General features: G+C 45.2%; 4 protein-coding genes across 6 annotated transcripts in view; 1 reads left to right on the top strand and 3 right to left on the bottom strand.

Moving 5' to 3' along the window:
• Positions 1-23,366, top strand: part of LOC137536971 (uncharacterized) — a 26,730-nt gene extending 3,364 nt beyond the window's left edge. Inside the window, exons 2-10 of the mRNA XM_068259135.1 lie at positions 4,990-5,106; positions 5,234-5,404; positions 5,538-5,616; positions 6,216-6,313; positions 6,429-7,569; positions 13,519-13,616; positions 13,692-13,919; positions 14,046-14,178; positions 20,059-23,366. Of these exons, the coding sequence (XP_068115236.1) occupies positions 4,990-5,106; positions 5,234-5,404; positions 5,538-5,616; positions 6,216-6,313; positions 6,429-7,569; positions 13,519-13,616; positions 13,692-13,919; positions 14,046-14,178; positions 20,059-21,977 (3,984 nt within the window). The 3' untranslated portion in view covers positions 21,978-23,366. The remainder of the gene's footprint in view (positions 1-4,989; positions 5,107-5,233; positions 5,405-5,537; positions 5,617-6,215; positions 6,314-6,428; positions 7,570-13,518; positions 13,617-13,691; positions 13,920-14,045; positions 14,179-20,058) is intronic.
• Positions 23,367-71,722: 48,356 nt separating this feature from the next.
• LOC137536969 (uncharacterized) lies at positions 71,723-101,718 on the bottom strand. The gene is made up of 10 exons (XM_068259134.1): positions 101,659-101,718; positions 98,349-98,465; positions 98,051-98,221; positions 97,837-97,915; positions 97,182-97,279; positions 96,421-97,066; positions 94,318-94,415; positions 94,013-94,240; positions 93,757-93,886; positions 71,723-75,820 (listed from the first exon to the last, which is right to left on the bottom strand). Exons 1-10 carry the CDS (start codon positions 101,716-101,718, stop codon positions 74,406-74,408), a joined length of 3,042 nt encoding a protein of 1,013 aa, XP_068115235.1. The 3' UTR covers positions 71,723-74,405.
• Positions 101,719-115,879: 14,161 nt separating this feature from the next.
• On the bottom strand, positions 115,880-188,020 carry LOC137534974 (zinc finger protein 420-like). The gene is made up of 12 exons (XM_068256726.1): positions 187,974-188,020; positions 183,694-183,810; positions 183,324-183,494; positions 183,118-183,193; positions 182,413-182,507; positions 181,939-182,296; positions 130,775-130,869; positions 130,367-130,634; positions 125,625-125,722; positions 125,314-125,544; positions 125,058-125,187; positions 115,880-118,254 (listed from the first exon to the last, which is right to left on the bottom strand). Exons 2-12 carry the CDS (start codon positions 183,784-183,786, stop codon positions 116,549-116,551), a joined length of 3,321 nt encoding a protein of 1,106 aa, XP_068112827.1. The 5' UTR covers positions 183,787-183,810; positions 187,974-188,020; the 3' UTR covers positions 115,880-116,548.
• Positions 188,021-197,640: 9,620 nt separating this feature from the next.
• LOC137534977 (uncharacterized) lies at positions 197,641-288,125 on the bottom strand. 3 transcript variants are annotated; one of them, XM_068256730.1, is made up of 9 exons: positions 287,982-288,125; positions 248,158-248,274; positions 247,874-248,044; positions 247,702-247,744; positions 247,483-247,580; positions 246,374-247,364; positions 240,258-240,355; positions 240,004-240,133; positions 197,641-200,932 (listed from the first exon to the last, which is right to left on the bottom strand). In XM_068256730.1, exons 1-9 carry the CDS (start codon positions 288,027-288,029, stop codon positions 199,830-199,832), a joined length of 2,799 nt encoding a protein of 932 aa, XP_068112831.1. In that variant the 5' UTR covers positions 288,030-288,125; the 3' UTR covers positions 197,641-199,829. The 3 variants fall into 3 exon arrangements, with proteins under 3 accessions (XP_068112831.1, XP_068112833.1, XP_068112832.1); XM_068256732.1 differs by lacking the exons at positions 240,004-240,133; positions 240,258-240,355; positions 246,374-247,364; ... (1 more) ...; positions 247,702-247,744; positions 247,874-248,044 and adding exons at positions 206,645-206,774; positions 206,898-206,995; positions 210,912-211,476; ... (1 more) ...; positions 211,812-211,890; positions 212,020-212,190; XM_068256731.1 differs by lacking the exon at positions 197,641-200,932 and adding an exon at positions 228,907-231,489.
• Positions 288,126-288,358: the final 233 nt, after the last annotated feature.

Here is a 288,358-nt window from a genome sequence, read left to right as displayed (position 1 = left end):
GGCGAGTTCATAGAAGATTTTATTTTTTGTCACAAGTTAGTGAAAAATGACACTTTGTAAAAAAAAAAAAAAAATCAATTTCCGCTAACTTTTGACAAAAAATAAAATCTTCTATGAACTCGTCATACACCTAACAGAATACATTGGGGTGTCTTTTTTCTAAAATGGGGTCAGTTTGTGGGGTTCCTATACCGCCCTGGCATTTTACGGGCCCAAAACCGTGAGTAGTCTGGAAACCAAATGTCTCAAAATGACTGTTCAGGGGTATAAGCATCTGCAAATGTTGATGACAGGTGGTCTATGAGGGGGTGAATTTTGTGGAACCGGTCATATGCAGGGTGGCCTTTTAGATGACAGGTTGTATTGGGCCTGATCTGATGGATAGGAGTGCTAGGGGGGTGACAGGAGGTGATTGATGGGTGTCTCAGGGGGTGGTTAGAGGGGAAAATAGATGCAATCAATGCACTGGGGAGGTAATCGGAAGGGGGTCTGGGGGGGATCTGAGGGTTTGGCCGAGTGATCAGGAGCCCACACGGGGCAAATTAGGGCCTGATCTGATGGGTAGGTGTGCTAGGGGGTGACAGGAGGTGATTGATGGGTGTCTCAAGGTGTGATTAGAGGGGGGAATAGATGCAAGCAATGCACTGGCGAGGTGATCAGGGCTGGGTCCTGAAGGCATTCTGAGGGTGTGGGCGGGTGATTGAGTGCCCTAGGGGCAGATAGGGGTCTAATCTGATAGGTAGCAGTGACAGGGGGTGATTGATGGGTAATTAGTGGGTGTTTAGGCTAGAGAACAGATATAAACACTGCACTTGGGAGGTGATCTGACGTCGGATCTGCAGGCGAACTATTGGTGTGGGTGGGTGATCAGATTGCCCGCAAGGGGCAGGTTAGGGGCTGATTGATGGGTGGCAGTGCCAGGGGGTGATTGATGGGTGGCAGTGCCAGGGGGTGATTGATGGGTGATTGACAGGTGATTGACAGATGATCAGTGGGTTATTACAGGGAAGAACAGATATAAATATTGCACTGGCAAATTGATAAGGGGGGGTCTGAGGGCAATCTGAGCGTGTAGGCGGGTGATTGGGTGCCCGCAAGGGGCAGATTAGGGTCTGATCTGATGGGTAACAGTGACAGGTGGTGATAGGGGGTGATTGATGGGTAATTAGTGGGTGTTTAGGGTAGATAACAGATGTAAACACTGCACTTGGGAGGTGATCTGACGTCGGATCTGCGGGCGATCTATTGGTGTGGGTGGGTGATCAGATTGCCCGCAAGGGGCAGGTTAGGGGCAGATTGATGGGTGGCAGTGCCAGGGGGTGATTGATGGGTGGCAGTGACAGGGGGTGATGGGTGATTGACAGGTGATCAGGGGGATAGATGCATACAGTACACAGGGAGGGGGGGTCTGGGGAGAATCTGAGGGGTGGGGGGGGGGTGATCAGGAGGGGGCAGGGGGGGGGATAAAAAAAAATAGCGTTTACAGATAGTGACAGGGAGTGATTGATGGGTGATTAGGGGGGTGATTGGGTGCAAACAGGGGTCTGGGGGGTGGGCAGGGGGGGTCTGAGGGGTGCTGTGGGCGATCTGGGGCAGGGGGGGAGAAATCAGTGTGCTTGGGTGCGACATATGGTGGCTGCAGCCTGCCCTGGTGGTCCCTCGGACATTGGGACCACCGGGAAAGGAGGCAGCCTGTATAATACACTTTGTAAACATTACAAAGTGTATTATACACTTTGTATGCGGCGATCGCGGGGTTAACATCCCGCCGGCGCTTCCGTATGGCCGGCGGGATGTTGCGGCGGGTGAGCGGTGACAGGCACCGGCAGAGGATCGCGTCACGGATGACGCGATCGCTCCGCCCATGCCCTTACATGGACCGCCGCCTTTGGGCATGAGCTGGTCCTTGCGGGCTCCACTTCCCGGCCGCCCCTGTGCGTTAGGCGGTCGGGAAGTGGTTAAGCTCTATGACTCTGGAGAGGGCTGTCTTCTGAAGTTTATTATCTCAACTGTTAGTGAAGAATTTTCTTTTTCTCTGCCAGACTACAAGTCAATAGTTCACAAGACTGCGCTGAAAAAAATCATTTAGAATGCTGAGTAGATGTTAAACTGCAAATATTAACCACTTTGTCCTCCTTGACGTATAAAAACGTCAAGGAGGACAGGCGCGCACCCGCGCGCTCCCGCGGCCGATCGCGCTCGTGCACGCGCATTCCCGGCCGCGGATTCGGTAGCCACGGAATCAATGTATCGGGCTATGGAGCCCGATCACTGATTCCTCTCCCCCGCTGAAAAAGCGACAGCTTCTCTCGGAAGCTTCGCTCTTTCTGAAGCTGTGTCCCTCTAAGCGTACATTGTACGCTTAGAGTGACGTCATGTAAACAAACTCGAGATTGCCATCTTGTGGCCAAAAAGTAAAACTACAAGTAAATGCAAAAAAACATTACAATACACCAATATTTCCCCAAATAAAACACTTTTATATCCCACCCTCCCAAAAATGCCCACATAAAATGTTTAATAAAAAAAAAAAAAAAAATTACTATAAAAAAAAAAAAAACACATAAATATTTACCTAAGGGTCTAAACTTTTTAAATATCTATGTAAAGATGAAATATTTCTCTCTATTTTTTTTTTTATAAGCTTGTAAATAGTGATGTATGCAAAACGGAAAAAATGCTCTTTTATTTCCAAATAAAATATTGTCGCGATACATTGTGATAGGGACATAATTTAAATGGTGAAATAACCGTGACAAATGGGCAATAACAATACGTGGGTTTTAATTATGGAGGCATGTATTATTTTAAAACTATAATGGCCGAAAACTGACAAATAATGAATTTTTTCATTTTTTTTTCTTATTCTTCCTGTTAAAATGCATTTACAGTAAAGTGGCTCTTAGCAAAATGTACCCCCAAAGAAAGCCTAATTGGTGGCGGAAAAAACAAGATATAGATCAGTTCATTGTGATAAGTAGTGATAAAGTTATAGGCTAATGGATGGGAGGTGAACATTCCTCGGATGCATAAGCTGAAAACGACTGAGATGTTAAGTGGTTAAAGAATGATGCAATGTTATAAAACACACTATATAACTGAAAATAAAAATATGGGAATATTTTCTTTGCTACTAATCTAGTAATTATCCGTACTACACAACCAATTCATTATATCATTTTTTTTTTTTTGCTTCATTTCTTTAAAGTAAACCTTTTGGGATAAAAGTGCCCCTGGGGGGTTCTTACCTTGGGAGGGAAAAACCTCTGGATCCTAATCAGGCTTCCGCTGTATCCCATCCACCAGACTGATCCTTTGGTGACATCTCCGAACTCAGTACATACATGCAAGCATTCAGTACATACTTGCAGATTCTAATCTTTAGATAGGTTTGATACACTGAATGCTTGCATGTATGCACTGTGTGTAACATGGCCAGAGTGAGGAAACATACTAACAAGGGGATCCTTTATGTGACTACATAAGAGACCTTATTCTTACAATGAAGGCTCTGGCTTTTAACTTGGCTGTAGGGATAGTGTAGATTCCTGCAAGTGTGCAGTGGTCTTACTAATTCTGCTGTTTATTTTGCCACGCCCCCTTTGGCATCTCTCTAATACATATTCGCTTAGCTCACGGTGAGGAGCATGGTTTCTGTGTTCTTATTGGGGATAGACTGCTTCTGCTATGTGCGGCCAGTACAGGGTGATAGGTGATGAGAGCCATGTCTCTACAGTGACCGGGCACAGAGATAATGCCTTGTTACCAAATACAGTAGTGAGTCCCTACCTCTGGCACCATTATGTCACCTCCTGTTACCCCATGTCACTTGGAACATCATCCCCATCCTAATAAGCACAACTAACTATAAGTATGGACCAGTAAACACCAATATCCCAACAGAAGAGGTGGGTTATATAAAGTGTAGAAAGATAAAGCTCTAAATGTATATAGTATAATGAAAGCAATATTTTTATTGTTTATCTTGTTGGGGACATAGGCTATTGTAATCTGCAGCTTTTGCAGTTTCTTATCTCTGCTAGGATGCAAATCTCATTAGCCCGGTTCCATGCACACATGCCACAATCGCCCAATGACAGCGGAGTTCTGTGTGCCAGTGGGGAGCCAGTTTTATAGGCTTCCTGTGATCACAGAGGGGAACAAAAGACTCTGGCCCTTAGAGTGTACCTGAGATGAAAAAAATTAAAAAAATAATTCATATCTGCGGCTTCCTCCAGCCCCATTCAGGCTAATCAGCCCCTTGCCGGCCTACTCCACCTCCTAGATCTTCCACTAAGCGGTCCACTAATTCTGGCAGTCTGGGCCAGTAAATGCAAGCGCAGTCCAGCCATGCGCACTCCCCCGTCACATTTCCACGGCCGGGAGCATTCTGCACCTTTGCAGTAGTACTGCACAGGCGTAGAACGGTGGCAGTGAAGGGAGTGTGATGGGGCACGCATGCAGATGGGCCACACATGCTCAGTGTGCCCCCAGTTTATGGTGTTAATGGGGCATCTAGGAGAAGATCCAGGTGGTGGAGGAGAACCATGAGGGACCTATCAGCCTGAAGGGTGCTGGAGGAAGCCCTAGGTATGAATATTTTTTTTTTTTATTGTCTCATAGTGGTTAAATATACAATAACTATACATAAATATACATAAAGGACTAAATAGATATAAATCCATGACATGATTCTCCATGCATAAGAGGCAATTGTTTCCAAGCCAAATCACAAATCCTGATGGGTGTTTTATGGAACAGCATCCGCTTCTTCAGAGATAAGTAATAACTTCAGCTGTGTTGCACATTGGCTGAGACAAAGTCACTGAAGCACAGAAAATAGATATAAACCTTTCATCAGTGGTTCCTACATAGGTGTCACCAGAATAGTGACCTGGTCCTCCTCCTCTGTATCTCCAAGTCAGGGCAGAAAGTGTGTGGCTTCCTGATGTATGATTTGTTCACCTATTCTTTATTATCCCTCTACAGGGAAAGTCCTTTCCAAGAAATCACATGACCACAGGACTGAGGATGGAGAACTGGAGTCACATGACTGAGAGGATATTAAACCTCACCCTGGAGATCATCCAACTGGTGACCAGAGAGGTGAGGAGCATTCTGGGAAGGTTATATGACATCACTCCTATCTCTATTAATAATACACAGATCACTGGAGAGGTGAGGAGGATTCTGGGAATGTATACGGTGACTGTTATTGTATATGTTTGTACAGAATTATAAAATAGTGAAGGAGACATCTGGTGAACTACTGACACCCAGCAGCCATCGCCATGGACCATCCCACATCACAGAGCGGCCACCTCACTCCCTAACATCTGAGAGAAACAATGTGAAGAAGATTGTAGAAGTCATCAACAAGATGATGGAGCTGCTGACAGGAAAGGTGAGCAATGCTGGGTATTATGGGACATTATCCAGTAACGGCAAGGCATGCGCTTGTACGGTAACTGTACCGCTGTGTGTGTCTGCTTCCTACTGTATAAGGTATCGGGATCTCTGTCTTTTTCTCCATGCAGGAGTGGCAATTCTTGGAAGGACACAAGGAACTCTATAAGGAGACCATGATAGAGAATCAGCTGCCACTCCCATCACTGGGTAAGAGGAGACATTAATTTCTTGTAAAGGAGAGATTACTAAGGAGAGTCCACCTATATTCCCAATAGAGACAAGGAGCTGATTCATGAAGCTGCACTTCTATAGAGAGCTACCTGGCAGCACTGCATTCTAAATTCAAGGTAGCACACTATGCTCCCTCTTGCAGCGTAGCGCGCCTTCCTTAGTTACGCGCGTTGCTTACATAGCAACACGCGTTCCTTTAAATGCCAACCGCTGCTCTGAAGTATCACTATTGCCATACTTCACTAGAGCAGCAGCTACTATGTTAATTAACATAGTTACTATGTATTTAACATAATTATTATGTTAATTAACGTAGTAGCTGTGTTAACATAGTAGCGGCCACGCTAGTGAAGTATCGCGGTCCTGATAACTTCAAAGCAGAGGCCAGCTTTTAAAGGAACGCTCGTTGCTAAGCAACGCTCGTAACTAAGGAAGTCGTGTTACGCTGCAAGAGCGAGCATAGCGTGCAACCTTGAATTTAGAGTGCAGCGCTGTCATGGAGCTCACACTGCTATAGCAGCGCATCTTCATGAATAAGCCCCAATTTGTTAAGACAGTGTGTGTGTTTCCTACAGATGGATCCAGTAACAGAAACCCACCAGAGAGATGCACAGGTCCTCTTTATTCCCAGGATTATACACAGGAAGATCTCACCACCCCCCACCATTATCAGGTAGATTTAGCTGAGAGACTGAAACTCTTTAAATTTTGTAAAAAATGTGTTTCATGTGATCATAGATAAATATTGCTTACAACTCGAAATATTATTTCCTTTGACTTGTTTTTAGGGTAAAGAACCAACCGATTTAAAAGTTTATATTAAAGAGAAAGGAGAGACTTCTATGAAGGCTGAACATCAAACTATGGAAGAAGGTGAAATGATGACAATTAAAGATGAAAAAGAGACATATGTGAGGAGTGATCAGCAGTCTGTGGAGGAGGGTGACATGAGGACAAGTAAAGAGAAAGAAGAAGAGACATATGTGAGGAGTGATCAGCAGTCAGTGGAGGAGGGTTACATGAGGACAAGTAAAGAGAAAGAAGAGGAGACCTATGTGAGGAGTGATCAGCAGTCAGTGGAGGAAGGTGACATGATGAGGACAAGTAAAGAGAAAGAAGAGGAGACATATGTGAGGCGTGATCAGCAGTCTGTGGAGGACGCCGACATGAGGACAAGTAAAGAGAAAGAAGAAGAGACATGTGTGAGGAATGATCAGCAGTCAGTGGAGGAGGGTGACATGATGAGGACAAGTAAAGAGAAAGAAGAAGAGACATGTGTGAGGAATGATCAGCAGTCAGTGGAGGAGGGTAACGTGATGAGGACAAGTAAAGAGAAAGAAGAGGAGACATATGTGAGGCGTGATCAGCAGTCTGTGGAGGAGGGTGACATGAGGACAAGTAAAGAGAAAGAAGAGGAGACCTATGTGAGGAGTGATCAGCAGTCAGTGGAGGAGGGGGACATGAGGACAAGTAAAGAGAAAGAAGAGGAGACATATGTGAGGAGTGATCAGCAGACTATGGAGGAGGGTGACATGAGGAGGACAATTAAAGAAGAAGAAGAGACATATGTGTGGAGTGATCAGCAGACTATGGAGGAGGGTGACATGAGGAGGACAATTAAAGAAGAAGAGACATATGTGAGGTGTGATCAGCAGACTACGCAGGAGGGTAACATAAGGACAAGTAATGAGGAAGAAGAAGAGACCTATGTGAGGAGTGATCAGCAGTCTGTGGAGGAGGGTGACATGATGGGGGCAATTAAAGTGGAAGAAGAAGAGATGTATCTGAGGAGTGACCAGCTGACTATGGAAGAAGGTGAAATGATGACAATTGAAGAAGAGACATATGTGAGGAGTGATCAGCAGTGTATGGAGGAGGGTGACATGAGGACAATTAAAGAAGAGGAATGTTCTCTGGACATCAGCACAGGTGAAGAAATAAACTGAAAACTCTGAAATGATTTGCATTACCATCTTATGAGACTGAATAATCAATGTTAAATGAGAAAGGATTAAGGGTAGGACTACTTAGTGAAGGAGCATCGATAAGGCCTCGTTCACATCATTTAGCACAGATAGCCGTGTGTTTGGGGAACGCAATGTGTCTAATCACACACCATCTGCACCGCTATGCGCTGTGCTGCTGATCACATTCATTACAGTGAATGAGTCAATGCTGCGATTCCCGAAAAATGCCTTTAGCAGTGCGATAGCGCATCGCTCTGCTGCGCAGTGCATATGATGGGAATGGCAGAAGTACTGTCTATGCACTTCTACAGTTCTTGCATGTCACACATCATACACACTGCCGAAATGACAGCTGCGCATATGTGATCGAGGCCTAAATGATGGGTTCAGGAAATTGTTAGGTATAAGGGGGATTGGGATGGGTCAGATAAGAATACAGAGTATAGACAGATTAGGCAGTTGCTGGTGAAGAGAGAAGCAGACATTTTCAAGCATTTGAAATTAAATGTAACTGAACATCTGGGGGCTCCTAATTTAAAGGGAATCTGAAGTGAAAATAAACTTATTATATAACAAATTCTGTGTGTAGTACAGCTAAGAAATAGAACATTAGTAGCATTGATATAAGTCTCATATTGTTTCCAGTACAGGAAGAGTTAAGAAACTTCATTCGTTATCTATGCAAAAGCTTCTCCAAGCTCTCCAACTAATTTAGGCAGAGAGCAATGCTATTTTCTGAAGCACTTCTACATCAAAGAAACAACTAAAGACAACTTCAAATAAGATTTTACTGCCAAAAAGTTCAAAGGGTCATTATTTCTGCTGTGTTTCATATTTTAAAATACAGAGTGTAGTTTGTAAACTGCAAATATTAGAGAATGATTCAATGTTAAAAAAAAAAAAAAAAAATAGCAATATAACTGGAAATTCTTTGCTACTAATGTTCTATTAATTATCTGTACTACTCATACAATTCATTATATCATATGTTTTGTTTTTCAGTGTCACTTTAAACAAATATATGAAACGAACCTCACACTAAAGGAGATACCAAGAAATTAGGAGATACTGTACACATATGAAAGGCCCATCTCCATTCCTCAGTATAACATTATAGTACCAACACATGAGGAGGAGATACTGTACACCATATGAAAGGTCCATCTCCGTTCCTCAGTATAACATCATAGTACCAACAAATGAGGAGGAGATACTGTACACCATATGAAAGGCCCATCTCCATTCCCCAGTATTACATCATAGTACCAACAAATGAGGAGGAAATACTGTACACCATATGAAAGGCCTATCTCCATTCCTCAGTATAACATCATAGTACCAACACATGAGGAGGAGATACTGTACACCATATGAAAGGCCCATCTCCATTCCTCAGTATAACATCATAGTACCAACAAATGAGGGGGAGATACAGTACACCATATGAAAGGCCCATCTCCATTCCTCAGTATAACATCATAGTGCCAACAAATGAGGAGGGGATACTGTACACCATATGAAAGGCTCATCTCCATTCCTCAGTATAACATCATAGTACCAACAAATGAGGAGGACGTACTGTACACCATATGAAAGGCCCATCTCCATTCCTCAGTATAACATCATAGTGCCAACAAATGAGGAGGGGATACCGTACACCATATGATAGGTCCATCTCCATTCCTCAGTATAACATCATAGTACCAACAAATGAGGAGGAGATACTGTACACCATATGAAAGGCCCATCTCCATTCCTCAGTATAACATCATAGTACCAACACATGAGGAGGGGATACTGTACACCATATGAAAGGCCCATTGTTATTCCTCAGTATAACATCATAGCACCAACAAATGAGGAGGAGATACTGTACACCATATGAAAGGCCCATCTCCATTCCTCAGTATAACATCATAGTGCCAACAAATGAGGAGGGGATACTGTACACCATATGAGAGGCCCATCTCCATTCCTCAGTATAACATCATAGCACCAACAAATGAGGAGGATATACTGTACACCATATGAAAGGCCCATCTCCATTCCTCAGTATAACATCATAGTGCCAACAAATGAGGAGGGGATACTGTACACCATATGAAAGGTCCATCTCCATCCCTCAGTATAACATCATAGTGCCAACAAATGAGGAGGAGATACTGTACACCATATGAGAGGCCCATCTCCATTCCTCAGTATAACATCATAGTACCAACAAATGAGGAGGAGATACTGTACACCATATGAAAGGTCCATCTCCATCCCTCAGTATAACATCATAGTACCAACAAATGAGGAGATACTGTACACCATATGAAAGTCCCATCTCCATTCCTCAGTATAACATCATAGTACCAACAAATGAGGAGGAGATACTGTACACCATATGAAAGGTCCATCTCCATCCCTCAGTATAACATCATAGTACCAACAAATGAGGAGATACTGTACACCATATGAAATGCCCATCTCCGTTCCTCAGTATAACATCATAGTACCAACACATGAGGAGGGGATACTGTACACCATATGAAATGCCCATCTCCATTCCTCAGTATAACATCATAGTACCAACAAATGAGGAGGAGATACTGTACACCATATGAAAGGCCCATCTCCATTCCTCAGTATAACATCATAGTACCAACAAATGAGGAGGAGATACTGTACACCATATGAAAGGCCCATCTCCATTCCTCAGTATAACATCATAGTACCAACAAATGAGGAGGAGATACTGTACACCATATGAAAGGTCCATCTCCATCCCTCAGTATAACATCATAGTACCAACAAATGAGGAGGAGATACTGTACACCATATGAAAGGCCCATCTCCATTCCTCAGTATAACATCATAGTACCAACAAATGAGGGGGAGATACTGTACACCATATGAAAGGCCCATCTCCATTCCTCAGTATAACATCATAGTACCAACAAATGAGGAGGGGATACTGTACACCATATGAGAGGCCCATCTCCATTCCCCAGTATAACATCATAGTGCCAACAAATGAGGGGATACTGTACACCATATGAAAGGCCCATCTCCATTCCTCAGTATAACATCATAGCACCAACATATGAGAAGGAGATACTGTACACCATATGAAAGACCCATCTCCATTCCTCAGTATAACATCATAGTACCAACAAATGAGGTGGAGATACTGTACACCATATGAAAGACCCATCTCCATTCCTCAGTATAACATCATAGTACCAACAAATGAGGAGGAGATACTGTACACCATATGGAAGGCCCATCTCCATTCCTCAGTATAACATCATAGTACCAACAAATGAGGAGGACATACTGTACACCATATGAAAGGCCCATCTCTATTCCTCAGTATAACATCATAGCACCAACAAATGAGGAGGAGATACTGTACACCATATGAGAGGCCCATCTCCATTCATCAGTATAACATCATAGCACCAACAAATGAGGAGGAGATACTGTACACCATATGAGAGGCCCATCTCCATTCCTCAGTATAACATCATAGCACCAACAAATGAGGAGGAGATACTGTACACCATATGAGAGGCCCATCTCCATTCCTCAGTATAACATCATAGCGCCAACAAATGAGGAGGAGATACTGTACACCATATGAGAGGCCCATCTCCATTCCTCAGTATAACATCATAGCACCAACAAATGAGGAGGAGATACTGTACACCATATGAGAGGCCCATCTCCATTCCTCAGTATAACATCATAGCACCAACAAATGAGGAGGAGATACTGTACACCATATGAAAGGCCCATCTCCATTCCTCAGTATAACATCATAGTACCAACAAATGAGGAGGATATACTGTACACCATATGAAAGGTCCATCTCCATCCCTCAGTATAACATCATAGTACCAACACATGAGGAGGGGATACTGTACAACATATGAAAGGCCCATCTCCATTCCTCAGTATAACATCATAGCACCAACAAATGAGGAGGAGATACTGTACACCATATGAAAGGCCCATCTCCATTCCTCAGTATAACATCATAGTGCCAACAAATGAGGAGGAGATACTGTACACCATATGAAAGGCCCATCTCCATTCCTCAGTATAACATCATAGTACCAACAAATGAGGGGGAGATACTGTACACCATATGAAAGGCCCATCTCCATTCCTCAGTATAACATCATAGCACCAACAAATGAGGAGGAGATACTGTACACCATATGAAAGGCCCATCTCCATTCCTCAGTATATCATCATAGCACCAACAAATGGGGGAGGGGGGGGTTGAATACTGTACGCCATATGAAAGGCCCATCTCCATTCCTCAGTATAACCTCATAGTACCAACAAATGAGGAGATCCTGTACACCATATGAAAGGCCCATCTCCATTCCTCAGTATAACCTCATAGTACCAACAAATGAGTAGGAGATACTGTACACCATATGAAAGTCCCATCTCCATTCCTCAGTATAACATTATATCACCAATAAATGAGGGGGAGATACTGTACACCATATGAAAGGCCCATCTCCATTCCTCGGTATAACATCATAGTACCAACAAATGAGGAGGAGATACTGTACACCATATGAAAGGTCCATCTCCATTCCTCAGTATAACCTCATAGTACCAACAAATGAGTAGGAGATACTGTACACCATATGAAAGTCCCATCTCCATTCCTCAGTATAACATTATATCACCAATAAATGAGGGGGAGATACTGTACACCATATGAAAGGCCCATCTCCATTCCTCGGTATAACATCATAGTACCAACAAATGAGGAGGAGATACTGTACACCATATGAAAGGCCCATCTCCATTCCTCAGTATAACATCATAGTACCAACAAATGAGGAGGATATACTGTACACCATATGAAAGGTCCATCTCCATCCCTCAGTATAACATCATAGTACCAACACATGAGGAGGGGATACTGTACAACATATGAAAGGCCCATCTCCATTCCTCAGTATAACATCATAGCACCAACAAATGAGGAGGAGATACTGTACACCATATGAAAGGCCCATCTCCATTCCTCAGTATAACATCATAGTGCCAACAAATGAGGAGGAGATACTGTACACCATATGAAAGGCCCATCTCCATTCCTCAGTATAACATCATAGTACCAACAAATGAGGGGGAGATACTGTACACCATATGAAAGGCCCATCTCCATTCCTCAGTATAACATCATAGCACCAACAAATGAGGAGGAGATACTGTACACCATATGAAAGGCCCATCTCCATTCCTCAGTATATCATCATAGCACCAACAAATGGGGGGGGGGGGGGTTGAATACTGTACGCCATATGAAAGGCCCATCTCCATTCCTCAGTATAACCTCATAGTACCAACAAATGAGGAGATCCTGTACACCATATGAAAGGCCCATCTCCATTCCTCAGTATAACATCATAGTACCAACACATGAGGAGGGGACACTGTGCACCATATGAAAGGTCCATCTCCATCCCTCAGTATAACATCATAGTACCAACAAATGAGGAGGAGATACTGTACACCATATGAAAGGCCCATCTCCATTCCTCAGTGTAACATCATAGTACAACAAATGAGGAGGAGATACTGTACACCATATGAAAGGCCCATCTCCATTCCTCAGTATAACATCATAGTACCAACAAATGAGGAGGAGATACTGTATACCATATGAAAGGTCCATCTCCATTCCTCAGTATAACCTCATAGCACCAACATATGAGAAGAAGATACTGTACACCATATGAAAGGCCCATCTCCATTTCTTAGAATAACATTATAGCACCAACAAATGAGGAAGAGATAAGCCAATGTTTTCTAATTCCGTTCTGCTATCCTCGCTGCAGTTGCATGGAGATGTTTGTAAATTATGCTAATTGTATTCAGTGTATGTTTCCTACAGATGGATGCTATAACAGATACCCACCAGAGAGATGTACAGGTCCTCCTTATTCCCCGGATTATACACAGGAAGATCACACCATCCCTCACCATTATCAGGTAAAAAATTGATCAAAAACTACAAACAAAATTACATTTTTTATTTTGGTATTTATACCTTTATTATATAATCAGAATGGAAAGCCGAACAATGTAAGCATTGCTGGTAAAGACGAGGTGAAAGAGGAGGATGGAGCAGACAGTGTGATGGAGGAGGCGGAGCTCTCAGGAGGACTCACAGATCTCTGTAGTGACTTTAAGATTGAATCATCCATCTGCACAAACCCACCAGAGAGCAGTACAGGTCCTCTTTATTCCCAGGTTTGTCCGCAGGAAGATCACAGCTATGCGCTGCAATATCAGGTATTTGGCACTGAAGGTTTACAACTTGTGTGTTTCAAATCTCTGAAATGATAATCTACTATAGAGTCTCAATTCATTAATTCTAATGTGGGAAATGTATTTTCTTCTATGATTTTGTGTGTTTAGGCTGAAGAACTGACTGATATGAAACATGAGATTAAAGAAGAAGAAGAAGAGGAGACAGAAGTGACGGGTGGCCGGCAGTGTATGGAGGAGGAGGACATGATGGTGACCAGTGAATTGAGAATGCCAGTTTCAGGTGAAGAAATAACCTTACCTGACCTATTCTATGCGGACACTGAGATCCTCTCCATCCCCTCATTAGTTATAAGCTGCTCGCCATTAGTATGAATTATCCTTTAGTCTGGTTTGGTAGATGATGAGCCTCATTTGCAGCAGAGGTAATGTGGCCAGATAATGAGGCAGTTATTCAGCTGTAATATTGTCTCCTATAACATGAAGATCTGTACATGTGGATGTGTTTTTCCTTTGTACCATACATGTGGGATCACAAATAGGTACGCTGTGCAAAGCATGCTGGGATCAGGCAAGTCAGAATACCGGGGAGAACACAACATCTGTCACCCCACTTCTCATCCCCTCCCTTCCTTCATCCCACAGACAGTCACACTTCCCTCTGCTGCACTCACCACTGCCATGTGAGATACAACAGGGTCATCAGAGTTTAGTAAGGACCACCCACATGTGTATTACACCCTCCCATGCTATCTGCAGTGTCACATGACCAGCAGCGCTCCTGTGTGCTCTGTAGCATAGTGATTCCCATACAGTCCAGTGTCTCCAGACCAGCCTGGAAGGTGTTTTGTATTGTTAGGCAGCCATGATTACTTTGCATGAAGGTGCAGAAACCTGTGTAGCATGTGTGCAGCATGTGGCTACAGAGGACACGGGTCCACCAGAAGCTCAACACCAATATCTCTCCATCTGCCAGCTGGATGCAAAAGTAGATCCAACATTATTGTGGAAGGGGATCCATTTACTGGTATCTGTACATTTCTGTACATAACTCTCTGCCACGTTTCTTTCTTATTTCTTTTCATTTTTCCCACCATTTACTGTCTGTTTATCTAAACCCCCTTCCCCTTCTCCCTCAGCTTTATACATACTGCAACATTCCCACCTTCATCTCTATTACTTTTATCTATGCCATTTATATATTACATCTCTTGTACCTCCATCACCACTTATCAACTACTAAAAGGGCAAACCTAAAGGCCCATATACACGTCAGATTTTTTTCAGAGACGGGTCGTTTGGACGTCCCGTCGTTCAGTTGTCCGGACGTCAAATCGGGCATGTGTACAGTCCGTCGTTCAGCTGATAAGACCAAGATCAAGACCAGTCTTATCAGCTGAAGACGGACTATACACACGCCTGATTTCACATCCGAACGATGGGACATCCAAACGACCCGGCGTTTAAAAAAATCTGACGTGTGTATGGGCCTTAAAAGTCGTCATAATCAAGATTTGCCAGCAGTGGGTGCGTAGCTTACTATAAACAGAATATTTATAAGTGAATAGGTTTACCTCTGGACAAAATATGCAACACTCATCAGTTGAAGTTTATAAAATTATATTGATATGAAAAAAATAGATAAAGCATATATACTGTACAGACATATACATCTCTCCAGTTGTTGTCCATCATCCAATATACATTTTTTCAAAGTTCCTTTTAGTGAAACAAGTCCATATCAATATAGCAACTCTTCTGCTGTAGATTTTATCCTCCACCGATACTTATCTCGAAATTGTACAGTGTAGGGTACACACAAATATAGCATTATCCTTAAAAATGATATATAGAGTTCTATTCTTGTATAAAGAACTTTAAGTAGATACATCTTCATAAAAACAAAGCTAGGTAGTTGTCCGTAAGCTTGTAATTGCATTTAAATAGTAATGCTTACTGATTGGTAGATAACTTTTTAATGTAATTTTTTATCTTAAAAAGCGTAAAACTGCTGAAGTTTGAAATGACAAGTCTTTCATGTTTACATAAGCTATTGTCAATAAATTCACCAAGAATAATGCATATCACCTGTCTTGTGTTCTAGAATCACAGTGGAAGGTTGAGTCTCTTGCTAGGCCTCAATCGATCTCAGTAGAGTTTCAGGCTCAATGATCAAATATACCAGCCTGCCAGGGCTTTTTATTGTAAAGTTTCTAAGATGGCTTCTGTTTGGGGATTTTATGGTGACGCACAAAATTCAAACTTATTTTTAACTGGTACATGCTAACATTTTGAGACATTTTTAAACTATTGGGCTATATGAGCAGGTGCGTACATATATGACGCTACTTGGCTTATTAACGTAAGCAATCTACTTCTTTTCTAATCAAAATTACATCACTAACATTTTAATTAGATCTTATGACCCAAGTGGTGTACGTATGACAACTTTCTAGATCTAATGTATGCCAAGATATATGCGTATGTTCAAGCTTATCTTATGTTCTAAAAATATGGTATGTTCTTTGATACATCATTAATGGGGATTTCTGAACCCCTCCTGTGGTCACAGGTTGTAATGTCTTGATCACATGCTTCATTGTTTAATCACATGGCTTATTGTTTTGGTTTTGTATTCATAACAAACAGCCATCTGTTTTAATACATGCTAAATTATATAGAAAGCAAACTTATTTATAGGTCTATTATTGATCAACTCATTAATTAATAACTCTATAATCACTATACATGATTAATATATAAGCATATAGAAGGCTTAGCTTCTGTAGTGCATGTGGTTGGCCTTACATAAGTGCATTGCATTACAGCCAGAACTGAGTAAAGTCAAAACATTTCTCCAGTGCTATCTGAATATAAACATAACCTTGTACAGGGAACAAACAGTTAACTGAAGAAAATGACACTAAAGGTCCGTACACACGCCGGACTGCTGGCAACGACGGGTCCGTCGTCGCCTCCCGCTGGGTGGGCATTCCAGTGACAGTCCGGCGTTTGTACAGTCTGTCTGCAGACTGATAAGGCTGTTTCTGAGCGATCCGCCTGGCGGATCACTCAGAAACAGCCGTATCAGTCCGCCGACTGTCGCTGGAACGCCCACCCAGCGGGAGGTGACGACAGACCCGTCGTTGCCTGCAGTCCGGTGTGTGTACGGACCTTAAGGATTACTTTAACCAACAATCTAACTCTGATTAAACAAGAACTCTGCTTATAATCATAAAGTCTTGAAATTCACTCAAATAATTTGGAAAACATTTTAAAACATGTATAATCAACTTAAAGCAAGATGGAGATAATTTATCTGCATTAATATGAGATTTTCTGACCTCTGTGTTTCCACCAGCTCTCCTTATCCAATCTGTGTCTCCACCAACTCCTACCATCTCTGTCTCTACAACCTCTGCCTCCACCAACTCTACTACTACCACCTCTGTCTTTAACCACCTCTCCTAACAAATGTGTCTCCGCCACCTCTCCTTCCACCACCTGTGTCCATGGGCTCTCCTTCTAACACATTTGTCTCCATCAGTTCTTTTTCTACCACCTCTGTCCACCATCTGTCCTTCTACCATCTCTCCTTCTTTTATATATTACATCTTTTGTACCTCCGCCACCACTTTTCTGTTTACCACCTGTCTTCCCCTCATCTCCTTCCACTACTTCTGTATCCACCGACTTTCCTTCTACCACCTTTGTCTCCACCAGTTCTCCTCCTACCACCTCTTATCTCCATCAACTCTCCCTCTACCACCACTCTCTCCACCAGCTCTCCTTCAACCACGTGTCACCACCAACTGTCCTTTTACCACCTATGTCTCCACCAACTCTCCCTCTACCACCTCTGCTTCCATCAACTCTCCTTCTCTGCCTCCACCATCTCTTCTATCATCCCTCTCTCTCCTGCAACTATCCTTCTACCACCTCTGCCTCCACCAGCTCTTCTATCATCCCTCTCTCTCCAGCAACTCTCCTTTTACCACCTCTATCTCCAGCATTTCTCTCTCCACCACCTTTGTCTCCACTAGCTCTTTCTACCATCTCCGTTCCCACTAATTCTCCTTCTACCACCTTCATCTCTACCAACTGTCCTTTTACCACTTCTCTCTCCAGCAGCTCTCCTTCTACCACCTCTGCACTGAGCTACTTCTACATACTTTGCCTCCATCAGGTGTCCTCTTTCTTTACAAACTTTCCTTCTACTAACTCTGTCTCCACCAGTTCTCCTTCTACAGCCTCTGTCCCCAACTCGCCTTCTTCTACCTCTGTCTCTCTATCTCTCCTTCTACCAGTTCTGTCTTTACTAACTCTCTATCACCTCTGCCTCCACCAGCTCTCCTTCTATCATCTCTCTCTCCTGCAACTCTCCTTCTACCATCTCTGTATTGACCCCCTCTGTCTACACCAATTCTCCCTCTATCACCTCTGTATCCACCAACTCTCCTTCTACCACCTCTATCACAATCAACACTCCTTCTACCTTCTTTGTCTCCACCAGTTCTTTCTCCACCATTTCTGTCTCCACCAACTCCTTCTACCACCTCTGTTTGCACCAGCTTTCCTTCTATCACCTCTATCTCCTTTTATTCTTCTATCAGCTCTCCCTCTACCAACTCATTCTCTACCAAATCTCCTACCACGACCTCTGTCTCCACTAACTCTGCTTTTGCTTCCTTTGTATCCACCAACTCTACTCCTACCACCAACCCTTCTCTTGCCACCTCTGTCTCCACCAACTCTTCTTTACCACCTCCTATTTCTACCAACTCTCCTTCCACTACTGTCTTCACCAACTCTCCTTCTACCACCTCTATTCAACCAACTCTTCTTCTACCACCTCTGTCTTTACCAACTCCTTCTACCATCTCTGTCTCCACCATATTCTACCACTTCTGTCTCTACCAGCTCTCCTTCTACTACCTATATTTCCACTTATTATTTTTCTACCACCTCTATCTCCACCTAGTCTCCTTCCACCTCTGTCTCCACCTACTTTCTACCACCTCGGTCTCCACCAGCTCTTCTTTTACCACCTTTGTCTCCATCAACTTTCCTACCATCTCTGTCTCCGTCACCTCTTCTTCTACCATCTCTGTCGCCACCACCTCTTCTTCTACCACTTTTTTTTATCCACCAAACTTTCCTTCTACCACCTATGTCTCCACCAGCTCTCTTTCCACCACCTCTGTCTCCAACAACTCTTCTTCAACTAGATCTCTTCCTACCACCTCTGCCTCAACCAACTCACTTCTTACCGCTGCTGTCTCAACCACATCGCTTCTTACCACCAATATCTCCAATAGCTCTTTTTCTACCACTTCTGTCATCACTAACTCTCCTTCAACCACACCTCTCTCCACTAGTTCTCCTACCACAACTGTCTCTGCCAACTCTCCTTCTACCACCTCTGCCTCAAGCAATTCTTCCTGTACCACCTCTATCTCCACCAACTCTCCCTCTACTACCTCTGGGTCTACTAGCTCTCCTTCTACCACCTCACTTACAGCCTTAAGGTGGCCATTAACAGTAAAATTCCCTGGATGATCGATCACCTAATTATATTATATTATTGGCGTTGGTATCATTAATGATTGTATATTGACAGTCTAATCAAAAAGTGTAAGACCTGCTTAAAGGACAGCTAAAGTAAGGAGCATATGAAGACTACCTTATTTATTTCCTTTTAAACAATACCATTTTACTGGCAGCCCTGCTGATCTATTTGGCTGCAGTAGTGTCTGAATAACAATAGAAACACGCATGCAGCTAATCTTGTCAGATCTGACAATAATGTCAGAAACATCTGATCTGCTTGTTCAGGGTCTATGGCTAAATGTATTACAGGCAGAGGATCAGTTGGATAGCCAGGAAACTGGTATCACTTAAAAGGAAATATTTATGGCAGCCTCCACATCTCTCTCACTTCAGTTGTCCTGTACGTCTAGTTGTAATTAGGATTGGGTCTTTACATACACATGTATCTCATCATGTTACATCACTTCTTATGGTTTTATTTCATGTATTCATTTTCTTCTGCAGCCAATCTGTTCTCGAGCGCTGTGACACTTCTGCCTACTAGAGCAGCATACAGGATTCCCAACTACATAACAGGAGCTATAAACATTGTTTTATATTTGTTCCCCAACAGACAGAAATGATGTGAGGATCCCCTCGGAGGTCCATCCTATTCCACCTCCAGATGGTGCTACAGAAGATGATGGCGTCACACAATGTTCTCCAATCACTGGAAACACAAATCATAGAGATCACAGTGCAGATGGATCATCCTCGGATCCTGAAGAACCTTCTGACCAATCACATTCTATAAAAGCTCCATCTAATGCTGAGGACTCTGCCAGTAACATAAGTGCTGATAGAGGTGGAGCTCGTAAACGATTATCATGTTCTGAATGCGGTGAAAATTTTAGTAGGAAATCCACTCTCACCCTACATCTTAAAACACACATAGAGTGGCATCCTTACTCATGTTCAGAGTGTGGGAAAGGTTTCACTGAGAATAAAGACCTTCTTCAACACAAGAAAACTCACACAGATAAGCATCCTTTTTCATGCTTACACTGTGACAAACACTTTGCTACTAAAGGAAGCTTTGTTAAACACCAGAAATCTCACACTGGTGGGCGTCCTTTTTCATGTTCAGAGTGTGGGAAGACATTTGTAACCAATTACGACCTTCTTAGACACCTAAAAACACACACAGGCGAGAAGCCTTATCCATGCTCAGAGTGTGGGAAGAGATTTCTAACTAATTATGACCTTCTTAGACACCTAAAATCACACACAGGTGAGAAGCCTTATCCATGCTCAGAGTGTGGAAAATGTTTCCTTGACAACGGATCTCTTCTTAAACACATAAGAAGACACGTCGGTGTGCGTTCTTTTTCATGTTCAGAATGTGGGAAAGACTTCTCACAGAGGAGTCACCTTATTAGACATCAGGCAAGTCACACAGGTCTGAAACGTTTTTCATGTTCAGAATGTGGGAAAGACTACTTACGTAGGAGTCGGCTTATTAGGCATCAGGCAAGTCACACAGGCCTTATACCTTTTTCATGTTCAGAGTGTGGGATGGGATTTACAGAAAATACTGACCTTCATAGACACCTAAGAACTCACACAGGTGAGAAGCCTTATCCATGCTCAGAGTGTGGGAAATGTTTTATTGACAACTCATCTCTTCAGAAACACATAAGAAGACACGTCGGTGTGCGTTCTTTTTCATGTTCAGAATGTGGGAAAGACTTCTCACAGAGGAGTCACCTTATTAGGCATCAGGTAAGTCACACAGGTCTGAAACCTTTTTCATGTTCAGAATGTGGGAAGGGATTTACAGAAAATAGTAACCTTCTTAGACATCTAAGAACTCACACAGGTGAGAAGCCGTATCCATGCTCAGAGTGTGGGAAATGTTTTATTGACCACTCATCTCTTCATAAACACATAAGAAGTCACATTGGTGTGCGTTCTTTTTCATGTTCAGAATGTGGGAAAGACTTCTCACAGAGGAGTCACCTTATTAGGCATCAGGTAAGTCACACAGGTCTGAAACCTTTTTCATGTTCAGAATGTGGGAAGGGATTTACAGAAAATAGTAACCTTCTTAGACATCTAAGAACTCACACAGGTGAGAAGCCGTATCCATGCTCAGAGTGTGGGAAATGTTTTATTGACCACTCATCTCTTCATAAACACATAAGAAGTCACATTGGTGTGCGTTCTTTTTCATGTTCAGAATGTGGGAAAGACTTCTCACAGAGGAGTCAGCTTATTAGGCATCAGGCAAGTCACACAGGTCTGAAACCTTTTTCATGTTCAGAATGTGGGAATCTCTTTACTGACAAACGAGGTCTTCTTAAACACATGAAGAGACACACTGGCAAGTATTATTTCTCTTGCTCAGAGTGTGGCAGAACTTTCAATCAGAAAGCAAGCCTTCTTCAGCACCTAAAAAGGCACAGAGATAATAGTCCTGTTTCATGCTTACCATGTGAGAAACAATTTGTTAGCAAAGAAACACTTGCTAAACACGAGAAACTTCATGAGTGAGCCAAGTTGTGTATGTTCAGAATGTGGGAAATATTTATATTTTAAAAAAGATCTTGGCTCACACCAGGGATGTCACAGAGGATAGTGTCTTTATGCATGCTTAGCCTGTGGAAAGGATTATATTGGTAAGCAACATCTACGTGGTCACCAGAAACGTCACACAGGAGAGCATATTTTACATGTTCAGAGTGTGGGAAAAACTTTATTCACAAGCGGCACCTTATCAGATGTAAGGTGTGCCACACAGGCGTATGCTGCTTTTTTCATACTCGGAGTGTGGGAAGTGATTTTTGGAGAAGAAAGATCTTAATAAGCACATGAGGAGACACACCAGGAGACACACGCCTTTGTCATGTTCAGAGTGTGGGAAATATTTCACTAAGAGTGAAGCTCTTCTTGAGCACATAAGAAGTTACAGCGGCAAGTCTTTTTCGTGTTCAGAATGTGGGAAAAGCTTCTTTGAAAAAAAAAAAAAAGGAACCCCTTGTGAGACACCAGAAAATTGATACTGGTGAGAAAACTTGTGTGTTCAGAGTGTGGGAAATGCTTCTTTGAGAGTGGAACCTTCATCAGCACATGAGGAGGCACAGAGGAGAGCGCCCTTTATTTATATTCAGAAAGTGGGAGAAGCTTCTATGAGAATGGTGTCCTTCTGAAACACCAGACAACTCACGCAGACAAGAACTCTGATCTTGCTGGCTGCTGATTGGTGAAGGGATAAATGATTCAGGATGGCGACACGTCTGGTTCTGTTGTGATTTTGGCTCTGCGGACTTTCTAAAACGAAAGATTAATTTGTGTAATCCCAGCTGCCTTTCCTTCGCAGGAATTGATGTCTGTGAGTGCAGAATTTATATCTGTATTTCTGTAGTGATATTTAGCTATAGGCGGAGTCTAGTGTGTGGAGGGCTTTTATCTCTTGGGGACTCCAGTGGTGACATCTCTGTGCCATCATTCCTGGCTCTGCTCCTGCAGACATTTAGCTGTTGCTGAAAACTCTCTGGTATCCCCGCCCACCTTGTCATGTGACTGCCCTTGGTTTTCTATTTTCAGTTTCTTGTGTTCCCGCCCCCCAAAGTGACCAGCCAATCAAAGTCAGGAGAGCTGGCTCTTGTAATGCTAGAGGCCTGTATGCCACAGCAGTAAAGTGAGGAGACTTCTGCTTACACAACTCACCAGTCTCCCCAGCAGGAGCCACTCTATCAATTAAAATATGTATTTGTAATAATTTACATGTTCCTGGTCTTTTTTTTTTACTGTCAAGTAACATAAATACAATAAATAGAAATATAATAACTGTAGATGTTGCCTGTAAGACAGCAAGCAATCCCAATCTCTTTGTTGATTAAATGTTATTTGGATGATTCTAGGTACACATGTGATATTTTTTTTTTTACAATAAAAGGCTTTTACTTTTGTTGCGGAAAAAGTAATAAAAACATCTATGTATAAAACTCACAAGACCTGTCTCCTGTCACCTCAGGCTGGGGGGGGTTTGAATCATAACTCCTGCGGGAGGAGCGGCATAGATAGGGGAAGGGAGTGTCTGCAGACTCTCAACAGGAGCAAACATCCAACACCTGATGTGTGTACTGATTTACTTGGTGCCTTTTTATTCCCCCTTTTAAAGAGTCTCCAATTAGAGTACTTCTATGTATAAAGACCTTCCCATTTAGTGCACTCTTATAGTTCATTCACATATAATGGCTCGTATGCTCTGCCAACACTTGTACTGTGACTTCTTGTTTTCCCTGGGGGGCTAGTGGTTCCCCTCCCATGCAGAGATGGGCAGAAGAGAGCTGGGTAAGCATGATCTCACCTCTCTCCATTCCAGCAATGATCACTGTGCTCTCGTTCCAGCCAGACTCTTTTGCCAGGTGTTCAGTATCGCTACTTGATGGTGTCATCAGACTGAGCACATATGGATGGAGGAGACCGGTTATAGTACGGGATGCAGGAGAGTCATAATCATCACTGGAGGTACTACTTACCTCAGCATCATTCCCATCTGCCAATCTCTGCAAGGAGAGGTGCTAGCATGTGCTTTCTGCTCATATGGCTGCCTAATACTGCTATCTGGGGACACACCCAGCTAGCTAATACTGCTATCTGGGGCACACACAGTTACCTAATACTGCTATCTGGGGGCACACACAGCTACCTAATACTGCTATCTGGGGGCACACACAGCTGCCTAATACTGCTATCTGGGGACACACCCAGCTAGCTAATACTGCTATCTGGGGCACACACAGCTACCCAATACTGCTATATGGGGGCACACAGCTACCTAATACTGCTATCTGGGGACACAAACAGCTACCTAAAACTGCAATCTGGAGGCACACACAGCTACCTAATACTGCTATCTGGGGGACACACAGTTACCGCTATCTCATACTGCTATCTGGGGCACAAACAGTTACCTAATACTGCTATCTGGGGGCACACACAGCTGCCTAATACTGCTATCTGGGGACACACCCAGCTAGCTAATACTGCTATCTGGGGCACACACAGTTACCTAATACTGCTATCTGGGGGCACACACAGCTACCTTATACTGCTATCTGGGGGCACACACAGCTACCTAATACTGCTATCTGGGGGCACACACAGCTGCCTAATACTGCTATCTGGGGACACACCCAGCTAGCTAATACTGCTATCTGGGGCACACACAGTTACCTAACACTGCTATCTGGGGGCACACACAGCTGCCTAATACTGCTATCTGGGGGCTCACACAGCTGCCTAATACTGCTATCTGGGGGCACACACAGCTGCCTAATACTGCTATCTGGGGACACACCCAGCTACCTAATACTGCTATCTGGGGCACACACAGCTACCCAATACTGCTATCTGGGGGCACACAGCTACCTAATACTGCTATCTGGGGACACACACAGCTACCTAATACTGCTATCTGGGGGACACACAGTTACCGCTATCTCATACTGCTATCTGGGGCACAAACAGTTACCTAATACTGCTATCTGGGGGACACACACACAGTTACCTAATACTGCTATCTGGGGGCACACACAGCTACCTAATACTGCTATCTGGGGACACACACAGCTACCTAATACTGTTATTTTGGGGGCACACACACAACTATCCAATACTGCTATCTAATAACAGGTCTTTAAATCCCCATCAATTAGAACTCCCAGACTACGCACTAGCTTAGAGCTGTGTAGATCCGTGTCTCCTATTCCCAGTGGTCAAGACTGCAAGTTAAGTTGTTTTGTTGTCATGTGCTGCCCTCTGATCAGAAGGACTTCAGTTTTATCTGCATTTAGTCTGTCAGTTGTCACTTATCCATTCCTTTAGTTCACCTAAGCAGACATTTACAGTTGGAGTTGGGTCTGTCACACCAGGCTTGAAGGATGATATAATTGGGTGTCGTCAGCATAGCAGTGGTATGTCAAGCCGTTTTCCAAGCGGTACCATGTAAATTGTGAAAAGCAGGGGAGAATGGATTGAGCCCTGGGGCACCCCATACTTAAGTGATACAGAGGTGGACAGGAAGGGCCCCATACACACTTTTTGGGTTCTGCCGCTCAAGAAGGATTGGAGCCACTGAAGAACTATGCCATCAATGCCACAGTATTCCTGTAGCCTGCTTATCAAGATGTCATGATCAATTGTATCAAAGGCTGCAGAAAGGTCTAGCAGTATCAGGAGAACTCTTCTCTGTCTCTTGCCATGAGCAGGTGGTTGCAGATTTGTATGAGGGCAGTTTCAGTGCTGTGATGTTTCCTAATGCTTGACTGTAATGGTTCTTAACTGTTGTTTTGTAAGATTTTGGCTTCTAGCTGGAGGTATACAGCTTCTTCAGTTACCTTACCCAGCTGATCATTGTAATCTTGGTCCAGGGAAGGTTTTTTTGAGGAGAGGCCTGATGATTGCTTCCTTCAGTCAAGCAGGAAATATACCCGATTGTAAGGAGCAGTTTACAATTTTGAGGTCTACCGTTACAAACAGGTCGGGGCAGGGCTATGATCCAGGTCACAGGTAGTTTGGTGGAGGTGAAGGGAGATGCTTGATGTGACTTCTTCATCAATTTCCTTGAAGTTTTACCAAGGTGTTACATTGTCTCTGCTTATGGTCTTTGGCGCTATATTAGGCTTAGATGCTGTAAGTTGGATGGCGAACCTTATAGCGGAGACTTTGTCTGTGAAGAAATGGGCAACATTAGTCACAGAAGTCCTTTAAAGACTGAATATTAAATTTCTGGCATGCCCGGTTGCAGATTTTTCCACTGTGCGGAACAGTTGGACTGCATTTGCAATCTCGTGTGATAGAAATGATGACTATTTCTCGGTGATTACCTTTTGGTAGTTCTTCAAGTGGAGGATTAAGGCATGTTTGTCTTCTGGGGACTGAGATTTGCACCACAGTCTTTCAAGTTTTCAGCCTTGTCTTTTCAGCTTTTTTATAGAGTTATCAAACCACTGTGCATGATGGAGTGGGGTAAGATGTTTGGTGTGCAGAGGAGCAATGGTCTCAAGGGTGGAGGACACACATTTGTTGTATTTAAATACCAGAGTATTAGGGTCCAAGCGGAAGTCTGTCAGTTCATCAAAGCTGAGGTTATCTCAGATATGTTGCGCTGTTAGGAGAAGTGGATAGTGTGGTGGTCTGACCAGACAACAGGATGAAATTCCACACTGGCTAATGACAGACCAATATGGAATAGAAGGTCCAGAGTGTGACGTTTCTTGTGAGTGGCAGAGCTGATTGCTTGGGAGAAGCCCAGTTCATTTATGGCACGAGGTAGCCCTATTCCTAGTTGCAAAAAGGGGTCATCCACCCATGTATTGAAATCTCCAAGAACAATTCATCTGGGGTGTTCCAGTGTTAGGTTGCATAGGAGATCTACAAGTTCCTTAAGGAAGGCCGAGTCCTTTCCTGGTGGGCGGTAGATCAGCAACATGTTTATGTTTTTCTCAGCTGAAAGTTGCGCCCCCAAGAATTCAAACGAATTGGTAGGTCCTACAGTAAGTGGTCTGATTTTCAAAGCTAATCTAATGCAAAGTGCAACCCCTCCACCCCTGCGTTCTTTCCTGTTGCAGTGTATCACGGAATAGTTTATTGGCACGGCGGCCTCCAGGGTGGGGCCAACTGGTTCAGATAGCCAGGTTTCAGTCAGGCAAGCCAGAACAGAAGACTCTATTAACTTGTGTATGATTGCTGTTTTGTTGTTTATCGATCTGACATTACAGAGAACAGCTGATGGGGCTACCCTGGGAGCAGAGGTCTGTGATTGAGGACTCCAGGAGGGAATAGTCTCCAGATGTGTGGCTGTCTTCTCTGCTGGATTGTGCTGGAACTTTTTAGGTTGTTGCCTGTGTGTACTGTGTAGATTTTTTCACATTGTTATTTTGGTTCTGCAGGGAAGAACTTCTTTTTCCATGTCCTCTGGAGGGAAGAACTTCTTTTTCCATGTCCTCTGGACCCTCTTTTGGTCTTTCTGAGGATTCCAACAGACTTAAGTAGAATTATTGTTGATTTGTCACTTGGATAAATATTTTTTTGGTTGGTATACAGAGTGAAGTGTCTCTGCTGAATATTGATGTTTATACAGTAAAATAGACAAAAGAGATAGCTCAGGGCTCCTGCTGAGATAGGCCTTGTTTAAAGTCAAGGTGTGAACTTTTTCAGCTCCAGCTTTGGTATCCTGCAGAGATCAAAGGGCCTGTGAAGACTACATTGTCCTTACAAAGAGATGTATGGATGGTCAGCATGGATTTGAAAACACAGTCCCTTGTTTAGGAATTTGAAAATATTATATATAAATTACGTAGAAAAATACAGTCTTATATTGAGCATGCAGTAGATGCTGTAGATAATTGATAAAAGTTACTCACAGGATAGAGAGAGGGCGGGTGCAAAGAGACAGAAAGTCTCAGGTCAATTTCAAGGAAGGTGTGCAGTGTACAGCAGTGGGTGATTCCAAGGATGATCCAATCCAGTTGAAATCTCTGCAATCTCAAGTAATCCAGGTATTCTGAAAGGTTGTAGGTGTTGCTGGAGAAGTGATGAGTTAGAATCCACTGAAATGTGGGTCCAGTCTTTCCATTTAGAGGTTTAAATGAGCAGAAATGAGATGTAATGTCTGGAGCAGCCTTAGAGAACAGCAGCACCAGTCTGGGTGCGCTCAGATGACCAGCTCTGATCTTGTGTGCAGCTTTGGTGTGCTAATCGATGGGGAATTGAGCTCCAGAAACCAAATCTCAGCTGTAGTCAGATATTCCTACTTTTCATCTGAGGAACATTGCAAAAATTAAACTTCTCATTCCCCATAAGATCTTCCAACCCTAGTTCACGCCTTTATCACATCATGGCTGGACTACTGCAATGCCCTCTATGCAGGCCTCGCAAACAGGGGGATTGATTCACTAGTTTGCACTGCTATAGCAACGCAAGTTAACCACTTAAAGGTGCCCATACACTAGAACGAATATGGGCATATTCGACCAAGAGACAAATTTATCTCTAATCGAATCTGATTAAAGATAAATATGTCTCTAATCGAATCTGCCCATACACTACAGACCTATTCCCTTCCGATTTCAGCATGAAATCATCCGGGAACCGGCCGAGCCGCCGCTGTCCGCCCCCCGCTGCCCCCAAAATGTATAAATGTATGTAAATTATGTAGTGCATTTATACATTACCTGTCCTGAAGCAGCTCGCCGGGTCCATCCGTCCATCTTGCCGGGTAAGCCGCATACACGGTAGCGACGCCGCTATGCGCCTTTGTGACGTCAGAGCGCTGCAGGTGTGTATACGGAACCTGGTGAGATGGACGGAAACCGTGTGGAGGCTGACACCGGACAGGTAATGTATGAATGCACTACACGCATTTATACAATGCAGCGGCAACGGTCGGGGTTTCGTCGTCTCGTCACTCGTTCACAAATCGGCCGCTGTACCGCCGCACACCCGACCAACCAACCTTGCCCCGAAATTTACCAACATGCGTGATTGACTGTGCGGCCAATTTCTGTCCCGAAATTGGTCACTTTGTCGGTCGGGCATGCACTTGGCAGCACCAATTTTCATCTAATTCGATTATAATAATCGAATTGGATGGTCGATTGATTGGTTGGTCACCTAGTGTATGGCCCCCTTAAGCCTGAAGGGTTGTTTATTTTTTGCATCTGAGCAACTTTCACCTCCCATTCATTTTCCAATAACTTTATCACCACTCATCACAATGAATTAGTCTATAACTTGTTTTTTCCACCACCAATTAAGCTTTCTTTGGGTGATACATTTTGCTAAGAATTATTTTATTCCAAATCCATTTTAACAGGAATATTAAAAAAACAAATGGAAAAAAAATCATTATTTCTTAGTTCTTGGCCTTTATAGTTTGAAATTAATACATGCTACCATAATTAAAACCAATGTATTTTATTTGCCAATTTGTCCCGCTTATTACACCATTTAAATTATGTCCCTATCACAATAGAATCCAAGAATTGTGGTTGGGACAGCACCCATGTATAAGAGATAGTGTGCCCAGGCAGTCGGCTTTCCACACCACTGGAGCCGTAAGATACAGGAACACAGGTTTCGCAGGCACCACTGTAGTGAATTAAAGCTTCTTTATCGGTCACATCAGACAAGGCAGAGGGTACAACAGGGTTGTTGTACCTTCTGCCTTGACTGGTGTGACCAATAAAGAAGCTTTAATTCGCTACAGTGGTGCCTGCGAAACCTGTGTTCCTGTCCCTATCACAATGTATGGCGCCGATATTTTATTTGGAAATAAAGGTGCATTTTTTCAATTTGCGTCCATCACTATTTACAAGTCAATCATTTAAAAAATTATATTAATATACTCCTTTGACAGAAATAGAGTAGATTGGCACCATCAGATGTATTTGCTCTTTTCTTTTCTTAAGTCATCATAGCAGCATACAGAGCAACGTTTCAGGGCAGCCGCCCCTTTGTCAAGCTGAGCTGTCTATGTACACTCAAACACTGATCAGATACAACCTTATATACCCAGCATGATAGTCTAAGCAACCAATCACAGTAACATATATTCAAGAACCAATCATATGGTCTCGCTCTAAGCGGACCTGATAGAGAACTTACTCCAATATATCTTATTGGTGGGTTTGAATGAGGGACACACCCACAACCCCTACACTCACCAATGGCCGTATCGCCTCACCGCAACTCCCTCATGCCAGGAAACGCTGACACTCACACCAGGCTGCTGCTCCTGGCGGACCTGATGGGAAACCAGGCAGCGTGACGTTGGCGCCGCCATCCCTGTCTCCCTAGCAACTGCAGACACAATGAGTGGCGAATCGCCGCTCTGCGCTTCAGTGATGTAACAAAGGAGGCAGGAGCTGGAGGCGGCGACCAATGGGAGAAGATCCCATATCAATAGCGCGGTGTCCAAATATCTAATATTCCCTGCAAATCTATACATCAATCTATATATCTGGACGGGGAGGGAAAGGAGGGAAAAAGGGGGAGAGGAAAAGGTAGGCATCATGAATCAATAATAGTGGTTAAGCGATAATGACCGAGGGGCACAGCAAATCATACAGTACAACATAAAATCGCTCACATGCAATTCACATTAAATAAAGCTAGATATCATGGAGCCAGTAAAAATATCTAAATAAATAGTAACAAATCAAGTTCTCTATTTAAGCCTCGTGGCTCCATGGTATCTAGCTTCTTAATCCAATAAGCCTCTCTATACAGTGGCTTTTTTTATTCTGTCCCCTCCTCTCCTAAGGAGCCCCACCTGCTCAATAATCATAAACCTCAACTGTCTAACATGATGGTCAGCTTTCTGAAAGTTATATGGCACCGCTTGGTCAGTCAACCTTTCTCTAATCGCATGTTTATGAACGATAATCGGTTTTTCATTTTTTGTGTCGTCTGTCCGACGTACAGAAGCCCACAAGGGCATTTTAATGCATAAACAACATAGGATGCATCACATGTGAAACATCCATGTATTTTGAATTTTGTACCTCTGTAGGGGTGTGTAATTTGATCACCCCTAATCACTGCATTGCAGTGTACGCAGTTCATACATGGGAACGTGCCTTTGCGATTTGACTGACCATCGCTACCATGGGGGTTAAAATAAGCTCAAAACCAATTGATCTCGCAAGGTGGGTGCTCTCTTATATGAGATAAGGGGGGGATTTTTAAAATATGGTACATCTGGGAAGCTATCAGCAAGTAAATACCAACGGCGTTTCACAATTTTCGCTATGTTTTCACTTTGAGTGTTAAATCTAGTTACAAACGGTATTCTCTCACTAACTGATCTTCGTCTACCCCTTCTTGTTGACTCAGCACTCAAAGCCCTATTTCTCACTGTTTGTACAATTTCTTCAGGATATCCTCTATCAATAAATGTATCATGCATCTCATTAATTCTCTGTGATCTGACTGTTTCATCTTCAATTATCCTATGTACTGTTTGAAATTGTCCAACTGGCACGGGTCTCCTAGTGGCCCACGGATGGAAACTCCCAAAAGGCAATAGGGAGTTTACATCCGTGGGCTTGACATAGAGATCCGTGACCAGTTTCTGTTCTTTACGTATAACCAAAGTGTCAAGGAAACTGACCTGTTCTGTTGAGCTGTAAACTGTAAGCTTAATATCTGGGCACTTTTGCATAGGTTGGTCAACAAATTCCAAAAGGGTTGAATGTGGCCCCACCCACATGCATAATATATCATCAATATAGCGAAACCATTGGGTCGCATATCTTTGAAACAATGTGTTAGGATAAACAAACATTTCTGCATAAACTCCCATAAATATATATTTGCATAGGCAGGGGCCACATTCGACCCCATGGCTGTGCCCCTCATTTGCATTTAGAATTGATCCTCAAATTTAAAATAGTTACATTTCAATACCACCTCAAGTAATTTACTAACAAATTGTATCTGTTTAGTAGAGAGATCTGATGCAGTCTCTAACAAGTAGAGTACCGCCTCCATGCCACCCTCATGTGGTATGGATGTATATACAGTAAACTTTCAACGTCCATTGTTACTAGTAGGCAATCTCCTGTAATAGGGGGCATGTTTCGCAAGATGTTAAGAAAGATTTGAGTGTCTCTCAAATAGGACTTAAGTGATATCACATAAGGTCTGAGGATCTGATCTAAATAATTTGCAATGGGGGCCAGAACAGAGTCCATTCCTGTAACAATTGGTCGATCGGGTGGGTTGAGCAAACTTTTTTTTTTTTTTATTGGGTTTTATTGGTTTTTTTATATATAACAGGAGGTAAATATAAAAAGATACATCTGATATGACAAAGCCTGGTACAAAATGAATATACAAAGCGAGATTCATGAAGACATTTAGGATAAACGCAAAGCTTGAGCCATAGCTAAATGTATGCCCTGAGTTTAACTGTGCAGTGGAAGCAGAACCTTTCTAGAAGGAAAAAGAGATGGAGCTCCTTGGAGCTTCACAGATCTAGGATCTACTAAATCCTGAGTAATTGAGGGCCTATAAGCCTTCTCTGGCAGTTGAGAACACATATTTCAAGGATTACACTATAGATTGTCCTTGCTTTATACATTCACCACCCTTCCTCCCTTAGATAACTACCCATAGGGGGTCTAAACTCCCCCCCCCTCCTTCCCTCCCCCCTCTCTTTGCTCTCCCCCAGGTCCCAGGGCATAAATATTGAAGTGCTACATTGACCTTAGATATCTCAGGCTTTCTTTCTTGCAAGGATGAGACCTAGTTTTGATGAGGTTTTGGATTCAGGTCTGAGTAAGATTAGAGGTGATTTCCAGAGCCCCAAGTGTTCCCAATAGTTGATTGTAGGCGTACCATTCTGAGTACTTGAAAGGTTCCATAAAGTTATTGATGTCTTTCGAAGGGACGGTATGCAGTATGTATGGCTTCCACATCTTGAAAAAGCGCTTTGTGCCTTTAGATATATTTAAGATGGCGTCCAGCCTCTCCAGTTTCATTAGGTAAGAAAGTTCGTCGTGAACGTCCTGTAAGGAGGGGGGAGTTGGATAAATCCATCGGTTGAATATGGACTTTCTTGCTGCCAGTATGATTAAATGCGCAATGTCCGGTACTGAGGTTCTAGGAAGTCCTTGTTGGGACACATTAACATAGTTGAATAATAAAAGTGTTGGTTGCTGTGGTATTGATTTTTTGCAAATAGTTTTCAAGAGAGAGTCGACCTCCATCCAGAAAAGCTGGATTGTGGGGCAAGTCCATACGCAGTGGAATAGTCCAGCATTTTTTTCAGAACACTTGGGGCACTGATTTTTATAATGAGCCGGGGGTTTGGCATACTTATTATCAAAAGCATATTTGGCCCTAAACATGAATAATAAGTGTGATTTTCTCCATTTTTCACTGGTCATAATGCTTCTGATCGTGTTATTACCCTCTACTATCTTGGACGCAATTTGCTCATCTTCCATATTGGACACCCAGCTTTTAAAATTCTGCTCTATTCTGGTCTCTATCTTGAGTTGTGCTAATGATTTTTGAAGCTCTGAGAGGGATAATTTAGTGCCTCCTGGTTTAAGAAATGAATCAAAAGGCGTAAGTTTAGCTATATGGGATACATTATGTAGGTGTGATTTAGTGTATGACCTAACTTGTGCATACATAAAATGATGATGATTTGGGAGCTGATGTTCGCGTTGTAGTTCTCTGAAAGTGTACCACCTATGCTCTTCGAGATTTAGAAAAGTTCCCAGCTTCACTAGGCCCTTGTCTTCCCAGATACTATAGGTTTCATGCATCATACCTGGTGTAAAACTCGGATGTCCCCACAGAGGCATATATTTCGAGACTGACCAGGGGAGATCAAAAAGCTTACGGATTTCTTTCCACGCAGTGATTGTGTCACGTAGTAGTTGGCTATGTTTGATTCTGGTTGGTAAAGTTGACCAAGGGGAATGAAGAAGGCCTCTAAGGTGCCAAGGTTCTGCCATGGCGCTCTCTAGCTTGTAGTTTGAAAAGGAGCTAGTCTCCGACACCCAATCTCGGACGTGTCTTGTTAAGCAAGCCAAGTTGTACCTTCTAATGTCTGGGAGGTTTAAGCCACCTGAATCTTTGGGAAGCTGTAATCTATTAATTTTTATTCTTACTTTTTTGCCTGCCCATAAAAAGGATAAAAATGCTTTATTTAATTTGTTTAAATCCTTGTGTTTGAAGAGTAGCGGAAGGACCTGCATTGGGTAAAGCAGTTTGCCAAAGCTTATCATTTTGATCAATGCAGCTCTTCTCGCTAGTCCCAAAGGAATGTTGGCCCAGCCTTCTAATTGAGTTGTCACCTTGTTGATCACTGGGGTTATATTGTCTGAATATAATTGGAAGGGATTTTTATTTATTTTGAGGCCTAAGTATGTGATGTAACTATGAGCTATCTTCACTCCCAGAGTGTGCGCCTGAGCAGTATCTGCTTTGTGAGAAAGGAAGAGAAGCTCGCTCTTGTGAGCGTTGATCTTGAATCCTGATTCCCTACCCACTTTTTCTATTATACTTAGTACAGTAGAAACTTGCTGGTGGGGATCGTCTAAAAATAAAAGTATATCATCTGCAAATAGTGCAGAGGAAACTGTTTGATTGCCTATTGCTATGCCCCTGACATTTGTATCTAGTAATCTAGCTAGTGGTTCTAAGGCAATGTTGAAGAGCAGCGGTGACAAGGGGCATCCCTGCCTTGTGCCTCGGCACAAGGAGAATGGTTTGGAAAGAAAGCCCGGAGTGGCGATTCTAGCTCTTGGGTTTGCATAGAGAAGATGGTAAAATTTCATAAAAGAATCACTGAAGCCCATTTTGACTAGGACTTGTTCAAACCAGTTCCACTGTACAGCGTCAAAGGCCTTTTCAGCGTCTAATGTAAGTATGGCCGCATTTTTGTTTGTGATAGGATACGCTTTGACGTGCTCTAGAACTGCCAAAAAGCGTCTGACATTTGTCACCGCTGCTCTTCCCCTTACAAACCCCACCTGGTTGGAATGAATTAGGGATGGAATGACCTGCGATAATCTGTCCGCCATTAGTTTAGTAATAAGCGAGATTGGGCGATAGGAGTCTGGCAAAAGAGGATCTTTTCCTTTTTTCCCAATTAGCTTAATGTATGCTTCGTTTGCAGAATCGGGGAAATTTTTACCTGTTAGAATTTGATTATAAATCTTAGCTAGTGTCGGGGCTATATCTTGCTGTAGGATTTTGAAGAACTCTGCGGTTAAGCCGTCGGGTCCTGGAGCTTTGCCATTATGGAGGCTTGTTATTGTTGCCCGCACTTCCTCTACTGTTACTGGGGCATTTAGAAGATCTGACTGCTCTTCTGTGAGTTTCGGAAGATTTATGGTGGAGAGAATGGAAGTTGTAGAGGTGGAGTCAGGTGTTAATGGGTTTTTGTAAAATTCACTGTAATAGTCGGCAAATAGCTTGTTAATATCTTTGGGGTGATGTACGATCACTCCATTTTCGCCTTTGAGTCTGTATATGCATGAAGGGTTTAGATCCCCACCAGCAAATCTCGCTAAAAGTCTACCTGATTTACTCCCATGCTTGTACATAAATAAATCCCTATATGATTTTGCATGTAATTCCCTCGTTTTTGCCCGCATGTCCAGAGATTTTTTTGCTTCCAACCAAGCTTTCCTATTTATGTCTGTAGGGAGTGAATTGTACAATGTGTATGCTGTTCTAACATTGTTCAGTGCCTGTTTATATTGTGCTTCACTATTGCTTTTTTTCCTTTAACATAGGATATTATTTTTCCCCTGAGGACCGCCTTTGCAGTTTCCCATAGCAATGTGGGGGTTAGATGCATGAGCTCTATTATCGTAAGTGTATTCTCCCCACCAATTAGATAGAAGTTGGTGGAATCCTTCATCTCCATAGAGGAATTGAGGAAAGCGCCAGATAATGTCTGTGCCATGCGGTATTACTTCAGTTAAAGTTATAGAAACGGGCATGATCCGAGATGACTAAGTCGTGTATCTCAGCTTCCTGGAGTCTAGTAGTCATGGAAGCCGGAAGGAACAGATAGTCTATGCGTGATTTTGAGTGGTGGGTATGAGAATAAAAGGAGAATTCCCTGTCATAGGGGTGGAGATATCGCCATGCATCATTGAGGGATAAGGTCTCGATCATTTCTGATAAGGGAGTATTAATATGTGGGATCTGCAAAGGCCGTGCCCCATGTATGGATCTGTTTTCAGCAGGTGATATGACATCATTCCAGTCACCGCCTACTATCATATTTTCTCCTGTCAAGTTAGCAATTTTCCATTGTATTGTTTTAAGGAAAGAACGAGTTTCTGTGTTAGGACCGTAGACCTTGAAAATACATAGACTTTCCCCAGGTAATTGTATGGTTATGCACACCCATCGACCTTCATCATCATGCGCAATATCAAGCATCTCAGCCCCTATAGATTTATTGATTAATATCACTACTCCTGCTTTTTTCCTCTTTGCTGGGGACCCCACACAATGAGCCACCCATTTTTTTTCATAAATTTAATTTCATTTTGGCCTAAGTGTGTTTCTTAGAGCAGAGCTACGTCAGTATGCAATTTTTTGAGATGTCTTAGCACCTGGCCCCTTTTTAACAGGTGACCTGAGTCCTTTGACATTCCAGGATACTACCTTTATTGCCATGATGATTTAGATCGAGATGCGATATAAGGTATTCTCCTAAGTACAGTCAATATAATGATAGCCCGGTGAACAAGCGTCAGAACCCTGAGAGAGAGCAAAGAGAGACCCCGAGAACTATTCCCGCTTAAACTATAGAAACAAACCCAAATATAAAACAATTCAAAACTTAAACATAAGCTTTGTGGGAAATATATGCAGAATCTGTCCCAAACATGTCTAGGGACATACTGTCCTGGGAATAAGAACGTTCCCTCGTGGTGACTCCACTTCTTCCCGGGAGGAAATTTTCTTCTCTCCCCCCTCCGTAACTTCTTCTTTGATTTATCTTGAGCAACAAAGAATCGCATGTTTAGGTATATCATGCCTAATTGGTGGAATGGACAAATTATGTATATAGGTGAAAATAAAATGCCAGAGTAGTTCTGGGTAGTTATTGGGCTTTAGCTTTAAGGTGGGTCGGTTGATCTTGATCCCGATATACTGAAGTGTTTCTTCGCTTCCGAGGGCTCCTTGAAAAGAAGCACTTCGTTGTCCTCTGTTGTCACACGAAGGATGGCAGGGTACAACAGGGCGAACCTAATGTTTCTATGATGCAACTCTGTGCATACCATGCTGAACAGCTTACGCTTCTTCGTGACTTCGACTGAATAGTCATTGAAGATCCTGATTTCCACGTCTTGAAGTCGTAACAGTTCTTTACGTGCCTTAAAGGCATTAATGACTTGAAGCTTATCGTTATAGTCCAGGTATCTTGCCATAACAACCCACGGTAAAGACGTGTTGGTTTTGGGCGGGCCTACCCTGTGCGCGCGTTCCACTCTGAACGGGCCCTGAAGGCCTAGTAGGTCTGGAATGATGGACTCCCAGATCTCCTGTAGGTGCTCCGGCTTGTGCGATTCCGGAAGGCCCACCACCCGAAGGTTGTTACGCCTAGTGCGGTTCTCAATATTGTCTATTTTTTCCTTTAGTTCCTTATTTTCCTGGAGGGCCGTGACTAGTTTGTCACTATTTTGCTTGGTATCCTTTTCGCAGGCTTTAATGCGTGCTTCTGTCTCGTCCAAGCGAACAGCGTGCGATTGCAGCGTTTGTGTAATGGCGGATAGTGAACTCGTGACTGCCGTTTCCACGATCCCTTTAAGGTCAGGAGCAATCTGAGTGGCTACCTCTTTAGCTATCTTGCGGTAGTCTGCCGCTGTTAGGTGCACCCGAGGTCTCTCTTCGTATTCATCAGGATCTGTCTCCCAGCCTCTAGCTTCAGGATCTTGATGCGAGGCCCTTGTCAGTCTTTTCTCTGGCGGTGCCATTTTGTTTTTAGCTCCTTCAGGACGAAGGCTTTTCCGCGCCGAGCCGGTAACGTATTTGTCCATTAATTGCTGGTAATGCGTTCTGTGTGCTATGGGCCACCCTCCTGGATAACCGTTGGGTGTGATTGCGGTGGTTTGACGCGGTTTAGGAGAAGCTGCACGGAGCTCTTCTACTTCTCAGCCTTCCATGCCGGCGCCGGAACCGGAAGTCTCGCTGAGCAAACTTTTGTGAATTTTAGGACACATATATATCACAGGGATCACAGGATGAGTCTGGATCAGATATTCTACACATTTCTCATCAATCACTGATTCCATTTTGGCTTCTGTCACAATCTGTCCAATCTTATTCTGAATCTCCATTGGTAAGGTAGATAGTATTGGTAGGTAAGTAGTAGTGTCCGACAATTGTCGTAGAACCTCCTTGCGATACATATGCGTGTCCATAACTACAACCGCCCCGCCTTTGTCGACGGGCTTTATGATGATTAATGGATTATTTGTTAGTTCCTTAATTGCCAATCTTTCAGCCTTGTTAATGTTAGAACGTATCTGAAATCCAGTAAGGTTCGATTTTCTCATTAGGGCATCTAATTCCTCCTGAACCTTTTTAATATACACATCAATAATTTGACAAGATGTGGGTTGGAATTTACTTTTAACACGTAATGTAGTATCACATAGACTTAAACTCTCAGATTCTGTTATTACGCACTGGGTAGTATCAAACGGTCGGGGGGCCGAGTAAAAATATTTCAATTTTACTGTACAAAAAAATCTCTGAAGCTCCACATCAATCTCCAGTGAGTCAGGAAGATTGGTCGGAGAGAACGAAAGTCCATGATTAAGTGCGGATAGTTGAGATGAAGTCAGGACTACAGAGGGGATGTTCACAACAATCATTTCTTGGGTTGTCTTTGTTGACGTGACCGCAGTCGGTCTCTGATGCCACCTCCTCCTTCGCCTCTTTCGACCACCCCTCTGCGTCCGTCCAGACTTGCCACATTGTCTGAAAAACCTTCCTGTGAGGAGCTAGTGAAAGTATCGGAAGATTCTGGGGCATGATCCTCCTTGTGGTCTTTTGTCCTCAGGGCCACCTTGTTTGGGTCTCCTAGGAGGTCTAGGTCTCCTAATAGGTCTTTGCCATGAATAGACGTAGCCCAGAATATAATCATGCTCATCACATTGAAACTTATCACGTTTGATGGCCTCAATTTGTTTTTGATGTGTCTCCAACATAGTAAACAGTTCTGAAGAAAACTGCTCATATGACTCTGAAGATATTAATGCTTTCAATTTATCCTTGAGCTCAATACGTTGGGTTGTCAATGAAGGAAGTTCTTCCTGTATCTTTTCAATGGTTAGCGTCATGGCATCGAATGAGGCTTTGTTCCATATCAGACTCCATCGGTGGCAAAAAGGTTTATCCGCTGGAAACATTATTGGCGCTACATTTGATCGCATGCCGCGAGGAATGCGTTTGACACAATGATACTCTGCCAAAGTTTTGGCATGCAGTTCCAAGGTAGTATGCATTTTTGCTGGGGATACACGGTACGTTTCTGTACCATGTATCGAGCAGCTGATTCGGCCAGCTGATAATATTCAGCTGGCCCGATCACGCAGTTCGACCCCTGCCTGCTCGATCCCCCCCAGCGGACAATGGCAGGGAATCGAGCAGCTGATAAGGAGCGCCGACGGGGACAAGCGGTAATCGATCCGCGCGCAAGCGCGGATGAGCGGGGACAAGGCGGGAGTCGATCCGGTGGCTAATCGGCTTCCGAATCGACCCGTGTATTCCCAGCATAAGACTTTTGTAAATGTTCTTGGGGCCGTATTTATGCCAAAAGGTAGGCGGGTAGACTGGAGGTGTAGATGACCTATTGCAAACCTTCGAATACATTGGAAGTGTCTGTGAATAGGAATATGCAAATATGCGTCCTCTAAATCGATGGACAACATCCAGTCTGCTATCTTTGTTGACAAGATTACTGTCTGTAGGGACTCCATTTTGAAGCGTTTGAGTCTTATTTGTTTGTTTAGCCATCTGAGATCTAATACTGGTCTTAACTCTCCGGTCTTTTTCTTTACAAAAAATAGAGGCGAGTAAACTCCTTTTCTCTCCTCTAGCGGGGGTACTATAGTTACCGCTTTCTTCAAGATTAGATCTTCTATGTATCTTAGGATGATCTGTTGCCTTTCCAGAGACTTTGGTATTACCGTGGGTATGAAGTAGTCCTCCGGTGGTGTTGTTAGAAAACTCCAACGATGTTCCTTGGCTATTGTTTTCAGCACCCAGGGATTCCGAACGTGCTCCACCCAAATGTGCACGAATGCTTGTAGTCTTCCTCCAACTGGGCACACCTGGGCGGGCGCACCATCAAAATCTCTTCGGCGCCTGGGTGGTGGACGTTGCTGCCCTTTGTTTGTTTAGTTTTTGCAGAGTTGCCTTGCTACCCTGCCAGCCTCTTCTGAAGTCCTTGCCGAGCCTGTAAGACTTCGCGTTTCGGAATCTTGACTGCTGAAATCTTGATTGTTGATTACTAAAAGTCTTTTTGTTTTTCCTATACTGCGGAATGAGTCCCGATTTTCCGCCGGTTACCCGTGTTATGGCAGAGTCCATCTTTTCACCGAATAGGTTCCTTCCATCAAATGGTATTTTGCACCAATTTGTATTAGATGTAGGGTCAGCCGACCATGACTTTAGCCACAAAGCACAATGAGTCGTCACTGAATGTAGCATTGCCCTTGCTGTGGTTCTGATTATGTCCACTGATGCCTCACTGAGAAAGTCTGCCGTTAGCTTAATTTCCTGTAGGGCATTAATTAAAGGGGAACTGAAGTAAGAGGTATATGGAGGCTGCCATATTTATTTCCATTTAATCAATACCGGTTGCCTGGCTATCCTGCTGATCATCTGCCTCTAATACTATTAGCCATAGCCCCTGAACAAGCATGCAGCAGATCAGGTGTTTCAGACTTTAAAGTCAGATCTGACAAGACTAGCTGCATGCTTGTTTCTGGTGTTATTCAGATACTACTGCAGAGAAATAGACCAGCAGGGCTGCCAGGCAACTGGTATTGATTAAAAGGAAATAAATATGGCAGTCTCCGTATACCACTTACTTCAGTTCCCCTTTAAAGTCTGTTTGTCCGCTTCTGATGCTATTGCTCTCTCCAAATTTTCTGTCCAGGTCTGAATTGCTCTACTAACAAAAGTGAGTGCTATGGCAGGTTTCATTGCTCCTCCAGAAAGCGCATACATTTTCTCTAGATCTTAATCCATTTTTCTCTCAATTGGATCCCTGAACGAAACTGCATCCTCTAATGGTAGATTTACATGCTTCGCAAGTCTCATAATTGAAGCATCCACAGTTGGGGCTGTATCAAAAAGATTTGGATTCCTCTTCCAACAGTGGATAAAGCTTCGATAACTTATTATTTAAAGCAATCTTCTTCTCCGGCTTTGTCCACTAGTAGCGGATGACCTCATTGATCTCCTCCATAAACGGTAAAGTAGTGCCTGTTTTTTTCAAGTGTTTGAAGTATGTTTTTCTCTGTTTACTCTCCTTTGTAGTGTTGATCTCCTCATCTTCCCAGTCGATGGCCTGTCTTACTGCCTTTATATATGGCTGTACTAGGGCAAAGTCGAAGCCAAATTGGCCCTCTCTGTCAGTTAATTCCTCCTCCATTGGGTCGATCTCCATCTCCTGTGCAGTCAAAGGTATAGACTGCGATGACGGCCCAGGCATTTGCTGAGGCAATGTTGCTATAAACTGTGACATTGATTCCTGTACAGACTGCTGTATGAGATGTGACACTTCCACCGGTTGCTGTTCATTGGCCATCTGGCTAAAACAGTTGCCACACACTAATTTATCTTCCACATGCCCAACAGTTCTTGTGGTGCTTGTGTCTTTTTTCTTCGGGAGATTTACTTCTGGATTGTTTGTTCTTGTGAGACCGTGATTTTGTAGCCGTTTCCTCTTGCGATCTTCTGGGGCTATCAGGAGACAGAAATGACTGTCCTTAGATCTTCAGCCTCTTTTAGTTGAACCAAACTCACACAACTTACCTAGGGCACCTTACCTATCAAACTGTTGCTGGTCTGTGTGGGGTGCTGCTTTGTGGGCGCTTGTAGAGGGTGCTTCGTTATCCATACCTGCAGTTTCTTGAAGCTGCCGGTGTAAGGATACACGCATGAGCCGGATATAAACAGAAAAAAACATGCTGTTTTTTTGTCTAATTTGTAAATTCGCCCGCTATGAGGCACCTACCTGCAGTAAACGCTCTGAGGGTATAAGTGCTGTATCCTCCCAATGAGGATTCTATCTCCTCTACGTCCTATCCTGCAATGGCGTCCTGGACGCTGAACGCTATCTCTGGCGTTCTAAAAAACCGCCAGAGACCTGCCCGCCCCTCCTCCGGGTCAAAAACACGCACTTCCGGTTGCTGGAACGCAAACCGGAATTGACATCACCGGCTAGCGTCCTGCGGGAAGAGGCTGATTTCGGCTGCTGGTTTCCCCTCAGATAGACGAGCGGCAAGCCCGAGGAGGGGGAGAAGCGCAACAGGACTATTTAGCCAAAGGTTGAACTCGATGGACGTATGTCTTTTTTCAACCAAAATAAGTATGTAACTATGAGGTAGGGAGACCTCCTGCACATCTGGCAATTCTGCCTGGATTACCCTGCACCAAACAATATACCAGTGTTTAACTGGCAAATTAATGTACCTATACATTATTTATATGGTGTCACAAAGGAGAGGTATTTAACCCTCAGCCTGACAGCCCCTAACAGACACCAATAAATATGTATGGACCCCCCCCCAAGACCAGCAGAATGGCATGGAGACCCTGTTAGGATCTATAGCCTACCAGGAGAGGCCAAAATCTGGTAATAAGCCTATGATAGGAGTGCCCAGCAAATCTGCTACCTGTCCGAAGGTGAGGACGAAAAACATAGACAAGGTGTGGGGGGGGGGGTGTTGCTCAAGATTTATCTAGTTACCTGTCCTATAGGACGTAGGGGCGGACTACCCATAGGTGCTGCCATGGAGACATTAGGAAAGAAGTATACGGTAGCTGCATGCCCCACCTGATAGCAGTATTAGGTAGAAGTGTGCCTCACAGATATCAGTATTAGGTATCTGTGTGTGCCTCCATCCAGATAACAGTATTAGGTAGCTGTGTGTGCCCTCAGATAGCAGAATTAGGTAGTGTTGTGTGCCTCCGAGATAGCAATATTAGGTAGCTGTGTGTGCCCCCAGATAGCAGTGTTAGGTAGCTGTTTGAGCCCCCAGACACCAGTATTATGCTGGGCATACACCGGTCAATCCGGCGGCCGATCAGCCACCGGATCGATTCCCGTCGCGTCCCCACTTGGACCCGGATCATTTCCCGCCTGTCCCCACCGGCGCTTCTCATCTTCTGCTCGATTCGCCGCTATTGTCCGCTCGTGGGTATCGAGCGCGGAATCGATCCCACGGTGATCGGACACGTCGGATATTATCAATCGAGCCATCAGCGGCTTGATTGATAAGCTGGCGTCGAACCGTGTATGCCCAGCATTATGCTGGGCATACACGGTTTGACGCTAGCTTATCATTCGAGCAGCTGATGGCTCGATTGATAATATCCGACGTGTCCGATCACCGCGGGGATCGATTCCGTGCTTGATACCCACGAGCGGACAATAGCGGCGAATCGAGCGGAAGATAAGAAGCGCCGGTGGGGACGAGCGGGAATCGATCCGGGTGCACGCGAGGACGAGCGGGGACACGGTGGGGACGCAGCGGGAGTCGATGCGGCGGCTAATCGGCCACCGGATCGACCTGTGTATGCCCAGCATTAGGTAGCTGTGTGTGCCTCTAGATAACAGTATTATGTAGCTTTGTGCGCCTCCCAGATATTAGTATTGGGTATCTGTGTGTGCTCCCACATAGCAGTACTTGATAGTTTTGTGTACCCCCAGGTAGCAGTATTAGGTAGCTTTGTGTGCTTCCCCTTACTGAGCTGCTGTGGCTACCTTGCCTTCCTCCCATCTTACCAGCTGCTGCTCCTGTGCTGTAGAATGATATAGACCCCACTCCCTAAAAGCAGAAATTATTGGTCCTTTGTGGCCCGAGATAGCATTATAAGGTAGCTGCATGCCACACACAAAAGCAGTATTAGGTAACAAAATGTGTCTCCCAGATAGCAGTATTAGGTAGCTGTGTGTGCCTCTAGATATCAGTATTAGTCAGCTGTGTGTGCCTCCCAGATGGCAGTATTGGGTATCTGGGTGTGCCTCCACATAGCAGTACCCGGTAGCTGTTTGTGCCCCCAGATACCAGTATTAGGTATGTGTGTGCCGCCAGATACCAGTATTAGGTAGCTGTGTGTGCCCCCAGATAGCAATATTAGGTAGCTGTGTGTGTCTCCAGATAGCAGTACTAGGTATCTGTGTGTGCCCCCAGATAGCAGTATTAGGTAGCTGTGTGTGCGCACAGATATCAGTATTAGGAAGCTGTGCTTCTTCCCAGATAGCAGGATTAGGTTGCTGTGTGGGCTTCCCAGATAGCAGTATTAGGTAGCTGTGTGTGCCCCCAGATAGCAGTACTAGGTATCTGTGTGTGCCCCCAGATATCAGCATTAGGTAGCTGTGTGTGCTTCCCCTTACTGAGCTGCTGCGGCTACCTTGCCTTCTTTCCATCTCATCAGCTGCTGCTTCTGTACTGTAGAATGATATAGATCCCACTCAGTAGCTGCATGCCCCACCCTATGGCAGTACAGGGTAGCAGTGTGTGCCTCCCAGATATCAGTATTAGGTATCTGTGTGTTCCCCCACATAACAGTATTAGGTAGTATTGAGTGCCTCCCAGATCACAGTATTAGGTAACTGTGTGCCACCCAGATAGCAGTACTAGGTAGCTGTGTGTGCCCCCAGATAGCAGTATTAGGTAGCTGTGTGTGCCCCCAGAGAGCAGCATTAGGTAGCTGTGTGTGCCCCCAGATAGCAGTATTAGGTAGCTGTGTGTGCCCCCAGAGAGCAGTATTAGGTAGCTGTGTGTGCCTCCAGAGAGCAGTATTCGGTAGCTTTGTGTTCCTCCAGATAGCAGTATTAGGTAGCTGTGTGTGCCTTCCAGATAGCAGTATTAGGTAGCTGTGTGTGCCTTCCAGATAGCAGTATTAGGTAGCTGTGTGTGCCTCCAGATAGCAGTAGTAGGTAGCTGTGTGTGCCTTCCAGATAGCAGTAGTAGTAGTATAGCAGTAGTAGGTAGTTCTGTGTGCCTCCCAGACAGCAGTGACCAAGTTTATGGATCCTGCTGATATATGAGATTGTGAGAGGTGTGGTGCAGTTTCAGCAAGTCCTACATATATCCAGGGTCCATACGGTGAAGGGATTTGAATGTCAACAGTCCAGTCTTGAAAAGAATTCTCCATTTTACAGGTAGGCAGTGTGGTGAGCGAAGAATCGGTGTAATGTGACAGTGGCAAGGCTGGTTTGTTAGCAATCTAGCAAAAGCATTCTGTACTAGAGATGGCCCGAACTGTTTGCCGGCAGACAGTTCCCGGTGAACAACGGGTGTCCGCGTCAGCAGGTGAACATGTCGTGTTCGACCCGCCCCCTATACATCATCATGGAGCCAAAATTTTACCCCTCACCCCAGAGTCAGCAGACCCATGGCAGGTAATCAGCTATCCCTCAATCCTGGACCACATCCCCCCCCCCCCCCCCCATCACGGAACAGCCGTGAGAAACGCAGGCGAATCGGGAAGATTCGCGCAGTTCATTTTCTGATTGCTTCCTGGTTAGATTTGTGCAGTCATTGCAGCAAACAGAATGACATTCCTTCTTTTAAAAGACAGTTTTTTTTTCCTTTCACCAAATGGCAGGAAGCCTTCAGCAGAGTGTCCCAAGCACCCAGCTGTGCTAAGGGCCCATCCATGAGATGAAGTCAGATAAGTAGCCTGACAGAACCAATTTAGAGGAGGGAGAGTGAGACTCCCCGGCCCCGATCACAGCAGGGAAGCCAACACGTAGCCTGCTGTCCTAGCTTCAAAGAGCCTTCATCTAGAACTGACCTGCTGTATGTGAGGACGCGGAAGAGCCGCCGCCATGATCCGGCGGCAGGCGGCTCTTTCCGCGTCCAGACGCGTGCCACACACGGAGAGGCAGCCGCCTCCCCTCTGCATGAGGCGGCTGTCTCCGGGCAAGAGTCGGCAGGGCACGCTGCCCATAACCCCGCTGCGGAGACACCGCAGAGCGGGGCAGCTGTAGCTGGGACATGTAGTCCCTCAGGAGTTAGAGTGACGCGCGCGCGCGCGCGCACTCAAGACATAATTTATGACTCCCTGAGGGGAGTCAGCTGACCAGGCTGGTCAGCTGACTCCAGCACCTATCCCTATTGGTCCAGCACTTAGGGAGGTGCCGAAAGGCACATAGGTATATATATTGCTGGCTGTTCATTTGTTCCTTGTCTGGCGTTGCGTTCACATACGTGGGAGCACCCAGATCCGTTAGTCAGATCCGTTAGTGTGCCGTGACCAGCTGGAGCTGTAATCCTACACTAAGCTAGATTTGTTGATAGCTTAAAGTACTAGTTTGATTGTGTTTATCTGTTATGACCTTTGCCTGCCTCGACTATCCTTCTGAACTCTGACCTTGTACCTCGTTATATCTGACACTCCGTTGCTGAACCTTGCCTATACCTTGACTCCGCCTCTGCCTCCTGATTTTGTACCCCGATATATCTGATACCCCGTTGCCGAACCCTGCCTGTACTTTGACTCTGCCTTTCGTCTACTGATCTTGTACCTTATCTGTCTGTGTGTTTACGACTTGGCTTGCCCGACCTCGAGAACCGACCTCACGATTGGAGGCGGTTCCTTGTCCTGTTAGTGACACTTGCGCCTGAGTGTCACTTTCGGACTTTCCTTCCCACTGTCAGTCTGACTCCTCCCGTCTTGGAGAGCTCAGACCTGTGGAAGGAATCTGTGCGGTTCTCTTTGCTGCACTGAGGCTTGTCCTCTGTATTACTGTTGCACCAATCACAACACTCTACTCAGGTGACCAGAGGTTAGCTAGTATATTGGATTATCGGTGATACTGCAGATCACATATAATCTGATATACGTCTGTATTTCCCGTGATACTGCAGTTCACCGGTAATCAGACCTCTCTGTGCTTCACCGAGCGTTACAGAACGCCAGACCACTATGGATTCACGCGCTGATCCTCTGACTGTGCTTGCCACTTCGGTGGATAACATTCATCAAGCACTGGGCCAGCACAAAGCCTTAATCGATGCTTTATCAGGCTCTGTGAAAACCCTTCAGACGTCAGTTGATTCAGTACGATCCCCTCCTAGTGATGACATACGTATGCCTGTGCCTGATAAGTTTTCCGGCCACAAGTCTGACTTCCGGAATTTCAGGAGTAGAGTGTTGTCTTATTTTGAATTGAGACCCCGATCCTCGGGGACTGAGACCCAACGGGTCATCTTTATTAAAACTTTGTTGACTGGGGACTCCCAGTCCTGGGCATATAACTTGTCTCCTACCGATACCGCTCTGACCTCGGTAGAGGAGTTCTTCAAGGCCATGGCCATAATCTACGACGACCCTGACCTTGCTGCGACCTCGGAGCGGAAGCTCAAACTTTTGCGGCAAGGCAGAGGTTCGGTCGAGGATTATGCGGCGGAGTTCCGTAGGTGGTCAGTCACCTCTAGATTTGATAACTTCGCCCTAATGGATTACTTTTTGTCTGGGTTAACGGAGGAGGTCTCTGATTTAATGTTAACTATACCAGAGCCCAAGACAGTTGATGAGGCCATATCATCGGCCATTCGTGTAGATCGCAGGCTACGCCATCAGAGGCAGGCTAGGGGAAGTCACCGTGTCAGGGTGACTTCGTACGCGGCACCGGTTGCTGCGTCCTCGGTAACAGCACCTCCGCCTGTCTCACCCTTTCCGGCCTTGCCTCCACCAGAGCCGATGCAAATTGGTCGATCAAAACTGACCCAGGTGGAGCGAAGGCGGAGGATGATGGAACAGCTGTGCCTATACTGTGCAGAGGCAGGGCATAGGGTGTGAAACTGCCCCAACAGGGCGGGAAACGGGTCTGCCTAGGAGTAGTGGGGGGTGACACCCTAGGCACACAAACCTCACCCCTTAAAGAGAAAAAATTACTTCTCCCATGTACGGTCACATGGGATGATAAATCTGTTGCCACTGAAGCCTTCATTGACTCCGGCTCAGCGGCTAACTTTATGAACTTTGAATTTGCTCAAGAGTTGGGTCTACCCCTCACTCCCGTGAGACCCCCCATTCAGGTCACGGCAGTTGACGATTCCCCTTTGCAGCGGAATTGTCCCCTGTCACAGACTCCGGTTGTGAGACTCACTATAGGGGTTTTGCATGGGGAGCAGTTACAGTTTTATGTTTTACACATGTCCACCTCCACTATCATCCTAGGCATGCCTTGGTTGCAGGTTCATTCCCCACAAATAGACTGGGCCACAGGACAGTTGACGGCATGGTCACCTCACTGTTTCCAGCAGTGTTTGGAAAGGTTAACGCTGGGTCTAACTAAGATACAGGTGGAAGGTGTACCAGAACAATACGCAGACTATGCCGATGTATTTTGTCCCAAGGCCGCGGATAAGTTGCCCCCGCATCATCCATTCGATTGTCCCATTGACCTTCGTTCCGGTTGTGTGCCTCCTCGAGGCCATTTATATAACTTGTCTGGTCCCGAGAAACTTGCCATGCAGGAATACATTCGTGAGAACTTGGCAAAGGGCTTCATTAGGCCGTCCCGGTCGCCCGCTGGGGCAGGCTTCTTTTTTGTCAAGAAAAAAGATGGGGGATTACGGCCTTGCATCGATTATCGAGGCCTTAATAAAATCACTGTGAAGAATCGCTACCCGTTACCACTTATAGACGATTTGTTCACACAGGTCACTGAGGCTAGCATTTTTTCAAAACTGGACTTACGGGGGGCATACAACCTGGTGCGTATAAGAAAGGGCGATGAATGGAAGATGGCTTTCAATACCCCTGACGGGCATTACGAGTATAGGATGATGCCCTTCGGGTTGTGTAATGCCCCGGCCGTCTTCCAGGAGCTCATCAATGAGGTTTTTCGGGAGGTGTTGGGAAAATTCGTCTTAGTCTATTTAGACGATATTCTCATTTTTTCTAACAACCTCTCGGAACACAGAACCCATGTCAGGATGGTGTTAGACAAACTGAGGCAGAATTTCTTATACGCCAAACTCGAAAAATGTATTTTTGAGGTCACGTCGGTGGCCTTTCTGGGGTATATAATCTCCACCTCAGGTTTGTCTATGGACCCTGCCAAGGTCTCCGCGGTCCTGGAGTGGCCGCAGCCGGTGGGGTTAAAATCATTGCAACGGTTCTTGGGGTTTGCGAATTATTATAGAAGGTTTATAAAGGGGTACTCCACAGTAGTCGCCCCTCTCACTAGCCTTACTAAAAAAGGGGCAGACACCACTCATTGGCCTCCCGGGGCAGTACAGGCTTTTTCTAAATTAAAGGGGTTGTTCTGTTCAGCACCCATACTTATACACGTTGACACCTCTGTTCCGTTTATTGTTGAGGTAGACGCCTCCGAGATCGGGGTGGGGGCTGTGCTGTCCCAGCATTCTGGTCTCCAGGGTAGACTGCACCCGTGTGCCTATTTTTCCCGAAGGTTCTCTCCGGCAGAGAGAAACTATGACATAGGCAACAGGGAACTCCTAGCCATCAAGTTGGCCTTCGAGGAGTGGCGTCATTGGCTAGAGGGAGCTGAGCACACTATCACAGTTTATACCGACCACAAAAACCTAGAATACATCGAGGGGGCTAAAAGGTTGAGCCCAAGGCAGGCTCGATGGTCACTATTTTTCTCGAGATTTACATTTTTGATCACGTATACGCCAGGGAGTAAGAATACCAAGGCAGACGCACTTTCTAGGTGTTTTGAGCCAGAGACAGCACAGCCCCCTGTTCCTGAGACCATTGTCCCACGAAATGTGGTGTTAGCCGCCACCGAGACTTGGGAGGACTGGAAAGAGACTTTGAGTCCTTTCCAGCAGGATATCCCAGAGGGGAAACCAGACGGGGTATTATTTGTTCCGCTACCATTCCGTCTCCAGATCTTGGAGATGGTTCACTCCCATAAGAACGCGGGACATCCGGGAGCATCTAGGACGCAGGATCTCGTGGCCAGATGTGCATGGTGGCCTTCGCTAGCCGCTGACTGTAAAGAGTTTGTCAGGGAATGTGCGGTGTGCGCAAAAAGCAAGCCCTCCCGGCTGGCATCTGTAGGCACTTTGCAGCCTTTACCCACCCCGAGTGAACCATGGACCCATTTGTCCATGGATTTCGTGGGAGAGCTTCCCAGATCTGAAGGCATGTCAGTTATTTGGGTGGTGGTCGACCGTTTTAGCAAGATGGCCCACTTCGTGCCTCTGAGGGGACTCCCCTCGGCCCAGGAACTGGCCGATTTATTTATCATCCATATCTTTAGGCTGCATGGCATTCCAGAGGACATAGTTTCTGATCGGGGAGTTCAGTTTATTTCGAAATTTTGGAGGGCATTTTGTCATCAAATGGGCATGAAATTGTCGTTTTCCTCGGGGTACCACCCACAGACAAATGGCCAGACGGAGAGGGTCAACCAGTCGTTAGAACAATTTTTGAGATGCTACGTTGCTGAGGCACAGAGTGATTGGGTTAAATATTTACCTTATGCAGAATTTGCCCACAATAACTTGAAGAGTTCGTCCTCAGGTTTCTGCCCATTTCAGATTGTGACTGGTAAACTACCTAAATTCTCCCCACTACCAGTTGCGGCCACTCCGTTCCCAGCCTTGGAGACGTGGCTAAGATCATTTAAGGACATGTGGTGGATCATCAAGAATAATCTTGTAAAAGCATTCCAGAGTCAGAAAAGTCAGGCTGACAAGAGACGCTCGTTGGAGTGGAAATTCCAACCTGGAGATCTGGTTTGGGTGTCAACCCGTCACCTGACCCTGAAACAACCCTCTGACAAGCTTGGTCCCAGGTTCGTGGGCCCATTCCCAGTTAATAGGAAGATCAACAATGTCACATATACCATTGATCTTCCTACCAGCATGCGCGAAGTGAGGTCCTTCCATGTATCACTTCTCAAACCCGCAGTCCAGGTGGGCCCCACTCCTCCTCCTCCTGTCTTAGTCGATGCCCAACCCGAGTATGAGGTGGAGAAGATCATAGACTCACGTACTGTACAAAACTCGGTGCAGTATCTCGTACATTGGAAGGGGTACGGCATTGAGGAAAGGCAATGGGTACCTGGGAACCGTATGCATGCGGATGACTTGGTTAGGGAGTTTCATGCTTTACATCCAGGGAAACCTGGAAGGAGCTGTCCGGAGTCCACTCCTCGGGGGGGGGGGGGGTACTGTGAGGACGCGGAAGAGCCGCCGCCATGATCCGGCGGCAGGCGGCTCTTTCCGCGTCCAGACGCGTGCCACACACGGAGAGGCAGCCGCCTCCCCTCTGCATGAGGCGGCTGTCTCCGGGCAAGAGTCGGCAGGGCACGCAGAAACCGCCGCATGGGACGCGGCGGTCGCTGCCCATAACCCCGCTGCGGAGACACCGCAGAGCGGGGCAGCTGTAGCTGGGACATGTAGTCCCTCAGGAGTTAGAGTGACGCGCGCGCGCGCGCACTCAAGACATAATTTATGACTCCCTGAGGGGAGTCAGCTGACCAGGCTGGTCAGCTGACTCCAGCACCTATCCCTATTGGTCCAGCACTTAGGGAGGTGCCGAAAGGCACATAGGTATATATATTGCTGGCTGTTCATTTGTTCCTTGTCTGGCGTTGCGTTCACATACGTGGGAGCACCCAGATCCGTTAGTCAGATCCGTTAGTGTGCCGGGACCAGCTGGAGCTGTAATCCTACACTAAGCTAGATTTGTTGATAGCTTAAAGTACTAGTTTGATTGTGTTTATCTGTTATGACCTTTGCCTGCCTCGACTATCCTTCTGAACTCTGACCTTGTACCTCGTTATATCTGACACTCCGTTGCTGAACCTTGCCTATACCTTGACTCTGCCTCTGCCTCCTGATTTTGTACCCCGATATATCTGATACCCCGTTGCCGAACCCTGCCTGTACTTTGACTCTGCCTTTCGTCTACTGATCTTGTACCTTATCTGTCTGTGTGTTTACGACTTGGCTTGCCCGACCTCGAGAACCGACCTCACGATTGGAGGTGGTTCCTTGTCCCGTTAGTGACACTTGCGCCTGAGTGTCACTTTCGGACTTTCCTTCCCACTGTCAGTCTGACTCCTCCCGTCTTGGAGAGCTCAGACCTGTGGAAGGAATCTGTGCGGTTCTCTTTGCTGCACTGAGGCTTGTCCTCTGTATTACTGTTGCACCAATCACAACACTCTACTCAGGTGACCAGAGGTTAGCTAGTATATTGGATTATCGGTGATACTGCAGATCACATATAATCTGATATACGTCTGTATTTCCCGTGATACTGCAGTTCACCGGTAATCAGACCTCTCTGTGCTTCACCGAGCGTTACACTGTAACTCCTAGATGTATATAATATTCCATAAACTGCTATATGTGTCATATTTCCTGTGTTGCCAGTCTGGCAGGCCCTCCAAACTCACAGAGCATGCCGGGCTTTGCCTGGCGCTGGTACTGAAAAAGTTTCAGAACATTCTGAGGAAAGGGCTGCCAGTTAGGCAGTTCGAAAGTGCCCTGATGATACCACAGGGGTCCTACCCCTAATGTTTGGTATCAGGGTGCTGGGTAAATCGGGACAGACCTGAAAATGTTAGTAAATCTGCCCTGACCTGTACGGTTCTGTGAGATAGAGCCCATATATTGTTAGATATGATTTTTGGTCCCCATGGGAAGGGGGAGGACTCATCTCATGTTCTAAGGGTGTGTGTGCTTCCCGCCCTCACTCCCTCCTACTGGATCAGGGGTATAAGAATGGCAGAGGACCCAAAATCAATGTCCTCCATTTTGAAACATCATCCGGATTATATCCTTGCCAGCTTGAGGACATGCTGGCATCTGGCTTGTTTGGACTTTGCTACTGAACTGAACTGAAACCAAGAAGAGTTTTCCCAGAAGGACATATTTCCACGAACTCTAAGTATTTTCTCCCTTTTATTTTCATACTGGCTATTAATGCCTCTATAATTGTTGATTTTAATTATTTTCTGTATATATTAATTATTTATATTGCGTTTTAACCACTTGCCGACCGCCCACAGCCGACGGTGGGCAGGCGTGGTTATGCGGCAATCGCGTCATTTGTGACACGATTAGCCTCCGGCAACAGGCTCCGCCCCCTCGCGCTGTAACCCGCCGGCCGTTCGGAAGCGCCGGCGGGTTACTAGCTACCGGATCGCCGCGATACCAATGTATAATACGCTTTGTAATGTATACAAAGCGTATTATACACGCTGTCTCCTGACCTGGTGGTCCCAGTGATCAAGGGCCCACCAGGGCAGGCTGCAGCCACGCAGGTAAGCACCCAAGCACACTGATCTGCCCCCCCCCCCTTCCCTCTGATCGCCCACAGCACCCCTCAAACCCCCCCCCCCCCCCCGCCCATCCAATCACCCCCCTAATCACCCATCAGTCACTCTCTGTCAGCACTGTTTTTTTAGTTAGTCCCTAAACTGCCCCCTGGGGGCTTCTGATCACCCCCCCACACACACACTCAGATCCTCCCCCCCCCCCCCTGTGTGTTCTGTACACATCTATCCTCCCCTGTAATCACCTGTCATTCACCCGTCAATCACCACCTGTCACTGCCACGACCCGAACCTGCCTCTTACGGGCATCTGATCACCCTCCCACACCATCAGATCGCCCGCAGACCTACCCTCAGATCACCTCCAAACTGCCATCTAATCACCCACTGATCACCCATCACCCATCAATCACCCCCTGTCACCACCTGTCACTGCTACCAATCAGATCAGACCCCTTTCTGCCCCTAGGGCACCCAATCACCTGCCCACACCCTCAGAACGACCTCAGACCCCCCCTAGACCGCCCCCCCTGTGTACTGTATACATCTATTCTCCCCTGTAATCACCTGTCAATCACCCGGCAATCACCCCGTCACCACCTGTCACTGCCTCCCATCAGACCCTAACCTGCCTCTTACGGGCATCTGATCACCCTCCCACACCATCAGATCGCCCGCAGACCTACCCTCAGATCACCTCCAAAGTGCATTGTTTACATCTGTTCTGCCATCTAATCACCTACTGATCACCCATGAGTCACCACCTGTCACTGCTACCAATCAGATCAGACCCCTATCTGCCCCTAGGGCACCCAATCACCCGCCCACACCCTCAGAACGACCTCAGACCCCCCCCAGACCTCCCCCCTGTGTACTGTATACATCTATTCTCCCCTGTAATCACCTGTCAATCACCTGTCAATCACCCGGCAATCACCCCGTCACCACCTGCCACTGCCTCCCATCAGATCAGACCCTAACCTGCCTCTTACGGGCATCTGATCAACCTCCCACACCATCAGATCGCCCACAGACCTACCCTCAGATCATCTCCAAAGTGCATTGTTTACATCTGTTCTGCCATCTAATCACCCACTGATCACCCATCAATCACCCATCAATCACCCCCTGTCACCACCTGTCACTGCTATCGATCAGATTAGACCTCTATCTGCCCCTAGGGCACCCAATTACCCGCCCACACCCTCAGAACAACCTCAGACCCCCCCCCCCCCCCGTGTACTGTATACATCTATTCTCCCCTGTAATCACCTGTCAATCACCCATCAATCACCCGTCAATCACCCCGTCACCACCTGTCACTGCCTCCCATCAGATCAGACCCTAACCTGCCTCTTACGGGCATCTGATCACCCTCCCACACCATCAGATTGCCCGCAGACCTACCCTTAGATCACCTCCAAAGTGCATTGTTTACATCTGTTCTGCCATCTAATCACCCACTGATCACCCATCAATCACCCATCAATCACCCCCTGTCACCACCTGTCACTGCTATCGATCAGATTAGACCTCTATCTGCCCCTAGGGCACCCAATCACCCACCCACACCCTCAGAACGCCCTCAGACCCCAGCCCTCATCACCTCGCCAGTGCATTGCTTGCATCTATTCCCCCCTCTAATCACACCATCAATCACCTCCTGTCACCACCTGTCACCCCCTAGCACACCTACCCATCAGATCAGGCCCTAATTTGCCCCGTGTGGGCTCCTGATCACTCTGCAAAACCCTCAGATCCCCCTCAGACCCCCTTCCGATCACCTCCCCAGTGCATTGATTGCATCTATTTTCTCCTCTAACCACCTCCTGAGACACCCATCAATCACCTCCTGTCACCCCCCTAGCACTCCTATCTATCAGATCAGGCCCAATACAACCTGTCATCTAAGAGGCCACCCTGCTTATGACCAATTCCACAAAATTCGCCCCCTCATAGACCACCTGTCATCAACATTTGCAGATGCTTATACCCCTGAACAGTCATTTTGAGACATTTGGCTTCCAGACTACTCACAGTTTTGGTCCCCTAAAATGCAGTATAGGAACCCCACAAGTGACCCCATTTTAGAAAGAAGACACCCCAAGGTATTCCGTTAGGTGTATGACGAGTTCATAGAAGATTTTATTTTTTGTCACAAGTTAGTGGAAGTTGATTTTTATTGTTTTTTTTTCACAAAATGTCAATTTCCGCTAACTTGTGACAAAAAAAATATTCTATGAACTCACCATACTCCCAACAGAATACCTTGGGGTGTCTTCTTTCTAAAATGGGGTTACTTGTGGGGTTCCTATACTGCCCTGGCATTTTAGGGGCCCTAAACCGTGAGGAGTAGTCTAGAAACCAAATGCCTCAAAATGACCTGTGAATAGGACATTAGGCCCCTTAGCGCACCTAGGCTGCAAAAAAGTGTCACACATGTGGTATCGCCATACTCAGGAGAAGTAGTATAATGTGTTTTGGGGTGTATTTTTACACATACCCATGCTGGGTGGGAGAAATCTCTCTGTAAATGGACAATTGTGTGTAAAAAAAATAAAAAAATTGTCATTTACAGAGATATTTCTCCCACCCAGCATGGGTATATGTAAAAATACACCCCAAAACACATTATACTACTTCTCCTGAGTATGGTGGTACCACATGTGTGGCACTTTTTTGCACCCTAAGTGCGCTAAGGTGCCCAAAGTCCAATGAGTACCTTTAGGATTTCACAGGTCATTTTGCGACATTTGGTTTCAAGACTACTCCTCACAGTTTAGAGCCCCTAAAATGCCAGAGCAGTATAGGAACCCCACAAATGACCCCATTTTAGAAAGAAGACACCCAAAGGTATTCCTTTAGGAGTATGGTAAGTTCATAGAAGATTTTATTTTTGTCACAAGTTTGCAGAAAATGACACTTTGTGAAAAAAAAAAAACAATAAAAATCAATTTCTGCTAACTTGTGACAAAAAATAAAATCTTCTATGAACTCACCATACTCCTAACGGAATACCTTGGGGTGTCTTCTTTCTAACATGAGGTCATTTGGGGGTTGTGGGGTTCCTATACTGCCCTGGGATTTTAGGGGCCCTAAACCGTAAGGAGTAGTCTTGAAACCAAAGGTCTCAAAATGACCTGTGAAATCCTAAAGGTACTCATTGGACTTTGGGCCCCTTAGCGCAGTTAGGCTGCAAAAAAGTGCCACACATGTGGTATCGCCGTACTCAGGAGAAGTAGTATAATGTGTTTTGTGGTGTATTTTTACACATACCCATGCTAAGTGGGAGAAATATCTCTGTAAATGGACAATTATGTGTATAAAAAAATCAAAAAATTGTCATTTACAGAGATATTTCTCCCACCCAGCATGGGTATGTGTAAAAATACACCCCAAAACACATTATACTACTTCTCCTGAGTATGGCAATACCACATGTGTGGCACTTTTTTGCAGCCTAACTGCGCTAAGGGGTCCAAAGTCCAATGAGCAGCTTTAGGCTTTACAGGGGTGCTTACAATTAGGCACCCCCCAAAATGCCAGGACAGTAAACACACCCCACAAATGACCCCATTTTAGAAAGTAGACACTTGAAGGTATTCAGAGAGGAGCATAGTGAGTCCGTGGCAGATTTCATTTTTTTTTTACGCAAGTTAGCAGAAATGGAAACTTTTTTTTGGGTCACAAAGTGTCATTTTCCGCTAACTTGTGACAAAAAATAAAATCTTCTATGAACTCACCATGCCTCTCAGTGAATACTTTGGGATGTCTTCTTTCCAAAATGGGGTCATTTGGGGGGTATTTATACTATCCTGGAATTTTAGCACCTCATGAAACGTGACAGGTGCTCAGAAAAGTCAGAGATGCTTCAAAATGGGAAAATTCACTTTTGGCACCATAGTTTGTAAACGCTATAACTTTTACCCAAACCAATAAATATTCACTGAATGTTTTTTGTTTTTTTTTATCAAAGATATGTAGCACAATAAATTTGGAAAAAAATGTATACAGAAATTTTACTTTATTTGAAAAATGTCAGCACAGAAAGTAAAAAAAATCATTTTTTTGACAAAATTCATGTCTTTTTTGATGAATATAATAAAAACTAAAACTTGCAGCAGCAATCAAATAGCACCAAAAGAAAGCTGTATTAGTGACAAGAAAAGGAGGTAAAATTCATTTAGATAGTAGGTTGTATGATTGAGCAATAAACCGTGAAAGCTGCAGTGGTCTGAATGGAGAAAAAGGCTCTGGTCCTTAAAGGGGAACTGAAGAGAGAGGTATATGGAGGCTGTCATGTTTATTTCCTTTTAGACAATACCAGTTGCCTGGCAGCCCTGCTGATCCTCTGCCTCTAATACTATTAGCCATAGCCCCTGAACAAGCATGCAGCAGATCAGGTGTTTCAGTGGTTCAGACTTATAAGTCTGATCTGACAAGACTAGCTGCATGCTTGTTTCTGGTTTTAATCAGATACTACTGCACAGAAATAGACCAGCAGGGCTGCCAGGCAACTGGTATTGATTAAAAGGAAATAAACATGACAGCCTCCATATACCTCTCTCTTCAGTTCCCCTTTAAGGGGCGAAAAGACTGTGGTCCTTAAGTGGTTAATAAACGACGCTAACGTCATTTGTTTATTCAGCTACCCTGCTATTCAGCCGCACAAACTGAACCCTGACTTCTGAAGAGTCTCTACTATTGTTGCTAGCTAGACAGAATAGAGTGTGTTTAACCGTTTTTATTTGCAGGTCTAGACTCGGCCAGTCAGTGGGTGCCTCTGTCCCATGATAACCAGTGTTGCTATCACGGGTGACCGTGATCACGGGTCCGCGTGATCCATTTTTACGCATCACGGGCCGTGATCCGCATGGATAAAATTCGGATCATGGGTTGCGTAAAAATATCCGGATCACGACCCGTAATCACGGCCGTGATCAGGAAAATGTAGTGATGACCTCACTGGGCCAATCAGAGGCCCCTAGCGCAGGCTACAGCAACCAATCACAGGAGGGGAGGCTATGCCCTCCCCTCCTGTATAAAACCCGGCGGCCATCATGAGAAACTCTGTCCTTGCTGAGACTGAGTGACTGAGAGCATTTCCAACCATTGTGTGTCACAAAGCAAGGGCAATTAGTGTTAAAAACACAGCGTTTCAGCTCATTCCTGTGCTGTTATACTGCTGTTATTGCTTGAATTTAGCTAGCCAGTAATAATAGTAATTTAGTTAGTCAGTATAGTTCAGAGTGTACTGTGCTGCCTGCTAGTGTTTGCTGCTGTTGGGTGCTTAGTAGTGCAGGCCAGGCAGGCACTGTGCACAAAACTGCACACTGGGAGCCATTTGTAGTGTCCAGCAGTGAATCTGGAAGTCCTGGGGCACTTGCTGGTTCTCAGATAAAAGTTCTAGACACTCCTACGCAGGCCCAGCACGCATACGTACACGTACGTTTTTATGTGTACGAGTGGCATTTATGCATGCTCTTGCGCATTCAGGGACTGAATATTAACTGGCCATTACACATTACATACTACGAGATGCATGGACACACGTACATTTATATATGTATCGACTACGGGTACGCTTGCGCTGCCGCAAATCACCTCATACACCCGTACATTTTTACGCATGTGGCCATAGGCTTACGCATGAACAATACGGGTCACGACCATGATTACCGTTATTTTTATGCGAATGTGGCTCCAATAAAAATGGCCGCATTCGGATCCGTGATTAAGGGGTATCCGAGCATCACTGATGATAACAGAGGTGGTGGCAGTTATACCCTGAAATAGTGTGTAATTTGTAATTACCGTAACTCACAGGCTCCCTTCTAGTCGGTCTGCTGCCAAAATTCCAGCGGTTTCTGCGCACCGATTGCAACCACAGCTTGCATGGTCTGTGTGCTGAAACCGTTTGGAAGGCATTGTGCGATCCAGCCACTAGGGGTCCTGTGACAGTGTTTGGCAGCGTTTGGGATCTGTGTTGTGCTGAAAGCATCTAAGATAGCGCTATCAAATTAGCCCTATCGAGAAATGAACTAATTCGTTGGTAGTAGCTGAATGCAATATATTTTTTATATATACAGAGAGACTGTGTAGCCAGTACCCCTCCCCAAAAGTTTTATTATTTTTTTGGCATGGAAATGTCTGGGAACTACAAGCTCATGTGCTTAGCAGACCTGCAAAATCTTTGTGAAGCGAGATGCATTGACATCTGCCTTAAGAAACAACAGGACCTGATAACGGACTTGCACAGATGGGATAGCCAGAAACTGCGGGTGCTGGATGTGTCCACTGAGGAGGACACCGGCCCATCTAACTCCAGACGGGGGGAACCAGAGACTGAAGATCCTGAGCATATAGAGGTTGAGCATCCTGTGGGCAATGCGGCAACAGTTACGCAGGAGGCTGTCAGCGTGGACCCTGATCTCAGAGTTTCTCTGAGTACTCGCCTGGAACCGACCAGTACTGGAATGTCCATTTGTGCTGATCCTCTAATGCAGCAGGCATTACAGAAGCTGATGGACACTGACCTAGAAAAGTACCTGCAGTACATGGCGGAACGCCAAGCTGCTGCTGCTGCTGCAGAGGCACGAGAGGAACGGGAGCGGCAAGCTGCTGCTGCTGCAGAGGCACGAGAAGAATGGGAGCGCCAATGACAGCATGAACTGAACATGGCCAAGGTTCAACAGGCCAGCCGGAGTTCACCGCCCACCCTCCTTGCTGAAGGAGCCGCATCACCTGTAAGTGCAAAATTTAAATTTGCTACTATTGAAAAATACACTGACATTGACATGTTTTTGCGATCTTTTGAGAAAGCATGCCGACGTTATCGTTTGTCCCCAGATCAGTGGGCCAGACATCTGACACCTTTGCTGTGCTACAAAGCGCTTGATGCTTTCGCAGAGTTACCTGCGGAAAAAGGTAATGATTATGCAGCTATGAAAGATGCTACCATTACTAAATACCAGCTGATGCCAGAAGCCTATCGCAAAAAGTTCAGGTGCTGGCAGAAAAAATCTTCTGACTCCTATCGAGATGTGGTCAGCAGTCTACTCACCACAATCCAATCCGCCAGTGGACTCTAGGCCTCACCAAAGGGTCTTATGATGTCCTGGAGGACTTGATAGTCCTAGAACAGTTTCTGAACATTTGTCCTGCTGATGTACGACAGTTTGTGCTGGAGCGCAAGCCTGCGTCAGCAACTGTCGCTGCAGACCTCGCTGAAACCTTTGCGACTACCCGGGTGCCTGACACACACAGGACTGCACCATCCAGCTGGAGAGGAGGTCAGCCCAATACCCTGGCAGACTCTCCTGCCCCTGTGAGTCGTCCACCACAGAGGCCACCCAGCGCAGCTGCTGTGCCCAGGCCTGTAGCACCTGATGGGGTCACCTGTCACTACTGCCGCCATCCCGGACACATGAAATTCGACTGTCCGGAGCGGAGGCAGACACCACCAGCACCTGGATCACCTGTATCACCTGTACCTCACCCACAGCCGAGGCAACCAGCCAGCGAACCACAGCCTGGATCATCAGATTTTGTTCTATTTGCCCACGGAAAGGAAATCCACGACCAAACCGACCAGCAGCAGCCTGTTACAGTGAACGACAAGGTTGTCACCGGATTCCAAGACACCGGAGCCAACATCAACAAGTTCACTCACACCTTGTTCCAAAGGAGAGCATCAGCTCCAGCCGATCCCTTACCCTTACTGGAGTAGAGGGCACCCTTTTACACATAGCCCAAGCGAGAGAGAAGCTCGACTGGGGGGTGGGGGTTCAAGAAAGGGTTGTTGGGGTTGTGAATGATCTCCCAGTCTCTGTGTTGCTGGGGACTGATTTGGGCAAGCTTGTGTCCTATTACGAACCTGCCACAACCGCCTTGTCGCTCACAGAAGGAGACGGACTCTCCGCCCACCACCAGGTACTTTACACACTTGGGGGAGCACCAGGGGGAGGTGGGTTGAATGTGCCCAGTTTAAGGGTCCCAGGTTCAATAGTGCCTGCTTCAAAGGTACCTGAGTTTGATGTACAAACTGTCAATGTAAATGATGTGAAAAATGTCAATTATTGTAATGCTAATGCTGTGCCTGTACTGGCAGTCAACCAGGGGGCTGCCAGGATTGTGGACTCAGCGCTGGACTCTTCATTCAGTGCTGACCCCAGAAGTGAGAACCTTCAGCCGCTGACTTCATGTGACATGAGCCAGCTGGCTGGAACTGACAGCTCTGTATTCACAGCAGCGCTACAAAATGACCCAAGCCTGGAGGCGCTCAGGCAGCAAGCCTCTGAGCCCCTCGCAGACGGGGCCGCTTTCAAGGTGTACTGGGAAGGTGGGAGACTGTACAGCAAGGCTGTGCATCCCACTACCGGTAGATCACATGCGAATACCAAATGGCTTGTGGTCCCGAGTGCGTTCAGGGGACATATGCTGAAATCTGCACATGGTAATCCTCTGACAGGGCACTCAGGTGTCCGCAAGACACTTGCCTGTATTTGGGAAACAGATTTATTGACCCAGGATGAACAGGGATGTAGCAAAATACTGCAAAGCATGTGCCGTCTGTCAGGAGCTGGGAAGGTCCAGGGATTCCCGCGGGGTTCCCTTAGGTCCACAGCCACTTACCAGGAAACCCCTGCGTGGGCTGGCTGTTGACCTACCCAACCTACTGCCCGTTGTCAGCAGTCCTGGCAGACGCCACATCCGAACGCAGTGGCGCAAATGCCCTGTCCAGAAAGGTCCATGTCGAGTCAAACCTGAGGGTAGCAGACAGCGACCTGTCCAGGTGAACCGAGCCGCAGGCTCCAATAGGTTATCCCACCGTACCAGCAGCTCGAGACCCGGCAGCCAGATCAGCAGCAACGCCACACATCTTGTTGATGCCTGGCTGAGGCCTTTTCTCTTGGAGTAAGGTGTCACGGAACCGCTGTGAGAAACGCAGGCGAATCGGGAAGATTCACGCAGTCCATTTTCTGATCGCTTCCTGGTTAGATTTGTGCAGTCATTGCAGTGAACAGAATGACATTCCTTCTTTTAAAAGACAGGTTTTTTTTTTCCTTTCACCAAATGGCAGGAAGCCTTCAGCAGAGTGTCCCAGGCACCCAGCTGTGCTAAGGGTCCATCCATCAGATGAAGTCAGATAAGTAGCCTGACAGAACCAATTTAGAGGATGGAGAGTGAGACTACCCGGCCCGGATCACAGCAGGGAAGCGACACCTAGCCTGCTGTCCTAGCTTCAAAGAGCCTTCATCTAGAACTGACCTGCTGTAACTCCTAGATGTATATAACATTCCATAAACTGCTATATGTGTCATATTTCCTGTGTTGCCAGGCTGGCAGGCCCTCCAAACTCACAGAGAATGCCGGGCTTTGCCTGGCGCTGGTACTGAAAAAGTTTCAGAACATTCTGAGGAAAGGGCTGCCAGTTAGGCAGTTCGAAAGTGCCCTGATGATACCACAGGGGTCCTACCCCTAATGTTTGGTATCAGGGTGCTGGGTAAATCGGGACAGACCTGAAAATGTTAGTAAATCTGCCCTGACCTGTACGGTTCTGTGAGATAGAGCCCATATATGGTTAGATATGATTTTTGGTCCCCACGGGAAGGGGGAGGACTCATCTCATGTTCTAAGGGGGTGTGCGCTTCCCTCCCTCACTCCCTCCTACTGGATCAGGGCTATAAGAATGGCATAAGTCCAGTTTCCAGTTTGCCACAAGCCATGTGGAGACACAGCAAACTGTGGAAGAAGGTGCTCTGGTCAGATGAGACCAAAACTGAACTTTTTGGCCAAAATGCAAAACGCTATGTGTGGCGGAAAACTAACACTGCACATCATTCTGAACACACCATCCCCACTGTCAAATATGGTGGTGGCAGTATCATGCTCTGGGGGTGCTTCTCTTCAGCAGGGACAGGGAAGCTGGTCAGAGTTGATGGGAAGATGGATGGAGCCAAATACAGGGCAATCTTGGAAGAAAACCTCTTGGAGTCTGCAAAAGACTTGAGACTGGGGTGGAGGTTCACCTTCCAGCAGGACAATGACCCTAAACATAAAGCCACAGCAACAATGGAATGGTTTAAAACAAAACATATCTATGTGTTAGAATGGCCCAGTCAATGTCCAGATCTAAATCCAATCAAAAATCTGTGGCAAGATCTGAAAACTGCTGTTCACAAATGCTGTCCATCTAATCTGACTGAGCTGGAGCTGTTTTGCAAAGAAGAATGGGCAAGGATTTCAGTCTCTAGATGTGCAAAGCTGGTAGAGACATACCCTAAAAGACTGGCAGCTGTAATTGCAGCAAAAGGTGGTTCTACAAAGTATTGACTCAGGGGGCCGAATAATTACGCACACCCCACTTTGCAGTTATTTATTTGTAAAAAATGTTTGGAATCATGTATGATTTTCGTTCCACGTGTACACCACTTTGTATTGGTCTTTCACGTGGAATTCCAAGAAAATTGATTAATGTTTGTGGCAGTAATGTGACAAAATGTGGAAAACTTCAAGGGGGCCAAATACTTTTGCAAGCCACTGTACACGCGCTCCATCTTCTGCAAGATGTGAAGTATCGAAACCGTGATACTTCACTAGCACAGCTGCTACTATGTTAATAAACGTAATAGTGGCCACACTGGTGAAGCTTTACGGTTGCGATACTTCACATCTCACAGTAGATGAAGGAGCACAAGTAGCTTGTAAGGAGCGTGCATTATTTTAAAAGGAGCGCACGTAACTTAGGCCTGCACGCTACACAGCACTACCGATGCTGGATTTTAACCACTTAAGCCCAACTGGACGAATATTCTCGTAGGAGAGGAATTGGCTGACCCCCAGAGGCCTCAGAGTCGGAGAGGTGGTGTCCGACAATGGGGCAAACCTGGTTGCTGCAATAAGCAGGAGAGACCTGACCCACATCCCCTGCCTGGCGCACGTCCTGAACCTGGTAGTCCAAAAGTTCCTGTGGACCTACCAGGGGATGGACCGACTCCTTGAGGCGGTAAGGAAGGTTGTGCATCATTTCCGGCACTCGGCTGCAGCCGTAGCCAGCCTGGAAGAGGTGCAGAAGGAGCTGCACCTGCCACAGCACCGGCTCATGATCGATGTTCCAACTCGCTGGAACTCCACCCTGGCGATGTTGGAGCGTCTGGTTGAACAGAGGCAGGCTGTCAGCCAGTACGTTGCACGAGCAACAGTTGCCGCCATCACTGCAACTGGGCGTGCCGCCACCAACCTCCCGTCCATCATCTCCACGGAGGACTGGGGGCACATGCAGCAGGTGTGCTCAGTGCTGAAACCCTTCCTGCAGGCCACCAACATGGTAAGCAGGGACCATGCAATGGTGTGCGAGTGGGTCCCCTTGGTGTGTGTGCTGGACAGAGCCCTGTATGCACTGCTGGAAGAGGGAGCGGCAGCCTTGGACCAGCAGGAGCTGCAGGCAGCTTCACAGGCCACCTCTGAGGAGTAGGGCTTGGAATTGGTGGAGGTCCCTGACCTTGCTGCTGATGAGGGGGAGCAGCAGAGCGCAGCTGGACTGGTGCGGGGGTGGAGAGAGGATGAGGTGGAGGTGGCAGAGGATGAGGAGGACAGTACTGTCGGCTCTGGGGCTGCCGATGATGTGCCAGCAGACGTGGCCAGACTCTTCCCAATGGCAGCGCACATGCTAAGGTGCCTGCGCAAGGACCCAAGGGTCATCCAGATGAAGCAGAGAGAGGACATCTGGATCTGCATGATGCTGGACCCACGTCTGAAGGGGAAGCTCAGCCAGTTCCTGCCTGCAGGAGGAGACCGTGTGCAACAAATGAGGGATTTGCAGCTGTCCCTTGTTGAGCGCTTGGAGGAAGCCTTCCCTCAGCCATCCACCCCCACTGTCCAGCCAGCACAGAGGCAGCAGCAGGTGCCTGCATCCACCAGCAGCAAGCGCACGCGCACCACAGACTTGCTGTCTCTGACCAACGAGCTCTACATGAGTGTAGAGCTGCCAGGGACTAGAGAGGAGGTGCCTGCAGCAGCATCCTTCTCCAGTCACAGACAGCGCTTGACCCGCATGGTGGCTGACTACATGGGGTCCTTCAGCGGGCTTGACAGCATTGCCCCTGTTGATCCCATGGAGTATTGGGTCAAGCACCTGCCGATCTGGAGCGAGCTTGCGCAGTACGCCCTGGAAGTGCTCTCCTGCCCCCCTTCCAGCGTACTGTCAGAGCGTTGCTTCAGTGCAGCCAGTGGAGTCGTCACTGAGAAGCGATCTCGTCTGTCTCACAAGTCTGTGGACAGACTGACGTTTCTCAAAATGAACCAGGCTTGGGTGGAAGGCGAATTCCTGGCCCCTGTTGTCGGCGAGAGGGGGACATGAAGTGGCACACACACATTACACCTGCTGCTGCCGCTGTATTTCTTCCTGCTGCCTGTGTCTCCACTGCCAGGGAACACATTAAAAGGTGCTGCTGCCCATGCGCCACCAGCTATTTACATTCAAAAATAGCCGGGTTGAAAACTGTGCTGTCCCAATTGTGTATTGGACACAATGTGGGCTTCACAGCCGCTGTCTGGAACCTCATGGTGTTTATTTACGGCCCTGGTACCACCGCTAGGAACCAGGGCCTATTATGTCTCACTGCCTGCCCTCCTGCTGCCAGTCTGCCACACACTCATCCTCCTCACGCTGCCTGCTGCTGTATTTCCTCCTGCTGTCTGTGTCTCCACTGCCAGGGAACACATTAAAAGGTGCTGCTGCCCATGCGCCACCAGCTATTTACGCTCAAAAATAGCTGCATTTCTGAAAAAAAAAATGTAATAATTTTGTGTTATTATCTTAGAGGTGTCCGGGTTGAAAACTGTGCTGTCTCAATTGTGTATTGGACACAATGTGGGCTTCACGACCGCTGTCTGGAACCTCATGATGTTCATTTACGGCCCTGGTACCACCGCTAGGAACCAGGGCCTATTATGTCAGCAGTCACATCACACTGCCTGACACACACTACTCCTCCTCCTCCTGTAGCTGCATTGAGCTTCTGCTGTCTGTGTGCTGCTACCACTGCCAGGGAGAACAGAAGAAGAACTATTTTCTACTGCCACCCACTCTCCTACCAGCTATTACCACACTACAATAGCTGCAACTACTTCCTCCTCCTGCTGATGTCTGTGTTTTACCACCGCCAGGGTACACAGAAAAAGGCGCTGTGGCTTGCAATGTGCCACTACCTATTATGCCATCAACACAAATATAACTATGGTGTTATTAAAATAAAATATTTCCACAAATGAAGTAAAAAAAAATATTACAAAAGAAAGGAAAACCAAGACATAGAATATAATGATAGAGAAGAAGAGGAAGAAGAAGAAGAAAGAAGAAGATATAGAATATTTTACTCGAATACAGACTCGGATAGTGACGTCGGATATCCGAGGTCGAATCGGATATTCGATTAACTCGAATATCGAACTTCGAGTGAATTCGGATAGTTTACTATCCGAATTCGACCAAACTCGAATAGGATAATGAGGTATCCGATCAACACTAGAGCTACCGCCCACCAGGAAAGGACTCGGCCTTCCTTAAGGAACTTGTAGATCTACTATGCAACCTAACACTGGAACACCCCAGATGGATTGTTCTGGGAGATTTCAATACATGGGTGGATGCCCCCTTTTCGCAACTAGGAATAGGGCTACCTGGTGCCATAAATGAACTGGGCTTCTCCCAAGCAATCAGCTCTGCCACTCACAAGAAAGGTCACACTCTGGACCTTTTTTTCCATATTGGTCTGTCAATAGCCAGTGAGGAATTTCATCCTGTTGTCTGGTCAGACCACCAGACTATCCACTTCTCCTAAAATATTGCCGCTTAAAAGGGCTAACACCGCAACATATCTGAGATAACCTCAGCTTTGATGAATTGAAAGACTTCAGCTTGGACCCTGATACTCTGGTATTGAAATACAACAAATGTGTGTCCTCCACCCTTGAGACAATTGCTCCTCGGCACACCAAACATCTTACCCCACACCATCATGCACATTGGTTTGATAACTATATAAAAGAGCTGAAAAGACAAGGCCGAAAACTTGAAAGACTCTGGCGCAAATCTCAGTCCCTAGAAGACAAACATGCCTTAATCCACCACTTGAAGAACTACCAAAAGGTAATCACTGAGAAAAAGTAATCATTTCTATCACATGAGATTGCAAATGCAGTTAACAAACCAGCCCAACTGTTCCACACAGTGGAAAAAATCTACAACAGGGCATGCCAAAAATGTAATATCCAGTCTTCGAAAGGACTTCTGTGACTAATTTGCCCATTTCTTCTCAGACAAACTCTCGGCTATATGGTTCGCCATCCAATTCACAGCATCTAAGCCCAATATAGCACCAAAGACCATTAGAAGAAACAGCGTAACACCTTGGTCAAACTTCACATCAAGCATCCTCCTTTACCTCCACCAAACTACCTGTTACCTGGATCCTGGCCCAATGCAGTTCATGTTGAACTGCCCCGACCTGTTTGTACCAGTAGTCCTCAAAATTGTAAACTGCTCATTACAAATCGGGGATATTTCCTGCTTTACTTAAGGAAGCAATTATCAGGCCTCTCCTCCGAAAACCTTCCCTGGACCCAGATGCAATGACCAGCTACAGACCTGTCTCTAACCTTCCCTTTCTGGGTAAAGTAATTGAAAAAGCCGTATACCTCCAGCTAGAAGCCAAAATCTTACAACACAACAGTTATGAACCATTCCAGTCAGGCTTCAGGAAATATCAAAGCACTGAAACTGCCCTCATACAAATCTGCAACCACCTGCTTATGACAAGAGACAGAGGAGAGTGCTCCATCCTGATACCGCTAGACCTTTCTGTGGCCTTTGATACAATTGATCATGACATCTTGATAAGCAGGCTACAGGAATACTGTGGCATTGATGGCATAGTTCTTCAGTGGTTCCAATCCTTCTTGAGATGCAGAACCCAAAAAAGTGTCTATGGGTCCCTTCCTGTCCACCTCTGTACCCCTTAAGTTTGGGGTGCCCCAAGGCACGATTTACATGTTACCGCTTGGTAAACAGCCTGCCATACCACTGCTATGCTGACGACACCCAATTATATCTTTCCTTCAAGCTTGGTGAGACAGACCCAACTCCAACTATAAACGTCTGCTTAGGCAAACTACAGCAATGGATGAGTGGCAACTGGCTGAGACTAAATGCTGATAAAACTGAAGTCTTTCTGATCAGAGGGCAGCGCATGACAACAAAACAACTTAACTTGCAGTCTTCACCACTGGAAATAGGAAACACGGATCTAAACAGCTCTGAGCATGTGAATAACCTGGGAGTTCTAATTGATGTGGATTTAAACTCCAGAACTCAAATCTCTGCTGTGATGAAATCATCCTACTTTCACCTGAAGAACATCGCTCTCCATTCACTGGCTACCTATAAAATGGAGGGTCCTATTCAAGATCGGCCTACTGACATTTTAATCACTTCATAATCTGGGCCCTGGATACATAAAAGAAATGTTAGGAACCAAAACGTTGTGAGATATATATAGGTAGGTATGATCCAACTGAACAAAAAAATACTATAATCTGTTTGTAAAAATATATACAAAACTTTATTAATCAATTGTAACAAACATCCCATTTAAAAATGACTGCGTCCCATAACCCCAAGAGAACAACCAACTCCACCCATGAAATCCCCCCCTACCAGCCCCAGATCACCCGGATCCCGCCCCTTATGCTCCAGAATGATAAATACAAACAGTGAGGCATGTGCACCTGCCCCACTGGAAAACTCTGTAAAAGGCTATCTGGCCACAAGTGTTGATGTCAACTAGGTAATATGGACCATAGGTTCACACTGAAATATAGGAGTAACAAGGAAAAGGTCCTGGACCAAGTCCAATGTAGCCCAGATTCCGGAATTTTGCAATATCAAGAGTTCAAAACCACACGATGTCTTCTAATCAAGAAAAAAAGCTGTTCCACATCCACAACATATATTGCATAGATTAGTAGAGTTAGTGGTAGCATAAGCAACATATAACAAGCAAGCCTCTGGTGCAACGGCCTATAACCTGTATATCACAGAGAGTCAGCAGCCTTGACACAATTCAATAAGGTAATTATGTTTCATTTGTATGGCACATCGGATTTCCGTGCAGCAGCTTCTGTTTCACATATCACAAGGAGACAAGCCTTAACATACATCAGCCATGTTAGCATAAGCGTAAGCGGTGTATAGCAATAGAGCCTTCCATACTGTTAGTAAGCATCCATACAGTCAAATGATCTCACAGACTTGGCATGGTCCAGCGGAATTGAACAAGCAGTATTGTACAGGCATGTCCTTCATGCATCAGCAGTGTGGATCATAACATGCAGTTCACCTCCATATGAGGTATTCATATATCCGCCATGTTGCTTACGTTTTCCTGTGAAAGTGGATGCAGGAGTACCGCTGCAGGCTGTGCTCCACTGGTGCCGGTAAGCTGGATATTGGACGAGGCTGCAAGTGTGCCCAGAACCTGGATGTATGGCCACAAGTAGGTAGGTAGATCCTGGGTGCGCTGGTGTGGGGAAACAGGGACGCAGCACATGTAAAAGAAATGTTACAGCCACATAGCAATCCCTGCAATCTCAGATCCACAGGTTCTAATAATCTTGTCATACCCAGTTTCCAACAGGAAACTTTTGGTCCCAGAGCCTTCTGTCATGCTGCTTCTATGTTATGGAACTCCTTACCTCAGCAGATCAGGACAGCTACATCTCTGGATATGTTTAAATCCAGACTGAAAACCCACCTGTTCAGTTTGGCATTTGCAGAAATATAATTTTTGTTGTTGTGTGAATACTTCATCCTACAACCAACTACTGAATCTGAGAGAGCCTATGCACTTTGAGTCCTAAGGGAGAAAAGCGCTATAGAAATGTTATATCTGAGCTCCCAATCCTGATTAGTGTTGAGTTAGAATAGAGCTGTTTTGTTGCCAAGCGCTGGCCTTGGACAAGGACCTCAGTTATTGGATAGCAATATTGGATAGCAGTTTGTGCCCCCTAAATATCAGTATTAGATAGGTGTGTGCCCCCAAGATAGCAGAATTAAGTAGGTCTGTGCCCCCAGATAGCACTATTAGGTAACTGTGTGCTCTCCAAATAGCAGTATTGGACAGCTGTGTGTGCACCCCAGAAAACAGTATTAAGTAGGTGTGTGTGTGCCCTAGGATAGCAGTATTAGGAAGGTGTGTGCCCCCAGATAGCAGTATTAGGTAACTGTGTGCTCTCCAAATAGCAGTATTGGACAGCTGTGTGTGCACCCTAGAAAACAGTATTAAGTAGGTGTGTGTGCCCTCAGATAGCAGTATTAGGCAGCTGTGTGTGCCCCCAGATAGCAGTATTAGGTAGCTGTGTGTGCCCCCAGATAGCAGTATTAGGCAGCTGTGTGTGCCCCCAGATAGCAGTATTAGGTAGCTGTGTGTGCCTCCAGATAGCAGTATTAGGTAGCTGTGTGTGCCTCCAGATAGCAGTATTAAGTAGCTGTGTGTCCCCAGATAGCAGTATTAGGAAGTTGTGTGTGTTCTTAGATAGTAGTATTAGATAGCTGTGTGTGCCCCTAGATAGCAGTATTAGGAAGCGATAGGAGCACAGAGCACATGCTAGCACCTCTCCTCGCAGAGATTGGCAAATGGAAAGGATTCTGAAGTAAGTAGCACCTCCAGTGAGGATTGTGACTCTCCTGAATCCCATACTGCAGTCAGTCTCCTCCATCCATATGTGCTCAGTCTGATGACACTATCAAGTAGAGACACCAAACACTTGGCAGAGGAGTCTGGCTGGAAAGAGAGCACAGTGATCATCACTGACATGGGGAAAGGTGAGATGCTTACCCAGAACTCTTCTGCCCATCTCTGCATGGGAGGGGGACCACTAGCCTACCAGGGAAAACAAGTGTTGGCAGAGCATACGAGCCATAGAGGGAATAAAAGAGCACTGATCAATCAGTACACACATCAGATATTTGATGCTTGTTCCTGTTTAGAATCTCAAGATACTCTCTTCCTCCATCTATGCCTCTCCCTCTAACACCCCCCCCCCCCCCCCCCCAGCCCGAGGTAACAGGACACTTGTCTTGTGGGTTTTATAAATAGATGTTTTAATGACTTTTTCTGCAACAAAAGTAAAAGCTTTTTATTGTAAACACATGTGTACCTATAAGCATCCAAATAACATTTAATCTACAAAGAGATTGGAATTGCTTGCGGTCTTAAAGGCTACATCTATGGTTATTATATTTCTATTTATTTATTTTATTAACGTTACTTGACAGAATTTTTTTTTTTATATCAGGAACATGTAAAATATTACACATAATCGTTTTAATTCATGGAGCGCCTCCTGCTGGTGTGACGTCTAAGCAGAAGTCTTCTCACTTTACAGCTGTAGCATACAGGCCTCAAACATTACAAGAGCCAAGTCTCCCGACTCTGTGTCTGATTGGCTGATCAGTGTGGGGGGCGGAACACCAGAAACTGAGAAAAGCAAACCAAGGGCAGTCACATGACAAGGTGGGCAGGGACACCAGAGAGTTTTCAGCAACAGCTAAATGCAGGAGCAGAGTAAGGAATGATGGTACAGCGTTGTCAGCACTGAAGTCCTCAAGAGCTAAAAGCCCTCCACACAGTAGACTCCGCCTATAGATTCCAGCCAGAGCAATCTGTTAAAGATTCCTCCCCATCATCCAGTTTTCTAGTAACAGAAGAGGTCAGCCTGTGAATTATCACTCCACAAATACAGATATAAATTCTGCGCTCAGACATCACTTCCTGTGCAGGAAAGACAGCTTGGATTACACAATAAATTCAGCTTTCTATTTAGAAAGTCCGCAGAGCCAAAATCACAGCAGGACCAAACGTGTCGCCATCCTGAATCATTCTTGTCTGCGTGAGTTGTCTGGTGTTTCAGAAGGGCTCCATTCTCAAAGAAGCTTTTCCCACTTTCTGAATATGAATAAGGGCGCTCTCCTCTGTGCCTCCTCATGTGCTGATGAAGGTTCCACTCTCAAGGAAGCATTTCTCAAAGACTTGTAAACCAAAAAAGGGAGAAACCGATAGTCCAATATAGTGTAGTAGCTTGAGGATTTACAGTATTGAAATTTAAGTAGTAGCAATTATACTCATAAACGTGGGTTACCAGTCGGGTAACCACTTGAATAGCAGGTGGGGAGAATTGTGACCTGACCCCACTCAGGTATAAGAAGTTGCTCTCTGTAGATCAGGAAGTATAGGGATAACACCCTCCACCAAGGGTGGACTAGACTAGATATAAAGGTTTGAACAGAGGCGCCAAAATAGGATAAAAACGCCTACAAACTGTTTAACCACTTCACATCCAGACGTTGTTTCCCACTTATGGACCAGAGCAGTTTTGACAGTTTAGCTATGCCCTTATTTAATCAGAAATAACTTTATCCCTACTTATGACACAAAAATGAAATATATATAGTTTTTTCCAAGACAAACTAGGCTTTCATCGTATGCCATTTTTTCCCTCGAATAATTTTGATTCCTATGCATTTGAATGGTAAAACAAGGAAAAAAATAGAAAAAAAAACACATTATTTCTCAGTTTTACCAACTCCAATTTAAAAATAAAAAGTGCTACTGTAGATAAAAAACACAAATTTTGTTTGTCTATTCTTACTGCTTATCACAAAATTTAGATTATGTTACTGTCACAATTTATGGTGAAGATATTTAATTGTGAAATAATGCTACAGAGTGTATTTTTCACTATGTACTGAGAAAATAAAAGTATTTTTAATGGTAAAAAGCAATCTCATTAGCTCAGGAAACATATATTCCCATTCACCAATTAGTCCTGCATCAGATAGTGCCAGAAATGTGCACAGGAGCAAGCCCAATCCTGCACAGTACTGCTTCTGCTACAAGACGTATATCTACTGACTCGTGGCTTAGAGGAAGTCACAGAAGACGTAGATATACTATAGTGGTGGATAAAGTGGTTAAAAGGGGAAAGTAGGTGGATTTACCTTCCTTCGAGGAAAAAAACAGACAGAGATTCATTATTTTTAACACAGAAAAATAAAATGTATTTGTAGCTCCAAATATATGTTATTTTTCTGTGTTAAAAAATAACAGATCTGTGTCTGTTTTTCCTCAAGGGAGGTAAATCCACCAACCACCCTTTTTAACGGTTTTTAGACGTTTTATCCCATTTTGGTGCCTCTGTTCAAACCTGTATATCTAACCATTCTCAAAGAAGCTTTTCCCACTTTCTGAATATGAAAAACGGTGCTCTCCTCTGTGCCTCCTCATGTGCTGATGTAGGTTCCACTCTCAAGAAAGCATTTCCTACACTCTGAACACGAGGTTTCTCACCAGTGTCAATTTTCTGGTGTCTCACAGGGGCTTTTTTTTTCCAAAGAAGCTTTTCCCACATTCAGAACATGAAAAAGACTTGCCGCTGTGACTTCTTATGTGCTCAAGAAGAGCTTCACTCTTAATGAAATATTTCCCACACTCTGAACATGACAAAGGCTGCTTACTGGTGTCTCTCCTCACGTGCTTATTAAGGTCACTCTTCTCCAAAAATCACTTCCCACACTCAGAGCATGAAAAAGGCAGCATATGCCTGTGTGACACACCTTACATCTGATAAGGTGCCGCTTGTGAATAAAGTTTTTCCCACACTCTGAACATGTAAAATGTTTGCCTGTGTGACATTTCTGGTGACTACAGAGATGTTGCTTACCAGTATAAGCTTTTCCACAGGCTAAGCATGCATAAAAGACACTATCCTCTATGACATCCCTGGTGTGAGCCAAGATCTTTTTTAAAATATAAATATTTCCCACATTCTGAACATACATAATTTGGCTCACTCATGAAGTTTCTGGTGTTTAGCAAGTGTTTCTTTGCTAACAAATTGTTTCTCACATGTTAAGCATGAAAAAGGACCCTTATCTCTGTGCCTTTTTATGTGCTTAAGAAGGCTTGCTTTCTGATTGAAAGTTCTGCCACACTCTGAGCAAGAGAAATAATACTTGCCAGTGTGTCTCTTCCTGTGTTTAAGAAGACCTCGTTTGTCAGTAAAGTGATTCCCACATTCTGAACATGAAAAAGGTTTCAGACCTGTGTGACGCGCCTGATGGCTAATAAGGTGACTCCTCTGTGAGAAGTCTTTCCCACATTCTGAACATGAAAAAGGTTTCAGACCGGTGTGACTTGCCTGATGTCTAATAAGCTGACTCCTCTGCAAGTAGTCTTTCCCACATTCTGAACATGAAAAAGAACGCACACCGACGTGTCTTCTTATGTGTTTATGAAGAGATGAGTTGTCAATAAAACATTTCCCACACTCTGAGCATGGATAAGGCTTCTCACCTGTGTGAGTTCTTAGGTGTCTAAGAAGGTTACTATTTTCTGTAAATCCCTTCCCACACTCTGAACAGGAAAAAGGTTTAAGACCTATGTGGTATGCCTGATGCCTAATAAGCCGACTCCTATGTGAGTAGTCTTTCCCACATTCTGAACATGAAAAAGAACGCACACCGATGTGTCTTCTTATGTGTTTAAGAAGAGATCCGTTGTCAATGAAACATTTCCCACACTCTGAGCATGGATAAGGCTTCTCGCCTGTGTGTGTCTTTAGGTGTCTAAGAAGGTCATATTTGGTTACAAATCTCTTCCCACACTCTGAGCATGGATAAGGCTTCTCGCCTGTGTGTGTTTTTAGGTGTCTAAGAAGGTCATAATTGATTACAAATGTCTTCCCACACTCTGAACATGAAAAAGGACGCTCACCAGTGTGACATTTCTGGTGTTTAGCAAAGCTTCCTCTATTAGCAAAGTGTTTGTCACAGTGTAAGCATGAAAAAGGATGCTTATCTGTGTGAGTTTTCTTGTGTTGAAGAAGGTCTTTATTCTCAGTGAAACCTTTCCCACACTCTGAACATGAGTAAGGATGCCACTCTATGTGTGTTTTAAGATGTAGGGTGAGAATAGATTTCCGACTAAAATGTTCACCGCATTCAGAACATGATAATCGTTTACGAGCTCTACATCTATCAGCACTTATGTTACTGGTAGAGTCCTCAGCATTAGATGGAGCTTTTATAGAATGTGATTGGTCAGAAGATTCCTCAGGATCCGAGGGTGATCCATCTGCACTGTGATCTCTATGATTTGTGTTTCCAGTGATTAGAGAACATTGTGTGACGCCATCATCTTCTGTAGCGCCATCTGGAGGTGGAATAGGATGGACCTCCGAGGGGATCCTCACATCATTTCTATCTGTTGGGGGAACAAACATAAAACAATGTTTATAGTTCCTGTTTTGTAGTTGGGAATCCTGTATGCTGCTCTAGTAGGCAAAAGTGTCACAGAGCTCCAGTATTTGGCTGCAGAAGAAAATGAAGACATGAAATGAAAACATAAGAAGTGATGTAACATGATGAGATACACGTGTATGTAAAGACCCAATCCTAATTACAACTAGACGTACAGGACAACTGAAGTGAGAGTGATATGGAGGCTGCCATAAATATTTCCTTTTAAGTGATACAAGTTTCCTGGCTATCCAACTGATCCTCTGCCTTTAATACATTTAGCCATAGACCCTGAACAAGCAGATCAGATGTTTCTGACATTATTGTCAGATCCGACAAGATTAGCTGCATGCGTGTTTCTATTGTTACTCAGACACTGCTGCAGCCAAATAGATCAGCAGTATATTAGTAGGTGAACAGAGGCGCCAGAAGGATAAAAGTACATAAAATTTTTAAAAATTTGCTGGTCTCCACCAGCTCTCATTCTACCACCTCTGTCTCCACCTACTTTCTACCACCTCGGTCTCCGCCAGCTCTCATTCTACCACCTCTGTCTCCACCTACTTTCTACCACCTCGGTCCCCACCAGCTCTTCTTTTACCACCTTTGTCTCCATCAACTTTCCTACCATCTCTGTCTCCGCCACCTCTTCTTCTACCATCTCTGTCTCCAATAGCTCTCCTTCTACCATCTCTGTCGCCACCACCTCTTCTTCTACCACTTTTTTTATCCACCAAACTTTCCTTCTACCACCCATGTCTCCACTAGCTCTCTTTCCACCACCTCTGTCTCCAACAACTCTTCTTCAACCAGATCTCTTCCTACCACCTCTGCCTCAACCACCTCACTTCTTACCGCTGCTGTCTCAACCACATCGCTTCTTACCACCAATATCTCCAATAGCTCTTTTTCTACCACTTCTGTCATCACTAACTCTCCTTCAACCACACCTCTCTCCACTAGTTCTCCTACCACAACTGTCTCTGCCAACTCTCCTTCTACCACCTCTGCCACAAGCAATTCTTCCTGTACCACCTCTATCTCCACCAACTCTCCCTCTACTACCTCTGCGTCTACTAGCTCTCCTTCTACCACCTCACTTACAGCCTTAAGGTGGCCATTAACAGTACAATTCCTTGGATGATCGATCACCTAATTATATTATATTATTGGAGTTGGTATCATTAATGATTGTATATTTACAGTCTAATCAAAAAGTGTAAGACCTGCTTAAAGGACAGCTAAAGTAAGGAGCATATGGAGACTTCCTTATTTATTTCCTTTTAAACAATACCATTTTACTGGCAGCCCTGCTGATCTATTTAAGTTGAAGAGAAATCGAGAGCCCAATATGGTGTAGTATGTCGAAATTGATTGAATAAACGAAACAGTGAGATGGTAATACTCACAAACACGGGTTACCACCTAGGTAACCACTCATTAGGCAGGTGAGGAGATTAGACCTGTCCTCACTCAGGATTAAGAAGTCGCTCTCTGTAGATAGGAAGAAAGGGGGTAGATCACCCCTCCACCTGGGTTGGACTCAAATATATTGGTAGGTGAACAGAGGCGCTAGAAGGATAAAAGTACATAACATTTTTAAAAAATTGCTGGGAGGAAGTGGTGGACTCGCCTCCGTTAAAGCAGACACCAAGGACTGTAAATATATAGATATACACATTTATTGAAAATACCCCAAAGATGCAACGCGTTTCGCGGGCACAGCCCACTTCTTCAGGCAATAAGCAGGGGATAAACAACTGTAAACAAAAGACAGAGGCATAGCTATAAATGTTGCCATAAAAAGATACAAATGGATTATTAGTGTAATAAGAATAGTACTTCAAAAATAGTGTTTAGTGATATGCTATAGTAGGGGGGTGATTGCAAGGAATGGGTCGGTGTAAACTACATAATGTGTATAGGGGAATGGACTAGATAACAGTGGTAAAAGGTAGTTAGTAAATCAGATTAAGTTGGTATCAAATTGACCGCTTTAGGTATATTTCAGTAGAAGGTAGGGAATGAAATAAGTTGTAGCTGGCAAGAGGGAAAAAGGCATGTGTAATGGTTAAAAAATAAAGATAAAGACTTACCAGCAATTCAGTTATAGCAAGCAGAGCACCTCTGTACTGTTGTGAGGTCGCTTGCTGCTTTAAATGTGTTAATTCTGGCAGCCCTGGCCTATCCAGAAGCTGCTCCAGTGTGAGTGGGTGGAGTCAGTGACCATGGTGACAGAGAGTCCTCCAATCAGCTGCTGCCAGCTGTAAGGAGTAGATTGGTGTGCATGTTGTCTTACATAACATCAGTGGCGTAGTTTTGGAGCTGTGGGCCCCGATGCAAGTTTTACATTGGGACCCCCCAAGCACTCTATACATAACAATTGATACGGCGCACCAAAACCTGCCAATGGCAACTACAGGTGCAAGAAGGGGATGGGGAGCAGTCTGTTAATGATTACCACTATTCAAAGTGTCTATAGAAGTGATTATTACCAGCACAGGACCAATAGAGAGCTAATACTGCATTTGAGGGAGGGCCCTTTGGGGCCCCTCTGGCCCAAGGGCCCCGATGCGGTCGCTACCACTGCAACCCCTATTGCTACGCCCCCTGCATAACATGCATGCTTTCTCTGCATGCACAGGGCAGTGTTTAGAAAGGGAACATGGAGCACAGTGGTGTGTTTGCTGCCATCTAGTGGTTCAAAAGAACAAGTACAGTGAAAAGACTTCAAATGTCATTATACATGCTGAAAGATAATGAAGATAAAAGCATGAACAATGCCCGACTTTTTACAATTGGTAAATAAATTAGAGTATACTTCTGGAATTAATAAAAAATTAATAAAATCATAATAAATACATTATATATATATATATATATATATATATATATATATATATATATATATATATATATATATATATATATATATATATATATATATATATATATATATATATATATATATATATATATATTATTAATAAAAAAATAATGTGAATATGACATGAAGATATAAGCATAAAATCGAAGAACATATAAAAAACATAAAAACAATTGTAATATATCCAAAATATGAGGAGGCCATTTGCAAAAATTGTCCAGGCCTGGTAATATATAGTGTATAATCCCGTCTACGGTTTTGATATTGTAGATGAATGTTTGCAGCTGTAATAATTATCATTGTATTAGAACAGAGGTTCCCAACCGGTGTGCCGAGAAACATTTAGGTGTCGCGGCAGCACCAGCTATGTGTCGCCGCTCTCTGCTCCCCCCGCTCGTCTCCCCCGCAGATCGCCTTATTATCTTAGCAGCGGCCGCTCTCCCCTCTCCAGCGCATGTATTTATTCAAGCAGCGTATCTCCCGGCTGCTCTGTGTGTGATGCGCAGGAAGCAGGGCTCGGTTACCATAGTAACGGCGATACATATCGCCGCTACAGGAAGCCGCTGCCCTCCTTCCTGCGCATCACACACAGAGCAGCCGGGAGATACGCTGCTTGAATAAATACACGCGCCGGAGAGGGGAGAGCGGCCGCTGTTAAGGTAATAACAGCGGCGGGGACGGGCGGGGGGCACCACCTACCCATACTGGCTATACTGGGGCACTATACTGGCTATACCGGGGCACTATACTGGCTATCCTGGGGCACTATACTAGCTATCCTGGGGCACTATACTGGGGCACTATACTGGCTATACTGGGGCACTATACTGGCTATACTGGGGCACTATACTGGGGCACTATTCTGGCTATACTGGGGCACTATACTGACGCACTATACTAGCTATACTGGGGCACTATACTAGCTATACTGGGGCACTATACTAGCTATACTGGGGCACTATACTGGCTATACTGGGGCACTATACTGGCTATACTGGGGCACTATACTGGCTATACTGGGGCACTATACTAGCTATACTGAGGCAACTAAACTCCCTATACTGGGGCAACTATGCTAGCTATGCCACTGCACCCTCACCAACCCCCCCCCCCCCCCCCCACCCCCGTGATTGTTACTGAGCCCCTCAGTGTGCCTGCAGGCCGCTCTCCCCTCTCCAGCACATGTATTTATTCAAGCAGCGTATCTCCCGGCTGCTCTGTGTGTGATGCGCAGGAAGCAGAGCTCCGTTACCATAGTAACGGCGATACATATCGCCGCTACAGGAAGCCGCTGCCCTCCTTCCTGCGCATCACACACAGAGCAGCCGGGAGATACGCTGCTTGAATAAATACACGCGCCGGAGAGGGGAGAGCGGCCGCTGTTAAGTTAATAACAGCGGCGGGGACGGGCGGGGGGCACCACCTACCCATACTGGCTATACCGGGGCACTATACTGGCTATCCTGGGGCACTATACTGGGGCACTATTCTGGCTATACTGGGGCACTATACCGGCTATCCTGGGGCAATATACTGGCTATCCTGGGGCACTATACTGGGGCACTATACTGGCTATACTGGGGCACTATACTGGCTATACTGGGGCACTATTCTGGCTATACTGGGGCACTATTCTGGCTATCCTGGGGCACTATACCGGCTATCCTGGGGCACTATACTGGCTATACTGGGGCACTATACTGGCTATCCTGGGGCACTATACTGGCTATCCTGGGGCACTATACTGGCTATCCTGGGGCACTATACTGGCTATCCTGGGGCACTATACTGGCTATACTGGGGCACTATTCTGGCTATACTGGGGCACTATTCTGGCTATACTTGGGCACTATACTGGCTATACTTGGGCACTATACTAGCTATACTGGGGCACTATACTGGGGCACTATACTGGCTATACTGGGGCACTATACTGGCTATACTGGGGCACTATACTAGCTATACTGGGGCACTATACTGGCTATACTGGGGCACTATACTAGCTATACTGGGGCACTATACTGGCTATACTGGGGCACTATACTAGCTATACTGGGGCACTATACTAGCTATACTAGGGCACTATACTGGGGCACTATACTAGCCATACTGGGGCACTATACTGGTCATACTGGGGCACTATACTGGCTATACTGGGGCACTATACTGGCTATACTGGGGCACTATACTGACTATACGGGAGCACTATACTAGCTATACCGGGGCACTATACTGGCTATACTGAGGCACTATACTCGCTATACTGAGGCAACTAAACTCCCCCCCCCCCCCCCCCCGTGATTGTTACTGAGCCCCTCAGTGTGCCTGCAGCATCAGCAGATTGTTACTGAGCCCCTCAGTGTGCCTGCAGCATCAGCATATTGTCACTGAGCCCCTCAGTGTGCCTGCAGCATCAGCAGATTGTCACTGAGCCCCTCAGTGTGCCTGCAGCATCAGCAGATTGTTACTGAGCCTCTCATTGTGCCTGCAGTAACAGCAGATTGTTTCTGAGCCCCTCACTGTGCCTGCAGCATCAGCAGATTGTTACTGAGCTCCCCACCATTGTGCCTGCAGCATCAGCAGATTGTTACTGAGCCCCTCATTGTGCCTGCAGCATCATCAGATTGTTACTGAGCCCCTCTTTTCTATCATACGGGACGTGTCATGTATATCTGAATGTTTGGCATGATGTGACGTGTCACGGATATCTGAATGTTTGTCGTGATGTGTCACGACCTGAAAAAGGTTGAGAACCACTGTATTAGAAGGATGATAATAATAGTCATAATGAAGATAATAATAAACATCAGTAATAGAAGATAATATATATAAAAAGGAATTTTTTATTTATTTATTTATTTATTTATTTTTAGGGGATAAAAGAGAGCGACCAAGATAAAAGCAAAACTTTTGACAGGGATGGTTAATGGATTTTTTCTATAACTTCGTTAAGGCCCTCCGGGGATAGGGTTCTTAATGTCTGTATCCAGAACATTTCGTGTTTTTTGAGGAGATAAAATGCATTCGGTTTTCTTGTATTTTCTTGTATTGTAACTCTCCCCTGGCAACCAGTTTTTCAATAATATAGTATTTTACAGACGTTACATTGATGACCTTATTTTTATTTGGAAAGGCGACATTTCTACCATTCCACATTTTATTCATTATCTTAATTCCAACCCAGCAGGGTTACAATTTACATACCACCATCACACATCTTCCATAGAATACCTTGACCTTACCCTATACATCGAATCGAATCACATCAAAACAAAAACTTATTTCAAACCGGTCGATGCCAATAATTACATTCACTTCAAAAGTTTCCATCATCACCCCTGGATTACCAATACACCATACAGTCAGTTCAGGAGAATCTACAGGAATTGCACAGATCCATCGCAATATGACATCCAATCCAATATCCTCACCAAAAAATTCACGGATCGCCAATATCCTAAGGCCTTGATAAAAAACGCTAAATTTAAAGCCAAACACCCCAACCCACCGAGTACTGATGCAAAACTAACTAACAACACAGGCCCTCCAAGGTTTATCACTCAATACAATGCCCAGCATTCGCACATTCGTGACATTCTAACCAACAGATGGGAGATCCTGATGCAGGACCCCTTCTTAAGACCGCTATTACCCAAAGCACCATCCATCACCTACAGGAGAGCTCCAAATCTCCGCAACATTCTTGCACCCAGTAAACTGCGTCCGCCCACACAGCCCCAGCCCACTCATTCAGAACCACTCAAACCAGGCTGCTTTCCATGTAACAAGACCCGCTGCACAGCCTGCCAATTCATCAACACTAGTGTATCATTCTCTTCTACCAGTACCAACTGCAACTTCCCTTTGAAAAAACGGTTTACTTGCGACTCCAAATATGTCATCTATCTCATCTCCTGTCCGTGCCGGCTTCAGTATGTGGGGAGAACCACCCAATTAGTACGCAGCAGAATCGGACAACATAAAAGAAATATCATTAAACAATTTCCCCTTCACAGTGTGTCACGTCACTTCAGCACCCATCACAACAGCAATCCACTGCTATTTAATATTACACTGATTGACTCAGTGGATACAAGAAAACCGAATGCATTTAAATCTCCTCAAAAAACACGAAATGTTCTGGATACAGATATTAAAGGACTTACGAGGCCAAAATGTCTAAAAAAGCAAAGTACCTGTAAGCTGTTTAAATGCACGGAGGACGCCGTCCGCGCCCTCCGTGCAGTTCCGCCGGGTCCCCTTCCTGAGATCGCCCCCCGCGCCGACCCCGACCCCCCAGGCCGGGTCGGGCTCTCGTGCCGCTCTCAATATGGCCGCTTCCATTGGCCGCGGCTGCGCAGTCCGCCTGGCCGCGAGTGCGGCTGCGCAGCTCTACGGCCAACCCCTCCGATCCACGCTACAGTGCGTGGTTCGGGGGGTTGGCCGTAGAGCTGCGCAGCCGCACTCGCGGCCAGGCGGACTGCGCAGCCGCGGCCAATGGAAGCGGCCATATTGAGAGCGGCACGAGAGCCCGACCCGGCCTGGGGGGTCGGGGTCGGCGCGGGGGGCGATCTCAGGAAGGGGACCCGGCGGAACTGCACGGAGGGCGCGGACGGCGTCCTCCGTGCATTTAAACAGCTTACAGGTACTTTGCTTTTTTTAGACATTTTGGCCTCGTAAGTCCTTTAAGAACCTTAACGAAGTTATAGAAAAAATCCATTAACCATCCCTGTCAAAAGTTTTGCTTTTTGCTCTTGGTCGCTCTCTTTTATCCCCTAAAAAAAAAAAAATCCTTTTTATATATCTTATCTTCTATTACTGATGTGTATTATTATCTTCATTATGACTATTATTATCATCCTTTTAATACAATGATAATTATTACAGCTGCAAACATTCATCTACGATATCAAAACCGTAGACGGGATTATACACTATATCTTACCAGGCCTGGACAATTTTTGCCAGTATTTTGGATATATTACAATTGTTTATATGTTTTTTATGTATTCGATTTTATGCTTATATCTTCATGTCATATTCACATTATTTTTTTATTAATAATTTTTATTATATATATATATATATATATATATATATATATATATATATATATATATATATATATATATATATATATATATATATATATATATATATATATAGCCACTTTGTCCTTTGCTACAGTATATCTATGTCAGCTGTGGCTCTCTCCAAGCCACAGCGACGTAGATATACTGACCTGCTTGCAGCCCTGTTGTGCAGGAACAGGTGCGCTTCAGAGCACACCTCCTGGCACTAACAGCTGCAATACTAATTGGTGAAAGGGAAAATGTTCCCTTGTAGCCAATTAGTGACCCCCCCGCGGATGAACGATCACCGCTGTAGCAAACAGCGTGATCATTCATCTCTCCCCCTCCGTGGTCGGATCTGCTAAAAAAAAAGGATTAGAAAGCAGCCTGACTCACCTTTTCCTGTTCCAGCGACCAGCCTGCAGCCCGAGCCTCCGATCTCCGCTCTGCACGCAGCCCTGTGATGCTGAATAGCCGAGTCCCGGCTTGATGACGTCATCAAGCCGGGACCCGGTAACCGGCATCACAGGGCTGCGTGGAGAGCGGCGATCGGAGGCTTGGGCTGCAGGCTGATCGCTGGAACGAGATAAGGTGAGTCAGGCTGCTTTCTAATCCTTTTTTTTTAACAGATCTGGCCACCGAGGGGCTGCCTGGGTGGGGGGTGGGGCATCTGGCTGGCTCCTATGGGGATGCGTGGACCCCTGGTGGGGGGTGGGTGGTAAAATGTGCAGCTGGGGGGGGGGGACAATAAAATAAGAGGGGGTACAATTTTATTTTATGTGTATAATTTTATACTGGGGACAGATCTGGCTATAATGGTGGGGGGCCCTAATCCAGGGTGCACCCGCTAATCCTGAGGGCGCATCTGGCTATAATGGGGGACCACTATTCCTGGGGACACATATGGACACATGAGGGGCAGCAATCCTGGGGATACATCTATCTATCTATGCTGGGAGGTGCCAAACACAGAGGACACATCGGGCTATACTGGGGGTGACTGATATTGGGGACACATCTGGCTATAAGGGGGGGGGGGGTCTGATACTTGGGACACATTTTGCTATCTATACTGGGGGACATAATACTGGTGACATGTTTTTATCTCCTGTGGTACTTTTTATTTTTAAACTGGAATTGATAAAAACTGAGAAAAAAATGCATTTTCCCATTAAAATGCATAGAAAACTTTTTTGGTCTAGGGATAAAATACCCGCCAATGAAAGTCTAGTTTGTCCTGAAAAAAACGATGCCAAGATCATTTAGATGTCATGGGTAAGGATAAAGTTATGGCTGATTAAAAAGGGACACCGCTAAAGTGTCAAAACTGCTCTGGTCAATAAGGGGAAAACAAGGTCTGGATGCGAAGTGGATAGATAGATATATATAGATATACGGTGGCGTAGTGGTTAGCTCTCTCGCCTTGCAGCACTGGGTCCCTGGTTCGAATCTCAGCCAGGGCACTATCTGCAAAGAGTTTGTATGTTCTCTCCGTGTCTGCGTGGGTTTCCCCTGGGCACTCCGGTTTCCTCCCACATTCCAAAAACATACGGATAAGTTACTTGGCTCCCCCTAAAAAAAAAAAAATTGGCCCTAGACTACAGTACTTACACTACATAATATAGACATATGGCAATGGTAGGGATAAGATTGTGAGCTCCTTTGAGGGACAGTTAGTGACAAGATATATATATATATATATATATACACTGTACAGCGCTGCGTAATATGTCGGCGCTATATAAATACTAAATAATAATAATAATAATAATAGATTATATATATATATATATATATATATATATATATATATATATAATATTTATATATAAAATATTTATTTATTATCATTATTTTATTATTTTTTTATTAATTCCAGAAGTATACACTATTTTATTTACCAATTGTAAAAAGTCGGGCATTGTTCATGCTTTTATCTTCATTATCTTTCAGCATGTATAATGACATTTGAAGTCTTTTCACTGTACTTGTTCTTTTGAACCACTAGATTGCAGCAAACACACCACTGTGCTCCATGTTCCCTTTCTAAACACTGCCCTGTGCATGCAGAGAAAGCATGCATGTTATGTAAGACAACATGCACACCAATCTACTCCTTACAGCTGGCAGCAGCTGATTGGAGGACTCTCTGTCACCATGGCCACTGACTCCACCCACCCACACTGGAGCAGCTTCTGGATAGGCCAGGGCTGCCAGCATTAACACATTTAAAGCAGCAAGCAACCTCACAACAGTACAGAGGCGCTCTGCTTGCTATAACTGAATTGCTGGTAAGTCTTTATCTTTATTTTTTAACCACTACACATGCCTTTTTCCCTCTTGCCAGCCACAACTTATTCCATTCCCTACCTTCTACTGAAATATACCTAAAGCGGTCAATTTGATACCAACTTAATCTGATTTACTAACTACCTTTTACCACTGTTATCTAGTCCATTCCCCTATACACATTATGTAGTTTACACCGACCCATTCCCTGCAATCCTCCCCCTACTATAGCATATCACTAAACACTATTTTTGAAGTACTATTCTTATTACACTAACTAATAATCCATTTGTATCTTTTTATGGCAACATTTATAGCTATGCCTCTGTCTTTTGTTTACAGTTGTTTATCCCCTGCTTATTGCCTGAAGAAGTGGGCTGTGCCCGCGAATAGCGTTGCATCTTTGGGGTATTTTCAATAAATGTGTATATCTAAATATTTACAGTCCTTGGTGTCTGCTTTAACGGAGGCGAGTCCACCACTTCCTCCCAGCAATTTTTTAAAAATGTTATGTCCTTTTATCCTTCTGGCGCCTCTGTTCACCTACCAATATATTTGAGTCCACCCCAGGTGGAGGGGTGATCTACCCCCTTTCTTCCTATCTACAGAGAGCGACTTCTTAATCCTGAGTGAGGACAGGTCTAATCTCCTCACCTGCCTAATGAGTGGTTACCTAGGTGGTAACCCGTGTTTGTGAGTATTACCATCTCACTGTTTCGTTTATTCAATCAATTTCGACATACTACACCATATTGGGCTCTCGATTTCTCTTCAACTTAAATAGATCAGCAGGGCTGCCAGTAAAATGGTATTGTTTAAAAGGAAATAAATAAGGAAGTCTCCATATGCTCCTTACTTTAGCTGTCCTTTAAGCAGGTCTTACACTTTTTGATTAGACTGTAAATATACAATCATTAATGATACCAACTCCAATAATATAATATAATTAGGTGATCGATCATCCAGGGAATTGTACTGTTAATGGCCACCTTAAAGCTGTAAGTGAGGTGGTAGAAGGAGAGCTAGTAGACGCAGAGGTAGTAGAGGGAGAGTTGGTGGAGATAGAGGTGGTACAGGAAGAATTGCTTGTGGCAGAGGTGGTAGAAGGAGAGTTGGCAGAGACAGTTGTGGTAGGAGAACTAGTGGAGAGAGGTGTGGTTGAAGGAGAGTTAGTGATGACAGAAGTGGTAGAAAAAGAGCTATTGGAGATATTGGTGGTAAGAAACGATGTGGTTGAGACAGCAGCGGTAAGAAGTGAGGTGGTTGAGGCAGAGGTGGTAGGAAGAGATCTGGTTGAAGAAGAGTTGTTGGAGGCAGAGGCGGTGGAAAGAGAGCTGGTGGAGACATAGGTGGTAGAAGGAAAGTTTGGTGGATAAAAAAAGTGGTAGAAGAAGAGGTGGTGGCGACACAGGTGGTAGAAGGAGAGCTATTGGAGACAGAGATGGTAGAAGAAGAGGTGGCGGAGACAGAGATGGTAGGAAAGTTGATGGAGACAAAGGTGGTAAAAGAAGAGCTGGTGGAGACCGAGGTGGTAGAAAGTAGGTGTAGACAGAGGTGGTAGAATGAGAGCTGGTGGAGACCGAGGTGGTAGAAAGTAGGTGGAGACAGAGGTGGAAGAAGGAGAGTAGGTGGAGATAGAGGCAGTAGAAAAAGAATTAGTGGAAATATAGGTAGTGGAAGGAGAGCTGGTAGAGACAGAAGTGGTAGAAGAAGATGGTGGAGGCAGAGGTGGTAGAAGAAGAGTTGGTTGATACAGAGGTGGTAGAAGGAGAGTTGGTGAAAACAGTAGTGGAAGAAGGAGAGTTGTTAGAGATAGAGGTGGTAAAGAAGAGTTGGTGGAGACAGAGGTGGCAAGAGAAGGGTTGGTGGTAGGAGTAGAGTTGGTGGATACAAAGGAAGCAGAAGCAGAGTTAGCGGAGACAGAGGTTGTAGTAGGAGATTTGGTAGAGAATGAGTTGGTAGAGGGAGAGCTGATAGAAGAATAAAAGGAGATAGAGGTGATAGAAGGAAAGCTGGTGCAAACAGAGGTGGTAGAAGGAGTTGGTGGAGACAGAAATGGTGGAGAAAGAACTGGTGGAGACAAAGAAGGTAGAAGGAGTGTTGATTGTGATAGAGGTGGTAGAAGGAGAGTTGGTGGATACAGAGGTGATAGAGGGAGAATTGATGTAGACAGAGGGGGTCAATACTGAGATGGTAGAAGGAGAGTTGCAGGAGAGAGAGAGATAATAGGAGAGCTGGTGGAGGCAGAGGTGATAGAGAGTTAGTAAAGACAGAACTGGTAGAAGGAGAGATAGAGAGACAGAGGTAGAAGAAGGTGAGTTGGGGACAGAGGTTGTAGAAGGAGAACTGGTGGAGACAGTTAGTAGAAGGAAAGTTTGTAAAGAAAGAGGACAGCTGATGGAGGCAGAGTACGTAGAAGTAGCTCAGTGCAGAGGTGGTAGAAGGAGAGCTGCTGGAGAGAGGCGTGATAAAAGGACAGTTGGTAGAGATGAAGGTGGTAGAAGGAGAATTAGTGGAAACAGAGTTGGTAGAAAGAGAGTTGGTGGAGACAGGTGGTGGATAAAGAAATGCTGGAGATAGAGGTGGTAGAAGGAGAGTTGCAGGAGAGAGAGGGATGATAGAAGAGCTGGTGGAGGCAGAGGTGGTAGAAGGAGAGTTGCAGGAGAGAGAGGGATGATAGAAGAGCTGGTGGAGGCAGAGGTGGTAGAAGGAGAGTTGATGGAAGCAGAGGTGGTAGAGGGAGAGTTGGTGAAAACAGATGTGGTAGAGGGAGAGTTGGTGGAGACAGAGGTGGTAAACGGACAGTTGGTGGTGACACGTGGTTGAAGGAGAGCTGGTGGAGAGAGTGGTGGTAGAGGGAGAGCTGATGGAGACAAGAGGTGGTAGGAGGAGAACTGGTGGAGACAAGAGGTGGTAGAAGGAAAGTCGGTGGATACAGAAGTAGTGGAAGGAGATGTGGGGGAGACAGTTGGTAAACAGAAAAGTGGTGGTGGAGGTACAAAAGATGTAATATATAAGGAGAGATGGTAGAAGGACAGATGGTGGACAGAGGTGGTAGAAAAAGAACTGATGGAGACAAAGGTGTTAGAAGGAGAGTCCATGGACACAGGTGGTGGAAGGAGAGGTGGCGGAGACACAGGTGTTAGGAGAGGTGGTTAAAGACAGAGGTGGTAGTAGTAGAGTTGGTGGAGGCAGAGGTTGTAGAGGCAGAGATGGTAGGAGTTGGTGGAGACACAGATTGGATAAGGAGAGCTGGTGGAAACACAGGTGTCAGAAAATCTCATATTAATGCAGATAAATTATCTCCATCTTGCTTTAAGTTGATTATATAGGTTTTAAAATGTTTTCCAAATTATTTGAGTGAATTTCAAGATTTTATGATTATAAGCAGAGTTCTTGTTTAATCAGAGTTAGATTGTTGGTTAGAGTAATCCTTAGTGTCATTTTCTTCAGTAAGCGGTTTGTTCCCTGTACAAGGTTATGTTTATATTAAAGAGAATCTGTAACATCAAATTGACCCCTGGGGGGTACTCACCTCGGGTGGGGGAAGCCTCAGGATCCTAATGAGGCTTCCCACGCCGTCCTCCGTCCCTCGGGGGTCTCGCTGCAGCCCTCCGTACAGCGGCGACGTAAATATTTACCTTCCCGGCTCCTGCGCAGGCGCTCTGGTGGCTGTCGGCTCCGAAGTAGGCGGAAATACCCGATCGCCGTCGGGTCTGCTCTACTGCACAGGCGCAAGTCTCCGGCGCCTGCGCAGTAGAGCGGACCCTAAGGAGATCAGGTATTTCGTCTAGTTCGGAGCCGAAAGCAGCCACAGCGCCCCCGCTGGAGCCTGCAAAGGTAAATATTGAATTGACAGTCGGGTCTGTCGCCGGCTGTTCGGAGGGCTGCAGCGAGACCCCCGTGGGACAGAGGACAGCGTGGGAAGCCTCATTAGGATCCCGAGGCTTCCCCCACCCGAGGTGAGTATCCCCCCAGGGGATCTTTTTGATGTTACAGAGTCTCTTTAAGATAGCGCTGGAGAAATGTTTTGACTTTACTCAGTTCTGGCTGCAATGCGCTTATGTAAGGCCAACCACATGCACTACAGAAGCTAAGCCTTCTATATGCTGATATATTAATCATGTATAGTGATTATAGAGTTATTAATTAATGAGTTGATCAATAATAGACCTATAAATAAGTTTGCTTTCTATATAATTTAGCATGTATTAAAACAGATGGCTGTTTGTTATGAATACAAAACCAAAATGTAACGATTGGTGTCAGCAAGGACAGATTTTCTGATTATTGGTGATCTACAGTGTCACCAATAATACAGATGCTATACCTGATTATGTGGTGATCTGCAGAACCACCAATAATGCTAGTATAGCCAGGCACAGGAAAACCAGGTGTAAAATAAGTGTTTGGTGCAACAGTAAATATAGATAGATACCCACTTTTCCAGAGGAGCTGGTAGAGGGAGGTATCTCTATAGAACACTGGAATCAGTACATCAGCAGGCTGGAGACGTAGATGAAGTAGTGATCGGTTCACCCGAGGAGCGGGTGATGCACCGTAAGACAGAAGGTACTTATCACCCGAGGAGCGGGTGATTCAGACTGTACTGTAGTTATCAACCTGAAGAGCAGGTGATTAAGACTGCACTGCAACTATCAACCTGAGGAGCAGGTGATTACTATACTGAGAATCCCTCACCAGAACTGAGCTCACTGGTGAGGGCAGGAGAGTCAGACAAGCAGATTTGGCAACACACGGACAGATACGGTACAAAGACAGAAGACTGAATCAGAGTAAGGTTCCAGCTGAGTCGGCAACAAGATCAGATAGGCATAGGCACAGAATCAGTAGGCAGAAGAGTAGTCAAGGCTAGCAGAGGGTCATAACAGATAATACAATTCAATTAGTACTTTAAGCTATCAACAGAATCTGGCTAAGTGTGGATCCCCAGCTCCAGCTGGTTCTAGCACACTTTGGGATCTGACTAAGGTCTGAGTGCCAACACGTAGCATTTGCAACAGCAGACGAAGAGCAACTGACAGACAGGTCCTATATATACACCCAGAGCGCTCCACAGCGCCGCCCCAATCACTCAGCCAATCCGGAGCACTGCTGGAGTCAGCTGACCGGCTGATCAGCTGACTCCCCTTCTACTCGCATAAAGGTCCTGCCCTCAGTCTATGCAACTGAGGGACCAGGCAAAACTCCAACATGTAACTGCGCGACGGAGGCCGCCGGCTGAGACGCGGAGACAGCCGACATGCCGTTCACCGCTGCGGCGGCATCTCCACTATCTATTGCAGAAAACAATAAGCCATGTGATTAAACAATGAAGCATGTGATCAAGACATTACAACCTGTGACCACAGGGAGGGGTTCAGAAATCCCCATTAATGATGTATCAAAGAACATACCATATTTTTAGAACATAAGAGAAGCTTGAACATACGCATATATCTTGGCATACATTAGATCTAGAAAGATGTCATAAGTACACCACTTGGGTCATAAGATCTAATTAAAATGTTAGTGATGTAATTTTGATTAGAAAAGAAGTAGATTGCTTACATAAATAAGCCAAGTAGCGTCATATATGTACGCACCTGCTCAGATAGCCCAATAGTTTAAAATGTCTCAAAATGTCAGAATGTACCAGTTAAAAATAAGTTTGAATTTTGTGCGTCACCATAAAATCCCCAAACAGAAGCCATCTTAGAAACTTTACAATAAAAAGCCCTGGCAGGCTGGTATATTTGATCATTGAGCCTGAAACTCTACTGAGATCGATTGAGGCCTAGAGACTACCTTCCACTGTGATTCTAGAACACAAGAGAGGTAATATGCATTATTCTTGGTGAATTTATTGACAATAGCTTATGTAAACATGAAAGACTTGTCATTTCAAACTTCAGCAGTTTTACGCTTTTTAAGATAACTTTTTTAAATGTCATTTTTTATCTACCAATCAGTAAGCATTACTATTTAAATGCAATTACAAGCTTATGGACAACTAACTAGCTTTGTTTTTTATAAAGATGTATCTACTTAAAGTTCTTTATACAAGAATAGAACTCTATATATCATTTTTAAGGATAATGCTATATTTGTGTGTACCATACACTGTACAATCTCGAGATAACAATTATCGATGGAGTATAAAATCTACAGCAGAAGAGTTGCTATATTGATATGGACTTGTTTCACTAAAAGGAACTTTGAAAAAATGTATATTGGATGATGGACAACAACTGGAGAGATGTATATGTCTGTACAGTATATATGCTTTATCTATTTTATTTATATCAATATAATTTTATAAACTTCAACTGATGAGTGTTGCATATTTTGTCCAGAGGTAAACCTATTAACCTATAAATATTCTGTTTATAGTAAGCTACGCACCCACTGCTGGCAAATCTTGATTATGACGACTTTTAAGGCCCATACACACGTCAGATTTTTGTAAACGCCGGGTCGTTTGGATGTCCCATCGTTCGGACGTCAAATCAGGCGTGTGTATAGTCCGTCTTCAGCTGATAAGACTGGTCTTGATCTTGGTCTTATCAGCTGAACGACGGACTGTACACACGCCCGATTTGACGTCCGGACAACTGAACGACGGGACGTCCAAACGACCCGTCTCTGAAAAAAATCTGACGTGTATATGGGCCTTTAGGTTTGCCCTTTTAGTAGTTGATAAGTGGTGATGGAGGTACAAGAGATGTAATATATAAATGGCATAGATAAAAGTAATAGAGATGAAGGTGGGAATGTTGCAGTATGTATAAAGCTGAGGGAGCAGGGGAAGGGGAAGGGGGTTTAGATAAACAGACGGTAAATGGTGGGAAAAATGAAAAGAAATAAGAAAGAAACGTGGCAGAGAGTTACGTACAGAAATGTACAGATACCAGTAAATGGATCCCCTTCCACAATAATGTTGGATCTACTTTTGCATCCAGCTGGCAGATGGAGAGATATTGGTGTTGAGCTTCTGATGGACCCGTGTCCTCTGTAGCCACATGCTGCACACATGCTACACAGGTTTCTGCACCTTCATGCAAAGTAATCATGGCTGCCTAACAATACAAAACACCTTCCAGGCCGGTCTGGAGACACTGTACTGTGTGGGAATCACTATGCTACAGAGCACACAGGAGTGCTGCTGGTCATGTGACACTGCAGATAGCATGGGAGGGTGTAATACACATGTGGGTGGTCCTTACTAAACTCTAATGAACATGTTGTATCTCACATGGCAGTGGTGAGCGCAGCAGAGGGAAGTGTGACTGTCTGTGGGATGAAGGAAGGGAGGGGGTGAGAAGTGGGGAGACAGATGTTGTGTTCTCCCCGGTATTCTGACTTGCCTGATCCCAGCATGCTTTGCACGGCGTACCTATTTGTGATCCCACATGTATGGTACAAAGGAAAAGCACATCCACATGTACAGATCTTCATGTTATAGGAGACAATATTACAGCTGAAACTGCCTCATTATCTGGCCACATTACCTCTGCTACAAATGAGGCTCATCATCTACCAAACCAGACTAAAGGATAATTCATACTAATGGCGAGCAGCTTATAACTAATGAGGGGATGGAGAGGATCTCAGTGTCAGCATAGAATAGATCAGGTAAGGTTATTTCCTCACCTGAAACTGGCATTCCTAATTCACTGGTCACCATCATGTCCCCCTCCTCCACACACTGCCGGCCACCCATCACTTCTGTCTCCTCTTCCTCTTCTTTAATCTCATGTTTCATATCAGTCAGTTCTTCAGCCTAAACCCACCAAATCATAGAAGAAAATACATTTCACACATTAGAATCAATGCATTGAGACTCTATAGTAGATTATCATTTCAGAGATTTGAAACACACAAGTTGTAAACCATCAGATCCATCTACCTGATATTGCAGAGCATAGCTGTGATCTTCCTGCGGACAATCCTGGGGATAAAGAGGACCTGTGCTTCTCTCTGGTGGGATTGTGTGGATGGATGATTCAATCTTAAAGTCACTACAGAGATCTGTGAGTCCTCCTGAGAGCTCCGCCTCCTCCATCACACTGTCTGCTCCCTCCTCCTCTTTCACCTCGTCTTTACCAGCAATGCTTACATTGTTCTGCTTTCCACTCTGATTATATAATAAAGGTATAAATACCAAAATAAAAAATGTAATTTTGTTTGTAGTTTTTCATCAATTTTTTTTACCTGATAATGGTGAGGGATGGTGTGATCTTCCTGTGTATAATCCGGGGAATAAGGAGGACCTGTACATCTCTCTGGTGGGTATCTGTTATAGCATCCATCTGTAGGAAACATATACTGAATACAATTAGCATAATTTACAAACATCTCCATGCAACTGCAGCGAGGATAGCAGAAGGGAATCAGAAAACCTGGGTTTAGCTCTTCCTCATTTGTTGGTGCTATGATGGTATACTGAGGAATGGAGATGGGCCTTTCATATGTTGTACAGTATCTCCTCCTCATATGTTGGTACTATGATGTTATACTGAGGAATGGAGATGGGCCTTTCATATGGTGTACATTATCTCCTCCTCATTTGTTGGTACTATGATGTTACACTGAGGAATGGAGATGGGCCTTTCATATGGTGTACAGTATCCCCCCCTCATTTGTTGGTACTATGATGTTATACTGAGGAATGGAGATGGGCTTTTCATATGATGTACAGTATCCCCCCCTCATTTGTTGGTGCTATGATGTTACACTGAGGAATGGAGATGGTCCTTTCATATGGTGTACAGTATCTCCTCATTTGTTGGTGCTATGATGTTATACTGAGGAATGGAGATGGGCCTTTCATATGGTGTACAGTATCTCCTCCTCATTTGTTGGTGCTATGATGTTATACTGAGGAATGGAGATGGGCCTTTCAAATGGTGTACAGTGTCTCCTCCTCATGTGTTGGTGCTATGATGTTATACTGAGGAATGGAGATGGACCTATCATATGGTGTACAGTATCTCCTCCTCATGTGTTGGTGCTATGATGCTATACTGAGGAATGGAGATGGGCCTTTCATATGGTGTACAGTATCTCCTCCTCATTTGTTGGTGCTGTGATGCTATACTGAGGAATGGAGATGGACCTTTCATATGGTGTACAGTATCTCCTCCTCATTTGTTGGTACTATGATGTTATACTGAGGATTGGAGATGGGCCTTTCATATGATGTACAGTATCCCCTCATTTCTTGGTATCTCCTTTAGTGTGAGGTTCGTTTCATATATTTGTTTAAAGTGACACTGAAGCAAAAAAAATAAAACATATGATATAACGAATTGTATGAGTAATACAGATAATTAATAGAACATTAGTAGCAAAGAATTTCCAGTTATATAGGCTTTTTTTTATAACATTGCCATTCTCTAAGATTTTCAGTTTACAAACTACACTCTGTATTTTAAACTATGAAACAGAGCAGAAATAATGACCCTTTGAACTTCTTTGCAGTAAAATCTTATCTGAAGTTGTCTTTCATTGTTTCTTTGATGTAGAAGTACTTCAGAAAATAGCACTGCTCTCTGACTAAATTAGTTGGAGAGCTTGGAGAAGCTATTTTGCATAGATAACAAATGAAGTTTCTTAACTCTTCCTGTACTGGAAACAATATGAGACTTCTATCAATGCTACTAATGTTCTATTTCTTAGCTGTACTACACACAGAATTTGTTATATCATAAGTTTATTTTCACTTCAGATTCCCTTTAAATTAGGAGCCCCCAGATGTTCAGTTACATTTAATTTCAAATGTTTGAAAATTGCTGCTTCTCTCTTCACCAGCAACTGCCTAATCTGTCTATACTCTGTATTCTTATCTGACCCATCCCAATCCCCCTTATACCTAACAATTTTCTGAACCCATCATTTAGACCTCGATCACATTTGCGCTGCTGTGCGCATTTCGGCAGTGTGTATGATGTGTGACATGCAAGAACTGTAGTAAGTGCATAGACAGTACTTCTGCCATTCCCATCATATGCACTGCGCAGCAGAGCGATGCGCTATCGCACTGCTACAAGCATTTTTCGGGAATCGCAGCATTGACTCATTCACTGTAGTGAATTTGATCAGCAGCACAGCGCATAGCGGTGCAGATGGTGTGTGATTAGACACATTGCGTTCCCCAAACACACGGCTATCTGTGCTAAATGATGTGAATGAGGCCTTATCGATGCTCCTTCACTAAGTAGTCCTACCCTTAATCCTTTCTCATTTAACATTGATTATTCAGTCTCATAAGATGGTAATGTAAATCATTTCAGAGTTTTCAGTTTATTTCTTCACCTGTGCTGATGTCCAGAGAACATTCCTCTTCTTTAATTGTCCCCATCATGTCACGCTCCTCCATAGTCTGCTGATCAGTCCTCACATATGTCTCTTCTTCTTCAATTGTCATCATTTCACCTTCTTCCATAGTCAGCTGGTCACTCCTCAGATACATCTCTTCTTCTTCCACTTTAATTGCCCCCATCATGTCACCCTCCTCCACAGACTGCTGATCACTCCTCACATATGTCTCTTCTTCTTCCTCATTACTTGTCCTTATCATGTTACCCTTCTTCATAGTCTGCTGATCACTCCTCACATATGTCTCCTCTTCTTTCTCTTTACTTGTCCTCATCATGTCATCCTCCTCCACTGACTGCTGATCATTCCTCACACATGTCTCTTCTTCTTTCTCTTTACTTGTCCTCATGTCGGCGTCCTCCACAGACTGCTGATCACGCCTCACATATGTCTCCTCTTCTTTCTCTTTACTTGTCCTCATCATGTCACCTTCCTCCACTGACTGCTGATCACTCCTCACATATGTCTCCTCTTCATCTTTAATTGTCATCATTTCACCTTCTTCCATAGTTTGATGTTCAGCCTTCATAGAAGTCTCTCCTTTCTCTTCACAATAAACTTTCAGATCGGTTGGTTCTTTACCCTAAAAACAAGTCAAAGGAAATAATATTTCGAGTTGTAAGCAATATTTATCTATGATCACATGAAACACATTTTTTACAAAATTTAAAGAGTTTCAGCCTCTCAGCTAAATCTACCTGATAATGGTGGGGGGTGGTGAGATCTTCCTGTGTATAATCCTGGGAATAAAGAGGACCTGTGCATCTCTCTGGTGGGTTTCTGTTACTGGATCCATCTGTAGGAAACACACACACTGACTTAACAAATTGGGGCTTATTCATGAAGATGTGCTGCTATAGCAGTGTGAGCTCCATGACAGCGCTGCACTCTAAATTCAAGGTTGTACGCTATGCTCGCTCTTGCAGCGTAACGCGACTTCCTTAGTAACGAGCGTTGCTTAGCAACGAGCGTTCCTTTAAATGCTGGCCTCTGCTTTGAAGGATCGGGACCGCGATACTTCACTAGCGTGGCTGCTACTATGTTAACACAGCTACTATGTTAATTAACATAGTAGCTGCCGCTCAAGTGAAGTATGGCAATCGTGATACTTAAGAGCAGCGGATGGCATTTAAAGGAACGCGTGTTGCTATGTAAGCAATGCGCGTAACTAAGGAAGGCGCGCTACGCTGCAAGAGGAAGCGCAGTGTGCTACCTTGAATTTAGAATGCAGTGCTGCCAGGGAGCTCTCTATAGAAGTGCAGCTTTAGTAATCAACTCCTTGTCTCTACTGGGAATATAGGTGGACTCTCCTTAGTAATCTCTCCTTTACAAGAAATTAATGTCTCTTCTTACTCAGTGATGCGAGTGGCAGCTGATTCTCTATCATGGTGTCCTTATAGAGCTCCTTGTGTCCTTCCAAGACTTGCCATTCCTGCAGGGAGAAACAGACAGAGACATCCCGATACCTTATACAGTAGGAAGCTGACACACACAGTTATAGAGTTACCATACAAGCACATGCCTTGCTGTTACTGGATAATGCCCCATAATTCCCAGCACTGCTCACCTTTCCTGTCAGCAGCTCTATCATCTTGTTGATGACTTCTACAATCTTCTTCACACTGTTTCTCTCAGACATCAGGGAGTGAGGTGGCCGCTCTGTGATGGGGGATGGTCCATGGCGATGGTTGCTGGGTGTCAGTAGTTCACCAGATGTCTCCTTCACTATTTTATAATTCTGTACAAACATATACAATAACAGTCACCATGTACATTCCCAGAATCCTCCTCACCTCTCCAATCAGCTGTGTATTATTAATAGAGATAGGAGTGATGTCATATAACCTTCCCAGAATGCTCCTCACCTCTCTAGTCACCAGGTGAATGATCTCCAGGGTGAGGTCTAATATCCTCTCAGTCATGCGACTCCAGTTCTCCATCCTCAGTGCTGTGGTCATGTGATTTATTGGAAAGGACTTTCCCTGTAGAGAGATAATAAGGAATAGGTGGACAAATCATAGATCAGGAAGCCACACACTTTTCTGCCCTGACTTGGGAGATACAGAGGAGGAGTCCCAGGTCACTATTCTGGTGACACCTATGTAGGAACCACTGATGAAAGTGTTATACCTATTTTCTGTGTACAGTGACTTTGACTCAGCCAATGAGCAGCACAGCTGAAGTTATTACTTATCTCTGAAGAAGCTGATGCTGTTCCATAAAACACTCGTCAGGATTTGTGATTTGGCTTGGAAACAATTGCCTCTTATGCATGGAGAATCATGTCATGGATTTATATCTATTTACTCCTTTATGTATATTTATGTATAGTTATTGTATATTTAACCACTCTGGGACCTGTGAGCTCCGAGCCCTTAATGTAAACCTGAGACAATAAAAAAAAAAAAATATATTCATACCTAGGGCTTCCTCCAGCACCCTTCAGGCTGATCGGTCCCTCATGGTTCTCCTCCACCTGGATCTTCTCCTAGATGCCCCATTAACACCATAAACTGGGGGCACACTGAGCATGTGTGGCCCGTCTGCATGCGTGCCCCATCACACTCCCTTCACTGCCACCGCTCTACGCCTGTGCAGTACTACTGCAAAGGTGCAGAATGCTCCCGGCCGTGGAAACGTGACGGGGGAGTGCGCATGGCTGGACTGCGCTTGCATTTACTGGCCCAGACTGCCAGAATTAGTGGGCCGCTTAGTGGAAGATCTAGGAGGTGGAGTAGGCCGGCAAGGGGCTGATTAGCCTGAATGGGGCTGGAGGAAGCCGCAGATATGAATTATTTTTTTTATTTTTTTCATCTCAGGTACACTCTAAGGGCCAGAGTCTTTTGTTCCCCTCTGTGATCACAGGAAGCATATAAAACTGGCTCCCCACTGGCACACAGAACTCCGCTGTCATTGGGCGATTGTGGCATGTGTGCATGGAGCCCGGATATTGAGAGATAAGAAACTGCAAAAGCTGCAGATTACAATAGCCTATGTCCCCAACAAGATAAACAATACGAATATTGCTTTCATTATACTATATACATTTAGAGCTTTATCTTTCTACACTTTATATAACCCACCTCTTCTGTTGGGATATTGGTGTTTACTGGTCCTTACTTATAGTTAGTTGTGTTTATTAGGATGGGGATGATGTTCCAAGTGACATGGGGTAACAGGAGGTGACATAATGGTGCCAGAGGCAGGGACTCACTACTGTATTTGGTAACAAGACATTATCTCTGTGCCCGGTCACTGTAGAGACATGGCTCTCATCACCTATCACCCTGTACTGGCCGCACATAGCAGAAGCAGTCTGTCACCAATAAGAACACAGAAACCATGCTCCTCACCGTGAGCTAAGCAAATATGTATTAGAGAGATGCCAAAGGGGGCGTGGCAAATAAAACAGCAGAATTAGTAAGCCCACTGCACACTGGCAGGAATCTACACTATCCCTACAGCCAAGTTAAAAGCCAGAGCCTTCATTGTAAGAATAAGGTCTCTTATGTAGTCACATAAAGGATCCCCTTGTTAGTATGTTTCCTCACTCTGGCCCTGTTACACACAGTGCATACATGCAAGCATTCAGTGTATCAAACCTACCTAAAGATTAGAATCTGCCTGTATTTACTGAATGTGAGTTTGGAGATGCCACCAAAGGATCAGTCTGGTGGATGGGAGACAGCAGAAGCCTCATTAGGATCCAGAGGTTTTTCCCTCCCAAGGTAAGAACCCCCCAGGGGCACTTTTATCCCAAAAGGTTTACTTTAAAGAGACAATGAAGCAAAAAAAAAAATTTGATATAATGAATTGGTTGTGTAGTACGGATAATTACTAGAAGATTAGTAGCAAAGAAAATATTCTCATATTTTTATTTTCAGTTATATAGTGTGTTTTATAACATTGCATCATTCTTTAATATTTGCAGTTTAACATCTACTCAGCATTCGAAATTATTTTTTCAGAGCAGTCTTGTGAACTATTGACTTGTAGTCTGGCAGAGAAAAAAGAAAATTCTTCACTGACAGTTGAGATAATTAACTTCAGAAGACAGCCCTCTCCAGAGTGGTAGAGCTTAATGGCTTTTTTTGCATAGAGATAACAACTGGAGTTTCTTAACTCTGCCTGTACTGGAAACAATTAGACATTTGTCTCTGATCCTAATGTTTTATTTCTTAGCTGTACTACACATACAAATCAGTATATCATAATTTTTTTTCGCGTCAGTGTCACCACTTAAGGACCAGGCTTGTTTGCGCTGATCTGTGCAGCGTGGGCTCTCCAGCCCACAGCACAGATCAGCAGACAGCCAGGGCGACCAGACTCCCCCCCCCTTTTTTCCCCCACTAGGGGGATGTCCTGCTGGGGGGGGGGTCTGATCGCCGCCGGCTATTTTCGATCAGCGGGGGGGTGGCTCCTCAAAGCCCCCCTCCGCAGCGATTTTCCGCCTCCTTCCCCTTCCTTCCCTCTCCTATTTCCCCTGGGCGGCGCAAGACGGAGATCTGTCCTGCACCGCCTCTAATAGGCTTCAGCCTATCAGCTGCCAGCGATCCCCGGCCAATCAGAGGCCGGGGATCGCCGATCTCCTTTACAGCGCTGCTGCGCAGCAGCGTCGCATGATGTAAACAGCTGGGATTTCTTCCCCGTGTGTTTACATTTCGCCTGCGAGCCGCCTGACATGGAAAGGCCGCTCGAACGACCGGCCGTTTCCATGTAAAACCACTTAACACCTAGGTCCGCCTATCGGCTGACCGTGGTCGTTAAGTGGTTAAGCAAGGGCATAACAATAAAGAGGCGTAGAGTATGTAACTTTGCATACTGTGTAAGTTCCACATTGCATCTGATAAGAGAGGTTTTAGACCCTCAGAACAAAGCTTGTAGCCAATCACACTTGTTGCTGAGCATGAAGTGTTCAGAGATGGAAGTGTGACGTTTTGAACCTCTGATAACCATCATGTGCCTGTTTACCTGCGGGCTGAGGGGGGGAATTTTCCTACAGAAATAACATGCTTGCATGAGTTGTTTCTCTAAACTGTTTCTAGCTGAAGCAAACATAATAGAGAACAGTGAAGCACAAGATAAAGATTTAAATGTATAATTTCTTTCACATGTGTAAAATATGATATCTACATGTTATAAACACACTTTATAATTACAGGTCTCTGTCATTACCTCCTCTGCTGCCAGCACCAGCAATGTCTCCTCGCTAGTACTTCCTGCAGCCTCCTCCATAACTTCCTGTCTGTGGCTCCTCCCCTTCCTGGCCCTGCATTGCATTGCATGTATGTGATGTGTGTGTTGAATGAGGCTGCAGAGATCACAGCTCTCCTGTCTTCTCACACCCCACTAAGTAATAAACTGAAAACCTCACGCTAAATTACAGTCAGTGGGATGTGCAGCACAAAATATTAGTTCAGAAAAATCATTTTTGCCATAGAAACAGCCTCAGGGAGGAAACAGAATCAGGGTAAATGGGAGCAGGATGTTACTGTGGCAGCCCCCTTTATTGTTCAGTCTGGCTGGATAGGACTCCTTACTGAGCTGCTGGGCTGCTTTGCCTTCTTCCCATCTCTCCAGCTGCTGCTTCTGCACTGTAGAGTGATATAACTCCCAACCCCTGAAAGCAGGAATTGGTGATCCTTTATGCCCCCAGATGGAAATCAAACAAGAAAGAGAAAACAGAAATCCTGGTATAGAAATGCTGCACCACTAAGAAATACATGCAAATAATTGTATTGTTGAACACTTGACACAATTAAAATCAAAACCAACAAACAACACTCCACAACACGACACGTGTGGGTAATGCAAGAAATTACTAGTGCCTCACCTCCAAAAATATCCAAGTAACCCTAAATGCTGCAAATAATAACCGCCTGGGTTCACACAAGAACACAGTATGATTAAATCCGGACCCGGGTCCATATATTGAATAAAGTGGTAATGGTGTGTATCAAGGACACCCAATGGGTGACACGCAACGCAAGGATAGTATAGCAGGTGAGAAGAGAGTAACAAACATGCTCATAGGCAGTAATGATATCTATTAATTAAAATATAAAGTGCAGAGAGATGGACAATCAATAGTGGGAGTCAGGTAATAACACATGGTGGGTGGTATACATACTATTCGCAGGACAGGGTCCTCCATAAGCAATGTACAGCAGCCAAATGGTAGAGGGCGGAGTCAGGCACAACAAGCGCTCCACGCGTGGTGTGGTCCACGACGTTACCATTCATCAGGAGCTATTGTGCCCCCAGATAGAAGTATACGGTAGCTGCATGCCCCACCTGATAGCAGTATTAGGTAGAAGTGTGCCTCACAGATATCAGTATTAGGTATCTGTGTGTCCCCAGATATCAGTATTAGGTATCTGTGTGTCCCCAGATAGCAGTATTAGGTATCTGTGTGTCCCCAGATAGCAGTATTAGGTAGCCTGTGTGTGCCATAAGCAGTATTAGGTAGCTGTATGTGCCCCCAGATAGCAGTATTAGGCAGCTGTGTGTGCCTCCAGATAGCAATATTAGATAGCTGTGTGTGCCCCCAGATAGCAGTATAAGGTAGTTGTGTGTGCCCCACCTGATAGCAGTATTAGGTAGAAGTGTGCCTCCCAGATAGCAGTATTAGGTAGCTGTGTGTCCCCAGATAGCAGTATTAGGTAGCCTGTGTGTGCCTCCAGATAGCAGTATTAGATAGTTGTGTGTGTGCCTCCCAGATAGCAGTATTAGGTAGCTGTATGTGCCCCCAGATAGCAGTATTAGGCAGCTGTGTGTGCCTCCAGATAGCAATATTAGATAGCTGTGTGTGCCTCCAGATAGCAGTATTAGGTAGCTGTGTTTGCCTCCCGGATAGCAGTATTAGGCAGCTGTGTGTGCCTCCAGATAGCAATATTAGATAGCTGTGTGTGCCTGCAAATAGCAGTATTAGGTAGCTGTGTGTGCCCCCAGATAGCAGTATTAGGCGGCTGTGTGTGCCCTCAGATAGCAGTTGTAGGCAGCTGTGTGTGTCCCCAGATAGCAGTATTAAGCAAAGAGAGTCCAGGTTAGCACACCATTGGAAGATTCAGGTTTCTTCAATTTATTGCTTCATCAGCACATAGATATGACAATTGTTTCGGGGCCAACAACGGGTCCCCTTCTTCAGATAGTGCAAACAAACAATACACCCATTGTGCACATCAAATATATACTCTATAAGGTGGAGATAGACCTACGACAATCAGAGCAATAACCCCTCCCATCATTTCAGCTTCAGATGTAAATAAACAATGCTGCACACCCTAATATAAACAATCAAAAGTGTCATGGCATTGTCATACAGATGTCATAAGAGGTTATCTATACCTGCAAAGGCCTCACATGCTTAATGTCCCAATTCCATACAATATTACTGCCAGTTAGTGGTTACAACCAGAGTCGCGCTTACTCACCCACATGTGTCAATCAATGTCTATCAGGGTGGGAATCCGTTCCCATTCAAACCTGATAGGTTCCTAATTCGCGCCACGGCCGCTACAGCCGTTACCGAACGCTTTGCATATTCTCCATAGGGAAGATGCATCACTTCCGCATGTACGATGTCCCCATGACGCAGCTTCCGCTGTACATCAGAGGCATAGAGTGGAGCGTTGCCATGGCCGCCGCTGTGCGTCACAGACGCGGTGCGCCGTAACCACGACAACCACGAAGCAGGCCTAACCCGTGCGCCATGGACGTCACTATGGGAAATCCCAGCCCTTTCCGCTATGCGAACTCCGTCACGCAGTGGGTATGGGCTTGGGAGTCACCGGCCAATCATGGCTCTCCATTGCTCTCCAATGCTGCGGGTGCATCGCTGGGTCGCCATAGCAACCCACAACGCGCACCCCGCTCGCATAGGTTGCTAACGTCGCGCACAGGGAGGGACATCAACAATGCCTTATAACATAGCAGTATTAGGTAGCCTGTGTGTGCCTCCAGATAGCAGTATTAGATAGTTGTGTGTGTGCCTCCCAGATAGCAGTATTAGGTAGCTGTATGTGCCCCCAGATAGCAGTATTAGGCAGCTGTGTGTGCCTCCAGATAGCAATATTAGATAGCTGTGTGTGCCTCCAGATAGCAGTATTAGGTAGCTGTGTGTGCCCCCAGATAGCAGTATTAAGCAGCTGTGTGTGCCCTCAGATAGCAGTTGTAGGCAGCTGTGTGTGTCCCCAGATAGCAGTATTAGGTAGCTGTGTGTGCCTCCAGATAACAGTAATAGGTAGCTGTATGTGCCTGCAGATAGTCCTGGTGGTCCTTTGTGCCCTCAGATAGCAGTGTAAGGTAGCTGCATGCCAGCCCCGATAGCAGTATTAGGTAACAAAATGTGCCTCCCAGATAGCTGTATAATGCTGGGCATACACGGCGGTGTATTTTCTTATTATAATTTCCGACGTGTCCGATCACCGCGTCACGTGGATCAATTCCTGGCTCGATCCCCGCGGGCGGACAATGGGCAAAAGCGAAGCGCTGATAAGGAAGTGCCCGCGGGGACAAGCGGGAATCGATCCACGCGCCCGCGCGAACGAGCAGGGACGCACCGGCATCGAGCCGCTGGCTCGATACTGGCGCATTATCGCGCCGTGTATGCCCAGCATTAGGTTGCTGTGTGTGCCTCTAGATTGCAGTATTAGTCAGCTGTGTGTGCCTCCCAGATCGCAGTATTGGGTATCTGTGTGTGCCCCCGCATAGCAGTACCAGGTAGCTGTTTGTGCCCCCAGATAGCAGTATTAGGTATCGGTGTGTGCCCTCCAAATAGCAGTATTAGGGAGCGGTTTGTGACCCCAGATACCAGTATTAGGTAGTTTTGTGTGCATTCCAGATAGCAGTATTAGGTACTGTAGCTGTGTGTGCCCCCAGATAGCAGTATTCGGCATCTCTGTGTGCTCCCACATAGCAGTACTAGATAGCTTTGTGTGTCCCCAGATAGCAGTACTGGGTAGATGTGTGTGCTCCCAGATAGCAGTATTAGGTAGCTGTGTGTACCACCCAGATAGCAGTACTAGGTAGCTGTATGTGCCTCCAGATAGCAGTATTAGGTAGCTGTGTTTTCTTCACAGATAGCAGGATTAGGTAGCTGTGTGGGCCTCCCAGATAATAGTATTAGGTAGCTTTGTGTGCCCCGCAGATAGCAGGATTAGGTAGCTGTGTGGACCTCCCAGATAATAGTATTAGGTAGCTTTGTGTGCCTCGCAGATAGCAGTATTAGGTAACTGTGTGTGCCTTTCAGATAGCAGAAGTAGGTAGCTCTGTGTGCCTCCCAGACAGCAGTGTTAGGTAGCTGTGTGTGCCCCCAGATAGCAGTATTAGGTAGCTGTGTGTGCTTCCCCTTACTGAGTAGAGATGGTTCGAACCTCCGATTTTAGGTTCGCGAACCTCGAACGCGAACGTCCGCAAAAGTTCGGGTTCGCGATAACTTCGCGAACCGCAATAGACTTCAATGGAGAGGCGAACTTTGAAAACTACAAACATTTATGCTGGCTACAAAAGTGATGGAAAAGATGTTTCAAGGGGTCTGACTAACACCCGGAGTTTTGCATGGCAGAGTGGGATACATGCCACCGCAAACAGCTATTTGTGCAGTGGCACCTTTATCCCGTTGTGCTGTGACATCACCCTTAAACGTACTTGCCAGCTTGCGGTGCAAGTGCTGCATCCTTTCTGCCTTCTGGTGATTTGGTAACATCTCTGCCACTTTGTGCTTATACCGAGGGTCTAGTAGCGTTGCCACCCAGTACAGGTCATTCCCCTTGAGTTTTTTATATATGGGGTCCCTGAAACAGGCTGGACAGTATGAAAGACCCCATCTGCACAAAGTCAGATGCCGACATACTAGCCATCTCCTCTTGCTCTTCCTCAGTGATGTCAGGTAAGTTCTTCTCCTCCCCCCAGCCACAAACAATACCACAGGAAAGGTGAGCAGCACAAGCCCCCTGCGACGCCTGCTGCGGTTGTTCTTCCGCCTCCTCCTCAAAAAACAAAAAAACACCTTCATCTGACTCCTCTTCCCCAGGTGACTTCCTCCTCATCCCCCATCTTCTGTGCTGCTGCAGGTGTTGAGGAAACATCTGGTTCTGCTAATGATTGTTCCCACTCTTCCGCCTCTTCCTGGTCACGCACGTCCACAGCTTGATCCACCACTCTATGCACGGCACACTCCAGGAAGAAAGCATATGGGATCAAGTCGCTGATGGCACCTTCACTGCGACTCACCAGGTTTGTCACCTTCTCAAACGGACGCATGAGCCTGCAGGCATTATGCATGAGTGTCCAGTACTTTGGCAAGAAAATGCCCAGCTCCCCAGAGCCTGACCTTTGACCATAGCTGTTCAGATAGTCGTTGATGGCTTTCTCCTGTTGTAGCAAGCAGTCAGGAGTGTCGAATTCCAGCGAGTCGGGCAATCGCAAATCAAGCGCCTCACCGGCAAGTTGTTTCTACACTGAAAATCGGTCAAGCCTGCCATGGCCGTGTACGACCGCCTGAAATGCCCACACACCTTCCTGGACTGCTTCAGGACGTCCTCTACGCCTGGGTACTTAGACACAAATCTTTGAATTACTAGATTCAGCACATGTGCCATGCAGGGTACATGTGTCAACTTTCCCAAACTCAAAGCCGAAATGAGATTGCTGCCATTGTCACACACCGCATTGCCGATCTCCAGTTGGTGCGGGGTCAGCCACTGTTCCACTTGTTTGTTCAGAGCAGCCAGGAGAGTTGCTCCAGTGTGACTCTCAGCTTTGAGGCAAGACATGTCCAAGATGGCGTGACACCGTCGTGCCCGACATGCAGCGTAGGCCCTGGGGAGCTGGGGGGGTGTAGCTGGAGAGGAGATCGCAGCACCAGTAGAGTAGCACTACCACTCAGCCAAGGAGGAGGAGGATGACAGCGAAGAGGATGTAGCAAGAGAAGTAGGAGGAGAATGAGAAGAGGTGGCAGCAGGCCTGCCTGCAAGCCGTGGAGGTGTCACAACTAGGTCCGCTGCACAGTGTAAGTAATGTACCTGCCCTAACCGTGCTTTGCAGACCAGGCATCTGTGGTCAGATGGACTCTTGACCCAATGCTGTGTGCCAGAGATGACACCACTTGCCTTTCAACTTCATGGTACAGTTTGGGTATCGCCTTTTTTCAGAAATAATTGCGGTTTGGTATCTTCCACTGCGGTGTCCCAATCGCCACAAATTTCCAGAAGGCCTCAGAGTCCACCAGCTAGTATGGTAAAATCTGGTGAGCTAACAGTTCCGCGAAGCCAGCTGTCAGATGCTGGGCAAGGGTGTGACTGGCAGAAATTGTTTTCTTCCGCTCAAAGATTTCCTTCACGGACACCTGGCTGCTGCTGTGGGCAGAGGAGCAGGAACCGCTCAAGGTGAGAGGCGGAGTGAAGGAGGGTGGCTGTGAAGGTGCAAGGGAGAAAGCTGCTGAAGATAATGCACCTGAAGGAGGAAGAGGAGAAGGAGGATGGCTTTGCTTTTGTGTGCTGCTTTTGCTCAGGTGGTCTTCCCATTGCCGTTTGTACTTTTTCGACATGTGCCTGCGTATGGAAGTTGTCCCTACGCAGGTTTTGGCCTTTCCACGGCTCAATTTTTGGTGGCAGAGAGTACAGATGGCATGGCTCTCATCTGAGGCAGACACACAAAAAAATTTCCACACCGCTGTGCCCCCCTGGGGTGCTGGCACTATAGTGGCGTCAGCAGCTGATGTTGAAGGGCATGTTGGCTGGCTGTCCATAGGTGGCGATACATGCCACCGGACACTGCCACCAGCTTTTTCTGATGACGCGCTCCCCCTGCTTCTTTCAGCAACTCGTTTCCTCCTACTCCTCTCTGACTCCCCCTCTAAACTGTCCCCCTGGTCATGATGTCTAGTAGGATCCCATGTGACATCCATGAAAGTATCATCATCATAATCATCATCATATTCATCCTCCACAGCTTCACTTGTATCAGACACCTCCAAAACTGCACAAACAGCAGATACTTCATCATCCTCACACCTTAAGTCCATAGTGATGCCTAACTCAGACATATGAGGTGGTGTAACTTGCTTAGCACCTTCATCTTGTTGTAACAATAGTGGCCATGAATCAGTTAATTCCCCACCAAATAACTCCTGCGACGTGTCAGATGGAACGGATGTGGTGCTAGTAGTAGCGCTGGTGGCTGTGGAAGATGAGGTGTTCTGTGTAAAATAGTGAACTACGTCCTGAAAATCTTGGGAGTTGATGGCTTGTGCCTTCTTCTGAGCACTGTACTTTGGTCCAGGGCCGTACGAAATCACATCAGCACGACCTCGAACAGACCTGCTGGCCTGCTGGGTGGCCTGCCTCTGCCTGTTGTTTTGTCCATATTGGGGGGGATGAAGTGAAAGGTATGCACTGACTTGACTAAAGCTGGCCACTAACGGTCCAATTTCTAGGGAGAAATCGTTCGAGCGATCAGAAATTCTGATCGGACGAAAAATCGTTCACTACACCATCAACTAACCAATTATTGCTTCCTATCTATCACGACCACCAAGAAAATCCAAATTTTCGTTCGACGAAAATTCATTCGGGCGACATTTATTTCACTCGTTCATAATCGATTGTGTCCATCAATGGAGATTATTTACAACCAATCCGATCAGAATTTCTGATCGCTCGAACGATTTTTCGCTAGAAATTGGACCGTTAGTGGCCAGCTTATACAATGTGCAGCGGTCACACAGTTGCAGTGAAATGTATGCACGGACTGGTATTACAAATGTGCAGCTGTCACACACACAGGTAAAGTGAACAGTTATGCAGTGACTGGTATATAAAACTGCTTGCTGTCACGCAGGTGCAGTGAACAGGTATGCAGTGACTAATATCAATACAATGTGCAGCTCTCACACACAGGTACCGTGAACAGGTATGCAGTGACTGGTATTACAAATGTGCAGCTTTCACACACACAGGTAAAGTGAACGGTTATGCAGTGACTAGTATATAAAACTGCTTGCTGTCATGCAAGCGCAGTGAACATGAACAGGTGTCTGGTATTACAAATGTGCAGCTGTCACACACACAGGTACCGTGAACAGGTATGCAGTGACTGGTATTACAAATGTGCAGCTGTCCCACACACAGGTACCGTGAACAGGTATGCAGTGACTGGTATTACAAATATGCAGCTGTCCCACACGGGTGAAGTGAAAAGGTAGTCACTGAATGTGCTGGGCCTTGCACAGTATAGCAATTAGCAAGGGCCAGCTGCGACTGACAGGGCTGTATATGCAAGTGTCAGTGGGCCACACAAAAAAAAAAAAAAAACACATTAAAAGAACATTAGCTCTCAAAAAAGCTGTTTTCGGAGGCTTAGCAATAAGTATCAGCAAGGAGCAAGTTAACAAGCCTAACAACAGCCTGACTAAGCTTTTCCTAATCTGTGCAACAACCTCTCTCCTTTCTCTCACTACCTACGCACCAAGGAAATGGCCGATGCTGCTGCTTTTTATTGGGGGGGGGGGGGGGGGGGGCTCCAGGAGGTAGTGTAGCCTGATTGCTGACTGTGAAGTAGAGGGTCAGAGTTAAGCCTAATGTTGTAGTAAAGGGGGCGGTTGAACTCGCATAAAGTTCGTAGTGCACCGCGAATGCAAACCACCGATGTTCGCGCAAACAAGTTCACAGCCGTACAGTTCGGGCCATCTCTATTCGCCAGGTGTCCTCTACTGCAGCTGCGCGATCACTGCATGGCAATTAAGTCAATGGGGGGTGATGGGGGGGAATATTGCTATAATTAACTCACCTTCCAGTGGCAGGTCCTGCGGCGCCTCCGGCTTGGTCCGGGCGAGTGGCGGGACTTCTGTGCTGGAGTCTTCTGGCGGCATCCCAGGCTTCCCTTCGGCGGTGTCTTCTGGCTCGCACGCGCGAGTTCCAGTGAGCCTTATAGGGTCAGGGGGAGGGTTAGGGATGACTGCAGGTGATGTCACTAGGTGACATCACCAAATGGGAGCGGTTTCTGGGGAATTAGGATCTGTATATAAGGACAGTGCCTTCAGTCATTCACTGGCCTTGATACTAATCAGTTCGCTGGTTTCAGGTCTAGCTAGAAAGCCTCTCTGAGATACATTAATATATTGTGTAGACGTACAATATATAAGTACTCCAGTTAGTCAGTCTTTGTTGTTATATACAGTATATTTGTAATTCTTTCGTAATATCCTCCTGATATTATTGAAGTAACATCTTACTGTATATTATTCTGTGTACCGTCCTTTCGCTTGTTTCCTGACCTCGCTCTCGTCTAGTCCTTCTGTACTGCTGCCATCTGATTTACGTTACCGACTCGGCCTGTCCCTGACTCTGATACTGCATGATCCGTGCAATACGACTGACATCTGATACACGTGTATGACCCTGCTCGAATTTGACTACGATTTAGCTTAACGTCTTGGTACCTCGATGTTATTAACTTGTGCACAAGTTCTGACCGTTAGACTACGTTTAGTACCTTGTTGTGTAATTATCTGTATGTTAACTCGTCACGCACCAGCGTGATAATTGCTTGATGAATCATTTAAGTTAATTCATGGTTCTGTGTAAAAGATTGCAAAGTGAATAATGTAGTGGATGCAAAGTGGATGGCTGTGTTCACTTTCTAACTGCACCTCAGCCTGTTCTCTGAACTGCACTGTTACTACTTGTACTGAAAATCTGTTCAAACAGTTCCTCTCACACCCCACTAAGTAATAAACTGTAAACCTTGCACTAAATTACAGTCAGTGGGATGTGCAGCACAAAATATTATGTCAGAGAAATAGCAAAAAGTAAATCCTTGCTGAAGGAAAGGGAAGCCTCCAGACCGCAGTGTTACCCAACCATGTCCTCAAGGCCCACCAACAGTGCATGTTTTGTGGAAATCCACACAGGTAGTTATTCAGCTCTGCTGAGACACTAATTACCTCAGCTGTGCGTGTTTGTGGTTTTCTGCAAAACATGTACTGTGGGCCTTGAGGACAGAGTTGGGGAAATCTGGGCTAGAGCTTTCATACTCTTCCCACGTTGCCCACCGACGCTGCCCAGGCCAGGACCCTAACATTGGGGTCTTGCTCCTCTTCTGCCGTGCCTGTGCAGAAGCACGGAGCTGCTCGTCCACAAGTGGCTCCGCCTTACTGCTCAGGTGTGGCCGTACTTACACAACCAGAGGCGGGGACCCAATCAGATAACAGACAAGCCCTTGATGGTAATCTTCAGGGGGGTCTGTGAGTGGCAGCCAGTGACCAGAGGACAACGCGAGAAACATCTATAGGATAAAGGCCCATACACACGTCGGATTTTAGCGAACGACCCGTCGTTTGAACGTTCCGTCGTTCGGACGTTTTCGCGTCAAATCCGACGTGTGTACAGACTATCGTTCGGGTGATAAGACTGGTTACCAGCGATCCGCCCGGCGGATCGTTGGTAACCAGTCTTATCACCCGAACGATAGTCTGTACACACGTCGGATTTGACGCGAAACCGTCCGAACGACGGAACGTTCAAACGACGGGTCGTTCGCTAAAATCCGACGTGTGTATGGGCCTTAAGCTTCTCTCTTCTTAGGTAACTATTTACATTTTGACCAGAGCTTCGGCTCAGCTCAGTGAAGCTGGCCCCCCTACAATCAGCACAAATAAAAATTCCATCGTGCTTGGTTAGTGCTATGTTTGTGCCCATTTGTGCTGCAAAAATTAAGATTTGTGCTGCTTCGGCTCGGGTATACTCTAAGCCTCAGAAACAGCCTCAGGCTACATGGCAGCAGGATGTTACTGAGGTAGCCCCATTTACTTTATCAGTCAGGCAGGACAGGACCCCTTACTGAGTTGCTGTGGCTGCCTTGCCTTCTCCCCACCTCTCCAGCTGCTGCTCCTGTACTGTTGTGTGCCTCTGTAATATTACATATCTCCCCGCCCCCCTCAACCCATAGCAGAAATAGGTGGTTGTATGTGGCCCATCATTAGGCAGCTGTGTGTACCAGCAGATAGCAGTATTAGGTAGCTGTGTGTGCCTCCAGATAGCAGTATTAGGTAGCTGTGTGTGCCTCCCAGATAGCAGTATTAGGTAGCTGTGTGTGTCCCAGTATTAGGTAGCTGTGTGTGCCTCCAGATAGCAGTATTCGGTAGCTGTGTGTGACTCCAGATAGCAGTATTAGGTAGCTGTGTGTGCCCCCAGATAGCAGTATAAGGTAGCCGTGTACCTTCAGATAGCAGTATTCGGTAGCTGTGTATGCCTCCAAAATATCAGTATTAGGTAGCTGTGTGTACCCCCAGATAGCAGTATTCGGTAGCTGTATGTACCTCCAGATAGCAGTATTAGGTGGCTGTGTGTGCCTCCAGATAGCAGTATTAGGAAGCTGTGTGTGCCTCCAGATAGCAGTATTAGGTAGCTGTGTGTGCCCCCAGATAGCAGTATTAGGCAGCTGTGTGTGCCTCCAGATAGCAGTATTAGGTGGCTGTGTGTACCCCCAGATAGCAGTATTCGGTAGCTGTATGTGCCTCCAGATAGAAGTATAAGGTAGCTGTGTGTGCCTCTAGATAGCAGTATTAGGTTGCTGTGTGTGCCTCCAGATAGCAGTATTCGGTAGCTGTGTCTATCCCCAGATAGCAGTATTACATAGCTGTGTGTACCTCCAGATAGCAGTATTAAGTAGCTGTGTGTGCCCCCAGATAGCAGTATTAGGTAGATGTGTATGCCTCCCAAATAGCAGTGTTCGGTAGCTGTGTGTGCCCCCAGATAGCAGTATTCGGTAGCTGTGTGTTTTTCCCCAGATATCAGTATTAGGTGGCTGTGAGTATCCCCAGATAGCAGTATTAGGTAGCTGTGTGTGCCCCAAGATAGCAGTATAACAAAAAGCCATATGCGCACAGAGCACATGCTAGCACCTCTCCTTGCAGAGATTGGCAGATGTAAATGATGCTGAGGTAAGTAGTACCTCCAGTGATGATTGTGGCTCTCCTGCACCCCATACTGCAGCCGGTCTCCTCCGTCCATGTGTGCTGGGTCGCAGTCTAATGACACCATCAAGTAGAGACACTGAACACTTTGCAAAGTAGTCTGGCTGGAATGAGAGGACTGCATTCATCACTGGCATGGGGAGAGGTGTGATAATGCTTACCCAGCACTCTTCTGCCCATCTCTGCATGGAAGGGGGACCACTAGCCCACCAAGGAAAACATGAAGGAGTCATGGTACAAGTGCTTCTGTAAGGTTGGCACAGCATAGGAGCAATTATAAATGAAGGATCTATAAGAGTGCACTAAATGGGATGGTTACTCTCCATAGAAGTACTATAATCGCACTCACCTTAATGGGGGGATTAAAAGGGCACCAATTAAATCAGTATACACATGAGGTTTTTATTAGTTTTTCTGAAACAAAAGTAAAAGCTTACAACATGTATCACATGTGTACCTAATCATCCAAACAACATTTCATCTTCTACAAAGAGATCGGGATTGCTTGCTGTCTTTCAGGCAACATCTACTGTTCTTATTTTCCTATTTACAGTATTTATGTTCCTTAACAGTATAAAAAAAATGAACAGGAAAATGAAAAATATTGCAAATAGGTGTTTGATTTCATAGGGCATCTCCTACTGGTGACAACTGAGTTGTGTAAGCAGAAGTCTCCTCACTTTGCTGCTGTTGCGTACAGGCCTCTAACATTACTAGAGCCAAGTATCCTTACTCTGATTGGCTGGTCGCTTTGGGGGGGGGGGGGGGGGGGACACCAGAAACAGAAAATAGAAAACCAAGGCCAGTCACATGACATGGTGGGTCGGGGACACCGTAGAGTTTTCAGCAACAGCTAAATGTCAGCAGGAGCAGAGCCAGCAATGATGGCACAGAGATCAGTGATGAGCGAAAATGCAAATATTCTTTTCGCCGAATTTTCGCGAAAATAATTACTATTTTCGTTTCGAAAATTCGCCGAATAATTTCGCATTAATTTTCGCCTAAAGTCCATTTTTTTCGTGTTTAATATCTAGGCCCCTTACAAACTAGAATCACCAAATTTGCAGGGTATATTAAAGAGATTTGTGGGTACAAGAGGAAAAATTTTTTTGCAAAAAGACCTTATAGTTTTTGAGAAAATCGATTTTAAAGTTTCAAAGGAAAAAAGTATACATTTAAATGCAGTAAATGACAATTACTGTAGCAAACCTAGCAGTAGTGTACATTTAGTAATATCAAATGCAAAGTGCCAAATGCAAAGTGTCAAATGCAAAGTGCAAAGTGTCAAATGCAAAGTGCCAAGTGCAAAGTGTCAAATGCAAAGTGCCAAGTGCAAAGTGTCAAATGCAAAGTGCACTTTGCATGGCACTTTGCCCTTTGCACAGCACTTTGCATGGCACTTTGCCCTTGGCACTGTGCCCTTTGCACTTTGCATGGCCCTTTGCACTTGGCCCTTTGCACTTGCACTTGGCCCTTTGCGCTGGCATTTGGCCTTTTGCGCTGGCACTTGGTCCTTTGCGCTGGCACTTGGCCCTTTGCGCTGGCACTTGGCCCTTTGCGCTGGCACTTGGCCCTTTGCGCTGGCACTTGGCTCTTTGCGCTGGCACTTGGCCCTTTGCGCTGGCACTTGGCCCTTTGCGCTGGCAGCTGGCACTTGGCCCTTTGCGCTGGCACTTGGCCCTTTGCACTTGGCAGTTTGCACTTGGCCCTTTCTTTTGATATTACTAAATTTACACTACCGCTAGGTTTGCTACAGTAACTGTCATTTACTACATTTAAATGTAACCTTTTTTCCTTTGAAACTTTAAAATCGATTTTCTCAAAAACTATAAAGTCTTTTTGCAAAAAATTGTTTTCCTCTTGTACCCACATATCTCCTTAACCTCCCTGGCGGTAAGCCCGAACTGAGTTGGGGCTATGCCGCCGGGAGGCACCGCTCAGGCCCCGGCTGGCCCGATTTGCGTAATTTTTTTTTGTTACACGCAGCTAGCACTTTGCTAGCTGCGTGTAACCTCCGATCGCCGCCGCTACCCGCCGATCCACCGCTATACGCGTCGCCGCAGCCGCCCCCCCCCCCCCCCGCAGACCCCGTGCGCTGCCTGGCCAATCAGTGCCAGGCAGCGCCGTGGGGTGGATCGGATTCCCCTTTGACGTCACGACGTCGGTGACGTCATCCCGCCCCGTCGCCATGGCGACGAGGCAAGCCCTCCAAGAGATCCCGTTCTGGGGGGATGCCACTCGGCAGCGGCTATCATGTAGCGAGACATTGTCTCGCTACATGAAAAAGAAATTTAAAAAAAAAAAAAAAACGTATTTGCTTCCCCCTGGCGGATTTTAATAAACCGCCAGGGAGGTTAATATACCCTGAAAATTTGGTGATTCTAGCTTGTAAGGGGGCTTAGATATTAAACGCGAAAAAAACGGACTTTAGGCGAAAATTAATGCGAAAATTTGAAACGAAAATAGTAATTATTTTCGCAAAAATTCGGCGAAATCGAAAATGGGATTTTCGATGCGAAAATGACTTTGGCGAAAATTCGTAAGCAACACTGACAGAGATGTCACCACTGGAGTCCTCAAGAGATAAAAGCCAGCAAATCCTTCCACTCATCAAAATCCACCTATAGCTTCTGGGTGGGGCACACTCTTGGAGGCTCCTCCCCATCATCTGGTTTTAAAGTGACAGAAGAAGTCACAGCCTGTGAAATATCACTCCAGAAATACAGATATAAATTCTGCGCTCATAGACCCTCATTTCCTGTGCAGGAAACCCAGCTCGGATTACAAAATAATTCTTTCTTTCTAAAATGTTCACAGAGCCAAAATCTCAACAGACCCAGATGTGTCACCTTCACCCATCAGCAGCAGGCAAGATAAGCTGCTTCTAATATCATTGTAGATGAGATGAGTTCTTGTTTGTGTGAATTTTCTGGTGTTTCAGAAGGACTGAAAAAAAAAAAAAAGAGAGAGAAGCTTTTCCCACATCCTGAACATAAAAAAAGGGCGCTCTCCTCTGTGTCTCCTCGTGTGCTGATGAAGGTTCCACTCCCAAGGAAGCATTTTCCACACTCTGAACACAAATAGAGTTTCTTACCTGTGTGACTTTTCTGCTGTCTCACAAAGGCTGTTTTTTGACTTGCCAATGAGACTTCTCACATGCTCAAGAAGAGCTTCACTCTCAGCGAAACATTTCAAACATTCTGAACATGAATGACGTGGATCACCAGTGTGAGTTGACTGTTGGTGACTCAGAAGGCTTTCTCTGTCAAAGAAGCTTTTCCCACATTCTGAACATAGAAAAGAGGACTTGCCAGTGTGTCTCCTCTCATGCATATTAAGGTCACTCTTCTCTGAAAATCCCTTCCCACACTCAGAACATGAAAAAGGCTGTATGCCTGTGTGACACGCCTCATGCCTGATAAGGTGACGCTTGTAAATAAAGTTTTTCCCACACTCTGAACATGAAAAAAGACGCCTGTCTGTGTGACATTCCTGGTGACTATAAAGATCTTGCTTACGAGTATACGTTTTTCCACAGGCTAAGCATGCATAAGGACGCTCAACTCTATGACATTTCTGGTGACAGCCAAGATCTTTTTTAAAATAGAAACCTTTCCCACAATCTGAACATAGAAAACTTGGCTCACTCTCATGAAGTTTCTGGTGTTTAAGAAGTCTTTCTTTACTAACAAATTGTTTCTCACATGGTAAGCATGAAAAGGGTCCTTTATCTGTGTGACTTTTCCGTTGTTGAAGAAGGCCTTCTTGCTCACTGAAAGCTTTCCCAGACTCTGGACCCTTGTGCCCGAGTCTTTTCATGTGTTTAAGAAGATTTCTATTGTCGGTGAAGCTATCCCCACATTCTGAACATGAAAAAGGGCGTATTCCAATGTGTCTTCTCATATGTTTAAGAAGAGATCCGTTGTCAATGAAACATTTCCCACACTCTGAGCATGGATAAGGCTTCTCGCCTGTGTGAGTTTTTAGGTGCCTAAGAAGGTCGCTATTTGCTGCAAATTGCTTCCCACATTCTGAACATGAATAAGGAAGCACACCAATGTGTCTTCTTATGTGTTTAAGAAGATATCCATTGTCAAAGAAACATTTCCCACACTCTGAACATGAATAAGGCCTCTCACCAGTATGCGTTCTGAGATGTTTAAGAAGCTCACACTTTCTTAAAAATCCCTTCCCACATTCTGAACATGAATACGGCCTCTCACCAGTATGAGTTCTGAGGTGTTTAAGAAGGTCATCATTTCTTAAAAATCCCTTCCCACACTCTGAACATGAAAAAGAACGCTCCCCAGTGTGACATTTCTGGTGTCTAATAAGGCTTCCTTTAGTAACAAAATATTTGTCACAGTGTAAGCATGAAAAAGGATGCTTATCTGTGTGAGTTTTCTTGTGCTGAAGAAGGTCTTTATTCTCAGTGAAACCTTTCCCACACTCTGAACATGAATAAGGATGCCCCTCTATGTGTGTTTTAAGATGTAGGGTGAGAGTGGATTTCCGACTAAAATGTTCACCGCATTCAGAACACGATAATCGTTTACGAGCTCCAAATCTATCAACACTTGTGTTATTGGCAGAGTCCTCAGCATTAGATGGAGCTTTTATAGAATGTGATTGGTCAGAAGGTTCTTCAGGATCAGAGGGTGATCCATCTGCACTGTGATCTCTATGATGTGTATTCCCAGTGATTGGAGAACATTGTGTGACGCCATCATCTTCTGTAGCACCATCTGGAAGTGGAATAGGATGGACCTCCGAGGGGTTCCTCACATCATTTCTATCTGTTGGGGGAACAAATATAAAACAATGTTTATAGTTCCTGTTTTGTAGTTGGGAATCCTGTATGCTGCTCTAGTAGGCAGAAGTGTCACAGAGCTCCAGCATAGATTTGGCTGCAGAAGTAAATGAAGACATGAAATGAAAACATATGAAGAGACGTAACATGATGAGATATACGTGTATGTAAAGTCTCAAGCCTACTCACAACTAGACTTACAGGCAGGCTTGCTCAAATCACGAATTCCGATTAAATCCAAATAGATGTTATTCTGATTTCATCCACTTAATTACAGCACCTGTGTGGGTGGGCACAGGGGGGTGTTAATCTTACCCATCAGCCGTCTCCTTGCTCCGTCCCTCGGCGCCTCCCACGCTGCGTTCCCATCCGCCGTCACGTGACTATACACTTTCTCCTTTAACCCAGAAGGAAGAAGTGTTTGTAATCACGTGACAGCGGATTGGAACGCAGCGTGGGAGGCGCCGAGGGACGGAGCAGGAAGACGGCTGATGGGTAAGATTAACCCTCCCCCTTGCCCACCCGCACAGGTGCTGTAATTAAGTGGATGAAATCCCCATAACATCTATTCGGATTTCATCAGAATTTGTGATTTGAGCAAGCCTGCTTACAGGACAACTGAAGCAAGAGGGATACGGAGGCTGCCATATTTAGTTCCTCTTAAGCAACACCAGTTGCCAGGCTGTCCTGCTGATCATCTGCCTCTAATACTTTTAGCCATAGCCCCTGAACAAGCATGCAGCAGATCAGGTTTTTCTGACATTATTGTCAGATCTGACAAGATTAGCTGCATGCTTGTTTCTTGTGTTATTCAGACGCTACTGCAGCCAAATAGATCAGTAGGGTTCCCCAGGAAACTGGTGTTGTTTAAAAAGAAATAAATATGGCAGCCTCCATATTGTTCTCACTTCGTGTAACAAGCATGGATATGGCGGCTGCTGACTCGCAGGGGGTGTCTGCTGCCGCCTCTCTCCCTGGCTCTCAAGTGTTATCCGTTCCCTTGGCATCTAGCACGCCGGGAGCGGTGTTGTCTCCAGCTCATAGGGTGTCTGTCTCGCGCGGAGACAGGACCTTTATGCGGGCAGAAGGCGCGTCAGCTGAACTGCCGGTCGGCTGACGTCAATGGTGACTCTCGACGCTTGGATTGGCAGATTCCGTGGTGGGAGTGGCTGGAAGCGTACCTCCACTTCATACGCCTCCAGTCTTCATTCATTCCCTGTCTGCTGTCGTGAATCCTTTGTGTAAGCGCTCAGACCTTAGACTAGTGCCAGGTGTTGAAACCAAGGACTTCACACCAAGACTAGGATTATTGTTATATTGTATTTGCAGACCCTAGACTAGTGCCAGGTGTTGAAACCAAGGACTTCACACCAAGACTAGGATTATTGTATTTGATTACCTGTGTATGATTCTGGCTATATCTCTGACCTTGCATTCTGCTTAGCGTTTATGTACTTCTGCCTATCTGACTAGTTGCTGAATCTTTGCCTGTCTACTCGTTAATCTTCTGCCTTACGATTCTGTACTGATACTACCACTCTGTTGCCGAACTTGGCCTGTCTGACCTTCTACTCACCAGTGGGCCCTCGCCACTGGTGAGGCACTATTGGCTCGCCAGCTTCTCTGGTGAGATAGTCTCTTATTGCTCTATTAGTGACTGATAGCACCTTTCCAGCTCCACTGGAAAGGTCTGATCAAGTCTATACAGTCACTCACTCCACTAGTACCTTGCCAGCGCCTCTAGTGAAGGACTAGTCGGTATATTTCTATTCTCTTTCTGTTTGTACCTATTCCAGTCCTCTGGAAAGGTCTGTGCTATTTTATACATTCAGTATACTGTTAGTACCTTACCAGCTCCTCTGGTAAGGCCATTCAATACTATTAAAGTTACGGTTGCACCAATACACAACTCTCTCAGTATCTTGACCAGCTATACTCGCATTATAGGTGATTCTGCAGATCACCATATAATCAGGTATAGTGTCTGTATTATTGGTGATACTGCAGATCACCTGATAATCAGACGTCTGAGTTGCAGCACCCAACCGTTACACTTCGGTTTTCCTTTAAGCAGGCCTTACTCTATTCGATTTGTCTGTCAATATGCAGTCAGTGATACAATTGAATGACTGATTTTATTGTAATATCAGAAGCAATCATTTAAGGACACTTAAGGTGAAAATAAACTAATGGAATAAACAATTGCATCTATCTTCCTTCTCCTAAAAAAAAAGACTTTTTAAGATATTCCAGTTCTATTTTATGTTTAAAGTGAACCTCCGGACTAAAAATCGACTCAGCAGCACTGAAAAGGCCTGCTGTTTCTTTAACAGTATCACAGCATCAGAACTTTGTTTCTCTTATCCAAGCCTCATTTTTAGCTGCACAGAAGAAAACTGCCCGGGCTTTTTTCCCCTGATGCTGTGCAAAGCATGATGGGATTTCTGATGTTGTTGCTCTCGTTCTGCTGTTTTGGTGCAAATTTGTTTTTTTTTACATTTTGAATTTGACATTTGAAGCCTAGCTTGTGCTGCTGGGAGGGGTTATCAGGAACCAGGACAGTTGGAACTGTGTCTCCTGCTCCTTGTCACCTCCTTTCAACCAAAAAGATGTCTGCCCCCATGACAAAGATGGCAGCCCCCATGGATCACAAACATTTGCCTATTCTTTTAAAACAGGGTGGGTAAAAAATTATATTACCTATTTATTCTAATGAACATAACCTATGTAACTTAATGACAGTATGTTTGTTTAGGCTGAAGATCCCCTTTAAATCTACTTTTGAAATGTTTACGGTTTTATAGTTTTTGTTTAATGACACATTCATTGAAGTATGCCAGAGCTAAAATCTATGAACTATTGACCCTTTTTATTTCTGTCCTGCCCTCAGAAGCCATTTTCTTCTAGGAAAGTGTTTTATAGTTGGAATTTCTTATCAGTGGGGGTCACACTGTAGTCACTTCCTGTCTGAGTCAGGACTGAGTCAACCACTTACAGTGCTGTCCATAAGTATTCATACCCCTGGAAAATTTTGACTTAAAGTTACTTTTATTCAACCAGCAAGTCATTTTTTGATGGGAAATGGCATAGGTGTCTCCCAAAAGATAATACGACGATGTACAAGAAGCATTATTTTGGGAAAAAAACATTTCTCAGCTTTCATTTACATTTGAGCAAAAAGCGTTGAGTCCAAAATTATTCATACCCTTTTCGATAATCAATAGAAAAGCCTTTATTGGCTATGACAGCAATCAAACGCTTCTTATAATTGCAGACCAGCTTTTTGCACGTCTCCACGGGTATTTTTGCCCATTCATCTTTAGCAATGAGCTCCAAATCTTTCAGGTTGGAGGGTCTTCTTGCCATTACCTTGATCTTTAGCTCCCTTCACAGATTCTCAATTTGATTTAAGTCAGGACTCCGACTGGGCCACTCAAAAACATTAATGTTGTTGTCTGCTAACCATTTCTTCACCACTTTTGCTGTGCGTTTTGGGTCATTGTGATGCTGAAATGTGCACTGGTGCCCAAAGCCAAGTTACCCTGCAGACTACTTGATGTTGTCGTTGAGAATCCTCATGTATTACTCTTTTTTCATGGTGCTGTTACTGTGATTAGGTTCCCTGGTCCATTGGCTGAAAAACACCCCCAAAGCATTAGGTTCCCACCACCATGTCTGACAGTGGGGATGGTGTTATTTGGGTTGAAGGCTTTTCCTTTTTTACGCCAAATGAAGGAAACATCATTGTGACCAAACAATTACATTTTTGTTTTATCTGACCATAACACAGAAGACCAGAAGTCTTCTTCATTGCCCAGATGAGCATTTGGAAAAGGCAAAGCGAGCTTTTGTGTGCCTTATCTGGAGATGTGGCGTCCTCCTTGTTCTGCATAAGTGGAACCCAGCAGTGTGCAGTGTTCGTTGAATTGTCTGCCTTGAGACATTGCCACCAGCAGAGTCCAGATTCACCAGGATGGCCTTGGTGGTGATCCTCTAATTCTTTTTCACCTCTCACTATCCTCCTGGCCAGCACAGATGTCACTTTTGGCTTCTGACCACGTCCTCTGAGATTTTCCACAGTGCAGAACATCTTGTATTTCTTAATAATACTTTGCACTGTAGCCACTGGAACGTGAAAACATTTAGAAATGGCCTTGTAGCCCTTTCCTGACTTGTGAGCAGCCGCAATGCACAGTCACAGGTCTTTACTTAGCTCCTTTGTCTTAGCCATGACTGCCCACAAACTGCAGAAAGCTGCTGTTTTTCACCGGCTGAGTTAATTAAAACAGCTGTTCTCGATTAATCAGGGTAATTAGGTTGCTTTAGAACAGCTTGGACTATTTGGAACAGTATAGAACTTTGGATTTTCCCACAGACTGTGACAGTTTGTGAAGGGTATGAATCATTTTGGACTGGACACTTTTTGCTCAAATGTAAATAAAAGTTCAGAAACGTTTTTTCCCACAAGAATGCCTCTTTTACACCGTCTCATTATCTTTTGGGAGACACCTATTTCATCTCCTGTCAAAAAATGACTTGCTGGTTGAATAAAAGTAACTTTAAACCATAATTTGCCAGGGGTATGAATAATTAGGGGCAGAATTGTACATCCCTGATGTTTAACGCTTTCAGGCAGAGAAAGAAAAAATAAAACACAGCATAGTTATTTGTGTGCTAGGCACTGTACATACCCATGTCCATCTTATCATGTCACCTCGGGTATGCTTTAAGGCTCACTAAGAAACTGTGATGCAATTAAAACAAATTAATGGAATCAAACCGATTTCGGAGGAAGCTGGTGGAGACATAGGTGGTAGGACAGTTGGTGGTAATACAGGTGGTAGAAAGAGAACTGGGGGAGAAATAGGTGATAGAGGGAGAGCTGGTGGAGACAGAGGTGGTGCAAAGAAAGTTGGTAGAGACAGAGGTGGTAGAAGACGTACTGGTGGAGACAGAGGTGGTGGATAAAAAGCTGGTGGAGACAGAGGTGCTGGAGGGAGAGCTGGTGGAGACAGAGGAAGTAGAGGGAGAAATGGTGGAAATGATAGGAGAAGCGTTGGTGGAGAAAGAGATGGTAGAAGGAGAGCTGGTGGAGACGAGGAGACCGAGGTGGCAGAAGGAGAGTTAATGGAGATACAAGTGGAAGAGTTGGTGGAGACAAAGGTGGTAGAAGAAGAGTTGGTGGACACAGAGGTGTTAGGAGGAGAGCTGCTGAAGACAAATTGTAGAAGGACAGATAGTGAACACAGAGGAAGTAGAGGGAAAGATGGTAGACACTGGGGCGGTAGTCGAAGAGTTGGCAGAGACAGAGGTGGTAAAAGGGGAACTGTTGGAGACAGAGGTGGTAGAAGAAGAGATGGTGGCGACAGAGGTGGTAGAAGAAGAGATGGTGGAGACAGAGGTGGTAGAAAAAGAGATGGTGGAGACAGAGGTGGTAGAAGAAGAGATGGTGGAGACAGAGGTGGTAGAAGAAGAGATGGTGGCGACAGAGGTAGCAGAAGCCCAGCTGGTGGTGACAGAGGAGGTAGAAGCAGAGCTGGTGGAGACAGAGGAAGTGGAAGGAGAGTTGGTGGACACAGAGGTGGTTGAGGAAGATTTGATGGAGACAAAGGTGGTAGAAAGAGAGTTGAACAACACAGAGTTGGTAGAAGGAAATTTGGTAGAGACCGAGGTGGTAGAGGGAAGAATTGGTGGAGGTAGAGATGGTGGACACAAAGGTGATAAAAAGAGAGTTGCTTGAGACAGTGGTGGGATAATGAGAGTAGGTGGAGATACAGGTGCTAGAAAGAGAGCTGGTGGAGACAGAGGTTGTAAGAGATCTGATGGAGAGAGGGTTGGCAGAAGCAGAGTTAGTGGAGACAGAGGTGGTAGAAGGCACACTGATGGAGACAGAGATGTAAGTAGTGGATATTGAGGTGGGAATGTTATAGTATGTAGAAAGCTGAGGGAGAAGGGGGAGGAGTCTAGATAAACAGACAGTAAATGGTGGGAATAATGAAAATAAATAAGAGAGAAAATTTCAGAGAGAGTTATGTACAGAAATGTACAGATAAATGGATCCCCTTCCACAGTAATGTTGGATCTACTTTTGAATCCAGCTGGTAGACGGAGAGATATTGCTGTTGAGCTTCTGATGTACCCGTGTCCTCTGTAGCCACATGCTGCACACATGCTACACAGGTTTCTGAACCTTCATGCAAAGTAATCATGGCTGCCTAAGAATACAAAACACCTTCCAGGCTGGTCTGGAGACACTGGACTGTATGGGAATCACTATGCTACAGAGCACACAGGAGCGCTGCTGGTCATGTGACACTGCAGATAGCATGCGAGGGTGTAATACACATGTGGGTGGTCCTTAGTAAACTCTTATGACCATGTTGTATCTCACATATCAGTGGTGAGTGCAGCAGAGGGAAGTGTGACTGTCTGTGGGATGAAGGAAGGGAGGGGATGAGAAGTGGGAAGACAGATGTTGTGTTCTCCCCGGTATTCTGACTTGCCTGATCCCAGCATGCTTTGCACGGCGTACCTATTTGTGATCCCACATGTATGGTACAAAGGAAAAACACATCCGCATCTACAGACCTTCATGTTATAGAAGACAATATTACAGCTGAAACTGCCTCATTATCTGGCCACATTACCTCTGCTACAAATGAGGCTCATCATCTACCAAACCAGACTAAAGGATAATTCATACTAATGGGGAGCAGCTTATAACTAATGAGGGGATGGAGAGGATCTCAGCGTCAGCATAGAATAGGTCAGGTAAGGATATTTCTTCACCTGAAACTGGCATTCCTAATTCACTGGTCTCCATCATGTCCCCCTCCTCCATACACTGCCGGCCACCCGTCACTTCTGTCTCCTCCTCTTCTTCTTTAATCTCATGTTTCATATCAGTCAGTTCTTCAGCCTAAACCCACCAAATCATAGAAGAAAATACATTTCACACATTAGCATTAAAGAACCAAGACTTTATAGTAGAATTTCATTTCAGAGATTTGAAACACACAAGTTGTAAACCTTCAGATCCACCTACCTGATATTGCAGCGCATATCTGTGATCTTCCTGTGCACAATCCTGGGAATAAAGAGGACCTGTGCTTCTCTCCGGTGTGATTGTGTGGGTGGATGATTCAATCTTGAAGTCACTGCAGAGATCTGTGAGTCCTCCTGAGAGCTCCGCCTCCTCCATCACACTGTCTGCTCCCTCCTCCTCCTGTTTCACCTCTTCTTTACCAGTAATGTGTAGATTGTTCTGCTTTCCATTCTGAATATATAATAAAAGGTATTAATACCAAAATAAAAACGGAATTTTAATTTTTGTAGTTTTTAATCACTTTTTTTTACCTGATAATGGTGAGGGATGGTGTGATCTTCTTGTGTACAATTCCAGGAATAAAAAGGACCTGTACATCCTTCTGGCGGGATGCTGTTACTGGATCCATCTAAAGGAAACACAAACTGACTGAATACATTTAGCCTGATTTACAAACATGTAAAAAGGAGGGGAAAAAAAAAAAAAAAGAGTCCTCAATATAGGAAATTTAAATAATATTGCCTGAGTGGGTGTGAGAAACACCTCAGACCATAAATGCATTGAATTGTTGTGGGTCTACAACTTAGTTGATATAACTATGACAGTTGGATAGAAAGAAGGTAAAAAGACCTCAAATTTCCAAAAATGCAAAAAAACTTTTATTAGCAGCCAACAATGAGACAGATGGTCACCAAAAAATAAAATCGTTCAAAAACAACCCATACGGCTACATGAACTCTCACACCATACATCAAAGCAGGTTGAATCACCTCCTCACTCACATACATCCAGGAGAGCAAGCATCCAAAAAGTGAATAAGAAAAGCAGCTACAATTGCACTATATGCTAGACTTGATTGTACTTCTGCTGATAACTACAGTAAACTAAGCCTACAGACCTTCAGCGGGCCAGTTCAATAATACATGTGATATCACAAAATCTTAGGTGGTATAACTGTATGATCCAGAGCGGTCAGTTCAAGCACAGTGTTTAGAAGCGCAAAGCAGGTTAATAGAGCTTGTCCAAATATACCAGACAGCAGATGTCAGACAGTTGCTTTTAGCCAAAGTTCAGCGTTTAGCTTGCAGACAGTTCAGCAGTGCAAAGATACTGCTGCAACAACTTTCAATCAGATGGAACATAAAGGTTGGCCGCGAGTGCTTGGTCGGGCCAAGTGCCCCTAATCTTCCGCCCATTGCAACTCAAATAGCCACCGCATAAGTCCAGCTTGCGTACTCACAACTTGTATGTCTCCTGGGTAGTTGCGTTAGGTGAGGGGATCCTCGTTTTCAAATGTACATGTCCTCCTTCAGGTGATCTACCCACACATGTGATTGAACAGCGGGGATCAACGAGGGACCGTTTGCTGGGAGAGTTTGGCGTCCGTAACTCCGTCTATTGACATGTTTCGGCCAATCACGGCCTTTCTCAAGGTATTGGGCGTCACGTTGTTGGCTGCTAATAAAGTTTTTGCATTTTCGGAAATTTGAAGTCTTTTTACCTTCTTTCTATCAAATTGTCATTTATAAACATATTCATACATATGCAGAGAGGATAGCAGAAGGGAATCAGCAAACCTAGACTTATCTCCTGCTCATTTGTTGGTACTATGATGTTATACTGAGGAACGGAGATGGACCTTTCATATGGTGTACAATATCCCCTCCTCATTTGTTGGTACTATGATGTTATACTGAGGAATGGAGATGGACTTTTCATATGGTGTAAGGTATCCCCTCCTCATTTGTTGGTACTATGATGTTATATGGGACCTCAGTGTAGTTAGCCAGGTATATGGGCCCTCAGTGTAGTTAGCCAGGTATATGGGCCCTCAGTGTAGTTAGCCAGGTATATGGGCCCTCAGTGTAGTTAGCCAGGTATATGGGCCCTCAGTGTAGTTAGCCATGTATATGGGCCCCCAGTGTAGGTTAGCCAGGTATATGGGCCCCCAGTGTTGGTTAGCCAGGTATATGGGCCCCCAGTGTAGGTTGGCCAGGTATATGGGCCCTCAGTGTAGGTTAGCCAGGTATATGGGCCCTCAGTGTAGATAGCCAGGTATATGGGGCCTCAGTGTTGGTTAGCCAGGTATATGGGCCCCCAGTGTAGGTTGGCCAGGTATATGGGCCCTCAGTGTAGTTAGCCAGGTATATGGGCCCTCAGTGTAGATAGCCAGGTATATGGGGCCTCAGTGTAGATAGCCAGGTATATGGGGCCTCAGTGTAGATAGCCAGGTATATGGGGCCTCAGTGTAGATAGCCAGCTATATGGGCCCTCAGTGTAGTTAGCCAGGTATATGGGCCCTCAGTGTAGTTAGCCAGGTATAAGGGCCCTCCAGGTATATGTACCTGCAGCGTAGGTCAGTAGGCAGGCAGAGGAGAAGAGGCGTTGAGGAGAGACTCTGGCAGGCCAATGGACTGCAGGAGAGAAGCGGCGGCGAAGAGAGAGGTGGCGCGGCCGCTACATCATGGCTGGGGGCGGCGCCGGGCACGTTACAAGCACGCACGTTGCAGGCTGCCTGTCGCCGCCCCCAGCCATGAAGTAGCGGCCGCGCCACCTCTCTCCTCCTTCTCTCCTCGCCTGCATCCTTATTGGCCAGCAGCTAAACACGATGAGCTGCTGACCGCAACAAACTTTTACGAGACGCGGCTGCGATCTACCGGTAGATCGCGATCGACCTATTGGGCAGCCCTGGTGTACAGTATCTCCTCCTCATGTGTTGGTACTATGATGTTATACTGAGGAATGGAGATGGGCCTTTCATATGGTGTACAGTATCTCCTCCTCATATGTTGGTACTATGATGTTATACTGAGGAATGGAGATGGGCCTTTCATATGCTGTGCAGTATCTCCTCCTCATTTGTTTGTACTATGATGTTATACTGATGAATGGAGACGGGCCTTTCATATGGTTTACAGCATCTCCTCATTTGTTGGTAATATGATGTTATACTGATGAATGGAGATGGACCTTTCATATGGTGTACAGTATCGCCTCGTCATTTGTTGGTACTATGATGTTATACTGAGGAATGGGGATGGGCCTTTCATATGGTGTACAGTATCTCCTCCTCATTTGTTGGTAATATGATGTTATACTGATGAATGGAGATGGGCCTTTCATATGGTTTACAGCATCTCCTCCTCATTTGTTGGTAATATGATGTTATGCAGAGGAATGGAGATGGACCTTTCATATGGTGTACAGTATCGCCTCGTCATTTGTTGGTACTATGATGTTATACTGAGGAATGGAGATGGACCTTTTATATGGTGTACAGTATCTCCTCCTCATTTGTTGGTACTATGATGTTATACTGAGGAATGGAGATGGGCCTTTCATATGGTGTACAATATCTCCTCTTCATTTGTTGATACTATAATGTTATACTGAGGAATGGAGATGGGTCTTTCATATGGTGTACAGTATCTCCTCCTCATTTGTTGGTACTATGGATGTTATACTGATGAATGGAGATGGACCTTTCATATGGTGTACAGTATCTCCTCCTCATTTGTTGGTGCTATGATGTTATACTGAGGAATGGAGATGGACCTTTCATATGATGTACTGTATTTCCTCCTCATTTGTTGGTGCTATGATGTTATACTGAGGAATGGAGATGGGCCTTTCATATGGTGTACAATATCTCCTCCTCATGTGTTGGTGCTATGATGTTATACTGAGGAATAACAATGGGCCTTTCATATGGTGTACAGTATCTCCCCCTCATTTGTTGGTGCTATGATGCTATACTGAGGAATGGAGATGGGCCTTTCATATGGTGTACAGTATCTCCTCCTCATGTGTTGGTGCTATGATGCTATACTGAGGAATGGAGATGGGCCTTTCATATGGTGTACAGTATCTCCTCCTCATTTGTTGGTACTATGATGTTATACTGAGGAATGGAGATGTGCCTTCCATATGGTGTACAGTATCTCCTCCCCATTTGTTGGTGCTATGATGTTATACTGAGGAATGGAGATGGGCCTTTCATATGGTGTACAGTATCTCCTCCCCATTTGTTGGTGCTATGATGTTATACTGAGGAATGGAGATGGGCCTTTCATATGGTGTACAGTATCTCCTCCTCATTTGTTGGTACTATGATGTTATACTGAGGAATGGAGATGGGCCTTTCATATGGTGTACAGTATCTCCTCCTCATTTGTTGGTACTATGATGTTATACTGAGGAATGGAGATGGGCCTTTCATATGGTGTACAGTGTCTCCTTATTTCTTGGTATCTCCTTTAGTGTGAAGTTAGTTTCATATATTCGTTTAAAGTTACACTGAAGCGGAAAAAACTTACGATATACTGAATTGTATGTGTAGTATGGATAATTAATAGAACATTAGAAGCAAAAAGAAGAGTATCATTTTTATTTTTAGTTATATAGTTTTTTTATAACATTGCTCCATTCGCTAATATTTGCAGTTTACAAACTACACTCTGTATTTTAAACTATGAAACAGAGCAGAAATAATGACTCTTTGAAATTCTTTGCAATAAAATGTTATCTAAAGTTTTCTATCATTGTTTCTTTGTTGTACAAGTGCTTCAGAAAATAGCATTGCTCTCTGACTAAATTAGGTGGAGAGCCCAGAGAAGCTATTTTGCATAGATAACAAGTGAAGTTTCTTAACTCTTCCTGTACTGGAAACAATACGAGAGTCATATCTGAGATACTAATGTTCTATTTCTTAGCTGTACTACACATAGAATTCGTTATATCGAAAGTTTATTTTCACTTCAGATTCCCTTTAAATTAGGAGCATCCAGTTGCACAGCTACATTTAATTTCAAATGTTTGAAAATTGCTGCTTCTCTCTTCACCAGCACTGCCTAATATGTTGATACCCCGTAGCCTTGTCTGGCCCATCCCAATCCCCCTTATACCTAACAATTTCCTGAACCCATCATTTATTGATGCTCCTTCACTTCATCTAAGTAGCTCTACCCTTAATCCTTTCTCATCTAACATTGATTATTTAGTCTCATCAGATGGTAATGTAAACCATTTCAGAATTTTATGTTCATTTCTTCACCTGAGCCGATGTCCAGAGAACATTCCTCTTCTTTAATTGTCATGTCACCCTCCTCCATAGTCAGCTGATCACTCCTCACATATGTCTCTTCTTCCTCTTTAATTGTCCTTATGTCACCCTCCTCCACAGATTGCTGATCACTCCTTAGATACATTTCTTCTTCTTTAATTGTCATCATTTCACCTTCTTCCATAGTCTGATATTCATCCTTCATATAAGTCTCTCCTTCTTCTTCAATATAAACTTTCAAATCAGTTGGTTCTTTACTCTAAAAACAAAGTAAAAAAAAATATATATATATATATATATATATATATATATATTTAGAGTTGTAAGCAATAATAATCTAAGATCTCAACAAACACTTTAACAAAGTTTGGAGAGTTTCAGTCTTTCAGCTAAACCTACCTGATAATGGTGGGGGGTGGTGTGATCTTCCTGCGGACAATCCCCGGAATAAAGAGGATCTGTATACTCTGGCGAGTTTCTGTTACTGGATCCATCTGTAGGAAACACACACTGACTGAATGCACTGTCTCTATGGGGTTGATTCACTATCAAAATAGCACTGTTGCTCAGAGCGGGATGAGTGGACGCCCGTTATTGACAAATAGCAGGCGTAAAGTTACTAGCACTCACTATGTTGCACTAACCGCAGCATAGTGTGCGCTCCTGTCACTGAGGTTAGTTACGTGTGCTACCCTGCCACTAGCGCACGTAGCATGCAGACTCTTACAATTAAGGCGTGCTGATAGACCCTCCATACTGCTCTCCTTTTTACAAGAAGTTAAAGTCTTCTCTTACCCGGTGATGTGAGGGGCATCTGATTTTCTATCATGGTGTCCTTATAGAACTCCTTGTGTACATCTAAGTATTGCCACTCCTGCATGGAGAAACAGACAGAGATATCCTGACAGACACACACATTGATACAGTTACCATACAAGCACAACCCTTGCTGTTACTGGATAATGTCCCATAATTCCCAGCACTGCTCACCTCTCCTGTCAGCAGCTCCATCATCTTGTTGATGACTTCTACAATCTTCTTCATATTGTTTCTCTCAGACATCAGAGAGTGAGGTGGCCGCTCTGTGATGGCGGATAGTCCATGGCGATAACTGCTGGGTATCAGTGGCTCACCAGATGTCTCCTTCACTATTTTATAATTCTGTACAAACATATAATATCAATCACTGTGTACATTCCCAGAATCCTCCTCACCACTCCAATGAGCTGTGTATTATTAATAGAGATAGGAGTGATGTCATATAGCCTTTCCAGAATCCTCCTCACCTCTCTGGTCACCAGTTGGATGATCTCCAGGGTGAGGTCTAATATCCTCTCAGTCATGTGACTCCAGTCCTCCATCCTCAGTGATGAGGTCATGTGATTTATTGGAAAGACCTTTCCCTGTAATGCGATAATAAGGAATAGGTGGACAAATCATAGACCAGGAAGCCACACACTTTTCTGCACTTGGAGATACAGAGGAGGAGTCCCAGGTCATTATTCTGGTGACACCTATGTAGGAACCACTTATGAAATTGTCATCTATCAAGTTTTATATCAATTTTCTGTACTTCAGTGACTTTGTCTCAGCCAATGTGCAGCACTGCTGAAGTTATTACTTCCTTCTGAAGAAGCGGATGCTGTTCCATAAAACACCCATCAGGATTTGTAATTTGGCTTAGAAACATTTGCCTGTTTTGTATGAAGAATTATACCACTGATTTATACAGTGGCTTGCAAAAGTATTCGGTCCCCCTTAAGGTTTTCCACATTTTGTCACATTACTGCCACAAACATGAATCAATTTTATTGGAATTCCCAGTGAAAGACCAATACAAAGTGGTGTACACGTGAGAAGTGGAATGAAAATCATACATGATTCCAAACATTTTTTACAAATCAATAACCGTAAAGTGCGGTGTGCGCATTTATTCAGCCCCCTGAGTCAATACTTTGTAGAACCACCTTTTGCTGCAATTACAGCTGCCAGTCTTTTAGGGTATGTCTCTACCAGCTTTGCACATCTAGAGACTGAAATCCTTGCTATTCTTCTTTGCAAAACAGCTCCAGCTCAGTCAGATTAGATGGACAGTGTTTATGAACAGCAGTTTTCAGATCTTGCCACAGATTTTCGATTGGATTTAGATCTGGACTTTGACTGGGCCATTCTAACACATGGATATGTTTTGTTTTAAACCATTCCATTGTTGCCCTGGCTTTAAGTTTAGGGTCCTTGTCCTGCTGGAAGGTGAACCTCCGCCCTGGACTGAAAATCGGATTGGAATCCGATTGGACTGGTCAAAAATTATCTAATAGATCTGTTGATCTGATGGAAAACTGTACTTTGTGTACCCAGCTGTAGGGAGGTGGGGCAAATAAAACAGCAGAATTAGTAAGCCCTCTTCACATTTGCAGGAACCAACGCTATCCCTACAGCAAAGTTAAAAGCCAGAGTCTTCATTATAAGAATAAAGAGGTTGATTCATCAATGATTATAAAAAAACCAAAAAAAAAAACCAATTAGCAGCCCGCTATGCAGGCAACGGTCGCTCTGTGCAGCCTAGTGTGCCTTATTTAGTTATGTGTGTTGCTTCCTTATCAGCATGCACTCCTTGAAATAGCGGCCACTGCTGTTAAGTATCGCCACGCTAGAGAAGTATAATGGTCGCGATACTAAACAGCAGCGACCACTATTTCAAGGAGCGCGTGTTGCTAAGAAAGCAACGTGTGTAACTAAATAAGGCACGCTAGGCTGCACAGAGCAAGCATTGCCTGCATAGTGGCCGCTAATTGTTTTTTTTAACATGCGCTGCTGAAGCTCGTTATTATCATTGATGAATCAACCCCAAAGTCTCTTGTGTAGTCCCATAACTCGCGTAGAAGTTCCCCTTGTTAGTATGTTTACTAACTCTGGCCCTGTAACACACGATGCATACATGCAAGCATTCAGTGTGCTGAACCTATCCAATGATTAGAATGTACAGTATGTACTGATGTATGTATGTACGGAATGCTTGCATGTATGTACTGTGTTTGGGGGCTGCAAGCACTGGATCAGGCTGGTGGAGGGAGACAGGGGAAGCCTCATTAGGACCCAGAGGCTTTTCCCTCTCAAGGTAAGAATCCCCCCGGGTGGGGGGGGGGGGGGGCACTTATATCCCAAAAGGTTTATTTTAAGCAAGGGCATTACAATGAAGTGGCATAGAATATGTCACTTTGCATACGGTGTAAGTTCCACATAATGCATCTGATAAGGTTTTAGGCCCTCAGAACAAACCTTGTAGCCAATCACACTTGTTGCTGAGCATGAAGTGTTCAGAGATGGAAGAGTGAAGTTTTGAACCTCTGATAACCATCCTGTGCCTGTTTACCTGCGAGCTGAGGGGGGGGCTTTTCCTACAGAAATAACATGCTTGCATGAGTTGTTTCTCTAAACTGTGAGTAAAATATGTATAAACATGTTGTATAAAATAAAGTTCTCTGTCATTACCTCTACGGCTGCCAGCACCTGCAATGTCTCCTCTTTACTTCCTCCAGCTTCCACCATAACTTCCTGTCTGTGGCTCCTCCCCTTCCTGCATTGCGTAAGGGTGTATGTGTGTGGGGTCATGGGATGAGGCTGCAGAGGTCATAGCTTTCCTCACACCCCAATAAGTAATACATTGAAAACTTCACGCTAAATTACAGTCAGTGGGATGTGCAGCATAAAATATTAGCTCAGAAAAATCACTTTAGCCACAGAAACAGCCTCAGGGTGAACAGAATCAGGGTAAATGGCAGCAGGATGTTACTGTGGTCGCTCTCTTTATTTTTCAGTCCGGCTGGACAGGACCCCTTACTGAGCTGCTGTGGCTGCCTTGCCTTCTTCCCAGCTCAACCAGCTGCTGCTTCTGCACTCTAGAATGATACAGCCCCCCTCCCGAAAGCAGAAATTTGTGGTCCTTGGTACCCCCAGATAGCAGTATTAGGTAGCTGTGTTTGCCTCCCAGGTAGCAGTATTAGGAAGCTGTGTGCGCCTCCCAGATATCAGTATTAGGTAGCTGTGTGTGCCCCCAGATAGCAGTATTAGGTAGCTGTGTGTGCCCCCAGATAGCAGTATTAGATAGCTGTGTGTGCCCCCAGATAGCAGTATTAGATAGCTGTGTGTGCCCCCAGATAGCAGTATTAGGTAGCTGTGTGTGCCCCCAGATAGCAGTATTAGGTAGCTGTGTGTGCCCCCAGAGAGCAATATTAGGTAGCTGTGTGTGCCCCCAGATAGTATTAGATAGCTGTGTGTGCCCCCAGATAGCAATATTAGGTAGCTGTGTGCGCCCCCAGATAGCAGTATTAGGTTACTGTGTGTGCCCCCAGATAGCAGTATTAGGTAGCTGTGTGCGCCTCCCAGATAGCAGGATTAGGTAGCTGTGTGTGCCTCCAGATAGCAGTATTAGGCAGCCATATGAGCACAGAGCACATGGTAGCACCTCTCCTTGAAGAGCTTGGCAGATGGAAATGATGCTGAGGTAAGTAGTACCTCCAGTGATGATTCTAAATCTCCCCATGCCAGTGATGATTACTGTTCTCTCCTTCCAGCCAGACTCCTCTGCTAAGTGTTGTGTGTCTCTCCGTGATGGTGTCATCAGATTGGAACCCAGCCCATATGCATGGAGGAGCCCGGCTGCAGTATGAGGTCACAAGAGCAAAGTGATCATCACGGGCATGGGAGAGGTGCGAATGCGATATTACTTACCCAGCACTCCTCTGTCCATCTCTGCATGGGAAGGGGGCCACTAACCCACCAGGGAAGACAAGGAGTCATGGTGCAAGTGCCACTATAAAGTTGGTCCTTCCTTCAGTCAAGTCAGCACCATCACTAGTATAAATAGCTCTTTATTGTTTAAAATAGCATGACAATCTTCCAATCAGCGACAGCCCCGCTGTTTCGGTCATAGACCTTTCTCAAGCTGGATAGAATCATATCATACCAATAAGCACCATAAATCACCCTTAAATAGGTCTCCTCAGGACCCCTGAGCCAATCAAATATGGGTATCCCTAGCCAATCAGCGTGTAGCAGTGTTCAGGCGGACTGCATAGAGAACTGCAGCCTCTAACATGTAAATGGGTAACATCCCATAATATTCCCATCATGCCCACAAGCTAAATCCTCCCATCCACATGGCGGACCACACGGAAAACCGCTCATTGTATATACTAATTCATGCGCATCTGCGCAGCTCCTACCTCATGCAGCCATCCTGGTCGCCGCTGTTCAGTCCCCCGTCCCAGCCGCTTCCTGTATAGAACGTCATGACGTCCAAGACGTCATGTGACCACACCGTGTCCAATCGCGTCACCTGGGGGCGTTTCAGACGCTCCTTGTCTCTATGGTGACACATACATTGTGCCAGGCAGGCTAATAAGCCGGCTGGCATGTAGTCATTGTAACAAAACAGTATAACCAATATGCGGTATGGGATAAGGGACTCACCGCAGCTTCCCAGTGCAGCAGCATCAGTACAATTCGGGGGGGGGGGGGGGGGGGGGGGGGGGGGAATTAGATCACTGCTTCCTCCGATTGGGTCCAGGATATCCTATCAATACAAAATATATGTGCAATTAAAGAACAAGTCCTATTAAATTCTCTGGAGAGTTACACAGTATCATTACAATCTCAAATACATGCCAGTAGATCATATTCTTTATTCAGACCCCCTCTTCCCATAGTCCCTAGTTTGCGTATCCAACTTGCTTCTTTCACTAACAGCATTTTCTTACGATCGCCCCTTCTGGGGTGCAAGGGTACATGATCAATTACCTGCACCCTTAATTGAGTAACAGAGTGCCCATTTTGTTTAAAGTGAAGGGAAACTACCTGATCCTCATCCCCCTTTCTTATCGCACTCTTGTGCGAAGAAATTCTATCTTTTAGTGGTTGGATCGTTTTGCCTACATACACTAGTCCACATGGACATTTAAGTAAATATACTACAAAGGTGGAATTACAATCATAATACCCATTCATATAGAATTTGCGACCACTTGAGGGGTGAGTAAAGCAGTTCCCCTTACAAATAAGGCTGCACATATGACAGTGGAGACAAGGAAAGGTACCCTTCCTACCCCCACCTTCCCTTGGTTGTTGAAATGTACTCATCACTTTGTCCCTAATGGTGGGAGGGCGTTTAAATGACATCAAAGGCGGATGTCGAAATTCCTCAATATGAGGAAAGGCATCTTGAAGCACTTTCCAGTGCTTCTTGATGGCAGATCCAATACGATTGCTCCAACTGCTGTATGTAGTTACAAACGGGATTCTGGGACCAATAGGTCCCTTTTTAGTTCGCCCTCTTCTAGTGAGGACCTCCTCTGGATAACCTCTTCTTTTAAATTTATCCTGCATCTGTTGGATTCTACTAATCCTCTTCTCTGGGTCTGCCACCAGCCTTTCTACTCTGTTAATTTGACCACCGCCACATGTGCTGTCAATGAATGAATGTGGCAGTGGATGAGGTGCCATTCCTGGATACTATGGTGTACAGGTCGGGTAATGAATTGCGTACAGACTTGTACACCAAACCAACTGACCGTAACTCTATTTTAGAATATACTAGCTTCCATCCAGAACATGTTAAAAATAATATACCTAGTGGTCAAATTAACAGAGTAGAAAGGCTGGTGGCAGACCCAGAGAAGAGGATTAGTAGAATCCAACAGATGCAGGATAAATTTAAAAGAAGAGGTTATCCAGAGGAGGTCCTCACTAGAAGAGGGCGAACTAAAAAGGGACCTATTGGTCCCAGAATCCCGTTTGTAACTACATACAGCAGTTGGAGCAATCGTATTGGATCTGCCATCAAGAAGCACTGGAAAGTGCTTCAAGATGCCTTTCCTCATATTGAGGAATTTCGACATCCGCCTTTGATGTCATTTAAACGCCCTCCCACCATTAGGGACAAAGTGATGAGTACATTTCAACAACCAAGGGAAGGTGGGGGTAGGAAGGGTACCTTTCCTTGTCTCCACTGTCATATGTGCAGCCTTATTTGTAAGGGGAACTGCTTTACTCACCCCTCAAGTGGTCGCAAATTCTATATGAATGGGTATTATGATTGTAATTCCACCTTTGTAGTATATTTACTTAAATGTCCATGTGGACTAGTGTATGTAGGCAAAACGATCCAACCACTAAAAGATAGAATTTCTTCGCACAAGAGTGCGATAAGAAAGGGGGATGAGGATCAGGTAGTTTCCCTTCACTTTAAACAAAATGGGCACTCTGTTACTCAATTAAGGGTGCAGGTAATTGATCATGTACCCTTGCACCCCAGAAGGGGCGATCGTAAGAAAATGCTGTTAGTGAAAGAAGCAAGTTGGATACGCAAACTAGGGACTATGGGAAGAGGGGGTCTGAATAAAGAATATGATCTACTGGCATGTATTTGAGATTGTAATGATACTGTGTAACTCTCCAGAGAATTTAATAGGACTTGTTCTTTAATTGCACATATATTTTGTATTGATAGGATATCCTGGACCCAATCGGAGGAAGCAGTGATCTAATTCCCCCCCCCCGAATTGTACTGATGCTGCTGCACTGGGAAGCTGCGGTGAGTCCCTTATCCCATACCGCATATTGGTTATACTGTTTTGTTACAATGACTACATGCCAGCCGGCTTATTAGCCTGCCTGGCACAATGTATGTGTCACCATAGAGACAAGGAGCGTCTGAAACGCCCCCAGGTGACGCGATTGGACACGGTGTGGTCACATGACATCTTGGACGTCATGACGTTCTATACAGGAAGCGGCTGGGACGGGGGACTGAACAGCGGCGACCAGGATGGCTGCATGAGGTAGGAGCTGCGCAGATGCGCATGAATTAGTATATACAATGAGCGGTTTTCCGTGTGGTCCGCCATGTGGATGGGAGGATTTAGCTTGTGGGCATGATGGGAATATTATGGGATGTTACCCATTTACATGTTAGAGGCTGCAGTTCTCTATGCAGTCCGCCTGAACACTGCTACACGCTGATTGGCTAGGGATACCCATATTTGATTGGCTCAGGGGTCCTGAGGAGACCTATTTAAGGGTGATTTATGGTGCTTATTGGTATGATATGATTCTATCCAGCTTGAGAAAGGTCTATGACCGAAACAGCGGGGCTGTCGCTGATTGGAAGATTGTCATGCTATTTTAAACAATAAAGAGCTATTTATACTAGTGATGGTGCTGACTTGACTGAAGGAAGGACTGTCTGGAGTGTCTACCTGTGCAGAGGCACTACAAGTCTTAGCACATCATATCTGAAAACCACTCCGTGGGTGCTTGCTTAATCACTGAAAATCCACTATAAAGTTGGCACAGCATACAAGCCATTATATGTGAAGAAACTATAAGGGTGCACTAAATGGGAAGGTCTTTATACATAGAAGTACTTTGGAGACACTTTAATGGGGGGACTAAAAGGGCACCGAATACAGGGTGGGACATTTATATGGATACACCTTAATAAAATGGGAATTGTTGGTGATATTAACTTCCTGTTTGTGGCACATTAGGATATGTGAGAGGGGAAACTTTTCAAGATGAGTGGTGACCATGGCAGCCATTTTGAATCCATCGTTTTTTCAATAGGAAGAGGTTCATGTGACACATCAAACGTATTGGGAATTTCACAAGAAAAACTGCTGTGCTTGGTTTTAATGTAACTTCATTCTTTCATGAGTTCTTTACAAGTTTCTGACCACTTGTAAAATGTGTTCAATGTGCTGCCCATTGTGTTGGATTGTCAATGCAACCCTCTTCTCCCACTCTTCACACACTGATAGCAACACTACAGGAGAAATGGTAGCACAGGCTTCCAGTGTCCGTAGTTTCAGGTGCTGCACATCTCGTATCTTCACAGCATAGACAATTGCCTTCAGATGATGGTGTGGTATATGGGGTACAAAGATAGTGGGGGCCATTCTTCATCAATGGAAACCTCAAGGCCACTGTATATGCGAAATTGCTACATGATGTTGTGTTTCCCTCTTTATGCACTGAAGCTGGCACGTTCCCTTAGTTTTTCCAGCAAGATGGTGCACCACCACATTATGGGTGTCAGGTCCGAGCATTCCTAGATGAACAGTTTCCTGGAAAGTGGATTGGTCGTCGTGGGCCAGTTGAATGGCCCCCAAGGTCTCCTGATCTGACCCCCTTGGACTTTTATCTTTTGGGTAATCTGAAGGCAATTGTCTATGCTGTGAAGATACGAGATGTGCAGCACCTGAAATTACAGATACTGGAAGTCTGTGCTAGCATTTCTCCTGTGGTGTTGCTCTCAGTGTGTGAAGAGTGGGAGAAAAGGGTTACATTGACAATTCAGCACAATTAGCAGTACATTGAACACATTTTATAAGTGTTCAGAAACTTATAAGTAACTCAAAGAATAAAGTTACGTTAAAACCAAGCACACCATTGTTTTTCTTGTGAAATTTCCAATAAGTTTGATGTGTCACATGACTCTTCTTATTGAAAAAACAAAAGTTGGATATAAAATGGCCGCCATGGTCACCACCCATCTTGAAAAGTGTCCCCCCCCCCTCACATATACTAATGTGCCACAAAAAGAAAGTCAATATCACCAACCATTCCCATTTTATTAAGGCTTATCCATATAAATGGCCCACCCTGTAGATCAGGGGTCTCAAACTCAATTTACCTGGGGGCCGCAGGAGGCAAAGTCAGGATGAGGCTGGGCCGCATAAGGGATTTCACAAAAAAAGTCCTCAAATGTCATTATTAACAGTTTTAATTATTTCTTCTGAACATGAAGTGTGCTACCTTATAGTTCGCTTCAGTGCTCCCATTACAAGTAATCCGCCATGTCCCCGCCGCAAAACGAGGCCTGCAGAGCCCCCAAATCGCCCCGGGGGCAATCCGCCGGCATTTCCTGGAAGGGGCAGAGCTTTCAGCTTCAGTTTTTGCCCCTCCTGACGTCAATCGCGGCAGATCGCCGCCTCTGCCCGCCCCTCTCACTCTTCCTTCACAGAGAGGGGCAGGGAGAGGCGGTGATTGACGTCAGGAGTGGCAGAGCTACAGCTGGAAGTTCTGCCCCTCAGCGCAGTCGTGGATGTTTGCCCGGGGGATTTGGGGGCTCTGCAGCCCTCGTTTAGCGGCGGGGATGTGGCGGATTACTTGGGAGCACTGAAGCGAACTATAAGGTAAAATAGTTCGCTTCCGTGTCTTTTGCTTTTGCCGGCACGGGCCACAAAATATTGTACCGAGGGCCGCAAATGGCCCGCGGGCCGTGAGTTTGAGACCCCTGCTGTAGATCATTTTTAGACATATCAGGTGTTAGAAGCTTGTTCCTGCTAAGAATCTTCAGACACTGTCTTCCCCCATCTATGCCTCTCCTTCTAGGCCAGAAAGATAAATCGAATTTAAACCGAAATCACGATCACCAAGATCACAATTTCGGAATCGTCAAAGTGGCATTTATTGCGATCATGTCATTTCCACATGGGGAAGTTTGAAGAAGTGGCTTCAAACTTCCCCATTGGAAGGTATTTCCGCATGAGTCGAAACACTGTCCGTCCTCTATCGCTGTTTGCCGGCTCTTGTGCTTGGCAAAACTCCGGGTTCCTGTATGTCACATGACATACAGGAAGTATTCCGTGCATTAGAGCCTGCAGGATGCGAAGTGGATAGACGGGCATCGCTGGACTCGTACTTGAAGCTATGTCCAGAACTGATGCAGCTTGCTGGACAGAGGCGGCACAGAGACACAGAGCGGGCACAGAGAGAGAGACCGAGAGAAAGAACGGGCACAGAGACACAAAGGGGGCAAGAGAAAAACCCAGAGGAGGCATAGAGAGACCGGGGAACAAACAGGCAAAAAGGGGGAACAAAGCTTGATTTGAAGGAAATCGTGAATCGAAATCACAACTTCAGATAGAAATCGCTCAATTCAAATTTTTCCTAAAATCGTTCAGCCCTATCTCCTTCCCAGGAGATATGTTGCTCCCCCCAGCCTGAGGTGACAGGAGACAAGTCTTGTAGGTTTTATATATTGATGTTTTTATTACTTTTTTTCGCAAAACAAAAGCTTACAAAATATCACTTTTAAAGGGAACCTAAACTGAGAAGGAAATGGATTTTTCCTTTTAAAATAACACCAGTTGCCTGACTCTCCTGCTGATCCTGTGTCTCTAATACTTTTAGCCACAGCCCCTTAACAAGCATGCAGATCAGGTGCTCTGACTGAAGTCAGACTGGATTAGCTGCATGCTTGTTTCAGGTCTGCAATTCAGCCACTACTGCAGCCAAAGAGATCAGAAGGGCTGACAAGCAACTGGTATTGTTTAAAAGGAAACATCCATATCCCTCTCAGTTTAACTATAATCATCCAAATAGCATTTCATTTCATAACATTGCAACATCTACTGTTATTATATTCCAGCTTATTTGTTGTATTTATATTACTTACTAGTTAAAATAAATGGTCAGGAAGATGTGAAATATTACAAATAAGTGTTTGATTTCATAGAGCGCCTCCTGCTGGTGTGACTGGTGAGTTGTGTAAGCAGAAGTCTTCTCACTTTACTGCTGTAGCATACAGGCCTCTAACACTACAAGACCTAAGTCTCCTGGTTCTGTGTCTGATTGGCTGGTCACTGGGGGGGCAGGAACACCAGAAACTGAGAATAGGAAACCAAGGGCAGTCACTAAATGTCAGCAGAAGCAGAGCCAGGAATGATGGCACAGAGATGGCACTAGAGTCCCCAAGAGATAAAAGCCAGCAAATCCCTCCACCCACCAGACTCCGCCTATAACTTCTGGGTGGCGCAATCTTTTAGAGACTTCTCCCCATCATCTGGTTTTTGAGTGACAGAAAAGGTCAGCCTGTGAAAGATCACTCCAGAAATACAGCTATACATTCTTTGCTTACATACCTCACTTCCTGTGCAGGAAAGGCAGCTCGGATTACACAATAAATTCATCCTTCTTTGTAGAAAGAGCCAAAATCACAACAGACCCAGACATGTCGCCATCCTGCATCATTGTTCCCCTTCACCAATCAGAAGCCGGCAACATCAGCTGTTTCTAATTTTATTGTGGATGAGTTCTTGTCTGTGTGAGTTTTCTTTGAGACTCCATTCTCAAAAAAGCTTTTCCCACATTCTGAATATAAAAAGAGCAACTCTCTTCTGTGCCTCCTCATGTGCGGATAAAGGTTTCCACTATTAAGGAAGTGTTTCCCACACTCTGAACACACATTTGGTTTCTCACCAGTGTGAATTTTCTGATGGATCACAAGGGCTCTTTTTTGACTTGCCATTAATGGCCTCAATTCACTAAGCTTATCTCCTGTCTTTAATAACTCTTCTAGAGTTGTTACCATGGTGATAAGGCATGTAGTATTCAGGAAACATTTTACCTCAGGCAAACCTAAAGTTAACTCTTCTGTCTTTAAGTTAACTCTTTAATCCTTAAAATAACTCCAGAGTTAAAGACAGGCTGTTCATTAACTGCAAGTGAAAATAACTACAGAGGAGGTAACTTAACTACAGAGGAGGTAACTAAAGAGACACTGAAGCGAAAAAAAAATGATGATATTATGATTTGTATGTGTAGTACAGCTAAGAAATAAAACATTAAGATCAGATACATCATTGTAATTGTTTCCAGTACAGGAAGAGTTGAGAAACTCTAGTTGTTATCTCTATGCAAACAAGCCATTAACCACTTGATGACCCACCCTTTACCCCCCCTTAAGGACCAGCGTGGTTATTAGTGATCTGTGCTGGGTGGGCTCTACAGCCCCCAGCACAGATCAGGGTGCAGGCAGAGAGATCAGATTGCCCCCCCTTTTTCCCCCCTATGGGGATGATGTGCAGGGGGGGTCTGATCTCTTCTGCCTGCGTGTGGCTGGCGGGGGGGCACCTCAAAGCCCCCCTCCGCGGCGAAATTCGCCCCTCCCTCTCCTACCTGTCCCCCCCCCCGGTGATCCGGGCTGCACAGGACGCTATCCGTCCTGTGCAGCCAGTGACAGGACGTCCCCTGTCACATGGCGGCGATCCCCAGCCGCTGATTGGCCGGGGATCGCCGATCTGCCTTACGGCGCTGCTGCGCAGCAGCGCGGTACAAATGTAAACAAAGCGGATTATTTCCGCTTGTGTTTACATTTAGCCTGCGAGCCGCCATCGGCGGCCCGCAGGCTATTCACGGAGCCCCCCGCCGTGATTTGACAGGAAGCAGCCGCTCGCGCGAGCGGCTGCTTCCTGATTAATCAGCCTGCAGCTGGCGACGCAGTACTGCGTCGCTGGTCCTGCAGCTGCCACTTTGCCGACGCACGGTATAAGCGTGCGGTCGGCAAGTGGTTAAGCTCTCCGACTAAGTTAGTGTGGAGAGGGCTGTTATCTGACTTTTATTATCTCAACTGTTCCTGGACTATTTACTTTTCCTCTGCTAGAGGAGAGGTCATTACTTCACAGACTGCTCTGAAAGACTCATTTTGAATGCTGAGTGTTGTGTAATCTGCACATATTATAGCATGATGCAATGTTAGAAAAAACACTATATACCTGAAAATAAAAGTATGAGAATATTTTCTTTGCTGCTAATCTTCTAGTAATTATTCATAGTACACAACCAATTAACTATATTTTTTTTTTTTCGCTTCAGTGTCTCTTTAACTACAGAAGAGGTAACGTAAGGAATGAAGAGATAAGATAACTCTCTTACTGTGTGGAGGTAAGTTTTCTCTTGCCTTATTATCTCCAGCATGATCTTAGTGAATTGAGGCCATTTGTGACTTCTAATGTGCTCAATAAAAGCTTCACTCTCACCAAAACATTTCCCACACTCTGAACATGAATGAAGTGTTTCACCTGAGTTGTTAGGTGACTCAGAAGGTTTTTCTCTGCAAGAAGCTTTTCACACATTCTGAACATGGAAAACAGGGCTTGCCGGTGTGTCTCCTCATGTGCTTATGAAAGTAGCTGAAAATCCCTTCCCACACTTAGAATATAACGTGCCTCATGTCTGATAAGGCGATACTTGTAAATAAAGTTTTTACCACACTCTGAACAGGAATAAACATGCTCGCCTGTGTGACATTTTTGGTTACTATGAAGATGTTGCTTACAAGTATAAGCTTTTCAATAGACTAAGCATGTATAAGGATACTCACCTCTATGACATCTCTGGGGAGAGCCAAGATCTTTTTTTGAAGACATCACAACAAACGTTGTTTAGGTAATACCTTTATTGACTAACTGTACAAGTTTTCTTTGCAAACTTTCAAAACTACACGTTTCTTCTTCAGGCATGTTTAAGAACTGGATCAGAACCATACAAAGTACTGTCACATACACAGGCTTTATATATGATTTTGTAGGGTATACCTCAATTTGATCTCCTGTTACATTCTTCCTCTTTTTGAAGTGTAAGGATCTCATCAAAGCTTAGATCTATTCACTCTAAAGGGGCCCATACACTAGTCGATTTCAGCCATCGAACGATTCTATGGAATCGATCGGGAATCGATTCTATCAAATCAATTTGTGGCCAATGTACACACTGTCTGCAGACTGATAAGGCGGTTTCTGAATGTTCCGCGAATGTCTGCCCAGCGGGAGGGTCTGGCGGACCCGTCATTTGCAGAAGTATGCTGTGTGTACACGCCTTTAAGGCTCTTTACAATAGTTAGACACACACACTAATCAAATTAGCTAATTGCCAGCACCTAACACCAGGTATACACAAACTCTAATCAAATTGGGTGATAACAGTTGATACAACAGGGAATAAAAGATTGGGAAGTCTGCCAGCAGGACGATTGGGTGCCTGTTGCAGGTGGCAGCATCAAACAATGAAAATAAATGTCATCAATTACCATATGTATTGGTAGGCCTGAGGGCTGCAGGAGATAGGTATTTGTGAAAGTTTGAATACCTATGCCGGATGACGTCATGCCGTGTCCCGATACAGTTAACAGAGAAGACCAGAGCGGGTGAGCGAGAGGCAGGGTAAGTGACAAGACACCGGCCACCCACTATGACATAGCGAGGAAGGGAGAGATAGATGTGGGGACACATGGGGAGATGCGGGGGAAGGGGAGAGAATAGATGCGGGGACACATGGGGAGATGCAGGGGAAGGGGAGAGAATAGATGCGGGGACACATGGGGAGATGCAGGGGAAGGGGGGAGAATAGATGCGGGGACACATGGGGAGATGCAGGGGAAGGGGAGAGAATAGATGCGGGGACACATGGGGAGATGCAGGGGAAGGGGAGAGAATAGATGTGGGGACACATGGGGAGATGCAGGGGAAGGGGAGAGAATAGATGCGGGGACACATGGGGAGATGCAGGGGAAGGGGGGAGAATAGATGCGGGGACACATGGGGAGATGCACGGGAAGGGGGGAGAATAGATGTGGGACACATGGGGAGATGCAGGGGAAGGGGGGAGAATAGATGCAGGGACACATGGGGAGATGCAGGGGAAGGGGGGAGAATAGATGCGGGGACACATGGGGAGATGCAGGGGAAGGGGGGAGAATAGATGCAGGGGAAGGGGGGAGAATAGATGTGGGACACATGGGGAGATGCAGGGGAAGGGGGGAGAATAGATGTGGGACACATGGGGAGATGCAGGGGAAGGGGGGAGAACAACACAGCTGCACTATGGTAGAGGGAAGGAGAGATGGATAAATACAGTGACAGATGGGGAGATACGGGGGGGGGGGGGGGGGGGAGGGGGATTCACTCGGAGGGGGGGTGAATTGTGCAGGGGGGCTTTATGCTGGGACTCATATAGTTAGCTAAGCTATACAAGTCACGTATAGCTAGCTAACTTATTCGGGGGGTGGGGAAGGGGTTCAGCCAGCCCATATCTCTGGAGAGGGAAGTAGGAAGGGATGGAATGGGGGGGGGGAAGAGATGAAGGGGGGGGGTGGAGGTGATCGGCCATAGCTCCAGAGAGAGGTAAGCTAAGTACCCTGGGCGATAATTTTCCCAACAACAGGCAATTTATTTTTAGCGCCGTGCAGTTGTTTCTGGGATATCGCAACGTGGGTACAGGCACACGACCGCATTATGTCGCTTAGTGTCACATCGCAATAACAACCGTCACAGTGGATCAGATTGCTAAGATCCCCGACGACTCCTGCACAAAGTACCGCTATAGCTTGAAGTCTCGTTTGCTCCCGGCGTGTCACGTGATGCAAACCCACCAACAGAAAGAGGCGTCGCTGACGACCGTTGTCTAGGGGACATCGCAGGACCCATCGGGCGGTGATTACGCAGCTGTAGGGAGGAATGGATGCTGGGAGAGAGAGAGATGGGAAGGGGAGATGGGCCACCGCTATCACTGCAGAGAGAGAGGGAGGAAGGGATGGATGGATGGATGGGGGGGCAGAGATGGGGGAGCATTTCGGCCAACGCTATCGCTGGAGAGTGGTGGATTTATGTGTGTGTGTGTGGGGGGGGGATCAGCCTCCCACTATCACTGGAGGGGGTATAGGCGAGGGGTGCACCTATACTGGGCCTCTAGCTATGCTGGAGTATGTAAAGCTGGTTAACTATACTGAGACACCTAAAGCTGGTTAACGGTACTGGGAAACCTGTAGCTGGATTACCTGTACCTGGGCACCTAAGTAAGCTAACCTATACTGGGGCACGTACACTTGGCTGCCTATACTGGGGGCACTTATACTCATCATTGGGGTGCTGGTCCCTCATCGTGTGCCCCTGATAGTGACATGTTCTTCGGCAATCAGTGTTGATGACGCCAGGGGCACGCACCGTCATCAACATCTGGCAGCAAACAGATATTTTTTTTTTTTTGCATTGGATTCAATACAGTAACCTGCGGGTCATTCAAAAGAGGGATGAGCACTGCACGGCGGGTGACACAGGACAGGTAATGTATAAATGCACACATGGGGGGGGGGCAATTATATACTGGGGGGGGCAGCAGCGAGGCAGCAGACGTGGCAGACTCAGGCCAGTTCCTAAGAGATTTCATGCTGAAATCAGTCGGGAATCAGCGTGTGGTGTACAGGCAGCTGACAGATCTCTCTCCAATCAGATTCAATCAGAGAGAGATTTGTCTCTTGGTCGAATCTGCCCATCATGGCCACCTGTACATTTGTATGAGCGCAGGTTGAGCTGCTGCACTTCAGAAGTGTAAATGATTGGAGATTTTGGAAAGTAATTTTGAATTTTTAGTTTTGATTTGATTTTGTGTTTTAAGCTTGTATTATACTCTAAATGTACACTAGACACTTGCTTGACACAGTTTTGTAAGTTACAGGAAAAAGGGCTATGGAAATTTATTGGATCACTTTTTGCACAGAAATCCAGCAGAAACTTAACGCCAGGGAGGTTAATGTTAAATCCATGTTTCAAACACCCGAATAGTTTCATAAAATAATATCCACATGTCCTTCTTTCAATACCTGACCCCCCCCCCCCCCCCCCCCCCCACCACCACCACCACTTTAAAGCAGTAGGATTAGCCATACCATGCCAGGGAAAAAACACATATATAAGTAGTTAAATACTTGATCTACCTACATAACACATGTATTGTACTGTCCACGTTTTGATTTCAGTGAATGTTATATAGTAAATTAAGAGAGTTCTGTTCCTGGTGGGAACCATGTCTTTTGCCCACAGTTTGAGGCTAAATCCTGATGCGATTTCTGCCCTTCACTTTTTTCTTTTCTCCTCCAAACGCTGAGTCACCTCAGCCTTGCAACACAATTGAGCAGTGGATCGTGTTTCAGATAGGCAGCTAGGCAGGGAAATAAATGGAAGAGGAGGAATATATTATAGATAAAAAGAACCCCCAGCATGCAACTGTTTGGCACTGACTATTAAAGGGCCAGTGCTCCTTAAGTATGTGATAACTCCAAATCATTACAGCAGAAAAAGTTTTAAAAGTTTTGAATGCAGGATTAGCATCTTTATCACTTAATACACTCAGACCAGTTGCTGTTGAAATTTGATTTTTATGGTGACAATCCCGTTTTAATATGGTGACTCTTAAGTCTTCCATGCTGTGGGCAGATGTTTTGAAATGCAGTCCTACAGTGGACTCCTTGTTTCTGTCCATAGTCTGTACCGTGGCGCGATGAGTATTAGTTAGTCATTAAAGGTATCAACCTAAACAACCTTTGTTGTTATGTCTTTGGATTCTCTCCATGACTAGTGCCAGACCGCATGCAACCAAGATCTTTTTGGAAATAGAAATATTTCCCACACTCTGAACATAGAAAACTTTGGCTCACTCAGTTTCTGGTGTTGAACACGTGTTTCTTTACTAAGAAATTGTTTTTCACTTGCTAAACATAATAACTTTAACTATGTGAGTGTTCAGGTGTTGAAGAAGATCTTCTTTATGATTGAAAGTTTTCCCACACTCTGAGCATGAGAAATGACACTTGCCTGTGTATTTTTTCATGTGGTTAAGAAGACTTCGATTGTTGCTGAAGAGTTTCCCACATTCTGAACAAGAAAAAGGACGCTCACCGATGTGTGTTCTTATGTGTTTACGAAGAGATCCGTTATCAATGAAACGTTTCCCACATTCTGAACATGAAAAAGGACGCTCACCGATGTGTCTTTTTATGTGTTTACGAAGGGAATCCTTATCAATGAAACGTTTCCCACACTCTGAGCATGGATAAGGCTTCTCGCCTGTGTGAGTTCTTAGGTGTCTAAGATGGTTAGTTTTTGACGTAAACTGCTTTCCACACTCTGAACATAGAAACGGTTTAAGACCTAGGTGGCATGCCTGATGTCTAAGAAGGTGACCCCTCTGTGAGTAGTCTTTTCCACACTCTGAACATGAATAAGGCCTCTCACCAGTATGAGTTCTGAGGTGTCTAAGAAGGTCATGCTTTGTTGAAAATCCCTTCCCACACTCAGAACATATAAATGGACGCTCACCAGTGTGACATTTCTGATGGGAACAAAGATCTCCTTCGTAATTAAAGCTTTTCCCACACTCTGAACATGAAAAAGGTTGCTCACTTTTGTGAAATTTCTGGTGTTTGTCACAGTGTAAGCATGTAAAAGGAAGCTCACCTGTGTGAGTTTTCTGATGATGAAGAAGGTCTTTATTCTCAGTGAAACCTTTCCCACACTCTGAACATGAGTAAGGATGCCACTCTATGTGTGTTTTAAGATGTAGAGTAAGAATCGATTTCCTACTAAAATGTTCACCGCATTCAGAACATGATAATCGTTTACCAGCTCTACATCTTTCAGTATTTCTGTTACTGGCAGAGTCTTCAGCATTAGATGGAGTTTTTATAGAATGTGATTGGTCAGAAGATTCCTCAGGATCAGAGGGTGACCCATCTGCACTGTGATCTCTATGATGTGTATTTCCAGTGATTGGAGAACACTGTGTGACACCATCATCTTCTGTAGCGCCATCTGGAGGTGGAATAGGATGGACCTCAGAGGGGATCCTCACATCATTTCTATCTGTTGGAGGAACAAATAAAAAACAATGTTTAGAGTTCCTGCTTTGTAGTTGGGAATCCTGTATGCTGCTCTAGTAGGCAGAAGTGTCACAGAGCTCCAGTATAGATTTGGCGGCAGAAGAAAATGAAGACGTGAGATTAAATAATATGAAGTGACGTAACATGATGAGATACACGTGTATATAAAACCCCAATCCGACATACACCTAGACTTACAGGACAGGGAAACAAAAATCCTCCACACTCCTTCCTTATGATAAAATCAAATATCATTTTATTGAATCATCCTAGAAAAATATCAAAAATATGGCAACATACAAGCTGATGCGTTTCTGAACCCACCGGGTCCTTAGTCGTAGCTCCTGATTACCCCTAGAATTAGATGCCTTACTGAAAATGCTAAAAATGCTGTTATCCTTTACATATTTTGCATGCTAAACCACTGGAAATAAAATGTGTGTCAGAGTGACAATCAGTTTCACAATAGATTCTCCATACACTAAAGGATCAAGAGCCAGTTCTGTTCATACAAAGATATATTCAATATATAGAGTGATGCCCATAATTATTCATACCCCTGTAAATTGTGACTTAAAGTTTCTTTTATTCAACCAGCAAGTAATTTTTTGATGGGAAATGACATAGTTGTCTTCCAAAAGATAATAAGACAATGTACAAGAGGCATTATTGTGGCAAAAAAACATTTCTCAGCTTTTATTTACATTTGAGCAAAAGTGTCCAGTCCAAAAGTATTCATACCCTTCTGAATAATCAATAGAAAAGCCTTTATTAGTTATTACAGCAATCAAATGTTTCCTATTATTGCAGACCAGCTTTTTGCATGTCTCCACAGGTATTTTTGCCCATTCATCTTTAGCAATGGGCTCCAAATCTTTCAGGTTGGAGGGTCTTCTTGCCATCACCCTGATCTTTAGCTTCCTCCACAGATTCGAAATTGGATTCAAGTCAGGACTTTGGCTGGGCCACTCCAAAACTTTAAATGTTGTCTGCTCAAGATTTCTTCACCACTTTTGCTGTGTGTTTTGGGTCATTGCCATGCTGAAATGTCCACTGGTGCCCAAGGCCAAGTTTCTCTGCAGACTATCTGATGTTGAAAATCCTCAAGTATTACTCCTTTTTCATGGTGCTGTTACTGTGATTAGGTTCCCTGGTCAATTGGCTGAAAAAACAACCCCAAAGCATTAGGTTCCTACCACCATGTTTGACAGTGGGGATGGCTTTATTTGGGATGAAGGCTTCTCCTTTTTTACGCCAAATGAAAGAAACATCATTGTGACCAAACAATTCAATTTTTGTTTCACAGAAGACCAGAAGTCTTCTTTGTCCAGATGAGCATTTGCAAAGGCCAAGCAAGCTTTTTTGTGCCTTTCCTGTAGAAGCGGTGGCCTACTTGTTCTGCATCTGTGGAACCCAGCAGTGTGCAGTGTCCGTTCGATTGTCTGCCTTGAGACATTGCCACCAGCAGAGCCCAGATTCACCAGGATGGCGATCCTTGGATTCTTTATCACCTCTCTCACTGTCCTCCTGGCCAGCACTGATGTCACTTTTGGCTTCTGACCACGTCCTCTGAGATTTTCCACAGTGCAGAATATCTTGTATTTTTAATAATACTTTGCACTGTAGCCACGGAAACTGGAAAACATTTAGAAATGGCCTTGTAGCCCTTTCCTGACTTGTGAGCAGCTACAATGCGCAGCCGCAGGTCCTCGCTGAGCTCCTTTGTCTAAGGGCTCGTTTCCACTATTGCGGTGCGGAATCGCCTGGATTCCACCGCTGATGAAATCGCATGCGGATGCGTGGCCTACTTGTTCTGCATCAGTGGAACCCAGCAGTTTGCAGTGTCCGTTGGATTGTCTGCCTTGAGACGATGCCACCAGCAGAGACAAGATTCACCATGATAGCCTTGGTGGCGATCCTTTGATTCTTTATTACCTCTCTCACTATCCTCCTGGCCAGCACAGATGTCACTTTTGGCTTCCGACCACATCCTCTGAGATTTTCCACAGTGCAGAATATCTTGTATGTTTAATAATACTTTGCACTGTAGCCACGGAACCGGGAAAACATTTCCTGACTTGTGAGCAGCTACAATGTGCAGCCGCAGGTCCTCACTGAGCTCCTTTGTCTTAGTCATGACTGTCCACAAACCAACTGCAGAGAGCTGCTGTTTTTCACCTGTTGAATTGATTAAAACAGCTCTCTAATACTCAGGGTAATTAGGATGCTTTAGAACAGCTTGAACTATTTGGAATGGTATAGAACTTTGGATTTTCCCACAGACTGTGACAGTTTGTGAAAGGTATGAATAATTTTGGACTGGACACTTTTTGCTCAAATTTAAATAAAATCTGAGAAATGTTTTTGTCCCACAATAATGCCTCTCGTACATCGTCTTATCTTTTGGGAGACACCTAGGTCATTTCCCATCAAAAAATGACTTGCTGGTTGGATAAAAGTAACTCTTAAGTCAAAATTTGCCAGGGATATGAATAATTATGGGCAGCACTGTATATATACACGAATCAAGGCTGATAAGTCCCCACACATGATGACTCAAAGGCTTACTAAAAATACAAATGTCCCTTGTGCCACAAATGCTGCATTATTCTCTAGACTTAAAGGACAACTGAAGTGAGAGGGACAAGGAGGATGCCATATTTATTTCCTTTTAAGCTATACCAGTTTCCAGGCTAGCCTGTTGATCCTCTGCCTCTAATACTTTTAGCCATAGGCCCTGAACAAGCATGCAGCAGATCAGGCGTTTCTGACAGTATTGTCATATCAGACAAGGTTAGCTGCATACTTGTTTCTGATGTTATTCAGACTCAACTGAAGCCAAATAGATCAGCAGGGCTGCCAAGCAACTGGTACTGTTTAAAAGGAAATACATAAGCCTCCATATTCTTCTCACTTCAGTTGTCCTTTAGGCCTTACACTATTCAAATTGACTTTCAATATACCGTCATTAATTATGCAATTCTCTAGATGTTTGATCGACCGATTTAATCATAATATCGGAAACAATCATTCAGGCTCACAAACAGAAGGAAAACTGTTATGCAATTTCATTAGATTAGATTAATGGAACCGGTATGGTTTGCAAATCGATTCTCTCAATCTGATCAGATTGGTTGGCAGCATTCCTTCCGTTAGTGGGCCCAAGCAACCGATATTATGATCAAATCAGAAGATCAATCATCCAGACAATGTTATTGTTAATGATCAGCTTGAGGCTGTAAGTGAAGAGTAGGGAAGTTGGGAAAATATAGCATAAGTGAAGACTAAAGATAATGGTATAATTTGGCATAATAGATGATAGAGATGGAGGAGGTAGAAGAAGAGCTGGTAGAGATAGAAGTGGTAGAGGAAGAGGTGGTAGAAGGAAAGCTGGTGGAGACAGAGGTGACAGAAGGAAAGTTTGTAGCAACAGAGGTGGTAGAAGAATTAATGAAGGCCCAAGTGGTAGAAGAAGAGTTGGTGGACACAGAGGAGGTAGGAGAGCTGGTAAAGATAGAAGTGGTAGAGGAAGAGGTGATGCAGGTTGTAGAAGGAGAGTTAGTGGAAACAGAGGTGTTAGAAGGAGAAATGGAGTGATACAAGAGCTGGTGGAGATAGTGGTGGTAGAAGAATTGGTGGAGACAGATGTGGTAGAAGGAGAGTTGGTGGAGACAGAGGTGGCAGAAGCAGAGTTGGTGGAAAAAGAGGTAGTGAAAAGACAGTTGGTGGAGACAAAGGTTGTGAAAGGAGAGTTGGTGGAGACAAAGGTTGTGAAAGGAGAGTTGGTGGAGACCGAGGTGGTAGAAGGAGGGTTGATGAAGACAAAAGTGGTATAAAGTGAGTTGATGGAGATAGGTGGTAGAAGGACAGTTGGTGGAGACAGAGGTGGTAGATGGAGTGCTGGTGAAGACGAAGGTGGTAGAAGGAGAGTTCGTGGAGACAGGTTTGGTGGAAGGATTTGGTGGAGACGGATGTTAGAAGGAGAGCTAGTGGAGACAGAGGTGCTAGAAGGAAATTTGGTGGAGACAGAGGTGGTAGAAGGAGAGTTGGTGGTGATGCAGGTGGTAGAAGGAGAGCAGGTGGAGAGAGAGGTGGTAGAGGGAGAGCTTGTGGAGACAGAGTTAGAAGGAGAGTTGGAGGGTAATACAGGTGGTAGAAGGAGACCTGGTGGCAACAAAAAGAGACCCGGTGGAGACAGAGGTGCTAGAAGGAAAGTTGGTGGAGACAGAGGTGGTAGAAGGAGAGTTGCTGGAAAGAAAGGTGGTAGAAGGAGAGTTGCTTGAGAGAGAGAGGTGGTAGAAGGAGAGTTGCTTTAAAAAGAGGTGGTACAAGGAGAGTTGCTGGAGAGAGAGGTAGTAGAAGGAGAGCTAGTGGAGACAGAAGTGGTAAAAGGAGTTAGTGGAGACAGAGATGGTAGGAGTGTTAATGGAGACATAGGATGTAGAGGGAGAGTTGGTGATGAAACAGGTGGTAGAAGGAGAGGTGGTGGAGACAGAGATGGTAGGAGAGTCAGTGGAGAAAGATGTGGTAGAAGTAGAGCTGCTGAAGAGAGAGGTAGTAGAGGGAGAGCTGTTGGAGACAGAGGTGGTAGAAGGAGAGATGGTCAATTCAGAGGTGGTATAAGGAGAGTTGGTGGAGACAGATGTGGTGGAAGGAGTTGGTAGAGACAGATGTTAGAAGGAGAGCCAGTGGAGACAGAGGTGGTAGAAGGAAAGTTGGTGGAGACAGGAGGTGGTAGGAGTTGGTGAAGACAGAAAGATGAGGTAGGAGAGCGGTTGGATACATTGGTAGCAGAAGGACAGTTGGTGGTAATGCAGGTGGTAGAAGGAGAGCAGGTGGAGAGAGAGGTGGTAGAGGGAGAGCTTGTGGAGACAGAGGATGTAGAAGGAGAGCTGGTGGAGAAAGACATAGTAGAAGGAGAGTTGGTCAATACAGAGGTGGTAGAGCAAGAGTTGTTGGAGATGGAGGTGGTAGGAGGAGTGGAAACACGGATGTTAGAAAAAGAGCCATTGGAGACAAATGTGGTAGGAAAACCGGTAGAGACAAGTGGTAGAAGGATAGCTGGTGGAAACGGTTGGCAGTAGAAGAGTTAGTAGAGACAGAGGTAGTAGACGACACACTGGTGGAGACATAGGTAGAAGTGAAGTTGGTGGAGACAAAGGTGGTGAAGAGAGATCTTGTGGATACACAAGTTGCAGAATTAGAGATGGTGGAGACAAAGGTTGTAGAAGCAGACATGGTGAAGACAGGTGGTAAAAAGAGAAGTTGGTATGGAGTTGCAAGACTTGTAACATATACAGGCAGAGATGAAAGTGGTGGAGATGGAGGTGGGAATGTTGTAGTATGTAGAAAGCTGAGAAGGAAAGGGAAGGTGTATAGCAAAACAGAGGGTAAATGGTGGAAATGGTGAAAGTGAATGGGAGAGAAAAGACAGAGAGAGTTACAGAAATACAGATACATTGATTTCCTTCCACAGCAAGGTTGAATCTACTTTTGCATCCAGCTGGCAGCCAGAGAGATATTGGTGTTGAGCTTCTGGTGGACCCGTGTCCTCTGTAGCCACATGCTGCACACATGCTACACAGGTTTCTGCACCTTCATGCAAAGTAATCATGGCTGCCTAACAATTCAAAACACCTTCCAGGCTGGTCTGGAGACACTGGACTGTATGGGAATCACTATGCTACAAAGCTCACAGGAGCGCTGCTGGTCATGTGACACTGCAGATAGCATGTGAGGGTGTAATACACATGTGGGTGGTCCTTACTAAACTCTTATGTTCATGTTGTGTCTCACATGTCAGTGGTGAGTGCAGCAGAGGAAAGTGTGACTGTCTGTGGAATGAAGCAGGGTTGCTCGGAAACTACGCCTATGGGAATCTGCGTGTCGTAGTTTACGAAATACGCATCGCGTAGTATACTGTATTTTGAGAACTACGCGTAGCAAAATACGCATAGTCAATCCGCGGGCGTTCGCGGCTACGGTTTCTACGCGTACTTACCTCGAATTATGCGTAGTTTCAATGTGTAGTTTATGAATGCACGGTAATGCGTAGACACATACCGCCAGGCATAAGCTACGCCTACTTCTCACAATACGCTTTCCTACGCAGTTACGTTGGCAGGCGTAGTTTCCTCAATAGCCGTAGCTTATGCCTATGCGTAGTTTCGTACGCGTAGTTTCCGGGATAACGATTCATTTAATTCAGTACAAAAAGAACCGGCTCAATGATGAGCCGGTTACTATAGCTTAGAATGCGTCCTGTGTGGACGTATACCGCCGGCTCCCGCTGTCTCTCCCCACCTGCCTGCACCTGTCACCCCTCACCTAGGCTGGCACCCGGTGCACCCATGGGTGCACCGGGTGCCAGGCTAGGTGAGGGTGACAGGTGAGGAGGCGGGGAGGACAGCGGGAGCCAGCGCTATGCGTCGGCAGGGAGCATGCTAAGGTATAGTATAGTTAATTGCCGTGGGAGATCTTCAATCAACTTAACTGAAGATCGCAAGATTGGAGGATACTGTATACGTTGGATCGTTTACCGAGGATATGGGCGTGGGAACATTTTTTTAAAAGGTACAGGTAAGTATTTCTGGTTAATTTAGAATAATAAAATACTTTTCTCGTGGTTGTGTTTTTATTTCATTTAACCCTTTGTGGAAATGGGTAAGGGGTACTTTGTACCCCAATACTCATTTCTCCTGGGAGGGGGGTGGGCATCTGGGGTCCCCTTCTTAAAGGGGACTCTCAGATGCCGCCATGAACCCCCCCCCAGGGAGTCGTCGCCCCCACCTCCTCCTGGGGCACCGGAGGTGGGGAAGAGCCCCTTGTCCATGGATTGGACAAGGGCTCGGGGGGGAGGGGGAGGCTTGGCCGCCCCTCCCCCCCCAGAGCCCCCCCATTCCATGGACCATGCGGGCTGGTATAGCTCAGGGTGCGAAGCCCCAGTCCGCCGGGGCTCCACATTCTGGCTATCCCAGCCTGCATGGGGGACAAGGGGTTACAGAGGCTCGGGAGGGGGACCACACGCCATTTTTTTTTCAGATTTCCCACACTCAGCACATAAAAATAATGAAAAAAAAAATATTTTTTTTTTAAAGGACTTCCGAGACCACAAGTATGAAAAAAGTTACATACCGTTTCATAATCCAGATCCATGGAGAACGCCATCCGCGCCCTCCCATTCATTCCGCCATGACACCCGCAGTAATACCGGCTCCAAATGGGTCGTGTTCCCGTTCCACCCTCAATATGGCCGCCACAGATTGCCGCAGCTGCGCAGTCCGCATAGACGCAATTGCGGCTGCGCAGATCTCAGGCCTCCTCCCGTCGCGTCATCAATGCGCTTGCATACATCGGACGCATCGGGAGGAGGCCCTAGAGCTGCGCAAGCCACAATCACGTCTATGCGGACTGCACAGCCGCGGCAATCTGTGGCGGCCATATTGAGGTGGGAATGAGAACCCGACCCGTTCGGAGGGGTCGGGACCCGACCGGGGCCGGTATTACTGCGGGGGCCATGGCGAAATGAACGGGAGGGCGCGGATGGCGGCCTCCATGGATCTGGATTATGAAAAGGTATTTAACTTTTTTCACATTTGTGGCCTTGGAAGTCCTTTAAATATTGTTTCCCGCTATCTTTTTAACATATCCTGGAAATTTGGTGTTGCTAGGATGTAAGGGGCCTTTGCTATTAACTGCTAAAGTCGGCAGGTAATAACCAACTAGAGTTATAGGGGTGCAAAGGTGCTGAATTTTGCCATTGGCTTTCATTGGGCTCCCTATTTTACTTTAAAAAATCTCAAATCTTTTCAAAGGGTGATAGCTCAGCAGTGGCAAATTTTCTAGCATTGTAGGGACCCTTAGGGGGATCATAACTGGTGAGTTTCGGGCCCCTAGGCCAAAGAGGTCATAGCCTAGGGTCATAAAAACCAGTTTATTTGGGCAATGTTAATGGTGGAGATTCTGACGAACGTAAATCGCAGCCATGGCCAATAGCAACGTCTGAATCGCACGATATGTCTCATGCAGGTAGAAAGCATATTGTTGTAATTGCACTGCATTGCTGGGTTCCCTACATCTCTGCAAACCAGAGTTATGGGGGTGCAAAAGTGCTGAAATCCCCCATAGGCTTTCATTGGGCTCCCTATTTCACTTTCCAAAATCTCACGTCATTTCAAAGGGCAATGGCTCAGAAGTGACAAATTTTCTAGCATTGTAGGGACCCTTAGGGGGATCATGACTGGTGAGTTTCGGGCCCCTAAGCCAAAGAGGTCATAGTCTAGGGCGGGGGTGCCCAATAGGTCGATCACGATCTACCGGTAGATCGCGACCGCCTATTTGGTAGATCGCGGCCTGAAGAGGCCATGACGCGACGTCATGGCTGGAGGCGGCGCCGGGCACGCACGCACGCACGCCTGCCCGCCTCATGCAAGCACGCTGCCCGCCGGAGCGCTCCGAGTCCGAGAGGGGAGACCAGACATCGCCGCTGGAGGGAGGTAAGTGTTTGAGCACCCATCCTACCTACGCGAATGGCACCCATCCTACCTACGCGAATGGCACCTATCCCCACCTATGCTAAAGGGACCCATCCCCACCTACCTATGCTAAAGGGACCCATCCCCACCTACCTATGCTAAAGGGACCCATCCCCACCTACCTATGCTAAAGGGACCCATCCCCACCTACCTATGCTAAAGGGACCCATCCCCACCTACCTATGCTAGAGGCACCCATCCCCACCTACCTATGCTAGAGGCACCCATCCCTACCTACCTATGCTAATGGGACCCATCCCCACCTACCTATGCTAATGGGACCCATCCCTACCTACCTATGCTAGAGGCACCCATCCCTACCTACCTATGCTAGAGGCACCTATCCCTACCTACCTATACTAGAGGCACCTGTACCCAGTGAAGGGACCTGTACCCAGCTACCTTTGCTGAAGGGACCTATACATAGCTACCTATACTGGAGGCACTTGTACCTGGGGGCTGTTCATGATCGGGGGGGGGGGGTGTCTGCAACACTTTTTAAATGTTGGTAGATCTCCTGGACTTGGCAAATTTTAAAGTAGCTCGCGAGCCAAACAAGTGTGGGCACCCATGGTCTAGGGTCACAAAAACCTGTTTATTTGGGCAATGTTAATGGTGGAGAATCTGACGAACGTAAATCGCAGCCATGGCCGTTAGCAACGTCAGAATCTCACGACATGTCTCATGCAGGTAGAAGGCATATTGTTGTAATTGCACTGCATCTCTGCAAACCAGAGTTATAGGGTGGTGCAAAAGTGCTCAAATCCCCCATAGGCTTTTATTGGGGCCTAGGTTTTGAGGGTACAAAAGCACAGGTTTCTGCTGAACGGTACGGCTGAGCAGCCCCAAATTTTCAGGCTTTGTAGGGAATTTAAGGGGGCTCAGGGCTGGTGAGTTTCGGGCCCTTACATTACCGTTTGGCAGAAACCTGCGCTTTTTTACCCTCATAACCTAGGCCCCAATGAAAGCCTATGGGGGGGATTTGAACACTTTTGCACCCTCTTAACTCTGGTTTGCAGAGATGTAGGGAACCCAAAATTTGAGTGCAAGTACAACTATATGCCTTCTACCTGCATACGACATGTCGTGAGATTCAGACTTTTCTAACGGGCATGGCTGCGATTTATGTTCGTCACCACAGTACAATTGCATAAATAAACAGGTTTTAGTGACCCTAGGCTATGATCTCTTTGGGTTAGGGGCCCGAAACTCACCAGTCCTGAGCCCCTTAAGAGTCCCTACAATGCTAGAAAATGTGCCACTGCTGAGCCATCGTTCTTTGAAAAATGTGGATTTTGGAAAGTGAAATAGGAAGCCCAATGAAATCCAATGGCAAAATTCAGCACTTTTGCACCACCATAACCAGGGGTCGAGTTCTGCGTGAACGCGGGTGGACGACGTCCACCTACTTTTTTTGGAGAGTGGACGTAGTCCACCCTAGCATGTGCGGAGGGGAGCAGCGCAGTGAAGAGGAGCATTGAGCAGAGCAGTGGGGAAGGGTGGATGTCTCCCCCCCCCCCTTTCCCTCACCTTGGGGCTCCCCTTCCTCACTCTCCCCTCCAGAACATTTGCGGCGGTGGCTGGCAGCAGGCATCAGTGGGCAGGACTTTCTTCCTCCTGTTCCGGCGAGTTGAACTGTGCTTGCTGCTAGACCAGACTAGCTGATCGCACAGCTTCAACTCGCTGGAAGGAGGAGTAGGTAAGTCCCGCCCACTGATGGCCGCTGCCAGCCACCGCCGCAAATGTTCTGGAGGGGAGAGTGAGGGAGGGGAGCCCCAAGGTGAGGGAAAGGGGGGGGGGAGACTTCCGCCCTTCCCCGCTGCTCTGCACAACGCTCCTCTTCACTGCGCTGCTCCCTTCCTGCTGTGGGGACACCTGGCTACCTATTCTAGGGTCGCCTATAGACTGGCTATACTGCGGACACCTATACACCTGGCTATACTGGGGACACATGAACACCTGGTTACATATACTGGAGACACCTATAGATCTGGCTACCTATTCTGGGGACATCTATACACCTGCCTACCTACACCTGGCCACCTATTCTGACTGAGGACATCTATACACCTGGCTAGTTAATTTGGTGACATCTCTACACCTGCCTACCTATTCTGGGGACAACTATACACATGGCTACTTATACTGCGGACACCTATAGACCTGGCTAGCTATACTGGGGGTACCTATTTTGAGGGAACAGCTGCCAGATTATGTGTATGTTAGGGGAACAGCTGCTGCCACCAGATTACATGTATTTTGGGGAACCGCTGCCAGATTGTGTATGTTGGAGGACCACTGCATTTGGGTGTTACGTGTATTTTGGGTGATCCGCTGCCAGGTTTCGCATATTTTGGGGAACTGCTTTCAGATTATGTGTATGTTGGGGGAACTGCTGCTGCCAGATTGTCTATTTTGAGGGAACCACTGCCGAATTATCTGTATTTTGGAGGAACCTCTGCCAGATTACGTGTATTTTTGGTGAAATGCTGTCAGATTACATCTACTTTTTGGTGATACACTACGACAGAGCTCAAACTTCCCCTGGCAGACCTTTTACACCAGTACTAAGGTCATGTATATTTGGCCCCACCCATGACCACGCCCACGCGGCGTAGAGGTTTTTAGGGTGAGTCCACTCACCTCTTTTCCCAGGACTAGACCCCTGACCATAACTCTGGTTGATTTATCACCCACCGATTTTAGAAGTTCATAGCAAAGGACCCTTACATCGTAGCAACAGCAAATGTGCAGGATATGTTAAAGGGAAGGCTCATGGACCCCCCCCCCCCCCAAAAAAAAAAATACTAATCCACTTACCTGGGGCTTCCTCCAGCCCGTGGCAGGCAGGACGTGCTCTCGCCGCCTCTCCGGAGGCTCCCGTACTTCTCCGGTGGCGCACCGGACCTGGCCAGGTTGGTGTCAGGATCGGTGTCAGCACGCAGAGAAAATCTGATTATTGGCGATCTGCAGTATCACCAAGAATGCAGATATATACCCGATTATTGATAATCTGCAGTATCACCGATAATCCGATATATTGCTAACCTCTGGACACCAGCAAAAGAACACAATAAAGACAGGAAAATCACGGAAGTGTGGAAATATCCACCACACGGCAATTCCTCAGAGGTGTGGTTACCTCTGAATGGGAACCCCGTGAGTGAGATCCTCTAACCAGGCTGAGTGAGTAATCTCGACCCCCAGCAGTAATCGTCTGCTTGGGGCAGGCGTCCCGGAGAGGCAAGCCTCAGAGATAATCCCCCAGTGGGAGACGTTCCACTAAAGGGAGAAAGGTCACACAGGCAAGGGTTCGGCAACAGAGATGGTGGCGGCAGTACAGGAGCGGAAGGCAGAGAGTAATCGTTAGACAGGCAGAGGTCGGCAACAAGAATCAGATAGGCAAAGGTACAAGATCAGCAAGTGATAGAGTAGTCAGGGATAGCAAAGGTCAAAACACAGATCAATTATACAACAATAATCCTAAGCTAAGGTGTGAAATCCTTAGTATCAACACCAGGGAACTGCACTAAGGTCTGAGCGCTAACACAGAGTGTATATTCACGACAGCAGACAAGGAGCAACTGAGCACTAGCTCCTTATATGCTGGGAGCGCATCTGCAGCGCCACCCAGCCAATTAGAACACCTCCTGGAGTCAGCTGACTGGAGAGTCAGCTGACCCTCCTACCTAGGAGGTAGAAATCCTGCCTCCTTGCGCGCGCGTGTGACCCTCTGCCTCTGTGCAGTAGAGAGACCAGGTCCGGGGTCCAGGCGCGAGCATGCTCCGCAGTCTACCGGGAGAACAGCTGGACCCACCGCCATACTGCCAGCGGCGGCGGTGTCCCCCCTGCTCTGTGCCGGCAGATCCGTACGCGTGACGGAATCCGCCGGCTGGGAAGCGGAGACCACCGCCGCCACGTTACCTCGCGCGGCGGCGGCTCCGCTTTTCCTCACAATTGGCTTCCAGGTCGGGCTCTTGTGCACTCCAACCTGCGTCTCACGCGGGCGCGCTGACATCATCTGAAGCCCTCCAGGCTGTACTGTGCAGGCGCAGTAGTTCTGCGCCTGCGCAGTACAGTCCGTAGGACGTCTGATGACATCAGCACGCCTGCGTGAGACGCACGTTGGAGCGCAAGGAGAAGCCTGACCAGGAAGCTGGCCTGGCCAGGTCGGGTGAGCCACCTAAGAAGACCGGGAGTCTCCGAAGCGGCATCGAGGGCATGTCCTGCCTGCCATGGGCTGGAGGAAGCCCCAGGTAAGGGGATTTTTTTCTTTACCGTGGATCCTCCCTTTAAAAAGATAGTGGTAATCAATATTTAAAAAAAAAAAAAACATTTTTAATTTTGGGGAATGTTCTGTCTGAGTGTGGGAAATCTGAAAAAAAAATATGACGTGTGGTCCCCCCCTCCTGAGCCTCTGTAACCCCTTGTCCCCCATACAGGCTGGGATATCCAGAATGCGGAGACCCGCCGACTGGGGTTTCGCACCCTGAGCTATACCAGCCCGCATGGTTCATGGTATGGGGGGGGCTCTGGGGGGAGGGGCGGCCAAGCCTCCCCCCTCCACCCTGGAGCCCTTGTCCAATCCATGGACAAGGGACTCTTCCCCACCTCTGGTGCCCCAGGAGGAGGTGGGGGCGACGACTCCCGGGGGGGTTCATGACAGCATCTGGGAGTCCCCTTTAAGAAGGGGACCTCAGATGCCCACTCCCCTCCCAGGAGAAATGAGTATTGGGGTACAAAGTACCCCTTACCCATTTCCACAAAGGGTTAAATGAAATAAAAACACAACCACGAGAAAAGTATTTTATTATTCTAAATTAACTAGAAATACTTACCTGTACCATTAAGAAAATGTTCCTACGCCCATATCCTCGGTAAACGATCCAACGTATACAGTATCCTCCAATCTTGCGATCTTTAATTAAGTTGATTGGAGTTCTCCCATGGCAATTAAATATACTATACCTTAGAATGCGTCCTGCCGACGCATAGTGCCAGCTCCTGCTGTCCTCCCCGCCTCCTCACCTGTCACCCTCACCTAGCCTGGCACCCGGTGCTCCCATGGGTGCACCGGGTGCCAGCCTAGGTGAGGGGTGACAGGTGCAGGCAGGTGTGGAGACAGCGGGAGCCGACGCTATATGTCCTGCACAGGACGCATTGTAAGGTATAGTAACCGGCTCATCAATGAGTCTGTTCTTTTTGTATTGAATCCAATGAATCAGCTCTGAACCGATTCATTTGATTCAATACAAAAAGAACCGGCTCATTGATGAACCTGTTACAATACCTTAGAATGCGTCCTGTGCAGGACGTATAGCGCCTGCAGCCCTCCTGAAACTCCTAGCGGCTTTCTGCCATCCTCCTTGCATGGAAGCCGGCGTGTTACCTGACCTGCTTAAAGTCAAGTGATAACACCTGCTGCTGTGCACAGAGGACGTCGGAAAGCCTCTCTCCATCCCGGTATGCCCGCTCTCAATGCTATTGAAACCAGGGATGCTCATCCAGATTCCGGATATCCGGGTAACCCGGATAATCTACCATTTTTACGTGATCTGGCCAGATCCGGATTCCAGATAGTTGTGCCCAAATCCGGATAGATATCTGTGGATAGTTTGACGCATGACCCGGATATCCGGATCCGAAATACTGTAACTAAGGTGATGACATCCTGGAGCCAATCAGAGGGCTCCCAGCAGAAGCCCTAGTAACCGATCACAGAGGGGAACCCTGGCCAGCCCCACCTGACCTCACTGAGCCAATCAGAGTCCTCCCAGCCTAAGCCCTGGCAGCCAATCACAGAAAGGAACACTGGCCAGCCCCCCTTCTATAATAAGCAGTGCTGCCATGATGAGACAGATCGTCCTGGCTTGCTGAATGCTTCCTGAGAGACATGCTCCAGTGTTGATGGCCTAGCAAGGGCTGCCTGTACACAATTATAAACCTAAAGCTGTTAATTGATTAACCCCTTCACTATTCTATAGTAATCGTTAATTAGCTTAATTTATGTATGATAGTGTGACAGTTAGGCCACATACACACATCAGACCATAGTCTTTTGAAAATGAAAGATCACAGACCAATTTTACCCCCTTCCATGTAGTATGAGAGCCATATCTACACAGTCTATTCTATGGAGCTGAACTCCCCATCAGAAAAAAATCTTTGCAAGATGCTGCACACAAACATGCTGTAGACATTCAAAAGATTAGTATCTGCAAAAGATCTGTTCCTGCAAGAGATCCGTTCCTGCAAAATGCATTGATAGTCTATGAGATCTGCAGATCATCATACACACCTTGTTTAACTGACATTCATCTGCAGATAAGATCCACCAGGATGGATTTTCAGATCTGCAGATGATTGTCTGACCTGCAGATGAATGTCAGTTAAACAAGGTGTGTATGATGATCTGCAGATCCCATAGACTATGAATGCAATTTGCAGGAATGGATCTTTGGCAGGAACAGATCTTTTGCAGATACTGATCTTTTGTGTCTGTACAGCATCTGTGTGTGCAGCATCTTGCAAAGATTTTTTTTTTGATGGGGAGTTCAGCTCCATAGAAAAGAGTGTGAAGGTATGGCTCTCATACTACATGATTGTAGATTGTAAGCCTTTGGGCAGGGTCCTCACTCCTTTTGTGTCCTACCTGATCATGCACCTCTATTACTGTGCACCCATGCTATGCATTTGAGTGAACCTAACTTGCCTAACTCCATGCTCCCATCCAGTGACTGACTAAGCATTACCTTGTACTCATACTGTGCTGTGTGATCTGGTTTTCTTGTATTCCTGTATGGTCATATTGCTGTTTGTCACCCCTAAATATTGTCTGTAACCTAAATTAATGTTCAGCGCTGCGTAATATGTTGGCGCTTTATAAATACAACAAATAAATAAATAAATAAATACATGAAGGGTGGTAAGATTGGTCTGTGATCTTTCATTTTCCAAAGACTATAGTCTGATGTGTGTATGAGGCCTTAGAGTGTGTGCTGCACAGCTGCAGTGCTGCTGCTGGGCCAAGGGCTGTACACAGTGATAAGCTCACTGATTAACCCCTTCACTATCACTACACTATTGTTAATTCATTAATGTGTTAGTGTACACTAGTGTCTTCTCCTCTGCTGTCTGACTGTCACTCGGCACGTGCCACTTGTCACTTGCCACGTGTCACTTGCCAAGTGTCACGTGGCACTTGGCACATGTCATGTGGCACTTGGCAAGTGCCACGTGAAACTTGGCAAGTGCCACATGACACGTGCCAAGTGCCATGTGAGACTTGGCAAGTGCCACGTGCCAAATGCCATATGTCACGTGCCAAATGACACGAGCCAAGTGCCACGTGCTAAGTGACACTTGGCAAGTGCCACGTGACAAGTGGCACTTGGCAAGTGCCACATGGCAAGTGCCACGTCCGGCATGCTCCTGGCACACGTTACACCTGCTGCTGCATTGTCCTGCTCCTGCTGCCTGTGCAGCTCCCACCACCAGGCCAGGGTGCCACAGGCCACTGATACCACCTATATTTAACCCAAAACACAATTGCTGCATAATTTTTTGTAGGTGTCTTGGCTGAAAACTGTCATGTCCCAGTTGTGCGGTTGGACTTTGAACACAATGGCCTCAATTCACTAAGCTTTATCAAACACTTTATCAAACGTTTGATAATTTACCTCATGGGTAAAATCTAATTTTGAATTCAATAAGGTGTTAAATATTTATCGAATGCTTTATTGATAAAACGTTCAATATATCTATAACACCTTTGTGAATTCAAAATTAGATTTTACCCATGAGGTAAATTATCAAATGTTTGATAAAGCTTAGTGAATTGAGGCCAATGTGGGCTGCACGGCCGCTGTCTGGAACCTAGGCCTAATGTTAATTAACAGCCATTTTTTTTTTGGGGGGGGGGAGGGATTTGAAGTCCCCACATCATCAATTAGGGTTCCCCTTTGCAAAAGAATGATGATACATGCCTCATTTACCCTAAAAGCACCTTTTAAAGCTATTTAAAGGGCACTTCCGGTTTTTCTATCCAGATATCTGAATAGGTCGGATATCCGCGGATAATGCGTCCGTGAACGCGGAGATCTAAAAGGCTGGATTCGGATATCCGAACCGGATCCGGATATCTAGGTATCCGGATCAAATCGGATTTTAAAAAGCACTATCCGAGCATCCCTGATTGAAACCATGGCTCCTACAGAAAGTAGAGCTGTAACCTGAAAAATGTCTGTGGGTCCTTACAGCACATGCACAGGCTCTGTCTCCTCTAATTATTCCTGACTCTCTGCAGCACATCATAGTTCGGTGCACTATGACCCGGCCCATGCAGAAGAAGGGAGGAAGAAATTAGAGGAGACTGAGCCGGCGCATGCGCTGTAAAAGAGAACTAAAAAGCAATGAATAATTGCTACATATACACTTCACACTGTAAATGTTTCACACTGTTGCTTTGTGTTGGACATTGAAGATCTAAAAACTTAAGGGATTGCATCACAAGCAATGTGACACATACAACTAAGCATTCTGCATAAAAATATGTTTCAGAAATGCATTGTACTAACAATGTCATTGCATTTCTTTTGCGATTATTTAGTCCAACACAATGTGTCAGTGTCAGAGATCGTACAACAAAACAGAAGAAACTTATCCTTTTTTAAGAAAAACATTTATTTTTTGTGAAAAGTTTTTTTTTTTTTTTTTTTTTTTTTTTTTTCTTAAAGAGAATCTGTACTCTAAACATTGTACAGTAAAAGCATACCATTCTATTCATTATGCTCTCCTGGGCCCCTCTGTGCTGTTTCTGCCACTCCCTGCTGCAATCCTGGCTAATAATTGCCAGTTTTAGGCAGTACTTACAAACAAAAGACATGGCTGCTAAACGCTTGTGATAGGCTCAGAGGAGCTCAGTGTGTGACTCATACAGAGCCTGCAGGGGGCGTGGAGAGGGTGTGTATAGCTTCTCTCCAATCACAAGCAACCCTGCAGATTCCAGCATGAGTGCCTGAGCCCGACAAAGCCGACATAGGAAAGATGATTAGATCATATAACAGAGATAATACAGCCACTGTGCAACTAGGAAAGGCTGCAGTAAGACAGAGCACATTAGAACAGGTATAGGAACTTATAGGATAGAAGAACTAGGGCTGAACATTTTGTTACAGAGTATCTTTAAAGAGAAACTCCGACCAAGAATTGAACTGTATCCCAATCAGTATCTGATACCCCCTTTTACATGAGAAATCTATTCCTTTTCACAAACAGACCATCAGGGGGCGCTGTATGACTGATATTGTGGTGAAACCCCTCCCACAAGAAAAGTACGTATTTGGCAGTTTCCTGACTGTGAACCTTGCTGCATTATGGGAAATAGCTGTGTACAGCTGTTTCCAACTGAAAAAAACATGCAGCTACATCATCTGCCAACAATAAAAATGTTCAACAAAAATTAAAATAACTTAAATAAAAACAAACAAAAAAACCCTCAGTCCACCCTACCCCGCCCCCTTCAACTGCCGAACTTCCTCCTCCAGAGTTGCCACATGCTGGCGCATCTCCAGCATCTGGGCTTTTAAAATGCGGATTTCCCGCCCCTGCCTCCTCTTCGTCTTCCGGGCCTCTTCTTCAATCCTCCTCACCTGGCCCCTCAGCCTCACATATGTCGATAGAGGAACTGTAAAAAAAAAAATGGGTAAAATAGGTTAACCCAGCAATCCATCAACTTGCACATATTTAAATCTCATTGATCATCCCTAAAAATAAGAACCTGTAATGTAATACATATAACATAGCATTTACTTGCTTTTCCATAGTATGCAATGTTAATCATACAGTAAGAGAATTTTACCATAAAGTGGTGTCCTGTCTCTCCTCTGATAAGCCCTCTGGCTATGATGGGTGGGGCCAGGTGAGGATGCTCTGGAGGAAGAAGGCCTGGGTGCAGATGTTCCCCGGGTACCACTTGCAGCTGTAGTAAGGAGTAATGAATAATAAAATGTGATCAAAATATATGATAAAATGGATAAAAAGTAATAACTTTTTTGTTTGAACTACAATTACTTTTATTTCTATTTTCAAGTGAACTTTGATAAGGACCTTAAAGAGAACCAGAGATGAAGCACCCTCTTGTATTTTACCTTATAAATCAGTGGGAACATGACAGTAAACACCTAATCTGCCCTTTGTTTCATTGTTCTCTGTGTAATCTTAATGTTATCACCTCTGATAAGAATCCCCGACTGAGAAGTCAGGCTGCTCCGTCTAGCTTTGCTACAGAAAGATTATAGCTAAGTCTGTCTTCTGTGGTGTTATTTCAAGCCCAAGCCTGCCCCCTTGTGGCTTTGCTATAATGACTCAGCAATAATCATTCCCAGCAAAGCCAGATTTAATTGCTCAGTCTGGGATTCTTGTGACTGCTGATAACAGACACTTTTAGCAGTGAGGGTGAAACAGAGAGCATGGTAAGTGTTTTCTCTAATGTTCTTACTGATATACATGGTGAAATACACAAGGGTGCTTCGTCTCTGGTTCCCTTTAAACAATCATATTCTTATACCTTTTATTTATTTATTAGACATGAAAGAATAGGATAGGATAGGCTTTAAAGAGAGCACTTGGAACGCAGACTGGGGCAATGGTTCATCTTGTAGTAGGAGTACGACCCTGAGCACACAGCCAAGATATCAATGTGGAGTGGCTTCGAGACAACTCCATGTATGTCCTTGAGTGACCCAGCTAGAGCATAGGCTTCAATACGATTGAATAGCTCTGGAGAGATCTTAAAAAAATGGCTGTGCACCAGAGCCGGATCATCCACAAGGCAAACCAAGGCACTTGCCTAGGGCCTGGAGAGGATCTAGGGTCCAGATGGATGACAGCACCTATCAAATTATTCCCCCCCCCCCCAAAAAAAAAAATATAGGTGATCATCAGTGGTTATCAAAATCCAATGTTAAGCCTAGGGGCCCATTTTTTAAATAATTGCACAAATATCATCACAATGCCTACATAGGAGCACGAAAAAATAAATTTTTAAGCCATTTTGGAATGAGCCCATAAAAAATAAAAATAAAAAAAAAAATGTGGGAAAAGTGATGCACTGTGAATACCTTACATATATATATACTTAAACAACTATACATACTGTACAACTCTATAGTATTTATAGCCCATGGAATTTTTTGGGGGGGCTAAATACATACAGCATATAAAATCCAAGATAGACATACATAAATGAATAGTTTTCGGACTTACATCTTAATTCTTCCCCCACCCGTTTCACCAGATCCTGGTCCCTCCTTTTAAGGTCGCTCCAAAGGACCTGGACCTGTTTGGGGGTCATGACCCGCCGATATTCAGTTCGCAGGATCTCCTGCACCCTCCTGACTGTGGCTTTCTTGGCCGCAGGGTCGGAGAGGTCATAGCGGCCTCTGGTGAATTCCTGAAAAATAAATATTACAGTATTAATGACCACTGTATTATTCATGAATTAATTAAGAATCTTCTTACTTACAGCATAATGTAAAAGATTATAATATTATTTATATTGACAGTGTTCAAAAATTGTGGGAACCAAAAAACTATGACTTCAAGGCAGATACTATGGCGCGCATAGCCATGACATTGTATGGGCGGAGCTAACGTAATGATGTAACAGCGAGGCAAAAGAAAGGTAGGCATGGGAGCCCACAGTACAGCCAGGCATGAGTTCCCACAGTATAGCCACTAGCCAGGCTTGGCTGCCATGAGTATAGCCAGGCATGGGTGCCCCCAGTATAGCCAGGTATAGGTGCCCTCAGTATAGCTAGGCATGGGTGCCCCCAGTATAGCTAGGTATGGGTGGCCCCACTATAGCTATGTATAGGTGCCTTCATTATAGCTAGGCATGTTTGCTCCTAGTATAGCCAGGTATGGGTACCCCCAGTATAGCTAGGCATGTTTACCCCCAGTATAGCTAGGTATAGGTGCCCACAGTATAGCCAGGCATGGGTGCCCTCAGTATATCCAGGCATGGGTGCCCCCAGTTTAGCTACGTATGGGTGCCCTCAGTGTAGCCAGGAGGGGACGCAGCGCATGAAGGGGGAGCGATACCCACACACAGCGGCGGGGAGGAGGGGCCACTCCCCCCCTCCCTCACCTTGGCCTCCCCCATCAGCGATCCCTCCGCCAGCATTAATTAGCAGCAGTAGCGGCGGCGGTGTAAAGGGAACGCGGACTTACTACTACGTTCCACGCTGGAGATTCTTCTCTGTATTGTGGGCAGCATTTCACCTGCAAAATAAAGAATTTACTCACCTGACAGGAGAAGTCCCCTCACCTGGCCTGCTTCTGGTGTGCAGCTCCCCCCAGACGATCCTCCTGCTCAAATCTCTCGCGCTGAATGAAATAGCAGGGCTATGGGAAGATGGCGCCTGAAGCCCTGTACTGGAGACACAAATAGTCTCCAGTACAGGGCTTCGGACACCATCTTCCCATAGCCCTGCTCTGCCTGCCGGAAGACTATGCAAGCTAGAACGGGGCTGTGGGCTATGAACTGGCACGGCGTCTATTAGACATCGCGGCCAGTTCGGATGGTGACCAGTGTCCCGAGGCCGGGACATCCCGCAGCTGAAAGCAGGACGTTTCCCAGGGCCTAGCACAGCCCGGGACCCCAAATCCGGGATGCATCCCAGCTAAAGCGGGACGTCTGGTCACCGTACTTTAACAGTACTATTTCTATGTATAAAATACAAGTGTCCTTGCGTCCTGTTCGTGTCAGAGCTTTTGCGCTACTGCGCATTCACTGCACCGACAAAGCCGTTGGGTCAGGTCGCAGGACAGGGAAGGAGGCAGGACAGCAGAGAGGGTGCACGTGCATACGGCAGGTGGATGTGCACGCGGCGGGCAGGTGCAAGCGCATGTGCGTGACGGTTGAGCGCTTGGAGGGTTTTTAAACGGGCTTAGGTCAGCTAGTTACAACAATATAATTGCATCATATCACTAACACTCTGCAAAAAACAGTGTAAATGTACGCTGACCATACGTCCCGCTTTACCCGTGACGCGTCCCGCCTTCGGGGTCTGCTGTCCCAGGCTGCATGAGGTCCCGGGGAAACGTCCCGCTCTTAGCCGCGGGACGTCCCGCCCTCAGGACTCTGGCCAGCGTACTATTCCATGAATTGGCCGTGGCGTTTATATACGCCGTGCCAGTTCAAAACCCGCAGCCCTGCTTCAGCCTGCATTTTCTTCCGGGCATGGCAGGCATAGAAGGGCTACAGGAAGATGGCGTCTGAAGCCCTGTACTGGAGACTATTTGTGTCTCCAGTACAGAAGCCCTGTACTGGAGACTATTTGTGTCTTCAGTACAGGGCTTCAGGCGCCATCCTCTCGTAGCCCTGCTCTGCCTGTCAGCGCGGGAGATTGGAGGAGGATCGTCCGGGGAGATGCGCGCCAGAGGCTGGGTGAGGAGACTTCTGTCAGGTGAATAAATTCCTTTTTTTTTTTTTTTTTTTTTTTTTTTTTGCTGAAATGTTGCCCAAATTGCAATTATTTTCTGCTGAAATGTGGCCCAAATTGTGTTTATTTTCTGCTGAAATGTGCCCCAAATTGCGTTTGTTTTCTGCTGAAAAGTGGCCCAAACTGCGTTTCTTTTCTGCTGAAATGTGGCCCAAATTGCATTTCTTTTCTTCTGAAATGTGGCCCAAATTGCATTTGTTTTCTGCTGAAATGTGGCCCAAATTGCATTTGTTTTCTGCTGAAATGTGGCCCAAATTGTGTTTGTTTTCTGCTGAAATGTGGCCCAAGTTTGTTTTCTGCTGAAATGTTGCCCATTTTGCGTTTGTTTTCAGGTGTCGGGGTAACTGTTGTTGCATTTATTATTTAATGGTCATAGTTGGCTATATTTGCGTCTTTGGAGTTACGGTTACGCTCCGCCCATACAATGTCATGGCCACGCCCATTTTTCAGCAGGGTGCACTACGCGCGCGCGCACCCCAGGCCCATTTTCCGGCGCGCCGCAACCCTAACCCCCAGCCCTCCCCAGAAACCCTCCCCCCCACCTCCACCTGTCCCAGGTTCGACCCAGAAAAATTTGGTCACTGTAGTAAATGTGTCTATTAACAGCACTGGTACAAATGCAAAGTTACAGAGATAAACTAAAAACAATTCTCTACAACACCTATGATATCCTTTTAGATGGGACATAAAGATTAAAGAAATGCAGTCAGAAACAGTACCCACAAAATATGCATTTAATGCAGTCAGAAACAGTACCCACAAAATATGCATTTTGTTAATAGATTGCTTACCTGAATTAGCATAATTTTCATCCTAGGTGGAATCTTGGGCCGCATGCTGACTCTGTCTGCAGTGCTGTGATGCGTACTCTCTCCTCTCCACGCGCTTGCCGGTGCCTGCTTTGGACAACATCCTGTATGTACGTATCAGCCAATCAAAAAGTGTGTTAGTGACGTACGCGTGTGACGTACGCATGTGTTTACGCAAAAGGCTTAAAACTACGCATGCGCACTACGGGCATCTGTTTAAAGTTTAACGCGGACATTAATCCGCATGACATATACAACTTTCGCACACATGCGCACTAGTAGTAAAGTTCATGCGAAAAAAATTCCGCATGGGAACATGGAGTTACGCCTACGGCTACGAAGACTTCGCATTATGCCGTAGTTGAATGTGAACTTACGTAGGTGCTGACGTAGCGAAGTTGGTAACCCGAAGGCGTATTTCTTCTACGCGTAGTTGCGGAAACTTACGCGTAGTTCCAGCGTAGCGAAGTGGGCTTACTACGACCATCAACGGAGGAAATGAGAAGTGGGGTGACGGATGTAGTGTTCCCCCCGGGATTCTGACTTGCCTGATCCCAGCATGCTTTGCACACAGTGTTGGACTGGTAGATGGAAAAGCTGAGGAAATCCACCTGCTGGCCAAGAAGCAGAAACCCTGTGTTATCACTCCCAATAGAAACCTGCAGAAAGTCTTCCCTGTGAGCAGCAACACCTGATTACTGCTGCTTGGACAGCAAGTGGATTTCCCCAGCTTTTCCAGCTCCCAGTCCTACATTGTTTGCACAGCGTACGTATTTGTGATCCCACTTGTATGGTACAAAGTAAAAACACATCCGCATCTACAGACCTTAATGTTACAGAACAGGAGACAATATTCCAGCTAAATAATTATATCATGATTTGGCCACAATCTGCTGCAAATGATGCTCATCATCTACCAAACCAGACTAAAGGATAATTCATACTAATGGCGAGCAGCTTATAACTAATGAGGGATGGAGAGGATCTCAGTGTCAGCATAGAATAGGTCAGGTAAGGTTATTTCCTCACCTGAAACTGGCATTCCTAATGCACTGGTCCCCATCATGTCCCCCTCCTCCATACACTGCCGGCCACCCGTCACTTCTGTCTCCTCTTCTTCTTCTTTAACCTCATGTTCCATATCAGTCAGTTCTTCAGCCTAAACCCACAAAATCATAGAAGAAAGAATATTTCACAAATTAGAATTAATGAATCAAGACTTTAAAGTAGAATATCATTTCAGAGATTTGAAACACACAAGTTGTAAACCATCAGATCCACCTACCTGATATTGCAGCGCATAGCTGTGATCTTCCTGTGGACAATCCTGGGAATAAAGAGGACCTGTGCTTCTCTCTGGTGGGATTGTGTGGGTGGATGATTCAATCTTGAAGTCACTACAGAGATCTTTGTGGCCTCTTGAGAGCTCCATCTCCTCCATCACACTGTCTGCTCCCTCCTCCTCTTTCACCTCTTCTTTACTAGCAATGCTTAGATTGTTCTGCTTTACATTCTGAATATATAATAAAAGGTATTAATACCAAAATAAAAACTGAATTTTATTTTTTGTAGTTTTTAATCTTTTTTTTACCTGATAATGCAGAGGGATAGTACGATCTTCCTGTGTACAATTCAAGTAATAAAGAGGATCTGTACATCCTTCTGATGGGTTTCTGTTACTGGATCCATCTGAAGGAAACACAAACTGACTGAATACATTTAGCCTAATTTACAAACATCTCAATTTATCTGCTGTGAAGATAGTAGTTTGGATTATGCAAACCTGTGCTAATCTCTTCCTCATTTGTGGGTACTATGATGTTATACTGAGGTATGGAGATGGACCTTTCATATGGTGTACAGTATCTCCACCCCATTTGTTGGTACTATGATGTTATACTGAGGAATGGAGATGGGGCCTTTCATATGGTGTGCAGTATCTCCTCCTCATTTGTTGGTGCTATGATGTTATACTGAGGAATGGAGATGGGGCCTTTCATATGGTGTACAGTATCTCCTCCTCATTTGTTGGTACTATGATGTTTTACTGAGGAATGGAGATTGGCCTTTCATATGATGTACAGGATTTCCTCATTTGTTGGTGCTATGATGTTATACTGAGGAATGGAGATGGACCTTTCATATGGTGTACAGTATCTCCTCCTCATTTGTTGGTACTATGATGTTATACTGAGGAATGGAGATGGACCTTTCATATGGTGTACAGTATCTCCTCCTCATTTGTTGGTACTATGATGTTATACTGAGGAATGGAGATGGGCCTTTCATATGGTGTACAGTATCTCCTCCTCATTTGTTGGTACTATGATGTTATACTGAGGAATGGAGATAGGCCTTTCATATGGTGTGCAGTATCTCCACCTCATTTGTTGGTACTATGATGTTATACTGAGGAATGGAGATGGACCTTTCATATGGTGTACAGTATCTCCTCCTCATTTGTTGGTACTATGATGTTATACTGAGGAATGGAGATAGGCCTTTCATATGGTGTGCAGTATCTCCACCTCATTTGTTGGTACTATGATGTTATACTGAGGAATGGAGATGGACATTTCATATGGTGTACAGTATCTCCTCAATATTACAAAAAAGAACATGCACACCAGCCAATAAATGTATTTAAATGCAATGCCTATTAGTAAAGTGAAAAAACTTTTACATAGACCCCGATAAACAGGCAGGATACAAACATATACATGATACCAAAATGTAAACTGAACAGCAAGCAGTGAAACAATGTTACAATATCCTGACAATACAGAGATGGAGGAAAGTCTGAGTCACCCAACAGCAGCGCTGTTTCGAGGCAATTTGAGCCTCTTGATCACAGGCAAAGAAAGTCCAAACAGGCAAACAGCAGATAAGCAACAGATGCAATCATGCAGGGCGGCGTCCTCTTCATGCTGTGTCCAGACAGGGATTTAAATACACATCATCTAACTGCTCATTGGCCCAAAGCACCGGGGCCGGCCCTAGTGACGCATGCGTACAAGCGGCAAATTGCCGCCTTACGCATTGACGTCACATCCGCTTCCACCATACTCCGCAATGCAAAAGTCATTGCGTACAAACGTACGCATGTAATGCGGAAAATACGGATTTTTTGCCATACAATACATAGACTTCGCATATATGAACGGAGGAAGGTGGAGCGTTCCCCTGGCTACCATAAACTCTTCCTGGTGCAATTTTACGGTGCTTTGCCGGGCAGAATCTACAAAAAACACAGACAGACATTTTTAGAAAAAGATATTATATACAAATAATTAAATAGCAACAACATCATTAAAATACTAAAACTGACCTTACTGACAGTAAACAACAATCTACAAAACCGATAGGTCCACCTCCTCATTAAGACCAAATGGGAATTTGGTCTTCAATTTATAAATCCAAAAAAGTTCTCTACATTTCAATTTCTGCTCCATATCACCACCTCTCCACGGTTTTTTAACAACTTCCACTACCATATAACGTAGCTGTGATATACAGTGACCAGCAGTGTAGAAATGGCGCGCCAATGGGGAGTCCGCGTCACTGCAGCGAATATTGCTGCGGTGTTCGCAGATACGCGTGCGAATGTCCCTGCTCGTTTGCCCAACATAGAGCATCCCACAGGGGCATATAATAATGTAAAATACACCTATCGTGGAGCAATTAGCAAACTCGTCAAGATATATGCGAGAACCAGTTCTGGGATGAGAAAAATATGGTCCCCTCGCAACAAAACGACACTGTACACAGTGGCCACAAGGATACATCCCTTTCAAAGCTGGTAAACCTGAAAGCCAATTACCTGTATTCCTCTTGTCAGCCACTGGCGTATTCCTGGCATGAACAAGGGTATCGCGCATACTCCTCGACCGCTTGAATGCACACATAGGGGGTTCTTTAAAGAAAGGGGCCAATTTCTGATCACTGCTGATGACCGACCAATGCTTACGCACAATTTCGAAAGCCTGTTTTGAGAGAGGAGAAGAAGTCAAAATCAGCGGTATCCTGTTTGTTAATTCCCTAGATTTATACTGTAACAGAGATGCTCTGCTCCTTCTGGCAGCCCTGGATAAGGCATCAGATAACATTTCCTCACTGTACCCTCTTTGTCTAAAGTCAGTGTACATCCTGCCCGCCTCATTAAAGAAAGTACCCTATGTACCTCGGCCATGTTTTATGCTGGCTGATGTACATAGATGACATTTTTTTCATCTGGGATGGCCCTGTAGATGCTTTGGAGACCTTTAAGGCAGCCCTGGACAATTGTGTACCCTCTATCAAGTTCACGTTGGAATTTGATTCCCGGGAAGTACATTTCCTGGATGTCAGTGTTCTCTTGGAAGGGGGCACACTGCAGACTGTGCCCTATAACAAGCCAACTGACAAAAATATTTATTTGGATGCCCGAAGTTTTCATCCGTTGAGTCTTAAGAAAAGTCTCCCGTATAGTCAGTTTCTGAGAATTCGCCGCATTGCGTCCACGGAAGAGGCTTTCTTTAATGAGGCGGGCAGGAGTTTAGACAAAGAGGGTACAGTGAGGAAATGTTATCTAACGCCATGTCCAGGGCTGCCAGAAGGAGCAGAGCATCTCTGTTACAGTATAAACCTAGGGAATTAACAAACAGGATACCGCTGATTTTGACTTCTTCTCCTCTCTCAAAACAGGCTTTCGAAATTGTGCGTAAACATTGGTCGGTCATCAGCAGTGATCAGAAATTGGCCCCTTTCTTTAAAGAACCCCCTATGTGTGCATTCAAGCGGTCGAGGAGTATGCGCGATACCCTTGTTCATGCCAGGAATACGCCAGTGGCTGACAAGAGGAACACAGGTAATTGGCTTTCAGGTTTACCAGCTTTGAAAGGGATGTATCCCTGTGGCCACAGTGTGGTTTTGTTGCGAGGGGACCATATTTTTCTCATCCCAGAACTGGTTCTCGTATATATCTCGACGAGTTTGCTAATTGCTCCACGATAGGTGTAATTTACATTATTATATGCCCCTGTGGGATGCTCTATGTTGGGCAAACCAGCAGGGACATTCGCACGCGTATCTGCGAACACCGCAACAATATTCGCTGCGGTGACACGGACTCCCCATTGGCGCGCCATTTCTACACTGCTGGTCACTGTATATCACAGCTACGTTATATGGTAGTGGAGATTGTTAAAAAACCGTGGAGAGGTGGTGATATGGAGCAGAAATTGAAATGTAGAGAACTTTTTTGGATTTATAAATTAAAGACCAAATTCCCATTTGGTCTTAATGAGGAGGTGGACCTATCGGTTTTGTAGATTGTTGTTTACTGTCAGTAAGGTCAGTTTTAGTATTTTAATGATGTTGTTGCTATTTAATTATTTGTATATAATATCTTTTTCTAAAAATGTCTGTTTTTTGTAGATTCTGCCCGGCAAAGCACCGTCAAATTGCACCAGGAAGAGTTTATGGTAGCCAGGGGAACGCTCCACCTTCCTCCGTTCATATATGCGAAGTCTATGTATTGTATGGCAAAAAATACGTATGGACGCATTGATTTTCCGCAATGACTTTTGCATTACGGAGTATGGCGGAAGCGGATGTGACGTCAATGCGTATGGCGGCAATTTGCAGCTTGTACGCATGCGTCACTAGGGCCGGCCCCGGTGCTTTGGGCCAATCAGCAGTTAGATGATGTGTATTTAAATCCCTGTCTGGACACAGCATGAAGAGGACGCCGCCCTGCATGATCGCATCTGTTGCTTATCTGCTGTTTGCCTGTTTGGACTTTCTTTGCCCGTGATCAAGAGGCTCAAATTGCCTCGAACCAGCGCTGCTGTTGGGTGACTTAGACTTTCCTCCATCTCTGTATTGTCAGGATATTGTAACATTGTTTCACTGCTTGCTGTTCAGTTTACATTTTGCTATGATGTATATGTTTGTATCCTGCCCGTTTATCGGGGTCTATGTAAAAGTTTTTTCACTTTAATAATAGGCATTGCATTTAAAAACATTTATTGGCTGGTGTGCATGTTCTTTTTTGTAATATTGAGGTATCCTTTATAACATTGCACCCTGAGTGAATATACATAGGTTTTTCAGCTTGATGGTCAATTTATATGGGAGTGCAGACCCTAAGGTACATAAAGTACAGTATCTCCTCATTTGTTGGTGCTATGATGTTACACTGAGGAATGGAGATGGGCCTTTCATACGGTGTACAGTATCTCCTCCTCATTTGTTGGTACTATGATGTTATACTGAGGAATGGAGATGGGCCTTTCATATGGTGTACAGTATCTCCTCCTCATTTGTTGGTACTATGATGTTATACTGAGGAATGGAGATGGGCCTTTCATATGGTGTACAGTATCTCCTCCTCATTTGTTGGTGCTATGATGTTATACTGAGGAATGGAGATGGGCCTTTCATATGGTGTACAGTATCTCCTCATTTGTTGGCACTATGATGTTATACTGAGGAATGGAGATGGGCCTTTCATATGGTGTACAGTATCTCCTCCCCATTTGTTGGTACTATGATGTTATACTGAGGAATGGAGATGGGCCTTTCATACGGTGTACAGTATCCCCTCATTTGTTGGCATTATGATGTTATACTGAGGAATGGAGATGGACCTTTCATATGGTGTACAGCATCTCCTCCTCATTTGTTGGTACTATGATGTTATACTGAGGAATGGAGATGGGCCTTTCATATGGTGTACAGTATTTCTTCCTCATTTGTTGGCATTATGATGTTATACTGAGGAATGGAAATGGGCCTTTCATATGGTGTACAGTATCTCCTCCCCATTTGTTGGTACTATGATGTTATACTGAGGAATGGAGATGGGCCTTTCATATGGTGTACAGTAACTCCTCTTCATTTGTTGGTACTATGATGTTATACTGAGGAATGGAGATGGGCCTTTCATATGGTGTACAGCATATCCTCCTCATTTGTTGGTACTATGATGTTATACTGAGGAATGAAGATGGGCCTTTCATATGGTGTACAGTAACTCCTCTTCATTTGTTGGTACTATGATGTTATACTGAGGAATGGAGATGGGCCTTTCATATGGTGTACAGCATCTCCTCCTCATTTGTTGGTACTATGATGTTATACTGAGGAATGGAGATGGGCCTTTCATATGGTGTACAGTATTTCTTCCTCATTTGTTGGCATTATGATGTTATACTGAGGAATGGAAATGGGCCTTTCATATGGTGTACAGTATCTCCTCCCCATTTGTTGGTACTATGATGTTATACTGAGGAATGGAGATGGGCCTTTCATATGGTGTACAGTAACTCCTCTTCATTTGTTGGTACTATGATGTTATACTGAGGAATGGAGATGGGCCTTTCATATGGTGTACAGCATATCCTCCTCATTTGTTGGCACTATGATGTTATACTGAGGAATGAAGATGGGCCTTTCATATGGTGTACAGCATATCCTCCTCATTTGTTGGTACTATGATGTTATACTGAGGAATGGAGATGGGTCTTTCATATGGTGTACAGTATCTCCTCCTCATTTGTTGGCACTATGATGTTATACTGAGGAATGGAGATGGGCCTTTCATACGGTGTACAGTATCTCCTCCTCATTTGTTGGTGCTATGATGTTATACTGAGGAATGGAGATGGGCCTTTCATATGGTGTACAGTATCTCCTCATTTGTTGGTACTATGATGTTACACTGACTGAGGGATGGAGATGGGTCTTTCATATGGTGTACAGTATTTCCTCCTCATTTGTTGGTGCTATGATGTTATACTGAGGAATGGAGATGGGTCTTTCATATGGTGTACAGCATCTCCTCCTCATTTGTTGGTACTATGATGTTATACTGAGGAATGGAGATGGGCCTTTCATATGGTGTACAGTATTTCTTCCTCATTTGTTGGCACTATGATGTTATACTGAGGAATGGAGATGGGCCTTTCATATGGTGTACAGCATATCCTCCTCATTTGTTGGTGCTATGATGTTATACTGAGGAATGGAGATGGGTCTTTCATATGGTGTACAGTATCTCCTCCTCATTTGTTGGCACTATGATGTTATACTGAGGAATGGAGATGGGTCTTTCATATGGTGTACAGTGTCTCCTCCTCATGTGTTGGTGCTATGATGCTATACTGAGGAGTGGAGATGGACCTTTCATATGGTGTACAGTATCTCCTCCTCATTTGTTGGTGCTATGATGTTATACTGAGGAATGGAGATGGGCCTTTCATATGGTGTACAGTATCTCCTCCTCATTTGTTGGTGCTATGATGTTATACTGAGGAATGGAGATGGGCCTTTCATATGGTGTACAGTGTCTCATTTATTAGTATCTCCTTTAGTGTGAGGTTAGTTTCATATATTTGTTTAAAGTTACACTGAAGCGGAAAAAACTTACAATATAATGAATTGTATGTGTAGTATGGATAGTTAATAGAACATTAGTAGCAAAGAAAAGAGTATAATTTTTATTTTCAGATATATATATATATATATATATATATATATATATATATATATATATATATATATATATATATATATATATATATATATATATTTTTTTTTTATAACATTGCATCATTTGCTAATATTTGCAGTTTACAAACTACGCTCTGTATTTTAAACTATGAAACAGAGCAGAAATAATGACTCTCTGAAATTCTCTGCAGTAAAATGTTATCTAAAGTTGTCTTTCATTGTTTCTTTGATGTATAACTGCTTCAGAAATTAGCATTGCTCTCTGACTAAATTAGTTGGAGAGCCCAGAGAAGCTATTTTGCATAGATAACAAGTGAAGTTTCTTAACTCTTCCTGTACTGGAAACAATACAAGAGTCATATCTGAGATACTAATGTTCTATTTCTTAGCTGTACTACACATACAATTCATTATGTAATTAGCTTATTTTCACTTCAGATTCCCTTTAAATTAGGAGCATCCAGTTGCACAGCTACATTTAATTTTAAATGTTTGAAAATTGCTGCTTCTCTCTTCACCAGCACTGCCTAATCTGTCTATACCCCATAGCCTCGTCTGACCCATCCCAATCCCCCTTATACCTAACAATTTCCTGAACCCATCATTTATTGATGGTTCTTCACTTCATCTAAGTAGCCCTACCCTTAATCATTTCTCATCTAACATTGATTATTCAGTCTCATGAGTTGGTAATGTAAATCATTTCTGAATTTTCTGTTCATTTCTTCACCTGTGCTGATGTCCAGAGAACATTCCTCTTCTTTAATTGTCCCCATCATGTCACCCTCCTCCATAGTCAGCTGATCGCTCCTCACATACGTCTCTTCTTCTTCCTCTTTACTTGTCCTCATCATGTCACCCCCCTCCATAGACTGCTGATCACTCCTCACATATGTCTCCTCTTCTTCCTCTTTAATTGTCCTCATTATGTCACCCTCCTCCATAGTCAGCTGAACACTCCTCACATACGTCTCTTCTTCTTCTTTAATTGTCATCATTTCACCCTCTTCCATAGCCTGATGTTCAGCCTTCATATAAGTCTCTCCTTCTTCTTCAATGTAAACTTTAAAATCAGTTGGTGCTTTACCCTAAAAACGAAGTCAAAGAAAATAATATTTAGAGTTGTAAACAATAATAATCTAAGATCACATGAAACACATTTTCTTCAAAGTTTGGAGAGTTTCAGTCTTTCAGCTAAACCTACCTGATAATGGTGGGGGGTGGTGTGATCTTCTGTTGAACAATCCCGGGAATAAAGAGGATCTGTATACTCTGGCGAGTTTCTGTTACTGGATTCATCTGTAGGAAACACACACTGACTGAATGCACTGTCTCTATGGGGTTGATTCACTATCAAAATAGCACTGTTACTCACGCTATTACATCAGTGTGCATAATTGCAAGTGACTGCATGCTATGCACCCTAGTGGCAGTGTAGCGCAGGTAAATAACCTCAGTGACAGGAGCGCACTCTATGCTGCTGTAATGCAGCATAGTAAGCGCTAGTAACTTTACACCCGCTATTTGCCAATAACGGGTACTCCAACTGTCCCACCCAGAGTCCCTTTGGGTCCAGTCACTTTAAAGGAGTTTGATTGGCCCAATAGGCTGCCTGTCAAGCCTATTGGGCCAATAAAAATGCATGGATCACGACCTTTAAAGTGACTGGACCAGAAGTTGCTCAGGGCGGGACAAGTGGACGTCCATTATTGGCAAATAGCGGGCGTAAAGTTACTAGCGCTCACTATGCTGCACTACAGCAGCATAATGTGCGCTCCTGTCACCGAGGGTATTTACGTGCGCTAACCTGTCACAAGCGCACAAAGCATGCAGACTCTTACAATTAAGGCACACTGATGGACCCTCCATATTGCTCTCCTTTTTACAAGAAGTTAAAGCCCCCTCTTACCCGGTGATGTGAGGGGCATCTGATTTTTTATCATGGTGTCCTTATAGAACTCCTTGTGTCCTAAGTATCGCCACTCCTGCATGGAGAAATAGACAGAGATATCCTGACACTTTATAGGAAGCAGACACATGCAGTGATACAGTTACCATACAAGCACAAGCCTTGCTGTTACTGGATAATGTCCCATAATTCCCAGCATTGCTCACCTCTCCTGTCAACAGCTTCATAATCTTGTTGATGACTTCTACAATTTTCTTCATATTGTTTCTCTCAGATATCAGGGAGTGAGGTGGCTGCTCTGTGATGGCGGAAGGTAAATGGCGATAGCTGCTGGGTATCAGTGGCTCACCAGATGTTTCTTTCACTATTTTATAATTCTGTACAAACATATACAATAACAATCACCGTGTACATTCCCAGAATCCTTCTCACCATTCCAATGAGCTGTGTATTATTAATAGAGATAGGAATGATGTTATATAACCTTCCCAGAATCCTCCTCACCTCTCCAGTCAGCTGTGTCTTATTAATAGAAACAAGAGTGATAGTATATAACCTTCCCAGAATCCTCCTCACCTCTCCAGTCACCAGTTGGATGATCTCCAGGGTGAGGTCTAATATCCTCTCAGCCATGTGACTCCAGTTCTCCATCGTCAGTGATGTGGTCATGTGATTTATTGGAAAGGCCTTTCCCTATAGAAGCATAATAAAAAAAAAATAGGTAGAAAAATCATAGATCAGGAAGCCACACACTTGTCTGCACTGACTTGGAGATACAGAGGAGAAGTCCCAGGTCACTATTCTGGTGACATCTATGTAGGAACCACTGATGAAATTGTCATCTACCAAGTTTTATACCCATTTTCTGTATTTCAGTGACTTTGGCCTCGATTCATAAACAGCAGTGCGATAACAAAAATCTTGTCGGGAAAATACCGCACTCTGTATTTTCCCGGTCTGTGTGCTAATTCATAAAGATTTCCCCAGCTGCCCTTGGAGGTCGGTAAATTACCGCAGCCCATTGAGCGGTAGAGTAGAGCAGTGTCCCGATTCTCTCTTTGCCCTGCAGAAATGAATCACACAGACGGCTCTCTCTGGCTCTCCCACTGATGACTCAGACAGATGAGTCACACAGTCTTTCCCTGCCTGCTGAAATGACTCACACAGACTGCTCTTTCCACTGATGACTCAGACAGATGAGTCACACAGTCTTTCCCTGCCTGCTGAAATGATTCACACAGACGTCTCTCCGGCTCTCTCCACAGATGAATCAAACAGACTTTCGGATCTCTGCACTTTGCATTAATCAGAGCTGTCAGAGCTGTCGGTAACTTGTTAAGACCTCACCAGAGGTGTCGGTAACTTGTTAAGACCTCACCAGAGCTGTCGGTAACTTGTTAAGACCTCACCAGAGGTGTCGGTAACTACCGCCAGGCTTACCGCATGTTGAAGGCTTTATGAATTGACATTTGCTGACAATTTACTGACATGTGTTGTCGGTAACTGCAGCCAAGTCGGTAATTTATCTCCCTGTTCGGTAATGTCAGCTTTTCATGCGGTAACAGCCTTTATAAATTGACATTTTGCTAAGTGGTCGGTAAAGTCTGCTGTTTTCAGCATTACCGCATGAGGTAATGCTTTATGAATCGAGGCCTTTGTCTCAGCCAATGTGCAGCACAACTGAAGTTATTATTTACCTCTGAAGAAGCGGATGCCATTCCATAAAACACCTATCAGGATTTGTGATTTGGCTTAGAAACAATTGCCTGTTTTGTATGGAAAATTATACCATGGATTTATATATATTTATTCCTTTATGAGGCTATTTTATGATTAAACTGAGCCTGAGATGGCGCAAAAGAAAAAATGTATACATAAGTTGGGCTTCTTCCAGCCTGATCAGTCCCTCACTGTCCTTCTCCGCCCCCCTGGATGCTCCACTAAGGCCCCCGGTAATCCAGCCAGTTGAGGCGTAGTGTGCACCTGCAGCCCGGCCGGACTGCGCTGACTGGCCGAATTACCGGGAGCTGTAGTGGAGGATCCAGGAGGCGGAGGAGGATGTTTAGGGTCTGATCAGACCAAAGGGGGCTGGGGGAAGCAAGGCATTTTTTTGGCACCATCTCAGGTACACATTAACCACTCTGGGACCTGTGGGGTTGGAAACCTTAAAGGACAACTGAAGTGAGAGGGATATGGAGGCTGCCATATTTATTTCCTTTTAAGCAATACCAGTTACCTGGCTATCCTGCTAATCTTCTGCCCCTCTTTAATGCTTCTATCCATAGACCCTGAACAAGCATGCAACAGGTCAGGTGTTTCTGACATTGTTGCTAGATTTGCAAGATTAGCTGCATGCTTGCTTCTGGTGTTGTTCAGACACTACTGCAGCCAAATAGATCAGCTGGACTGCCAGGCAACTTGTATTGTTTAAAGTGGATCCGAGATAAACTTTTACTCATTGCATAATTGTGCCCTTTACATATAGTTTATAGGGCATTCCTTAAGTAAAATACTTGTTTTTGCCGGTTTAACAATAATATTTATATAGCGCTTTTCTCCCTGGGGACTTTTTTTAAACCCTAATTCTCTATAAACTAAACAAGTCTCGTCCACAGCTCCTCCAGGGCCTAGGCATTCTGAGTCCCATCTAGCAAGTGCTCATGGGAGCTCAGTCTGGGGAGGAGGAGATTTTTTTCCCAAAGGAGGAGGAGCTGGCATTACCAGCCAGAGATTTCAGAGGCAAGGGGGCAGAAAGGGAGGAGAGAGGAGTGAAGCCCCAGGTATGTATCCTTTTGTTATTTTTTTCATCTCAGGTACACTCTAATGGCCAGAGCCTTTTTTCCCCTCTATGATCACAGGAAGCCAATAAAACTGGCTCCCCACTGGCACACAGAACTCCGCTGTCATTGGACGATTGTGGCAGGTGTGCATGGAGCCGAGCTACTGAGATTTGCATCGTAGCAGAGATAAAAAGCTGCAAAAGCTGTAGATTACAATAGCCTACATCCGCAACAAGATAAACAATAAGACTATTGCTTTCATTGTAGTATGTACACTACTACTACTACATACATTTACATCTTTATCTCCCTAAACCATTAATAACCCACATGTTCTACTAGGATATTGGTGTCTCACTGTTTCTTATGCATTTCTAGTTATGTTCATTAGGATGGGGATGATGTTCCAAGTGACATGGGGTAACAGGAGGTGACATAATGGTCCCAGAGCCAGGGACTCACTAATTGATAACAAGGCATTATCTCTGTGCCCGGTCACTGCAGAGACATGGCTCTCACCACCTATCAACCTGTACTGGCCGCACATAGCAGAAGCAGTCTATCACCAATAAGAACACAGAATCCATGATCCTTTCCTTCTTACATTTGAATATGTATTATGCCTCATACACATGGTACAATTTTCCTTCAGATCAACCGGTAATCTGATAAGAAATTGCATCGTGTGTAGACATCCAAATTGTTTCCGATGGAATTTGTGTTGATAAGTACTGAAAATCGGATTGGAATCCGATTGGACTGGTCAAAAATTATCTAATAGATCTGTCGATCTGATGGAAAACTGTACTTTGTGTACCCAGCTTTAGGGAGGTGGGGGGGCAAATAAAACAGCAGAATTAGTAAGCCCTCTTCACATTTGCAGGAACCAACGCTATTCCTACAGCAAAGTTAAAAGCCAGAGTCTTCATTATAAGAATAAAGGGGTTGATTCATCAATGATTACAAAAAAAACCCCAAAAAAACAATTAGCAGCCCGCTATGCAGGCAACGCTCGCTCTGTGCAGTGTAGTGTGCCTTATTTGGTTATGCGTGTTGCTTCCTTATCAGCATGCACTCCTTGAAATAGCAGCCACTGCTGTTAAGTATCACCATGCTAGTGAAGTATCCCGGTCGCAATACTAAACAGCAGCGACCACTATTTCAAGGAGCGCGCGTTGCTAAGAAAGCACCGTGCGTAACTAAATAAGGCACGCTAGGCTGCACAGAGCGAGCATTGCCTGCATAGTGGCCACTAATTGGTTTTTTAACATGCGCTGCTGAAGCTCGTTATCATTGATGAATCAACCCCAAAGTCTCTTGTGTAGTCCCATAACCCGCATAGAAGTTCCCCTTGTTAGTATGTCTACTAACTCTGGCCCTGTAACACACAATGCATACAAGCAAGCATTCTAAAGATTAGAATGTACAGTATGTACTGATGTATGTATCTACTGAATGCTTGCATGTATGTACTGTGTTTGGGGCTGCAAGCACTGGATCGGGCTGGTGGAGGGAGACAGGGGAAGCCTCATTAGGACAAAGAGGCTTTTCCCTCTCAAGTTAAGAACCCCCCAGGGGGCACTTTTATCCCAAAAGGCTTATTTTAAGCAAGGGCATTACAATGAAGTGGCGTAGATATGTCACTTTGCATACGGTGTAAGTACCACATTGCATCTGATAAGAGAGGTTTTAGACCAGGCATGGGCAAACTTGGCTGTTAATGAACTACAAGTCCCACAATGCATTGCAGGAGTCTTACAGCCACAGTCATGACTCAAAGGCAAATGCATTGTGGGACTTGTAGTTCCTTAACAGCTGGAGGGCCAAGTTTGCCCATGCCTGTTGTAGACCCTCAGAACAAACCTTGTAGCCAATCACACTTGTTGCTGAGCATGAAGCATTCAGAAATGGAAGTGTGAAGTTTTGAACCTCTGATAACCATCATGTGCCTGTTTATCTGTGAGCTGAGAGGGGAACTTTTTCTACAGAAATAACATGCTTGCACGAGTTGTTTCTCTAAATGGTGTGTAAAATATGTGTAAACATGCTGTATAAAATAAAGTTCTCTGTCATTACCTCCACGGCTGCCAGCACCAGCAATGTCTCCTCTCTACTTCCTTCCTTCCTCCAGCTTCCACTATAACAACTTCCTGTCTGAGGCTCCTCCCCTTCCGAGCCCTACGTTGTGTGTGGTGTGTGGGGTGTGTGGGTGTGTGTTGAGGCTGCAGAGATCACAGCTCTCCCCACACCCCACTAAGTAATAAACTGAAAACCTTGTGCTAAATTACAGTCAGTGGGATGTGCAGCACGAAATATTAGCTCAGGAAATCACTTTATCCATAGGAACAGCTTCAGGGGGAAACAGAACCAGGGCAAATGGCAGCAGGATGTTACTGTGGCAGCTCTCTTTATTTCTCAGTCAGGCTGGACAGGACCCCTTACTGAGCTGCTGTGGCTGCCTTGCCTTCTTCCCATCTCTCCAGCTGCTGCTTCTGTACTGTAGAGTGATATAACCCCCCACCCCCCTGAAAGCAGAAATTGGTGGTCCTTGGTACCCCCAGAAAGCAGTATAAGGTAGCTGTGTGTGCCTCCAGATAGCAGTATGAGGCAGTTGTGTGTGCCCCCAGATAGCAGTATTGGGTAGTTGTGTGTGTCCCCCGGCCAGATAGCAATATTAGGTAGCTGTGTGTGGCTCCCAGATAGCAGGATTGGGTAGCTGTGTGTTCCTCCCAGATACTGTAGCAGTATTGGGTATCAGTGTGTGCCCCCAGATAGTACTACGCAGCAGTGTGTGCCTTCCAGATAGCAGGATTAGGTAGCCGTGTGTGCCCCAAGAAGATAGTAGAATTAGGTAGCTGTGTGTGCCCCAAGATAGTAGAATTAGGTAGCTGTGTGTGCCCCCAGGTAGCAGTATTAGCTGTGTGTGTCCTACATATAGCCATATTGGGTAGCTGCGTGTGCTTCCCAGATAGCAATATTAGGTTACTGTGTATGCCCCCAGATAGCAGTATTAGGTAGCTGTGTGTGCCCCCAGATAGCAGTATTAGGTAGCGGTGTGTGCCCCCAGATAGCAGTATTAGGTAGCTGTGTGTGCTTCCCAGATAGCAATATTAGGTTTCTGTGTATGCCCCCAGATAGCAGTATTAGGTAGCTGTGTGTGCCTCCAGATAGTAGTATTAGGTAGCTGTGTGTGCCCCCAGATAGCAGTATTAGGTAGCTGTGTGTGCCTCCCAGATAGCAGTATTAGGTAGCTGTGTGTGCCCCCAGATAGCAGTATTAGGTAGTTGTGTGTTTCCCCCAGATAGCAATATTAGGTAGCTGTGTGTGGCTCCCAGATAACAGGATTGGGTAGTTGTGTGTTTCCCCCAGATAGCAATATTAGGTAGCTGTGTGTGGCTCCCAGATAGCAGGATTGGGTAGTTGTGTGTGTCCCCCGGCCAGATAGCAATATTAGGTAGCTGTGTGTGGCTCCCAGATAGCAGGATTGGGTAGCTGTGTGTTCCTCCCAGATACTGTAGCAGTATTGGGTATCAGTGTGTGCCCCCAGATAGTACTACGCAGCAGTGTGTGCCTTCCAGATAGCAGGATTAGGTAGCCGTGTGTGCCCCAAGAAGATAGTAGAATTAGGTAGCTGTGTGTGCCCCAAGATAGTAGAATTAGGTAGCTGTGTGTGCCCCCAGGTAGCAGTATTAGCTGTGTGTGTCCTACATATAGCCATATTGGGTAGCTGCGTGTGCTTCCCAGATAGCAATATTAGGTTACTGTGTATGCCCCCAGATAGCAGTATTAGGTAGCTGTGTGTGCCCCCAAATAGCAGTATTAGGTAGCGGTGTGTGCCCCCAGATAACAGTATTAGGTAGCTGTGTGTGCTTCCCAGATAGCAATATTAGGTTACTGTGTATGCCCCCAGATAGCAGTATTAGGTAGCTGTGTGTGCCTCCAGATAGCAATATTAGGTAGCTGTGTGTGCCCCCAGATAGCAGTATTAGGTAGCTGTGTGTACCTCCCAGATAGCAGTATTAGGTAGCGGTGTGTGCCCCCAGATAGCAGTATTAGGTAGCGGTGTGTGCCCCCAGATAGCAGTATAAGGTAGCTGTGTGTGCTTCCCAGATAGCAATATTAGGTTACTGTGTATGCCCCCAGATAGCAGTATTAGGTAGCTGTGTGTGCCTCCAGATAGCAGTATTAGGTAGCTGTGTGTGCCCCCAGATAGCAGTATTAGGTAGCTGTGTGTGGCTCCCAGATAGCAGTATTAGGCAACCATATGAGCACAGAGCACATGGTAGCACCTCTCCTCGAAGAGCTTGGCAGATGGAAATGATGCTGAGGTAAGTAGTACCTCCAGTGATGATTCTAACTCTCCCCATGCCAGTGATGATCACTGTTCTCTCCTTCCAGCCAGACTCCTCTGCTAAGTGTTGTGTGTCTCTCCGTGATGGTGTCATCAGATTGGAACCCAGCACATATGCATGGAGGAGCCTGGCTGCAGTATGAGGTCACAAGAGCAAAGTGATCATCACTGGCATGGGGAGAGGTGCGAATGCGATATTACTTACCCAGCACTCTTCTGTCCATCTCTGCATGGGAAGGGGGCCACTGACCCACCAGGGAAAACAAGGAGTCATGGTTAGTGGTGATCGAACAGTGTTCGCCACTGTTCGGGATTCAGCAAATTTTGTGGTGTTCGAGTTCGCGGCGAACACCATCCGGACACCTCAGTGTCCCTGATGGATGCTCAGCCACGCGGCTCGAACTTGTCCTTGGCCGGACGCTCGGCCGAACGTGGCCGTACATTCGGTCAAACGCGTGTCTCGCGCTGTGATTGGCAGAGCGGGTCACGTGTTTGGGTGCATAAATAACCGAACGCGTGTGATCGGCGCCATTTGCTTTGGGGATTAGCTTTGGGTAGGTAGGGAGTTTAGTGTAGCGTAGCGTAGTGCCTGCCAGTGCCAGCCACAGGGCCCCAGCCTCACAGCTGACAGCAGCACCCACAGAGCCTCACTGCTAGCCAGGCCAGCCACAGTGCCCCAGCCTCACGCTGACAGCAACACCCACAGAGCCTCACTGCTAGCCAGGCCAGCCACAGGGCCCCAGCCTCACCGCTGACAGCAGCACCCACAGAGCCTCACTGCTAGCCAGGCCAGCCACAGTGCCCCAGCCTCACGCTGACAGCCACACCCACAGAGCCTCACTGCTAGCCAGGCCAGCCACAGGGCCCCAGCCTCACCGCTGACAGCAGCACCCACAGAGCCTCACTGCTAGCCAGGCCAGCCACAGTGCCCCAGCCTCATGCTGACAGCAGCAGCCACAGGGTCTCACTGCTAGCCAGCCACAGGGCCCCAGCCTCACCGCTGACAGCAACACCCACAGAGCCTCACTGCTAGCCAGGCCAGCCACAGTGCCCCAGCCTCACGCTGACAGCAACACCCACAGAGCCTCACTGCTAGCCAGGCCAGCCACAGGGCCCCAGCCTCACCGCTGACAGCAGCACCCACAGAGCCTCACTGCTAGCCAGGCCAGCCACAGTGCCCCAGCCTCATGCTGACAGCAGCAGCCACAGGGTCTCACTGCTAGCCAGGCCAGCCACAGGGCCCCAGCCTCACCGCTGACAGCAACACCCACAGAGCCTCACTGCTAGCCAGGCCAGCCACAGGGCCCCAGCCTCACCGCTGACAGCAACACCCACAGAGCCTCACTGCTAGCCAGGCCAGCCACAGGGCCCCAACCTCACCGCTGACAGCAGCACCCACAGAGCCTCACTGCTAGCCAGGCCAGCCACAGTGCTCCAGCCTCACACTGACAGCAACACCCACAGAGCCTCACTGCTCGCCAGGCCAGCCACAGGGCCCCAGCCTCACCGCTGACAGCAGCACCCACAGAGCCTCACTGCTAGCCAGGCCAGCCACAGTGCCCCAGCCTCACGCTGACAGCAACACCCACAGAGCCTCACTGCTAGCCAGGCCAGCCACAGGGCCCCAGCCTCACCGCTGACAGCAGCACCCACAGAGCCTCACTGCTAGCCAGGCCAGCCACAGTGCCCCAGCCTCATGCTGACAGCAGCAGCCACAGGGTCTCACTGCTAGCCAGGCCAGCCACAGGGCCCCAGCCTCCAGCCTCACCGCTGACAGCAGATGCAGCACCCACAGGGCTGTTAAAAATCCACACGTATTTTCAGTGACTTTTGCAGCATATTGTTTATTAAAAAAGCACCTTCAGTGCCGCCAAGTGGGATCACTTGCGTACCACCAATCCACACGTATAGTCTGTGACTTTTGCTGCGTATTGTTTATTAAAAAAACACTTTCAGTGCCGCCATGTGGGATCACTTGCCTACCACAAATCCACACGTATTTTCAGTGACTTTTGCTGCGTATTGTTTATTAAAAAAACACTTTCAGTGCCGCCAAGTGGGATCACTTGCGTACCACCAGGTGCGCAGAGGTTGTTCTGATGAGCTCTACTCCACCGCACACATATGAGCCCACCATGAGTTCCTCACAGACTTCCGCTGTGAGCAGCACTCCCAACAACAGCAACAGCCAACGCCCCACGCAAGTTATAACATCCACCCCAGCAGCCAGTGGTCAGCAGCAGCTCTCCCCGGACAAAATCATTGTGTCCCTCGGTCCGGCGCCAGGGCGATTATTGAGGAGATGATGGGGCCTCATGTGGCGGAGGAGGTTGGGCTCAGGCCAGCCTACCAAGTTAATGTTGAGGACGATGAGGGGTCTGTGTCTGGGGATGTTGGGGTGGCAGAGGTGGTGGGGGGGGGGGGTCAGGAGAAGAGTTCTATGATGATGATCGGGACCATCTGTATGTGCCTCAGACCCCGGAAAACATGTTGTATCGTGTGTTTAGGTACTAAAATCTGCGTTCCCACTGCCCGGGTCCACGGATGCATATAATTTTTGGACAGCACTATCAAACTGTGGTACTATCAGTGAATTGCCATGGTCCTTCTGTGCTGCCGCACTGACCGTCCGCTTTGTCCTCCTGACTCAGTCGCTGCTAAAGTCTGCCTTCACGGACGGTCAGTTTGCGCAGTTCCACCTCCAACACCACTCGCATGCAGATGATGGTCAAGGACTACATGTCAGATGGCGTAGCCGTGTTCAATGATCCATCAGTCCCCTTTAATTATTGGGTCTCTAAGCTAGACACCTGGCACGAATTGGCACTGTACGCAATAGAGGTGCTGGCTTGCCCTGCCGCCAGCGTTATGTCCGAACATTGTTTTAGTGCTGCCGGAGGCATCGTTACAGATAGGCGTATCCGCCTGTCCACAGCAAATGCAGACCCTCTGACACAAATAAAAATGAATAAATCGTGGATTGGAACCGACTTCGCAACACCCCCCGACCAACCACCATGAACATTTGTGCTGGGTTAGTGTTGCCGGTCCCACATAGGAATAGCTCTGCTTTTCAGGAATATCTCCTTTGTATAATATTTATCAATGCATGGCGGCAAAATGCATTGGTTTAAAGTGAACCTGAGGTGAGAATGAGATGGAGGTTGCCATATTTATTTCCTTTTAAACTATACAAGTTACCTGGCAGCCATAATGATGTATTTGGACGCAGTGGTGTGTGAATTAAACCAGAAAGAAGTATGCTGGTAATCTTGCCAGGTCGGACATTATTGTCAGAATTTGAAACACCTGATCTGCTGCATGCTTGTTCAGGGTCTATGCCTGAACGTATTAGAGGCAGAGAATGTGCAGGACAACCAGGCAACTGGTGTTGCTTAAAAGGAAATAAATATGGCAGCCTCCATGTCACTCACCTCGTGTTCCCTTTAAGCATGCATTTTGTCCTCATGCAAGGCCTGGTTGTGTCACAAAGCGTGGCCTTGTTCTCCTGTACCTCCTCTTCCATCCTGTGTGCTGGGTTAGCGTTGCCGCTCTCTTTTTAAGGAATATCTCATTCTATTATATTTATCACTGCATGGCGACAAAATGCTTTGCTGTACGCATGCATTTTGTTGCCATGCCAGGCCTGGGTTGTGTCACAAAGCATGGCCTTGTTCTCCTGTAGTACCTCCTCTTCCATCCTGTTTACTGGCTTAGCCAGCACACAGGATGGCAGAGCGGGCACAGGAAAGAAAGGCCACGCTTTGAGACACAAACCAGGCCTGGCATGAGGACAAATTGCATGCTTAAAGCAATGCACTTTGTCGCCATGCTTTGAAAAATATAACAACATTGAAATATTCCTGAAAATGGCACCGGCAACGCTAAGCCAGCCTGGCTTAGCGTTGCCGGTGCCATTTTCAGGAATATTTCAATTTTATTATATTTTTCAATGCATGGCGACAAAGTGCATTGCTTTCAGTATCCAATTTGGCCTCACGCAAGGCCTGGGTTATGTCTCAAAGCGTGGCCTTCTCCTCCTGCACCTCCTCTTCCATCCTGTGTGCTGCGGGGTTAGCGTTGCCGGTCTCATTGGTAGTACTACAACAGCTTTTCAGGATTAGGGTTATCATGACAGGGTTAGGGTTGTAGTACTACGACAGCTTTCCAGGATCTCATTTGCCCCCCCCCACACACACACACACACACACACACACTATTCCCAAGCAATTTTGCAGAAGTATCCCTCATTTTTTATGGTTTTTCTGGCCTGCAAAGCAGAAATATTCGGGTCCCCATTGACTTGCATTGGGTTCGGAATTCGGCCCGAACGTACCGAATATCGGGACGACGTTCGGCCGAACCGACTCGAACCCGAACATTTAGGTGTTCGATCAACACTAGTCATAGTGCAAGTGCCACTATAAAGTTGGCACGGTATAGGAACTATTATATGTGAAGAAACTATAAGGATGCACTAAATGGGAAGGTCTTTATACATAGAAGTACTTTGGAGACACTTTAATGGGGGGACTAAACGGGTACCGAATACAGGGTTGGCCATTTATATGGATACACCTTAATAAAATGGGAATGGTTGGTGATAATAACTTCCTGTTTGTGGCACATTAGTATATGTGAGGGGGGAAACTTTTCAAGATGGGTGGTAACCATGGCAGCCATTTTGAATCCAACTTTTGTTTTTTCAATAGAAAGAGGGTCATGTGACACATCAAACGTATTGTTAATTTCACAAGAAAAACAATGCTGTGCTTGGTTTTAATGTAACTTTATTCTTTCTTGAGTTATTTACACGTTTCTGACCACTTGTAAAATGTGTTCAATGTGCTGCCCATTGTGTTGGATTGTCAATGCAACCCTCTTCTCCCACTCTTCACACACTGATAGCAACACTACAGGAGAAATGCTAGCACAGGCTTCCAGTATCCGTAGTTTCAGGTGCTGCACATATCGTATCTTCACAGCATAGACAATTGCCTTCAGATGACAGTGTGGTATATGGGGTACAAAGATAGTGGGGTCATTCTTCATCAATGGAAACCTCGAAGCCACTGGATATGTGAAATTGCTACATGATGATGCGTTTCCCTCTTTATGCACTGAAGCTGGCATGTTCCCTGAGTATTTCCAGCAAGATGGTGCACCACCACATTATGGGTGTCAGGTCCGAGCATTCCTAGATGAACAGTTTCCTGGAAAGTGGATTGGTCATCGTGGGCCAGTTGAATGGCCCCCATGGTCTCCTGATCTGACCCCTTTAGACTTATCTTTTGGGTCATCTGAAGGCTATTGTCTATGCTCTGAAGATACGAGATGTTCAGCACCAGAAAACTACGGATACTGGGAGTGTTTGATTTCATAGAGCGCTCCCTCCTGGTGTGACTGGCGAGTTGTGTAAGCAGAAATCTTCTCACTTTACTGCTGTAGCATACAGGCCTCTAACATTACAAGAGCCAAGTCTCCTGACTCTGTCTGATTGGCAGGAACACCAGAAACAGAGAATAGGAAAACAAGAGCAGTCACTAAATGTCAGCAGAAGCAGAGCCAGGAATGATGGCACAGAGATAAAAGCGAGCAAATTACTCCACCCACCAGACGCCGCCTATAGCTTCTGGGTGGCGCAATCTCTTAACGAGACTCCTTTTCCCCATCATCTGGTTTTTGAGTGACAGAAGAGGTCAGCCTGTGAATTATCACTCCAGAAATACAGATATAAATTCTTTGCTTACAGACCTCACTTCCTGTGCAGGAAAGGCAGATTGGGTTACACAATAAATTCATCCTTCTTTGTAGAAGGACCCAACATCACAACAGACCCAGACGTGTCACCATCCTGCATCATTGTTCCCCTTCACCAATCAGAAGCCGGCAACATCAGCTGTGTCTAATTTCTTGTCTTGTCTGTGTGAGTTTTCTTTGAGACTCCGTTCTCAAAAAGCTTTTCCCACATTCTGAATATAAAAAAGGGCACTCTCTTCTGTGCCTCCTCATATGCTATTAAGGAAGCGTTTCCCACACTGTGAACACACATAAGGTTTCTCACCTGTGTGAATTCTCTGGTGGATCACAATGGCTCTTTTTTGACTTGCAAATGTGACTTCTAATGTGCTCAAGAAGAGCTTCACTCTCACCAAAACATTTCCCACACTCTGAACATGAATGAAGTGTTTCACCTGAGTTGTTAGGTGACTCAGAAGGCTTTTTCTATGCAAGAAGCTTTTCACACATTCTGAACATGGAAAACAGGGCTTGCCGGTGTGTCTCCTCATGTGCTTATGAAAGTAACTGAAAATCCCTCCCCACACTTAGAACATAACGTGCCTCATGTCTGATAAGGCGACGCTTGTAAATAAAGTTTTTACCACACTCTGAACAGGAATAAACATGCTCGCCTGTGTGACGTTTTTGGCTACTATGAAGATGTTGCTTACAAGTGTAAGCTTTTCAATAGACTAAGCATGTATAAGGATACTCACCTCTATGACATCTCTGGGGAGAGCCAAGATCTTTTTTTGCAGACATAACAAAAGTTGTTTAGGTGATACCTTTAATGACTAACTGTACAAGTTTTCTTTGCAAACGTTCAAAACTACAAGTTTCTGCTTCAGGCATGTTTAAGAACTGGATCAGAACCATACAAAGCACTGTCACATACACAGGCTTTATATAGGATTTTGTAGGATATACCTCAATTTGATCTCCTGTTACATTCTTCCTCTTTTTGAAGTGTAAGGATCTCATCAAAGCTTAGCTCTATTCACTCTAAAGGGGCTCATACACTGGTCGATTTCAGCCATCAATCGATTCTATGGAATCATTCGATCGATCGGAAATGGATTCTATCAAATCAGTTTGTGGCCAATTACGATCAATTTTATCTGACAAGATGGAAAATCTAGGCCGATTTGCTGCTGGCAGCAGATCGATGGCCCATAGAATTGCATTGGATCTAATGGTCCAATGATGCCTTTAGATCGATTTCCAATAGATTTCATTCTGAAATCTATTAGAAATCTGTTCCTAGTGTGTGGCACACATCAGATAGATTCCTGTCAGATTCGACCTGACAGGCATCTGACAGAAATCTATCTAATGGTCGAATCTGATGGAAATCTATAAGTGTATGGCCACCTTAAAGGTACATACACACGCTATACTTCCTCAAACGACGGGTCCGCTAGACCCTCCCGCTGGGCACACTAGCACATGTGTACGCACTGTCCGCAGATTGATAAGGCTGTTCCTGAGCCTTAGAAACCACCTTATCAGTCTACCGACAGCGCGTACACGCGTGCTACTGTTGGCCGAATGTCCGCCCAGTGGGAGGCTCTGGCAGACCTGTCGTTTGCGGAAGTATGGTGTGTGTACGCGCCTTTAAGGCTCTTTACAATATTTAGACACACACACACACACTAATCAAATTAGCTAATTGTCAGCACCTAACCCCAGGTATACACAAACTCTAATCAAATTGGGTGATAACAGTATATCTTTCCTTCAAGCCTGGTGTGACAGACCCAACTCTAACTATAAACGCCTGCTTACGTGAACTACAGCAATGGATGAATGACAACTGGCTGAAACTAAATGCAGACAAAACTGAAGTCCTTCTGATCGGAGGGAAGTGCATGACAACTAAACAACTTAACTTGCAGTCTTCACCACTGGGAATAGGAGACACGGATCTACGCAGCTCTGATCATGTGTGTAGCCTGGGAGTTCTAATTGATTGGGATTTAAACTTCAGAACTCACATCTCTGCTGTGGTGAAATCATCCTCTTTTCACCTTAAGAACATTGCAAAAATCAAGCACCTCATCACCACAGAAGACCTACCAACTTTAGTTCACGCCTTCATTACCTCCCGACTGGACTACTGCAATGCTCTCTACACTGGCCTTCCAAAAAAGGACTTGTACCGCCTACAGCTGATACAGAATACTGCTGCCAGACTGCTAACCAACCAACCCCGTCACTGCCACATAACGCCAGTCCTGCACTCCCTTCACTGGCTACCTATAGAATGGAGGGTCCTATTCAAGATCGGCCTACTGACATTTAAATCCCTGAATAATCTGGGCCCTGGATACATGAAAGAAATGTTGCAGCTGCGTAGCAATCCCCGCATTCTCAGATCAACAGGTTCTAATAATCTAGTCCTACCCAGAGTCCACTTGGAAACTTTTGGTCCCAGAGCCTTCTGTCATGCTGCCCCTACGTTTTGGAACGCCTTACCTCAACAGATCAGGACAGCCCCATCCCTGGACGTGTTTAAATCTAGACTGAAAACCCACCTGTTCAGTTTGGCATTTGCAGAAATATAACTTTTGTTGTGTGAATACTTCATCCTACTACCAATTACTGAATCTGATAGAGCCTAAGCGCTTTGAGTCCTATGGGAGAAAACGCTTTAGAAATGTTATTGTATTGTATTGCAACAGTTGATACAAAAGGGAATAAAAGATTGGGAAGTCTGCTAGCAGGACGATTGGGTGCCTGTTTCAAGTGGCAGCATCAAACAATGAAAATAAACGTCATCAATTACCATATGTATTGGTAGGCCTGAGGGCTGCAGGAGATAGGTATTTGTGAAAGTTTGAATGCTTTTCCTGCCAGGCAGATGTTTCTACCGAATGTTCACAATTTACCATAAACCCAGAATTAATGTTAAATCCATGTTTCAAACGCCCGAATAGTTTCATTAACTCATATTGACATGACCTTCTTTCAATACCTAACTTACTCCCCCCCCCCACACACACACACACACACACACACACACACACCTTAAAGCAGTAGGATTAGCCATACTATGCCAGGGATACATACTTGATCTACTTACATAACACATGTACTGTACTGTCCACATTTTGATTTCAGTGATTTTTTTTTATAGTAAATGAAGAGGATTCTGTTCCTGGTGGGAGCCATGTCTTTTGCCCACAGTTTGAGGCTAAATCTTGATGTCATTTCTGCCCTTTACTTTTTTCTTTTCTCCTCCAATCGCTGAGTCACCTCAGCCTTGCTTGTAAACACAAGTGAGCAGGGGATCGTGTTTCAGCTAGGCAGATAGGCAGGGAAATAAATGGAAGAGAAGGAATATATTATAGATATACCCCCAGCATGCAACTGTTTGGCACTGACTATTAAAGGGCCCGTGTTCCTTAACTATGTGATAACTCCAAACCATTACAGCAGAAAAATTTTTGAATGCAGGATTAGCATCTTTATCACTTAATAAACTCAGACCAGTTGCTGTTAATTTTTATGGTGACACTCCCGCTTTAATATGGTGACTCTTAAGTCTTCCATGCTGTGGGCAGATGTTTTGAAGTGCAGTCCTACAGTGGACTCCTTGTTTCTGTCCATAGTCTGTACTGTGGCGCGATGAGTATTAGTTAGTCATTAAAGGTATCAACCTAAAAAACCTTTGTTGTTATGTCTTTGGATTCTTTCCATGACTAGTGCCGGACAGCATGCAACCAAGATCTTTTTTGAAATAGAAATATTTCCCACACTCTGAACATAGAAAACTTTGGCTCACTCAGTTTCTGGTGTTTTCACTTGCTAAACATAACAACTTTAACTATGTGAGTGTTCAGGTGTTGAAGAAGATCTTCTTTCTGATTGAAAGTTTTCCCACACTCTGAGCATGAGAAATGACACTTGCCTGTGTATTTTTTCGTGTGTTTAAGAAGATTTCTATTGCCGGTGAAGCGCTTCCCACATTCTGAACATGAAAAAGGACGCTCACCGATGTGTGTTCTTATGTGTTTTCGAAGAGACCCCTTATCAATGAAACGTTTCCCACACTCTGAGCATGGATAAGGCTTCTCGCCTGTGTGAGTTCTTACGTGTCTAAGATGGTTAGTTTTTGATGTAAACCGCTTCCCACACTCTGAACATAGAAAAGGTTTAAGGCCTATGTGGCATGCCTTATGTCTAATAAGGTGACCCCTCTGTGAGTAGTCTTTTCCACACTCTGAACATGAATAAGGCCTCTCACCAGTATGAGTTCTGAGGTGTACAACAAGGCCACGTTTTTCTGAAAATCCCTTCCCACACTCAGAACATATAAATGGACGCTCATCGGTGTGACATTTCTGATGGGAACAAAGATCTCCTTCGTAATGAAAGCTTTTCCCACCCTCTGAACATGAAAAAGGTTGCTCACTTTTGTGAATTTTCTGGTGTTTAACAAGGTTTCCTTTAGTAGCAAAATGTTTGTCACAGTGTAAGCATGGAAAACGATGCTTGCCTGTGTGAGTTTTCTGGTGTTGAAGAAGATCTTTATTCTCAGTGAAACCTTTCCCACACTCTGAACATGAATAAGGATGCCACTCTATGTGTGTTTTAAGATGTAGAGTAAGAATAGATTTCCTACTAAAACGTTCACCACATATAGAACATGATAATCGTTTACCAGCTCTACATCTATCAGTATTTTTGTTACTGGAAGAGTCCTCAGCATTAGGTGGAGATTTTATAGACTGTGATTGGTCAGAAGATTCCTCAGGATCAGAGGGTGACCCATCTGCACTGTGATCTCTATGATTTGTGTTTCCAGTGATTGGAGAACATTGTGTGACGCCATCATCTTCTGTAGCGCCATCTGGAGGTGGAATAGGATGGACCTCCGAGGGGTTCCTCACATCATTTCTGTCTGTTGGGGGAACAAATATAAAACAATGTTTATAGTTCCTGTTATGTAGCTGGGAATCCTGTATGCTGATCTAGTAGGCAGAAGTGTCACAGAGCTCCAGCACAGATTTGGCGGCAGAAGAAAATGAAGACATGAGATTAAATAATATGAAGTGACGTAACATGATGAGATACACGTGTTTATAAAGCCCCAATCCGACTTACACCTAGACTTACAGGACAGGAAAACAAAAATCCTCCACACTCCTTATGATAAAATCAAATATCAATTTATTGAATCATCGTAGAAAAATAGCAAAAATATGGCAACATAAAAGCTGACGCGTTTCTGAACCCACCAGGTCCTTAGTCGTAGCTCCTGATTACCCCTAGAATTAGATGCCTTACTGAAAATGCTAAAAAAAACTGCACACAAAAAATTGGTACTGGTATAGTTAGCTGGTATCCTTTACATATTTTGCATGATAAACCACGGGAAACAAAATGTCCAAGTGTGTCAGAGTGACAATCATTTTCACAATAGACTCTCCACACACTTAAGGATCAAGAGCCAAAGATATATTCAATATATACAGTGCTGCCCATAAATATTCATACCCCTGGTAAATTTTGACTTAAAGTTACTTTTATTCAACCAGCAAGTCATTTTTTCATGGGAAATGACATAGGTGTCTCCCAAAAGATAATAAGACAACGTACAAGAGGCATTATTGTGGGAAAAAAACATTTCTCAGTTTTTATTTACATTTGAGCAAAAGTGTCCTGTCCAAAATTATTCATACCCGTCTCAATAATCAATAGAAAAGCCTTAATTAGCTATTACAGCTATCAAAGTTTTCCTATAATTGCAGACCAGCTTTTTGCACGTCTCCACAGGTATTTTTGCCCATTCATCTTTAGCAATGCGCTCCAAATCTTTCAGGTTGGAGGGTCTTCTTGCCATCACTCTGATCTTTAGCTCCCTCCACCGATTCTTAATTGGATTCAAGTTAGGACTTTGGCTGGGCCACTCCAAAACGTTAATGTTGTTGTCTGCTCACCATTTCTTCACCACTTTTGCCGTGTGTTTTGGGTCATAGTCATGTGGAAATGTCCACTGGTGGCCAAGGCCAAATTTCTCTGCACACTACCTGATGTTGTTGTTGAGAATCCTCAAGTATTACTCCTTTTTCATGGTGCCGTTTACTGTGATTAGGTTCCCAGGTCCATTGGCTAAAAAAACAACCCCAAAGCATTATGTTCCCACCACGTTTGACAGTGGGGATGGTGTTATTTGGGTTGAAGGCTTCTCGTTTTTTATGCCAAAAGAAACATCATTGTGACCAAACAATTACATTTTTGTTTCACAGAAGACCAGAAGTCTTCTTCTTTGTCCAGATGAGCATTTGCAAAGGTCAAGCGAGCTTTTTTTGTGCCTTTTCTGGAGAAGCAGTGGCCTACTTGTTCTGCATCTGTGGAACCCAGCAGTGTGCAGTGTCCGTTGGATTGTCTGCCTTGAGACATTGCCACCAGCAGAGCCCAGATTCACCAGGATGGCCTTGGTGGCGATCCTTGGATTCTTTATCACCTCTCTCACTGTCCTCCTGGCCAGCATAGATGTCACTTTTGGATTCCGACCACATCCTCTGAGATTTTCCACAGTGCAGAATATCTTGTATTTTTAATAATACTTTGCACTGTAGCCACGGAAACTGGAAAACATTTAGAAATGGCCTTGTAGCCCTTTCCTGACTTGTGAGCAGCTACAATGCGCAGCCGCAGGTCCTCACTGAGCTCCTTTGTCTTAGCCATGACCAACTGCAGAGAGCTGCTGTTTTTCACCTGTTGAATTGATTAAAACAGCTCCCTAATAATCAGGGTAATTAGGATGCTTTAGAACAGCTTGGACTATTTGGAATGGTATAGAACTTTGGATTTTCCTACAGACTGTGACAGTTTGTGAAAGGTATGAATAATTTTGGACTGGACACTTTTTGCTCAAATTTAAATAAAAACTGAGGAATGTTTTTTTCCACAATAATGCCTCTCGTACATCGTCTTATCTTTTGGGAGACACCTAGGTCATTTCCCATCAAAAAAACTACTTGCTGGTTGGATAAAAGTAACTTTGAAGTCAAAATTTGCCAGGGATATGAATAATTATGGGCAGCACTGTATATATACACGAATCAAGGCTGATAAGTCCCCACACATGATGACTCAAAGGCTTACTAAAAACACAAATGTCCCTTGTGCCACAAATGCTGCATTATTCTCTAGACGTAAAGGACAACTGAAGTGAGAGGGACAAGGAGGCTGCCATATTTATTTCCTTTTAAGCTATACCAGTTTCCTGGCTAGCCTGTTGATCCTCTGCCTCTAATACTTTTAGCCATAGGCCCTGAACAAGCATGCAGCAGATCAGGTGTTTCTGACAGTATTGTCAGATCAGACAAGGTTAGCTGCATACTTATTTCTGGTGTTATTCAGACTCACCTGAAGCCAAATAGATCAGCAGGGCTGCCAAGCAACTGGTACTGTTTAAAAGGAAATACATAAGCCTCCATATTCTTCTCACTTCAGTTGTCCTTTAAAAAAGGCCTTACACTATTCAATTTGACTTTTAATATAGTCATTCATGATACAATTATCTGGACGTTTGATCGACCGATTTAATCACAATATCGGAAACAATCATTCAGGATCACAAACGGAAGGAAAACTGTTATGCAACTTCATTAGATTAATGGAACCGGTCTAGTTTGCAAATCGATTCCCTCAATTTGATCAGATTGGTTAGCAGCATTCCTTCCGTTAGTGGGCCCAAGCAACCGATATTATGATCAAATCAGAAGATCAATCATCCAGACAATTTTATTGTTAATGATCGGCTTGAGACTGTAAGTGAAGAGTAGGGAAGTTGGGAAAATATAGCATAAGTGAAGACTAAAGATAATGGTATAATTTGGCATAATAGATGGTAGAGATGGAGGAGGTAGAAGGGGAGCTGGTAGAGATAGAAGTGGTAGAGGAAGAGGTGGTAGAAGGAAAGCTGGTGGAGACAGAGGTGACAGAAGGAAAGTTTGTAGCAACAGAGGTGGTAGAAGGAGAATGAAGGCCCAAGTGGTAGAAGAAGAGTTGGTGGACACAGAGGAGGTAGGAGAATTAGCGGTGATACAGGTTGTAGAAGGAGAGTTAGTGGAAACAGAGGTGTTAGAAGGAGAAATGGAGTGATACAAGAGCTGGTGGAGATAGAGGTGGTAGAAGAATTGGTGGGGACAGATGTGGTAGAAGGAGAATTGGTGGAGACAGAGGTGGCAGAAGCAGAGTTGGTGGAAAAAGAGGTAGAGAAAGGACAGTTGGTGGAAACAAAGGTTGTGAAAGGAGAGTTGGTGGAGACCAAGGTGTTAAGAGGAGGGTTGATGAAGACAAAAGTGGTAGAAAGAGAGCTGATGGAGATAGGTGGTAGAATGTGAGCTGGTGGAGAAAGATGTGGTGGAAGGAGTTGGTGGAGACGGATGTTAGGAGGAGAGCCAGTGGAGACGGATGTTAGGAGGAGAGCCAGTGGAGACAGAGGTGATAGAAGGAAATTTGGTGGAGACAAAGGTGGTAGAAGGAAAGCTGGTGGAAACATTCTGTAAGAGGTAGAAGTAGAGTTGGTTAAGACCAAGGTGGTACAGGGATTGTTGGTGGAGACAGAGGTGAAGGAGAGTTGGTGATGATGCAGGTGGTAGAAGGAGAGCAGGTGGAGAGAGAAAAAGTAGAAGGAGAGCTTGTGGAGACAGAGTTAGTAGAAGGAGAGTTGGAGGGTAATACAGGTGGTAGAATGAGAGCTGGTGGCGACAAAGAGAGACCGGGTGGAGACAGAGGTGCTAGAAGGAAAGTTGGTGGAGACAGAGGTGGTAGCAGGAGAGTTGCTTGAGAGAGAGGTGTTAGAAGGAGAGTTGCTGGAGGGACAGGTAGTAGAAGGAGAGCTAGTGGAGACAGAAGTGGTAAAAGGAGTTGGTGGAGACAGAGATGGTAGGAGAGTTGATGGAGACATAGGTGGTAGAGGGAGAGTTGGAGATGAAACAGGTGGTAGAAGGAGAGGTGGTGGAGACAGAGATGGTAGGAGAGTCAGTGGAGAAAGATGTGGTAGAAGTAGATCTGCTGAAGAGAGAGGTAGTAGAGGGAGAGCTGGTGGAGACAGAGGTGGTAGAAGGAGAGTTGGTCAATTCAGAGGTGGTATAAGGAAAGTTGGTGGAGACAGATGTGGTGGAAGGAGTTGGTGAAGACAGAAATATGAGGTAGGAGAGCTGGTGGAAACATTGGTAGCAGAAGGACAGTTGGTGTTAAAAGGAGAGCAGGTGGAGAGAGAGGTGGTAGAGGGAGAGCTTGTGGAGACAGAGGATGTAGAAGGAGAGCTGGTGGAGAAAGACGTAGTAGAAGGAGAGTTGGTCAATACAGAGCTGGTAGAGGGAGAGTTGGTGGAAATGGAGGTGGTAGAAGGACTTAGTGGAAACAGAGACGTTAGAAAAAGAGACATTGGAGACAAACGTGGTAGAAGGAGAGCTGGTGGAAACAGGGTTGGCAGTAGAAGTTAGTAGAGACAGAGGTAGTAGACGGCACACTGGTGGAGACATAGGTAGAATGAAAGTTGGTGGAGACAAAGGTGGTGGAGAGAGATCTTGTGGATACACAAGTTGCAGAATTAGAGATGATGGAGACAAAGTTTGTAGAAGCAGACATGGTGAAGACAGGTGGTAAAAAGAGAAGTTGGTATGGAGTTGCAAGACTTGTACCATATACAGGCAGAGATGAAAGTGGTGGAGATGGAGGTGGGAATGTTGTAGTATGTAGAAAGCTGAGAAGGAAAGGGAAGGAGTATAGCTAAACAGAGGGGAAATTGTGAAAGTGAATGGGAGAGAAAACAGAGAGAGAGTTACAGAAATACAGATAAATTGATTTCCTTCCACAGTGAGGTTGGATCTACTTTTGCATCGAGCTGGCAGCCAGAGAGATATTGGTGTGGAGCTTCTGATGGACCCGTGTCCTCTGTAGCCACATGCTGCACAGGTTTCTGAACCTTCATACAAAGTAATCACGGCTGCCTAACAATACAAAACACCTTCCAGGCTGGTCTGGAGACACTGGACTGTATGGGAATCACTATGCTATAAAGCACACAGGAGCGCTGCTGGTCATGTGACACTGCAGATAGCATGGGAGGGTGTAATACACATGTGGGTGGTCCTTACTAAACTCTTATGTTCATGTTGTGTTTCACATGTCAGTGGTGAGTGCAGCAGAGGAAAGTGTGACTGTCTGTGGGATGAAGGAAGGGAGGGGATGAGAAGTGGGGTGACGGATGTTGTGTTCTCCCCGGTATTCTGACTTGCATGATCCCAGCATGCTTTGCACACAGTGTTGGACAGGTAGATGGAAAAACTGAGGAAATCCACCTGCTGGCCAAGCAGCAGAAACCCTACAGAAAGTCTTCACTGTGAGCAGCAACACCTGATTACTGCTGCTTGGACAGCAAGTGGATTTCCCCAGCTTTACCAGCTCCCAGTCCGACAGCTAAATAACTATATCATGATTAGGCCACATTACCTCTGCTGCAAATGAGGCTCATCATCTACCAAACCAGACTAAAGGATAATTCATACTAATGGCGAGCAGCTTATAACTAATGAGGGGATGGAGAGGATCTCAGTGTCCGCATAGAATAGCTCAGGTAAGGTTATTTCTTCACCTGAAACTGGCATTCCTAATTCACTGGTCACCATCATGTCCCCCTCCTCCATACACTGCCGGCCACCCGTCACTTCTGTCTCCTCTTCTTCTTCTTTAACCTCAACTTTCAAATCAGTCAGTTCTTCAGCCTAAACACACAAAATCATAGAAGAAAATACATTTCACACATTAGAATTAATGAATTGAGACTCTATAGTAGATTATCATTTCAGAGATTTGAAACAGTGTTGTAAACCATCAGATCCACCTACCTGATATTGCAGCGCATAGTTGTGATCTTCCTGTGCACAATTGCGGAAATAAAGAGGACCTGTACTTCTCTCTGGTGGGTTTCTGTTATGGCATCCATCTGTAGGAAACACACACTGACTGACTACATTTAGCCTGATTATCAAACATCTCCATGCATCTGCAGTGAGGGTAGAAAAAGGGATTCAACAAACCTGGGCTTATCTCTTCGTCATTTGTTGGCACTATGATGTTATACTGAGGAATGGAGATGGGCCTTTCATATCGTGTACAGTATCTCCTCATTTGTTGGCACTATGGTGTTACACTGAGGAATGGAGATGTGCCTTTCATATGGTGTACAGTATCTCCTCCTCATTTGTTGGTACTATGATGTTATACTGAGGAATGGAGATGGGCCTTTCATATGGTGTACAGTATCCCCTCATCATTTGTTGGTGCTATGATGCTATACTGAGGAATGGAGATGTGCCTTTCATATGGTGTGCAGTATCTCCTCCTCATTTGTTGGTACTATGATGCTATACTGAGGAATGGAGATGTGCCTTTCATATGGTGTGCAGTATCTCCTCCTCATTTGTTGGTACTATGGTGTTATACTGAGGAATGGAGACGGGCCTTTCATATGGTGTACAGTATCTCCACCTCATTTGTTGGTACTATGGTGTTATACTGAGGAATGCAGATGGGCCTTTCATATGATGTACAGTATCTCCTCCTCATTTGTTGGTACTATGATGTTATACTGAGGAATGGAGATGGGCCTTTCATATGGTGTACAGTATCTCCTCATTTGTTGGTACTATGATGTTATACAGAGGAATGGAGATGGGCCTTTCATATGGTGTACAGTATCTCCTCATTTGTTGGTACTATGATGCTATACAGAGGAATGGAGATGGGCCTTTCATATGATGTACAGTATCTACTCATCTGTTAGTGCTATGATGTTATACTGAGGAATGGAGATGGACCTTTCATATGGTGTACAGTATCCCCTCATCATTTGTTGGTGCTATGATGTTATACTGAGGAATGGAGATGGGTCTTTCATATTGTGTACAGTATCTCCTCCTCATTTGTTGGTACTATAATGTTATACTGAGGAATGGAGATGGACCTTTCATATGGTGTACAGTGTCTCCTCCTCATTTGTTGGTACTATGATGTTATACTGAGGAATGGAGATGGGCCTTTCATATTGTGTACAGTATCTTCTCCTCATTTGTTGGTACTATGATGTTATACTGAGGAATGGAGATGGGCCTTTTATATGTTGTTCAGAACACAGGATAGTGTAGGGACATCTAGTGGCCAAAAAGTAAAATTACACACAAATACATATACATATCTTAAACATTTTTTTAAAAAAAGATGTATGTCATAAGATTTTATCACTTTAATTTTTGCAAATTAGGGCTTGTAATTATCGATATAGTATAAAGAAACAGAATGGAAAAAAAATATATACCGTTATTTGCAAATAAAATATTGTTGACATACATTATACTAGGGACCCAATTTAAAGATTTGAATAACCCGGGACAAATGGAAAAATAAAGCGTGTGGATTTTATCTATCATAGCACATTTTATTTAAATCTATAATGGCTGAAACCTGATAAATTATTTTTTTCATTTTTTTTATTGTTTCCTTTAAAATGCATATAAAATAAATAATTCTTAGCAAAATGACAGCCTAATTTGCAGCAAAAAAAAAAAAAAACGGATAGACTATTTCTGTGTGATAAGTAGCAATAAAGTTATTGGCGAATACATGGGAGAAGCATGATGTGCGAAAATCGCTCCGGTTTTTAAGGGGAAATTGCAGTGGGGTAGTGGTTAAATTATAAGCATCCCGAGAGGCACAGTTTCATTTAACTTAACCACTTCACCACTGAGGGGGTTTACCCCCTGACCACCAGAGCAATTTTCACCTTTCAGCGCTCCTTCCATTCATTCGTCTATAACTTTATCATTACTTATCACAATTAAACGATCTATATCTTGTTTTTTCCACCACTAATTAGGCTTTCTTTAGGTGGGACATTATGCCAAGAATTATTTTATTCTAAATGTGTTTTAATGGGAAAATAGGAAAAATCTGGGAAAAAATTAATTATTTTTCAGTTTTCGGCCATTATAGTTTTTAATTAATGCATGCTACTGTAATTAAAACCCATGAAATGTATTAGCCCTTTTGTCCCGGTTATAAAACTGTTATAAAATTGTCCCTATCACAATGTTTGGCGCCAATATTTTATTTGGAAATAAAGGTGCATTTTTTTCAGTTTTACGTCCATCCCTAATTACAAGCCCATAGTTTATAAAGTAACAGTGTTGTACCCTCCTGACATAAATATTTAAAAAGTTCAGTCCCTAAGGTAACTATTTATGTATTTTTTTTTATTGTACATTTTTTTATTTTTTTTTAATTACAAAAAAAAAAAATTGGGAGTGTGGGAGGTAATGAGTTAATTTTTTGTGTAAAAGTAATTTATTTGTATGTGAAAAATGTGTAGGGTGTAGTTTACTATTTGGCCACAAGATGGCCACAGTAACTTTTTGTTTTAATGCGACCTCCAAGCTTCCTTCCGGAAGCTTGGAGGAAGTACTTGGAGGCTGGGTAAGATCACAATGATCGCGCTGCCCATCGGAGAGCAGCGGATCATTGCGGGGCTTAGATCAACGAACGGGAATGGATTTTCCCGTTTATTGATCTCCGGGCGAGCGGGCGGCGGCGTGTTTACTAGCGGCGGGCGGCGTGTTTACGAGCGGGAGCGCGGACAGCGGCGGGAGTGCGCAAAGTACGGATTTCTCCGTCCCTGGGGGTTAAAGGATGGAAAAAGGGACGGAGAAATTCGTACGGGCGGGGGGAAAGTGGTTAAACATTTTGAAAATTGTTGCTCTTCTCCCTTCACCAGCACTGCCTAATCTGTCTACACCCCGTAGCCTTGTCTGGGCTATCCCAATCCCCCTGATGCCTAACAATTTCCTGAAACATTCATCTATTGAGGCTGCTTCACTTTACATCTCAGTAGCCCTACCCTTAAAGGACATCCAAGGTGAAAATAAACTGATGAGATAAACAAATGTATTTATCCTTCTCCTAAAAATGACTTTTTTAGATATCTCAGTTTTAGTTTACATTCAAATCTAGTTTTTAGGATGTTAGTGTTTCCTTGTCTCTGCTCAATTACACTTTCATTAAAGTATGCCAGAGCTCAAATCTATAAACTATTGACCCTTTATTATCGGTTTCGTGCTCTCAGAAGCCATTTACTGACAGGAAAGTGTTTTATGGCTGCAGTTACTTATCAGTGAATGTTATGCTACAGTCTAACCCAGTCCGACCCGGGCAGAAACTGTGACTTACATGCCTGATGTTAAACTTTTCCAGACAGAGAAAGAAAAAAAAGGAACACAGCATAGTCATTTGTGTGCTTGGCACTGTACATACACATGTTATTTCATCATGTCACATGTCACCTCGGCTGCCCTTTAAGCCGGTTCCACACTACAAACAGTGATGCGGCGAGCTTGCCGCACCACCAAAGTATTCAGGGAATACGGCGTTAGTACATGATATTCTCCTTCTAGCATCCGACCGAACAGGAAGTTACATACGGTTGCAGTAACTCCCTGTGTTTGAAATACGGAAGTGTACGGAAACGCATTGTATAAATACGCTTCTGCGCATGCGCACCGTACCGCCATTATTTTTAAAACAATGCTTCCCCATAGACTTACACGACTTTCCGTGCGACGCAGAGCGACACAAGTATGCGCGGTAACGTAGTTTTGTAACGCGGCAGATTGAGGACTTCCGGCCCTCCGTGGCGCAAGTAATGTGTTTTTCCCCATAAGGTTTCATTGGAGTGCAGTAGCAGTGCGTCAGCTTGATGCACTGCACCGCCTCAGTGTGAAAGGGCCCTTAATCCTTTCTCATCTAACAATTATTCAGTCTCATCAGATGGTAATGTAAACAATTTCAGAATTATCTGTTCATTACTTCACCTGTGCTGATGTCCAGGGAAGATTCCTCTTCTTTACTTGTCCCCATCATGTCACCCTCCTCCATAGACTGCTGATCACTCCTCACATACCTCTCTTCTTGTTCCTTTTTAATTGTCCTCATGTCACCCTCCTCCATAGACTGCAGATCACTCCTCACATATGTCTCTTCTCCTTCTTTACTTATCTTCATCATGTCAGCCTCCTCCATAGACTGCTGATCACTCCTCACATACGTCTCTTCTTCTTCCTTTTTAATTGTCCTCATCATGTCACCCTCCTTCATACACTGCTGATCACTCCTCACACACTTTTCTTCTTCTTCTTTACTTGTCCTCATCATGTCACCCCCCTCCATAGTCTGCTGATCACTCCTCACATACGTCTCTTCTTTCTCTTTACTTGTCTCCATCATGTCACCCCTCTCCATAGAGTGCTGATCACTCCTCACATAAGTCTCTTCTTCTTTAATTGTCATTTCACCTTCTTCCATAGTCTGATGTTCAGACTTCATATCAGTTTCTCCTTCCTCTTCAATATACACTTTCAATTCAGCTGGTTTGTTACCCTAAAAACAAAGTCAAAGAAAATAATATTTTGAGTTGTAAGCAATAATAATCTGAGATCACATGAAACACCTTTTCTACAAAGTTTGGAGAGTTTCAGTCTCTCAGTTAAATCTACCTGATAATAGTGGGGGGTGGTGTGATCTTCCTGTGGACAATCCCGGGGATAAAGAGGACCTGTATATCTCTCTAGTCGGTTTCCGTTATTGGCACCATCTATAAAAAATACACACACTGACTGTATACATTGTCTCTTTGTGATTATCAGATGATGGGGAATCTAGGTGGACCCTTCTTACTGCTCTCTCCTCTACAAGAAGTGAAAGTCTCCTCTTACCCGGTGATGCAATTGGCAGCTGATTTTCTATTAAGGTGTCCGTATAAAACTCCTTGGGTACATCTAGGTATTGCCAGTCCTGCATGGAGAAATAGACAGAGACATTCTGACACCTTATAGGAAAATGAATACACAGTGATACAGTTACCATACATGCACATGCCCTGCTGTTGCTGGATAATGTCCTATAATCCCCAGCACTGCTCACCTTTCCTGTCAGCAGCTCCATCATCTTGTTGATGATTTCTACAATCTTCTTCGCATTCTTTCTCTCAGATATCAGGGAGTGAGGTGGCCACCCTGTGATGGTGGATGGTCCATGGCGATGGCTGCAGGGTGTCAGTAGTTCACCAGATGTCTCCTTCACTATTTTATAATTCTGTACAAACATATACAGTAATAGTCACTTTGTACATTCCCAGAATCCTCCTCACCTCTCCAGTGAGCTGTATCAATAGAGATAAGAGTGATGTCATATAAACTTCCCAGAATCCTCCTCACCTCTCCGGTCACCAGTTGGATGATCTCCAGGGTGAAGTCTAATATCCTCTCAGTCATGTGACTCCAGTCCTCCATCCTCAGTGATGTGGTCATGTGATTTATTGGAAAGACCTTTCCCTGTAATGCGATAATAAGGAATAGGTGGACAAATCATAGATCAGGAAGCCACACACTTTTCTGCACTTGGAGATACAGAGGAGGAGTCCCAGGTTACTATTCTGGCGACACCTATGTAGGAACCACTGATGAAACTGTCATCTATCAAGTTTTATACCCATTTTCTGTACTTCAGTGACTTTGTATCAGGCAATGTGCAGCACAGCTGAAGTTACTACTTACCTCTGAAGAAGCGGATGCCGTTCCATAAAACACCCGTCAGGATTTGTAATTTGTCTCTGAAACAATTGCCTGTTTATATATATATATATATATATATAGATAGATAGATAGATAGATAGATAATAATATGGCGAGGAGATTAGAGTGTAAGCTCCTCGGGTGCAGAGACTGATGGGAATGGATCAGTGATTTCTGTATATCACCGTGGAATATGTCACAGCTATATAAATGTATAATAATAATAATAATAGTGTGTGACTGTGGTGAGGACACCCGATGAGACACCCACATGACAACTGATGCATTACACCACAAGGCCAGTACAAATATGCACCATAGCTTGCCAGTGATAGACAGTCAGCTATAAAACCACTAACACTTCCAGCTACATGCACACTTTTGCATCACCCGATGAGACACCCACATGATAACTGCTGCATTAAATCACAAGGTTCAGACCAAGATCTGTATCATGCCTGAAGAAGAAGCTTAAAGTTTCAAAAGCTTGCAAAGAAATATTGTACAGTTAGTCATTAAAGGTATCACCTAAACAGCTTTTGCTGTTATGTCTTCGAAGGGCAGTGCAAGTGTGTAACATAGCTTTGTAGTGGCACAGACAGCAATGAAACCCACTGATGATTTAAACAGGGAAAAAATAGACAACAACATTTGATAAGGATTGATAGGAGTCTCAAGTCACATACTGCACACCACGGATATACAGGAGATAGGCCAGCAGGACAGTGTTAGCTTCACAAATAATACATTTCACAAAGAACAACTACTGCAACATTAGTTATGACTTTATGGTCCAAAACAATGAGGCTGCCATATATAGCAGAAATATATAAGACCTTCGTTTAGATAGGTAGCATTGTAAAACTACAACTCCCAGAATGCCCATCTTAAAGAGACACTGAAGCGAAAAAAAAAAAAAGTATGATATTATGATATAATGAATGAAATGTGAAGTACAGATAATTTATAGAACATAAGTAGCAAAGAAAAGAGTCTCATATTTTTATTTTTAGTTATATAGGCTTCAATTCATCAAAGGGTGTTCGATAACAAAATCCCAGTCCTTAAAATACCGCATTCGTTTTTTTACACTTCACTGTGCTAATTCATCAATATTTGCACATGTGCTGTAGAAGTTCCGTTAAGTTACCGAACTACTAGGCTTCAATTCATCAAAGGCTGTTGGATAACAGCAGAGCAGCTTGGGAGTGTCTCTGTGTTGTTACAAGCTACCTTACAATAGACGGCATCCCGACATCCCTTTAGATGTAAACATTTCTTATATTTACTGTTTTTTATACAGCCTCTGCTGCTCTGAATCTGTCCATCAGTCTTTCTTAACATTTTACCTAATTGCCACAACTTAGATTAACTTCCCAGAGACATTACAAATGCCATGCTTGTTGATTTCACAACTAACAACTTTGCATTTTCAAACAGGGACTCAAAGGGTTACACCACCAAAGGGAACCTGGAAAATATCTTGTCCCGTTCTCTCTGCTCACTGCCTGGGGGCCGGTTTCACTGGAGAAGCCTGTGTGACCTATCAGCAGCACTTGCAGGAGAACAGGGGCTGTTTCTATTGGCTGCCTGCTCCTGTCAATCATGAGGACATCCACAGAAAGGCATTTGACAGGGGAGAGCTGGAGATAATCACCGAATGTGTTAGCGAATGCTGTAACCTTGATGAATTGACATTTGCTTCCATTTTACTGACATGTGTGAAGATAATCACCGCACAAGGCGGTAATTTATCTCATTGCTCTGTAATTTCAGTTTTTCATGCGGTAACATCTTTGATGAATTAACATTTTCTAAAGTGCTCCGCAAAGTCAGCGGTTTTCAGCATTGCGGTAATGCTTGATGAATTGAAGCCATAGTTTTGTTTTTTTTTCACTTAAAATTGCATCTTTCTCTAATATTTGCAATGTATACACTACACTCTGCATTTTAAACTATGTAACAAAGCAGAGCTAATAACCCTTTGAACTTCTCTGCAGTAAGGCCTGGTGCACACTGAGCGGTTTTTGTAGCGTTTTCCAAACCGCTTCCGCCGGTGGAAACGCTTGGCTAATGTATTTCAATGGGATGGTGCACACCAGTGATTTGAGGTTTTTATCAAACCGCAAACGTGGCTCCTGCAGCATTTTTGCGGTTTGAAGAAGCGTTTCTGCCTAAAATCTTATTTGTTCACCGTTTCTTTGATGTGTAGGTCCTTCAGAACAGCACTTCCCAATAGCACTGTTAGTTTGATCAGAGTTTGATCAGAGAGCTCAGGGAAGCTCTACTGCATAGATAATAACTGAAGTTTCTTATCTCTTCCCACCCTGGAAACAATATGAGACTCATATCTTTGCTATTAATGCTCTGTTTCTAATGCTGGGAACACACGTTTCGTTTTCCTGCACGACGGATGCGTTCAATTGACAAATTCCGGCATGTCAGATATTCCACTCGATTGTTTTACCGCTCGATTTCTCATAGACGTGAATGGAAAAAAAGATAAGAAAAACGAGTAGAAGATAAGAGAATCGAGTGAAGAATCGAGTGGTAAATCAATCAAGTGGAGAATCAAGCTGAAAAAAAATGTATCGTGTGTTCCCTGCATAAGCTGTGCTACACATACAATTCACGGGCCCATATGCAATTAACTTTTTCTCCTGAGTTTTCTCCTAGGTTATATTTTTACACTTGTCAATAAAATTACATTTAAGCCACCAAAAAGCAAGAGAATAGTCAAAATACATTTGATAGTACTTTTCCAACTACTTTTTGGTACTTTTTTAGTTGAAAAGTACTGGAAAGTTATTTTAAATTGAAGATGAAAAATTATCTCCTAGGAGAAAAGTCAGGTGAAAAAGTGAATTGCATATGGCCCACTGTCTCATAAGTTTATTTTCACTTCAGATCCCCTTTGTTAATGTGGTGCGACCATTTAGAGTGCAAGCTCCTCTGGTGCAGAGATGATGGGAATGAATCAGTGATCTCTGTATAGAACTGTGGAATATGTCAGAGCTGTAGAAATGTATAATAATAATAGTGTGTGAGACTGTGATGAGGACATTAGAGTGTAAGCTCCTCTGGTGCAGAGACGGATGGGAATGGATCAGTGATCTCTGTGCAGAGCTGTGGAATACACCAGAACTATATTAATATGTAATAATAATATTAGTGTGTGACTGTGGTGAGGACATTGGAGTGTAAGCTTCTCTGGTTCAGAGACGGATGGTAATGAATCAGTGATCTCTGTGCAGAGCTGTGGAATACACCAGAACTATATTAATATGTAATAATAATATTAGTGTGTGACTGTGGTGAGGACATTGGAGTGTAAGCTTCTCTGGTTCAGAGACGGATGGTAATGAATCAGTGATCTCTGTACAGCGCTGTGGGATATGTCAGAGCTATATAAATGTATTATTATAATAATAATTGTGTGACTGTGGTGAGGACATTAGAGTGTAAGCTCCTCTAATGCAGAGACTGATGGGAAGGGATCAGTGATCTCTGTACAGCACTGTGGAATATGTTAGAGCTATAAAAATGTACATTAATAATAGTATGTGAGTGTGGTGAGAACATTAGAATGTAAGCTCCTGTGGTGCAGAGATGATGGGAAGGGATCAGTGATATCTGTACAGCACTGTGGAATATGTCAAAGCTATATAAATGTATAATAATAATGTGTGACTGTGGTGGAGACATTAGAGTGTACGCTCCTGTGGTGCAGAGATGATGGGAAGGGATCAGTAGTCTCTGTACAGTGTATATGTAGCAGCAGCTGGTGATGAGGAAGAGACAAAAGAGTGTTACAGGGTATATTAATCCTTCCGGTACTATGATATCTGCATATAATAATTTACAATAAAGTTCTCTCTCATATACTCGTTACAGCACTAGGGAAGATGTCAGCGATATGTAAATACGAAATAATGATTACCTCCTCTGTTGCCAGCACCAGCAAAGTCTACTCTCTACTTCCTTCTCCATAACTTCCTGTCTGTGGCTCCTCCCCTTCCTTCCCCTGCATTACAGCTCTCCTCCTCACTAGTGATGGGAATTCCGGCTCTTCTCGGAGAATCGGCTCTTCTGAATCGGCTCCCATTAAAGAGCCGGCTCTTACGGCTCACAGGACACCACTCAGAATCGGAGGAAAAGCCCCGCCCCCGTCTCCATGACAACTCCAGACTGCTTCGCTGACTGGGGAAATCCCTCCTGCTACTGCTCTGCTCCGCCCCATTCACTCCTACAAGCTGCAAGAGAAGGACTACATCTCCCAGCATGCCTCAGCGCCCATTATTACACAGCAAAAATCAGAGCTGTGTGGGGCGGCTGAGGCATCGGCTCTTAAAACTGAGAGCCGGTGTAGTGAAAAATTTTGCTACCCATCATATTTTGCAACTTGCCATAGAGGACAGTGTATGGCTGTGTAGGCGTGGCTCCTCTCTGTTAACACGCCTGTAATTTTTTGCAACCACAGATCCCATTGAGCTAGAAGGGGGATTGTTCCCTCCAGGTGGGGTTATTAGTTGGGCAAGAGGGGGGATTGTTCCCTCAGGGGGGGGGGGTTATTAGTTGAGGAAGAGGGGGGATTGTTCCCTCCAGGGGAGGTTATTAGTTGAGCAAGAGGGGGAATTGTTCCCTCCAGGGGGGGTTATTAGTTGAGCAAGGGGGGGGGGGATTGTTCCCGGGGGGGGGGGGGGGGGGGGGGGTTATTAGTTGAGCAAGAGGGGGGATTGTTCCCTCCAGGGGGGGTTATTAGTTGAGCAAGAGGGGGGATTGTTCCCTCCAGGGGGGGTTATTAGTTGAGCAAGAGGGGAGGGTTCTGTGTGAGAATAGGGTTTGGTTGGGTTGCATTTTCTGATACAGATAGGTTAAAGTCAATGGTTAGGTTGCATTTTCTGATAGCTATACCTATAAATAAATGCAACCGGTTGCAAAATCTGATAAAGTTGCAAAAAATTTCACCACACCGGCTCTTGTCGTTCACAGCAAAGAGCCGGCTCGTTCGTGAACGACCCATCACTACTCCTCACACCCCACTAAGTAATAAACTGAAAACCTCACGCTAAATTACAGTCAGTGGGATGTGCAGCACAAAACATTAGCTCAGGAAAATCACTTAATCCATAGAAACAGCTTCAGGCGAAACAGAACCAGGGTAAATGGCAGCAGGATGTTACTGTGGCAGCACTCTTTATTTCTCAGGTAGGCTGGACAGGACCCCTTACTGAGCTGCTGTGGCTGCCTTGCCTTCTTCCCATCTCTCCACCTGCTGCTTCTGCACTGTATAATGATATAACTCCCACCCCCTGAAAGCAGAAATTGGTCCTTGGTACCCCCAGATAGCAGTATTAGATAGCTGTGTGTCCCCAGATAGCAGTATTGGGTATCTGTTTCTGCCTCCAGATAGTATTATTAGGTAGCTGTGTGTGCCCCCAGATAGCAGTATTAGGTAGTTGTGTGTGCCCCCAGATAGCAGTATTCGGTAGCTGTGTGTGCCCCCGGATAGCAGTATTAGGTAGTTGTTTGTTCCCCCAAATAGCAGTATTAGGTAGTTCTGTGTGCCTCCCAAATAGCTGTACTAGGTAGCTGTGTGTGCCTCCCAAATAGCAATATTGTGTGCCCCCCCCCCCCCCAGATAGCAGTATTGGGTATCAGTGTGTGCCCCCAGATAGTACTAGGTAGCAGTGTGTGCCTCCCAGATAGCAGGATCAGGTAGCCGTGTGTGCCCCAAGATAGTAGAATTAGGTAGCTGTGTGCGCCCCCAGGTAGCAGTATTAGCTGTGTGTGTCCTACATATAGCCATATTAGGTAGCTGCGTGTGCCTCCCAGATAGCAATATTAGGTAGATGTGTGTGCCCCCGGATAACAGTATTGGGTAACTGTGTGTGCCCAAGATAGCAGTATTAGGTAGCCGTTTGTGCCCTCAGATAGCAATATTAGGTAGATGTGTGTGCCCCCAGATAGCAGTATTAGCTGTTTGTGCCCTAAGATAGCAGTATTAGGCAGCCATATGAGCACAGAGCACATGGTAGCACCTTTCCCCGAAGAGCTTGGCAGATGGAAATGATGCTGAGGTAAGTAGTACCTCCAGTGATGATTCTAACTCTCCCCATGCCAGTGATGATCACTGTTCTCTCCTTCCAGCCAGACTCCTCTGCTAAGTGTTGTGTGTCTCTCCGTGATGGTGTCATCAGATTGGGACCCATCCCATATGCATGGAGGAGACCGGCTGCAGTATGGGGTCACAAGAGCAAAGTTATCATCACTGGCATGGGGAGAGGTGCGAATGCGATATTACTTACCCAGCACTCTGCTGTCCATCTCTGCATGGGAAGGGGGCCACTTACCCACCAGGGAAGACAAGGCGTCATGGTGCAAGTGCCACTATAAAGTTGGCACAGCATACGAGCCATTATATGTGAAGGAACTATAAGGGTGCACTAAATGGGAAGGTCTTGATACATAGTAGTACTATTGAAGACACTTTAATGGGGGGGGGGGGGGAGTAAAAGGGCAGCAAATAGATCAGTATAGACATCAGGGCCCATATGCAATTCACTTTTTCTCCTGAGTTTTCTCCTAGGTGATCATTTTTCATCCTCTGTTTAAAATAACTTTTCAACAATTTGCAATTAAGAAAGTACCATAAAGTATGTGAAAAAAAAGATGACAATAAATTTGAGTATTTTCTTGCTTGATGGGGGTTTAAAAAGCATTTTATTGACAAATTATGAAAATATCACCTAGGAGAAGACTCGGGAGAAAAAGAGAATTGCATATGGGCCCAGGTGTTGGATGCTTGTTGCTGCTGAGCAGGGGCGTAACAATAGACCCTGCAAGGGATGCCTCCGCAGGGGGGCCCAGAAGCCACAGGGGGCCCGTGGGGGGAAAAGTTTGTGAGACTGACAGCTAAGGGCATGGAGTGAAAAAACGTATTCTGCTCTCGCACCATTGTTATATTGACTTCATGTGTCCACCACACAGATAAGGACTCATACACACTTTGGAATTTGTACACTGTCCCTGCTCCGTAGGGTTCGTAAAAAAACATCTATCTCACACTGCAGCTAAGTTCTGAGGACTCCATGTACAACCTAACAAACAAAGGAGTTACATTTTGAAAAAAAGTTGTAGACTTTCCCTTTTCAGCAATCACTTCGAAAAGATTCCTAGATTCTTATCTCGCAAGGGCTAATGACCTTATGGCCTCTAATTACTTTTACAAGGCAATGCAGTGGAGATTGATGTCTTACTGTTGCTGCTTCATTGAGAGCTTGTTGTCTCAATGAAGTCCAAGATCCCTAACAATATCAATCAGTGACATTCTGAATGTTTTGCCAAAGTTACAGTGAATGAATACTATATCCTATGTTCAGCATGTCATTGTTGTTCCTCCATATAGCATGTGCTCTCATGTAGTGAAATAATAAGGCTGTGTGTGTATGTATGTACTGGGAGCAGAGCTGCAACGAGGGACTTGTCAGCTGCAAGGGGCTGGAGGACGCCCCGTGTAAGTAGATCTGGGGGTAGAATAGATTGCCTGACGTTTCCTTTAAGTCTAGGTGTTTTTATCTGCATGGGGAAAACACATTGGTCCTCAGTTTTCCTGTGCAGAAAGCGAGGGGGGTGGATGGGCCCCATCCAAAGTTTCGCAGGGGGGCCCAGTGATGTCTAGTTACGCCCCTGCTGCTGAGAATCTTCAGACACTGTCTTCCCCCATCTATGATGCTCCCCCCAGCCTGAGGTGACAGGAGACAAGTCTTGTAGGTTTTATATATAGATGTTTTTATTACGTTTTTCGCAAAACAAAAGTAAAAGCTTACAAAATAGATCACCTTGAGGCCTCTTTCACAGAGCGACGTTAAAGTCGCACATTAGAAAATGTTTTAACGTGGACTAACGCACAGCCATACTAAGTCTGTGCAACATTCACAGTGCACACGATGCGTTTGTGTGTAATGTGTAGTGTTATTAGAAAGTGCTGCATGCTGTGCGTTATACACGTTATTAGCTGCATTAGACTGTTTGCACATGCTCAGTAATGACCTGAAAGCATACCTTTCATTGCCTGTATGCCTACTGTATGCGACGATAACGGGGCATAGAGTTGCGTTGTGACATTTTCGGGATGTTGTGTTGTTAGTTTGCGTTGTAATTTAACGTTGCATCAAAACGCAACGTCACACTGTGAAAGTAGCCTTAAAGGGAACCTAAACTGAGAAGGATATGGATTTTCCTTTTAAAATTATACCAGATGCCTGACTCTCCTGCTGATCCTGTGTCTCTAATACTTTTAGCCACAGCCCCTGAACAAGCATGCAGATCAGGTGCTCTGACTGAAGTCAGACTGGATTAGCTGCATGCTTGTTTCAGGTCTGCAATTCAGCCACTACTGCAGCCAAAGAGATCAGAAGGGCTGACAAGCAACTGGTATTGTTTAAAAAGGAAACATCCATATCCCTCTCAGTTAACGTTCTCTTTAACTATAATCATCCAAATAACATTTCATAACATTGCAATATCTACAGTTATTATATTCCTGCTTATTTATTGTATTTATACTACTTACTAGTTAAAAAATGGCCAGGAAGGTGTGAAATATTACAAATAAGTGTTTGATTTCATAGAGCGCCTCCTGCTGGTGTGACTGGTGAGTTGTGTAAGCAGAAGTCTTCTCACTTTACTGCTGTAGCATAGAGGCCTCTAACATTACAAGAGCTAAGTCTCCTGACTCTGTCTGATTGACTGGTCACTGGGGGGGCTGGAACACCAGAAACTGAGAATAACCGGAATCAGACTGCGCTCCACAGATTACAGCACCAAAGATATAGGGGATCGCAACTAAACAAGAGTACCTCACTCCAAACAATTCAAATCCAAAAAGCAGTTGCGCGTCAGATCCTGCTTATAGCATACAGCATGAAGATCTCCCTATAAAAAGAACAAAGGTGCGCACATAGTGCCCAATACTGCTATTTTAACAGATCCTGACACCTCGTGCTGCACTCCTGAGGGATGTGCCACCACCTGGGGAATACAATGGGTCGGCCCCCCTCGTGAATTCACTCACCAGCTCACGACTTGCACTTCGCATATAGTATATAATTCTGCTGTCCAGGCGGTATATCGAGGTATAAATCCAGGCTTTATTAAAAGAATAAAAGGCAGTGGGTGACAGACCTCCTCTCCCTGGCCGCGGTACACAGGGTAGTGCGTCTCCACGATCCTGCCGATACTGTCCCGGTGACGTCAGCGCGCTCCTAAGCTCCGCCCGACGCGTTTCGTCTCAGTGACTCATTCAGGGGCTGGTCACGTACTGACATCAGGCCTCTGATATACCGCTGTGCGCCATACGTATCCCCGCAACCCCGCCCTCCCTGTTGCTAGGCAATCGCGTGGATGCACTTTACAGAAAGACAGCCGCGTTCTCAAACTTATAAAACACTTTTACAATAAAAAAATAGTATACAAACTAGAGATTACATCGCATTCCCCTACACGTATACACCTCCTATATACTCTTTACATTATTCATATTGCACAACTCCCTATCTGCGCCTATTGCACATATCACGTATATCTAATTTTTCATCCAATTCCCCCAAAGTTACACCCTGCTCCAAACACAATTCAATTTGCCATAATGGAATTTGCAGCCTGCATCTACTATTGCCTATGGAGGAAAAAGATAAAAGGACAGACCTAAAGGGTCCCCAATCGTACGACTCCATTGTGAACTACATACATCTCCAATGCTTAAGGCGGGATCCTTAATCGTGCGACCCCTCTGTGCAATACATACATGTGATGCACTCTCAGTCATTTCCCCTCCATAAGCTCATACCCTAAGCTTTATCTACATGCTTTAAATCTACCTTATTTATATCTTAATAAATAGTGCCATGTGCACACCAAGCGTGTATGTGTATAAGAGGGGTGTAAACCAGGGATCCAATCAACAGTGAGCCCCTAGCCAGGTAAAACCCGCATGGGCCTCTCATATTGTCATTTCCCTTTAACAGTTTACTACTCCACATACCTCTGTCCCTACCCCCGTGCACCATGTCAATTCACTATACAAAATAGTGTGAACCTGGGATCCTAATCATACAGCTCCCTGTGGAAACCACTGGTGCCATACTATTAGTCATATCCCATCTCTATAATCCATCACCAACTTAGATACCATCTATACGCTTCCACTATCTACATAAGTGTTCAAGTGTGAACCAGGTACCTCACCTGGCTGGTCACACAGTGCACTCTTCATATATTGAATCTAACGATAAAGTGTAACACACCATGTGTTACTTAATATAATCAGTGTCAACCCCATCTTATACCACCCCCATACACAAACTTTTGCTATTCCGTGTACCCAACTCCCCTTATATATGTGTATGGGGGTGGTATAAGATGGGGTTGACACTGATTATATTAAGTAACACATGGTGTGTTACACTTTATCGTTAGATTCAATATATGAAGAGTGCACTGTGTGACCAGCCAGGTGAGGTACCTGGTTCACACTTGAACACTTATGTAGATAGTGGAAGCGTATAGATGGTATCTAAGTTGGTGATGGATTATAGAGATGGGATATGACTAATAGTATGGCACCAGTGGTTTCCACAGGGAGCTGTATGATTAGGATCCCAGGTTCACACTATTTTGTATAGTGAATTGACATGGTGCACGGGGGTAGGGACAGAGGTATGTGGAGTAGTAAACTGTTAAAGGGAAATGACAATATGAGAGGCCCATGCGGGTTTTACCTGGCTAGGGGCTCACTGTTGATTGGATCCCTGGTTTACACCCCTCTTATACACATACACGCTTGGTGTGCACATGGCACTATTTATTAAGATATAAATAAGGTAGATTTAAAGCATGTAGATAAAGCTTAGGGTATGAGCTTATGGAGGGGAAATGACTGAGAGTGCGTCACATGTATGTATTGCACAGAGGGGTCGCACGATTAAGGATCCCGCCTTAAGCATTGGAGATGTATGTAGTTCACAATGGAGTCGTACGATTGGGGACCCTTTAGGTCTGTCCTTTTATCTTTTTCCTCCATAGGCAATAGTAGATGCAGGCTGCAAATTCCATTATGGCAAATTGAATTGTGTTTGGAGCAGGGTGTAACTTTGGGGGAATTGGATGAAAAATTAGATATACGTGATATGTGCAATAGGCGCAGATAGGGAGTTGTGCAATATGAATAATGTAAAGAGTATATAGGAGGTGTATACGTGTAGGGGAATGCGATGTAATCTCTAGTTTGTATACTATTTTTTTATTGTAAAAGTGTTTTATAAGTTTGAGAACGCGGCTGTCTTTCTGTAAAGTGCATCCACGCGATTGCCTAGCAACAGGGAGGGCGGGGTTGCGGGGATACGTATGGCGCACAGCGGTATATCAGAGGCCTGATGTCAGTACGTGACCAGCCCCTGAATGAGTCACTGAGACGAAACGCGTCGGGCGGAGCTTAGGAGCGCGCTGACGTCCCCGGGACAGTATCGGCAGGATCGTGGAGACGCACTACCCTGTGTACCGCGGCCAGGGAGAGGAGAGGTCTGTCACCCACTGCCTTTTATTCTTTTAATAAAGCCTGGATTTATACCTCGATATACCGCCTGGACAGCAGAATTATATACTATATGCGAAGTGCAAGTCGTGAGCTGGTGAGTGAATTCACGAGGGGGGCCGACCCATTGTATTCCCCAGGTGGTGGCACATCCCTCAGGAGTGCAGCACGAGGTGTCAGGATCTGTTAAAATAGCAGTATTGGGCACTATGTGCGCACCTTTGTTCTTTTATAGGGAAATCTTCATGCTGTATGCTATAAGCAGGATCTGACGCGCAACTGGTTTTTGGATTAGAAACTGAGAATAGGAAACCAAGGGCAGTCACTAAATGTCAGCAGAAGCAGAGCCAGGAATGATGGCACTGGAGTCCCCAAGAGATAAAAGCCAGCAAATCCCTCCACCCACCAGACTCCGCCTATAGCTTCTGGGCAGAGCAATCTCTTAGAGACTCCTCCTCCCCCTCATCTGGTTTTTGAGTGACAAAAAAGGTCAGCCTGTGAATTATCACTCCAGAAATACAGATATAAATTCTGCACTCACTGACATCACTTCCTGTGCAGGAAAGGCAACTCGGATTACACAATAAATTCATCCTTCTTTGTAGAAAGAGCCAAAATCACAACAGACCCAGACGTGTCACCATCCTGCATCATTGTTCCCCTTCATCAATCAGAAGCCGCCAACATAAGCTGGTTCTACTTTTATTGTGGAGGCTTTCTTGTCTGTGTGAGTTTTCTTTGAGACTCCATTCTCAAAAAAGCTTTTCCCACATTCTGAATATAAAAACGGCAACTCTCTTCTGTACCACCTCATGTGCTGATAAAGGATTCCACTATTAAGGAAGTTTTTCCCACACTCTGAACACACATAAGGTTTCCCACCTGTGTGAATTCTCTGGTGGATCACAAGGGCTCTTTTTTGACTTGCCAATGTGACTTCTCATGTGCTCAAGAAGAGCTTCACTCTCACCAAAACATTTCCCACACTATGAACATGAATGAAGTGGTTCACCTGAGTTGTTAGGTGACTCAGAAGGCTTTTTCTCTGCAAGAAGCTTTTCACACATTCTGAACATGGAAAACAGGGCTTGCCGTTGTGTCTCCTCATGTGCTTATGAAAGTAACTGAAAATCCTTTCCCACACTTAGAACATAACGTGCCTCATGCCTGATAAGGCGACGCTTGTAAATAAAGTTTTTACCACACTCTGAACAGGAATAAACATGCTCGCCTGTGTGACGTTTTTGGCTACTATGAAGATGTTGCTTACAAGTGTAAGCTTTTCAATAGACTAAGCATGTATATGGATACTCACCTCTATGACATCTCTGGGGAGAGCCAAGATCTTTTTTTGCAGACATAACAAAAGTTGTTTAGGTGATACCTTTAATGACTAACTGTACAAGTTTTCTTTGCAAACTTTCAAAACTACAAGTTTCTGCTTCAGGCATGTTTAAGAGCTGGATCAGAACCATACAAAGCACTGTCACATACACGGGCTTTATATAGGATTTTGTAGGGTATACCTCAATTTGATCTCCTGTTACATTCTTCCTCTTTTTGAAGTGTAAGGATCTCATCAAAGCTTAGATCTATTCACTCTAAAGGGGCCCATTCACTGGTCGATTTCAGCCATCGATCGATTCTATGGAATAAATCGATCGGAAATGGATTGAGTTTGTGGCCAATTTCGGTCAATTTTATCTATCTGACAGGATGGAAAATCTAGGTCGATCAGCTGCTGGCAGCAGATCGATGGCCCATAGAATTGCATTGGATCTAATGGTCAAATAATGCCTTTAGATCGATTTTCAATAGATTTCATTCTGAAATCAATTGGAAATCTGTTCCTAGTGTGTGGCACACATCAGATAGATATCTGTCAAAATCGACCTGACAGGCATCTGACAGAAATCTATCTGATGGTCGAATCTGATGGAAATCTATAAGTGTATGGCCACCTTAAAGGCACGTACACACGCCACCAGACCCTCCTGCTTGGCGGACGTTTGTACGACAGTAGCACGTGTGTACGCACTGTCCGCAAACTGATAAGGCTGTTTCTGAATGATCCACTGAGCGGATCATTCAGAAACAACCTTATCAGTCTGCCGACAGCGCGTACACACGTGCTACTGTCAGCCAAATGTCCGCCCAGTGGGAGGGTCTAGCGGATCCATCGTTTGCGGAAGTATGGTGTGTGTATGTGCCTTTAAGGCTCTTTACAATAGTTAGACACACACTAATCAAATTAGCTAATTGTCAGCACCAAACCCCAGGTATACACAAACTCTAATCAAATTGGGTGATAACAGTTGATACAACAGGGAATAAAAGATTGGGAAGTCTGCTAGCAGGACGATTGGGTGCCTGTTTCAAGTGGCAGCATCAAACAATGAAAATAAACGTTATCAATTGCAATATGTATTGGTAGGCCTGAGGGCTGCAGGAGATAGGTATTTGTGAACGTTTGAATGCTTTTCCTGCCAGGCAGATATTTCTACCGAATGTTCATAATTTACCATAAAGCCAGAATGAATGTTAAATCCATTTTTCAAATGCATGAATAGTTTCATAAACTCATAGTCACATTTCCTTCTTTCAATACCACGCACACACATCTTAAAGCAATAGAATTAGCCTTAGGCCCCTTTTACACTTAATCAGTTGGTGTGCGTTAGTACAAGTTGGTACATGGTTTTTCCATAGCAGTGCATTGTGACAAAGATTTCAGTTAAAACGCGTTAAGTGTGAAAGGTGCCATAGGAAAACATGGGCATTACTTTGAAAATTAGTTTTCTTTCCATTTTAACTGAGAGCAACTGATTAAGTGTAAAAGGGCCCATACTATGCCAGGGAGAAAAACCTGTATAAGTAGATAAATACTTGATCTACTTACATAACACATGTATTGTACTGTCCACATTTTGATTTCAGTGAGTTTTATATAGTAAATGAAGAGAATTCTGTTCCTGGTTGGAACCATGTCTTTTGCCCACAGTTTGAGGCTAAATCCTGATGTCATTTATGCCCTTTACTTTTTTCTTTTCTCCTCCAATCGCTGAGTCACCTCAGCCTTGCTTGTAAACACAAGTGAGCAGGGGATCATGTTTCAGATAGGGAGCTAGGCAGAGAAATAAATGGAAGAGGAGGAATATATTATTGATAAAAAGAACCCCCAGCATGCAACTGTTTGGCAATGACAATAAAGGGCCAGTGCTCCTTAAGTATATGATAACTCCAAACCATTACAGCAGAAAAAGTTTTGAAAGTTTTGAATGCAGGATTAGCATCTTTATCACTTAATACACTCAGACCAGTTGCTGTTGAAATATGATTTTTATGGTAACAATCCCGCTTTAACCATTTCCGCCGCCCGGACGTGAAGCTCACGTCCAGGCAGCTGCTGTGCTGCTCTCCCGCGCTTCGGCACGCTACCGTGCGCAATCACAGGCGCGTCCCCGTGGTGTCTGCCGCTAGCCCTGGGGTCAGTGAACGAGAACATGGTTCCCGATCACCGATCCCTGTCCCCCGCAGAAAAACCGAAGCACTCACACATGAGGCTTCAGTTCTTCCCGGAAAAATTTCGGCATCCCTATGGCGCTTTGAGTCCGCAAGGAGAAAAGCGCAATATAAATGTTATTTGTCTTGTCTTGTCTTGTACTTCCACTTAGCGAGAAGTACAAGGAGGAAAAACAAAAATGAAGGTGGCCACTTGAACTACATCTACACATTTTTTACATTATACAATACAATACAATACAATAACATTTGTAAAGCGCTTTTCTCCCATAGGACTCAAAGCGCATAGTTGTGTCTCAGATTATTACTGGGTTGCAGGCTGGGTTGTGTTACAGAGGAGATAGTCAGATGTTCATGAATGCCAGACTGAAGAGGTAGGTTTTCAGTTTAGACTTAAATGCTTCCAGGGATGGAGCTGTCCTGATTGGGTGTGGCAGGGAGTTCCAAAGTGTAGGGGCAGCATGACAAAAGGCTCTGTCTCCAAAGATTTTGAGGTGGACTCTGGGGGTGACCAAGGTGTTACATCCTTTTGATCTAAGATTGTGGGGGGGGGGGGGTGATGCAGTTGCAACAAGTCCTTCAGATACCCAGGGCCCAGATTGTGCAAGGATTTGAATGTCAGTAAGCCAAACTTAAACAGAATTCTCCATTTATCGGTAGCCAGTGGAGTGAGCACAGGGTTGGTGTTATGTGGCAATGGCAGGGTTGGATCGTTAACAGCCTTGCGGCGGCATTCTGTACTAATTGCAGGCGGCGTAAGTCTTTCTTATGCAGGCCTGTGTAGAGGGCGTTGCAGTAGTCTAACCTTGATGTGACGAAGGCATGGACTAGGGTTGGAAGATCCTCTGAAGGAATTAGGTGTTTAATCCTTGCAATATTCCTTAGGTGAAAGAAGGAATGTTTCACAACAGCTGAGATTTGATTCCTAAAGCTTAATTTCCCATCAATCAGTACTCCCAGGCTGCGCACACAGTCTGAGTTGTTCAGGGCTGAGCTCCCTATCCTTAGCGGTGTTGGTTGTGACTGGGGCTGCTTTGCTGTTGAGCCCTGGCCCTCGATAACAAGAACCTCAGTTTTGTCAGCATTAAGTTTTAGCCAATTATTATTCATCCACTCCTGAAGCTCAGCTAAGCATGCGTTTATTTGTGGAGTAGGGTCTGTGACGTCAGGTTTGAATGACAAATATAGCTGGGTGTCATCAGCATTACAACATTACAATTGACACATTCAACAACATTAAAAATGAACTGATTATGTCCCACACCAAAATATTACCCAATTTTTTTTTACTGAAAACAAAAAAAAAATACAATAAAAAAAAAAGACAAATAGTTACGCAAGGGTCTGAACTTTTTAAATATGCATTTGAAGGGGGTATACTACAAACATTTTTTCAATTATAAGCTAGTAAATAGTGATGGACGCAACACAGAAACAATGCACCTTTATTTCCAAATAAAATATTGGTGCCATACATTGTGATCGGGACAAAAATGTAAATGGTATAATACCCGAGACATACGGGCAAATAAAATACATACGTTTTAATTATGGTAGAGTGGATTGTTTTAAAGCTATAATGGCCGAAAACTGAGAAATAATTTTTTCAATTGTTTTCTTATTAACCTCCCTGGCGTTCTATTAAGATCGCCAGGGAGGCTGCGGGAGGGGTTTTTTTAAATAAAAAAAAACTGTTTCATGCAGCCAACTGAAAGTTGGCTGAATGAAAGCCCACTAGAGGGCGCTCCGGAGGCGTTCTTCCGATCGCCTCCGGCGCCCAGAATAAACAAGGAAGGCCGCAATGAGCAGCCTTCCTTGTTTTGCTTACATCGTCGCCATAGCGACGAGCGGAGTGACGTCATGGACGTCAGCCGACGTCCTGACGTCAGCCGCCTCCGATTCAGCCCTTAGCGCTGGCCGGAACTTTTGTTCCGGCTGCGCAGGGCTCGGGCGGCTGGGGAAACCTCTTTCGCCGCTGCTCGCAGCGGATCGCCGCAGAGCGGCGGCGATCAGGCAGCACACGCGGCTGGCAAAGTGCCGGCTGCGTGTGCTGTTTTTTTTTTTGTAAAAATCGGCCCAGCAGGGCCTGAGCGGCGACCTCCGGCGGTGATGGACGGATATATTCGTCCATACCGCTGAGGAGGTTAATCCTGTTAAAATGCATTTATAAATAAATAATTCTTAGCAAAATGTACCACCCAAAGAAAGCCTAATTAGTGGCGGAAAAAACAAGATATAGATCAATAAATTGTGATAAGTAGTGATAAAGTTATTAGCGAATAAATGGGAGGTGAAAATTGCTCTGATGCATAAGGTGAAAAGTCCCTGCGGGTTGAAATGGTTAATATGGTGACTCTTAAGTCTTTCATGCTGTGGGCAGATGTTTTGAAGTGCAGTCCTACAGCGGGCTCCTTGTTTTTCTCCATAGTCTGTACCGTGGCGCGTATTCTGTATGTCTTTGGATTCTCTCCATGACTAGTGCCGGACAGCATGCAACCAAGATCTTTTTTGAAATAGAAATATTTCCCACACTCTGAACATAGAAAACTTTGGCTCACTCAGTTTCTGGTGTTGAACACGTGTTTCTTTACTAACAAATTGCTTTTCACTTGCTAAACATAAGAACTTTAACTATGTGAGTGTTCAGGTGTTGAAGAAGATCTTCTTTCTGATTGAAAGTTTTCCCACACTCGGAGCATGAGAAATGACACTTGCCTGTGTATGTTTTCATGTGTTTAAGAAGACTTCGATTGTCGCTGAAGAGTTTCCCACATTCTGAACATGAAAAAGGACGCTCACCGATGTGTGTTCTTATGTGTTTACGAAGAGACCCCTTATCAATGAAACGTCTCCCACACTCTAAGCATGGATAAGGCTTCTCGCCTGTGTGAGTTCTTAGGTGTCTAAGATGGTCACTTTTAGCTATAAACCGCTTCCCACACTCTGAACACAGAAAAGGTTTAATACCTATGTGGTATGCCTGATGTCTAATAAGGTGACCCCTCTGTGAGTAGTCTTTTCCACATTCTGAACATGAATAAGGCCTCTCACCAGTATGAGTTCTGAGGTGTACAATAAGGCCACGTTTTTCTGAAAATCCCTTCCCACACTCAGAACATAAAAAAGGACGCTCACCAGTGTGACATTTCTGATGGGAACAAAGATCTCCTTCGTAATGAAAGCTTTTCCCACACTCTGAACATGAAAAAGGTTGCTCACTTTTGTGAAATTTCTGGTGTTTAACAAGGTTTCCTTTAGTAGCAAAATGTTTGCCACAGTGTAAGCATGGAAAACGATGCTTACCTGTGTGAGTTTTCTTGTGTTGAAGAAGGTCTTTATTCTCAGTGAAACATTTCCCACACTCTGAACATGAATAAGGATGCCACTCTATGTGTGTTTTAAGATGTAGAGTAAGAATCGATTTCCTACTAAAACGTTCACCGCATTCAGAACATGATAATCGTTTACCAGCTCTACATCTGTCAGCATTTCTGTTACTGGAAGAGTCATCAGCATTAGGTGGAGATTTTATAAAATGTGGTTGGTCAGAAGATTCCTCAGGATCCGAGGGTGACCCATCTGCACTGTGATCTCTATTATGTGTATTTCCAGTGATTGGAGAACATTGTGTGATGCCATCTTCTGTAGCGCCATCTGGAGGTGGAATAGGCTGGACCTCCGAGGAGATCCTCACATCATTTCTGTCTGTTGGGGGAACAAATATAAAAGAATGTTTATAGTTCCTGTTATGTAGCTGGGAATCCTGTATGCTGCTCTAGTAGGCAGAAGTGTCACAGAGCTCCAGCATAGATTTGGCTGCAGAAGAAAATGAAGACGTGAGATTAAATAATATGAAGTGATGTAACATGATGAGATACACGTGTATATAAAACCCCAATCCGACTTACACCTAGACTTACAGGACAGGGAAACAAAAATCCTCCACACTCCTTCCTTATGATAAAATCAAATATCAATTTATTGAATCATCGTAGAAAAATAGCAAAAATATGGCAACATAAAAGCTGACGCGTTTCTGAACCCACCGGGTCCTTAGTCGTAGCTCCTGATTACCCCTATAATTAGATGCCTTACTGAAAATGCTAAAAAAAACTGCACACAAAAAATTGGTACTGGTATAGTTAGCTGGTATCCTTTGCATATTTTGCATGATAAACCACTGGAAATAAATGTTCAAGTGTGTCAGAGTGACAATCAGTTTCATAATAGTCTCTCCACACACTAAAGGATCAAGAGCCAAAGATATATTCAATATATACAGTGCTGCCCATAAATATTCATACCCCTGGTAAATTTTGACTTAAATTTACTTTTATTCAACCAGCAAGTAATTTTTTCATGGGAAATGACATAGGTGTCTCCCAAAAGATAATAAGACAATGTACAAGAGGCATTATTGTGGGAAAAAAAACATTTCTCAGCTTTTATTTACATTTGAGCAGAAGTGTCCTGTCCAAAATTATTCATACCCGTCTCAATAATCAATAGAAAAGCCTTTATTAGCTATTACAGCTACCAAAGTGTTTCTATAATTGCAGACGAGCTTTTTGCACGTCTCCACAGGTATTTTTGCCCATTCATCTTTAGCAATGCGCTCCAAATCTTTCAGGTTGGAGGGTCTTCTTGCCATCACTCTGATCTTTAGCTCCCTCCACCGATTCTTAATTGGATTCAAGTCAGGACTTTGGCTGGGCCACTCCAAAACGTTAATGTTGTTGTCTGCTCACCATTTCTTCACCACTTTTGCCGTGCGTTTTGGGTCATAATCATGCTGAAATGTCCACTGGTGCCCAAGGCCAAGTTTCTCTGCAGACTATCTGATGTTGTTGTTGAGAATCCTCAAGTATTACTCCTTTTTCATGGTGCCGTTTACTGTGATTAGGTTCCCTGGTCCAATGGCTAAAAAAAACCCCAAAGCATTAGGTTCCCACCACCATGTTTGACAGTGGAGATGGCTTTATTTGGGATGAAGGCTTCTCCTTTTTTACGCCAAATGAAAGAAACATCATTGTGACCAAACAATTCAATTTTTGTTTCACAGAAGACCGGAAGTCTTCTTTGTCCAGATGAGCATTTGCAAAGGCCAAGCGAGCTTTTTTGTGCCTTTTCTGGAGAAGCGGTGGCCTACTTGTTCTGCATCTGTGGAACCTAGCAGTGTGCAGTGTCCGTTCGATTGTCTGCCTTGAGACATTGCCACCAGCAGAGCCAAGATTCCCCATGATGGCGATCCTTGGATTCTTTATCACCTCTCTCACTGTCCTCCTGGCCAGCACAGATGTCACTTTTGGCTTCCGACCACGTCCTCTGTGATTTTCCACAGTGCAGAAGATCTTGTATTTTTAATAATACTTTGCACTGTAGCCACTGGAACTGGAAAACATTTAGAAATGGCCTTGTAGCCCTTTCCTGACTTGTGAGCAGCTACAATGCGCAGCCGCAGGTCCTCACTGAGCTCCTTTGTCTAAGGCACAGGTGTCGAACTCCAGGCCTGGAGGGCCAGATTCATGCCAGTGTTTAGGATGGACAGAGAAAGAGAGGAATGTGTTCTACCTGATGGACCACACCTTTCCTAATTCAGACCCATCAATTAATTTGAGCTGTCAAAAATGTGTGAGGACCTCGGCCCTCGTAGGACAGGTTTGACACCCCTGGTCTAAGGGCTCATTTCCACTATTGCGGTGCAGAATCGCCTGGATTCCACCGCTGATGAAATCGCATGCGGATGCGTTTTCCCATGCAGTTTTTGCTGCGATTTTGCATGCAATTCCGCATAGGTGAGGGTATATGCGATTTTATCCATGTCACTGCCTGTGTGAATTTACATTGGTACCTATGCGAATTTGCATGCGAATTCACGGAAAAAAACCGCATGGGCAAAGCGCATGCGATTTCCCTATTAACCCTCCTGGCGGTAACCCCGACCTGAGCTCGGGGTAGGAAATACATGCAACTAATGGTAATCCCGAGCTCAGGTCGGGGTAGCTAAAAATAGCCTTGTGCGCTGTGCAGGAGTCCCGCGCGCCGATCGGCACTGCTCAGCGGGACTCCTGCATCTGTCCCCCGCAATGCAGCATGTGTGTTTGGCCGCCGGGATCCCCAGATCCCCTGTAATCTAGCGGGGACCCGGCGGCCATGTGATCGGGGGTAGTGGCGGCTCGCGGAGGCGGCAAATACCTGCTGTGCGGGAGTCCCTAGAGCGATCGGCGCTCCCCAGGGACTCCTGCCTGGCTCCCCCAGCAGCAGCGGCTGTCCCCTCTTCTTCTGCGGGCTCTCCCCGCTTCCTCTCTACGGAATTCCGGCCTCCGGGTCCCCCTCTCGCCCCAGAATGCTCCTGGGGACCCGGCGGCCAATCAGAGCAAGCAGCGTGACGTCGGGCGGCGTGACGTCATGGGGGTGGGCGGGAAATTTGAAAAGGATGATTTTTCATTGGCCCTAAAGTGCATTGTATTGGATACACATGTATGAATTACATGTGTATCCAATACACTGTTGCCACTTGCATCCCTGCTGTGAGCTGTGAGCTGTGATCTGCTTTGATCTTTGTGATCTGCTTTGATCTTTGTGATCTGCTGGATTTTTTGGATTTCTGTGTACCGACCTCTGCCTGAACTTTGACCTACTCTCTTTGCCTGCTGATTTTGCCCGATTGGATTTCCGTGTACCGACCTCTGCCTGAACTTTGACCTACGCTCTTTGCCTGCTGATTCTGACCGATATTGGATTTCCGTGTACCGACCTCTGCCTGAACTTTGACCTACGCTCTTTGCCTGCTGATTCTGCCCAATTTGGATTTCTGTGTACCGACCTCTGCCTGGATTTCGACTACTCTGCCTGCCGCCTGTACCGACCTCTGCCTGGATTTTTACTACGCTCTTCTCCTGCCACCTGCCCGTCACCTGCTATGGCGTCATCTTCAAGGCATCTCACAGCGGAAGCGCTGATGCAGTTAGAGGACAGCGATCCGGATATGCCGTCGCTGGAGGACTCCAGTGACAGTGATGCGCCTGTCAACCTGTCGTCCGACAGCGAGAGTGACAGCGACTCCATCTCCAGCGACACGGAGGTCAGTGACGCACGAGTTTGGTGCCCAGTCAACACCACTCGGGCCCCACCACCGCCCCCCCCGTTTCCCTTTTACTGGGGAACCCGGCCTGAAGGTTGCTTGTGAACACTGCCCCCTGGCCTACCTGCAGCTGTTCTTCAGTGACGCTGTCATTGACAAAATCGTGGTGGAGACGAACCGCTACGCCGCGCAAGAAATTGCTGCTCCACGAAGGCCCCTTTCCAGGACCAGGATGTGGGAGCCAATTACCAAGGAGGATTTGTGGCGGTTCCTTGGACTGATTATTCTGCAGGGGGTGGTGGGGAAACCCCTGCAGAAATGGTACTGGTCGACCAACAAAGTCATCGCCACCCCGTTCTTTGGCACGGTCATGTCAGAGTACCGCTTTGGACTCATTATGAAATTTCTGCATTTCGCAGACAACACTGCCTTTGATGAGTCCACCCACCCTGCGCCAAAGCTAAAGAAGATATGGGAGGTTCATCAGCTGGTCATGGAAAACTTCCGCAACACTTATGTACCCCAGAGGGACATAAGTGTGGATGAAAGCTTGATGGCCTTCAAGGGCAGACTGTCCTGGATCCAATATATCGCATCCAAGAGGGCCCGGTTTGGAGTAAAGTCCTACACTTTATGCGAGTCTGCCACCGGATACATCTGGAACAGCGTACTGTACACCGGGAAAGGGACACAGTTCAACCCTGCATTCAGCAATTACGGGCTGGCGACTTCATCCGTGCTGTCCTTGGTGGAGACACTTTTGAATAAGGGGTATTGTTTGACGACGGACAATTTTTATAGTTCACCTGAACTGTTTGAATTTCTTATCAGGAACAAAACCGACGCCTACGGCAACGTTCGTCCTAACCGGCGAGAAATGCCTACTGCCTTCGCCAAGCAAAAGCTAAAATCTGGGGACATTGTGGCTTGGCAGAAGGGAAAAATGTTGGCACTCCGCTGGCGTGACAAGAGGGACGTGTGTGCGCTCAGCACTGTCCACGATGCATCCTCTGTCACCACCAGAACGCGAGGAGGGAAAGTCCTGGACAAGCCGCAAGTTATCCTGGACTACAACCATACAATGGGTGGGGTGGACCGAGCTGACCAGGCGATGACATACTACCCCGCAGTGCGGAAACAGCAGAAAAAGTACTATAAAAAATTTTTTCGTCATCTGCTGGAACAGGCATTGTGGAATGCATTCATCTTGCATAAGCAACGCAGTGAAAGGCCAGGATCACATGCTGACTTCATATGGAAACTGTGTGAAACCATATGCCTAAAGTACCCAACTTCATCATCAGATGTGCGAGTTGGGCGCCGTGCATCATATGTGGTCAATCCGGAGCGCCTCACTGGCCGCCACTTTTCTGAATACATCCCACCCACTCCAAAAAAAGCGACACCAACAAGAATGTGTGTGGTTTGCTGCAGCAAGACGGATAGCAAGGGGAAGAAAGTCCGCAAAGAAACCCGGTTTTACTGCCCGGACTGTGATGTCGGCCTGTGTCCCGTTCCATGCTTTAAGATTTACCACACACGGGAGGTGTACTAGGGATATACTGTACTAATTATTGTATATACTGTACTGATTATATATATATATATATATATATATATAAATATATATATATATATATATATATATATATATATATATATATATATATATATATATATATATATATATATATATATATATAATCTGCTGCTTATTTGTACAGTTTTGCTATTTCATTTTATTGATAAATTTATTTTTTCCTGCAAATTTGTGTTCCAGTCTTTTATTTATATGTAAAATGTCTACCATGCTTTTATTCTGACATATTTTGGTGAGTTATAACTTTTGAATCGGAGGTCCTAAAATTCTTGAAAACAATGTACCGCTTTTGACTCCTAATTCCAGACAGAAATGAACCGCCAGGAGGGTTAAATACATTGCATGCGATTCGCATGCATTCCACTCGCAGGCGAATTCTGCGGCTCTTTTGTGCGTTTTTTCACCGCTGAAAAAAATGCACCTCAACAACGCTACAATGGAAACAGGCCCATCCACTTGCATTACATGTGCGAATCCGCATGCGTTGGACGCATGCGGATTCGCGATAGTGGAAATGAGCCCTTAGCCATGACTGTCCACAGACCAACTGCAAAGAGCTGCTGTTTTTCACCTGTTGAATCGATTAAAACAGCTCCCTAATAATCAGGGTAATTAGGATGCTTTAGAACAGCTTGGACTATTTGGAATGGTATAGAACTTTGGTTTTTCCTACAGACTGTGACAGTTTGTGAAAGGTATGAAAATTTTGGACTGGACACTTTTTTCTCAAATTTAAATAAAAACTGAGAAATGTTTTTTCCACAATAATGCCTCTCGTACATCGTCTTATTATCTTTTGGGAGACACCTATATTATTTCCCATCAAAAAAACGACTTGCTGGTTGGATAAAAGTAACTTTTAAAGGGATACTGTAGGGGGAGTCGGGGGAAAATGAGCTGAACTTACCCGGAGCTTCTAATGGTCCTCCGCAGACATCCTGTGTTGGCACAGCCACTCCCCAATGCTCCGGCCCCGCCTCCGGTTCACTTCTGGAATTTCTGACTTTAAAGTCAGAAAACCACTGCGCCTGCGTTGCCGTGTCCTCGCTCCCGCTGATGTCACCAGGAGTGTACTGCGCAGACACAGACCATACTGGGCCTGCGCTGTGCGCTTTTGATGACATCAGTGGGATCGAGGACACGGCAACGCAGGCGCAGTGGTTTTCTGACTTTAAAGTCAGAAATTCCAGAAGTGAACCGGAGGCGGGGTCGGAGCATCGGTGAGTGGCTGCGCGGGCACAGGATGTCTGCGGGGGACCATTAGAAGCCCCGGGTAAGTTCAGCTCATTTCCACCCGACCCCCCTACAGTATCCCTTTAAGTCAAAATTTGCCAGGGATATGAATAATTATGGGCAACACTGTAAATATAGGAATCAAGGCTGAGAATTCCCCACACATGATGACTCAAAGGCTTACTAAAAACACAAATGTCCCTTGTGCCACAAATGCTGCATTATTCTCTAGACTTAAAGGACAACTGAAGTGAGAGGGACAAGGAGGCTGCCGTATTTATTTCCTTTTTAAGCTATACCAGTTTCCTGGCTAACCTGTTGATCCTCTAGGTGGTAGAGGGAGAGTTGGTGATGAAACATGTGGTAGAAGGAGAGGTTGTGGAGACAGAGATGGTAGGAGAGTCAGTGGAGAAAGATGTGGTAGAAGAGAGAGGTAGTAGAGGGAGAGCTGGTGGAGACAGAGGATGTAGAAGGAGAGCTGGTGGAGACAGAGGTGGTAGAAGGAAAGTTGGTCAATTCAGAGGTGGTATAAGGAGAGTTGGTGGAGACAAATGTGGTGGAAGGAGTTGGAGGAGACCGAGGCGGTAGGAGTTGGTGAAGACAGAAATATGAGGTGGGAGAGCTGGTGGAAACATTGGTGGCAGAAGGAAAGTTGGTGGTAAAAGGAGAGCGGGTGGAGAGAGAGGTGGTAGAGGGAGCGCTTGTGGAGACAGAGGATGTAGAAGGAGAGCTAGTGGAGAAAGACGTAGTAGAAGGAGAGTTGGTCAATACAGAGCTGGTAGAGGGAGAGTTGGTGGAAATGGAGGTGGTAGAAGGACTTAGTGGAGACAGAGATGTTAGAAAAAGAGCCATTGGAGACAAATGTGGTAGGAGAGCTGGTAGAGACAAGTGGTAGAAGGAGAGCTGGTGGAAACGGTTGGCAGTAGAAGAGTTAGTAGAGACAGAGGTAGTAGACAGCACACTGGTGGAGACATAGGTAGAAGGAGAGTTGGTCAATACAGAGCTGGTAGAGGGAGAGTTGGTGGAAATGGAGGTGGTAGAAGGACTTAGTGGAAACAGAGACGTTAGAAAAAGAGACATTGGAGACAAACGTGGTAGAAGGAGAGCTGGTGGAAACAGGGTTGGCAGTAGAAGTTAGTAGAGACAGAGGTAGTAGACGGCACACTGGTGGAGACATAGGTAGAAGGAAAGTTGGTGGAGACAAAGGTGGTGGAGAGAGATCTTGTGGATACACAAGTTGCAGAATTAGAGATGATGGAGACAAAGGTTGTAGAAGCAGACATGGTGAAGACAGGTGGTAAAAAGAGAAGTTGGTAAGGAGTTGCAAGACTTGTAACATATACAGGCAGAGATGAAAGTGGTGGAGATGGAGGTGGGAATGTTGTAGTATGTAGAAAGCTGAGAAGGAAAGGGAAGGAGTATAGCTAAACAGAAGGTAAATGGTGAAAGTGAATTGGAGAGAAAAGAGACAGAGAAAGAGTTACAGAAATACAGTAATACAATCCACAGTAAGGTTGGATCTACTTTTGCATCCAGCTGGCAGCCAGAGAGATATTGGTGTTGAGCTTCTGGTGGACCCGTGTCCTCTGTAGCCACATGCTGCACACATGCTACACAGGTTTCTGAACCTTCATGGAAAGTAATCATGGCTGCCTAACAATACAAAACACCTTCAAGGCTGGTATGGAGACACTGGACTGTGTGGGAATCACTATGCTACAGAGCACACAGGAGCGCTGCTGGTCATGTGACAACACTGCAGATAGCATGGGAGGGTGTAATACACATGTGGGTGGTTCTTTCTAAACTCTTATGACCATGTTGCATCTCACATGGCAGTGGTGAGTGCAGCAGAGGGAAGTGTGACTGTCTGTGGGAAGAAGGGAGGGGGGGGGGGATGAGAAGTGGGGTGACGGATGTTGTGTTCTCCCCGGTATTCTGATTTGCCTGATCCCAGCATGCTTTGCACACAGTGTTGGACTGGTAGATGGAAAAACTGAGGAACTCCACCTGCTGGCCAAGCAGCAGAAACCCTGCAGAAAGTCTTCAATGTGAGCAGCAACACCTGATTACTGCTGCTTGGACAGCAAGTGGATTTCCCCAGCTTTTCCAGCTCCCAGTCCGACAGCTAAATAACTATATCATGATTTGGCCACATTACCTCTGCTGCAAATGAGGCTCATCATCTACTAAACCAGACTAAAGGATAATTCATACTAATGGCGAGCAGCTTATAACTAATTAGGGATGGAGAGGATCTCAGTGTCCGCATAGAATAGGTCAGGTAAGGTTATTTCTTCACCTGAAACTGGCATTCCTAATTCACTGGTCTCCATCATGTCCCCCTCCTCCATACACTGCCGGCCACCCGTCACTTCTGTCTCCTCTTCTTCTTCTTTCACCTCAACTTTTATATCAGTCAGTTCTTCAGCCTAAACACACAAAATCATAGAAGAAAATACATTTCACACATTAGAATTAATGAATTGAGACGTTATAATAGAATATCATTTCAGAGATTTGAAACATTAGTTGTAAACCTTCAGTGCCAAATACCTGATATTGCAGCGCATAGCTGTGATCTTCCTGTGCACAATTGCGGAAATAAAGAGGACCTGTACTTCTTTCTGGTGGGTTTCTGTTATGGCATCCATCTGTAGGAAACACACACTGACTGACTACATTTAGCCTGATTATCAAACATCTCCATGCATCTGCAGTGAGGGTAGCAAAAGGGATTCAACAAACCTGGGCTTATCTCTTCCTCATTTGTTGGTACTATGAGGTTATACTGAGTAATGGAGATGGGCCTTTCATATGGTGTACAGTATCTCCTCCTCATTTGTTGGTGCTATTATGTTATACTGAGGAATGGAGATGGGGCCTTTCATATGGTGTACAGTATCTCCTCCTCATTTGTTGGTACTATGAGGTTATACTGAGTAATGGAGATGGGCCTTTCATATGGTGTACAGTATCTCCTCCTTATTTGTTGGTACTATGATGTTATACTGGGGAATGGAGATGGACCTTTCATATGGTGTACAGCAGAGGTCCCCAACCTGGGCAGATTTCTGGGGGGCCGCGGCGGATCTGGCCTTTCTCCCTCTCCCCCCAGCGGCCGCCGTTCCTGATACCTTATGAGCGGGCGGCCGCTTTCTTCCTTATATTCCCCATAGCCCCTCTCCTCTTTGAAGCATCTTGTATTACAGCAGCGCTTGCTGTGCGACTGCTGTAAGGAAGGAAGGAGGCGGGGCAGCGTTCCCATGGTAACGGCGATCGCCGCTACAGGAAGCCGCTGCCCTATTTCCTACCCTTCCTTACAGCAGCCGCGCGGGAAGCGCTGCTGTAATACGAGGTGCTGCAAGAGGAGAGGAGCTATGGGGAATACAAGGAAGCGACCGCCCGCTCGTAAGGTAACAGGAGCGGCGGCCACTCTCTGTGCAGGGGAGAGGAGAGGCTACACTGGGCTAACTGTACTGGCGACACTGGGGCAGCGATACTGGGCTAACTATACTTGCTATACTGGGCTAACTATACTTGCTATTCTGGGCTAACTATACTTGCTATACTGGGCTAACTATACTTGCTATACTGGGCTAACTATACTTGCTATACTGGGCTAACTATACTTGCTATACTGGGCTAACTATACTTGCTATACTGGGCTAACTATACTTGCTATACTGGGCTAACTATACTTGCTATTCTGGGCTAACTATACTTGCTATTCTGGGCTAACTATACTTGCTATACTGGGCTAACTATACTTGCTATACTGGGCTAACTATACTTGCTATACTGGGCTAACTATACTTGCTATTCTGGGCTAACTATACTTGCTATACTGGGATAACTACTGGCTATACTGGGCTAACTATACTTGCTATACTGAGCTAACTGTACTTGCTATACTGGGCTAACTATACTTGCTATACTGGGCTAACTATACTTGCTATACTGGGCTAACTATACTTGCTATACTGGGCTAATTATACTTGCTATTCTGGGCTAACTATACTTGCTATTCTGGGCTAACTATACTTGCTATACTGGGATAACTACTGGCTATACTGGGATAACTGTACTTGCTATACTGGGCTAACTATACTTGCTATACTGGGCTAACTATACTTGCTATACTGGGCTAACTATACTTGCTATACTGGGCTAACTATACTTGCTATTCTGGGCTAACTATACTTGCTATTCTGGGCTAACTATACTTGCTATTCTGGGCTAACTATACTTGCTATACTGGGCTAACTATACTTGCTATACTGGGATAACTACTGGCTATACTGGGCTAACTATACTTGCTATACTGGGCTAACTGTACTTGCTATACTGGGCTAACTATACTTGCTATACTGGGCTAACTATACTTGCTATACTGGGCTAACTATACTTGCTATACTGGGCTAACTATACTTGCTATTCTGGGCTAATTATACTTGCTATTCTGGGCTAACTATACTTGCTATACTGGGATAACTACTGGCTATACTGGGCTAACTATACTTGCTATACTGGGGTAACTACTGGCTATACTGGGCTAACTATACTTGCTATACTGGGCTAACTGTACTTGCTATACTGGGCTAACTATACTTGCTATACTGGGCTAACTATACTTGCTATACTGTGGTAACTGTACTAGCTATACTGGGGTAACTATACTTGCTATACTAGGCTAACTGTACTTGCTATACTGGGCTGAATGTACTTGCTATACTGTGGTAACTGTACTAGCTATACTGGGGTAACTATACTTGCTATACTAGGCTAACTGTACTTGCTATACTAGGCTAACTGTACTTGCTATACTAGGCTAACTGTACTTGCTATACTAGGCTAACTGTACTTGCTATACTGGGGTAACTAGTGGCTATACTGGGATAGCTATACTTGCTATACTAGGCTAACTGTACTTGCTATAGTGTGGTAACTGTACTTGCTATACTGGGCTAACTGTACTTGCTATACTGGGCTAACTGTACTTGCTATACTAGGCTAACTGTACTTGCTATACTAGGCTAACTGTACTTGCTATACTGTGGTAACTGTACTTGCTATACTGTGGTAACTGTACTTGCTATACTGTGGTAACTGTACTTGCTATACTGTGGTAACTGTACTTGCTATACTGTGGTAACTGTACTTGCTATACTAGGCTAACTGTACTTGCTATACTGTGGTAACTGTACTTGCTATACTGTGGTAACTGTACTTGCTATACTAGGCTAACTGTACTTGCTATACTGTGGTAACTGTACTTGCTATACTGGGGTAACTATACTTGCTATACTGGGGTAACTATACTTGCTATACTGGGGTAACTATACTGGCTATACTGGGGTAACTGTACTTGCTATACTGGGGTAACTATACTTGCTATACTAGGCTAACTGTACTTGCTATAGTGTGGTAACTGTACTTGCTATACTGGGCTAACTGTACTTGCTATACTGTGGAATCTGGGAAAAAAGGGGGGGCTGCTGCTGCCGACACTAGCCACGCCCACTCCCCCCCGCCCCCAGGGGGGCCCCGGAGAAAATTTTGGTCGGGATAGTGGGTCCCGAGCTCAAAAAGGTTGGGGACCCCTGGTGTACAGTATCTCCTCCTCATTTGTTGGTACTATGATGTTATACTGAGGAATAGAAATGGGCCTTTCATATGGTGTACAGTGTCTCCTCCTCATTTGTTGGTGCTATGATGTTATACTGAGGAATGGAGATGGGCCTTTCATATTGTGTACAGTATCTCCTCCTCATTTGTTGGTGCTATGATGTTATACTGAAGAATGGAGATGGGCCTTCCATATGGTGTACAGTATCTCTTCCTCATATGTTGGCACTATGATGTTATACTGAGGAATGGAGAAGGGGCTATCATATGGTCAGGGCCGGATTTGTAATTTTTACCGCCCAAGGCCAACTATACCAACTGTATGGTTGTTATCTCTGCGTGCCCCAATGAGAACTCTACTTACTTTCCATCATTGGATGTCACAGACAATAACTATTTCAGTAATACGCGTATAGATTATAAATTATGTTTTCCTTAAGAACTTTTATGTTATGTTCGCCATCTCGTAATGATGGACCCATTGTGTTACCATGAGAGTTAGCATACCTCCCAACTTTTTGAAATGAGAAAAAGGGACACTTAAGCCACACCCTGCCACAGCCCTGATTATACCCCATCACACCGCTAATCACGCACACCATAAAGATTTCATAAGAAAAATATGTTGTTTTATAATTCAAACCACGTTGGTACTTTCTATCCTGGTTAATTTTTCTTCATATTAACATTTTAAAATTAGTAATATATCAATTTAAAGGGTGGGAATAAAGTTTAGAGTCAAACACCTTTTTACTAGAGAAATATATATATTTACATAGAAAGTGGGACAAAGTTCTGAAAGAGGGACAAATGAGGAGGAAATAGGGACAGAGGGACAGGACTGCCAAAAAGGGACTGTCCCTCTGAAAGAGGACCAGTTGGGAGCTATGGAGTTAGGCTGATGTATACCTGCAGGAAATAGCTTACAGGTCTTGCAGGGACGACACAAGTACAGGACAGAGAGTTCAAAGGTTAAAGCTGTCTTTGTAGATAGGGATGGCTGCATAAAACAGCTTTACTGCCCCTCACTGAGCCGCCCCTAAATTTCTGGTGCCCTAGGCCATGGCCTATGTGGCCTTGCCAGAAATCCGACCCTGCATATGGTGCACAGTATCTCCTCCTCATTTGTTGGTGCTACTGCTACGATGTTATACTGAGGAATGGAGATGGGCCTTTTATATGTTGTTCAGAACACAGGATAGTGTAGGGACATCTAGTGGCCAAAAAATAAAATTACACAAATACATATCCATATGTTAATTTTTTATTTTTTTTTAAATCCCCCATTCATTTTAACCCCTTAGTTCCAACCCTGCTATAGTTACCAAAATAAAACACTTGTTATAAAAAGAAAAAAAAACTATAGCATTAAAAAAAAAATCATAAATAGTTACCTTAAGGACTTTTTAAAAAAAAGATGTATGTCATAAGATTTTATCACTTTAATTTTTGCAAATTAGGGCTTGTAATTATCGATATAGTATAAAGAAACACAGAATGGAAAAAAAATATATACCGTTATTTCCAAATAAAATATTGTTGACATACATTATACTAGGGATACAATTTAAAGATTTTAATAACCCGGGACAAATGGAAAAATAAAGTGTGTGGGTTTTATCTATCATAGCACATTTTATTTCAATCTATAATGGCTGACACCTGATAAATTATTTGTTTCTTTTTTTTATTATTTCCTTTGAAATGCATATAAAATAAATAATTCTTACCAAAATGACAGCCTAATTTGCAGCAAAAAAAAAAAAACGTCTAGACTATTTCTGTGTGATAAGTAGCAATAAAGTTATTGGAGAATGAATGGGAGAAGCGTGATGTGTGAAAATTGCTCCAGTTTTTAAGGGGAAATTGCAGTGGGGAAGTGGTTAAATTATAAGCACAAAGATGCGCAGTTTCATTTAACTCAAAAATTTAGAAAATTGTTGCTCTTCTCCCTTCACCAGCACTGCCTAATCTGTTTACACCCCGACTTGTCTGGCCCATCCCAATCCCTCTAATACCTAACAATTTCCTGAAACCATCATCTATTGAGGCTGCTTCACTTTACATCTAAGTAGCCCTACCCTTAAAGGATATCCGAGGTGAAAATAAACTGATGAGATAAACAAATGTATTTATCCTCCTCCTCCTAAAAATTACTTTTTTAGATATCTCAAAGTTTTAGTTTACATTCAAATCTAGTTTTTAGGATGTTAGTGTTCCCTTGTCTCTGCTCAATTACACTTTCATTGAAGTATGCCAGAGCTCAAATCTATAAACTATTAGCCCTTATCCGTTTCCTGCTCTCAGAAGCCATTTACTGACAGGAAAGTGTTTTATGGCTGCAGTTACTTATCAGTGAATGTTATGCTACAGTCTAACCCAGTCCGACCCGGGCAGAAATTGTCACTTGCATGCCTGATGTTAAACGTCTCCAGACAAAGAAAGAAAAAAAAAGGAACACAGCATAGTCATTTGTGTGCTTGGCACTGTACATACACGTTATTTCATCATGTCACCTCGGTTGCCCTTTAAGCCGGTTCCACACTACAAACAGTGATGCGGCGAGCTTGCCGCACCACCAAAGTATTCAGGGAATACCGCGTTAGTACAGGATATTCTCCTTCTAGCATCCGACCAAACAGGAAATTACATACGGTTGCAGTCACTCCCTGTATTTGAAATACGGAAGTGTACGGAAACGCATTGTAAAAATACGCTTCTGCGCATGCGCACCGTACCGCCATTATTTTTAAAACAATGCATCACCATAGACTTACACGCCTTTCAGTCCGACGCAGAGCGACACAAGTATGCGCGGTAACGTAGTTTTGTAACGCGGCAGATTGAGGACTTACGGCCCTCCGCGAGGCAAGTAATGTGTTTTTCCCCATAAGGTTTCATTGGAGTGCAGTAGCAGTGCGTCAGCTTGATGCACTGCACCGCCTCAGTGTGAAAGGGCCCTTAATCCTTTCTCATCTAACAATTATTCAGTCTCATCAGACGGTAATGTAAACAATTTCAGAATTATCTGTTCATTACTTCACCTGAGCTGATGTCCAGAGAACATTCCTCTTCTTTAATTGTCCCCATCATGTCACCCTCCTCCATAGTCAGCTGATCAATCCTCACATACGGCTCTTCTTCTTTACTTGTCCTCATCATGTCACCCTCCTCCATAGACTGCTGATCACCCCTCACATAAGTCTCTTCTTCATCTTTACTTGTCCTCATCATGTCATCCCCCTCCATAGACTGCGGATCACTCCTCACATATGTCTCTTCTTCTTCCTTTTTAATTGTCCTCATCATGTCACCCTCCTTCATACACAGCTGATCACTCCTCACACACGTCTCTTCTTCTTCTTTACTTGTCCCCATCATGTCACCCCCTTCCGTAGTCTGCTGATCACTCCTCACATATGTCTCTTCTTCTTTACTTGTCCCCATCATGTCACCCCCCTCCGTAGTCAGCTGATCACTCCTCACATACATTTCTTCTTCTTTACTTGTCCCCATCATGTCACCCTCCTCCATAGACTGCTGATCACTCCTCACATATGTCTCTTCGTCTTCCTTTTTAATTGTCCTCATCATGTCACCCTCCTTCATACACTGCTGATCACTCCTCACACACGTCTCTTCTTCTTCTTTACTTGTCCCCATCATGTCACCCCCTTCCGTAGTCTGCTGATCACTCCTCACATATGTCTCTTCTTCTTTACTTGTCCCCATCATGTCACCCCCCTCCGTAGTCAGCTGATCACTCCTCACATACGTTTCTTCTTCTTCACTTGTCCCCATCATGTCATCCTCCTCCATAGACTGCTGATCACTCCTCACATACGTCTCTTCTTCTTCTTTACTTGTCCTCATCATGTCACCCTCCTCCATAGTCAGCTGATCACTCCTCACATACGTCTCTTCTTCTTCTTCTTTAATTGTCATTTCACCTTCTTCCATAATCTGATGTTCAGACTTCATATCAGTTTCTCCTTCCTCTTCAATATACACTTTCAATTCAGCTGGTTTGTTACCCTAAAAACAAAGTCAAAGAAAATAATATTTTGAGTTGTAAGCAATAATAATCTGAGATCACATGAAACGCCTTTTTTCTACAAAGTTTGGAGAGTTTAAGTCTCTCAGTTAAATCTACCTGATAATAGTGGGGGGTGGTGTGATCTTCCTGTGGACAATCTTGGGGATAAAGAGGACCTGTATATCTCTCTAGTCGTTTTCCGTTATTGGCACCATCTATAAAAAATACACACACTGACTGTATACATTGTCTCTTTGTGATTATCAGATGATTGGAAATCTAGGTGGACCCTTCTTACTGCTCTCTCCTCTACAAGAAGTGACAGTCTCCTCTTACCCAGTGATGCAATTGGCAGCTGATTTTCTAAGTATTGCCACTCCTGCATGGAGAAATAGACAGAGACATTCTGACACCTTATAGGAAACTGAATACACAGTGATACAGTTACCATACAAGCACATCCCCTGCTGCTGCTGGATAATGTCCCATAATTCCCAGCACTGCTCACCTTTCCTGTCAGCAGCTCCATCATCTTTTTGATGACTTGTACAATCTTCTTCACATTCTTTCTCTCAGATATCAGGGAGTGAGGTGGCCACTCTGTGATGGTGGATGGTCCATGGCGATGGCTGCTGGGTGTCAGTAGTTCACCAGATGTCTCCTTCACTATTTTATAATTCTGTACAAACATATACAATAACAGTCACTGTGTACATTCCCAGAATCCTCCTCACCTCTCCAGTGAGCTGTGTCAATAGAGATGTCATATAAACTTCCCAGAATCCTCCTCACCTCTCCGGTCACCAGTCGGATGACCTCCAGGGTGAGGTCTAATATCCTCTCGGTCATGTGACTCCAGTCCTCCATCCTCAGTGATGTGTTCATGTGATTTATTGTAAAGGCCTTTCCCTGTAGAAGCATAATAAAAATAGGTAGAAAAATCGTAGATCAGGAAGCCACACACGTCTGCCCTGACTTGGAGATACAAAGGAGGAGGAGTCCCAGGTCACTATTCTGGTGACACCTATGTAGGAACCACTTATGAAATTGTCATCTACCAAGCTGTATACCCATTTTCTGTGCTTCAGTGACATTGTCTCAGCCAATGTGCAGCACAGCTGAAGTTATTACTTACCTCTGAAGAAGCGGATGCCGTTCCATAAAACACACGTCAGGATTTGTGATTTGTCTCTGAAACAATTGCCTGTTTTATATGGAGCTATAGATAGATAGATAGATAGATAGATAGATAGATAGAGAGATATTTAGTAGTCAATGAGGCTGTTTTATGTTTAATAAGAAAAATGTTTTCATTGTAGTATATACACTACCATATGAAATGTATATCTTGTGCCTGTGTGTGTGACTGTGGTGAGGAGATTAGAGTGTAAGCTCCTCTGGTGCAGAGACTGATGGGAATGGATCAGTGATTTCTGTATATCACCGTGGAATATGTCACAGCTATATAAATGTATAATAATAATAATAGTGTGTGACTGTGGTGAGGACACCCGATGAGACACCCACATGACAACTGATGCATTACACCACAAGGCCAGTACAAGTATGCACCATAGCTTGCCAGTGACAGACAGTCAGCTATAAAACCACTACTAACACTTCCAGCTACATGCACACTTTTGCATCACCCGATGAGACACCCACATGATAACTGCTGCATTAAATCACAAGGTTCAGACCAAGCTCTGTATCATGCCTGAAGAAGAAGCTTAACGTTTCAAAAGCTTGCAAGGAAATATTGTACAGTTAATCATTAAAGGTATTACCTAAACAGCTTGTTATGTCTTCGAAGAGCAGTGCAAGTGTGTAACATAGCTTTGTAGTGACACAGACAGCAATGAAACCCGCTGATGATTTAAACAGGGAAAAAATAGACAACATTTGATAAGGATTGATAGGAGTCTCAAGTCACATACTGCACACCACGGATATACAGGAGATAGGCCAGCAGGACAGTGTTAGCTTCACAAATAATACATTTCACAAAGAACAAATACTGCAACATTAGTTATGACTTTATGGTCCAAAACAATGAGGCTGCCATATATAGCAGAAATATAGAAGACCTTTGTTTAGATTGGTAGCATTGTAAAACTACAACTCCCAGCATGCCCATCTACCAAGACCTCCAGACATTTAAATACTTTCTTTCCCCAAGCCGTCCGCCTGCTGAACTCGAGCTACCACCCTCGGGAAACACGATAGTCTCGCACTGCGGCCCAAATCAAGTTGCACCCTTTATCAAGTTATGCATGTTATGTAATCTCGCTGCTGCTTAACCACCCTGGCATTCTGATTAAATCGCCAGGGTGGCTGCGGGAGGGTTTTTTTTAAATAAAAAAAAAACTATTTCATGCAGCCAACTGAAAGTTGGCTGCATGAAAGCCCACTAGAGGGCGCTCCGGAGGCGATCTTCCGATCGCCTCCGGCGCCCAGAATAAACAAGGAAGGCCGCAATGAGCGGCCTTCCTTGTTTTGCTTATATCGTCGCCATAGCGACGAGCGGAGTGACGTCATCGACGTCAGCCGACGTCCTGACGTCAGCCGCCTCCGATCCAGCCCTTAGCGCTGGCCGGAACTTTTTGTTCCGGCTACGCTGGGCTCAGGCGGCTGGGGGGACCCTCTTTCGCCGCTGCTCGCGGCGAATCGCCGCAGAGCGGCGGCGATCAGGCAGCACACGCGGCTGGCAAAGTGCCGGCTGCGTGTGCTGCTTTTTATTTCATTAAAATCGGCCCAGCAGGGCCTGAGCGGCAGCCGCTGGCGGTGTTGGACGAGCTGAGCTCGTCCAGACCGCTCAGCTGGTTAAACAATATAGTTGTTATTATCAGTTTTTATCTTGCATTCTCTATATCTCTGTCTGTCTATTGTCTAAATGCCCCTTTCACATGTAACTCTAAACTTTTCTATGCCGTGTGTACTACAAAAAATTCCGGGTGCGATGCCTGTCGTACTCGGCGAATACACTGATTCTGATCTTAAAGAGACACTGAAGCGAAAAAAACTATGGTTTTATGATATAATGAATGAAATGTGAAGTACAGATAATTAATAGAACACAAGTAGCAAAGAAAAGAGTCGCATTTTTATTTTCAGTTTTTTCTTTTTCACTTAAAATTGCATCTTTCTCTAATATTTGCAATTTATACACTACACGCTGCATTTTAAACTATGTAACAGAGCAGAGCTAATGACCCTTTGAACTTCTCTGCAGTAAGGCCTGGTGCACACCGAGCAGTTTTTGTAACGTTTTCCAAACCGCTTTCGCCTGTGAAAACGCTTGGCTAATGTATTTCAATGGGATGGTGCACACCAGGGATTTGAGGTTTTTTAGCAAACCGCAAATGTGGCTTCTGCAGCATTTTTGCGGTTTGCAAAAGCATTTCTGCCTCAATGTAAAGTATAGCAAAAGCTCAAACTGCTCTGAAAAACGCTAGATCAGAGCAACAATATTTGTAATCTGCTACACAAAAACGCTCCAAAAAACGCTAGGCTTGGTTAGAAAACGTCTCTAAACATGCCTAGAATGGTTCTGAAATCTGCTCCAAAAACCTCTAGCGTTTTGCGGATCTGCTAGCGGGTGTGGTGTGCACTGCGCCTGAAATCTTATCTGTTCACTGTTTCTTTGATGTGTAAGTGTTTCAGAACAGCACTTCACAATAGCACTGTTTCTGACCAAGTTTGATCAGAGAGCTCAGGGAAGCTCTACTGCATAGATAACTGAAGTTTCTTATCTCTTCCCATACTGGGAACAATATAAGACTCATATCTTTGCTATTAATGCTCTATTTCTAATGCTGGGAACACACGTTTCGTTTTCCCGCACGACAGATGCGTTCGATTGATAAATTCCGGCATGTCAGATATTCCACTGGATTGTTTTACCGCTCGATTTCTCATAGAAGTGAATGGAAAAAAAGATAAGAAAAACTAGTGAAAGATAAGAGAATCGAACGAAGAATCAATTGGTAAATCAATCAAGCGGAGAATCGAACTGAAAAATAGTATCGTGTGTTCCCAGCATAAGCTGTGCTACACATACAATTCACTATCTCATATGTTTATTTTCACATCAGATTCCCTTTGTGACTGTGGTGAGACCATTTAGAGTGGAAGCTCCTCTGGTGCAGAGATGATGGGAATGGATCAGTGATCTCTGTACAGCGCTGTGGAATATGTCAGAGCTATATAAATGTATTATTATAATAATAGTCTGTGACTGTGGTGAGGATATTACAGTGTAAGCTTCTGGGGTGTAGAGATGATGGGAATGGATCAGTGATCTCTGTACAGCGCTGCGGAATATGTCAGAGCTGTAGAAATGTATAATAATAATAATAGTGTGTGAGACTGTGATGAGGACGGTAGAGTGTAAGCTCCTGTGGTGCAGAGATGGATGGGAATGGATCACTGATCTCTGGACAGTGCTGTGAGATATGTCAGAGCTATATTAATATGTAATAATAATATTAGTGTGTGACTGTGGTGAGGACATTGGAGTGTAAGCTTCTCTGGTGCAGAGACGGATGGTAATGAATCAGTGATCTCCATACAGCGCTGTGGAATATGTCAGAGCTAGATAAATGTATTATTATAATAATAATAATAATAATAATAATTGTGTGTGACTGTGGTGAGGACATTAGAGTTTAAGCTCCTCTAATGCAGAGACTGATGGGAAGGGATCAGTGATATCTGTACAGCGCTGCAGAATATGTTAGAGCTATAAAAATGTACATTAATAATAGTGTATGACTGTGATGAGGACATTAGAGTGTAAGCTCCTGTGGTGCAGAGATGATGGGAAGGGATCAGTAGTCTCTGTACAGTGTATATGTAGCAGCAGCTGGTGATGGGGAAGAGGCAAGAGTGTTACAGGGTATATTAATCCTTCCGGTACTATGATATCTGCATACAATATATATCTGCATATAATAATTTACAATACACTCGTTACAGCCCTAGGGAAGATGTCAGCGATATGTAAATACGAAATAATAATGATTACCTCCTTTGTTGCCAGTACCAGCAAAGTCTCCTCTCTACTTCCTCCTCTATAACTTCCTGTCTGTGGCTCCTCCCCTTCCTGTCCCTGCATTAACAGCTCTCCTCACCCACTAAGTAATAAACTGAAAACCTTACGCTAAATTACAGTCAGTGGGATGTGCAGCACAAAATTAGCTTAGAAAAATCACTTTATCCATAGAAACAGCCTCAACAGAATCAGGGTAAATGGCAGCAGGATGTTACTGTGGCAGCCCCTTTATTTCTCAGTCAGGCTGGACAGGACCCCTTACTGAGCTGCTGTGGCTGCCTTGCCTTCTCCCTATCTCTCCAGCCGCGGCTTCTGCACTGTAGAATGATATAACTCCCAACCCCTGAAAGCAGAAATTGGTCCTTGGTACCCCCAGATAGCAGTATTAGATAGCTGTGTGTCCCCAGATAGCAGTATTGGGTATCTGTTTCTGCCTCTAGATAGCATTATTAGGTAGCTGTGTGTGCCCCCAGATAGCAGTATTCTGTAGCTGTGTGTGCCCCCAGATAGCAGTATTCGGTAGCTGTGTGTGCCCCCGGATAGCAGTATCAGGTAGTTGTGTGTTCCCCCAGATAGCAATATTAGGTAGTTCTGTGTGCCTCCCAAATAGCTGTATTAGGTAGCTGTGTGTGCCTCCCAAATAGCAATATTAGGTAGCTGTGTGTGCCCCCCCCCCCCCCCAGATAGCAGTTTTGGGTATCAGTGTGTGCCCTCAGATAGTACTAGGTAGCAGTTTGTCCCTCCCAGATAGCAGGATCAGGTAGCCGTGTGTGCCCCAAGATAGTAGAATTAAGTAGCTGTGTGCGCCCCCAGGTAGCAGTATTAGCTGTGTGTGTCCTACATATAGCCACATTAGGTAGCTGCGTGTGCCCCTGGATAACAGTATTAGGTAGCTGTGTGTGCCCAGATAGCAATATTAGGTAGCTGTGTGTGCCCCCGGATAACAGTATTGGGTAACTGTGTGTGCCCAAGATAGCAGTATTAGGTAGTTATTTGTGCCCTCAGACAGTGGCGTACCTAGAGCATTTGACACCCGGTGCTGGGTATTAAAAAGACACCCCCCCACGAAAAAAAAAAACACAGCAAATGTGGCATGCTAAACGTGACACGGCGGGTAATGCCAGGTGTAGGCTCGCTCCCCCCCCCCTAAAGTTGGCCCTTAGTATAGTATAGTGGCACCAGTATAGCTAACAAAAAATGGGTGTAGTTGTAACATGCGTCGTGCCGCGGCAAAAAATGGGCGTTGGCCAGTGGCGTACCTAGGGCATTTGAAACCCGGTGCTGGGTATTATACGACCCCCCACCCCCCAAAAAAAGTAAAGGGGCAAAAAATGGGTGGCGCTGTAACATGGGCAAGCAAAAAAATGGGCGTGGCCATGACCGGATGAGGGCGGAGCTAACTGTAATTTACCGTGAACCCGGGTGAGAGTGATATGTAGGCTGCCATATTTATCTCCTTTTAAACAATACTAGTTGCCTTGCTGATCTATTTGGCTGCAGTAGCGAACTGAATCACACCAGAAACAAGCATGCTTGTTCAGGGTCTATGATTGAAAGAATTAGAGGCAGAGGACCAGCACGGCAGCCAGGCAACTGATATTGCTTAAAAGGAGATAAATATGGCAGCCTAAATATTATTCTCACCTCGGGTTCCCTTTAACCTCCCTGGCGGTAAGCCCAAGCTGAGCTCGGGCTATGCCGCGCAGGAGGATTTCTTTGGCTCTACTGGGGCGATTCGCCCCACTCAAAGTGCTGTGCGCGCAGCCAGCACTTTGCTAGCCGCGCGCACAGCTTGATCGCCGCCGCTCTGCGGTGATCGGCCGCACGCAGCGGCGAAAGAGGGACCCCCCGCCAGAGCACTGCGCTGCCCGGACCAATGAGTTCCGGGCAGCGCTATGGGCTGGATCGGGTGCGCCTGACGGTAGGACGTCGGCTGACGTCCATGACGTCATCCCGATCGTCGCCATGGCGTCAGGAGAAGCCAAACAGGGGAACGCGTTATATACGCGTTCCCCTGTTTGCTATTGATGCCGGCGACGATCGCACTAGAGGGACACATGCGCCCTCTAGTGGTGTTTCATGTAGCTACCACTCTGGTAGCTTTACATGAAACAAAAAAAAAAAATAAAAAAAAAAAGGATTTTTGCCAATTTGGCAAAAAAAATTAACCGCCAGGGAGGTTAAAAGTGCAACGCAAAGACAGTGGACTCAAGGTTTGGTGACCCTTTCCCCAGAAAATTCACATATTTGTGCAGGTTTTCTCAAGAAAATAAACGTAATGTGTGCAGATTTGCCCAGAGAATACGTTCAATCATGTCGGCAGATTTGCCCAGAGAATAAGTTCAATCATGTCAGCAGATTTGCCCAGAAAATACATGGAATCATGTCGGCAGATTTGCCCAGAAAATACATGCAATCATGTCGGCAGATTTGCCCAGAAAATACATGCAATCATGTCGGCAGATTTGCCCAGAAAATACATGCAATCATGTCGGCAGATTTGCCCAGAAAATACATGCAATCATGTAGCAGATTTGACCAGAAAATACATGCAAACGTGTGGCAGACCAGTCCAGAAAACCCTTCAATCGTGTAGCAGACCTGGCCAGGACATAAACGCTACACCTGGCTGCTAATATAAATAAAAAAAAAACATTTACTCACCTGCAGCAGAGCTCCTGTTCCGGCCTCCGTCCGGTGCGCAGCTCCCACGATCCTCTGCAGCCAGCAACTGAAACTCCCAAAGTCTCCAGAGCAGGGCTTCAGACATTTTACCATAGCCCTGCTCTGCGGTGAACTGACACGGCATCTATTAGATGCCGAAAGTCAGTTCACACTGGGGGGTGCTTGGAGAATTTTAGGGGGTGCTTCAGCACCCAAAGCACCCCCCCCCCCCCGGTGCCACCATTGCCCCCAGTATAGGTAGCTAGCAGTTGCCCCCAGTATAGGCAGCATAGCTGCTGCCCCCAATGTAGGTAGTGTTGCTGCTCCCAGTGTAGGTAGTATAGTGGCCCCCGTACAGCTGCCCTCCAGTATAGGTAGTATAGTGGCCCACAGTTTAGATAGTATAATTGCCCCCAGTGTAGCCTCCATTGTAGCTGGTATGGTGCTCCCCCCCCCCCGTATAGGTAATATAGTGGCCCCCATAGTTGCCCCCATAATAGCTAGTATAGTGACCCCCAGGTCCAGTGTAGCTAGTATAGCGGCCCCCCGTTTTGCTGCCCCCAGTATAGTGGTCCCAGTATAGCTAGTATAGTGGCCCCAAGTTTAGGTAGTATAGTGGCCCCCAGTTTAGGTAGTATAGTGGCCTCCAGTTTAGGTAGTATAGTGCCCCCCCCCCCCCCGTTTAGCTGCCCCCAGTATAGTAGCCCCCAGTTTAGGTAGTATAGTGGCCCCTAGTTTAGCTGCCCCCAGTATAGTGGCCCCCAGTTTAGGTAGTATAGTGGCCCCCAGTTTAGCTGCCCCCAGTATAGTGGCCCCCAGTTTAGGTAGTATAGTGGGCCCCCGTTTAGCTGCCCCAAGTATAGTGGCCTCAGTTTAGGTAGTATAGTGGCCCCCAGTTTAGCTGCCCCCAGTATAGTGGCCCCCAGTTTAGGTAGTATAGTGGCCCCCAGTTTAGCTGCCCCCAGTATAGTGGCCCCCAGTTTAGGTAGTATAGTACCCCCCCCCCCCCCCCTCCCACACTCGTGTAGCTAGAAGGAACGGTGACAGCAGGGATAGCGGTGGGGAGGGGGGGGGGAGGGAGGGACATATTTTCCCCCTGTCTCACCTGGGTCCCCTCCTTCTGCCTCTTCTCCCCCCCCCCCCCCCCCAAAATGTGGGCAGCGGGCAGCAAACAGGGCGAGCAGGCAGGCGCGGAGAATACTCCCGTTACTTACGCGTATCAGCCTGGAACATGCGTCGCCGTCACGTGCCTCTACTGCGCCTCCAATGATTGGAGGCGCAGAAGAGGCACGTGACGGCGACGCAGCGTTCCAGGCTGATACGCAGAAGTAACGTGAGTATTCTCCGTGCTCGCCTGCTCGCTGACCACTGCCCCCGGCCCGCTGCCCGCATTTTGAGGGGGGAGAAGAGAGGCAGAAGGAGGGGACCTAGGTGAGGGAGGGGGGGGATATGTCCCCCTCCCCGCCGCTATCCCTGCTGTCACCCCTCCTCCTAGCGCTGCTCTTCCCCTCCTGAGTCCGGCATCTATGGGGGGTCGTGGCGACACCCTCCTGGCTGTCTGGCACCCGGTGCGCCACGCCCCCCTGCGCCCTGTGGTAGAAACGCCACTGGCGTGGCCATGACCGGATGAGGGCAGAGCTAACTAATTTAAAGTGAACCCGGGATAAGAGTGATATGGAGGCTGCCATATTTATTTCCTTTTAAACAATAGGCAGCCCTGCTGATCTATTTGGCTGCAGTAGTGAACTGAATTACACCAGAAACAATCATGCAGCTAATCTTGTCAGTTCTGACAAGATTGTAAAAAACCCCTGACCTGCGGCATGCTTGTTCAGGGTCTATGGTTGAAAGAATTAGATGCAGAGGACCAGCACAGCAGCCAGGCAACTGGTATTGCTTAAAAGGAGATAAATATGGCAGCCCAATATTATTCTCACCTCGGGTTCCCCTTAAAAGTGCAACACAAAGACAGTGGGCCTTTCCCCAGAAAATTCACATAATTGTTCAGGTTTTCTCAAGAAAATACACGTAATGTGAACAGATTTGACCAGAAAATAGTTCAAACATGTCGGCAGATTTGCCCAAAAAACACATTCAATCATGTCGGCAGATTTGCCCAAAAAACACATTCAATCATGTCGGCAGATTTGCCCAAAAGACACGTTCTACCATGTCGGCAGATTTGCCCAGAAAATACATGCAATCATGTCGGCAGATTTGCCCAGAAAATACATGCAATCATGTCGGCAGATTTGCCCCTTAAAAGTGCAACACAAAGACAGTGGGCCTTTCCCCAGAAAATTCACATAATTGTTCAGGTTTTCTCAAGAAAATACACGTAATGTGAACAGATTTGACCAGAAAATAGTTCAAACATGTCGGCAGATTTGCCCAAAAAACACATTCAATCATGTCGGCAGATTTGCCCAGAAAATACATGCAATCATGTCGGCAGATTTGCCCAGAAAATACATGCAATCATGTCGGCAGATTTGCCCAGAAAATACATGCAATCATGTCGGCAGATTTGCCCAGAAAATACATGCAATCATGTCGGCAGATTTGCCCAGAAAATACATGCAATCATGTCGGCAGATTTGCCCAGAAAATACATGCAATCATGTCGGCAGATTTGCCCAGAAAATACATGCAATCATGTCGGCAGATTTGCCCAGAAAATACATGCAATCATGTCGGCAGATTTGCCCAGAAAATACATGCAATCATGTCGGCAGATTTGCCCAGAAAATACATGCAATCATGTTGGCAGGTTTGACCAGAAAATACATGCAATCATGTGGCCAACCTGGCCAGAAAACACTTCAATCATGTAGCAGACCTGGCCAGAACAGTCGATACACCTGCTAATATAAATTAAATAAAAATTTACTCACCTGAAGCAGCAGCAGACCTCCTGTCCCGGCCTCCGTCCGGCGCGCAGCTCCCACGATCCTCTGCAGCCAGCCAGCAACTGAAACTCCCGTGCTGAGAGCAGGGCTACGGGAAAATGGCGCCCGAAGCCCTGCATTGCAGACTCAGTCTCCAGAGCAGGGCTTCGGACGCCATTTTACTGCCCTGCTCTGCCGCTGTTGGAGCTGCGGGCTGCTGCCGTCAGTGAACTGACACAGCGTCTATTAGACGCCGAAAATCAGTTCACGCTGGGGGTGCTTGGACAATATTACAACAACAACAACAACAAATAACATTTGTAAATCGCTTTTCTCCCGTGGGACTCAAAGCGCATAAGCATGGCTCCGACCATCGTGGTACAGAGGAAGAATTTTATAAATCTGGAAATGCCAGGCTAAACAGGTGGCTTTTCAGTCTGGATTTGAATAGCTCCAGGGATGGTGCTGTCTTTACTGGGTGTGGTAGGGAGTTCCAAAGAGTAGGGGCAGCATGACAGAAGGCTCTGTCTCCAGATTTTTTGAGGTGCACTCTGGGAGTGACCAAGTTTATAGAACTTGCTGATCTGAGGTTGTGAGAGGTGTGGTGCAGCTTCAGCAAGTCCTTCATGTATCCAGGGCCCAGATTGTGCAGGGATTTGAATGTCAGCAGTCCAATCTTGAAGAGTATTCTCCATTCTATTGGTAGCCAGTGCAGTGAGCGAAGGATCGGTGTAATGTGACAGTGGCGAGGCTGGTTTGTTAGCAATCTGGCAGCAGCATTCTGCACTAATTGCAGGCGACGCAGGTCCTTTTTGGGGAGGCCAGCATAAAGGGCATTGCAGTAGTCCAGCCGTGATGTGATGAAGGCGTGGACTAGGGTTTGAAGATCCTCTGGGGGAATCAGATGTTTAATCTTTGCAATGTTCTTCAGATGAAAGAAGGAAGATTTAACTACAGATGAAATTTGGTTTCTGAAACTCAATTCCCCATCGATTAGTACGCCAAGGCTGCGCACAAGGTTGGAGCTGTTTATGTCTGAATTCCCAATCCTGATTGGTGTTGCTTTAGGATAGAGCTGTTTTGATGGCGAGCACTGGCTTTGGACAAACAGGACCTCAGTTTTGTCAGCATTCAGTTTCAACCAGTTATCATTCATCCATGCCTGAAGCTCAGCTAAGCAAGAGTTTATTTTTGGGGTAGGGTCTGTTCCACCAGGTTTGAAGGACAGGTATAGCTGTGTGTCATCGGCGTAGCAGTGGTACGTCAGGCCATGTCGTTGGATAAGTGTACCGATTGGCAACATGTAGATTGCAAACAGCAGAGGGGATAGGATTGATCCTTGTGGCACTCCGAATTGTAGAGGTGCAGGTTTGGACATTATAGGTAGAGTTGGGCCGAACCTCTGATTTTAGGTTCGCGAACCGGGTTCGCGAACTTTTGCGGAACGTTCAGTTCGCGTTAAAGTTCGCGAACCGCAATAGACTTCAATGGGGATGCGAACTTTGAAAAAAAAAAATAATTATGCTGGCCACAAAAGTGATGGAAAAGATGTTTCAAGGGGTCTAACACCTGGAGGGGGGCATGGCGGAGTGGGATACACGCCAAAAGTCCCCGGGAAAAATCTGGATTTGACGCAAAGCAGCGTTTTAAGGGCAGAAATCACATTGAATGCTAAATGACAGGCCTAAAGTGCTTTAAAACATCTTGCATGTGTATACATCAATCAGGTAGTGTAATTAAGGTACTGCTTCACACTGACACACCAAACTCACCGTGTAACGCACCGCAAACAGCTGTTTGTACTAGTGACGGCCGTGCTGGACTGGTGCGCACCATGGCGAGAGTGCAGGTTTTGGTGGCTTTACAGCCCATATGGTCGGCCTGGCTGATGTAGCTGAATGACAGAACAGTGACTGTCCAGCTGATCAAATTTGGTCTGACCACAATGAAGCAACGACCTTATTATCTTTTGTGTGCCCCCCGAGACACTCATCTAGGCGCCGGTCATTGCTTCATTGTGATACGCAAGCCCCTTCACCACGGCAAGGTAATGATCACGAAGGGGAATGGGCGCATGTACATGCCTTTTCTTTTGTTGTTGCAGCTGCCCTCAGTGCAGCCAGAAAAATTAGGCAGTCATGTACACGCACCATAAAAATTATTACAGCGGCCGCTGCTAGCAGCGGCCTAAAAAATTCAGCAATCCGCCTGGAGTCCCGGACCCTGTTGGTGGTGGCGGAGAAGGTAGTGAAGCGCCCTGCAGGCAGACATGCTGTGTGGAGGGACTGGGAGCGACTTAGTCTTTTTGGGGCAGGCCAGGCAGCCAGTCACATGGCGTGCAGGCAGAGATGCTGTGTGTGCGGGGACTGACTTAGTCTTGGGGCGGGCAGCAGCCCTCCGGGATCCATGCCTCATTCATTTTGATAAAGGTGAGGTACTTAACACTTTTGTGACTTAGGCGACTTCTCTTCTCTGTGACAATGCCTCCAGCTGCGCTGAAGGTCCTTTCTGAGAGGACGCTTGCGGCAGGGCAGGAGAGAAGTTGGATGGCAAATTGGGACAGCTCTGGCCACAGGTCAAGCCTGCGCACCCAGTAGTTCAAGGGTTCCTCATCGCTGTTCACAGCAGTGTCTACATCCACACTTAAGGCCAGGTAGTCGGCTACCTGCCGGTCGAGGCGTTGGTGGAGGGTGGATCCGGAAGGGCTACGGCGAGGCGTTGGACTAAAGAACGTCCGCATGTCCGACATCACCATGAGATCGCTGGAGCATCCTGTCTTTGACTGCGTGGACACGGGAGGAGGATTAGTGGCAGTGGTACCTTGCTGGCGTTGTGCTGTCACATCACCCTTAAAGGCATTGTAAAGCATAGTTGACAGCTGGTTCTGCATGTGCTGCATCCTTTCCACCTTCCGGTGAGTTGGTAACAGGTCCGCCACTTTGTGCCTGTACCGAGGGTCTAGTAGTGTGGCCACCCAGTACAGCTCATTCCCCTTGAGGTTTTTTATACGGGGGTCCCTCAACAGGCAGGACAGCATAAAAGACGACATCTGCACAAAGTCGGATCCAGTACCCTCCATCTCCTCTTGCTCTTCCTCAGTGACGTCAGGTAAGTCAACCTCCTCCCCCCAGCCGCGAACAATACCACGGGAAGGTTGAGCAGCACAAGCCCCCTGCGACGCCTGCTGCGGTTGTTCTCCTGCCGCTGTCCCCTCCTCCTCCTCCCCCAAAGAAACACCTTGCTCATCATCCTCTGAGTCTGACTCGTCTTCTGCACACGACCTCTCTTCTTCCTCCTCCTCCCCCCTCTGTGCTGCCGCAGGTGTTGAGGAAACAGCTGGGTCTGATGAAAATTGGTCCCATGCCTGTTCCTGCCGTAACGGTACCTGGTCACGCTCATTCGCAGCTTCATCCGCCACTCTACGCACAGCACGCTCCAAGAAGTACGCGTAGGGAATTAAGTCGCTGATGGTGCCCTCACTGCGGCTCACCAGGTTGGTCACCTCCTCAAACGGCCGCATTGAGCCGGCATGCATTTTTCATCAGTGTCCAGTTGTCGGGCCAGAACATCCCCATCTTCCCAGACTGTTTCGTTCTACTCCAGTTGTAGAGGTACTGGGTGACGGCTTTCTTCTGTTCTAGCAGGCGGGAGAACATGAGCAGGGTCGAGTTCCAGCGAGTGGGGCTATCGCAAATGAGGCGTCTCACCGGCATGTTGTTTTTACGCTGAATTTCTGCAAATCGTGCCATGGCTGTGTAAGAGCGCCTCAAATGCCCACAGAACTTCCTGGCCTGCTTCAGGACATCCGCTAAGCCAGGGTACTTTGCCACAAATCTTTGAACCACTAGATTCATGACATGTGCCATGCAGGGTATGTGTGTCAGCTTCCCCATATGCAAAGCGGCAAGCAGATTGCTGCCGTTGTCGCACACCACGTTGCCTATCTCCAGGTGGTGCGGGGTCAGCCACTCATACACCTGTTTCTTAAGAGCAGCCAGGAGAGCTGCTCCAGTGTGACTCTCCACTTTGAGACAAGCCATGTCTAAGATGGCGTGACACCGTCGTACCTGGCATGCAGCATAGGCCCTGCGGAGCTGGGGCTGTGTAGCTGGAGAGGAGAACTGCCACTCAGCCAAGGAGGAGGAGGAGGACAGCGAAGAGCATGTAGCAGGAGGAGAGGAGGTGGCAGGAGGCCTGCCTGCAAGCCGTGGAGGTGTCACAATTTGGTCCGCCGCTTTCTGCTTGCCATCGTTCACCACCAGGTTCACCCAATGGGCTGTGTAGGTAATGTAGCGGCCCTGCCCGTGCTTGGCAGACCAGCCATCCGTGGTCAGGTGTACCCTTGACCCAACGCTCTTCGCAAGAGATGACACCACTTGCCTCTCAACTTCACGGTGCAGTTGGGGTATGGCCTTTCTCGAAAAATAAGTGCGGCCTGGCATCTTCCACTGCGGTGTTCCGATGGCCACAAATTTACGGAAGGCCTCAGAGTCCACCAGCCGGTATGGTAACAGCTGGCGAGCTAACAGTTCCGCCACGCCAGCTGTCAGACGCCGGGCAAGGGGGTGACTGGCCAAAAGTGGCTTCTTCCGCTCAAACATTTCCTTCACGGACACCTGACTGCTGCTGTGGGCAGAGGAGCAGGAACCGCTCAAGGGCAGAGGCGGAGTGGAGGAGGGTGCCTGTGAAGGTGCAAGGGAGAAAGCGGCAGAAGCAGATGATGCACCTGAAGGAGGAAGAGGAGAAGGAGGGTGACTTTTCTTTTGTGTGCTGCTGCTGCTTTTGCTCAGGTGGCCATCCCATTGCTGTTTGTGCCTTTTCTCCAGGTGCCTTCGTAAGGCACTTGTCCCTACGTGAGTGTTGGCCTTTCCACGGCTCAATTTTTGTTGGCAGAGCGAACAGATGGCTTTGGTCCGATCTGAGGCACACACATTAAAAAATTTCCACACCGCTGAGCCACCCTGGGATGTGGGCACTATGGGGACCTCAGCAGCTGATGCTGAAGGGCAAGTTGGCTGGCTGTACATAGGTGGCGATACATGGTGCCGGACTCTGCCACCAGCTGTTTCTGACGAAGAGCTGCCCCAGCTTCTTTCAGCAACTTCTCTCCTCCTACTACTCTCTGACTCCCCCTCTGAACTGTCCCCCTCTTCATCTCCTCTATTGGGAACATACAGAGGATCCCTATTACCGTCATCATCGTAGTCATCCTGCCCAGCTTCGCTTGCCTCAGACAAATCCAAACTTGCACCATCAGTAGGTCCTTCATCCTCCTGACACGTTACATCCATAGTGTTGCCGCGTAACTCAGACATATTAGCTGGTGAAAATTCATCTGGCTGTAACAACAATGGCTGTGCATCAGTGATTTCAACACTAAATAGTTCTTGCGAAGTGTCAAATGCAGCGGAAGTGGTGCTAGTAGTAGCGCTGGTGGCTGAGCAAGATGAGGTGTTCTGTGTCGCTAAATACTCAACCACGTCCTGACAATCTTGGGAGGTGATGGGACGTGCCTTCTTCCGAGCACTGTACTGTGGGCCAGGTCCACACGAAATTACATTTACACGACCTCGCGCAGACCTGCCGGGTGGCCTTCCTCTGCCTCTGCCACTACCTCTTCCTCTTCCTCTACCTGTTTTGTCCATATTGGGTATGCACGGAGTGGTATATCACACTGCGTGCACTCACGTAGGTAGGTGGGTTCACTTAACTGCACAGGTATGCGCACTGATGCGGTGGGTTCACTGAACAGAACAGGTATACAGTGGCGGGTTCACAGAACAGGTATGCAGTGGCAGGATCACTGAACACAATAGGTATGCAGTGGCGTGTTCACTAAACAGGTATACAGTGGCGGGTCCACTGAACAGAACAGGTATACAGTGGCGGGTCCACTGAACAGAACAGGTATACAGTGGCGGGTCCACTGAACAGAACAGGTATACAGTGGCGGGTCCACTGAACAGAACAGGTATACAGTGGCGGGTCCACTGAACAGAACAGGTATACAGTGGCGGGTTCACAGAACAGGTATGCAGTGGCAGGATCACTGAACACAATAGGTATGCAGTGGCGTGTTCACTAAACAGGTATACAGTGGCGGGTCCACTGAACAGAACAGGTATACAGTGGCGGGTTCACTGAACAGGTATACAGTGGCGGGTCCACTGAACAGAACAGGTATACAGTGGCGGGTCCACTGAACAGAACAGGTATACAGTGGCGGGTCCACTGAACAGAACAGGTATACAGTGGCGGGTCCACTGAACAGAACAGGTATACAGTGGCGGGTCCACTGAACAGAACAGGTATACAGTGGCGGGTCCACTGAACAGAACAGGTATACAGTGGCGGGTCCACTGAACAGAACAGCTATACAGTGGCGGGTTCACAGAACAGGTATACAGTGGCGGGTCCACTGAACAGAACAGGTATACAGTGGCGGGTTCACAGAACAGGTATGCAGTGGCAGGATCACTGAACACAATAGGTATGCAGTGGCGTGTTCACTAAACAGGTATACAGTGGCGGGTCCACTGAACAGAACAGGTATACAGTGGCGGGTTCACTGAACAGGTATACAGTGGCGGGTCCACTGAACAGAACAGGTATACAGTGGCGGGTTCACAGAACAGGTATACAGTGGCGGGTCGAACAGAACAGGTATACAGTGGCGGGTTCACAGAACAGGTATGCAGTGGCAGGATCACTGAACACAATAGGTATGCAGTGGCGTGTTCACTAAACAGGTATACAGTGGCGGGTCCACTGAACAGAACAGGTATACAGTGGCGGGTTCACTGAACAGGTATACAGTGGCGGGTCCACTGAACAGAACAGGTATACAGTGGCGGGTTCACAGAACAGGTATGCAGTGGCAGGTTCACTGAACACAACAGGTATGCAGTGGCAGGTTCACTGAACACAACAGGTATGCAGTGGCGGGTTCACTGAACAGGTATACAGTGGCGGGTCCACTGAACAGAACAGGTATACAGTGGCGGGTCCACTGAACAGAACAGGTATACAGTGGCGGGTCCACTGAACAGAACAGGTATACAGTGGCGGGTTCACAGAACAGGTATACAGTGGCGGGTCCACTGAACAGAACAGGTATACAGTGGCGGGTTCACAGAACAGGTATGCAGTGGCAGGATCACTGAACAGGTATGCAGTGGCAGGATCACTGAACAGGTATGGAGTGGCAGGATCACAGTACAGGTATGCAGTGGGCTGAGGGCTCACTGAACAGAACAGGTATGCAGTGGCAGGATCACTGAACAGGTATGGAGTGGCAGGATCACAGTACAGGTATGCAGTGGGCTGAGGGCTCACTGAACAGAACAGGTATGCAGTGGCAGGATCACTGAACAGGTATGCAGTGGCAGGATCACAGTACAGGTATGCAGTGGGCTGAGGGCTCACTGAACAGAACAGGTATGCAGCCAGGAAGAAGTTTAGCCTAACTAATCTTTCCCTATATGAGAGACTGCAGCAGCTCGCCCTACTCTCACTAATGCAGGCACACGAGTGGCCGTAATGGCTGCCGCTGCCTGCCTTATATAAGGGGGGGTGGGGCTCCAGGGGCTAGTGTAGCCTAATTGGCTACACTGGGCCTGCTGACTGTGATGTAGAGGGTCAAAGTTGACCCTCAGTGCATTATGGGGCGAACCGAACTTCTTCCGCAAAAGGTTCGCGTGCGGTACCACCTACGTTCGCCGGCGAACCGTTCGGCCCAACTCTAATTATAGGTCCTAGGGATACTCTCTGTGTTCTGTCAGTCAGGAATGATCTGAACCACTGGAGGACTGATCCACTGATGCCACAGTACTCCTGCAGTCTGTTAAGCAGGATTTTATGGTCAACTGTATCAAAAGCAGCTGAGAGATCCAACAGGATTAGGATGGAGCATTCCCCTCTGTCCCTTGCCATGAGCAGATCGTTGCAGACTTGGATGAGGGCTGTTTCACAGCTGTGGTGTTTCTTAAAGCCAGATTGTAGAGGGTCCAGGATGTTGTTTACTGACAGCCTGGTTTCAAGTTGCAGATAGACAGCCTTTTCAATAACTTTACCTAAGAAGGGGAGGTTGGAGACAGGTCTGTAGCTGCTCATAGCATCTGGATCCATGGAAGGTTTTTTAAGAAGGGGCTTGATGATTCCTTCTTTTAGAGAGGTAGGAAACCTCCCTGCTTGCAGAGAGCAATTTACTATTTTGTGAAATGCTGGACCAAGCAGGTCAGGGCATTTCAGCATATGTTTAGTTGGTCCAGGGTCCAGGTCGCAGGTTGTCTGGCGGAGACCAGTGCTGGGCCGAAATTACGCATGAGCGTAATTACGCATCGTAATTCAATGTAAATTTACGCGTAAGCGCTACGCGTAAATTACGGTCTTACGCGTAATTATTTACGCGTAAGCAGTAAAGTGGTATCGTAATTACACTGTCTACCGTAATTGCTAGGCATGCGTAATTTTACGAACACTTACGCGTAATTTTACGCGTAATTACTAACGTAAAAACTCACCTTTTCTAAGAGTAGCCAATCAGTCAACATCCTAAGCAACCAATAGTATCTTCTCCCGCCCTTCAGTATAAACGTACAATTTGACGCATACGAATGATATGTACGCAATAACTGTCATATTGACGGCTATTGCGTACATATCGTCCGTATGCGTCAAAAAATACGCATTAATGGGTATTACGGCACTACGCGTAACATTGTAGTGTAAGCGCCTACATTACGGTATCCTTACGTGTAACTGCGTAAGTTTACGCGTAATTACAGTGATGTACCGTAGATAATTTCCTACGCCGTAACCGTAATTGCGTAATGCGTAATAGCGTAAAATTACGCGTAATGATCCGTAAGCGTAGATTTTTCCATTACGACCAGCACTGGCGGAGACGACAGAGGATGTCTGAGATCTCTTCCTCACTAATACTTTTGAAGTCAGTCCAGGGTGTTAGGTTGTTTTTGCAGCTATTTCCATTAGTTGCATGAGTCTTGGGTGCTGTTGACTGAATGAGAGACCGAATAGAAGATACTTTGTCAGCAAAGTAGCAGGCAAATTTCTCACATAGCTCCTTTGAGGGAGTTATAGTGGGTTTTAGACAGGATGGATTACATAGTCTATCAACTGTGCGGAATAGTTGGGCTGGTCTGTTGGCGGCCTTTGCGATCTCCTGTGATAGGTAGGAGGATTTTTTCTTGGTGATCGCATTTTGGTAGCTTTCCAGGTGAGAGACAAGGGTGTGTTTATCTTTTGAAGTCTGAGATTTTCGCCACTTCCTTTCTAGTCTGCGCACTTCTTTCTTTATGTCCTTTAGTGAGCTGTCAAACCACCGTGCATGGTGAAGTGGTGTAGATCGTTTGATGCGAACTGGAGCGAGGGCGTCATAGGCAGATGACACTGCATGGTTGTATATCAGGACCATGGAGTCTGGGTCTGCGCAATGATTGGTTAATGCGTCGAAGTTGAGGATATTCTGAACGTGCTGGGGTGAGACATCTTTCAGTGAACGGTATTTTATGAGTTCTTTCCCTCTGTGTTTTATATTAGGGGGTGCTTCAGCACCCAAACCACCCCCCTGGCACCGCCACTGCCCCAGTATAGCTAGTATAGTTGCCCCAGTATAGCATAGTGGCCCCAGTGTAGCATAGTGTAGCATAGTGGCCCCAGTGTAGCATAGTGGCCCCAGTGTAGCATAGTGTAGCATAGTGGCCCCAATGTAGCATAGTGCAGCATAGGTGCCCCCCGTGTAGCATAGGTGCCCCCAGTGTAGCATGCAGCATAGGTGCCCCCAGTGTAGCATGCAGCATAGGTGCCCCTAGTGCAGCATAGGTGCCCCCAGTGCAGCATAGGTGCCCCCAGTGTAGCATAGGTGCCCCCAGTGTAGCATAGGTGCCCCCAGTGTAGCATAGGTGCCCCCAGTGTAGCATAGTTGCCCCCAGTGTAGCATAGTTTCCCCCAGTGCAGCATAGGTGCCCCCAGTGTAGCATAGGTGCTCCCAGTGTAGCATAGGTGCCCCCGGTATGGGGGGAAGCTTGGAAGGAAGGGTGGCGGGGAGGGGGGCCAGACCACCCACCTCCCTCACCTGGGTCCCCTCCTTCCGGTGCTTCCCCCCTCCTAATTAGCAGCAGCTAGCAGCTTAGCGAAGCGGGCGGGGAGGACTTACCTGCTCCTGGTGATGGCGCACAGCGTCATCCTCACGTGACGCTGGTCTCCGACTTCTCTCTCTGTCGCTCACTGTTCTTCCGCAAATCAGGAAGCACAGTGGGCGGTGGAGACCAGCGTCATGCGCCATCGCCTGGAACGCAGGAAGTAGGTGAATAAGTCTTCTCCACCCGCTCCTGCTCACTCATCTAGCTGCTGCTAATTAGGAGGGGGAAGCGCCAGAAGGAGGGGACCCAGGTGAGGGAGGTGTTGGGTCCGGCCCCCCTCCCAGCCGCTTTCCCCGCCACCCCTCCTTTCCGTGTTGCTTCCCCCTCCTGTCTTGCACAGGCCTCTGTGGGAGGCCTTGGTGACACCCCCTGGGGTGCCCGACACCCGGTGCGGGGCGCCCCATGACGCCCTATGGTAGGAACGCCGCTGCCCTCAGATAGCAATATTAGGTAGATGTGTGTGCCCCCAGATAGCAGTATTAGGTAGCTGTGTGTGTCCCCAGATAGCAGTATTAGGTAACTGTGTGTGTCCCCAGATAGCAGTATTAGGTAGCTGTGTGTGCCTCCAGATAGCAGTATTAGGTAGCTGTTTGTGCCCCCGGATAACAGTATTGGGTAACTGTGTGTGCCCAAGATAGCAGTATTAGGTAGCTGTGTGTGTCCCCAGATAGCAGTATTAGGTAGCTGTGTGTGCCCTCAGATAGCAGTATTAGGTAGCTGTGTGTGCCCCCAGATAGCAGTATTAGGTAGCTGTGTGTGCCCCCAGATAGCAGTATTAGGTAGCTGTGTGTGCCTCCAGATAGCAGTATTAGGTAGTTCTGTTCGCCCCCCAGATAGCAGTATTAGGTAGTTCTGTGCGCCCCCAGATAGCAGTATTAGGCAGCTGTGTGTGCCCCCAGATAGCAGTATTAGCTAGCTGTGTGTGCCCCCAGATAGCAGTATTAGGTAGCTGTGTGTGCCCCCAGATAGCAGTATTAGGCAGCTGTGTATGCCCCCAGATAGCAATATTAGGTAGCTGTGTGTGCCCCCAGATAGCAGTATTAGGCAACTGTGTGTGCCCCCAGATAGCAGTATTAGGTAGCTGTGTGTGCCCCCAGATAGCAGTATTAGGTAGCTGTGTGTGCCCCCAGATAGCAGTATTAGGCAGCCATATGAGCACAGAGTACATGGTAGCACCTCTCCTCGAAGAGCTTGGCAGATGGAAATGATGCTGAGGTAAGTAGTACCTCCAGTGATGATTCTAACTCTCCCCATGCCAGTGATGATCACTGTTCTCTCCTTCCAGCCAGACTCCTCTGCTAAGTGTTGTGTGTCTCTCCGTGATGGTGTCATCAGATTGGGACCCATCCCATATGCATGGAGGAGACCGGCTGCAGTATGAGGTCACAAGAGCAAAGTTATCATCACTGACATGGGAGAGGTGCGAATGCGATATTACTTACCCAGCACTCTTCTGTCCATCTCTGCATGGGAAGGGGGCCACTAACCCACCAGGGAAGACAAGGCGTCATGGTGCAAGTGCCACTAGAAAGTTGGCACAGCATACAAGCCATTATATGTGAAGGAACTATAAGGGTGCACTAAATGGGAAGGTCTTTATACATAGAAGTACTATTGAAGACACTTTAATGGGGGGGGGGGGGGGGAGACTAATAGGGCAGCAAATAGATCAGTATAGATATCAGGGCCCATATGCAATTCACTTTTTCTCCTGAGTTTTCTCCTTTCATCTTCTGTTTAAAATAACTTTTCAACAATTTGCAATTAAGAAAGTACCATAAAGTAGGTGAAAAAAAAAAAACGACGACAATAATTTTGAGTATTTTCTTGCTTGATGGGGGTTTAAAAAGCATTTTATTGACAAATTATGAAAATATCACCTAGGAGAAAACTCGGGAGAAAAAGAGAATTGCATATGGGCCCAGGTGTTGGATGCTTGTTGCTGCTGAGAATCTTCAGACACTGTCTTCCCCCATCTATGCAGCTCCTCCCCAGGAGCTAAGCTGCTCCCCCCAGCCTGAGGTGACAGGAGACAAGTCTTGTAGGTTTTATACATAAATGTTTTTATTACCTTTTTTGCAAAACAAAAGTAAAAGCTTACAAAATAGATCACCTTGAGGCCTCTTTCACAGAGCACCGTTAAAGTCGCACATTAAAAAAATGTTTTAACGTGGACTAACGCACAGCCATACTAAGTCTGTGCAACATTCACAGTGCACACGATGCGTTTGTGTGTAATGTGTAGTGTTATTAGAAAGTGCTGCATGCTGTGCGTTATACACGTTATTAGCTGCATTAGACTGTTTGCACATGCTCAGTAATGACCTGAAAGCATACTTTTCATTGCCTGTATGCCTACTGTATGCGACGATAACGGGGCATAGAGTTGCGTTGTGAAGTTTTTGGGACGTTGCGTTGCTAGTTTGCGTTGCGACTTTAACGTTGCATTAAAACGCAACGTCACACTGTGAAAGTAGCCTTAAAGGGAACCTAAACTGAGAAGGATATGGATTTTCCTTTTAAAATAATACCCGTTGCCTGACTCTCCTGCTGATCCTGTGTCTCTAATACTTTTAGCCACAGCCCCTCAACAAGCATGCAGATCAGGTGCTCTGACTGAAGTCAGACTGGATTAGCTGCATGCTTGTTTCAGGTCTGCAATTCAGCCACTACTGCAGCCAAAGAGATCAGAAGGGCTGACAAGCAACTGGTATTGTTTAAAAGGAAACATCCATATCCCTCTCAGTTAACGTTCTCTTTAACTATAATCATCCAAATAACATTTCATAACATTGCAATATCTACTGTTATTATATTCCTGCTTATTTATTGTATTTATACTACTTACTAGTTAGAAAATGGTCAGGAAGATGTGAAATATTACAAATAAGTGTTTGATTTCAGAGCGCCTCCTGCTGGTGTGACTGGTGAGTTGTGTAAGCAGAAGTGTTCTCACTTTACTGCTGCACCATACAGGCCTCTGACATTACAAGAGCTAAGTCTCCTGATTCTGTGTCTGATTGGCTGGTCACTGGGGGGGCAGGAACACCAGAAACTGAGAATAGGAAACCAAGGGCAGTCACTAAATGTCAGCAGAAGCAGAGCCAGGAATGATGGCACAGAGAGATAAAAGCCAGCAAATCCCTTATCCCTCCTCCCACCAGACTCCGCCTATAGCTTCTGGGCAGAGCAATCTCTTAGAGACTCCTCCTCCCCATCATCTGGTTTTCTAGTGACAGAAGAGGTCAGCCTGTGAAATACCCCTCCAGAAATACAGATATAAATTCTTTGCTTACAGGCCTCACTTCCTGTGCAGGAAAGGCAGCTCGGATTACACAATAAATTCATCCTCCTTTTTAGAAAGAGCCAAAATCACAACAGACCCAGATGTGTCGCCATCCTGCATCATTGTTCCCCTTCACCAATCAGAAGCCGGCAACATAAGCGGTTTCTAATTTTAATGTGGAGGAGTACTTGTCTGTGTGAGTTTTCTTTGAGACTCCATTCTCAAAAAAGCTTTTCCCACATTCTGAACATAAAAAAGGGCAACTCTCTTCGGTGCCTCCTCATGTGCTATTAACCACTTGCCGACCGCACGCTTATACCGTGCGTCGGCAAAGTGGCAGCTGCAGGACCAGCGACGCAGTACTGAGTCGCCAGCTGCAGGCTGATTAATCAGGAAGCAGCCGCTCGCGCGAGCGGCTGCTTCCTGTCAATTCACGGCGGGGGGCTCCGTGAATAACCTGCGGGCCGCCGATGGCGGCTCGCAGGCTAAATGTAAACACAAGCGGAAATAATCCGCTTTGTTTACATTGTACGGCGATCCCCGGCCAATCAGCGGCCGGGGATCGCCGCCATGTGACAGAGGACGTCCTGTCACTGGCTCCACAGGACGGATAGCGTCCTGTGCAGCCCGGATCACTGGGGGGACAGGTAGGAGAGGGAGGGGGAGGGAATGTCGCCGCGGAGGGGGGCTTTGAGGTGCCCCCCCGCAACATGCCACCAGCAGGAGCGATCAGACCCCCCCTGCACATCATCCCCATAGGGGGAAAAAAAGGGGGGCGATCTGATCGCTCTGCGTGCCCGCTGATCTGTGCTGGGGGCTGCAGAGCCCACCCAGCACAGATCCCATCAAACAGCGCTGGTCCTTAAGGGGGGGTAAAGGGTGGGTCCTCAAGTGGTTAAGGTAGTGTTTCCCACACTCTGAACACACATAAGGTTTCTCACCTGTGTGAATTCTCTGGTGGATCACAAGGGCTCTTTTTTGACTTGCCAGAGTGACTTCACATGTGCTCAAGAAGAGCTTCACTCAAATCAAAGTCAAATCAAAGATAGCTTTTTTGGCATGACCAAGATTCATTGCAGGTATTGCCAAAGCAAGGGGAAAAAGGGGAACATGGGAGGGGTTGGGGTAGGGGGACAGTGGCTAAGCAGTCTGTGGAAATTTTTTAGGTTTACAGTTCCGTTATGCTCCTCTCCACTCACCAAAACATTTCCCACACTATGAACATGAATTAAGCGGTTTACCTGAGTTATTAGGTGACTCAGAAGGCTTTTTCTATGCAAGAAGCTTTTCACACATTCTGAACATGGAAAACAGGGCTTGCCGGTGTGTCTCCTCATGTGCTTATGAAAGTAACTTAAAATCCCTCCCCACACTTAGAACATAACGTGCCTCATGTCTGATAAGGCGATACTTGTAAATAAAGTTTTTACCACACTCTGAACAGGAATAAACATGCTCGCCTGTGTGACATTTTTGGTTACTATGAAGATGTTGCTTACAAGTGTAAGCTTTTCAATAGACTAAGCATGTATAAGGATACTCACCTCTATGACATCTCTGGGGAGAGCCAAGATCTTTTTTTGCAGACATAACAAAAGTTGTTTAGGTGATACCTTTAATGACTAACTGTACACGTTTTCTTTGCAAACGTTCAAAACTACACGTTTCTTCTTCAGGCATGTTTAAGAACTGGATACCGTCCCAACACAGATCTTGGATAAGGTCAGATATACCCACATTGTGATGCTATGTATTAGATTTGTACGCTTTAACTATGTGTCTGCCAAGTAAATAAATGCAAAACTAGAAGCGGTGGACGGATTACCTTGTTTGTACTGTATCAAGCTTTTCAATAGACTAAGCATGTATAAGGATACTCACCTCTATAACATCTCTGGTGAGAGCCAAGATCTTTTTTTCGAAGTCATAACAACAAAAGTTTATTATAAACTGGAACTGTTGCGCACTCAGCTTATTAAAGAGAATCTGTATTGTTAAAACCGCACAAAAGTAAACATACCAGTGCGTTAGGGGACATCTCCTATTCCCCTCTGTCACAATTTTGCCGCTCCCCGCCGCATTAAAAGTAGTCAAAAACAGTTTTAAAAAGTTAGTTTATAAACAAACAAAATGGCCACCAAAACAGGAAGTAGGTTGATGTACAGTATGTCCACACATAGAAAATATATCCATACTCAAGCAGGCTGTATACAGCTTTCCTTTTGAATCTCAAGAGATCATTTGTGTGTTTATTTCCCCCTGCAGCTCTCACCCACTAAAGTGTTACAGGCTGATGGTCTCTTCCTGCAGACAGCTCTGCCGATGTCTGTAATTCCTCAGCATGTGACTCCTTTCACAACAGAGGATTTATCCAGCTTGTAAAAGATAAGAGAGCAGAGAAAAGCTGGCAAATATAACACACACACACACACACACACACACACACACACACACACACACACACACACACACACACACACACACACACACACACACACACACACACACACACACACACACACACACACACAGGCCTGGAGGGAGGCGTGCATAGCAGATCAACAATGAAGAGTTGGCAGCCTTCCAGACACAAGGCGACAAGTCCGACAGGGGAAAGATACATTGATTTATTACAGAGACACTGATAGTAGAAAGTGCTGCAGTAAGCCAAAGCACATTAGAATAGGTTTAGGAACTTGTAGGATGGTAGAAAACAGGATGACATTTTTGTTACAGAGTCGCTTTAAAGCTTTATTGAAAATGATTATGCACAGCATTCAATTAATTAATGCACAATGAAATCCTCATACACAAAGGCCATCCACTAACCCCACAATCAATCTCCCAACATCACACATCCAACCAATTCAGCAACAATCTGCACCCAACACTCCATACACTGCAAGATCTTGCCTCAATATGGTTAATGGTCGGTGACCCTGAGCTGTCTCAATCATGGATATGCAGCAAATGGCCATTCATGTATTCAATAAAAAATGTCTGCAGATAAGCTAAAATCATGTATAAAATATATGCAAAAATATGCGCAATAAAAAAGCAACATTCCTTCCCAAAAAGTCTTCTGCCTCAGCATGGGCTTTCAAATGGATATTAACCACTGCTTTAATAAAAGTCTATTACTCTTGCTTAGCATTCCATCATATTGATATCAATTCCTCCCATTGGAATCAAACAGCGTGTTGCAAGCAGTATTTATAAGTCAATCTTGAATTGGCTGTATTACCCCATACAATCCAGAACATCAAATCTTGTGAGTGTTCAATAGCATGAGAAACAAACACTGTGGCCTAGTGCACACCGGAGCGGTTCTGCTGCGGTTTGCGATCCGCTTGCTGGTGCGGATCCGCTAGGGTAATGCATTTCAATGGGCTGGTGCACACCAGAGTGGGAGGCGTTTTGCAGAAACGCATACTCCCGGGCTGCTTCAGATTTTGGATTGCGGATGCGTTTCTGCCTCAATGTTAAGTATAGGAAAAACGGCACTTGAGCGGTTTGCCAGGCGTTTTTTGTTACAGTAGCTGTTCAGTAACAGCTTTACTGTAACAATACATGAAATCTACTACACCAAAAACGCTTCACAAAACCGCAAAATGCTAGCTGAAACGCTACAGAAAAAGAAGAAAAAGCGTTTCAAAATCTGCTAGCATTTTGCGTATCTGCTAGCGGTTTTTGGTATGCACCAGGCCTTACTGAGTCCATGTTTGAGAGGGGGAGGGAAGCCAGTCCTCTTGATCGCTCTATGCCTGTCCTCTTGATCCTACAAACGGTTTGAAAGAACTTTTCCTGGCTTCCCTCCCCCTCTCAAATACAGAATCAGTAAGTGCTTGTTTCTCATGCTATTGAACACTCACAAGATTTGATGTTCTGGATTGTATGGGGTAATACAGCCAATTCAAGATTGACTTATAAATACTGCTTGCAACATGCTGTTTGATTCCAATGGGAGGAATTGATACCAATATGAGAGAATGCTAAGCAAGAGTAATAGACTTTTATTGAAGCAGTGGTTAATATCCATTTGAAAGCCCATGCTGAGGCAGAAGACTTTTTGGGAAGGAATGTTGCTTTTTTATTGCGCATATTTTTGCATATATTTTATACATGATTTTAGCTTGTCTACAGACATTTTTTATTGAATACATGAATGGCCATTTGCTGCATATCCATGATTGAGACAGCTCAGGGTCACTGACCATCAACCATATTGAGGCAAGATCTTGCAGTGTATGGAGTGTTGGGTGCAGATTGTTGCTGAATTGGTTGGATGTGTGATGTTGGGAGATTGATTGTGGGGTTAGTGGATGGCCTTTGTGTATGAGGATTTCATTGTGCATTAACCATTTCAACCCGCGGGGATTTTTCACTTTATGCATTCGAGCAATTTTCACCTCCCATTCATTCGCTAATACTTATCACAGTTTATTGATCTATATCTTGTTTTTCCCGCCACTAATTAGGCTTTCTTTGGGTGGTACATTTTGCTAAGAATTATTTATTTATAAATGCATTTTAACAGGATTAATAAGAAAACAATGGAAAAAAATCATTATTTCTCAGTTTTCGGCCATTATAGCTTTAAAATAATCCATGCTACCATAATTAAAACCTATGTATTTTATTTGCCCGTTTGTCTCGGTTATTTTACCATTTAAATTTTGTCCCTGGGAGCGCATGCGCGCGCAGGATGGTGATGGCTGCTTAACCTAACCTCTGCGCTGTGCACGGAGCCTGCCTTCAAATTATCTTTAAGAGAATTGAGTTCTCAACTATTCTAACGCCGGATAAAGAGGTCGGAATACCCAGTGCTCATCTGGACTTACATGGCGAGCAGAAGCAAGACACGTTCCTCCCAGAAATCGGGAAAAAAACCGAGCGGGCGCAAGCAATCCGCGTGCCGCCCATCAGTCAGCTCTTGACAGCCTCATGGCAGAGCAAAGTGTAGACGGCTCAGCATCTGATGATAGCCGGGATTTATCGGACAGGGAGCGTCCTTCTCCTCCGAAGGGCAAACAAGTTTTGATGGCGAAGCTAAGCACGGTGGTCCGCAAGGAGATCGTTGCGGCAAATAAGCAACTTGGATGTGAGCTGCTCAAAGAAATTAGGCTGTTATCTCAGCGAACGGCATCCCTAGAAGACCGAATGGACAATGCCACAACAGTCCTCGAGGGACATGAAGATGAAGTGCTGAAACTTCAAGGAGAGGTGCACCTTCTAAAGCGGCAAGCAGAAGATTCCGAGAATAGGTCCCGTAGAGGCAACCTCCGCTTGCGGGGAATACCCGAATCGGTTGAGGATGTACCGGGCACAGTTTTGGCTCTCTTACAGGAATTGGTACCTGATATTCCCGTGGAACGTCTAGAATTAGACAGAGTCCATAGAGCCCTTACCAAGAAAAAACCTGATGGCCCCCCAAGAGACATCATTATGAAGTTTCTCTTCTATCAAACAAAGGAGAAAGTGCTTGCTGCGGCACGAGCTGCCCCATCCCTCATCTTTCAAGGCTATACATATCAATTCTACAGCGACCTTTCACAAGCAACGCTGCAACGTAGAAAAGAGATGCGGCCATATTTACAAGTACTACAGGGAAAACAAATCAAATACAAGTGGGGTTTCCCCTTCGCCATTTACTTCACCGTCAATAATCGCCAATTCGCAGCAACCTCACTGCAGGAGCTACAAGGATGTTTCCGAGAGCTTGACCTGCCGTTGCCAGTCATTCCTGCCTCGCCGCCTGATCCACCATCTCAGCCCTCATCTCAGAGAAGCTGTAACAGTCCACCTCTTATTTCTTCGGCAAGCCCCAAAGAGCAGAGGCCAAGGAAAAGGAGATCCGTTGCTCTGAGAGCTGTCCTCTCAAGTCTTTCGTGATGCGACCTGATCAGATAAGTGTCATGTTGCCCTTATCCAACCATGGGGTTCCCTCTTTATACTCCCCCGGAGTACAAAAGGCGAGTACAGCCTAGTTACTTCGTAATTGCCTTTGGATTTTTCTGCAAACGCTCAAGTTGGGCTAGTTTGCTATATACGGTTTATAAGCTAAGGTACGAGTTCTGTTAAGTAACTATTTGATCTGAACTGGTTTTGCACTGTTTTTGGAACTATTTTTCTACGACTATTAAGAGCTTGGCAATGTTCCAGGGTTTGACTCTTTTTACTACAATGGGCGCCCTTTTTTCCACGTACTGTTAAGCCACCGCCCTTCTTGTTGCTCCCTTAATCCCCGCCCTAACTCCTTCCCGCCTTTGAAACAACTCATTACACTTGAACTAGACTGTCCTCTGCACCACTCATACCAACCGAAAGGATGCTTACCCCCTCAGAAATTATTTACAGCCCAAAGCCCTCTGTAACTTTTCAAGTCGAAAACTTTATGGGACTTACTGAAACTACCCAATCTAGTAATCTGTATGCCCATCCGTGCCCGTCCAGTACCAGACCATGTGATCTTTTTATCCTGCTTATTACACCTGCTCCTTGCGGACTGAAGAAGTGCATTGCTATGAATGTCATTGACCTAACTACCATTATTTGCACGACTGTATTGTAAATGTATAGTATTAGACATTTGCTAACTTTTCCTTTAGGAATGTGGCTGTGCGGGGGGAGGGGGTGTCCTGTCGCATCTATTCCGGACGGCACACCAAATTAAGGATTTCGACTCCCTCTCTCTTTAAACTATGAGCACTATTGGCCTTCCAGTGATTTTACTCTAAGGAGGTGCTAACAACCTCAATATGCTAATTGACCCTTTACATAAACCGTCCGGACTGGATGCGGGTGGGCAGCCTACATCTGCCTGTAGTGCTAGATTCTGCCTATATCCTGCTAATTTATTTTGCTAATCACTAGTATGTCAGCACAGTTTGCTTTATCCTGAGCTTCTATTGGATGGGTTAGAAATGTACATTAGCAGATAATATAAAATTTTGCGCAATACCCTTTCCCACCTTCCTCTCCCCAATACCCATCCAAAAGCCTATACCCCGGTCAGCTGTGATGCGACCCCGTCACTGGGCCCCTTTATTGTCTTTCCCGTGTTGCGCACCTAACCACACAAAAGTTCTCTGCGCCCCATAAAATATTCAGAAGCGGAATTTCAGGTATCTGCCTAACATCACTAGAGGGCGCCAAAATATAACACTAAATCTGCGTTAGTTTCACGCTGCTAGCCTGGACCATAGATACAAAGATGTTGCACTACCAAACATATTTAGATTCTTTATGGGAATTCCCCTTTTTGTGGGGCTGCAGGGGCGATGGCTTAGTCCACAGATTTTGGGCTGAGACTTGGCTCCTGTATACCTATAGAAACATTCTAGGTTACCAATGAAGCTCTGGTTCCAAAGCTTTTTTATTTCCGGTGTTATTTTAGTTTCTCAATTTGCACATTTTACTCTCGGTCTAGCAACAGTGGGGAATGGATGTCTCTTTGTGCAATATATTTATCTCAAAGACAAGTGAGCCTAAAACTTGTATATAGCATATTTTATTGTACTACCTATAACCAAAGAACTATATCCCTAATATGTCCCCATTCACATAACTGTTGTATGGTTGTACCTCATTTCAAGGTAGTAGTTGGACACAGACAGCTCCTCCCAGCTCGGACACTTTTTGCTCGAACTAACTACTATCCCCCTTACGGCCTCTCCCCCACCCGTCCATACCCCCCCCCCCCCCCCGCCTTTTTTTTTTTTTTTTTTCCCCTTCTCCTCCTCTCCCCCCCACATTCTTACTAACAAGGGCTCCGCAATAACAGCCAAACTATAATGCTACAGTCTGAGAGGCACGCTTTGTGCACACACCATGCCTCCCCCAGTCCCTTACTGGATTTTAGATATTCCAATTTGGGACGTCCTTACCTGGACCCCCTTAGGTGTCCACGTAACCTTCACTCAAGGGTAGCTCTTATTGAGTTATATACCCTCTTGCTACACACTAGGAGAAATCCATTCTCTCTTCTCTTTATGTACTTTCTTCTCTTCTTTTCTCACTTTTCTTCTTCTTTACCCTCTAGGGACGAGGAGTACCTCAAAAGACCTTCTCTTTAAACCACCATGACTCACTCCCTCAAAATTGTATCGATCAATGCCCAAGGCCTTAACTCCCCTCTAAAAAGAACTAAAGCTTTTCAGCATTTCAAGCGAATACACGCTGATATAATATGTATTCAAGAAACGCATTTTATCTCAGGGCATGAACCAAAATTCCTTTATAAGGACAATAAGCAAGTATTTTTTGCTAGCGCCCTGGTCAAGAAGCGTGGAGTACTGGTAGCGATTAAGAACGGTCTCAACATTTCTACAACTAAAATTATAGCGGACCCAGAAGGTAGATATGTACTAGTAGTAGGCGTCCTACAGGACACCCCTATTACAATAGTTTCTTATTACGCTCCCAATTTGAAGCAAGCCCCCTTTATTTTGCACCTCTTGAGAGTCACAGCAGCACACTATAGAGGTTTGTTACTCTTGTGTGGCGACACTAACCATATTTTAAACCCCCTCTGGGATAAACAGCATTCTAGACCTTCCACCCCCCCCCCCCCCCCTTACTATCCCTAATACTAAACAAAGCGAAGCAATCCGTACTCTTTTTTTCCTCCTACCACCTAGTAGATACCTGGTGTGAGCTTAACCCATTGAAAAGAAATTTTACTTTTTACTCTAATTCCCATGATTCCTTTTCCAGGATTAACCATTGCTGGGTTTTAGCAACCACATTACCCCTGGTTAAATCCGCAAGCATTAATCCTACCCCCTGGTCTGATCACGATATGAATGTTATAACGCTATTGTCCCTCACGCAACGCCCTTCTGAATTCCGGTGGGTACTTAATAACTATCTTCTCACAGATGAAAATGTGGTACAGCAAGTAAAAGCTAACCTTAGCGAGTACTTTACCCTTAATGCAGATAGCGAGGGTCTTTCAGCTCTTACTGTCTGGGAAGCACATAAGGTGGTTATACGGGGAACCCTAATCCAAATAGCATCCAGACGGAAAAAAGAAAGACAACAAGCAATAGCTAAGCTAGAAAAAGATTACGCAACAAAGCACCACCTTTTTTTTACTAACCCTTCTGCAGAAACTAGGAGTGAGTGAAAGAAAGCGGAGGTTGCCCTCAACTTATGCATGACGGAAATAGCAGAAAAGCAAATCTCCAATACCAAACTAAAATTTTATCTTAAAAATAATAAGCCCGACACACTCTTGGCGAAACGCCTTCGACAGCCAGACTCCTCTTTTAAACCCATCACTTTGCAGTTAGGACCGAACCAACTCACAACAAACCCCCTTAAAATTGTTGATGTATTTAAGCAAAATCTTGAAAAAAACTTTACAACTCTCCAGATATTTCGTCCGCAGAACAAAAAGCTACCTACTTGTCAAAGATACCTCTTCCAGCTCTCCCAACCAGCTTGAGAGATTCTATGGATAAAGAAGTATCGTTATCCGAAATACAGCAGGCCATTAAGTCGCTAAAACTTAATAAACAACCGGGACCAGATGGCTTCCGGGCTTTATATTATAAGAAGTTCAGTGATATCCTCGCCCCTAGGTTGGTACCAGCCTTCAACAGTATACTTAAAGGAGCCCACTTCCATACTGACTCAATTACTGCCACTATCTCCATGATTCCCAAACCTGGTACAAATCAGACCATTTGGACTAACTATCGCCCAATTTCATTACTAAATATAGACATTAAAATATTAGCAAAAATTCTTGCCACTCGTCTCAATTCTGAAATTACTTCTCTTATAGATGAGGACCAGGTAGGCTTCATGCCCCAGAGACAAGCCGGAGATGGTGTGAGACGCCTTCTACACCTGATCCATCACGCGCACACTCAGCAACTCCCATCCATGCTCCTGTCGCTTGATATCTCAAAAGCATTCGACTCAGTGTCCTGGCCCTATCTCCTTGCCACATTACAACATTGGGGCTTTGGCCCTAATCTAATCACTTGGATCAAATCACTCTACTCCTCCCCTAAAGCGGCGATAGTTTACAATGGATTTAAATCTCCCCCTTTCCCAATCTCTAGAGGCACGCGCCAAGGCTGTCCCCTATCCCCTTTGCTATTTGCACTCCTTATTGAGCCCCTGGCAATACAAATCCGCAATAACCCAGAAATACATGGTATACCATTGGGCAATAAGATACACAAGATAGGCTTATTTGCCGATGATTTAATAGTATGCATCTCACGCCCCACTAAATCAATCCTCACGCTACTGCATCTCTTGGATCAGTTCGGTAAAATATCAGGGCTGAAAGTCAATCCCGCAAAATCCAAAGCGTTAAATATCACCCTACCAACAACATTAATGAATGCGCTTCAGGATACGTTCGAGTTTGAATGGGACCCTGATAAGCTTCCCTATTTAGAAATATTCCTCACTAAATCGTATGATTCCCTTTACCTACACAACTTCCCTAGATTGGTTCGAGAGTTGACAAAGCTACTGGAGTGCTGGAAGAGGTACTCGATATCTTGGCTAGGTAGGATTACAGCTATAAGGATGACCTTTCTTCCTAAACTCCTTTATGCCTTCAGATTATTACCTATACCTCTCCCATCTGGATTCATAGACTCCCTCCAACGGAAAATTAACAACTTTGTGTGGAGCTCTAGGACCTAGGTTCTCAACATGCGGTACACGTACCCCAGGGGGTACTTCTGATGTTTCCAGGGGGTACTCGGGCTTGATATAGTTAACCAAGAATAACAAATTTAGTGTTTTAGAAAATGATAAATCTTATTTAAACACCACCAAATGAGTATTTTAGCTAATTAAAAGCAATAGCAAATACTTGTTTAGAACCAATTATCATGTACTATCATTAAATATATATTTGTCAAGGGGAACTTGTGATAATGTTTACTATGCTAGAGGGTACTTGGTGAGTACAGGGTTTTAAAAGGGGTACATACCAATAAAATGTTGAGAAACTCTGCTCTAGGAGACCAAGATTTAGCAAACAATATCTCTATCGTCTAAAACCAGACGGGGGAATGGGAATACCCAACTTTAATAATTACTACAAGGCAGCTCAATTAGCTCCTCTAACATACTGGTGCCTAAAGGACAAACATCCCTCTTGGGTAGATATCGAAAGGTACCATATTTCCCCTACTGCACTTAATAATCTTCTTTGGCTCACTCCAACATATCGCAACGATATCACCAACCCTATTATCAAACATTCTCTATCAATCTGGGATAGCTGTAAATATTCCGGTCGTCTAATGTCCCCACATAAGCCATTGCTCTCTTTCCTTGGCAACCCCTCATTCCCAGCTGCACTTAAATCTTCCAACCAATATAGATGGTGGGAACAAACCAACCTAACTACAATACAAAACCTAATTACAAACTCGGGAATTAAACCTTTTGCCTACTTATGCGAAAAAGATAATCTCACCACTTCCGAGATCTTTCATTACATGCAGATATCACATTTTGTAAAACAACATACTGCAAATTCTGCTTCCCTTCTTAGTAGGACCTTCTTTGAACATATCTGTGCTACGGATCCATACTCTCCAGGGACTATTTCCTCTATCTATAAAGAATTAACACTTACTCACTCACAGCGAAAGCCAGATTATATAGCTAAATGGGAAAAGGAGTTAGGTCTCCATATTGAACACACAGATATCACGGATATTTGGGCAAACATCCCCAGAATTGCCATAAATGCAAACCTAGTGGAAGTAAACTATAAAGTACTTTTCAGATGGTATTTGGTCCCACAGAGAGTAGCCAAATTTAACAAGGAACACTCAGGTGACTGCTTTAGAGGTTGCAGAGTCCCAGGCACATTTGCTCATATTTGGTGGAACTGTAGGAAAGCACGGAAACTATGGATGAGAGTATGCACCTGGACATCCTCACTAATTAATGCTCCAGTCCCCAGGAATCCTCTTCATTGTCTTCTCGGGGTGCCCATACTCTAACCTTTCCTCTACCCAAAACGCACTCATCAACTATATTTACACCGCTACTAAGTTAAGAATTGCAGCAGCCTGGAACTCCCAAACTTTATCTTTTGATGCAGTTAAAAATAGGCTAGGAAACATACTCTTTTTTGAGAAACTGAGAGCACGACTAATGGACAATATGGGAAAATTCCATAAAGTATGGGACCCGCTAATTAACTACCTGCTAAACCCTGACCAGAATTTGATGGTTCGTAGCCAATGAGATCTTCCCCTGCTTCCTATTTTCCTTGGGTATTACCTTCAGTGAATGCCTATCCCCCTACTCCTCGTCCCTTTATTCCGTTCCTACCTAGTTCTTCTTTCTACTTTCTCTTCCTGCTTTCTTGGACCCTATTCCAGCTTTCTGATCTTTATCCATCTTCCCTCTCTACTTTTCTATCTGTGTTTTCTATTACTAGCTTCATTTACTCCTTTTCTCTTGTAACTAAATAATACTTTGTAAAGTGCGGTTTTAGTAGCTACATATACAATTCTGTAACCAACTCACCTAGCTAATAGTTTGCTCTTTTGTAACCAGACCTTTACGAATCAACCAGTACCGCACTATATATGGACATTAAGTCCATTCTTCAAATAATAACACTTCCGACTTCGCTGGAAGCCGGAATTTATAAGGGGGTACTGTGACTTGATATGGGATGGTTGCCGTCCGGCCATTTCTGGTGGATGGTAGACCACCTCAACGAACACCCCGTTTCTGGAAGAACTCACCTATTTCACCTGCTATATATCGAATGCCTAAAATTTGCTGGTTTTACATGAAGTTCAATTGTACATTACTTATTTCTTATAGATGTTAAAATATAATTTGGTCCGTTTCTTAAATGGAAACGACTTTCACACCTGTTTAACGCGTAGTCCATACTGTTGAATAATTTGTACGAATTGTTTATTTTGAAAATTCAATAAAAACGTTTGAAAAATTTTTTGTCCCTATCACAAAGTACGGCGCTAATATTTTATTTGGAAATAAGGGTGCATTGTTTCCGTTTTGCGTCCATCACTATTTACAAGCTTATAATTTAAAAAAATGTTTGTAGCATACCCCCTTCAAATGCATATTTAAAAAGTTCAGACCCTTAGGTAACTATTTATGTCTTTTTTTAAATTGTAATTTTTTTTTTCCATTAAAATTTTTATTTGGGTAATATTTTGGTGTGGGACAAAGTTAATTTTTAATGTTGTTATATGTGTAAATTGTAATGTAAAATATATGTAGATGTAGTTTTACTATTTGGCCACAAGATGGCCACCTTCATTTTTGTTTTCCCTCCTAGTACTTCTCGCTAAGCGGAAGTACAAGGGGGATGCTGAAATTTTTCCTGGCAGAAGAACTGAAGCCTCTTGTGAGAGAGCTTTGGCTTTTCTGCGGGGGACAAGGATCGGTGATCGGGAACCATTTTCCCGTTCACTGATCCAAGGGCTACCGGGGGACACCATGGGGACACGGACGGGGTCGCGCGAACATTTGTCTCCTTGCAGCCCATTTTTATATTTTAGAAATAGCAGCATAGGGGGCGATATACAGGCTGGGAACGCGAACAATCACTCGCGTTCCCATGCCTGTCGGCCGGTGACGGCGAAACCGGAAGTGCTCGCCGGCGGGTCCTGGGACATCGGAGCGGAGCTGCGAGGGCACCGATCGGCTGCAGGGGGCTGAGGGAGGCCCCAGGTGAGTTAATCTCATTTTTTTTAATCGGCTTTAGGTTCACTTTAATGACTAACAATACAAGATTTCTTTGCAAGCTTTCCAAACTACAAGTTTCTTCTTCAGGCATGTTTAAGAAGTGGATCAGAACCATACAAACTACTGTCACATACACAGGCTTTATAAATGATTTTGTAGGGTATACCTCAATTTGATCTCCTGTTACATTCCTTCTCTTTTTGAAGTGTAATAATCTCATCAAAGCTTAGATATATTCACTCTAAAGGGGCCCATACAGTGGTCAATTTCAGCCATCGATCCATTCTATCAAATCTATCGATCGATTTGCGGCCAATTTCGATTGATTTGATCTATCTGACAGGATGGTTGGAAATCTATAAGTGTATGGCAACCTTAAGGTGCGTACACTCGCACTACCGCCAGCCACGACGGGTCTGCCGGACCCTCCCGCTGGGAGGGACGTTCAGCCGACAGCAGTGCGTGTGTACGCGTTGTTGGCGGACTGATAAGGCTGTTTCTGAACGATCTGCTGAGCACTACTGTCGGCTAAACGGGGAAGGGTCTGAAAGACCCGTTGTTGCCGAATGTAGTGCGTGTGTACGCACCTTTAAAGGCACTTTACAATAGGTAGACACACACACACACACACACACTAATCAAATTAGCTAATTGTCAGCACCTAACCCCAGGTATATACAAACTCTAATCAAATTGGGTGATAACAGTTGATACAACAGGGAATAACAGATTGGGAAGTCTGCCAGCAGGACGATTGGGTGCCTGTTGCAGGTGGCAGCATCAAACAATGAAAATAAATGTCATCAATTACCATATGTATTGGTAGGCCTGAGGGCTGCAGGAGATAGGTATTTGTGAAAGTTTGAATGCTTTACCTGCCAGGCAGATATCTCTACCAAATGTTCACAATTTACCATAAACCCAGAATTAAATCCGTGTTTCAAACTTCCGAATAGTTTAAAAAACACATGTCCTTCAGTCAATACCTGACTTACACCCCCCCCCCCCCCCCCCCCCACCAGCACCACCACCACCTTAATATGGTGACCCTTAAACACTGAAGTGAGGCTAAATTTCCTTTTTTTACCATGCAGTTATGTGAAGCAGTATAACTCCTGCTAAAACACCGCTATCCCTTGGCAAAACGAGGGGTTAATACCCCCCAAATCCCCCCTGCAAAATCCACGACTTTCCTGGTCGTGGATTTTGCTGCTCATGGAGGCAGAGCTATGAGTCGCAGCTCTGCCTCCATGCGCGTCAATCGCCGCACGGTGGCGATCAGCAGGGATTGACGTGCTAAAAGGCAGAGCTACAGGGCTTAGCTCTGCCTCTTCCGGAAGCACTCCCTGGGCACCAAAGAGGGGATTTGGGGGATAAAAAACCCTCGTTTTGCCGCGGGATAGCGGCGTTTTAGCCAGTTATACTGCTTCACATAACTACAAGTTAAAAAAGGGACTATAGACTCACTTCAGAGTCTCTTTAAGTCTTCCATGCTGTGGGCAGATGATTTGAAGTGCAGTCCTACAGCGGGCTCCTTGTTTTTGTCCATAGTCTGTACCGTGGCGCGATGAGTATTGTGCTGGGAATACACTGCTCGTTTTTTGCGCGCCCGATCATTTTTCGCGCTCGATTCTCTTATCTTTTGCTCGTTTTTCTTATCTTTCTCTGTTGTCTCCCGTTCAGAATCGCGCTGGAAAAGATTGGGCGGGAGATCAGACGTGTCGGAAATTATCAATCGAGCTATTGAAATGGCTCTAAATCGAGCCGTGTATTCCCAGCATTGGTTAGTCATTAAAGGTATCAACCTAAACAACTTTTGTTGTTATGTCTTTGGATTCTCTCCATGACTAGTGCCGGACCGCATGCAACCAAGATCTTTTTTGAAATAGAAATATTTCCCACACTCTGAACATGGAAAACTTTGGCTCACTCAGTTTCTGGTGTTAAACACGTGTTTCTTTACTAACAAATTGCTTTTCACTTGCTAAACATAACAACTTTAACTATGTGAGTGTTCAGGTGTTGAAGAAGATCTTCTTTCTGATTGAAAGTTTTCCCACACTCGGAGCATGAGAAATGACACTTGCCTGTGTATGTTTTCATGTGGTTAAGAAGACTTCGATTGTCGCTGAAGAGTTTCCCACACTCTGAACATGAAAAAGGACGCTCACCGATGTGTGTTCTTATGTGTTTACGAAGAGACCCCTTATCAATGAAACGTTTCCCACACTCTGAGCATGGATAAGGCTTCTCGCCTGTGTGAGTTCTTACGTGTCTAAGATGGTCAGGTTTTGATGTAAACCGCTTCCCACACTCTGAACATAGAAAAGGTTTAATACCTATGTGGTATGCCTGATGTCTAATAAGGTGACCCCTCTGTGAGTAGTCTTTTCCACACTCTAAACATGAATAAGGCCTCTCACCAGTATGAGTTCTGAGGTGTACAATAAGAGCACGTTTTCCTGAAAATCCCTTCCCACACTCAGAACATAAAATAGAATGATCATCGGTGTGACATTTCTGATGGGAACAAAGATCTTCTTCGTAATGAAAGCTTTTCCCACACTCTGAACATGAAAAAGGTCGCTCACTTTTGTGAAATTTCTGGTGTTTAACAAGGTTTCCTTTAGTAGCTAAATGTTTGTCACAGTGTAAGCATGGAAAACGATGCTTACCTGTGTGAGTTTTCTTGTGTTGAAGAAAGTCTTTATTCTCAGTGAAACCTTTCCCACACTCTGAACATGAATAAGGATGCCACTCTATGTGTGTTTTAAGATGTAGAGTAAGAATTGATTTCCTACTAAAACGTTCACCGCATTCAGAACATGATAATCTTTTACCTGCTCTACATCTACCAGTATTTCTGTTACTGGAAGAGTCCTCAGCATTAGATGGTGCTTTTATAAAATGTGGTTGGTCAGAAGATTCCTCAGGATCAGAGGGTGACCCATCTGCACTGTGATCTCTATTATGTGTATTTCCAGTGATTGGAGAACATTGTGTGATGCCATCTTCTGTAGCGCCATCTGGAGGTGGAATAGGCTGGACCTCCGAGGGGTTCCTCACATCATTTCTGTCTGTTTGGGGAACAAATATAAAACAATGTTTATAGTTCCTGCTTTGTAGTTCGGAATCCTGTATGCTGCTCTAGTAGGCAGAAGTGTCACAGAGCTCCAGCATAGATTTGGCTGCAGAAGAAAATGAAGACATGAGATTA

Source organism: Hyperolius riggenbachi, chromosome 10 (genome assembly GCF_040937935.1).
Source record: "Hyperolius riggenbachi isolate aHypRig1 chromosome 10, aHypRig1.pri, whole genome shotgun sequence".
Lineage (NCBI taxonomy): Eukaryota > Metazoa > Chordata > Amphibia > Anura > Hyperoliidae > Hyperolius > Hyperolius riggenbachi.
The sequence above is the reverse complement of the archived record's forward strand: the minus strand, read 5'-3'. Positions and strand labels throughout refer to the sequence as shown.

What these genes read in the sequence shown, in the direction of transcription:
- LOC137534977 (XM_068256730.1), bottom strand. Translation starts at nt 288,029, where the DNA reads ATGCTGAGGACTCTTCCAGTAACAGAAATACTGGTAGATGTAGAGCAG. An exon ending in TACTGGTAGATGTAGAGCAG is followed by an intron (nt 248,275 to 287,981) that starts GTAAAAGATTAT and finishes ATGCTTCTACAG; the next exon opens with GGAAAGGCCTTTACAATAAA. An exon ending in CCACCCCCCACTATTATCAG is followed by an intron (nt 247,365 to 247,482) that starts GTAGATTTAACT and finishes CTTTGTTTTTAG; the next exon opens with GGTAACAAACCAGCTGAATT.
- LOC137534974 (XM_068256726.1), bottom strand. Translation starts at nt 183,786, where the DNA reads ATGACCACATCACTGACGATGGAGAACTGGAGTCACATGGCTGAGAGG. An exon ending in CCACCCCCCACCATTATCAG is followed by an intron (nt 182,297 to 182,412) that starts GTAGGTTTAGCT and finishes CTTCGTTTTTAG; the next exon opens with GGTAAAGCACCAACTGATTT. An exon ending in ATTAGGAATGCCAGTTTCAG is followed by an intron (nt 118,255 to 125,057) that starts GTGAAGAAATAT and finishes TTCCCCCAACAG; the next exon opens with ATAGAAATGATGTGAGGAAC.
- LOC137536969 (XM_068259134.1), bottom strand. Translation starts at nt 101,718, where the DNA reads ATGGAGGAGGCTGCAGGAAGTACTAGCGAGGAGACATTGCTGGTGCTG. An exon ending in GCTGCCACTCGCATCACTGA is followed by an intron (nt 97,280 to 97,836) that starts GTAAGAAGAGAC and finishes TGTTTCCTACAG; the next exon opens with ATGGATCCAGTAACAGAAAC. An exon ending in GCTATGCTCTGCAATATCAG is followed by an intron (nt 93,887 to 94,012) that starts GTAGATGGATCT and finishes TGGTGGGTTTAG; the next exon opens with GCTGAAGAACTGACTGATAT.